Source organism: Salmo trutta, chromosome 11 (assembly GCF_901001165.1).
Source record: "Salmo trutta chromosome 11, fSalTru1.1, whole genome shotgun sequence".
In the NCBI taxonomy this organism is placed as follows: domain Eukaryota; kingdom Metazoa; phylum Chordata; class Actinopteri; order Salmoniformes; family Salmonidae; genus Salmo; species Salmo trutta.
The window spans coordinates 6,510,275-6,777,443 of NC_042967.1; the positions used below are offsets into that span (position 1 = coordinate 6,510,275).

The window sequence follows — 267,169 nt, forward strand, 5'->3', positions numbered from 1 at the left end:
CATTGCCAAAGCAAGTAAAGTAGATAATAAACAAAGTGAAATACACAATACAAATTTACAGTAAAAATTACACTCACAGAAGTTCCAAAAGAATAAAGACATTTCAAATGTCATATTATGTATATATATATACAGTGTTTTAACGATGTGAAAATAGTGAAAGTACAAAAGGGAAAATAAATAAACATAAATATGGGTAGAATTTACAATGGTGTTTGTTCTTCACTGGTTGCCCTTTTCTTCAAATCAAATAAAATAAAATTTATTTATATAGCCCTTCGTATATCAGCTGAAATCTCAAAGTGCTGTACAGAAACCCAGACTAAAACCCCAAACAGCAAGCAATGCATGTGAAAGAAGCACGGTGGCTAGGAAAAACTCCCTAGGAAAAACTCCCTAGAAAGGCAAAAAACCTAGGAAGAAACCTAGAGAGGAACCAGGCTATGAGGGGTGGCCAGTCCTCTTCTGGCTGTGCCGGGTGGATATTATAACAGAACATGGTCAAGATGTAAAAATGTTCATAAATTACCAGCATGGTCAAATAATAATAATCATAGTAGTTGTTGAGGGTGCAACAAGCACGTCCGGTGAACAGGTCAGGGTTCCGTAGCCGCAGGCAGAACAGTTGAAACTGGAGCAGCAGCATGGCCAGGTGGACTGGGGACAGCAAGGAGTCATCATGCCAGGTAGTCTCGAGGCATGGTCCTAGGGCTCAGGTCCTCCGAGAGAAAGGAAGAAAGAGAGAATTAGAGAGAGCATATTTAAATTCACACAGGACACCGGATAAGACAAGAGAATACTCCAGATGTAACAGACTGACCCTAGCCCCCCGACACATAAACTACTGCAGCATAAATACTGGAGGCTGAGACAGGAGGGATCAGAAGACACTGTGGCCCCATCCGATGATACCCCCGGACAGGGCCAAACAGGCAGGATATAACCCCACCCACTTTGCCAAAGCACAGCCCCCACACCACTAGAGGGATGTCTACAACCACCAACTTACCGTTCGAAGACAAGGCCGAGTATAGCCCACAAAAATCTCCGCCATGGCACAACCCAAGGGGGGGCGCCAACCCAGACAGGAAGACCACGTCAGTGACTCAACCCACTCAAGTGATTCACCCCTCCCATGGACGGCATGGAAGAACACCATTAAGTCAGTGACTCAGCCCCTGTAATAGGGTTAGAGGCAGAGAATCCCAGTGGAAAGAGGGGAACCGGCAAGGCAGAGACAGCAAGGGCGGTTCGTTGCTCCAGCCTTTCCGTTCACCTTCACACTCCTGGGCCAGACTATACTTAATCATAGGACCTACTGAAGAGATAAGTCTTCAGTAAAGACTTAAAGGTTGAGACTGAGTCTGCGTCTCTCACATGGGTAGGCAGACCATTCCATAAAAATTGAGCTCTATAGGAGAAAGCCCTACCTCCAGCCGTTTGCTTAGAAATTCTAGGGACAATTAGGAGGCCTGCGTTTTGTGACCGTAGCGTACGTAGGTAGGAGCAAGCCCATGTAATGCTTTGTAGGTTAGCAGCAAAGCCTTGAAATCAGCCCTTGCCTTAACAGGAAGCCAGTGTAGGGAGGCTAGCACTGGAGTAATATGATCAAATTTTTGGGTTCTAGTCAGGATTCTAGCAGCCGTATTTAGCACTAACTGAAGTTTGTTTAGTGCTTTATCCGGGTAGCCGGAAAGTAGAGCATTGCAGAAGTCCAGCCTAGAAGTAACAAAAGCATGGATTAATTTTTCTGCGTCATTTTTGGACAGAAAGTTTCTGATTTTTGCAATGTTACGTAGATGGAAAAAAGCTGTCCTTGAAACAGTCTTGATATGTTCTTCAAAAGAGAGATCAGGGTCCAGAGTAACGCCGAGGTCCTTCACAGTTTTATTTGAGACGACTGTACAACCATCCAGATTAATTGTCAGATTCAACAGAAGATCTCTTTGTTTCTTGGGACCTAGAACAAGCATCTCTGTTTTGTCCGAGTTTAAAAGTAGAAAGTTTGCAGCCATCCACTTCCTTATGTCTGAAACACAGGCTTCTAGCGAGGGCAATTTTGGGGCTTCACCATGTTTCATTGAAATGTACAGCTAGCTGTGTGTCGTCCGCATAGCAGTGAAATTTAACATTATGTTTTCGAATGAGATCCCCAAGAGGTAAAATATATAGTGAAAACAATAGTGGTCCTAAAACGGAACCTTGAGGAACACCGAAATTTACAATTGATTTGTCAGAGGACAAACCATTCACAGAGACAAACTGAAATCTTTCTGACAGATAAGATCTAAACCAGGCCAGAACTTGTCCATGTAAACCAATTTGGGTTTCCAATCTCTCCAAAAGAATGTGGTGATCGATGGTATCAAAAGTGGCACTAAGATCTAGGAGCACGAGGACAGATGCAGAGCCTCGGTCTGATGTCATTAAAAGGTCATTTACCACCTTCACAAGTGCAGTCTCAGTGCTATGATGGGGTCTAAAACCAGACTGAAGCGTTTCGTATACATTGTTTGTCTTCAGGAAGGCAGTGAGTTGCTGTGCAACAGCTTTTTCTAAATTTTTTGAGAGGAATGGAAGATTCGATATAGGCCGATAGTTTTTTATAATTTCTGGGTCAAGATTTGGCTTTTTCAAGAGAGGCTTTATTACTGCCACTTTTAGTGAGCTTGGTACACATCCGGTGGATAGAGAGCCGTTTATTATGTTCAACATAGGAGGGCCAAGCACAGGAAGCAGCTCTTTCAGTAGTTTAGTTGGAATAGGGTCCAGTATGCAGCTTGAGGGTTTGGAGGCCATGATTATATTCATCATTGTGTCAAGAGATATAGTACTAAAACACTTTAGTATCTCCCTTGATCCTAGGTCCTGGCAGAGTTGTGCAGACTCAGGACAATGAAGCTTTGGAGGAATACCCAGATTTAAAGAGGAGTCTGTAATTTGCTTTCTAATGATCATGATCTTTTCCTCAAAGAAGTTCATAAATGTATTACTGCTGAAGTGAAAGCCATCCTCCATTTGCGAATGCTGCTTTTTAGTTAGCTTTGCGACAGTATCAAAAAGAAATTTCGGATTGTTCTTATTTTCCTCAATTAAGTTGGAAAAATAGGATGATCGAGCAGCAGTGAGGGCTCTTCGATACTGCACGGGACTGTCTTTCCAAGCTAGTCGGAAGACTTCCAGTTTGGTGTGGCGCCATTTCCGTTCCAATTTTCTGGAAGCTTGCTTCAGAGCTCGTGTATTTTCTGTATACCAGGGAGCTAGTTTCTTATGACAGATGTTTTTAATTTTTAGGGGTGCAACTGCATCTAGGGTATTGCGCAAGGTTAAATTGAGTTCCTCGGTTAGGTGGTTAACTGATTTTTGTCCTCTGACGTCCTTGGGTAGGCAGAGGGAGTCTGGAAGGGCATCAAGGAATCTTTGGGTTGTCTGAGAATTTATAGCACGACTTTTAATGCTCCTTGGTTGGGGTCTAAGCAGATTATTTGTTGCAATTGTAAACGCAATAAAATGGTGGTCCGATAATCCAGGATTATGAGGAAAAACATTAAGATCCACAACATTTATTCCATGGGACAAAACTAGGTCCAGAGTATGACTGTGGCAGTGAGTAGGTCCAGAGACATGTTGGACAAAACCCACTGAGTCGATGATGGCTCCGAAAGCCTTTTGGAGTGGGTCTGTGGACTTTTCCATGTGAATGTTAAAGTCACCAAAAATTTTAATATTATCTGCTATGACTACAAGATCCGATAGGAATTCAGGGAACTCAGTGAGGAACACTGCATATGGCCCAGGAGGCCTGTAAACAGTAGCTATAAAAAGTGAGTGAGTAGGCTGCATAGATTTCATGACTAGAAGCTCAAAAGACGAAAACGTAATTGTTTTTTTTTTTGTAAATTGAAATTTGCTATCGTAGATGCTAGCAACACCTCCGCCTTTGCCGGATGCACGGGGGGTATGGTCACTAGTGTAACCAGGGGGTGAGGCCTCATTTAACACAGTAAATTCATCAGGCTTAAGCCATGTTTCAGTCAGGCCAATCACATCAAGATTATGATCAGTGATTAGTTCATTTACTATAACTGCCTTGGAAGTGAGGGATCTAACATTAAGTAACCCAATTTTGAGATGTGAAGTATCACAATCTCTTTCAATAATGGCAGGAATGGAGGAGGTCTTTATACTAGTGAGATTACTAAAGCGATCACCGCCATTTTTAATTTTGCCCAACCTAGATCGAGGCACAGACACGGTCTCAATGGGGAAAGCTAAGCTGACTACGCTGACTGTGCTAGTGGCAGACTCCACTAAGCTGGCAGGCTGGCTAACAGCCTGCTGCCTGGCCTGCACCCTATTTCATTGTGGAGCTAGAGGAGTTAGAGCCCTGTCTATGTTCGTAGATAAGATGAGAGCACCCCTCCAGCTAGGATGGAGTCCGTCACTCCTCAACAGGCCAGGCTTGGTCCTGTTTGTGGGTGAGTCCCAGAAAGAGGGCCAGTTATCTACAAATTCTATCTTTTGGGAGGGGCAGAACACAGTTTTCAACCAGCGATTGAGTTGTGAGACTCTGCTGTAGAGCTCATCACTCCCCCTAACTGGGAGGGGGCCAGAGACAATTAATCGATGCCGACACATCTTTCTAGCTGATTTACACGCTGAAGCTATGTTGCGCTTGGTGACCTCTGACTGTTTCATCCTAACATCGTTGGTGCCGACGTGGATAACAATATCTCTATACTCTCTACACTCGCCAGTTTTAGCTTTAGCCAGCACCGTCTTTAGATTAGCCTTAACGTCGGTAGCCCTGCCCCCTGGTAAACAGTGTATGATCGCTGGATGATTCGTTTTAAGTCTAATACTGCGGGTAATGGAGTCGCCAATGACTAGGGTTTTCAATTTGTCAGAGCTAATGGTGGGAGCCGTCGGCGTCTCAGACCCCACAGCAGGAGGAGTAGAGACCAGAGAAGTCTCGGCCTCTGACTCCGACTCGCTTAATGGGGAGAACCTGTTGAAAGTTTCTGTCGGTTGAATAAGCGACACCGGTTGAGCATTCCTACAGCGTTTCCCTCCAGAAGCCATGAGAAAGTTGTCCGGCTGCGGGGACCGTGCGAGGGGGTTTATACTAACGTTACTATCTGTACTTGCTGGTGGCACAGACGCTGTTTCATCCTTTCCTACGCTGAAATTACCCTTGCCTAACGATTGCGTCTGAAGCTGGGCTTGCAGCACAGCTATCCTTGCCGTGAGGCGATCGTTCTCCTGTATATTATAAGTACAACGACTGCAATTAGAAGGCATCATGTTAATGTTACTTAGCTTCGGCTGTTTGAAGTCCTGACGAACCATGTCCAGATAAAACCTCCGGGGTAAGAAAGTTGAATGAAAAAAGTTGAGTGAGCGTAAAAAGTAAAAATATACGGTAACGAAAAAGTAAAAACCGTCAGGTAGCAAAGTGGCATTAGGTCACAAGTCTTGCTGCTGTGATGGCACACTGTGATATTTAACCCAATATTGGGTTTGTTTTCAAATTCTTTGTGGATCTGTGTAATCTGAGGGAAATATGTGTCTCTAATATTGTCAAACTGTACATTTGGCAGGAGGTTTTGTGGGCAGTGTTGCACATAGCCTGTCTTCTTTTGAGAGCCAGGTCTGCCTATGGAGGCCTTTCTCAATAGCAAGGCATAGTCAAAGCTTTCCTTAAATTTAGGTCAGTCACAGTGGTCAGGTATTCTCCCACTGTGTACTCTCTGTTTAGGGCCAAGTAGCATCCTAGTTTGCTCTGTTTTTTTTATAATTCTTTCCAATGTGTCAAGTAATACTTTTTTGTTTTCTCCTGATTTGGTTGGGTCTAATTGTGTTGCTGTCCTGGGGCTCTGTGGGGTCTGTTTGTATTTGTGAACAGAGCTCCAGGACCAGCTTGCTTAGGGGACTCTTTTCCAGGTTCATCTCTCTGTGGGTGATGGGTTTGATACCTGTGGCGCTAATGTTTAGATTAATCTCTCCCTCTCTTTCTGATCAATAGCATGCGTAAAAAAGCAAGCAAAGTAAATATCATGCATGCTCTCTGTTTTGGGAACACTACTCAAACAGGGCACCGAATGGAAAGGTAATAGGTTAAACTCTAAATCTGTAAAGTCAACCCAGTGGGTTGTCCATCTATGTATAAGACGAGGCTGTGTTGTTATGTAGTGACCCCTTGTCCCCATCGACTTGCTAAATAAGGCCAAGTCAACAAAATAAAGTCATGCAATGATTATTTTAATGAAGATATTTTTGTATTCCTTTTTTATTTTTGCTAGTCAAGCAATGCACAGTGTTTCATAGTACAAACAAGTGAAGCAGTATTTTATCAACACCATTCCCCCTGAAATAGATTAGGTTACACTATTTTCTGACAATAGGCCTAGATAGAATTCTCAAATGCAATGTGTTTAGAAGTTTCTAATACAATCAGTTGTTTCATTAAATCTTACTTTGGGCGGACTGAAACTGACTGTGATGGTGAGAACTTTTAGCTGACAAAGGCTTAGTCTTTGAGCAGTGGGTTTTCTCTAACATTTTACAGGGTCCTGGTGTCGTGATGTCTGAGAAAGCTGTAATGCAAAGCGTATCTGACAGGTAGTATATACTGCTATACTGCTCATCTGTCATCTACTTTAAATGATAAACCTCCCACTCCCTTTTTCCACCATCCCCTCTTCTTCTCCTCCTTTCGTTTCCTCTCTTTCACCAGATATGAAGGCACACAGAAAATAATTGGTTTGGCTGCACGGCTTATCATTCCATTCCCCATTGACTGAGATGCATAGAGATGGAGAGATAAAATGAAAAAAGTTAGTTTTATCCATTATGAAATCCCTTTTAGAGAGTATTGAGCTATATAAGTAGCTAAGTAGCCTTGTCCAAGCCAGAACGGCATGAGCCTATCTACTGTTTCTGTACCATGAGGCTTTTGATGTATCATTTAATACAAGTACAAGGCCTTGACACTAGTCTATCACAGGGCCTTACCCCCAAAACTTCACTTTAATGCTGAGTGCCAAGCAGAGAGGAATCTGTCCCCTTTTGGTATGACTAGACCTGGGATTAAACCCCCAACCTTCCAAGCTCAGGACAGTCACTCTAACCACATGGCCACTGATCTATATAACACAAAACTAGGAGATTTGTCATACTTCAAATCTAAAACCTCCCACTCCCTTTTTCCACAATAGTTAACACAATTCTGAATACATCAGCATACTGGATTTGGTGCAGCTGGTAGCTTAGCGGTTAAGAGCGTTGGTTCAAATCCCAGAGCTGACTAGGTGAGAAATCTGTCGATGTGCCCTTGATTAAGGCAATTAACCTTAATTGCTCTTGTAAGTCGCTCTGTCATGTCCCCTCTTTCCCCTACTCCCGAGTTGCGCAGCGGTCTAAGGTACTGCATCTCAGTGCTAGAGGCATTACTACAGACGCTGGTTCGATTCCAGGCTGTATCACAACCAGCTGTTATTGGGAGTCCCATAGGTCAGCGAACAATTGGCCCAGCGTTGTCCAGTTTAGGGTTTGGCCGGGGTAGGCTGTCATTGTAAACAAGAATTTGTTCTTAACTGACCTTCCTAGTTAAATAAAAAAATACTCCCTCCCTCTCTGCCTGCCTTCCTTCCCTCCCTCACCCCCTCTCTCCCTCCCCTCCCATTATCCCTGCCTTCTCTTGCTTACGCTGCCAGTTCATTTCCATGCACTGTCCATCACCGGATGGCTGCCTGGGGTTCTGAAGCCAGGAATAGTAGTCCATGGGTGACCCATCAGTCCAGAGGTAGCGGTGAGGCTATGAGAGAGAGAGAAAGAGAGAGCGATACAGACAGACACACAGAGATCAAGCATAACGACAGAAGGAGTTGGGGGGCATAAAAACTGTTGTCCACCTGGTTTTTATAATGATGATCAAGTTGAATGGTGAACACTATGGGGTGGTTTCCTGGATACTGATTAAACCTAGTCCTGGACTAAAAAGCAAACTCAATAAAGAAACTCCATCAATAATAATTTTTAGTCCAGGTCAATCTGTGTCTGGGAAACTGCCCCTATTTAGTCTAAAACGGCCACCTGAAGGGGGTCGGATACTGTAAAACCGCCAAGCCAGATGCGAGGGGAATTTCTGCTGAACGTCTGAGCAAAAACATCCACATCCTCATTCTCCTTGGCAGAGTGGATTGATATCAGATGAGATTTTCCCTTTTGAGAGTGGCAGAAATCCTGTGTGGGTGAGAATGAATGAATGAGAAAACGAAAGAGAGAGAGAGTTGTCATCATCAAAATACATTTAGAGTTAGGGTTAGACACTAATGCACAACACTGAAAACTTGTTAAAGACAATAGTGTGGATATACTGAACTAGAGTACAGCATGCGGCTTTGAGAGTTAGTTATGGTGGTCATTTTGCGTATCATGTAGAGATAGAGGTTCACTACGGTATGTCTACCTTTAACGAAAAGAGACATTGGTCTCAATGAGACTCTCTTGCCTAAATAAAGGTTAATTAACTGAGAGAACATGGGTCTGTAGGCTAAAACCTTAGAGACGTCTGAATTTACCTCAGCAGATGCAAAGTCCAATTGTTCTTTGAAGTGCTTAACACATTTGGACCCCAGTTTATACCAGGTGGAATGGCCAGGACATGGGAGAAAGGCCTTGACCTTCCCAGAGACCCACTTAGGTTCTAAAAGAACAAGGGGAGAACAAGCGAGAGATTAAAAGGACGGATATGAGAGAGAGGCTCTCTAAGTGAGAAACCTACATGCCAATTATATACCAAATATTGTGTTCCCTACAGGTTATAGAAAAGAGCAGAAACGTTAGGGCCTGTCTTAGACTCATATAGTATTCACGCTACAGTGAATACTATAGTATTCACATGTATACTATAGCATATATTTTCTTATGTGGGCAGACACAGAACTTTACATGGCTATTCTAATTTGAGCATTCTTTTGAGTCCAGGATTAGGCTTATTCTGGGTCAGGGTAACCGGCACTCAATAAATATCTTCTATTGAGAGAATCTACATCAGTCACTGTGGTGTTGAGATGATGAGGGAAGGCTACTGTACCGGTGGAATTTAGGCCATTGAGCACCATGGCAGACGCCCCGAGTAGCATCATGGCCAGAATGGGTAGGACCTTCATCATGGGATCTTCACTTCTCTTCAGCTGTTGGGAAAAGAGCAAAGTTATTATATATATTTTATAAAGGAAACTGGGAGTTCTGATCTGTGGAGGCACGCAACCAGACTCTGGCACACTCAGAGACAAATGGGAAAGAGGTGCATTTTCTCATTACAGAATTAAATATTTGGGTTTTACCTTGGTGTATGTAGATGTCAACGCCTTTTTCCTCTATTCTTGCTTCTCCTTGCCTCAGATGCTCTCTTTCACTCAGCTCTGCTTCCTTATATACCTATTCCATGCCTCTTAATCTCTATCCTAATCTCAGATGTATTTCCTCTTTTCTGCTGTCTCAACCTCTTACACATAAAAAGTTGCAACCCCTCTAGGTTTGTCTAGACAGTATGTGCAATCCCTGGGTACAGTTGTCACCCTTGCCCTTTTCAACAACAAAACAACTCCAGTTATTTGTTTTACTTGTCCCATTGAAAAACAACAAGTATAACTACAGTAATGTATCACCAAATGAAGCATTCCTACAGCATTCCTCCCTACAATCAAACATGGGAGAGTTTCGATAATACTGTGGGGTTGCTTTGCTGCCTCTGGTACTGGGGGCCTTGAACATGTGCAAGGCATCATGAGATCAGCAGATTATCAAGGGGTTTTGGAGTGGAGTGTTCAACCCGGTGTCCAAAAACTAGGTCTCCGTCAAAGTCGTGGGTATCCAGCAGGACAACGAACCCAAGAACATTAAAAAGCACACAAGGAATGGTTCAAGAAGAAACACTGAACTGACCAGCAATGACTCCAGATCTGTGTCCCATCGAAAACCTACGGCGAGATCTGAAAACAGCAGTTGGTCAAAGGCAACCATCAAACATTGAAGAATTGGGAGCAGTTTACAGCTGAAGAGTGAGCAAAATTGGATCTGCAGAGAAGAATGGGAGAAACTCTCCAAATGCAGGTACTCCAAGCTTGTTGCATCATACCCAAGAAGACTCTAGGCTGTATTTGCTGCCAAAGGTGCTTCAACAAAGTACTGAGTTAAAGGGTCTCAATACTTATGTAAATGTGATATTTCAGCTTTTTTTGTTGCAAACATTTTTAAAAACCTGTATTTGCTTTGTCACTATCGAGTATTGTGTGTAGATTAAAGAGAAAAAAAATATTTCATCCATTTTAGAATAAGGCTGTAACGTAACAAAATGTGGAAAAACTCAAGGGGTCTGAATCCTTTGAGTGCACTTTATGTACAGTACCAGTCAAAAGTTTGGACACACCTACTTATTCAAGGGTTTTTCTTTATTTGTACTATTTTCTACTTTGTAGAATAATAGTGAAGACGTCAAAACTATGAAATAACACATATGGAATCATGTAGGAACCAAAAATGTGTTAAACAAATCAAAATATATTCTTGGCATTGTCTCAACCAGCTTCATGAGGTAGTCACCTGGAATGCATTTCATGTAACAGGTGTGCCTTGTTAAAAGTTAATTTGTGGAATTTCTTTCCTTCGTAATGCGTTTGAGCCAATTGAGTTGTGACAAGATAGGGTTGGTATTTCAGAAGAATTTTCCAAGAGTTAGCCAAACACAAAATCTCAATTTAATCGATTTTATATTCAGGCTGTACCACAACAAAATTTGGAAAAAGTCAAGGGGCGTGAATAATTTTTGAAGGCACTGCAGGAGGGAGGGCATGCAGGTTGTCGCCAATTTATTGATGCACAATTTGCCTAAATGGGTAATGGAAACACTTCAACCGCTTCATTTTTATTCAACACTTTAGTTTATTTTTAATTGTGTTATTGTGACGTCATTATGTCCAGTTGTTTAAATCGAGACAAGACTGTTAAATGGAAACACATCGTAGCAGGCAATTGTCAAATGTATTTCCTATGTAAACGTTCTATATGTCAACAAAATCACCGGACAAGTTAATGGAAACATAGCTATTGTTACGACGAGGAGATACTTTTTTATTGTACAATGTAACAAGTTTGTTGTGAAATTAGCTTGTGAGCACCTGAAAGAGACGCACGCATTACCTTTGTTATTGTGCAGGTCATTTTGGAGGTTTGCACATTGTAGCCAGCGGCATTGAATGGACCACACTTTAGTTGGGAGTTACTCTAATATTTCAACATGTCTTATGTACGAGCATTGGTCTATGATGCATTTCTTAACAGGGCTAATGTTTACTTGTTGAGGCCAATAGTGTCAATTTAGAAAACCATACTAGCACCGAGTTTCTAAACCCAGAGTCGCAACATCATGAGACTTCTGAGAATGCTTGTGAAACAGACAAAGCAGACCAGGCGGGGTTTGCTATTTGAGAAGCCAATGAGAGAAATGAAAAATGATTCCTTAGTTGTTCATTTTCTCTATCTAAAGGCACAACTTTGATTGGAGCCAATGTCTTCAGTAGTTGAACATGTTATTTCTCCAACCTTGTGAAAGTGACAAACTGACATGTTTTCATTTGTCAAAACAACTTTATATCGAAGGAGTGCCTTTGATTTGACGGCCTGCACATGCACAGTTCGGTGCGAGACGACCGTTAGACTCCATGACGTGTTTCTGAACGTAAGCTCAGCTAACCAACGTTGCCATGACATCTCCTACAAGCATTATCAGGCATTTTGATAGAAGAGTCAAAATGCCTATAGAATAGAGAGTAAAAAGTGTCAGTTTCCTCACTAAATAAGCCTAAAGAAAACCAAGTTTGGTGTCAGTGCTTGACTCTCTTTTAGTTTTCTACAGAGACCCATGAGGAGCTCCACAACAAAGGGGAACTGCTTGACAAGTGGGAGGCCGAGATCGTTGCCGACATACAAGCTGATTATCTCTATCGATAGACAGACAGGCTGGCTGACTCTTCTTCTTCTACATACACTGTGTTCCAAATGGTACCTTACCTCCTATATAGTGCACTACTTTTGACCAGGGCCCATAAGACTCTGGTCAAAATTAATACACTATACAAGGAATAGGGTGGCTTTTGGGACGCAGTCCTACTCTTTTTGTTTTAAGGGTGGAGTGTTATCATTTTGTTAGAAAACGTTACACAACCAGTTGGCACATGATAGACTCAGGCACGTGTGTGTTGCTCTATTATAATTATTATCATTATTATTATTATCCTCAAACTCTAGTAGATATATTAGCCTTCTGCAAACACAAAGTTCAATGTTTTTTTTTTCATGAGAAACGTACAAAGGTTACGTACTTGTGGACTTCAAATTATGTAGAATAAATCATGTTTTCAAATGGCCTGAGGCATCTTTTAAATGCCCAGTGCAGTCAAACACTTTATTTTATATATATTTCCACGCTATGAGGTTGGAATAATACTGTTAAATTGTGGTTAATGCCCTTTTAGTGTAAGAGCTGTTAGAAAAGATTGCCTGAATTTTCAGCCTGTTTGTCATCTGCCTGGTGACATCACCAGGTATTAAATTAGTTATATATTTTATACGTCAGTTAGCAGACTCTTTTATCAAAGCAACTTACATTCATGTGTGCATACATTTTATGTATGGAAGACTCCGGGAATTGAACCCACTACCCTGATGGTAGAGCATGGTGCTCGCGCTAACTGAGCCATACAGGACCAGTTAATAGACCAATTAGAAAGAGAGTTACAAGGCTCTCCGCCAATAACAGGTCATTTTCCATTTTCTCCTCCCCACTCAGACCACTCTCAGACCGTGCTTGCAAAATTATTGCTTGAGAAATTGCTATTTGCTAAGAATCTATTGTTGTTTCTTTTTCAACATTTTAATAGAAAAGAATCACAGTAAGGTAGTTAACTGTTACCGAGTAATGATTTGATATTGAGATAAAATGGCTGCATTGGACCTTCAAGTCACACTTGCCCCAGCTCAGCCCTACCAGCCCCTGGCCTAGCCATACCAGCCCCTGTCCCATCCACACCAGGCCCCAGCTCAGCCCTACCAGCCCCTGGCCCAGCCATACCAGGCCCCAGCTCAGCCCTACCAGCCTCCCGCCCAGCCATACCAGGCACCAGCTCAGCCCTACCAGCCCCTGGCCCAGCCATACCAGGCCCCAGCTCAGCTTCTACAACTCACCATATGCAGCCTGCCTTTTATGCTCGCTTTCATTCAAGCAACACTGAAGCACCAGCTGTTCAGGATGACTGTGTGATAACGCTCTCGGTAGCCGATGTGAGACCTTTAAACAGGTCAACATTCACAAAGCCCCTGGGCCAGACGGATTACCAGGACGTGTACTCAAAGCATGCCCGGACCAACTGGCAAGTGTCTTCATTAACATTTTCAACCTCCCCCTTGTTTCAAGCAGACCACCATAGTCGCTGTGCCCAAGGAAGCAATGGTAACCTGCCTAAATGATTACCGCCCCGTAGCACTCACGTCAGTAGCCATGAAGTGCTTTTTATGGCTCACATCAACCGCATCCTTCCGGATAACCTAGACCCAATCCAATTCGCATATCGCCTCAACAGATCCACAGATGACGCAATCGCACTCCACACTGGCCTTTTCCACCTGGACAAAAGGAATGCCTATGTGAGAATGCTGTTCATTGACTACAGCTCAGTGTTCAACACCATGGTGCCCACAAAGCTCATCACTAAGCTAAGGACCCTGGGACTAAACACCTCCCTCTGCAACTGGATACTGGACTTCCTGACGGGCCGCCCCCAGGTGGTAAGGGTAAGCAACAACACATCTGCTACGCTGATCCTCAACACTGGGGCCTCTCAGGGGTGTGTGCTTAGTCCCCTCCTGTACTCCCTGTTCACCCACGACTGCGTGGCCAAACATGACTCCAACACCATCATTCAATTTACTGACGACACAACAGTGGTAGGCCTGATCACCGACAACGATGAGACAGCCTATAGGGAGGAGGTCAGAGACCTGGCAGTGTGGTGCCAGAACAACAACCTCTCCCTCAATGTGAGCAAGACAAAGGAGCTGATAGTGGACTACAGGAAAAGGCGGGCTGAACAGGCCCCCATTAACATCGACGGGGCTGTAGTGGAGCGGGTCGAGAGTTTCAAGTTCCTTGGTGTCCACATCACCAACCAACTATCATGGTCCAAACACACGAAGACGGTCGTGAAGAGGGAACGACAACACCCCTCAGGAGACTGAAAAGATTTGGCATGGGACCCCAGATCCTCAAAAACTTTGACAGCCGCACCATAGAGATCATCCTGACCGGTTGCATCACCGCCTGGTATGGTAACTGCTTGGCATCTGACAGTAAATTGGAAATTCCCTGTGTCTGTGATGCCCACCGTTTGATGCGAAGCAGACCCGGTGGCGAGCGTGGTGAAATGGTTATAAATGTGGTGCTGACATACAATCACTTATAGAGCTTTGATCAGAACAGCAGTTGATTATTGGTGCATAGTTTATGGAACAGTGGCAAAGACTTGGCTTCAGAGGCTGGACAGAATCCAGTATAGCTCTTTAAGGATATGCACTGGTGCATTTAAATCAACACCTGTAAGTTCATTATTTGTAGAGGCAGCAGCGATGCCTTTGGTGATACGCAGTAAAACATTGTTAACTTATTGTGTTAGACCAGGGGTGTCAATCATTCCATGGAGGGCCTAGTGTCTGCGGGTTAAACATTTTTTCCTTTCAATTAAAACCTAGACAACCAGGTGAGGGGAGTTTTTTACAAATTAGTGACCTGAATTCTTCAATCAAGTACAAGGGAGGAGCAGAAACCTGCAGACTGTCAGGATTCCGTAAGGCAGGAGGAAAAGGCAGAGTCAAACGCAGGAGACGTAGTCCAGTAGTGCCGTAGAACGGTATATTTATTGCACCGAAAAACCACTCGGCGTAACAAAAGGGCATAGGGTGTGCCCAGAGACCACACGGGAACACAGTAAACCCCGAGAAAACAAAGATACGCACGGGGCGCAGCCCGGCAAATATAACATTCCTCTAGCGAGAATCCGCTGGGGAAAAAATACAGAACGTTCACAGACCTGCCTGCTGACGAATAAACAATCCCGCACAAAACACAAACCAAAAGGAACAAACTAAATACACCCCCTACTAATTACAGAAAAGGAAACAGGTGCGGACTTAGACAAAACACAACGAACACAGAACATAGATCGGTGGCAGCTAGTAGACCGGCGACGACGACCGCCGAGCGCCACCCGGCCGAGGAGGGGCACCATTTTCTGTGGATACTGTGACACAGACACTCTGTCCTCCGTGGAATTAGTTTTACACATGTGGGTTACACTGAAAAGCTGTGAGGTTGGTCATCTCACTGCTACTGTTCTAGATTGCTGTTGGGAATATACTAGTAGACAAGGCAGTGGATTTAGGGAGGGAGTTGGAGGTTTAGCCTTTCTGTGGTCCTGTTGTTGATCTAACCTTGGTAAAGAAGTGAGTGATATAGGGGAACTTGTTGACAATTACATTGGTAGAAACTTTATGGGTGCCTCGAAAGACCCAGATATTGGTCGTACAGGAGCAGGTGTTTACATTCCTCAATTTGATGTGGAGATGTGTAGAAGACTAACAGATGAACTCTCAGTATACTCTTAACTTGTTTGCAATGGTAGCTGCCCTCCAGTGGGTGGAGGATGTTCAACTTGTCCGAATTGTAGTATACAATTGCCTGTCTGTATTGATTAGTTTATCATCTGGCAAATCTAATAGGAGTGACCTACTATTGGAGGGATTAATGTATTATGGAGAATCGAGAGACAGGGTGTAGTAGTGCAATTCTTCTGGGTCCCAGCCCATTCGGGAGTGAACGTAAATGAAATGGTAGACCAGGTAGCCAAAAAGGCTTTAAAACGAGATATAATTGATATTCGTGCTCCATTGGGTAGAGGTGAGGCCAAATGTAAGATTACAGCCATTATGATAGATGTGTGGCAGAAGAGGTGGGACTCAGAACCCAAGGGCCAGCATTTACATGCCCTCCAAAAAAAGGTTGTCGGACCAAGATTCAAGGGTCAGATTAGGAAGGAAGAGGTGGTGTTTGCGCGATTGCATCGAGGACATTGTACATTGAACTTCTCATATTTGGTTGGCAAGCATGTGAATGGTTTGTGTTCAGAGTGTATGGTCAATGAAACAGTGAAGCATATGTTTATGTCCCATACCACTCCATATCATCCTATGGGCAATGGTCAGATGGAAAGATTCAACCGCATGCTTGGTAACATGGTCCGATCGTTGCCAGCGAGAGCAAAAGAAAGATGGCCCCAGATGTACAACTGTACCATACACGAAATTACAGGATTCGCACCGTTCTATCTGATATTCAGCCGAGTTCCAAGGTTGCCAGTGGTCATCATGTTCGCACCTTGAAAAATGAAGACGTGTTGACTCATGACGAGTATGTCGACTCCTTCCAAAAGGACCTGCGAGAGGCTGTCAGGATTGCTCAGGCCAACACCACTGAAGCTCAGAAAAAGCAAGCAAGTCAGTATAACAAGAGAGTGAAAGGTACTGCCCTGGAGATTGGAGACCAAGCTCTCTTGGCAAACCGAAAGAAAAGAGGAAAGGGAAAACTTGTGGGATTCAATGGTCTATGTGATCACATGGAAAGACCCATCTGTGCACATCTACAGTTTGAAGATCCTACAACCAAGAAGAGTAAAGTGGTTCATCGAAACTTCATACTGCCAGTGAACTTCCTGCCGGTGGGACAGACAGATGAGATGTCCACAGTCGCCTCTACTGCTTCAGAGGAGAACATAAACGCAGACAGCGGTGACGACAGACCGGTATTCGATATGGATGAGGATTCAGAGGATCAAAAGACTGCTGCCTGGATTCTCGAGGGCCAGAACCCTGAGGGGCCCATGGAAGCTGAAGCCCAAAAATCTGCAGGACTTGAAGATGGAGTAAACATGAGAGAAGCTGATCCTCGAAGCCTACGGGTGGACATGATCTCCGGACAAACAGCTAGCTCAAGCACAGGAAGCTCCTCAAGGATGCCTAGTGATGGTTCAAGTGATCCTTCCGAAGATGACACAAGTAAAAAAGCGACGTCAGTGAGCAGTCTAGATGGCATCAGCAGTAGAAGGGCATCAGTCAGCGGCTCTGGATGCATAAGATCTACTAAAATGAGATCGAGTTACCAGAGCATAAGATCTACTAAAATGAGAACGAGTAACCAGAGCATAAGATCTACTAAGAAGAGAATGAGTAACCAAAGAGAGGAAGAGCGCAGAAACAGCCAGACTTCTGAGCTCACTGATACAGTCCTGAGACCCAGTGAAGACACCCTGAGAACTCGAACTGGAAGAGTTGTGAAGCCTGTCAGAAGACTTTTAGAGTCAATGAGTCAAGTGATTGCTGAGCCTGACAAAAGAGCATTTAACTGCCCTGATTCAAGCCCTATCAACTTTTGTTGAAGTGACAGTACTACCCCAGTGAAACATAGAGGCCCAGAGGATAGATTAATAGAGAAATAGATCTCAAGAAAGAATCAATAGATTAAGGGAATGAGAAATACTTTATTAGAGGGTCATAGGTTATATGAATAAGGCCATATTTCTACCTGGCTTGATCAAGGTTACCCCTGTGGAGGAAGAACTCTTACCTTATGTCTTAACGTTTGGTGTAATTAAAATAGTTAAAATGGTTATTCCATCAAACTTTAAATTATTAGAATAGTACCCAACGCAGAACAGAATATCCAGGTGAAGGGTCAGTGGTCCAAGCCCGCGAACAGGAATATTCCAAGTTCAGACAGAAGGGGGGAGTCAGATCGCTATGATCGCTAGGAACTTTACTTTTGGTTTCTATTTTCAATTGTTGCACTACTAGTACTGCCTGTTGATGTTAAGTAGGCAGTTACAGTAGCTGGATGATATTAAATTTGTTTTGCTCAATATGGCTGCAGCAGTGTTTCCAACCTGTAGTTTTACTACGCCTATCCTCTCAAGGAGGATTAGAGCAACAGTTGTATAGAGGGCAATTGATCTCAATTCAATTCAAGGGATTTATTGGCATGGGAAACATATGTTAACATTGCCAAATCAAGTAAAGTAGATAATAAACAAAGTGAAATACACAATACAAATTTACAGTAAACATTACACTCACAAAGTTCCAAAAGAATAAAGACATTTCAAATGTCATATTATGTGTATATACAGTGTTTTAACGATGTGAAAATAGTGAAAGTACAAAAGGGAAAATAAATAAACATAAATATGGGTAGAATTTACAATGGTGTTTGTTCTTCACTGGTTGCCCTTTTCTTTTGGCATTAGGTCACAAGTCTTGCTGCTGTGATGGCACACTGATATTTCATCCAATATTGGGTTTGTTTTCAAATTCTTTGTGGATCTGTGTAATCTGAGGGAAATATGTGTCTATAATATTGTCAAACTGTACATTTGACAGGAGGTTTTGTGGGCAGTGTTGCACATAGCCTTTCTTCTTTTGAGAGCCAGGTCTGCCTATGGAGGCCTTTCTCAATAGCAAGGCATAGTCAAAGCTTTCCTTAAGTTCAGGTCAGTCACTGTGTACTCTCTGTTTAGGGCCAAATAGCATTCTAGTTTGCTCTGTTTTTTTAATAATTATTTCCAATGTGTCAAGTAATACTTTTTGGTTTTCTCCTGATTTGGTTTGGTCTAATTGTGTTGCTGTCCTGGGGCTCTGTGGGGTCTGTTTGTATTTGTGAACAGAGCCCCAGGACCAGCTTGCTTAGGGGACTCTTCTCCAGGTTCATCTCTCTGTAGGTGATGGCTTTGTTATGGAAGGTTTGGGAATTGCTTCCTGTTAGGTGGTTGTAAAATTTAACCGATCTTTTCTGGATTTTGATAATTAGCGGGTATCGGCCTGATTTTGCTCTGCATGCGTTATTTGGTGTTTTACGTTGTACACAGAGGATATTTTTACAGAATTCTGCATGCAGAGTCTCAATTTGGTGTTTGTCCCATTTTCTGCATTTTTGGTTGGTGAGCGGACCCCAGACCTCACAACCATAAAGGGAAATGGGTTCAATAACTGATTCAAGTATTTTTTGCCAGATCCTGATTGGTATGTCGAATTTGATGTTCCTTTTGATGGCATAGAAGGCCCTTCTTACCTTGTCTCTCAGCTCATTCACAGCTTTGTGGAAGATACCTGTGGCGCTAATGTTTAGAATAATCTCTCTCTCTCTCTCTCTTTCTGATCAATAGCATACGTAAAAAAGCAAGCAAAGTAAATATCATGCATGCTCTCTGTTTTGGGCACACTACTCAAACATGGCACCGAATTGAAAGGTAATAGGTTAAACTCTAAATCTGTAAAGTCAACGCAGTGAGTTGTCCATCTATCTATAAGACGAGGCTGTGTTGTTATGTAGTGACCCCTTGTCCCCATCGACTTGCTAAATAAGGCCAAGTCAACAAAAGAAAGTCATGCAATGATTATTTTAATGAAGATATTTTTGTATTCCTTTTTTAGTTTTGCTAGTCAAGCAATGCACAGTGTTTCATAGTACAAACAAGTGAAGCAGTATTTTATCAACACCATTCCCCCTGAAATAGATTAGGTTACACTATTTTCTGACAATAGGCCTAGATAGAATTCTCAAATGCAATGTGTTTAGAAGTTTCTAATACAATCAGTTGTTTCATTAAATCTTACTTTGGGTGGACTGAAACTGACTGTGATGGTGAGAACCTTTAGCTGACAAAGGCTTAGTTTTTGAGCAGTGGGTTTTCTCTAACATTTTACAGGGTCCTGGTGTCGTGATGTCTGAGAAAGCTGTAATGCAAAGCGTATCTGACAGGTAGTATATACTGCTATACTGCTCATCTGTCATCTACTTTAAATGATAAACCTCCCACTCCCTTTTTCCACCATCCCCTCTTCTTCTTCTCCTCCTTTCGTTTCCTCTCTTTCACCAGATATGAAGGCACACAGAAAATAATTGGTTTGGCTGCACGGCTTATCATTCCATTCCCCATTGACTGAGATGCATAGAGATGGAGAGATAAAATGAAAAAAGTTAGTTTTATCCATTATGAAATCCCTTTTAGAGAGTATTGAGCTATATAAGTAGCTAAGTAGCCTTGTCCAAGCCAGAACGGCATGAGCCTATCTACTGTTTCTGTACCATGAGGCTTTTGATGTATCATTTAATACAAGTACAAGGCCTTGACACTAGTCTATCACAGGGCCTTACCCCCAAAACTTCACTTTAATGCTGAGTGCCAAGCAGAGAGGAATCTGTCCCCTTTTGGTATGACTAGACCTGGGATTAAACCCCCAACCTTCCAAGCTCAGGACAGTCACTCTAACCACATGGCCACTGATCTATATAACACAAAACTAGGAGATTTGTCATACTTCAAATCTAAAACCTCCCACTCCCTTTTTCCACAATAGTTAACACAATTCTGAATACATCAGCATACTGGATTTGGTGCAGCTGGTAGCTTAGCGGTTAAGAGCGTTGGTTCAAATCCCAGAGCTGACTAGGTGAGAAATCTGTCGATGTGCCCTTGATTAAGGCAATTAACCTTAATTGCTCTTGTAAGTCGCTCTGTCATGTCCCCTCTTTCCCCTACTCCCGAGTTGCGCAGCGGTCTAAGGTACTGCATCTCAGTGCTAGAGGCATTACTACAGACGCTGGTTCGATTCCAGGCTGTATCACAACCAGCTGTTATTGGGAGTCCCATAGGTCAGCGAACAATTGGCCCAGCGTTGTCCAGTTTAGGGTTTGGCCGGGGTAGGCTGTCATTGTAAACAAGAATTTGTTCTTAACTGACCTTCCTAGTTAAATAAAAAAATACTCCCTCCCTCTCTGCCTGCCTTCCTTCCCTCCCTCACCCCCTCTCTCCCTCCCCTCCCATTATCCCTGCCTTCTCTTGCTTACGCTGCCAGTTCATTTCCATGCACTGTCCATCACCGGATGGCTGCCTGGGGTTCTGAAGCCAGGAATAGTAGTCCATGGGTGACCCATCAGTCCAGAGGTAGCGGTGAGGCTATGAGAGAGAGAGAAAGAGAGAGCGATACAGACAGACACACAGAGATCAAGCATAACGACAGAAGGAGTTGGGGGGCATAAAAACTGTTGTCCACCTGGTTTTTATAATGATGATCAAGTTGAATGGTGAACACTATGGGGTGGTTTCCTGGATACTGATTAAACCTAGTCCTGGACTAAAAAGCAAACTCAATAAAGAAACTCCATCAATAATAATTTTTAGTCCAGGTCAATCTGTGTCTGGGAAACTGCCCCTATTTAGTCTAAAACGGCCACCTGAAGGGGGTCGGATACTGTAAAACCGCCAAGCCAGATGCGAGGGGAATTTCTGCTGAACGTCTGAGCAAAAACATCCACATCCTCATTCTCCTTGGCAGAGTGGATTGATATCAGATGAGATTTTCCCTTTTGAGAGTGGCAGAAATCCTGTGTGGGTGAGAATGAATGAATGAGAAAACGAAAGAGAGAGAGAGTTGTCATCATCAAAATACATTTAGAGTTAGGGTTAGACACTAATGCACAACACTGAAAACTTGTTAAAGACAATAGTGTGGATATACTGAACTAGAGTACAGCATGCGGCTTTGAGAGTTAGTTATGGTGGTCATTTTGCGTATCATGTAGAGATAGAGGTTCACTACGGTATGTCTACCTTTAACGAAAAGAGACATTGGTCTCAATGAGACTCTCTTGCCTAAATAAAGGTTAATTAACTGAGAGAACATGGGTCTGTAGGCTAAAACCTTAGAGACGTCTGAATTTACCTCAGCAGATGCAAAGTCCAATTGTTCTTTGAAGTGCTTAACACATTTGGACCCCAGTTTATACCAGGTGGAATGGCCAGGACATGGGAGAAAGGCCTTGACCTTCCCAGAGACCCACTTAGGTTCTAAAAGAACAAGGGGAGAACAAGCGAGAGATTAAAAGGACGGATATGAGAGAGAGGCTCTCTAAGTGAGAAACCTACATGCCAATTATATACCAAATATTGTGTTCCCTACAGGTTATAGAAAAGAGCAGAAACGTTAGGGCCTGTCTTAGACTCATATAGTATTCACGCTACAGTGAATACTATAGTATTCACATGTATACTATAGCATATATTTTCTTATGTGGGCAGACACAGAACTTTACATGGCTATTCTAATTTGAGCATTCTTTTGAGTCCAGGATTAGGCTTATTCTGGGTCAGGGTAACCGGCACTCAATAAATATCTTCTATTGAGAGAATCTACATCAGTCACTGTGGTGTTGAGATGATGAGGGAAGGCTACTGTACCGGTGGAATTTAGGCCATTGAGCACCATGGCAGACGCCCCGAGTAGCATCATGGCCAGAATGGGTAGGACCTTCATCATGGGATCTTCACTTCTCTTCAGCTGTTGGGAAAAGAGCAAAGTTATTATATATATTTTATAAAGGAAACTGGGAGTTCTGATCTGTGGAGGCACGCAACCAGACTCTGGCACACTCAGAGACAAATGGGAAAGAGGTGCATTTTCTCATTACAGAATTAAATATTTGGGTTTTACCTTGGTGTATGTAGATGTCAACGCCTTTTTCCTCTATTCTTGCTTCTCCTTGCCTCAGATGCTCTCTTTCACTCAGCTCTGCTTCCTTATATACCTATTCCATGCCTCTTAATCTCTATCCTAATCTCAGATGTATTTCCTCTTTTCTGCTGTCTCAACCTCTTACACATAAAAAGTTGCAACCCCTCTAGGTTTGTCTAGACAGTATGTGCAATCCCTGGGTACAGTTGTCACCCTTGCCCTTTTCAACAACAAAACAACTCCAGTTATTTGTTTTACTTGTCCCATTGAAAAACAACAAGTATAACTACAGTAATGTATCACCAAATGAAGCATTCCTACAGCATTCCTCCCTACAATCAAACATGGGAGAGTTTCGATAATACTGTGGGGTTGCTTTGCTGCCTCTGGTACTGGGGGCCTTGAACATGTGCAAGGCATCATGAGATCAGCAGATTATCAAGGGGTTTTGGAGTGGAGTGTTCAACCCGGTGTCCAAAAACTAGGTCTCCGTCAAAGTCGTGGGTATCCAGCAGGACAACGAACCCAAGAACATTAAAAAGCACACAAGGAATGGTTCAAGAAGAAACACTGAACTGACCAGCAATGACTCCAGATCTGTGTCCCATCGAAAACCTACGGCGAGATCTGAAAACAGCAGTTGGTCAAAGGCAACCATCAAACATTGAAGAATTGGGAGCAGTTTACAGCTGAAGAGTGAGCAAAATTGGATCTGCAGAGAAGAATGGGAGAAACTCTCCAAATGCAGGTACTCCAAGCTTGTTGCATCATACCCAAGAAGACTCTAGGCTGTATTTGCTGCCAAAGGTGCTTCAACAAAGTACTGAGTTAAAGGGTCTCAATACTTATGTAAATGTGATATTTCAGCTTTTTTTTGTTGCAAACATTTTTAAAAACCTGTATTTGCTTTGTCACTATCGAGTATTGTGTGTAGATTAAAGAGAAAAAAAATATTTCATCCATTTTAGAATAAGGCTGTAACGTAACAAAATGTGGAAAAACTCAAGGGGTCTGAATCCTTTGAGTGCACTTTATGTACAGTACCAGTCAAAAGTTTGGACACACCTACTTATTCAAGGGTTTTTCTTTATTTGTACTATTTTCTACTTTGTAGAATAATAGTGAAGACGTCAAAACTATGAAATAACACATATGGAATCATGTAGGAACCAAAAATGTGTTAAACAAATCAAAATATATTCTTGGCATTGTCTCAACCAGCTTCATGAGGTAGTCACCTGGAATGCATTTCATGTAACAGGTGTGCCTTGTTAAAAGTTAATTTGTGGAATTTCTTTCCTTCGTAATGCGTTTGAGCCAATTGAGTTGTGACAAGATAGGGTTGGTATTTCAGAAGAATTTTCCAAGAGTTAGCCAAACACAAAATCTCAATTTAATCGATTTTATATTCAGGCTGTACCACAACAAAATTTGGAAAAAGTCAAGGGGCGTGAATAATTTTTGAAGGCACTGCAGGAGGGAGGGCATGCAGGTTGTCGCCAATTTATTGATGCACAATTTGCCTAAATGGGTAATGGAAACACTTCAACCGCTTCATTTTTATTCAACACTTTAGTTTATTTTTAATTGTGTTATTGTGACGTCATTATGTCCAGTTGTTTAAATCGAGACAAGACTGTTAAATGGAAACACATCGTAGCAGGCAATTGTCAAATGTATTTCCTATGTAAACGTTCTATATGTCAACAAAATCACCGGACAAGTTAATGGAAACATAGCTATTGTTACGACGAGGAGATACTTTTTTATTGTACAATGTAACAAGTTTGTTGTGAAATTAGCTTGTGAGCACCTGAAAGAGACGCACGCATTACCTTTGTTATTGTGCAGGTCATTTTGGAGGTTTGCACATTGTAGCCAGCGGCATTGAATGGACCACACTTTAGTTGGGAGTTACTCTAATATTTCAACATGTCTTATGTACGAGCATTGGTCTATGATGCATTTCTTAACAGGGCTAATGTTTACTTGTTGAGGCCAATAGTGTCAATTTAGAAAACCATACTAGCACCGAGTTTCTAAACCCAGAGTCGCAACATCATGAGACTTCTGAGAATGCTTGTGAAACAGACAAAGCAGACCAGGCGGGGTTTGCTATTTGAGAAGCCAATGAGAGAAATGAAAAATGATTCCTTAGTTGTTCATTTTCTCTATCTAAAGGCACAACTTTGATTGGAGCCAATGTCTTCAGTAGTTGAACATGTTATTTCTCCAACCTTGTGAAAGTGACAAACTGACATGTTTTCATTTGTCAAAACAACTTTATATCGAAGGAGTGCCTTTGATTTGACGGCCTGCACATGCACAGTTCGGTGCGAGACGACCGTTAGACTCCATGACGTGTTTCTGAACGTAAGCTCAGCTAACCAACGTTGCCATGACATCTCCTACAAGCATTATCAGGCATTTTGATAGAAGAGTCAAAATGCCTATAGAATAGAGAGTAAAAAGTGTCAGTTTCCTCACTAAATAAGCCTAAAGAAAACCAAGTTTGGTGTCAGTGCTTGACTCTCTTTTAGTTTTCTACAGAGACCCATGAGGAGCTCCACAACAAAGGGGAACTGCTTGACAAGTGGGAGGCCGAGATCGTTGCCGACATACAAGCTGATTATCTCTATCGATAGACAGACAGGCTGGCTGACTCTTCTTCTTCTACATACACTGTGTTCCAAATGGTACCTTACCTCCTATATAGTGCACTACTTTTGACCAGGGCCCATAAGACTCTGGTCAAAATTAATACACTATACAAGGAATAGGGTGGCTTTTGGGACGCAGTCCTACTCTTTTTGTTTTAAGGGTGGAGTGTTATCATTTTGTTAGAAAACGTTACACAACCAGTTGGCACATGATAGACTCAGGCACGTGTGTGTTGCTCTATTATAATTATTATCATTATTATTATTATCCTCAAACTCTAGTAGATATATTAGCCTTCTGCAAACACAAAGTTCAATGTTTTTTTTTTCATGAGAAACGTACAAAGGTTACGTACTTGTGGACTTCAAATTATGTAGAATAAATCATGTTTTCAAATGGCCTGAGGCATCTTTTAAATGCCCAGTGCAGTCAAACACTTTATTTTATATATATTTCCACGCTATGAGGTTGGAATAATACTGTTAAATTGTGGTTAATGCCCTTTTAGTGTAAGAGCTGTTAGAAAAGATTGCCTGAATTTTCAGCCTGTTTGTCATCTGCCTGGTGACATCACCAGGTATTAAATTAGTTATATATTTTATACGTCAGTTAGCAGACTCTTTTATCAAAGCAACTTACATTCATGTGTGCATACATTTTATGTATGGAAGACTCCGGGAATTGAACCCACTACCCTGATGGTAGAGCATGGTGCTCGCGCTAACTGAGCCATACAGGACCAGTTAATAGACCAATTAGAAAGAGAGTTACAAGGCTCTCCGCCAATAACAGGTCATTTTCCATTTTCTCCTCCCCACTCAGACCACTCTCAGACCGTGCTTGCAAAATTATTGCTTGAGAAATTGCTATTTGCTAAGAATCTATTGTTGTTTCTTTTTCAACATTTTAATAGAAAAGAATCACAGTAAGGTAGTTAACTGTTACCGAGTAATGATTTGATATTGAGATAAAATGGCTGCATTGGACCTTCAAGTCACACTTGCCCCAGCTCAGCCCTACCAGCCCCTGGCCTAGCCATACCAGCCCCTGTCCCATCCACACCAGGCCCCAGCTCAGCCCTACCAGCCCCTGGCCCAGCCATACCAGGCCCCAGCTCAGCCCTACCAGCCTCCCGCCCAGCCATACCAGGCACCAGCTCAGCCCTACCAGCCCCTGGCCCAGCCATACCAGGCCCCAGCTCAGCTTCTACAACTCACCATATGCAGCCTGCCTTTTATGCTCGCTTTCATTCAAGCAACACTGAAGCACCAGCTGTTCAGGATGACTGTGTGATAACGCTCTCGGTAGCCGATGTGAGACCTTTAAACAGGTCAACATTCACAAAGCCCCTGGGCCAGACGGATTACCAGGACGTGTACTCAAAGCATGCCCGGACCAACTGGCAAGTGTCTTCATTAACATTTTCAACCTCCCCCTTGTTTCAAGCAGACCACCATAGTCGCTGTGCCCAAGGAAGCAATGGTAACCTGCCTAAATGATTACCGCCCCGTAGCACTCACGTCAGTAGCCATGAAGTGCTTTTTATGGCTCACATCAACCGCATCCTTCCGGATAACCTAGACCCAATCCAATTCGCATATCGCCTCAACAGATCCACAGATGACGCAATCGCACTCCACACTGGCCTTTTCCACCTGGACAAAAGGAATGCCTATGTGAGAATGCTGTTCATTGACTACAGCTCAGTGTTCAACACCATGGTGCCCACAAAGCTCATCACTAAGCTAAGGACCCTGGGACTAAACACCTCCCTCTGCAACTGGATACTGGACTTCCTGACGGGCCGCCCCCAGGTGGTAAGGGTAAGCAACAACACATCTGCTACGCTGATCCTCAACACTGGGGCCTCTCAGGGGTGTGTGCTTAGTCCCCTCCTGTACTCCCTGTTCACCCACGACTGCGTGGCCAAACATGACTCCAACACCATCATTCAATTTACTGACGACACAACAGTGGTAGGCCTGATCACCGACAACGATGAGACAGCCTATAGGGAGGAGGTCAGAGACCTGGCAGTGTGGTGCCAGAACAACAACCTCTCCCTCAATGTGAGCAAGACAAAGGAGCTGATAGTGGACTACAGGAAAAGGCGGGCTGAACAGGCCCCCATTAACATCGACGGGGCTGTAGTGGAGCGGGTCGAGAGTTTCAAGTTCCTTGGTGTCCACATCACCAACCAACTATCATGGTCCAAACACACGAAGACGGTCGTGAAGAGGGAACGACAACACCCCTCAGGAGACTGAAAAGATTTGGCATGGGACCCCAGATCCTCAAAAACTTTGACAGCCGCACCATAGAGATCATCCTGACCGGTTGCATCACCGCCTGGTATGGTAACTGCTTGGCATCTGACAGTAAATTGGAAATTCCCTGTGTCTGTGATGCCCACCGTTTGATGCGAAGCAGACCCGGTGGCGAGCGTGGTGAAATGGTTATAAATGTGGTGCTGACATACAATCACTTATAGAGCTTTGATCAGAACAGCAGTTGATTATTGGTGCATAGTTTATGGAACAGTGGCAAAGACTTGGCTTCAGAGGCTGGACAGAATCCAGTATAGCTCTTTAAGGATATGCACTGGTGCATTTAAATCAACACCTGTAAGTTCATTATTTGTAGAGGCAGCAGCGATGCCTTTGGTGATACGCAGTAAAACATTGTTAACTTATTGTGTTAGACCAGGGGTGTCAATCATTCCATGGAGGGCCTAGTGTCTGCGGGTTAAACATTTTTCCTTTCAATTAAAACCTAGACAACCAGGTGAGGGGAGTTTTTTACTAATGAATGACCTTAATTCATCAATCAAGTACAAGGGAGGAGCAGAAACCTGTAGACACTCTGTCCTCCGTGGAATGAGTTGTACACATGTGGGTTACACTGAAAAGCTGTGAGGTTGGTCATCTCACTGCTACTGTTCTAGATGGCTGTTGGGAATGTAGACAAGGCAGTGGATTTGGATGTACAGTTGAAAAGCTTCCTGATGAGTGGTCTGAGGGAGTTGGAGGTTTAGCCCTTCTGTGGTCCTGTTGTTGATCTAACCTTGGTAAAGAAGTGAGTGATATAGGGGAACTTGTTGACAATTACATTGGTAGAAACTTTATGGGTGTCAATCGAAAGACCCAGATATTGGTCGTACAGGAGCAGGTGTTCACATTCCTCAATTTGATGTGGAGATGTGTAGAAGACTAACAGATGAACTCTCAGTATACTCTTAACTTGTTTGCGATGGTAGCTGCCCTCCAGTGGGTGGAGGATGTTCAACTTGTCACAATTGTAGTATACAATTGCCTGTCTGTATTGACTAGTTTATCATCTGGCAAATCTAATAGGAGTGACCTACTATTGGAGGTATTAATGTATTATGGAAAATCGAGAGACAGGGTGTAGTAGTGAAATTCTGCTGGGTCCCAGCCCATTCGGGAGTGAACAGTGAATGAAATGGTAGACCAGGTAGCCAAAAAGGCTTTAAAACTAAATATAATTGATGTTCTTGCTCCATTGGGTAGAGGTGAGGCCAAATGTAAGATTACAGCCATTATGATAGATGTGTGGCAGAAGAGGTGGGACTCAGAACCCAAGGGCCAGCATTTATATGCCCTCCAAAAAAAGGCTGTCGGACCAAGATTCAAGGGTCAGATTAGGAAGGAAGAGGTGGTGTTTACGCGATTGCATCGAGGACATTGTACATTGAACTTCTCATATTTGGTTGGCAAGCATGTGAATGGTTTGTGTTCAGAGTGTATGGTCAATGAAACAGTGAAGCGTGTGTTTATGTATTGTTGGAAATACCGTGATGTGGAAGAAAGGGAAAGATTGATGTATACAGTTATTGAGGGTGGATGGGATGGGGGAGGTTTAGATAGAAGTTAGTAGGGCTCTTTTTTATGTTCTTAGTTGTACAGGATTAGATAGGAGGGTTTAGTTTCTCATAATGTTTGGTTCTTATTCATTTCGTCTGTAAACTGTGATTGACTACACACTCCAGTACAGTAGGCAGCGGCATGCACCTATTGACGTTTGTTTGCGGACCGCAATAATGTTATAGAAGATTAGACCTCTTACAATGAAAACAACATGTAACAGCAGAGATGCGTTCATTGACCGAGTATCGTATGAATGTGGTGTGGCAGTTATCCCTTTACAGTGCATTCAGAAAGTATTCAGACCACTTGACTTTATCCACTTTGTTACGTTACAGCCTTATTCTAAACTGGATTAATTTAGTTTTTTTCCTCATCAATCTACACACAATACCTCATAATGACGAAGCAAAAATAGGTTTAGAAATTGCAAATGTATTAAAAATAAAATGAAATATCTCATTTACATAAGTATCCAGACCCTTTACTCAGTACTTTGTTGAAGCACCTTTAGCAGCGATTACAGCCTCGAGTCTTCTTGGGTATGACGCTACAAGCTTGGCACACCTGTATTTGGGGAGTTTCTCCCATTCTTCTCTGCAGATCCTCTCAAGCTCTGTCAGGTTGGATGGGGAGCGTCGCTGCACAGCTATTTTCAGGTCTCTCCAGAGATGTTTGATCGGGTTCAAGTTCAGGCTCTGGCTGGGCCACTCAAGGACATTTAGAGACTTGTCCCAAAATGCCATTCCTGCTTTGTCTTGGCTGTGTGCTTAGGGTAGTTTTCCTATTGGAAGTTGAACCTTCACCCAGTCTGAGGTCCTGAGCGCTCAGGAGCAGGTTTTCATCAAGGACCTCTCTGTACTTTGCTCCGTTCATCTTTCTCTCGATCCTGACTAGTCTCCCAGTCCCTGCCGCTGAAAAACATCCCCACAGCATGATACTGCCACCACCATTCTTCACTGTAGAGACGGTGCCAGGTTTCCTCCAGATGTGACACTTGGCATTCAGACCAGAGTTAAATCTTGGTTTCATCAGAACAGAGAAAATCTTGTTTCTCATAGTCTGAGAGTCTTTTAGGTACCTTTTGTCAAACTCCAAGTGGGCTGTCATGCCTTTTACTGAGGAGCGGCTTCCGTCTGGCCACTCTACCAGAAAGGCCTGATTGGTGGAGTGCTGCAGAGATGTTTGTCCTTCTGGAAGGTTCTCTTGAACTCTGGGGCTCTGACAGAGTGACCATCAGGTTCTTGGTCACCTCCCTGACCAAGGCCCTTCTCCCCCAATTGCTCAGTTTGGCCGGGCGGCCAGCTCTATGAAGAGTCTTGGTGGTTCCAAACTTCTTCCATTCAAGAATGATGGAGGCCACTGTGTTCTTGGGGACCTTCAATGCTGCAGAAATGTTTTGGTACCCTTCCCCAGATCTGTGCCTTGACACAATCCTGTCTCAGAGCTCAACAGACAATTCCTTCGACCTCTTTTTAAATTTGTATTATTTAACTTTTATTTAACTAGGCACGTCAGTTAAGAACAAATTCTTATTTACAATGACGGCCTACTCCTGCCAAACCCTAAAACTGACTACGCTGGGCCAATTGTGCACCGCCATATGGGACTCCCAAACATGGCCGGTTGTGATACAGACCAGGATCGAACCAGGGTCGGTAGTGACACCTCTAGCACTGAGATGCAGTGCCTTAGACCGCTGCGCCACTCGGGAGCCCTCATGGCATGGTTTTTTCACTGACTTGCACTGTCAACTGTGGGATCTTATATAGACAGGCGTGTGCTTTACCAAATCATGTCCAATTATTCTAATTTACCACAGGTGGACTCCAATTCATTTGTAGAAACATCTCAAGGATGATTAATGGAAACAGGATGCACCTGAGCTCAATTTCGAGTCTCATAGCAAAGGGTCTGAATACTTTTGTAAATAAGGTATTTCTGTTTGTTTTTGATAAAATTGCAAAAAAAACTTTGGCTTTGTCATTATGGGGTATTGTGTGTAGATTGATGAGAGAAAAATTAATACATTCATTTTAAAATAAGGCTGTAACGTATCAAAATGTGGAAAAAGGGAAGGGGTCTGAATACTTTCCGAATACACTGTATATTATTTTGTAGTTACTTCCTGATTTAATAGTTAATTTAACCGTTATACCTTGATGTTAAGTGATTGTTTCCTCTGTTTGTTCCTACACAAACCAGCTTTCCTCAGCTGTGACATTTCTTATCATTTGAAGACTACAAAAGACCAACAAACCTGTTTCAATAAAAGGTCAAAAGGCTACCCTCTCCTTGTGTTCTTGCAGACATACAAATTGCGTTACCTCCCACCCATCTTACCCACACTTTAAGCTATTTTACAACCATTACTACTGCAGACACAATACCACTACTATAACTGATTTCAAAACCATGCATACTTTAAAACAAGTTAGCAAGCCCTTCACATTCTCTTTGGGAAATGTACTTTTCGGTGATCACTGTCAGCCAAAAGAGTTTATTTATTAGATAGAACTACAGCTAGCGATCAGTAGGTCTACATACAAACCTATTCTACGTGGTTCTTCAAATACCACAAAAATACTTGCACCATATTTATCTCCCCCGATAATTAGCCTAAAACGTTTGAATCATTACATCATCATTCAACTAAAATCAAACTTAATTTACACTGAACGTTTTAAAAAGTAAATCATGCAGCTACACTGAACAAAAATATAAACGCAACATACAACAATTTCAAAGATTTTACTGACTTACAGTTCATATAAGGAAATCAGTCAATTTAAATAAATGCATTAGGCCCTAATGTATGGACTTCACATGATTGGGAAGGGGCGCAGCCATGGGTGGGCAGCTTACACGTGGTATGCGGTTGTGAGGCCGGTTAGATGTACTGCCAAATTCGACATTGGAGACAGCTTATGGTAGAGAAAATGAACATTTAAATTCTCTGGCAACAGCTCTGGTGGACATTCCTGCGGTCAGCATGCCAATTGCACGCTCCCTCAACTTGAGACACCTGTGGCGTTGTATTGTGTGACAAAACTGCACTTTGAGAGTGTCTTTTTATTGTCCCCAGCACAAGGTATGTATATATATGTATATATATTATATTTGTAATAATGACAATTACAACAATACTGAATGAACACTTTTATTTTAACTTAATATAATACATCAATAAAATCTATTTAGTCTCAAACAAATAATGAAACATGTTCAATTTGATTTAAATCATGCAAAAACAAAGTGTTGGAGAAGAAAGTAAAAGTGCAATATTTGCCATGTAAAAAAGCTAACTTTTAAGTTCCTTGCTCAGAACATCAGAACATATGAAAGCTGGTGGTTCCTTTTAACATGAGTCTTCAATATTCCCAGATAAGAAGTTTAAGGTTGTAGTTATTATAGGAATTACAGGACTATTTCTCTCTATACCATTTGTATTTAATATACCATAGACTATTGGATGTAATTATAGGCACTATAGTATTGCCAGCCTAATCTCGGGAGTTGATAGGCGCAATGCTAGAAGCACAGCGAAGAGCTGCTGGCAAACGCAGGAAAGTGCTGTTTGAATTAATGCTTACGAGCCTGCTGCTGCCTACCACCGCACAGTCAGACTGCTCTATCAAATATCAAATCATAGACTTAATTATAATATAATAACACACACAAATACGAGTCTTAGGTCATTAATATGGTCAAATCCGGAAACTATCATTTCGAAAATAAAAAAAACATTTATTTTTTCAGTGAAATACGGAACCGTTCCGCATTTTATCCCTAAATATTGCTGTTACATTGCGCAACCTTCAATGTTATGTCATAATTATGTACAATCTTGACAAATTAATTACAGTCTTTGTTAGGAAGAAATGGTCTTCACACAGTTCGCAACGAGCCAGGCGGCCCAAACTGCTGCATATTTCCTGGCTCTGCTTGCACAGAACGCAAGAGAAGTGACACAATTTCCCTAGTTAAAAGAAATTCATGTTAGCAGGCAATATTAACTAAATATGCAGGTTTAAAAATATATACTTGTGTATTGATTTTAAGAAAGGTATTGATGGTTAGGCACATTGGTGCAATAACAGTGCTTTTTTCCCGAATGCGCTTGTTAAATCATCACCCGTTTGGCGAAGTAGGCTGTGATTTGATGATAAATTAACAGGCACTGCATTGATTATATGCAACGCAGGACAAGCTAGTTAAACTAGTAATATCATCAACCATGTGTAGTTAACTAGTGATTATGTTAAGATTGATTGTTTTTATTAGATAAGTTTAATGCTAGCTAGCAACTTACCTTGGCTCTTTGCTGCACTCATGAAACAGGTAGTCAGCCTGCCACGCAGTCTCCTCGTGGAGTGCAATGTAATCAGCCATAATCGGTGTCCAAAAATGCTGATTACCGATTGTTATGAAAACTTGAAAATCGTCCCTAATTAATCGGCCATTCCAAGTAATCGGTCGACCTCTAAACATAACACGTGCGGGACAGGTACAGGTCGGCAACAACAACTGCCCGAGTTACACCAGGAACGCACAATCCCTCCATCAGTGCTCAGACTGTCCGCAATAGGCTGAGAGAGGCTGGACTGAGGGCTTGTTGGCCTGTTGTAAGTGGTTGAATCTTGTTATGTTCATTCAAATATTTACACATGTTAAGTTTGCTGAAAATAAACGCAGTTGACAGTGAGAGGTTTATTTTTTTGCTGAGTTTATATATAAATATAGGACAAAACACACATCACAACAAGAGACACAACACTACATAAAGAGAGACATAAGACAACAACATAGCAAGGCAGCAACACATGACGACACAGTATGGTAGCAACACAAAACATGGTACAAATGTTATTGGGCACAGACAACAGCACAAAGGGAAAGAAGGTAAAGACAACAATACATCACGCAAAATAGCCACAACTATCATTAAGAGTGTCCATGATTGGGTCTTTGAATGAAGAGATCTATGCCAGCAGCATACCACCCTGCATACCACTGCTGACTTGCTTCTGAAGCTAAGCAGGTTTGGTCCTGGTCAGTCCCTGGATGAGAGACCAGATGCTGCTGGAAGTGGTGTTGAAGGGCCAGTAGGAGGCACTCTTTCCTCTGGTGCTGTCTTTTAGATGGGACGTTAAACGGGTGTCCTGACTCTCTGAGGTCATTAAAGATCCCATTGCACTTATTGTAAGAGTAGGGGTGTTAACCCTGGTGTTAACTCTGGTGTTAACCCTGGTGTTAACTCTGGTGTTAACCCTGGTGTTAACTCTGGTGTTAACCCTGGCTAAATTCCCAATCTGGCCCTCATGTCATCTAATCATCCCCAGCTTACAATTGGCTCATTCATCCCCCTCCTCTCCCCTAAAAAGCTACTTACAAACCTCAATCAACATGGCTCTGATTATTTAGAGCTATGTTGACCCACACACACACAGACATTCAGTTTTTTAGCCTCACCCTTGTGAAGTCAGTGTCATGTATTCTAGCTAATATTTTCATTAGATAATGTTCTGTGTTGGTTTTCTCTGTTACTTTTTTAGGACCCTCTAACACACCCCAATCAACCTGGCTCTGGTGATTTAGGCTGTGATGATGCCCCTGAGATCCGCACCAAGTGATTAGGTGACCCTTTGTCCGATGCCTTCTCTTCCTTCACACTCAGCACGCGAGCCTATTTACACGCTAGTCACCAAATTGTTACTGTGTGACAGTTAGCCGGACCTACTGTTCTAGATACTCTCAACCGTTCCTTGGGGAGAGGCCTTAAGAGTGTAACCCCTTATTCCTTCAGGTTCCAGTAGCAGTAGCTTTACCTTTTAAGTCTAAACAATGTTATTTCACTAGATACTTCCTATAAGATTTTAGGCCCAAGTGGCAATCTTACTATCAGTCAATAGATGGCGGTGCAGGCATAACTATGTTAAGGCCTTGAGCACTTTCCAGGCGTCCCTCTCCTACCCATTGGGGGAGAACTATTTCATGAACTGTTTCCTTAGCTCAGCTGTTAGTAATTACACTTTCAGTAAGAGATTGTCCAATCTTAGAAATGTAAGTTTAACAGCGTAAGCAATTTATTTTATAATACTTCAATCATCAACAACAATGGTTACACAGTGGTTACATACAATGAATAAACTAAGTCTACATCCTAAATCAGTTACAGCGTGTCTATGGTGCGTTAGGTATCCTCACCTAGTCTATCAGGTCCCTGATAGTCCTATGGGTACAGCCACCGATGACCCACAAGTATTTACTAATAAGAGGAGGTTTAGTCTATGTCATTTGTAGTTGCCCCTGTCAGCTTAAACTGGGACGGTACAGAGGATTCCAACCTGAATCCAATGGCCGTTGTCTAAGAGACCACTTGGTCAAACTAGCCTTGCCGTTGCAAACAGTGAGCAAACTGCAAGAGGTAAGTCCGTACTTAGCTACTCAGTTTCAACCCAAGTGTTCCGTCAACTTCAAGCTGCTCGAGAGTGTCTGTAAATTCCATACTAAGGTGAGGCAATCTATAGCTCTGTTTTACTCTACCCTCCACATGGCATCTGTCCTCTTATATACTCTTTTTGATCAAAGGTGGCTGACATCTACTTATCTTAACTCTTTGGCACTCATGCCGCTAGTGTATACATTTCTAAGCCATACAGTTTACTTAAGCATAAGTCACTCATTCAGGTTCAGTTCTGTCATCAGATCCTCCCACGCTCTCTGAGTATCAACCGAACCAGTGGGGACTTCCTCTGACAGAGGTGGCTCAGTCTGGTCTGCGGATGTCTCAGGCCTTACATGGGTATCACTTCCTGAAGCCTGGTTTAAGTCAACAGAGTTCTCCCACCCCAGTGCTACAGGGGTGTGAGAAGTCCCAGGGAAAACAATGGCCAACTTTTTGGGTCTCGCAACAACCCAAAAAACCATGTTCCCTAGCCCTAAACGTAACCCTATCCCTAACTTTTATCCTAACCCTAACCTCAATTACCTAAATGTTAAGGCTAAAATTCACCTGGCCCTAATGCCTAACCCTAAACTTAACCCGCAATGCCTAAACCTAATAGTAACCCCAATTCAAACACTATATCCAATTGTATATTTTTCTCTAAACTTAACCCCCAAGCCAAAAATCGCAATTCCCCTCATGAGGACTTGCCAAATATCCCCACGAGGTCCAATTTGTCAGGTTTTTGTAAACATGTGGGGACATCAGGTACCCACATAAAGGTGGTACACAGACATTCAGTTTCTTAGCCTCACCCTTGTGAAGTCAGTGTTATGTATTCTAGCAAATATTTCAGTTAAATAATGTTTTGGTTTTCTCCATGTATTCCTAATTCAGGACCCCCTGACACACCACAATCAACCTGGCTCTGATGATTTAGACTATGATGAAGCCCCTGGGATTGTAAGTGTCAGGTTCACAAACACACACAACTCTCAGGCCTTACCAATCTGTTCTACCTTTGCAGATTTATTATAGGTTTCCTTCTGGCTTAAACAAATGTCTAAATATACTTTGCATCTAACTCTTTTCAGAATGAAGAAAGGATTTACCCTGGGGAATTAGTAACAAAGGGGGCAATGTCTTATGGCAATAATGCTCTTTTTTCTGCATCATCACCTGACTGGAACTGCCCTGATAGACCTACTTGCCTTGCTGAATTTGCTTGTCTCCAACATCTAAATAGCTCTTCAAAAAGTTTTTGGGTAATCCAGCTCTGACAGCTGTCTCTCATTTCTTTTGTAATGAATGCCAAAATTACTTAGGAAAGCAACCCGAAGACACAAATTGCTCACATTGTGGAACGTCCTTCATCAGAGAAACAAAATGTTTGAATTTTGTCAATACCTTTGCGAGATACACTGGAGAACCATGGAATAGATCTTTTGAGGAAAACGGTGAAGGAAGAAGAAAATTAAATCGAGGATGTCATGGATGGAAAGCTGTATCAAACATTACTGAAAGAGATGAGGCTATCTGCTGATGGACCAGACATTACTGAAAAAGAAGAGACTATCTGCTGATGATTTAACATGAACCTGGAACTGTGATGGAGTACCCATTTTTAACTCCTCAAATTACTCAGTTTGGCCCCTTCAATTTACCATAAATTACATACATCGGAAAGAAAATGTGATGGTTGCAGGACTTTGGATTGACCCAGAAAAACCCAGAATGGATACCTTTTTATTGATTAATGTTGGGATTTAGCCCAAAACCCATTACTTTGGAGAGAGAACAGTGGGATTCTGAAGAGGACAAAGGTCTTCTCCTTGATTTGTTCCTCAGATGCAATTGCCTGGCCAATCCTTCGTTACTGTAAGCAATTCAATGGTGAATATGGTTGTGACTGGTGCTTGCACCCCGGTAAAGTTGTCCCCAAAGGCAGAGGATATGTAAGATCCTTACAGTCAACAACTGCAAATTGAAAAATCACACAATCAATTTAAGGATAATGCATTTCACGGTGCTCGCACTGTCAACACTGTTGTGAACACTGCTTCCCACAGTTGTGTCAAGTTGGCTGGATGTACTTTGGGTGGTGAACCATTCTTGATACACACAGGAAACTGTTGAGCTCCTACTACCATACCCCGTTCAAAGGCACTTAAATCTTTTGTCTTGCCCATTCATATTATGAATAGCACACAAACACAATCCATGTCTCAAGGCTTTAAAATCCTTCTTTTCCCTCTTCATCTACATTATTTGAAGTGACACAAATAAGGGATCACAGCTTTCACCTGGATAGTCTGTCGTGGGAAAAGGTGTTCCTAATGTTTTGTACACTCAGTCAGTGTAGTTTACATGTTGTCAACAATCTAGGCCAACCCCCGTCGGTTTTGTTGCTTAACAAACAACCCGTCTATTGGAGAAGCAGTTTCTGCCTATATTCATATTGTACTGTCTTTGATAAAACCATCAACAACCTTCTCTGTTGACCGTCAGAGACCACGTGATAGACAGAAAAAGCGTCACATACATTAGCTAAATTAATCGAAGGCCAATAGCACCTAGCTAACTATCCCATCCGAAACCGTGGGGGTAAGTGTGGTCATAAGATTATTTTTGAAAATATTATACATTTACTCAGCCATGTCAAAAACACAGACATCAATTCAAAGATCTGAATACAGAATGCGAATTATTGTATTGACACTCGTGCATCGTCCTAAACAAAGTTTGGAGTGATGTTATTTAGCTAGCTAACGTTGTATAGCTTGTTAGCATAGTCAGAGAAGACGTCGGTTCACAGTGGCTAACGTTAGCATATCAACTTGTTTTGCTCGAGCTGAGATTTATCAGTGCATCGTGGTCATGCAGAGTTGTAAATGCAGCAGTTTTTTGTTTTGGTACGTTTTCGTAAAAACAAGTTGTTAGGTACTGGACCAAGTGTGACGCGAAGCCTCGTGAACAAGTGCTGTAGTTCGCTAAATATGGGGGGTAGGCGGTTTGACTGGACTTATTGCATGTGTAACTATAGCACGCTATAACTGCAGCAAAACGGTGTATACAGTTGGACCACTTCCATAAGGCAACAGTAGGCAGGTTTCTATTGGCCCAGGTTTATTCGACAAAGTGTCGCAAATAAAACCATTGCAACATGTAATGGAAACGGTAGATATAATGGTCGTTTTTTTTAAAAAGATCAACAACATTTGTATTCGTATGACGGGTGCATTTTTCTTTAATAGAAATTTCCGTATTTGGAGGGGGGGGGCTGGTCCAGACTCAAGGTGTCATAAATATTGATTGGTTTCCTTAAATGAACTGTAACTCAGTAAAATCGTTGCGTTTATATTTTTGTTCAGTGTATTTTCTACGCAAACGTTCTAATTGTTGCCCCAAAAAAAGTCCCGAGGATGTGTTGACGGAGATGGCAGCATCCCGATTAGCTCTTACGAAAACTCTCCACTATTTTGTTTGTTTATGTACCTTTTTTTTTTTTACGCTATTTGGCTCAGAAATTGTTTTGTGTCATTACATACACCTGGGAAGAACTATTGGATATAAGAGCTGCGGTACCTCACAAGAACTTCCAGCATTATGACTTCCCTGAAGCGGATCCTTTGTTTTCTCTCCCCAGGGCAATTTAATTTATTCCAGAGTAGGGTTGCACATTTTGGGGAATATTCAGAGTTGGAAACTTTCCGTGGGAATATATGGGAATTAACGGAAATGTATGCAAATTAATATTAATACCATTTAAATGTAGATTTTTTGCATTGGATATATTTACCATATCATATGGAGACAGAAACATAAACATTTTAACTTATCATAAGTAGACATAATTAATAATAATTGCAAATTATTAAATCCTTCCAATAGAAAAAAAAAATATTTAGTTACGAATTGAACTGTAATTAAATTATTTCACTCCCAAAAACGTTTTCAACATACATCTGTAAAATGATAGTCTAGAAACTAAAGCTTTGGTTGTCTTTCTCGGGCTTACATGCCTTCTCCCTGGACCTCCTCAATGTCCACTAGAGGTCGACCGATTAATCGGAATGGCCGATTAATTAGGGCCGATTTTAAGTTTTCATAACAATCGGTAATTGGTATTTTTGGCCACCGATTTGCCTATTTTTTTTTTTTTTAATTACACCTTTATTTAACTAGGCAAGTCAGATTAAGAACACATTCTTATTTTCAATGACGGCTTAGGAACGGGGGTTAACTGCCTTGTTCAGGGGGGATTCGTTTTTGCAGCCTTCTGGTTACTAGTCCAACGCTCTAACCACCTGCCTTACATTGCACTCCACGAGGAGCCTGCATGGCAGGCTGGCTACCTGTTACGCGAGGGCAGCAAGAAGCCAAGGTAAGTTGCTAGCTAGCATTAAACCTATCTTATAAAAAACGATCAATCTTAACATAATCACTAGTTAACTACACATGGTTGATGATATTACTAGTTTATCTAACGTGTCCTGCGTTGCATATAATCGATGCGGTGCCTGTTCATTTCTCATCGAATCACAGCCTACTTCGACAAACGGGTGATGATTTAACAAGCGCATTTGCGATAAAAGCACTGTCGTTGCACCAATGTACCTAACCATAAACATCAATGCCTTTCTTTAAAATCAATACACAAGTATATATTTTTAAACCTGCATATTTAGTTAATATTGCCTGCTAACATGAAATTGTGTCACTGCTCTTGCGTTCATTGCCTGGCTCGTTGCGAACTAATTTGCCAGACTTTTACGTAATTATGACATACCATTGAAGGTTGTGCAATGTAACAGGAATATTTAGACTTAGGGATGCCACCCGTTAGATAAAATACAGACCGGTTCCGTATTTCACTGAAAGGAAAAAAAAGTTTTGTTTTCGAGATTATAGTTTCCGGATTCGACCATATTAATGACCAAAGGCTTGTATTTCTGTGTGTTTATTATATTATAATTAAGTCTATGATTTAATAGAGCAGTCTGACTGAGCGGTGGTAGGCACCAGCATGCTCGTAAGCATTCATTCAAATAGCACTTTCGTGCATTTTGCCAGAAGCTCTTCGCAATGCATTGCGCTGTTTATGACTTCAAGCCTATCAACCCCCAAGATTAGACTGGTGTAACCGATGTGAAATGGCTAGCTAGTTAGCGGGTGCGCGCTAATAGCATTTCAAACGTCACTCGCTCTGAGACTTGGAGTAGTTGTTCCCCTTGGTGTGATCTAGGCCACCTGTGCGCCTCCATGGCCCAGTCTTTCCGGTTCCCGCCTCTCGTGCTAACTCAGAAGTGAGTACCTCCAGTCTGGCACGACCAGTACCAGCACCACGGATCAAGCTTCCCATGAGTCAGCCTAGTCCTATTCAGCCTGTTCCCGCTCCTCGCACAAGTCCTGGGGTGCGTGTATCCAGCCTGGTACCTCCTCTACCAGCCCCACTCATCAGGCGTCCAGTGCGTCAGCCCAGCCTAGAGTGTCCGGCAACAGTGCCTCGTCCAGAGTGTCCGGCAACAGTGCCTCGTCCAGAGTGTCCGGCAACAGTGCCTCGTCCAGAGTGTCCGGCAACAGTGCCTCGTCCAGAGTGTCCGGCAACAGTGCCTCGTCCAGAGTGTCCGGCAACAGTGCCTCGTCCAGAGTGTCCGGCAACAGTGCCTCGTCCAGAGTGTCCGGCAACAGTGCCTCGTCCAGAGTGTCCGGCAACAGTGCCTTGTCCAGAGTGTCCGGAACCGGGTGAGTCTACCTGCGACCCGGAACCGGTTGAGTCTGCCTGCGACCCGGAACCGGGTGAGATTGAAATTAACTATGAACTGTGTGAGTCTGCCTACAGCGTTGAACCAAATGAGTCTGCCTACGGTCCAGAACCAAGAGACTATGTCGTCAGTCGGGAGGACAGGAGGCCAGAACCAGAGCCTCCTCCAGTGTAGGTGGGTTGGGGAGGGGGGCTGTAGCACAAGTGCCGTCGTTGACGGCAGCCACCCTCCCTTCCCTCCCTTTTTGTTTAGGGGGTATTTGTTTTTTTTGTTGTTGTGGTATTGGGGGATTTTTGTGTGTTCTTTTAAGGTGCATCCGGGGTTTGCACCTTTAGGGGGGGGGGGGGGGGGGGTACTGTCACGTCCTGACCAGCAGAGGGAGTATTGTATTAGTATTATGGTCAGGACGTGGCAGAAGGGTTTGTGTTGTATGGTTTTTCTAGTATGTCTGTTTCTTTGTTGGTCTGTGTGGCTCCCGATCAGGAACAGCTGGTTATCGTTGTTCCTGATTGGGAGTCATATATTAGGAGTGTGTTTTTCACCTGGGGTTTGTGGGTTGTTGATTAATCACTGCTTTATGTTAGCCTGCTAAACTGTTCCTGTCAGTCTATTGTTTCTTGTTTTTTTCGGGGTGTTCACATTTAAATAAAATATGATGAGCACGCAGCCCGCTGTGTATTGGTCCACTTTTTCCGACAGCGATTTCTCCATATCTTCGGACGAAGAGGAGCGTGACAACCACCCGAGCCACTGCCTGTTTACCCCGCTATCATCCTGAAGGCGAGGTCAGTACAGGTGCATCAAAGCTGGGACCGAGAGACTGGAAAATAGCTTCTATCTCAAGGCCATCAGACTGCTAAACAGCCATCACTAGCACATCCGAGGCGGCTGCCTATAGACATAGATTAGGAATCACTGGCCACTTTTAGAAATGGATCACTAGCAACTTTAATATTGTCTCCGTATCTAGCATTACTCATCTCATATGTATAAACTGTATTCTATACTATTCTACGGTATCTTAATCACTTTAATTGTGTGTAAATATTGCATCACCCATCTAATATGTGAAAAAAAGAAACGCCCGCTCACTGTCAACTGCGTTTATTTTCAGCAAACTTAACGTGTAAATATTTGTATGAACTTAACAACATTCAACAACTGAGACATAAACTGATCAAGTTCCACAGACATGTGACTAACAGAAATGGAATAATGTGTCCCTGAACAAAGGGGGGGTCAAAATCAAAAGTAACAATAAGTATCTGATGTTGCCACCAGCTGCATTAAGTACTGCAGTGCATCTTCTCCTCATGGACTGCACCAGATTTGCCAGGTCTTGCTGTGAGATGTTACTCCACTCTTCCACCAAGGCACCTGGAAGTTCCCGGACATTTCTGGGGGGAATGGCCCTAGCCCTCACCCTCCAATCCAACAGGTCCCAGACGTGCTCAATGGGATTGCGATCCGGGCTCTTCGCTGGCAATGGCAGAACACTGACATTCCTGTCTTGCAGGAAATCACCTACAGAACGAGCAGGATGGCTGGTGGCATTGTCATGCTGGAGTGTCATGTCAGGATGAGCCTGCAGGAAGGGTACCACATGAGGGAGGAGGATGTCTTCCCTGTAACACACAGCGTTGAGATTGCCTGCAATGACAACAAGCTCAGTCCGATGATGCTGTGACACACTGCCCCAGACCATGACAGACCCTCCACCTCCAAATCGATCCCGCTCCAGAGGTATGATGTTCGGATGTACCGATCCTGTGCAGGTGTTGTTACACGTGATCTGCCACTGGGAGGACGATCAGCTGTCCATTCTGTCTCCCTGTAGCGCTGTCTTAGGCGTCTCACAGTACGGACATTGCAATTTATTGCCCTGGCCACATCTGCAGTCCTCATGCCTCCTTGCAGCATGCCTAACGCAGATGAGCAGGGACCCTGGTTTTTCAGAGTCAGTTGTAGAGGTCGACCGATTAATCGGAATGGCCGATTTAATTAGGGACGATTTCAAGTTTTCATAACAATCGGAAATCGGTATTTTTGGATGTCGATTTCTTTTTTAAAATATATATATATATATTTTTTATATATATATATATATATATATATATATATATATATATATATTAGACCTTTTATTTAACTAGGCAAGTTAGTTAAGAACACATTCTTATTTTCAATGACGGCCTAGGAACGGTGGGTCAACTGCCTTGTTCAGGGGCAGAACGACAGATTTTTACCTTGTCAGCTCGGGGATTCAATCTTGCAAACTTACGGTTAACTAGTCCAACACTCTAACCACCTGCTTTACATTGCACTCCACGAGGAGCCTGCCTGTTACGCGAATACAGTAAGAAGCCAAGGTAAGTTGCTAGCTAGCATTAAACTTATCTTATAAAAAACAATCAATCAATCATAATCACTAGTTAACTACACATGGTTGATGATATTACTAGTTTATCTAGCCTGTCCTGCGTTGCATATAATCGCTTAGGTACACGTTGCTCCAAACATAAACATCAATGCCATTCTTCAAATCAATAAACAAGTATATATTTTTAAACCTGCATATTTAGTTAATATTGCCTGCTAACATGAATTTATTTTAACTAGGGAAAATGTGTCTTGCAAACAGAGTTAGGGTATATGCAGCAGTTTGGGCCGCCTGGCTCGTTGCGAACTGTGAAGACTATTTCTTCCTAACAAAGACAGCCGACTTTGCCAAACGGGGGATGATTTAACAAAAGCGCATTTGCGATAAAAGCACAATTGTTGCACGACTGTACCTAACCATAAACATCAATGCCTTTCTTAAAATCAATACAAAGAAGTATATATTTTTAAACCTGCATATTTAGCTAAAAGAAATCCAGGTTAGCAGGCAATATTAACCAGGTGAAATTGTGTCATTTTGCGTTCATTGCATGCAGTCAGGGTATATGCAACAGTTTGGGCCGCCTGGCTCGTTGCGAACTAATTTGCCAGAATTGTACGTAATTATGACATAACATTGAAGGTTGTGCAATGTAACAGGAATATTTAGGTGTAGGGATGCCACCCGTTAGATAAAATACGGAACGGTTCCGTATTTCACTGACAGGAAAAACGTTTTGTTTTCGAGATGATAGTTTCCGGATTCGACCATATTAATGGCCAAAGGCTCGTATTTCTGTGTGTTATTATGTTATAATTAATTCTATGATTTGATAGAGTAGTCTGACTGAGCGATGGTAGGCAGCAGCAGGCTCGTAAGCATTCATTCAAACAGCCCTTCGCAATGCATTGCGCTGTTTATGACTTCAAGCCTGTCAACTCCCAAGATTACGCTGGTGTAACCGATGTGAAATGGCTAGCTAGTTAGCCGGGTGAGCGCTAATAGCGTTTCAAACATTACTCGCTCTGAGACTTGGAGTAGTTGTTTCCCTTGCTCTACATGGGTAACGCTGCTTCGAGGGTGGCTGTTGTCGACGTGTTCCTGGTTCGAGCCCAGGTAGGAGCGAGGAGAGGGACGGAAGCTATTCTGTTACACTGGCAATACTAAAGTGCCTATAAGAACATCCAATAGTCAAAGGTATATGAAATACAAATCGTATAGAGAGAAATAGTCCTATAATTCCTATAATAACTACAACCTAAGACTTCTTACCTGGGAATATTGAAGACTCATGTTAAAAGGAACCACCAGCTTTCATATGTTCCCATGTTCTGAGCAAGGAACTTAAACGTTAGCTTTCTTACATGGCACATATTGCGCTTTTACTTTCTTCTCCAACACTTTGTTTTTGCATTAATTTAATCCAAATTGAACATGTTTCATTATTTATTTGAGGCTAAATTGATTTTATTGATGTATTATATTAAGTTAAAATAAGTGTTCATTCAGTATTGTTGTAATTGTCATTATTACAAATAAATAAATAAAAATTGTCCGATTAATCGGTATCGACTTTTTTGGGGGACCTCCAATAATCGGTATCGGCATTGAAAAATCATAATCGTTCGACCTCTACTACCTATCCACCCCGACCAACCACCCTCCTATCATATTTGCCTTATGTAACCATGCCAAATGTAACATATCATACTAATTTGAGTGTCCTGGATGTATGTTTACAATGTTACGCCTAGTCTGAGACCAGGCTGTTTTTTCAGCCTCTCTCCACCCTGTCTCAAACAAAACACATTGAAATTGCTTTCCTAGTGCCACGACGGTCAACCAAGCATCAATAACTGAATAATATGTGAATTACTCAAGTAGTTAACACTAATAGGACATGGTTGTCTGTCTGTAGTCGCTTTTGGCAGGTGTTGTTGTGACGCCACATCACACCAGCAGCATCCCTTGTGGCTTCTAACATTGATGATTTGATACTGTCTTTTGAGCAGCACTATAAAGGGAAAAGGGTGGGACACAAACACTGCCAACCTGTTCTTCTTCTCCTCTTGTTATTTCAGCGTATAGTCACCAACACATAGAACAGACCGCTATGGCAGAACCAGATGTACAATTTAAGGTGAGTCTTTGACTGTCTTGTGTCACCCAACTCCATCTATTGTGCACTACCAGGGCCCATAGGACTCTGTTCAAAAGTAGTCTACTAGACCTATATAGTTTGGTCTCCCGAGTAGCACAGAGGTCTAAGGCACTATATCACAGTGCTAGAAGCGTCACTACTGAGCCGGGTTCAATCCCGGGCTGTATCAGTACCGGCCGTGATCGGGAGTCCCATAGGGTGGTGCACAATTGGCCCAGCGTCGTCCGGGTTAGGGGAGGGTTCGCCGGGGGGGGGCTTTTACAAGTAGCCCATTATTGTAAATAAGAATTTGTTCTTAACTGACTAAAATACACGTGTCATTTGGAAGTGTTCCTTCGTCTAGCACTAACCAGTAGTACATTGGCGTTTAGTTGCTATTCATTTTAACCAATGTGTTGTTTAATTACTGTCCGTGTTTCAGCTAGTGTTGTGTGGAGATGGAGGCACAGGAAAAACCACCTTCGTGAAGAGGCATTTAACGGGAGAGTTTGAGAAGAAATACGTTGGTGAGTTTCTTAGAATCCAGACAGTCCTCTCTCCCCCTTCTCTCTCTCAGCTTTACATACCTCTTTGCCGTCTTCTGCTTCTTCTCCTTCATAACCCCACCGTACCTTCAATCAATAATCAGACTTAATTCTCTCCAGAGGGAAATTGAGTTTGCAGGCAAGGGTAGCATGATGAAAAAATACGCAATCCATACAAGAGTTGAAACCCTTCTACATCCCTGAACCATGGCTGACCTGCCCCTCACTCCCCCTCCTCTTCCCTCTGTAGCCACTCTGGGAGTAGAGGTGCACCCCTTGGTCTTCCACACCACTCGAGGGACCATCAAGTACAACGTCTGGGACACAGCCGGCCAGGAGAAGTTTGGGGGGCTCAGAGATGGCTACTACATACAGGGTACGTCACGTTTGTGTGGGTCACATGTCTGTGTATTGTAGTACATACAGAGTAGGTCACATCCTGACCTCAGATCTCTACACAATCTTACCCTCTGTTGCAAGATGACTCAGATGGTCACGGGCGCCACACATTTAATGATTATCTGATTCACTCAATCATTCTCCCCCTTCTACTTTTCTGTCCCCTGCCTTTCTCCAGCCCAGTGTGCGATCATCATGTTCGACGTGACATCTCGCGTCACCTACAAGAACGTGCCCAACTGGCACCGTGACCTGGTGCGCGTCTGCGAGAACATACCCATAGTCCTGTGCGGCAACAAGGTGGACATCAAGGACAGGAAGGTCAAAGCCAAGAGCATCGTGTTCCACCGCAAGAAGAACCTTCAGGTAACCGTGGCAACCCAACGCACACGGGTTTAGATAGTGTTTTATACCTGCCAACTACCACACCTGTCTGTACAAGTCTATATTCGTCAGCTGGAGTGCTGTGTGTCTGCAGTGTTTCTCTATTCCTGGTTCATTGTTTTAGATGGGAGAGCGAAAATAGTGTTTATCGTGTGTGTGTGTGTGTGTGTGTGTGTGTGTGTGTATATATATGTATATGTATGTATGTATGTATGTATGTGTGTATATATATATATTTATATATTTATATATATATATATATTATATATATATTATATTATATATATATATATATTATATATATTATATATAATATATATATATTATATTATATATTATATTATATATATATATATATATATTATATATATATATTATATATATATATATATATATATTTATATATATATACTGCTCAAAAAAATAAAGGGAACACTTAAACAACACATCCTAGATCTGAATGAAAGAAATAATCTTATTAAATACTTTTTTCTTTACATAGTTGAATGTGCTGACAACAAAATCACACAAAAATAATCAATGGAAATCCAATTTATCAACCCATGGAGGTCTGGATTTGGAGTCACACTCAAAATTAAAGTGGAAAACCACACTACAGGCTGATCCAACTTTGATGTAATGTCCTTAAAACAAGTCAAAATGAGGCTCAGTAGTGTGTGTGGCCTTCACGTGCCTGTATGACCTCCCTACAACGCCTGGCAATGCTCCTGATGAGGTGGCGGATGGTCTCCTGAGGGATCTCCTCCCAGACCTGGACTAAAGCATCCGCCAACTCATGGACAGTCTGTGGTGCAACGTGGCGTTGGTGGATGGAGCGAGACATGATGTCCCAGATGTGCTCAATTGGATTCAGGTCTGGGGAACGGGCGGGCCAGTCCATAGCATCAATGCCTTCCTCTTGCAGGAACTGCTGACAGACTCCAGCCACATGAGGTCTAGCATTGTCTTGCATTAGGAGGAACCCAGGGCCAACCGCACCAGCATATGGTCTCACAAAGGGTCTGAGGATCTCATCTCAGTACCTAATGGCAGTCAGGCTACCTCTGGCGAGCACATGGAGGGCTGTGCGGCCCCCCAAAGAAATGCCACCCCACACCATGACTGACCCACCACCAAACCGGTCATGCTGGAGGATGTTGCAGGCAGCAGAATGTTCTCCACGGCGTCTCCAGACTCTGTCACGTCTGTCACATGTGCTCAGTGTGAACCTGCTTCATCTGTGAAGAGCACAGGTGAATTTGCCAATCTTGGTGTTCTCTGGCAAATGCCAAACGTCCTGCACGGTGTTGGGCTGTAAGCACAACCCCCACCTGTGGACGTCGGGCCCTCATACCACCCTCATGGAGTCTGTTTCTGACCGTTTGAGCAGACACATGCACATTTGTGGCCTGCTGGAGGTCATTTTGCAGGGCTCTGGCAGTGCTTCTCCTGCTCCTCCTTGCACAAAGGCGGAGGTAGCGGTCCTGCTGCTGGGTTGTTGCCCTCCTACGGCCTCCTCCACATCTCCTGATGTACTGGCCTGTCTCCTGGTAGCGCCTCCATGCTCTGGACACTACGCTGACAGACACAGCAAACCTTCTTGCCACAGCTCGCATTGATGTGCCATCCTGGATGAGCTGCACTACCTGAGCCACTTGTGTGGGTTGTAGACTCCGTCTCATGCTACCACTAGCGTGAAAGCACCGCCAGCATTCAAAAATGACCAAAACATCAGCCAGGAAGCATAGGAACTGAGAAGTGGTCTGTGGTTCCCACCTGCTGAACCACTCCTTTATTGGGGGTGTCTTGCTTATTGCCTATAATTTCCACCTGTTGTCTATTCCATTTGCACAACAGCATGTGAAATTTATTGTCAATCAGTGTTGCTTCCTAAGTGGACAGTTTGATTTCACAGAAGTGTGATTGACTTGGAGTTACATTGTGTTGTTTAAGTGTTCCCTTTATTTTTTTGAGCAGTGTATATACATACACACATATATATATGTAGGTGTGTGTGTGTGTGTGTGTGTGTGTGTGTGTGTGTGTGTGTGTGTGTGTGTGTGTGTGTATGTATGTATGTATGTATATATATGTATATGTATGTGTGTGTATATATGTATGTATATGTGTGTGTGTGTGTGTGTGTGTGTGTGTGTGTGTATATATGTGTATGTATATATATATATATATATATATATATATATATATATATGTGTGTGTGTGTGTGTGTGTGTGTGTGTATATACATGCATACATACACATAAATATATATGTGAGGGTGTATATATATGTGTGTGTGTGTGTGTGTGTGTGTGTGTGTGTGTATATATATATATATGTATGTGTGTGTGTATATATATATATATATATATATATATATATATATATATATATATATATATATATACACTCACACACACGTGTGTATGAGAGAGATATAAGACTATACCTAATCAAGACTCTCTCTCCACCTCCTCATTAGTACTACGACATCTCAGCCAAGAGTAACTACAACTTTGAGAAGCCCTTCCTGTGGCTGGCCAGGAAGCTGGTAGGAGACCCCAACTTGGAGTTTGTGGAGATGCCTGCCCTCGCCCCCCCGGAGGTCGTCATGGATGCCTCCCTGGCCGCGCAGTACGAGAACGACCTTAAAGTGAGTACACACACGCATGCAGAAAGCGTACACACCCACATGCAGGGGACACGCATGCAGAACACACACAAATGCAGAAGTCACACACGCCGTACACACACAGGCTGGGTCAGTGTTTAATGTGTTATTTATTGAAATTGTATTTATTTACATCAGGAACTTGCATACTAGTATTTCGTTTTACAGGTGACAAAAAGAATGAATACACAATTTTTCCTCATGCCTCCAGGTTGCCGCAGAAACAGCGCTCCCAGATGAAGACGATGACCTTTAACCTGTGACCTCTCTCTGGCCTCTTCAGTGTTCTGGGGGTGTGGCCTATTGCTGACCTTGACCTTTAATTGTAAAAGCCCCCCCAATGTTTTGTTTTTGTGTTTCAAACTGAAAATGTGTCTCTGGTAGCGTGAAGATTTCAGTAGAGACAAACAGGAGTAGAATTTCACACTGCTCACAATAGGCGTTACACACACACACACACTTTCAAACACACACATACAAATGAAAGACTTTGTTCGCTCGCTGTACGATACTGACTAAGGGTGATATGAAATCACACTAAATAAAAAGTATTTGAATATAAACTATCTGCTGTATCAATTCATGTGAACAAAATCGGTGTGTGACTGGAATTTAGCAGAAAGCACATTTCACTTCCTTGTGTCTGACGTTTGACAGCATTTTATTCTTCAGAGGTGCCTGTGGTGTGGTTGACAGGGATTGAAAATGTACTGGTTCCACAACAAAATTGTATAGTAAATACATTAATACATATTTGTGTACAATAATCAATTTGTACTATTTGTAATATACAGTGCCTTCAAAGTATTCATAGCCCTTGACTTATTCCACATTTTGTGTGAATTCAAAATGGATTTAAATATATGTTTTTTTTTTCTTACCCATCTACACACAATACCCTGTAATGACAAAGTGAAAACATGTTTTACATAAGTATTCAAACCCCTGAGTTAGAATCACCTTTGGCAGCGATTAGAGCTATACAATATTTGCACATTTTATTATTTTTTGAATTCTTCAAGCTCTGTCAAGTTGGTTGTTGATCATTGCTCATTGCTAGACAGCCATTTTCAGGTCTTGATATAGATTTTGTAGTGGATTTAAGTCAAAAATAAAGCTAGGCTCATGTACATTCAATGCCATCTTGGTAAGCAACCAGCGTATATTTGGCATTGTGTTTAAGGTTATTGTCCGGCTGAAAGGTGAATTTGTCTTCCAGTGTCTGTTGGAAAGCAGACTGAACCAGGTTTTCCTCTAGGATTTTAACTGTGCTTAGCTCCATTCCATTTCTTTTTATCCCCCAAAAATCTCCCTATTCCTTGCCGATGCTTGAAAATATGAAGAGTTGTACTAAGTGATGTGTTGGATTTGACCCAAACGTAACGCTTATTTAGGACACGAAGTTCATTTCTTTGCCACATTTTTTTCCATTTTTACTTTAGGGCCTTCTGCATGTTTTGGAATATTTTATTCTGTGCAGGCTTCCTTCTTTTCACTCTGTCATTTAGGTTAGTATTGTGAAATAACTACAATGTTATTGATACATCACCAGTTTTCTCTTGTCACATCCATTAAACTCTTCTAAAGTCACCATTGCCCTCATGGTGTAATCCCTGACTGGTTTCCTTCCTCTCCGGGAACTGAGTTAGGAAGGACGCCTGTATCTTTGTTATGACTGGGTGTATTGATACACCATCCAAAATGTGATTAATAACTTCACCACAGGAGGTTTGTGCACCTTAATTGGGGAGGACGGGCTCGTGGTAATGGTAGGAGCGGAATAGTTGGAATGGTATCAAATGCGTCGGGCACATGGTTGCCATGTGTTTGATGCCATTCCATTGGCTCCATTCCAGACATTATTATGAGCCGTCCTCCTCTCAGCAGCCTCCTGTGAACTTCACCATGCTCAAAGAAATATATTTTATGTATTTTTTTTTGTAAACATTTTTTGAGACCAATCTACCAATATGTGCTCTTTGCGAGGTATTGGAAAACCTCCCTGGTCTTTGTGGTTGAATCTGTTTGAAATTCACTGCTCTACTGAGGGCCCTTACAGATAATTGCATGTGTGGGGTACAGAGAGGAGGTAGTCATTCAAAAACCATGTTAAACCCTATTATTGAACACAGAGTGAGTCCATGCAATGTAACTTGTTAAGCACATTTTTACACCTGAACTTATTTAGGCTTGTCGTAAAGGGGTTGAACACTTACTCAAGACATTTCAGGGTAATCTATCATTTGCAATGGCTGCTTAGAAATTTTTTGAAAATAAAAACAAATGGCATTGACAGAATTATTAGCACCCATTACTAGTACTTGGTTGCACAGCCTTTGGTCTGCATAACTGCTGGAAAATGCTTCTTGTAGCCCTCAATGAGCTTGCTGTACCTTTCTACTGGCAATTTTGCCCACTCTTCAGCTGTAAACTGCTCCCAATTCTTCAATGTTTGATGGTTGCCTTTGACCAACTGCTGTTTTCAGATCTCGCCGTAGGTTTTCGATGGGACACAGATCTGGAGTCATTGCTGGTCAGTTCAGTGTTTCTTCTTGAACCATTCCTGGGTGCTTTTTAATGTTCTTGGGTTCGTTGTCCTGCTGGATACCCACGACTTTGATGGAGACCTAGTTTTTGGACACCGGGTTGAACACTCCACTCCAAAACCCCTTGATAATCTGCTGATTTCATGATGCCTTGCACATGTTCAAGGCCCCCAGTACCAGAGGCAGCAAAGCAACCCCACAGCATTATCGAAACTCTCCCATGTTTGATTGTAGGGGGGAATGCTGTAGGAATGCTTCATTTGGTGATACATTACTGTAGTTATACTTGTTGTTTTTCAATGGGACAAGTAAAACAAATAACTGGAGTTTTTTTGTTGTTGAAAAGGGCAAGGGTGACAACTGTACCCAGGGATTGCACATACTGTCTAGACAAACCTAGAGGGGTTGCAACTTTTTATGTGTAAGAGGTTGAGACAGCAGAAAAGAGGAAATACAGCTGAGATTAGGATGGAGATTAAGAGGTATGGAATAGGTACAGTTGAAGTCAGAAGTTTACATACACTTAGGTTGGAGTCATTGAAACTCGTTTTTCAAGCACTACACAAATTTCTTGTTAACAAACTATAGTTTTGTCAAGTCGGTTAGGACATCTACTTTGTGCATGAAGTAATTTTTCCAACAATTGTTTACAGACAGATTATTTCACTTAAAATTCACTGTATCACAATTCCAGTGGGACAGAAGTTTACATACACTAAGTTGACTGTGCCTTTAAACAGCTTGGAAAATAATGTCAAGGCTTTAGAAGTTTCTGATAGGCTAATTGACGTCATTTGAGTCAATTGGAGGTGTACCTGTGGATGTATTTCAAGGCTTACCTTCAAACTCAGTGCCTCTTTGCTTGACATCATGGGGAAATCAAAAGAAATCAACCAAGACCTCAGAAATAAATTGTAGACCACCACAAGTCTGGTTCATCCTTGGGAGCAAATTCCAAACGCCTGAAGGTACCATGTTCATCTGTACAAACAACAGTACGCAAGTTTAAACACCACGGGACCACGCAGCCGTCATACCGCTCAGGAAGGAGACGCGTTCTGTCTCCTAGAGATAAACGTACTTTGGTCCGAAAAGTGCAAATCAATCCCAGAACAACAGCAAAGGACCTTGTGAAGATGCTGGAGAAATCAGGTACAAAAGAGTCCTATATCGACATAACCTGAAATGCCGCTCAGCAAGGAAGAAGCCACTGCTCCAAAACTGCCATAAAGCCAGGCTACGGTTTGCAACTGCACATGGGGACAAAGATCGTACTTTTTGGAGAAATGTCCTCTGGTCTGATGAAACAAAAATAGAACTGTTTGGCCACAATGACCATCGTTATGTTTGGAGGAAAAAGAGGGAGGCTTGCAAGCCGAAGAACACCATCCCAACCGTGAAGCACGGGGGTGGCAGAATCATGTTGTGGGGTTGCTTTGCTGCAGGAGGGACTGGTGCACTTCACAAAATAGATGGCGTCATGAAGAAAGAAACTTACGTGGATATATTGAAGCAACATCTCAAGACATCAGTCAGGAAGTTAAAGCCTGGTCGCAAATGGGTCTTCCAAATGGACAATGACCCCAAGCATACTTCTAAAGTTGTGGCAAAATGGCTTAAGGACAACAAAGTCAAGGTATTGGAGTGGCCATCACAAAGCCCTGACCTCAATCCTATAGAAAATGTGTGGGCAGAACTGAAAAAGCGTATGAGCAAGGAGGCCTACAAATCTGACTCAGTTACACCAGCTCTGTCAGGAGGAATGGGCCAAAATTCACCCAACTGATGGTGGGAAGCTTGTGGAAGGCTACCTGAAATGTTTGACCCAAGTTAAACAATTTAAAGGCAATGCTACCAAATACTAATTGAGTGTATGTAAACTTCTGACACACTGGGAATGTGATGAAAGAAATACAAGCTGAAAGAAATCATTCTCTGTGCTATTATTCTGACATTTCACATTCTTAAAATAAAGTGGTAATCCTAACTGACCTAAGACGTTTTTTTTACCAGGATTAAATGTCAGGAATTGTGAAAAACTGAGTTTAAATGTAAGGTGGCTAAGGTGTATGTAAACTTCCGACTTTAACTGTATGTAAGGAAGCAGAGCTGAGTGAAAGAGAGCATCTGAAGCATTGAGAAGCAAGAATAGAGGAAAAAGACGTTGACATTTACATACACCAAGGTAAAACCCAAATATTTAATTCTGTAATGAGAAAAAGCACCTCTTTCCCATTTGTCTCTGAGTGTGCCAGAGTCTGGTTGCGTGCCTCCACAGATCGGCACTCCCAGTTTCCTTTATAAAATATATATAATAACTTTGCTCTTTTCCGAACAGCTGAAGAGAAGTGAAGATCCCATGATGAAGGTCCTACCCATTCTGGCCATGATGCTACTCGGGGCGTCTGCCATGGTGCTCAATGGCCTAAATTCCACCGGTACAGTAGCCTTCCCTCATCATCTCAACACCACAGTGACTGATGTAGATTCTCTCAATAGAAGATATTTATTGAGTGCCGGTTACCCTGACCCAGAATAAGCCTAATCCTGGACTGAAAAGAATGCTCAAATTAGAATAGCCATGTAAAGTTCTGTGTCTGCTCACATAAGAAAATATATGCTATAGCATACATATAAATACTATAGTAATCTTTGTAGCATATTTGCTGAGATTTACTGTAGTATAATGTTTTATTTACTGTAGTATTTACAGTCAATTGGGCACTTAACCCTAACTGCTCCTGTAAGTTGCTGGATAAGAGCGTCTGCTAAATTACTAAAATGTAAATGTATATACTATAGTAATTAATGTAGTGTTTTTGTGGATTGTAGTATACTGTAGTATTTAGTGTTGTTTTTGTTTTATTTTCTTTGACATAGAAGTCGAGGCTTTCTCATTCAGGAAACCTACTGGAGAAATACTAAGAGCTAATTTTCCATAACTTGTAGGCAAGACTGGGGTCTAAGACAGACCCCAGCGCTTCTGCTCTTTTCTATAACCTGAAGGGAACACAATATTTGGTATATACTTGGCATGTAGGTTTCTTACTTATGGGTGGAAGAAATGGCGATATGGTTAAGGGGAATGGGCAGGGTATATGCAAATAAGATACTGTAGTATTTACTAGAATTAAAAAAAGTGTAGTGTTTTTGCAGACTGGAGTGTTTTTGCGGAAATTACTGTACTATTTATTACAATGTATTTTTTGTGAGGATAATACTGTAGTATTTACTATAGTATTCTACAACATTCTATAGTAAGTACTACACATGCTCGAGGGATACAACAGTGTGTAGTATAGTATTCTTGTCATGGGCGTCGTATGGATTGGACCAAGGCGCAGCGGGTAGTGCTCATCTGTCACGTCCTGGCCAGTATAAGGGTTAATTAGTATTGTAGTTTGGCCAGGACGTGGCAGAGGGTATTTGTTTTATGTGGTTCAGGGTGGTGTGTTTGTTAAAAGGGTGTTTGATTTAGTATTTTTGGGGTTTTGGTTTATGGTCTAGGTTTATGTATTTCTATGTGGAGTCTAGTGAGTGTATTTCTATGGTTGATTAATTGGGGTTGGGACTCTCAATTGAAGGCAGGTGTTTTCTCTTTGCCTTTGATTGAGAGTCCCATATATTGGGGTGTGTTTGTGATTCGTGGGAGATTGTTCTGAACTTAGCCTTGTGCCTAGCCAGACTGTTTTGTTGTTCGTGGTTTCGTTTTGTTGTTTTGGAGTGTTCGTTTTGATTTAATAAATGTTCAAAATGAACAACCGCATGCCTGCTGCGTTTTGGTCCTCCTTCACCGACGACAACCGTGACATCATCTTCTTAATTTATTAAAGTAAACACTTAAACAAAATAAACAAACGATGAAAACAGTTCCGTAAGGCAACACAGGCTATACAGGAAAATAACTACCCACAAAACACAAGTGAAAACAAACCCAACTAAATATGGCCTCCAATTAGAGACAACGACAACCAGCTGCCTCTAATTGGAGGTCATTGCCAAAACCCCAACATAGAAATAGAAAACTAGATATACACATAGAAATAGAAAACTAGATATACACATAGAAATAGAAAATATAGAACATAAACCAAAAACACCGAACCACACAAAACAAACACCCCCTGCCATGCCCTGACCAAACTCCAATGACAAATAACCCCTTTTACTGGTCAGGACGTGACAATTCTACAGTTTACTATGGGATTCTATAGCAAGTACTGTAATATTCTATTGTAAACTGTAGTATTTGTTCATGTGGGTGGGAGCCCTGAGTGTCACGACTACTGCCGAGGGCGGTTCCTCGATGGCAGCTTGTAGGCTCGGCGGTTGTCATCACCGGCCTACTAGCTGCCATCGATCCCTTTTTAATTTTTCTGTTAGTTATGTCTTTATGAGTTACACCTGTTTCCCATTAGTAATTTGTTTTATTATTTAAGCCCGCCTCTCCACCTGTTCTGTGTGCGGGCTTGTTACGTGTCGTCACTTTGTATGTTTTGTGGTACATGTATTTTGGACTTCGGGGTTATTGTTTCGCCCTGTTGTGTTTGGACATATTTCCTCGGTTTTCATTACTTATTAAATTACATATTGTACCAAACATTTTCCTGCTTCCTGCGCCTGACTCCACACCCACGAAGCCCAAAGTGTTACACTGAGAGTATAAGGACGGAGCCTCTCTCTCATATCCGTCCTTTTAATCTCTCGCTTGTTCTCCCCTTGTTCTTTTAGAACCTAAGTGGGTCTCTGGGAAGGTCAAGGCCTTTCTCCCATGTCCTGGCCATTCCACCTGGTATAAACTGGGGTCCAAATGTGTTATTAAGCATTTCAAGGAAGAATTGGACTTTACATCCGCTGAGGTAAATTCAGACTTCTCTAAGGTTTTAGCCTAGACCCATGTTCCCTCAGTTAATTAACCTTTATTTACATTTTTACATTTACATTTTAGTCATTTAGCAGACACTCTTATCCAGAGCGACTTACAGTAGTGAATGCATACATTTCATACAATTTCATACATATCATACATTTTATTTTCTGTGCTGGCCCCCCGTGGGAATCGAACCCACAACCCTGGTGTTGCAAACACCATGCTCTACCAACTGAGCTACAGGGAAGGCTAGAGAGTCTCATTGAGACCAATGGCTGTTTTCGTTAAAGGTAGACATACTGTAGTGTACCTCTGTATCTCTACATGATATGCCTTATTACCAAAATTACCACCATAACTAACTCTCAAAGCAGCATGCTGTACAATTATTATTGATTGAGATTATTTATTGAGTCTGCTTTTTAGTCCAGGACTAGGCTTAATCTGTATCCAGGAAACCACCCCATAGTGTTCACCATTCAATTTGATCATCATGATAAAAACCAGGTGGACAACAGTGTTCATGCCCCCAACTCCTTCTGTCCTTATGCTTGATCTCTGTCGCTTTCTCTCTCTCTGTCTGTCTGTCTGTCTGTCTGTCTGTCTGTCTGTCTGTCTGTCTGTCTGTCTGTCTGTCTGTCTGTCTGTCTGTCTGTCTGTCTCTGTCTCTCTCGGTCAGTCTGTCTGTCTGTCTCTGTCTCTCTCGGTCAGTCTGTCTCTCTCTCTCTCTCTGTCTCTCTCGGTCAGTCTGTCTCTCTCTCTCTCTGTCTCTCTCGGTCAGTCTGTCTCTCTCTCTCTCTCTCTGTCTCTCTCGGTCAGTCTGTCTCTCTCTCTCTCTGTCTCTCTCGGTCAGTCTGTCTCTCTCTCTCTCTCTGTCTCTCTCAGTCAGTCTGTCTCTCTGTATTTCTCTGTCTTTCTCTGTCAGTCTGTCTCTCTGTATTTCTCTGTCTTTCTCTATCTATGTCACGACTTCTGCCGAAGTCGAGGCCTCTCCTTGTTCGGGCGGTGTTCGGCGGTCAACGTCGCCGGTCTTCTAGCCATCGCCGATCCATTTTTCATTTGTTTTGTCTCGTTTTCCCACACACCTGGTTCTCATTTCCCTCAGTATGTGTTGTGTATTTAACCCTCTGTTTCCCCTATGTCTTTGTGTGGTATTGTTTATCTGTTTTCATGTATGCGCACGTTAGGCTGGTTGCGCTGGGTTATGTTCAACCCGTATTTGTATTTCGTGTTCATTTGTGCCGTGTGCTTTTGGTTCACCAAATAAAAGGCTCCGTTTTGCTACCAAATATCTGCTCTCCTGCGCCTGACTTCCTACAGCCCTTCACCCATACCTTAACAATCTATCTCTTTCTCTCTCTCTCTCATAGCCTCACCACTACCTCTGGACTGATGGGTCCCCCATGGACTACTTTTCCTGGCTTCAGAACCCCAGGCAGCCATCCGGTGACGGACAGTGCATAGAAATGATCTGGCAGAGGAAGCAAGAGAAGGCAGGGATAATGGGAGGGGAGGGAGGGGGTGAGGGATGGAAGGGAGGGAGTAGGGGGCAAGGGGAAGAGGGGACATGAAAATGTTTTGAAATTACATTTGACATTTGAGTCATTTAGCAGATGCTTTTATCCAGAGCTACAGGAGCAATTAGGGTGAAGTGCCTTGCTCAATGGCACATCAACATATTTTTCACTTAGTCAGCTCTGGGTTTTGAACCAACGCTCTTAACCGCTAAGCTACCAGCTGCACCAAATCCAGTATGCTGATGTATTCAGAATTGTGTTAAATATTGTGGAAAAAGGAGTGGGAGGTTTTTGATTTGAAGTATAACAGATCTCACAAGTTTTATATTATATAACCCAGCGATCATGTGGTTAGAGTGACTATCCTGAGCTTGGAAGGTTGGAGGTTTGATCCCAGGTCAAGTCACAGTAAAAGGGGCCAGATTTCTCTCTGCTTGGCACTCAGCATTAAAGTGAAGTATTGGGAGTAAGGCCCTGTGATAGACTAGTGTCCGGGGGAGCACTTGTATTAAACGATACATCAGAAGCCTCATGGTACAGAAACAGTAGATATGCTCATGCCGTTCTGGCTTGGACAAGGCTACTTAGCTACTTATGTAGCTCAAAAAGGGACAAATAATGAATAAAACTAACTTTTTATTTTATCTACATCTCAGTCCAAGGGGGATGGAATGATAAGTCGTGCAGCCAAATCAATTACTTCTGTGTGCCTTGAAACCTGAGGAAAGAGAGGAACCGAATGGAGGAGAAGAAGAGGGGATGGTGGAAAAAGGGAGTGGGAGGTTTATCATTTAAAGTAGATGACAGATGAGCAGTATAGCAGTATATACTACCTGTGACGACCCTCCCACTCTGTCTGCTGTATTTTCTCTCTTTGCTCTTGTTCCTTATTAGGATGCCAGTGGGCGGAGTTGGAAGGGTCGTCAGCTAGATGGGAAACACCTGGGCTCGGGTGTGTCCCAGGATAAAGACAACTCTTCCACAGTCATTGTGGAGACTCTCTCCATGCAGACACCTTGTTTTTGGTTGTGATAGTTATGGTATCTAATAAATATATATTTTTGATACTCCTTGTCTCCACGTTGTCTCCCTTTTGTTGCGAACTCTGAGCCGGTTCGTAACATACCTGTCAGATACATTTTGCGTTATAGCTTTCTCAGACATCACGACACCAGGACCCTGTAAAATGTTAGAGAAAACCCACTGCTCAAAGACTAAGCCTTTGTCAGCTAAAAGTTCTCACCATCAGTCAGTTTCAGTCCGCCCAAAGATTTAATGAAACTGATTGTATTAAACTTCTAAACACATTGCATTTGAGCAGTGGTGGAAAAAGGACCCAATTTTCATACTTGAGTAAAAGTAAAGATACTTTAAAAGAAAATGACTCAAGTGAAAGTCACCCAGTTAAAAAATCTACCTGAGTAAAAGTCTAGAAGTATTTGGTTTTAAATGTACTTAAGTATCAAAAGTAAAAGTATAAATGTCTTATATTAAGCAAACCAGACAACATGATTTTCTTGTTTTTTAAATTTAAGGATGGCCATGGTCACAGTTCAACATTTCAACAGTTGTGTTTAGTGAGTCTGCCAGATCAGAGGTAGGGGATGACCAGGGATGTTCTCTTGATAAGTGCATGAATTAGACCATTTTCCTGTCCTACTAAGCATTCAAAATGTAAAGAGTATTTTTGGGTGTGAGGTAAAATTAAAGGAGTAAAAAGTACATTATTTTCTTTAGGAATGTAGCGGAGAAAAAGTAAGTTGTCAAAAATATAAATAAGAGTACAGACCCCAAAAAACGACTTAAGTAGTACTTTACACAACTGCATTTGAGAATTCTATCTAGGCCTATTGTCAGAAAACAGTGTAACCTAATCTATTTTCAAGGGGAATGGTAATAAAATATGGCTTCACTTGTTTGTACTATGAAACATGCATTTTTTGACAAGTAAATAAAAATGGAATAAAAAAATATTAATCAATAATCATTGCATGACTTTATTTTGTTGACTTGGCCTTATTTAGCAAGTCGATGGGGACAAGGGGTCACTACATAACAACACAGCCTCGTCTTATAGATAGATGGACAACCCACTGGGTTGACTTTACAGATTTAGAGTTTAACCTATTACCTTTCAATTCGGTGCCATGTTTGAGTAGTGTGCCCAAAACAGAGAGCATGCATGATATTTACTTTGCGTTTTTACGCATGCTATTGATCAGAAAGAGAGAGAGAGAGAGAGATTAATCTCCCTCTACACAACTGTTGCTCTAATCCTCCTTGAGAGGATAGGCTTAGTAAAACTACAGGTTCGAAACACTACTGCAGCCATATTGAACAGACATTTTCTGAAGAAAAAAAACGATTGTTCTTTTTTTATTTGATTACCATATGCTAATGACCATTTAGCCTACTAAATATTTTTACAACTAACTTTGAAACTTATTTTCGGCCAAATCACTGGATTAATCAGTAGGCTAATAAATTGTAATGGTCTAATTTGGTACCCGTTTAATTAGTGGTTGTAGATTAGAATATCTCTTTTTGATAGTTTAGAGATTGAGTGACAACAGTTTTGAAGATGAAGGACCGATTGGAACAGTTGAAGGCGGTAAGCTTAGTCTTTTTATACACTTGTTCATGTTTTCGTGGCCTTGCTTGCTATTAGCTTAACATAGAACCGTTGCTAATCATATAGAATGATATAATAGGGATGGGGGACGTATCTGATTTGCTTGTTTGTTTTTGGGGAAGTATCTGAATTACTCGTTTTCTTTTTGCGCACTAGATGCGGTTGGTTGCGGATGAGCGGTTTGACCACAACGTTCGGTCAACTGTTTGATCCCATTTTCAGGCCTAGAAAAGCAGAAATAGTCTAGTTGAACATTGCGCTAATAAACATTAGAGTATTAATTTATTCTTGGAAGTAGGTAGGCCTAATTGGGGTGTGATGATATTTAGGCTGTACACTTGTTTATTGGTGGTGCGTTACAAATGGAGGTGAGTGGGTAGAGAGAGGGGACCAGAAGGGTTGAAATATGAAAGGATTGTTTTCTCCTAATTTCCTGCACCTTTTCCAAGGTCTCAAGGTCATCGATGTAGGCTATTCATTGTAGCTTGTGTGCACTGCGAGCCTTATTGTGTCTGGTTTAAAAAAATAACTTTATATATTCAAATCACATTGTTTCACTGACGTAAGAACCGCTAAAAAGCCCGTGAGTGTGATTATCTCACCACAAACGCACCACCACAACAACTCTGCTGGCTGTGTGTGTGTGTCAACAGAAAAGTGATGTGGCTGGGGACGATGTGGAGGTTCCAGTGGAGAACAAAGCCTTTATGGATGACTTCTTCGCCCAGGTATTTCTGACCATACTCCTGATGTGTGTGTGTGTGTTCACCATACTGTGTGTGTGTGTTTGTTTGTGTGCGTGTGTGTTGTGTACTCACCAGTGTGTCATCATTGCCTGTCTCTGTCTCAGATTGAGGAGATTCGCAGCAGCATCGATAAGATAGATGAGAGTGTGGCGCAAGCAAAGAAGCTGTACTCTACCATCCTCTCCGCCCCTACGTCAGAGCAGAGTAAACATCATCATTCAATCCCTCTCTCTCTCTCGTCGTCTCTTTGTTATCTCACCCACTTTATTTCCCTTTCTTTCCATTCCATATTGTTCATCCTTTGTGGCTTGTTGATACTTCTATGTTTACAACCTCTCTTTGTTTCTCTCTTTCTCTGTGCTCACCAGAGACGCAAGATGATTTGGAGGCAGTCACCAACGACATCAAGAAAGCAGCCGGCACCGCTCGCAACAAACTAAAGAGTAAGTCCTTCCTGCCCCTTTAAATATCAAACGCACCATATCTTACCCACAGTCTTTCTGATGACCAACCGTATTCTGACGACCAACACAGCAGTCATCAAATTGTATAAATGTAGTTTCCCTGTCAAGATAATGTGTTTTTGAATGCCATGGATGGCAATACCATAGTAGTTATTGTTGTTGTTGTCCGTAGTCATGGTAACGGTTGCACGTTCCATCCCTGGCAGGTATCGAGAAGCAACTTGAGACAAACACAGAGGAACGGTCGTCAGCAGACATGAGGATTCGGAAGTCCCAGGTAACCCTTTAAAAAACAAACTAACCTCAACCAAACCCTTAACCCTATCGGTTTGCACGTCAATCATGTCCCCATCGTTTTTCCTGTTGGAGACCGAGGTTGGAGACTTGGTTTTCATTCCCACTGGTTATTATAACAACCTCTTTACCCATCTCCACCTTTTCCCAGCATGCCATCCTGGCCAAGAAGTTTGTGGAGGTGATGACCAAGTACAACGAGGCTCAGACGGACTTTAGAGACAAGAGCAAAGGCCGCATCGCCCGGCAGCTGGAGATCAGTGAGTCTGATGCCAGTCGTAGAGACAAGATACCTGGTATAACTAGGGCCAGGGTTTTTGTTCCTGGACAAGTCAATTGTCAGGAAAAAATCCAGGCCCAAGTTGCATTAAGTCGTAGACGGGAGTGCATGTTTCAACCTATCCCAGACAGACTCAAGCCAATACAGGGCTCTTTACCAGTTCAAATACTTGGAAAATCCTTTCAAATACTTTGAGTGTTTGGTTGAATCTGCCTGGAGTTGGGCAGGTTTGCAGTTTTGTTACTTTTCTTTTCTGGTTTATTAAGCCAGGCAAGTGCAAACAGACACAGATGAAGTATTTGAAGTATTTTTTTAAGTATTTGAAACCCAGATCTGCTTTTGATGGCATGTATTAGTATATTCTATGCCAGCATTAAGGGCCTGTTATATGTTATTAACTTGTTATTAAGCCTTTCAAACATGTTATTAACCCTGTCATACGTGTTATTAACCCTTTTCTGTGAACTCTCCATTCCACAGCTGGAAAAACAACAACCGACGAGGAGCTGGAGGAGATGTTGGAAGGAGGGAACGCTGCCGTCTTCACCGCAGGGGTAATTCTGTGTATGTGCGTGCGTGCGTATGTGTGCATGTGTCCAAGTGAGAATGCTTGTGAATGTGTGTGTGTGTGTGTACAAGCGAGAAAGCTTGTGAGTATGTGTGTATACAAGCGAGAAAGCTTGTGAGTGTGTGTGTGTGTGTGTACAAGTGAGAATGCTTGTGAGTGTGGGTGTGTTCTTGCATGCTTGCGAGTGTGTGTTAAAACCTCTCTGGGATATGTGGGATGCTAGCGTCCCACCTCAACAACTACCAGTGAAATTGCAGGGCGCCAAATTCAAAACAACAAAAATCTCATAATTCAAATTCCTCAAACATACACCATATTAAAGCTTAACTTCTTGTTAATCCAGCCACAGTGTCTGATTTCAAAAAGGCTTTACGGCGAAAGCACACCATATGATTATGTTAGGTCAGCGCCTAGTCGCAAAAAAACATACAGCCATTTTCCAGGCAGAGAGGAGTCACAAAAAGCAGAAATAGAGATAAAATTAATCACTAACCTTTGATGATCTTCATCAGATGGCACTCATAGGACTTCACGTTACACAATACATGTATTTTTTGTTCGATAAAGTTCATATTTATATCCAAAAATCTCAATTTACATTGGCGCGTTATGTTCAGTAATGTTTGCCTCTAAAACATCCAGTGATTTTGCAGGGAGCCACATCAATTTACAGAAATACTCATCATAAACGTTGATATAAGATACAAGTGTTTTACATAGAATTAAAGATACACTTCTCCTTAATGCAACCGCTGTGTCAGATTTCAAAAAAGCTTTACGGCAAAAGCACACCATGCGATAATCTGAGTACAGCGCTCAGACACCAAAACAAGCCATACAGATACCCGCCATGTTGTGGAGTCAACAAAAGTCAGAAATAGCATTATAAATATTCACTTACCTTTGATGATCTTCATCGGAATGCACTCCCAGAAATCCCAGTTCCACAATAAATGTTCGTTTTGTTTCGATAAAGTCCATATTTATGTCCAAATACCTCCTTTTTGTTTGCGCGTTCAGTTCACTATTCCAAATGCTGAAGGCGCATGCACTAAGTCCAGACGAAAAGTAAAAAAAATTGCATTACAGTTTGTAGAAACATGTCAAACGATGTATAGAATCAATCTTTAGGTTGTTTTTATCATAAATCTTCAATAATATTCCAACCGGACAATTCCTTTGTCTTCAGAAATGAAAAGGAACTCAGCTCGCTCTCACGGCCGCGCGCATGACTGAGCTCATGCCATTTTTCCAGACACCTGCTTCCAATAGCTCTTATTCTAGTAGAAAGAGGAGGAAGGGAAGCGCTACTAAGGTACACAATAGTAAATGTTGGTAGACAGAAGGTGCTCTTTGGTAAAAGGGTTGAGTTGGTCTTCAAAAAGTATTTTTGAAGACCAGCTCTTATTCTCTCCGCATTCACAGTAGAAGCCTGAAACAACGTTCTAAAGACTGTTGACATCTAGTGGAAGCCTTAGGAAGTGCAATATGACCCCACAGACACTGTATATTGGATAGGCAATCACTTGAAAAACTACAAACCTCAGATTTCCCACTTCCTGGTTGGATTTTTCTCAGATTTTTGCCTGCCATATGAGTTCTGTTATACTCACAGACATCATTCAAACAGTTTTAGAAACTTCAGAGTGTTTTCCATCCAATTCCACTAATGATATGCATATCCTAGCTTCTGGGCCTGAGTAGCAGGCAGTTTACTCTGGGCACCTTATTCATCCAAGCTACTCAATACTGCCCCCAGATCCCAAAGAAGTTAAACTGTTGTGTATATCCTCTCCTATGTGTGTATGTTAAACCGTTGTGTATATTTTCTCCTATGTGTGTATGTTAAACTGTTGTGTAAATCTTCTCCTATGTGTGGGTGTTAAACCGTTGGGTATATCTTCTCCTATGTGTGGGTGTTAAACCGTTGTGTATATCTTCTCCAATGTGTGTATGTTAAACCATTGTGTATATCTTCTCCTATGTGTGTATGTTAAACCGCGGTGTATATCCTCTCCTATGTGTGTATGTTAAACTGCGGTGTATATCCTCTCCTATGTGTTTTGTAGATCATGGAGTCGGGCATATCGAAGCAGGCATTGAATGAGATTGAGGCACGGCACAAAGACATTGTGAGGCTGGAGAGCAGCATCAAAGAGCTTCATGACATGTTCGTGGACATTGCTATGCTGGTGGAGAACCAGGTAACCCTTCACACCTTTTAGTGTGCATCCCAAATGGCACACTATTCCCTACATAGTACACTGCTTTTGACCGCTGTTTGTGTGTGCCTCTCCCAACATTCCGCTCCGCCCACCCCCTTCAAAGGGCGGTATGATTGACAAGATTGAGAGCAACATGGACCAATCGGTGGGCTTCGTAGAGCGGGCGGTTGCCGACACCAAGAAAGCAGCCAAATTTCAGCAGGAGGCCCGTAGGGTGAGTGGGGCTGAAACCATAGAATTAGAATGAGTAGAATGGCCGTCCCCATTCAGGTCGATGATGCCATAATAGGTGATTCTATTTCTACGGCTGCAATGTCCTGTTTATAGGTCCACTTCAGTCCGGACCCTAGACCTATTACCTATCACCTTGGTTCATACAGGAGAAGGGATACATTGGATTCGTCCCAAATGGCACCCTGTTACCTTCATAGTGCATTGCTTTTGAAAGTACTGCACTATACAGGAAAGTACTGCACTGTACAGGGAAAAGGGTGCCATTTGGGATGCACACTAAATCTACTGTCTTGCTACAGGGGGTTCAGCATTCTCCCTGATGCAAAGATTCACTTAAAACTTCAGAACCTGCAATGCCACATTTAGTCTCGAAATATTTATCTTGGGTTATGTTTTCTCTCTATGCTCAGGTCAATTTTCCCTTTCGTTTTTCTGAGCTTTTTCTCCTTCTGTTTCTTCTCTCCCTTCCCTTCTTTGTTTCTTTATATTTCTTCCTCCTCCACTTCCTCCTCTGTGTCCTCTTCCTCTCTCGCATCCTCTGTCTTTCTTTGACTGTTTCGTTCTGCCTTCCGCCCTTTAGAAGCAGATGATGATCATGTGTTGCTGTGTCATTCTCTGTGTCATCGGAGGGTCCTTCCTCTACAGCTTTATCAAATAGGAAATACCGTCTGGGTAAAACTGGTTGTAAAACTGAGATGTGTTCAAAACTCCAAACTTACACTTTTAAATCATGTATTGATGCAGAAGGATGTTAGCCTGGTCACAAATCTGTTTGTACTCTTGCAAACTCCATTCCCTTCCCTGTCAAGCCAAACATGTGTGGCATGACGATGAGTGACAAGGAGTTGGCATGATAGCACAAACAGGCTGGCACTCAGGCTAAAAGGATGCAGATGTGTGTAAAAGATTTCCAAGTGTGATCAGGGCCTGTATTTATAAAGCCTTTCAAAGTATGAGTGCAGATCTGGGATCAGTTGAACCTTTTAGATCACAATGAATAAGATTTACATGGACAACCGGGGCAGGATCCTAGATCAGCACTCCTACTCTGAGATGCTTTATGAATACGGGACCAGATTAGATAACGTTAGATCCAGGTTATTCTTAGTCTTTGTCCCACATGGCACCCTATTCCCTTTGTAGTACATAGGGAATAGGATGCCATTTGGGATGTAGACTTAGGCTGTATTATTGGCCTCAACGTGATAATCACTTGTGACTCTGGCCTCAGGTGAAGTTTAAGAGGAGTGTTCCAGATTACCCCCAGTCTAACCTGGGTGGATGGATCAACAGTGGACACTGTCTGTCAAGAGATACATACAGCGCTACTCAGAGGAGATACACTTCAGTCCGGCTAAAGGCCTTCCACCCTACATTGTCTTTCATCTTCTTTCGTCTTCTCTCTCTCTCTTTCCTTCCATTTTCTTCTCTCTCACACACACACACACACACACTCTCTCTCTCCCTCTTTTCCCTCTCTCTCGTTCTTCTTTTCAGGCATGCTTCCCCCCACAGCTCCTTTTCCCACTTCAACGATTTGTGTCAATTAGCTTTGGTAGTGTGCTTCCTTAATAATCTAGGCGAAGACAGGTGAACGTTAACACTGTGTAATCATGTCAAGTAACCTAATGATATTGGTAAACAAAATAATATGACGATAAAACGATGATTAAAAAAACTATACAATTTCTTACTGCCCTAGTAATCAAAATGACCCCAAAATGGCATGTTTTTATGTTGTTATTGTATTATTGTGTGATGAAGTTATTGCATAATATTGCACCCACGCGTTTCATTTTTGTCCTACATGTGTGGCGATGCATGTACCACCAGGGGGCATGCCTGTGTCAAACTGTCACACGCACTCTCTCTAGAAGTGATGTGTATAAACCCTGGATGACTGTCAGGGGGCGCTGTATTGAAGCCACCGTGCAGCCATCTTGGTAATCCTCCTCAAACCTCCTTTAAAAATATTTTGGAAGCTATAGAAATGGATTTGTTAATGTCTACATTCGTTTTTGACACATTTATTATATTAAATACACTTTAATGCATACTTTTAAATTATATTATGTTAGCTAAACATTTTTTTTAAATGAGGAGAGTACTAATGTTACTGTCACCACTACAAAAAAAAAAAAATTAAATACATGTAATTTTGTCCTTGAAATACTGTAGAATTCCATTAATTCCTATGGAGGACTGCGCCTTCAAGGGAAGGCCAATATGGCCGACCGGTGGTTTCAAAGCATTTCATTGGCCAGTACATAGCATCAACAGTCCAGGGTTTATTTATATAAGTCATTGCTCTAGCCTATCTAATAATAGATACGATAGTATTTTTGTTGTGATGTGAGCAAGCAAGCAGTATCAAGTGAATAGCCAATATATGTGTTTGTGTCTTCAGTCGCATACGTTTGTAGTGATTTTGTAGGCATTTATATGGAAAATGTTATCTGATCAAAATGTAAGGTCAGATTTCAGTTTTTGTAGCCTTTCCCGTCTGTTGACAAAGAATAAAAGAAAAAAAGATTCGCCCTTTGGCAAGTGATTTTATTTGTAAGTTTTCATTATTCAATTATTTTAAACTGCTTTGAAAAATAGAAAATGAAACGAAACGGATTGCCTTTGACATCTCTCGCCGTCTGTGTATTGTTTAATTGGCAGGCCAAAGCCTCCAATTGCTGCCATCCACCCAACTGTGGGACCAATAGACAGCCGCTTCCGGATTACAACTGCCATGAATGGGCGGCTTTGCTGTAGCAACCCAAGACAGAAGTAGCTTCCCAGAAAACGTGTCTCAGCAATGCAAAGCTCCGGGAGTCAAGACACAGCAGAAGCCAGGAAGCAGACTACGCCTGTCGACCGTCCTTGAACAGTTCTACTCAATCATGGTGGTGTGTAACAGAAATACATTTGATTTTTAAGGGTTCATAAGTTGTATGGCAGGTCTGGCAATTTTTGTAAGGTTGAGTTGGGTAACACGATGTCTGAATTGCGTGATAGTTCATTGGCTGCCTTCTTGACCCCTTTTGTATGTTGACCAATTATTATTCTCCTCTGAAGATGGTAGCAAAATGGTCGCCAATTGGAGTTCGAGTCGTCCAATAACTTGCAATGTAATTGGTAATTCACGTGTCGTTTACACTTTTTGTTGTATGTTTGTCCAATCCCTATCGACAATGTAATTTCTGAGTGACATAATTACCGACCATTTAGCGCCTCACCGGCTTTGCTGTCGTTGGACGATTTTGTTGTAGTAGGCGGATCTTGAGGAACTAGTGGCGTTTTGTGACGAGATGAAAATGGCGGCGGATGGCTGACCGCCGACTTTATCGGATATTATACATATAAAACTGCGATTTAAACCAGCGTTCTCTGTCGATTTTAACAGAACTTAATTGTCATTTATTACCCGATTTTAACGATTTCCTAAACTCTTTGGGTGGAGTTTTCCAAAAGACACAACGGAAAGTTCCCTTGGAAATAATAGATTGCTTGCTGTCTGCTGTTGTATTTTAAACTCGGACGTTCGTTTTAGTTTAGCTAATAGTTTATTGTTCAGCATAAGAAAATGTGTGTGAACTAAGGTTACTTGCCGCAAATAACCCAGGACTGGTAACCCCCCCACTCACCCCCCCCCTAAAACTAGCCAGACAAGTGTCTAAATTGTATCAATAGTAAGCTACACTCTATAGCTAACTTTAGCTAAAACACGCTAAACGCTAGATAATGAACCACACTATAATCCCAAATGCAATATTGGCGCTATAAACACAAACTAAAACTTGCTAGTTAATCACATTCTCTCGATTAGGGTTTTGTTTTGGTGATCGACAACAATGCTTCCCTTTAGTGGGGGATAGCTAGCCTCTACTATTTCACTAGCTATGTCCTAGTGGTAATTATCTACCGCTAGCTGTAACAAACAAACAAAAACGTTACAATGTGTAAACGCTCTTTATTCGTACGGTGTCAAAATGTATTAACTTGGCTACGTTGCTGACTGTATTTTAAATGTAGTTTGTCCGATTTGAAAGGCTATTTTAACCCGCAAGTGACAGTAGACGTAGCTATTTTCTAGTAGTGTATTGTTTAAGTTAAATTAGCTCTGTCAAATAAAGTCAAACTATATTTCCAATCACGATCTAGTTGTGTTCAGCAGCTTGACAGCGCAGTCAGGTACCCACGTGTATCGGCGAACCGCCTACCAAAGCAGTCCACTGTCTCAAGTGACAGTCATAAAACATGGAAGATAAGCGTCGTCCACGATTCAGCAAGCGACTGGTAAGTAACTAGTTTGCCCAGCGTTATTTCAATGTCTCCCTGTTTTGTCTGTAGTGAGAGTTCTTAGCTGACGTTACGTTAGACGTTGGTGATGAACGATCTGAAATGGCATGGACTACCGGTAGTTACTAACTATATTGAAAGGTGCGCGGTATGGATATTTAATGATTTGGTGTGTGTTTTTAAACTATGCATATGGATTGAGATGTTGGGATTGTAAAGACAGTCAGAGAGAGGAAGTGAGTTAATACGTTACTCGTCTGCGTTTCGATTCCAGTACCTCATAATTTAGGTTATGGGAATAACTGTAGTGTTTTTTCCCCCCTAAGTAACAATTTAATTTGTGTCCAATACCAAAAAGCTGAGAAGTTTGTCTCTGACTTGTCTTGCTTGATGGTGTCATGTAGTCCAGATTGGCACTCTTGACTGTAATTTGAGAGAGCACGGAAAACAGGCTTTTTGGTCAAAAGTAGTGCATTATAAAGGGAAGCGGGTGTCATTTAAAACGAGCCAGGTTCATGGGTCCATTGTTTGGGGGGTTAAACCCTGCCAGGAGGGTGCATCATGTCACAGTCGCACCAAAACATCGTAAAAACAAACCGAGCAGAAGACATTTGGTTAAAGAGGACCAGATCAACTCTGTCTGGAGCGGTGAACACAGGGTTGGGCAATGGCTGGGATTAGTGTCTGATCTAGTTAAATCCTTGAAAAGGAATATTGCACATTTTTGTTATATGGTGTGTTTTTGATTGAGGGTCCAACATGCCAGATAAGATTATTGATTGATGGGTTTGAGGTGAGTAAACTTTTTTTTTTCTTTTTGCATGTGATTGTAATTGCATTTCTGGTTTGTTCAGGAGTATCCTTGGCTTCACGCCTGTTGAGAGAATTTGAATCTGTTCTGCAGGGTTTAGTAGGGTGACTAGGGTCTCAGCCTACCTGACTGTGTAGAATCTGGATAGTTACAGGTGAGGTGACACAAAAAGGCTGTTACTAGACAATGGACCGTGGACGTTATGTCTATAATGTACAATGGAGGTGTGTGTGTGTGTGTGTGTGTTGTGATTGTTAAAGTTGAGTTTGAGACGATAGTCACGCTTGTAGGAGCAGAAGCAGAACATGTATCGCTCAGAGCAGTAGCCAGGCAGCATCACTCCTCTGATGCAGAGATAAAGTTTTATCAATTATGAATAGTTTGAGATTGAGGCGGTAGTGGTCAGGTCGACATCTCTTAGCCTCTGGTCTGTTAGGGAGGGAGCTCTTTCTTTGCCTGTACTTTGAGCCATGCATTTCCAGAAGGCATATTGCATGGAGTACAACGGTGTAAGTGACGAAACAGGAGAATTGGAGTGTGTGAGTGGAGAGGACACTGTGGTGAGAGCACGCTGTCTGCTCTGTGTGAAGCGAGAGAAGTTACTGGAGAGGCTGGCTGCCTGACTGGCCATGTGAGCAGAAATGCGGATGGAGATGATGGGAGGGGGGGGGGGGTGGATACACTGCAGAGGCGAAAGGATGACAGAGCTGGATAGACTGCAGGCCTCTTTTTCTCTAAAAAGAGAGGCGGAGAATGGCGAACAGAGATGCTGCTGCACTATGCCGGGGATGAAGGGATGTGGGAAAAGAGGAGGAAGAAAGATAAAGAGAGGAAGAGGGATGTAATGGTGACACTGAAGGTGCGAGGTGTGTCGAGTCTCTCTCCATCCCACAGGATTCCCCAAGGCACACTGCAAGAGAGGGAAAGGGCAAGAGAAAAGGAGAGAAATAGAATAAAATGGAGAGGAAAAACAGAGGATACTGGATTGCTGCAGTGAGGGGGAGAGAGAGAATCTGTAAACCTGCTTGTACTGGCTCCGAAACCCGTCTTTTGGTGATGATCTTTGATAATAAACATGGACAATGCGGTTAGATACTGCGTCGGCCCTTACCCACTCTGGTTGCTCAGGCGTCGTGGTGTGATTGTGTAGCTCAGGGCCGTCCATTGTTTCTTCAGTAGCTGAGTGAGTGGGCGGCCAGGAGACCCAGGAGTTGATCTAGACAGGGGCCCTGGCTGTCCGTCGTTCCCCAGCCAAGGCATCTCCCAGACGGATCCCTCTCGCACCCCTCCAGACTGTTTCTCTCTCTAAAGTTTGTCGTCATGCAAGCCGAATTCCCGCCTTGGGAATACTAGGTGGAGCTGGACACTGCGGTGTGTTTGTGTGTGACCAGCAGCTGGTCTGTGTGATGTCTCCGTTAAAGGTTGTTGGTTTCGCCGGGTGCTGTGGCAGCGTAGTGCGTCGCTGAGAGACGGTATGCTGTGTCACTGTCTGTGTCTCCAATGGCACCCTATTCCCTACGTAGTGCATTATCTAGGGAGCCATTTGGGCACACGCAGCCACTGTCCGCTGTACTGGGCACCGGCCCAGGGGAGCACAGACGGACTGGCGCGCTGCATTACACCGCTCGCTGCAATTCACTGCAATGCCGTTGTCCGTCTCCTCTACCAAAGCGCCTGAATGGAACAAAGCTCTCTCCTCAAACCTGGCTTAAAGATGGATAATGGATTTTGAATTCACTGGGCCGGGGTTGTCTTTTTGAAGGGCTGGGCTGCCAGGAGCCAAGGAGGATTGCGGCGGCTGGCAGATGGGCAGTGAGATATTGGAGGTAGGGCAGGTGCCTCGTGCTGCATCCGGTGTGACTGATTTGGCTGCTACAGCGGTGGATACCAGTGCTGTTTAATGTCCTGCTGTGGAGTGGCATTGGCTTGTGGCTGACTGGTGGACAGTACAGCGAGGTCGTTTCACATTGTGCGGTGTTCGCAAGGAGTTGTGTGTGTTTTATGTTCAGGCTGTAGATGTTTAGAGGTGTGTGTGTTCAGGGCCGGCTGAGGATGTTTTAGAGGTGTGTGTGAGACGGGCGGAGAGATTGCGTTCTCCGACATCTCTTATTGTTGTCTCTGGGCTGCTGGACCCCCCCCCGCCCACTCCCTGGTCCACTTTGTGTAGCTGTTAGCGATACTGCTAATGATAACCGTCTGCTGGTAGATGGACAGGCTTTCCCCAAAAAAACTCATCAGTTAAACGTTAACTGAAAAGTGGCCTCTGCCTTTCTGGCAGAATGATATCATGATTATTTACGTCAATCCAATGGCCGTTTGTTTTTGCAGACTCTGCAATCACATGAGCGCTACAGAAACACTGTTAACCAAAGGGCATGCGCACTTGCTTTAAAGGGTAACTACACCCATAATTACAAATGTCTTAGATTTTTCCAAGACCTCAAAAGTAGTCTCCTGATGTGGTGTATCCATTGTTGTCGTATTTCTTTTTTTTTAAACCTGGGGGGGAAACGTTTCACGGGAACATGGAAAAACAAAACGGAGAAAATGGGATTTGGGGGAAAGAGTGTGGATTCAGGCCATAAATAAACGATTTTATGGGGGCCTACATGTCAGCCAGATTGCTTTTATGTTATTACCTACCTAGGTTTTTTGAAAAAAGCATGGTGAGTTCAATCATTGGAAGCTGTCAACCCAATGCAAGGTGGTGAGAATGGATGGACACTAAAAGGGGGTTTACTATAACCTAGCATGTGTTCTTGAGGATGAGTGGGGGCGGACATTGGATAACTAGATATTTTTTTGCTCATATTTATCAATTTTATGTGTCCTCTTGAACTTGCGTTGCCAGCTGCTTTACAAACTTAAAATCTATGGACTTACTTCTACCTAATATCTTATAAACCTAGGTTGAAATTTCATTGGACTTTACATTTTCTAGATGGTTAGATTGGAACGACAACCAGTTAGCCTGGCAATTGTTGCCCAGGAGTGGAAAGATGGAGGAGCACCACCATCAATGAAGCATCGAGCTTTCCCGGCTGACAGATAGTAGTGGGGATGGGGGACAATATTGAGCAGGGGGAAGGGGAGGGGGAATTATCCTTCTATCATCAGTTGTGCCCTTGAAGCACTGGGTAAAGAAAGGCTCCAAGTATCCACCCCCCTGTTCTTTCTCTCCCTCTCTCTTTATCTCCCCCATCCATCCCTGAGAGAAGGGAGAGTCATTGTGAGGGGAAATTAGTATGATGGGCTACATTAGACAATTGATACCCTAGTCTGAACATCAGTGTTCTGTGTTGATATGGGTTTGTGTGGGTATGTTCATTCTTCCTTGCCCCAGTGTGTGGTGTTGTATTGACTCTTCAGTCTCTTGGCACGAGAGCAGGTTTCTTTTTGTAGGAGGGAGCAGCAGGTAACTGTGGGAGCATTGTTAACGCTGCTGTCTTTAAGTAGCGTTACATGTTACAAAAATACCTTGAAGAACCTAGAAGTATTAAGCCTAACTATTACAGAAGTACCGTAAATACCCTAAAATGGTGCTAGATGGTATTTAAAAGGGTATACAGCTGCTGAACACATTGAGGTAAATCTCTGCTCTTTATTCCCTCTTCCTCACATTCCTCTTTCCTATTCTATTTTGCTCCTCCTCTCTCCCCTCTTCCCCCTCTTTTTCCTCCTCACTCCAGCGGTCGGGCACGAGGCGGCGCTACCATGACGATGGTATCTCGGACGACGAGATCGAGGGGAAGAGGACCTTTGACCTGGAGGAGAAGTTGAGGAGCGAGAGGTTCACCTCAGACAGGGTGAAACGCATGGAGGGGAAAGGTCAGTGTTGGGGGGGGGTCATCGTAATCCTATATCTATATGTCCTTCTACAGTGGAGGGTTTGGCTGTGGCTAAATATTGGAGACATTGGCTGTGTCTGAAATTACACCCTATTCCCTATATAATGCACTTCTTTTGACAGTAGAAGCATGCTATAGGGTTACAAACTTGAGTAGCTTTGAGGATTCCTGTTTAGTTTATGGATTATCGTGTGTGGTTTTTCCAGACCTCACGTTTGAGTACATCCAAAGAGGTGGGTTGAGGGACCCGATCATCTTTGAGAAGCCAGACGGACTGGGCATCAAGTACGTCCTCCTCTTCCCCCTCCAAACTCTGTTGGAAACACACTTCCTTTATTCTCTCTGGGGCAGTTAGAATGGCTGAAGTTGCATTAGTCTGTAAGTCTCCATGAGTAATATGTAACCCCGGTTTGTTTTGCTTTGTTGTGCTCTCTAAAGGATGCCAGATCCAGACTTCAGTGTGAACGACGTCAAGATATTTGTTGGTAAGATTCCACCCTCCTCCGGTGTTTCTATCCAAACACGCCTCTTCCCTTTTTTTCCAATTTATCATCTTCACCCACACTCTCTTTCTATGCTAACTCTCTTCCTCTGTTTCTTTTGTCTTTTTTAACACTCCCTCATTTACATCTCCTTTATTTCCCTCCCTCCCGTTTTTAACACCACAGTCGACCAAACAAGCCTGCAGGCTCTAGTTTGATCTAATAGTGGTATGGTCAAGTGCTGCAAAGAAGGACTTAGAAAATCTGCAGCTGGCCCAGAGCAGAGCAGAACCGTCTGCATGTCAGTCTCTCTCTGCTCAAAGTACAGGAGGGATTGACAGCATCAATTCTTGTGAGAAATATTGTGTTAATTTCCAAATTGTCTGTATAATCAATTTCCATATAGCTCTGACAGGCGTACTTACCCACCAGACATGCCACCAGGGGTCTCTTCAGTCCCCAAATCCAGAACCAATTCAAGGCAACGCACAGTATTCTATAGAGCCATTATTTCATGGAACACCCATCTCAAGCAAACCGCAAAAAAATGCTTCAGAACAACACCTCACAGAACAAGGCCTCTCCCCATCTGACCTAATTAACTGATAGTCAGTATTCAGACCCCTTTACCTTTCCCACATTTTATCACGTTACAGCCGTATTCTAAAATTGATTAAATACCCCATAATGAAAAAGCAAAAACAGGTTTTTATGCATATATGGGTATGATGCTACAAGCTTGGCACACCTTTATGTGGCGAGTTTCTCCCATTGTTCTCTGCAGGTCCTCCCCGCCATTGAAAAACATCCCCACAGCATGCTGCTGCTACCACCATGCTTCACCGTAGGGATGGTGCCAGGTTTCCTCCAGACGTGATGCTTGGCATTCAGGCCAAAGAGTTCAATCTTGGTTTCATCATAAGATAATCTTGTTTCTCATGGTCTGAGATTCCTTTAGGTGCCTTTTGGCAAACTCCAAGCGGGCTGTCATGTGCCTTTTAATGAGGAGTGGTTTCCGTCTGGCCACTCTACTATAAAGGGCTGATTGGTGGAGTGCTGCAGAGATGGTTGTCCTTCTGAAAGTTTCTCCCATCTCCACAGAGGAATTCGAGCTCTGTTGGTGACTTTGGTTCTTGGTCACCTCCCTGACCAAGGCCCTTCTCCCCTGATTACTCAGTTTGGCTGGGCAGCCAGCTCTAGGAAGAGTCTTGGTGGTTCCAAACTTCTTCCATTTAAGAATGAGGGAGGCTACTGTGTTATTGAGGACCTACAATGCTGCAGGGATGTTTTGGTACCCTTCTCCAGATCTGTGCCTCGACACAATCGGAGCTCTACAGACAATTCCTTCGACCTCATGGCTTGGTTAATGCTCTGACGTACTGTCCACTGTGGGACCTTATATAGACAGGTGTGTGCCTTTCCAAATCATGTCCAATCAATGGAATTTATCACAGGTGGACTCCAATCAAGTTGTAGAAACATCTCAAGGATGATCAATGGAAACAGGATGCACCTGAGCTCAATATTTCAAGTCTCTTAGCAAAGGGTCTGAATTCTTATGTAAATAAGGTATTTCTGTTTTAGTTTAAAAAATTTGCAAAAAATTCGAAAGCTGTTTTTGCTTTACCATTATGGGGTATTTTGTGTAGATTTGATCCATTTGTGAATAAGGCTGTAACGTTACAAAAAGTGGAAAAAGGCAACGTGTCTGAATACTTTTAGAATGCACTGTACATGTACTGATGTGTGGGTATTTCTCAGTAGGACCCTTTTGTTGTCCTACTCTCATTTTAAATTGGTGTCGTTCAGCCCTTGAACTCTTGTCTATTGATGTTCTGTATTATTTCATGTTCAGGAAGAGTCGCTGCTGCTTCAGCAACAATTAATGGGGATCCCAGTAAAATACAAAATACTCTTACCTTTTCCTCCTCTCACCTTTTTGTCTGTCTCCTCTTTCTCTCCTTTGTTCCTCCCTCACCATATCACCCATCTGTCTGCCCCCCCCCCCCCTCTCTCTCTCTCTCTCTCCCTCCTTGGCTCTCCCAGGCAGCAGGCGTATGATCGACGTGATGGATGTGAGCACTCAGAAGGGTATAGAGATGTCTATGGCCCAGTGGAGACGTTACTACGAGACGCCCCCCTCCCAGAGGGACAAACTCTACAACGTCATCAGCCTGGAGTTTAGTCACACCAAACTGGAGAACCTGGTCCAGAGGCCTACATCGGTCAGTCTGACATACATGCATACATAGGAACGCACGGACACGCTCACACACACCAAGCTGACGAACCTGATCCGGAGGCCCGTGTTTGCCAGTCTGAGACACACACACATACAGGCATATTAGCACGCAGACACACAAATGCATTTTGGCACACACACACACACACACACCCTGCTGTCTGTTCTTACCTCCTCCTGTGTGTCCTATCAGGTGGACATCATAGACTGGGTGGACAACATGTGGCCTCGGCACCTGAAGGAGAGACAGAGAGACTCCACCAACTCCATCACAGACATGCAGTACCCCAAAGTGCAGAAGTAAGGCTCAAATGTGTCCCCAAATGGCACCCTATTCCCTATGTAGTGCACAACTATTGACCAGGGTCTGCAGGGTCCACCAACTCCCATCACAGACATGCCGTACCCCAAAGTGCAGAAGTGAGTCCCTCTCCCTCATCAACTGCATTCTCTTTCCCCCTTCTTTTCCCTCCAACCTCCGTTCCAGGTACTGTCTAATGAGTGTGCAGGGCTGCTACACGGACTTCCACATCGACTTCGGAGGTTCCTCGGTCTGGTACCACATACTGAGGGGTGGCAAGGTAAGAGCGAACGACTTGAACTCACTCTGTACGACTTGGACTTGACTCGCGTAAGAGCGACTCTTGTTTCCTCTCACTTCTTACCTCTGACCCTTTACTTCCTGTCAGGTGTTCTGGCTAATCCCGCCCACGCCTCAGAACCTGGAGCTGTATGAGGACTGGGTGTTGTCAGGGAAACAGGGAGACATCTTCCTGGGAGACAAGGCCCAGGACTGTCAGAGGATAGAGCTGAAGCAGGGCTATACCTTCATGATCCCTTCAGGTACCCACTTAATATGTAGTGAAATCTGGTGTACATACAGTGAGGGGAAATAAGTATTTGATCCCTCTGCAAAACATGACAGTACTTGGTGGCAAAACCGTTGTTGGCAATCAGAGATCAGACGTTTCTTGTAGTTGGCCACCAGGTTTGCACACATCTCAGGAGGGATTTTGTCCCACTCCTCTTTGCAGATCTTCTCCAAGTCATTTTTTTATTTATTTATTTATTTCACCTTTATTTAACCAGGTAGGCAAGTTGAGAACAAGTTCTCATTTACAATTGCGACCTGGCCAAGATAAAGCAAAGCAGTTCGACAACATACAAAAACACAGAGTTACACATGGAGTAAAACAACATACAATCAATGATGCAGTAGAAAAAAATAAGACTATATACAATGTCATTAAGGTTTCGAGGCTGACGTTTGGCAACTCGAACCTTCAGCTCCCTCCACAGATTTTCTATGGGATTACGGTCAGGAGACTGGCTAGGCCACTCCAGGACCTTAATGTGCTTCTTCTTGAGCCACTCCTTTGTTGCCTTGGCCATGTGTTTTGGGTCATTGTCATGCTGGAATACCCATCCACGACCCATTTTCAATGCCCTGGCTGAGGGAAGGAGGTTCTCACCCAAGATTTGACGGTACATGGCCCCGTCCATCGTCCCTTTGATGCGGTGAAGTTGTCCTGTCCCCCTTCTGTCTCTCACTGTTCAATTAAACCTACCATTAAAATTATAGACTGATCATTTCTTTATCAGTGGGCAAATGTACAAAATCAGCAGGGGATCAAATACTTCTTTCCCTCACTGTATATTGTAATGTTTAAAAAAAATGTATAACTGCCTTAATTTTGCTGGACCCCAGGAAGAATAGCTGCTGGGGATCCATAATAAATACACTTTGAATTGTACTTGTGCTTTGGCACATACAGATATTTAACCGTTTGATCCTAGTGGTGTTTTCCTGTTTCTAATGTTTTATCTTTGTTTGTCCTGTCAGGTTGGATCCATGCGGTCTACACTCCAGTGGACACCCTGGTGTTTGGGGGAAACTTCCTCCACAGCTTCAACATCCCCATGCAACTCAACATCTACAGCATCGAGGACAGGACACGGGTGGGTCAGACACACACAGACACACTCTCTCTCTCCTCTGTTTTTATTCCTGAGCACTCGTAGAAGAGAAGTTCCTGTGTATGTAGTGGAAGTTACTAATAAGTTGAGCTTGGTGTCTGTGCAGGTACCAGCTAAGTTCCGTTACCCGTTCTACTATGAGATGTGTTGGTACGTATTGGAGAGATACCTCTTCAGTCTGACCAACACCTCCTACCTCACGCCTGATTTCCAGAAACACTCCCTGGGCATCGGTCAGTGCCAACACTACCCTCTCTCTGCTTCTGTGTCTTTGTTTCTCTGTTTCTGTCTCTCTCTTTGTTTCTCTGTTCTCGCTCTCTCTCTCACCCCCTCTCGCTCTCTCACTCTCTCTCTCTCTCTCACTCTCTCACTCTCTCTCTCTCACCCCCCCTCCCTCCCTCTCTCTCACCCCCCTAACCATCATTATTCTATATTAGGTGATTACGTTTGAATGACAACACAAGAGCTATAACTTGAGCCGTGCGTCCTCCGTATTACGTTAGACTACAAACCTTGACTTGCTCTGTGAAGTGTCTTCTCTTTCCAGCTCCACCTCTTAATCTCTCCCTCCCTCCCTCCCTCCCTCCAGGTCTTACGAGAGACCCCTCCACCTGTGAGTCAGTCAACGGTCACACCCAGAAGGAGGATGAAGAGGAGGCTCCCCCGACGCGGGGCTCTAAGCCCGGGGTGAAGGTTCACCTGACGCCCTTTGAGCTGGAGGGGCTGTGGAACCTGCTGGGGAAGCTGGAGTCGCTGCCCTCACAGAAGAACTGTGTCCCGGCGGGCATACACAATGCTCCCGCTCTGCTGCACGACATCAGGGTGAGTGCTGGGTGGGTAGGGTTGTGTCTGACAGAGTTAAATATCCTAATATCAAAATGGATGACCGCGTGACTAAGTCACTTTAGATAAAGGCGTCTGTGGAATGGCATGTTTTATAAAGTGTGTGTCTTTTGTTCATGTATTAACCTTCTTGTCTTCTCTAAGGCCCTGCTGAAGGAGCATGCTAATGACATCCCCAAACTGTCCTACACTGGAAAGCCCATCGTCAAGTGGCCCACTAGGGTGAGAAGGACACGCGCCACATTCAGTCACATGCTCATAGTAACCGTTTACACTCAAACGGGTTCAGATTGGCAGGTTTGGGACGCCAGCGGCTGTACGGTAACATGCTGTACCCGACGTCAGAGCTCAGGTTCTCCGCTTCACAGCTCCTGACAGCCGTTATAAACTTGAGGGGGGTCTGAGAGACAAAAATGCTTTTAAATTATGAGGACTCGATGTATTTTGAAAGATGAAATGTTGAGGACGATAATAAACACCGCTTTGACGTCATACAAGCGAGCCAAACACCTGTGAGTCCAAATGTGACCTTCACATTTCCATGTGAAGGTCATTTCCTTCACAAACTCGTGTCATATACAGCGTCAACGTCTCTGATCACTGATGTACAGTTACAAGATGGCATGGTGTCATAACCTGTTCTGAACAGAATGAGCCTGTGTTTGTTTATTGTGAAGAAAATATTTGGCGTATCACGCACACGAATGCACTCGTCCTACGCACACCGAAATTCCGATCTGTCTCTGAATTGCCGTGTGAACGCCAAACACTAAGATCGTACCTTATAACTTAGCTAGTCATGTTGGCAATAGAAACAAGTTTTCAATGATGCCCACCTGACCCAGACTGCAGTTTATAATGATGTTTTTGGACAGTGTAAACAACAGTAATTGTGTGATGTTGGGGATGCAGGGCTGTGTTCCAAACGAAACAACTACAAGTCTGCTTGCTCTAGTTCCTCAACGGCACAGCTAGGAGAGCTCAAAAAGGACGCTTTTAGAGTTGGAAGACTCTTCACATAAAAGTGCATTGAATTAAATAATTTATTTTTTATTATGTTACTGAAGTATCCAGATTACAGGAAATGTAAAATGCACATAAAATCAAGCTTAATGTTTGGATTCAACCTTGTCAGCTGAACTGTTGTCCTCAACTTTGGTTGAATAATTTTCCCATAATAACCAATAACTGTTGCTACCATTCTTATGAATATGCTTTTAATGGTTGTTCTGTAAGAACCATTTCAATGTCGCCCTGTCCGTATAGGCCTCTACCCACAAGTCTGAAGGGTTAACACACGCGAACTGTACATTGTCGTAAGATGAGACGCAATTATGCCACCTTCTTAGACTGCTCCACACCTCAAACGCTTAAAATCCATCTAATTATCTGACTCCCAAATCGAAGGGTCATTTAATCCACAGAGGGATGCTTTTCCAGAGACAGATTAAGCCCAGTGCTGGACTGTTGCCTTCCTTCGCCCCCCCCTAAAACTTTAAAACTAAACCTTTATCCCATTCCTTCTCATCCCTCACCCTTCCAGCCGTCGTGGTACCAGCCCCCTCCCCCTCCTCCCCCGGTGGCTCGTCCCAAGCTGTCTGCCACGGTGGTGACCCCGCGACCCCAGAAGCCCGCCTCCTCCATGTCCGTGCTGCGGCGGCGGCGCGTGCGGTGTAAGCGCTGCGAGGCGTGCGTCAGGACGGAGTGCGGGGACTGTAACTTCTGCAGGGACATGAAGAAGTTCGGCGGGCCGGGGAAACTGAAACAGACCTGCGTGCTCCGACAGTGTCTGGCGGTGAGCGAAGGGGGGGGGGGGTGTTTGTTGTTGTGTGTGTGTGTGTGAGCTGTCTCATTTGTACAGTAGAAGCATTGTCACTCTCCCTCTGCTAGCTGTGTGTGTCACTTACTGCTTGGCTTTGATGCCTGTGTCCTTACTCTTTACCTCTGTTTCCCCGCTAGTATACTGTGTATGTGTTTTCATTCTGACAGAATATACTAGTCTGTGTATTAACTCCTCTCTCTCTCTCCCACCCAGCCGGGTCTGCCCCTGTCAGTGGTGTGTGAGCTCTGTGGCGAGGGGAACCAGGAGGGAGGAGAGGGGCCAGTCTTCGCCCTCACCCTCATGGAGTGTTCCAACTGTGCCCAGATAGCCCACCCCGCCTGCCTCAAGGTAACCCCCGACACACTCCTCAATCTATACCCTACCTTCAAGTTTCAGCTTCATTAGCCATAAGTACATCGTAGTCACCAGAGCTCTCGCAAGCTAATCGGCATTCAAACGCACATGACCACACACACACAATCACTTTGTTGTTGTTGTCTGATGACATCGGTACAGATGAAGGTTAAACTCTCCCTCTTACCTCTAACCATCCTTTTCTCTCTCCCTCCACCTCTCTCTCTTTCTCTCTTTCTCTGTCTCTCTAGGTGACAGGGGAGGGAGTGGTGAACACAGATCTGCCCAGCTGCTGGGAGTGTCCCAAATGTGTTCTGGGAATCACCGACACTGAGGTAGACCCTCCTCCTTTATCTACACGCGCTCTCTCTCTCTCACTCACACGCTCTCTCACACGCTCTCTCACACACACACTGTGTCCCGGCTAGCTAACGGCCGTGACTCTCTCCCTGTGCTGTGTGTCAGTCTTCGGGTACCGATGATGATGATGATGATGATGACGACAGCGGGGCGTCCGTTGGCGTCGGCGCGAGCCCCCTCTCCCCCGCCACCCTCTCCTCCTCCCAGGGGCCTCTAGGGGTCTCCATGGAGCCAGGCTCTGCTCCTGGGTTGGGGGACGAGGGCTGGGGCGTGGTGTTACTGCTACACCCAGGGCTGGTTCCCAACCCCCCACCCTCCTCCTGGTCCTCAGAGGCGCCCCTTCCCTCCCCTGGTCAGCTACTACCACAGCAGTGTGGCCTCAAGCGGGCGGGGAGATGGGCAAGCGGGCACAGGAAGAGGGTGAGAGGCCTACCGCCGCCACCGTCCTTCCCCCCCCGCCCGTTACATCATCATCACGCGCCTATCGCTGCTCTGACTGACGAGGGGAGGGGCTGGGGGAGACGTGGCGCTTTGGGCTCCACAAATACTGTCTGAATGTAGAACCCTTTGCTTTAGGGTTGATATCAGACCTGAGGTTTAAGTCATTTCAAATACTTGATCTGTTCTTGTTTTGAGCTTCCCTAGTTTAATGTTCCAATAGAATAGTCCCAAAACTGCAAATCCCGCACATCTGGCACTCCAGGCAAACTCAAGAAAAGTATTTAGAGGTTTTCAACTATTTGAACCCAGGTCTAGTCCATATGAGACAGTATTTGTGGAGCAGAAAGTCTTTGGCGCCTGAACGAAAGCACAAAGCATGCGGAGGTTGAGTGAGAGAAACGGCAGCTTGTGATGTGAATGTGCTTGTCTGTCTTCACAGTGCAGCAGGCATTATGTCAACAGAGATGTTACAGTATTCAATGAACAGTGAATTTCTGTTGCATTGATGTCTGTCTTTTTTTTTTTTTTGATTTCAGGTGAAAGGGGACAAGAATAAAATGTTACACGCGGTAAGCATGCCAGCCAATGAAAATGTATTAAATTAAACCAAAGACCGTTTTTCATCCTTACCCTAACGGATACTTCGCTCCCCCTCTCCTTTCCTCCCTCCTCTCTCCTTTCCTCCCTCTCTCCTTCCAGAAACGCAAGTCTACTTCGTATCTCGACGGCCGCGTCGCCAAGATCTACCGTCGCCGTGGTCACAGTCGAGACGACGACGATGACTCGGGCAGCGAGGACGACGACGACGATGATGAGGAGGATGATGATGATGATGAAGGCTCCAGGGGCGGAGGCGGCGGCGCGGGAAGGAAGATGTCCGGACCACGCCCTCGCGGCAGTGGCTCCGCCTCTCGAAGAGGCTACGGGACTGGGAGGCGAGGCATTTGGAGAGGCTCCTCCCACAGAGGGGCAGGCCGTGGGAGCGGGCTGGCCCCTTACTCCTCCCTGAAGATGAGGCGTGGCAGAGGGGGGCTGGGGGTGGGGCGAGGGGACAGAGAGGGGGGGCGCAGGGAGAGAGGCGGGAGAGTGCGCCTCCGGGGAGGCACCAGGATGCAGAGACGCAGGGACGAGTCGGAGGAGGACGACAACGATGATGATGATGATGACGACGATGAAGATGACGACAGCGAGGAAGATCCGCATCACCACCGGCATAAAGACCACCGGCAACGCCGCAGGCGGAGGAGAACGGACGAGGAAGACGATGATGAAGACGACGATGAGGAAGACAGCTCGGCCCGGGACCTGGAGGGGGAGGACGTGGACGATGAAGACGAGGATGAGGAAGACGACGAGAACCAGTCAGACTCTGAACCAGAGCCTCCTGTTCTCCTGGTGTCTGACCTTAACGACGACCTCCTAAACGGCTCGTACCTGACCGTGACCCTACAGCGCCCCCCCAGGGCCAAACGCCACCCCGGCTCCATCGTGCCCAAGCTGGAGGCCGCCATGTCTCCCAGAACCCACGGCGGCGGTCCAGGTTACGCCCAGCATAAAACCCTCGGGAAGACGCGGCACAAAAACGGCATGGTCGCCGCCGGCAACGGCCTGGCCCAGCCCGCCAAGAATCCAGTCGGCCGGCCGCCTCGTCACCGTATCAACAATCCCCAAGGCGACACAGCAGACAGGGAGAGGGACACTGCCTCTCCTTCCTCCTCAGACTCCTCGGCCTCCCCCACCCCTCCTCCCCACACCTCCCACTCTCCTTCCTCGCTCTTGTCGCTGCCCTCCTTCAAGGATGTAGGAAACGAGAAAGGAGGGGAGAAGGAGGTGTGGGTGGCTGTGTTCCTTTACCTGAGCAGAGCTGAGCTGGCTAGCTGTATGACTGTCTGTAAGGCCTGGTACAAATGGTGAGTCAGACCCGTCCCTCTGTTATTAGAGTAACATTCACAGCCATGGGGGGGGGGGGGGAATCCTATACAGTTGCATATTGGGATATTATTTTTTTGGCAATATATCGTATTAACAATATTGTCATATTTTTGTGCTCGTTTTTCCTTCATAGCTTGTTCTCCGTCTTTTTAAAATATGGATCAAATTTTATAAATCTTATTTCCATGACTGATTTTAAAACTTGTTTTCTCATGGCTCTCTGAGCAAAATGGTGAGCCAATATGTTTGGAACATCGAATCGTATTAAAATCACAGTATCGCGTTCCATATAGAATCGCATCGGCCCCCGAAGTATCGCGATAACATCACGTTGTGAGTTCCCTGGCAATAACCAGCCCTACTTATTGTTTCTATAGATAAAGGAGTTTATTTCCTGTTTCTGCTTCAATACAGTTTTAGGATTTTTCATCCGATAACGTTGCATGACTGTCTCCGTAATCTGTGGACTAAAGGACACTTTCTATGGGGCTTCTCCATAAAGCAGGTTTTTTTACACCAGAGGATGAGACAGGGATGTCATTTTTATGGATGGGAAAATACTTCAGCTTTGTTGAGCCAGAAACAGGAGACCATCCTTTATCTAACAAGACTGTCCAGATCCTCATTTCTTCCCCCTCTCCTTTCCTTCCCTCTCTGTAGGAGTTGTGACAAGCGTCTGTGGAGCGGTGTGGATGTATCGCGTTGTCCCTCTCTCTCCTCCCAGGCCCTGCAGGGCATCATCAAACGCCAGCCCACCTCCCTGGACCTCTCCTGGACCCCCGTGTCCAAGAAACAGATCACCCTGCTCATACACCGCCTGCCAGGTAGGACACACACACACACACCTCAACCCTGCTGCCTGTCCGGTACACACACACACACACACACACACACACACACACACACACCTGAAGATTGCAGGATGAATTGACCTTCCCCCCCTCTCCTGTCTCAGGTCTGAAGGAGCTGATGATAGCAGGTTGCTCCTGGTCGTCCATGTCGGCCCTGTCCACCCCCAGCCTGCCGTGCCTCCGTACCCTGGACCTGCGCTGGGCCGAGGGGGTCAAAGACACCCAGATCAGGGACCTGGTCACACCACCAGGTCACTAGTCAATACTGACTGAGGTGTTAGGAGTTGCATCTCTCTCCTTTTCCTACAGGCTGTAGGAGTTGCATCTCTCTCCTTTTCCTACAGGCTGCAGCAGGCCACCGGTTTGTGGGCGTGTGTGTTTTTGACTGTAGTGGTTTCTTTGGGGAATTACCTAGATGATAAATGAATCTAGTGTTTTAGGTGGTTGGGTTGGCAAGTAAGTATTTGTATTGAAGTGTGTGTGTGTGTGTTACGTACTGTATCTGACCCCTCTCTCCCTGCAGGTTGTGACAGTCGGTCTCGGCTGCGTGGCTGTGTGGTGCTGCGTCTAGCCGGCCTGGACATCAGTGACTCCACCCTGAGGCTGATCCTCCGTCACATGCCCCTGCTAGAGAGGCTGGACCTGGCCCACTGCAGAGACCTCACCGACCAGTCCGTCTGCCTGCTCACCGCCGCCGGAACACACACACGTAACACACTCACGGAGATCAGCCTCTCAGGTAGGCGCACGCATATATATACACACACACACACACATCCCATGAAATGCATAGAGATTAACCTTGGAGGTACACACACACACTCACCTATTGCAATCCCTGAGATCAACCTCGCAAGTACACACACACACACACACACACACACACACTAATTTCCTTCATACAGGTTGTACACCTCCTACCTGTGTCTAAGCCCTCCTCCCCCCTCCTCCCCCAGGCTGTAACAAGCTGACGGACGGCTGTCTGGCCTACCTGAAGAGGGCGTCTGGCCTGGCGCTGCTGGACCTGCGGGGCTGCAAAGGTGTGACGCAGCAGGGCTGTGAGGGCTTCATCTCGGACCTCTCTCACTGCGTCCTGTTCTGTATGACAGAGGAGAAACTCATCCAGAGGATATCGTAAAACTGACGCCCCCCCCACCCCTCTCGTTCGTACTCCTACGCAAGGGGCACACAGACCCCACGCCAGGCAGGGGGGAGAGAGGGGCAGCAGCAAACACCCCTCCCCCGAAATGGAGAACAAGCGCTCCAGAAAAAGGAGGGCAAGGAAAAAGGTGAAAAGACGCTCACACTCCTCACTTAGGGTGATAGAAGACATGGAGGGATGGTGGAAGGAGAGGGTAGAATGAGCTGTTGCAGCATCGTGTTTATTAGGCGGGTTAGGAATTATGACTAGCGCACAGACACTTGTTAGTGTTGTTCACGCTGCATGGCTGAAAATGGGAACCCTGTGGGTGTTTGTACGCCGTGGTCCCACAAAGCGGTAGAGGGAATCGGGGTTTAGATTTCGGAGGGGGTTGAGAGGGAAGGGGACTGGAGAAGACTCCGACATGACTGGTGTGTCCCACTAGGTCAAAGACTCGATGCTGAACTCTCCATGGACTCCTTGGAAAACCGAGCCGTCGGGATGATTAAATTCAAACGGGTGCCAAACCTGTCCTAGAACCCCCCCCCCCCCCTCGCTGTCCCTCCTTCTTTTCGCACCATCCTCACCCCTCTGTTTGATACGCTCACAGCCGTGAGTTCTGTTGGATGAAAACCGTACTGTATCGCTCAGTAGTCTGCGTCCCCAAATGGAGCCCTAGTCAAAAGTAGTACACTATGTAGGGAATAGGGTGCTATTTGGGACGAATACATAGTCTCTCTTCAGTTTTACTTGACTCCCTTTCTCACTACCAGCCACTACAGGTCTTAACGTTATAGTCTTTGAATTCCCTCATTTGACAGAATATTTTCCTCCTCCTGTTGTATTCATCTCTTTCCTTTGTCATTCTTTTTAGAGTTGTAACGTTTTGTTCATCCCTCTCTCTATCCCCCATAATGTTATTGCTAGTGTTGAACCGGAGGGCTCTTGGCCTGCGTCCCAAATGTCACCCTAGTCCCAATATAGTGCACTACTTTTGAAAAAGTACTGCACTATATAGAGAATAGGATACCATTTGGGGCGCAGACTTGATCTTGGTGAATTGTGTTGGTTGCCGTACTGCAGTTGCTCAATGGGATTGGAACATGCCTGTAGCATTGCAATCGATGATATAAATATTTTCTGAAATGTTTTGCAGAAATTCTTTTTTTTTTTTTTTCATTTGTGGTTTTTACAAGAAAAAAAGAAATAAAACAAGAAAAATCTTCAATGAATACTGTGCGCACACGTCTTGATTTAAATTAAATGTAGGTCAGTAGCCATATACAGTACCTTTTTTTTAAAAGTTTGGACACAACCAGTCATTCAAGGGTTTTTCTTTTTACTATTTTCTACATTGTAGAATAATAGTGAAGACATCAACTATGAAATAACACATGGAATCATGTAGTAACCAAAAAAGAGGTAGAGGTATCTCTGGGTCTTCCTTTCCTGTGGTGGTCCACATGAGAGCCAGTGTCCTCACAGCGCTCGATGGTTTTTGCGACTGCACTTGAAGAAACGTTCAAAGTTCTTGAATTGTTCTGTATTGACTGACCTTTCATGTCTTAAAGTAATGATGGACTGTGGTTTCTCTTTGCTTGCTTGAGCTGTTCTTGTCATAATATACCACCCCTGCCTTGTCACAACACAACTGATTGGCTCAAACGCATTAAGAAGGAAAGGAATCAAACAAATTAACTTTTAACAAGGCACACCTGTTAATTGAAATGCATTCCAGGTGACTACCTCATGAAGCTGGTTGAGAGAATGTCAGTGTGCAAAGCTGTCATCAAGGCAAAGGGTGGCTACTTTGAAGAGTCTCTAATATAAAATATATTTTGATTACTACATGATTTCATAGTTTTGATGTCTTCACTATTTTACAATATAGAAAATAGTAAAAGTAAAGAAACACTTGAATGAGTAGGTGTCCAAACTTTTGACTGGTACTGTAAACTATCATGTATGTTGGCTGGTGTTCATACTCAACATTGTAGTGGATTTTCAGTAAAGTAGAGACAATCCACAAGCTTTTAGGGATTATAAAACAATTCTTTAATGGCATTCAATTATAAGTGGTAATAACATAGAAAGCTCCCATGCACAAAATGGTGCCCCAGTTGTCCCTGGGAAACGTAGTGCACTCCTACAGTAGCCATCTTTGTTGTAGGCTCATCAAGAGAAACTGCAAGTCAAAAACCACTTCCTGAGCAAAACAACTAAACGCTAACTATATTCACAAGTTCCTCTCCTTTTTAAGAAGGATACCATCTGCAAGATGAAAAATTCAAGTCAACATTTTTTAGTATCAAACAATAGCTTATTAGGCTATGGATGCATCTGAAATGGAACCCTAAAACCTATATAGTTCACTTCCTTTGTCAAAAGTAGTGCACTATATAAAGAATAGGTTACCATCCCAAACACCCTACATCTGTCAGTATTTCATATGTAACATAACGTCCTGTGTTGAAAGCGGTATATAAAACAATGCAAGCTTATTATTGGGTTATATCTGTGTAGGGACTGCAATTCCTCTGTAACAATGTCCTGTGTTGAAAGCCTATAGAGGGTTCAGGATGGAGGAAAAGGAGAAAGTGTTGAGCTTGTATCCTGTTCCACTGTAGAACTTATTCTGGAACTCCACCCTGGGAAGAAAGATAAGGGGAATATTAGGGATGGAGAACGGTGTGGCGTGAAGGAAGTCACGCCGCTTATTCAGCGACTACCACTTCCTCCTGACGTGACTCGCGCTGAGGCTCCAACCAGGGACCTCTGCTCTGCTAGCACACGTGACGGCCCACCCGAAGCGTCTTGCCACCGAAACTTTCACAATTCTGCGACACTTGAGGCTGAGAAGTTTCACACGTCCCCATGTGTGCTGTGCGTGCGGGGGATACAAATCAGCTGGTTGTGTTTGTGGGGGTGAGAGATGGAAAACATTGGGGGGCAATAGGGAGTCGGTGTGTGTGACCTACCAGTGCAATCTGAGCGCGTGCAGGAACGCAGACAGCCCCTCCATGACGAGCAGGATGGAGACAGTGAGTGTGGCGAAGAAGGAAAAGATGATGGCTAGAACTACAGATCCCACGTAGCCCTGCCACGACAGGCTGATACGCATCACCATCACCCATAGCACCTCCGACAGCTCTGCAACACATACACACACACACACACACACAACTGGTATTATGCCGCGTTCAAAACTACTGGGAACTCTGAAATCTCTGACTTCAGTGCGTTCAAGACAACTGGTAACTCTGAGGAAAAACTAGCTCCGACTGGGAAAAATCTTTTTGAACGGTCATCCAACTCGGAAACTCTCATCTTTCTAGAGCTCCGACCTGAAGCTTACTGACGTCATGATTTGACCTCGTTTTTGTTTTTTAAAGAGTTCCCAGTTGTCTTGAAAGAACCATTAGTAGGCTGTCACTTTTCCATTTAGCAAAGAGCATACAAATACATGTGGCTCTTTTTATATACTGCTCCAAAAAATAAAGGGAACACTAAAATAACACATCCTAGATCTGAACAAATGAAATAATCTTACTAAATACTTTTTTCTTTACATAGTTGAATGTGCTGACAAAATCACACAAAAATAATCAATGGAAATCCAATTTATCAACCCATGGAGGTCTGGATTTGGAGTCACACTCAAAATTAAAGTGGAAAACCACACTACAGGCTGATCCAACTTTGATGTAATGTCCTTAAAACAAGTCAAAATGAGGCTCAGTAGTGTGTGTGGCTTCCACGTGCCTGTATGACCTCCCTACAACGTCTGGGCATGCTCCTGATGAGGTGGCGGATGGTCTCCTGAGGGATCTCCTCCCAGACCTGGACTAAAGCATCTGCCAACTCCTGGACAGTCTGTGGTGCAACGTGGCATTGGTGGATGGAGCGAGACATGATGTTCCAGATGTGCTCAATTGGATTCAGGTCTGGGGAATGGGCGGGCCAGTCCATAGCATCAATGCCTTCCTCTTGCAGGAACTGCTGACACACTCCAGCCACATGAGGCCTAGCATTGTCTTGCATTAGGAGGAACCCAGGGCCAACCGCACCAGCATATGGTCTCACAAGGGGTCTGAGGATCTCATCTCGGTACCTAATGGCAGTCAGGCTACCTCTGGCGAGCACATGGAGGGCTGTGCAGCCCCCCAAAGAAATGCCACCCCACACCATGACTGACCCACCGCCAAACCGGTCATGCTGGAGGATGTTGCAGGCAGCAGAACGTTCTCCACGGCGTCTCCAGACTCTGTCACGTCTGTCACGTGCTCAGTGTGAACCTGCTTTCATCTGTGAAGAGCACAGGGCGCCAGTGGCGAATTTGCCAATCTTGGTGTTCTCTGGCAAATGCCAAACGTCCTGCACGGTGTTGGGCTGTAAGCACAACCCCCACCTGTGGACGTCGGGCCCTCATACCACCCTCATGGAGTCTGTTTCTGACCGTTTGAGCAGACACATGCACATTTGTGGCCTGCTAGAGTTCATTTTGCAGGGTTCTGGCAGTGCTCCTCCTGCTCCTCCTTGCACAAAGGCGGAGGTAGCGGTACTGCTGCTGGGTTGTTGCCCTCCTACAGCCTCCTCCACGTCTCCTGATGTACTGGCCTGTCTCCTGGTAGCGCCTCCATGCTCTGGACACCACGCTGACAGACACAGCAAACCTTCTTGCCACAGCTCGCATTGATGTGCCATCCTGGATGAGCTGCACTACCTGAGACACTTGTGTGGGTTGTAGATTCCGTCTCATGCTACCACTAGAGTGAAAGAACCGCCAGCATTCAAAAGTGACCAAAACATCAGCCAGGAAGCATAGGAACTGAGAAGTGGTCTGTGGTCTCCACCTGCAGAACCACTCCTTTATTGTGGGTGTCTTGCTAATTGCCTATAATTTCCACCTGTTGTCTATTCCATTTACACAACAGCATGTGAAATGTATTGTCAATCAGTGTTTCTTCCTAAGTGGACAGTTTGATTTCACAGAAGTGTGATTGACTTGGAGTTACATTGTGTTGTTTAAGTGTTCCCTTTATTTTTTTGAGCAGTGTATATACAATTTGATCACCAGGTCACACAAATATATAAATGATTATGTATGTAGAAGAGCTGCTTAAAATGTACACTACTGTCAAAAGTTTGGGGTCACTTGGAAATGTCCTTGTTTTTGAAAGAAAGTCACATTTTCTTTGTCCATTAAAATGACATCAAATTGATCAGAAATGCAGTGTAGACATTCTTAACACCAATCTGAACGTCAACAGTGAAGAGGCGACTCCGGGATGCTGGACTTCTAGGCAGAGTTGCAAAGAAAAAGCCATCTCAGACTGGCCAATAAAAAGAAAAGATTAAGATGGGCAAAAAAACACAGACACTGGACAGAGGAACTCTGCCTAGAAAGCCAGCATCCCGGAGTCGCCTCTTCACTGTTGACGTTGAGACTGGTGTTTTGCAGGTACTATTTAATGAAGCTGCCAGTTGAGGACTTGTGAGGCGTCTGTTTCTCAAACCAGACACACTAATGTATTTGTCCTCTTGCTTAGTTGTGCACCGGGGCCTCCCACTCCCCTTTTTATTCTGGTTATAGCCAGTTTGCGCTGTTCTGTGAAGGGAGTAGTACACAGAGTTGTACGAAATCTTCAGTTTCTTGGCAATTTCTCGCATGGAATAGCTTTCATTTCTCAGAACAAGAATAGACTGACAAGTTTCAGAAGAAAGTTATTTGTTTCTGGCCCTTTTGAGCCTGTAATCGAACCCACAAATGCTGATGCTCCAGATACTCAACTAGTCTAAATAAGGTCCCACAGTTGACAGTGCATGTCAGAGCAAAAACCAAGCCATGAGGTCGAAGGAATTTTCCATAGTGAGCCAAGACAGGATTGTGTCGAGGCACAGATCTGGGGAAGGGTACCAAAACATTTCTGCAGCATTGAAGGTCCCCAAGAAGAAAGTGGCCTACATCATTCTAAAATGGAAGATGTTTGCAACTGGCCACCCAGCCAAACTGAGCAATCGGGGGAGAAGGGCCTTGGTCAGGGAGATGACCAAGAAGCTAATGGTCACTCTGACAGAGCTTTACATTTCATATGTGGAGATGGGAGAACCTTCTAGAAGGGCAACCATCTCTGCAGCACTCCATCAATCAGGCCTTTATGGTAGAGTGGCCAGACGGAAGCCACTCCTCAGTAAAAGGCACATGACAGCCCGCTTGGAGTTTGCCAAAAGGCACCTAAAGGACTCTGACAATGAGAAATAAGATTCTCTGGTCTGATGAAATCAAGATAAAACTCGATGGCCTGAATGCCAAGCATCACGTCTGGAGGAAACCTGGCACCATCCCTACGGTGAAGCATGGTGCTAGCAGCATCATGCTGTGGGGATGTTTTTCAGCGGCAGGGACTGGGAGACTAGTTAGAATCAAGGCAAAGATGAACGGAGAAAAGTACAGAGAGAACCTTGATGAAAACCTGCTCCAAGAAGCTCAGGACCTCAGACTGGGGTGAAGGTTCACCTTCCGACAGGACAGCGACCTTAAGCACACAGCCAAAACAACGCAAGAGTGGCTTCGGGACAAGTCTTTAAATGTCCTTGAGTGGCCCAGCCAGAGCCCAGACTTGAACCCGATCGAACATCTCTGGAGAGACCTGGAAATAGCTGTGCAGCAACCTGACAGAGATTGAGAGGATCTGCAGAGCAGAATGGGGAAAAACTCCCCAAATACAGGTGTGCCAAGCTTGACGTGTCATACCCAAGAAGACTCGATGCTGTAATAGCTGCCAAAGGTGCTTCAACAAAGTACTGAGTGAAGGGTCTGAATACTTATGTAAATCTGATAATTCAGTAAAAAAAAAACGAAAAAACTGTTTTTGCTTTGTCATTATGGGGTATTGTGTGTAGATTGAATAAGGCTGTAACATAACAAAATGTGGAAAAGGTCAAGGGGTCTGAATACTTTCCGAAGGCACTGCATCAGTGGGTCAGGAGCTATAGCTATCAGTGGGTAAGTAGTTATAGGTACTTATGTCATATTGGATATTGCATTGAAAATAGCATCCCGATAGCCTTTTAGTTTTGGACACAACCAGAACATACTGTATGTCCATGAACTGCACTGTTATGTTGGCATCGTTCACATTTGGAGTCAACTTGGGAATAGAAGGTGGGCTCTCTTTCGATTGCTTAAAGGTGATAGGCAAACGGTTTCCTGATTTAAAAAAAAATCAAAAACAGTCTTCTCCCTGTCTCCCGCCCTTCATCTATTCTGATTAGGAAGTACTTGACAGGTAAAAGAAAGTCATGTGATAGAAGCTCGATTTAAGGCAGCCTCTCTGATTCAGAGGGGTTGGGTTAAATGCATTCAGTTGTACAACTGACTAGGTATCCCCCTTTCATCATCAGGCTAGCTTTCACCTAGTCAGTTCTTTCAGATCAGTGCCGTGAAGGATGGATTTGAAAAACAATTGAGACGTGTATAGAGGAAGTAGGAGACTTAGATTTAAGTGTGTGTGTTATGAGAGCGTGCGTGTTAGATATTTGGGTGTGTGTGACTCACGTGCATGTGCAAGGCTGAGGGCCCACAGTCGTAGGTAGGAAGCTGTGTTGGAGATGCAGCCTAGACAGTATTCTATAGTGTGGATGGCCTGGTGCATGAACACATCCGCTGTGTCAAACTCCTGCAGGGGAGGAGAGAAAGGGTTACAACCAGAATCCCAAATCAACAATGAGCCCTTAACTGGTCCATATTCACTAGACGCCAAACAAACAAAAAACAGACCGAAACCTGGAGGGACTACATTGTCCAATAAGAAACACCCATTTTTGTTTTCAGTTGAAAAACCTTTTGGTACGGTTTAGATTAATTAACAAGACCCAGTTTCCTCAAATGAACCCTCCTACTTTCTAACCCCCCCCCCCCCCCCACCCCCCCACCTCCTCCTCTCTGGTTCCGCCTTCCTCCAGGTCTCCTTGTAATGCGTTGATGGAGCTGGTGTCCGTCACAAGGGGGCGCTCTTCTCCCTGTCACACACACACGCGCACACGCACACGCACACACACACGACATGTGGCATCTATTACTTACAATCAGAGGGCTGAGGTCTAAAACCAATGACTCAGTAGGGTAAACAGACTTCAAGTCTCAATCACTCACGCACACACACTTAACTGTTCGCATAGGTTGCAAACGCTGTCGGACTCCTTCGCTTACAAGCACAAATGTAGTTATCCACTTCCAATCCCGGTCTCTTTCAGTCTTTCTCTCTCTCTCTCTCTCTCACACACCCTTACCCCTCTCGTGTTGGCTCTTCTCCTGTGGTTGTAGTAGAGATAGAGTGGTTTCCCTAGTAACAGGACAGGCACTGACGCCAGAGCTACCACCACCAGGACCCTCTGGACTATCATCTAGAGGGAGGGGGGGGGGGACAGAAGAGAAACAGATATTCATTGAAGTTGTCCATTGCTAGAGCTTAATGCAGCTAGGTGGACAGGACAGGTACACTCACCTATCCACAATCACGTGTGTGCTTGTGCTCCTCACCTGTCCGTGGTAGAGGGGCGGATTATCCTCATTCTCAGTGAACAGGAACATATCTATGAAGTGTATGAGGATGCTGGGGGCCCGGTCTGAGTCCTGGGGGCTGAACGCCACCCACTTAAACAACACCATGAAGACCAGGTAGCCAAACAGACACTGCATGAACAACAGCTCTGGGATCAGTACCAGGAATACACTGCTCAGCTGGTTCAAGTGACTGGAGGGTGTGAGAGAGACAAAGAACATGACTATGATCAGATGTGTTACTAAGGTCTCCTTGGAAAAGAGAGGGTTCATTATAATACAAACCTCAATTCAGTATAGGGTTAGAAGATATAGTGCCAAAAGGTGTAGACTATGTGTAATTGACCTACATGTAGTTGAAAAAGGACAGGCAGACCCCGAAAGTCATGTGGACGACCCCGATGATGACGGACATCTTCATCTTGTACGAGTTCAGGAACGTCAGGTGGTTGTTGGCCAGCCGCCAGATCTACAGGTCAAAGGTCAGAAAACGGAACACAGCAGACGTTGTTTTGGAATGTGTCGAAATTCAAGTATTCCGTACACAAGAATGTTTCTTTACGTTTAGTTTGTTTCTCTTTTCATTTATTGTTGAAACCAGCACAGTACCTAACATATTTGTACGGGTCTAGGCCTATGCCTGTCAGTAATCGCCATTGCAGTACAATAAAAGGAAATGGGTAATGTTACCGCCATGTTTTCATTTGACTCAGTCCGGAAAAATGTTGATGTTACATCACTGTGCATCACTGTTTCCAGAGTCTACTCACTCCAAAGCTGCTGTATGAGAGAGCTTGGATACATGTTGCAAGGGGGTTTCCAGTGCCGGCTCATTCAGTACGGAACGAAGACGTCAAATGGGAAAATAGGCAAAACCGATATATAGATAAAAAGATGGATGGATGTAGTTTAGAGTTAGTTACCGGGTCGATGCCAAACGGATAGGGCCCCTGGAACACTCCGGTCACGTTCGGGTCCAAAGTAAGATACTGGTTCTCCCTCAGAGTCTCGTCACTGACACAGAATGGAGAGAACAATGTTAGTGTGTGTGTGTGCGTCTGTATGCATACATGTGTGTGTATCCATTCACCTCCAGTTGTAGTGCTGGAACATAGGTTGTAGGTGCCATCCCGAGGGGAAGGGGCTGAGGCCTTTACTGAAACACTCGTTGTAGACGGCTCCGGTATAGATAGAGAATAGACCCATCAGCAGGATCAGATACCGACCACCAAACATCATCTGCCAGATCTGAGAGAGAGATAGAGAGATGCTCTTCAGTGGATGAGGTCAAGACGGGTACAGTGTGTGACTGGGCCAGTTGAAACACGTTCATTTCCAGTAGTGATTCTACATGAAGACAAACTAGAGACAGGAAACTGGGATGATTGTGTGTTTGGAGAGAGGCTCTAGCATCAGCTCAAGTCCTCTGGCGCCTGATTGGTGACACACCCTGGAGTCGCCCACCCCTGCATTAGAGGGCTCTCCCCTCCTCCTGTTTACCTTGTTGCTCCCGAGTGGCGCAGCGGTCTAAGGCACTGCATCTCAGTGCTAGAGGTGTTACTACAGACACCTTGGTTCGAATCCAGGCTGTATCACAACCCGGCCCGTGATTTCCAACATAGGGCGGCGCACAATTGGCCCAGCGTCGTCCGGGTTTGGCCGGTGTAGGCCGTCATTGTAAATAAGAATTTGTTCTTAACTGACTTGCAGAGTTAAATAAAGGTTCAATATTTTTTTTCTAATAAAACAGTCCTGAGTTTGGGGTATTTCTCCTGTAGTACCATCCACAAGGAGAGTGGTAAGCTGTGTGTACCTCGTTGTCGTTGGTCCTGAGATTGAGGTCTCTCTCCTGCAGCACCATCCAGAGGGCGGCCATGGTCATGAGGAGGCCGTGGCCCACGTCCCCAAACATCACCGCAAACAGGAAGGGGAAGGTGATGATGGTGTACACCGCTACGGACGGAGACACAAACACACAAAACATACACAGAGAGCGAGAGTTAGGGTTGACAGAGTTGGTGGATGACTGTTGAGTTTTCTGGTGTGTGTGTATACCTGGGTTGACCTCTCTGTATCTGGCAACACCGTATGCGTCTACGATGCTCTGGAAGCCGGCTGTGAAGGAGTTGGTGTGGAAGAGGGTGGGAGGAGGAGTGCTGGGGTCCGGGAGGCGGTTATAGAATGAGTCCACACCACTACCGTTCTTCCTCTGTGGGAGAGGGAGAGAAAGAGAGAGATGCGAGAGATATTCCTGTTATTGCCTAAAGTAATCATAACACCAAAATCTGATTCCACATTCTTATGATGTGTCTACCTAGCCAAAAGCCTAATTTCTTTCACCTTGATCATCCCTGTCTATTCTTTCACCTTGATCATCCCTGTCTATTCCTCCCTCTATCTCAGACCAACTTTGATGGGGGTGGGGGCCACACAAATCTTAACTGGTCATGAGGGGCTGCAGTAAACTTGCGGGTCTGTGTACCCACATCCATACACACACACATGTAGTCAACTGATTTGTGCAATCAATCCATTTGTGCAGTTAAACTACACTGAACAAAAAATATAAACACAACATGCAACAATTTCAAAGATTTCTTTCAAATTATTATATTATTTATTTATTTATTGGTATTTTACCCCCTTTTTTCCTCCCCAATTTCGATCTTGTCTCATCGCTGCAACTCCCCAACGGGTTTGGGAGGCGGAGGTCGAGTCATGCATCCTCCGAAACATGACCAGCCAAACCGCGCTTCTTAACACCCGCCCGCTCAACCCGGAAGCCTGCCGCAACAATGTGTTGGAGGAAACACTGTTCACCTGACGACCGAGGTCAGCCTGCAGGTGCCCGGCCCGTCACAAGAAGTAACTGGAGCGCAATTAGCCAAGTAAAGCCCCACACCAAAACCCTTCTCTAACCCGGACGACGCTGGGCCAATTGTGCGCCGCCCTATGGGACTGCCGATCACGGCCGGTTGTGATACAGCCCGGGAACGAACTGCCTCTAGCACTGAGATGCAGTGAGTTAGACCACTGTGCCACTCAGGAGCCCAATTTCTAAGATTTTACTGAGTTACAGGTCACAAAAGGAAATCAGTCAATTAAAATAAATAAATTAGACCCTAATCTATGGATTAGCTATTGACTGTGACTTTAAACAGCTTGAAAATTTCCAGAAAATGATGTCATGGCTTTAGAAGCTTCTGATAGGCTAATTTACATCATTTGAGTCAATTGGAGGTGTACCTGTGGATGTATTTCAAGGCCTACCTTCAAACTCAGTGTCTCTTTGCTTGACATGATGGGAAAATCAAAAGAAATCAGCCAAGACCTCACAAAAAAAATTGTAGACCTCCACAAGTCTGGTTCATCTTTGGGAGCAATTTCCAAACGCCTGAAGGTATCACATTCATCTATACAAACAATAGTACGCAAGTATAAACACCATGGGACCACGCAGCCGTCACACCGCTCAGGAAGGAGACGCGTTCTGTCTCCTGGAGATGAACGTACTTTGGTGCGAAAAGTGCAAATCAATCCCAGAACAACAGCAAAGGACCTTGTGAAGATGCTGGAGGAAACAGGTACAAAATTATCTATATCCACAGTAAAACGAGACCAATATCGACATAACCTGAAAGGCAGCTCAGCAAGGAAGAAGCCACTGCTTCAAAACCACCATAAAAAAGCCAGACTACGGTTTGCAACTGCACATGGGGACAAAGATCGTACTTTTGGAGAAATGTGGCCAAACAGAAACTGTTTGGCCATAATGACCATCGTTATGTTTGGAGGAAAAAGGGGGAGGCTTGCAAGTTGAAGAACACCATCCCAACCGTGAAGCACGTGGGTGGCAGAATTATGTTGTGGGGGTGCTTTGCTGCAGGAGGGACTGGTGCACTTCACAAAATAGATGGCATCATGAGGAAAGAAAATTATGTGGATATATTGAAGCAACATCTCAAGACATCAGTCAAGAAGTTAAAGCTTGGTTCCAAATGGACAATGACCCCAAGCATACTTCCAAAGTTGTGGCAAAATGGCTTAAGGACAAGAAAGTCAAGGTATTGGAGTGGACAGCACAAAGCCCTGACCTCAATCCCATAGAAAATGTGTGGGCAGAACTAAAAAATAGTGTGCGAGCAAGGAGGCCTACAAACCTGACTCAGTTACACCAGCTCTGTCAGGAGGAATGGGCCAAAATTCACCCAACTTATTGTGGGAAGCTTGTGGAAGGTTACCCAAAACGTTTGACCCAACTTAAACAATTTAAAGGCAATGCTACCAAATACTAATTGAGTGTATGTAAACTTCTGACCCACTGGGAATGTGATGAAATAATAATATCTGAAATAAATCATTCTCTCTACTATTATTCTGACATTTCACATTCTTAAAATATAGTGGTGATCCTAACTGACCTAAGACAGGGAATTTTTACTAGGATTAAATGTCAGGAATTATGAAAAACTGAGTTTAAATGTATTTGGCTAAGGTGTATGTAAACTTCCGACTTCAACTGTAGATCCTTGCGACATGGGGCTGTGCATTATCATGCTGAATCATGAGGTGATGGCGGCGGATGAGTGGCACAACAATGGGCCTCAGGATCTCATTACGGCATCTCTGTGCATTCAAATTACAATCGATAAAATACAACTGTATTCGTTATCCGTAGCTTATGCCTGCCAATACTATAACCCCACCTCCACCATGGGGTACTCTGTTCACATCGTTGACATCAGCAAACAGCTCGCCCACACAACGCCATACAAGCTGTCTGCCATCTGCCCGGTACAGTTGAAACCGTGATTCATTCGTGAAGAACACACTTCTCCAGCGTGCCAGTGGCCATCGAAGGTGAGCATTTGCCCACTGAAGTCGGTTACGACGCCAAACTGCAGTCAGGTAAAGACCCTGGTGAGGATGACGAGCAAGCAGATAAGCTTCCCTGAGACGGTTCCTGACAGTTTATTCAGAAATTCTTTGGTTGTGCAAACCCACAGTTTCATCAGCTGTCCGGGTGGCTGGTCTCAGACGATCCCGCAGGTGAAGAAACCGGATGTGGAGGTCCTGGATTGGCGTGGTTACATATGGTCTGCGGTTGTAAGGCCAGTTGGACATACTAGCAAATTCTCTAACAACTTTGGAGGTGGCTTATGGAAGAGAAATTAACATTCAATTCTCTGGTAACAGATGTGGTGGAAATTCCTGCAGTCAGCATGTCAATTGTATGCTCCATCAAAACTTGAGACATCTGTGGGATTTAGCTGTGTGACAAAACTGCACATTTTAGAAGTGGCCTTTTATTGTCCCCAGCACAAGATGCACCTATGTAATTATCATGCTGTTTAATCAGTTTCTTGATATGTCACACCTATCAGGTGGATGGAATATCTTGGCAAATAGAAATGCTCACTAACAGGGATGTAAACAACATTTTTTGAGAAATAAGCTTTTTGTGTGTATGGAATCTTTCTGGGATGTTTATTTCAGCTCATGAAAATTGGGACCGACACTTTACATGTTGCGTTGATATTTTTGTTTAGTATACTTAATTCTCTTAAATAAATGCATTATACCAGTAGCCAGGCCTGGCCCTAAGCGAGATTTGGTTGTGAGAAAATGTAGATGTCATTTTAAAGTTCTAAACATTTTGCAATTTTGTCATGGGGCGGAGAGAAAATGTTGCAATTTTATAACTCATTTCATGCAATTCTACCCATTCTGCCATGGGGCAGAGGACAAAATTGTAGTTTTTACAGCTAATTTTCTGCAATTCAATCCATTTTGCCATGGGGTGGAGATACATTTTTGCAGTTTCAAAGCAATGTTCCTGCAATTCGGCACATTTTGACATGACTTAATATGATATCAATGAGGGTCCCCTGGAAGTGAAGGCCTCTGGGCATGTGCCCGGTCAGTATTCAGCCATGATTAATTACTACACGTTGTGATAGCTGGCTAGACTAACTTACCAATCTAAAAATGATGAGCTGACATGGATAATTGAGTGACTGAAAGAACAAGAGAAAAACTGCTGATGCACAACCGAATGTAGAAACTGCACCTTGTGTATTCTACTATTCTAACTCGCAACAGGAAGTTGAGACCTCGACTGAGTTCTTAAAAAATCTAAAAATAAATGTTTTTGGAAATTGATCAGAGGGCCTACAAAAGAAAGAAAGAGAGAGAGAAGCCGCCATTTGCCCATCCCTACTCTATCTCCTCCCCACCCTCCTCCTCTCTCACCGTTCCCTCGATCAGGGCGCTCTGCAGCAGTAGCAGTTTCCTGACGGGACACCAGGCCTCAGCGATCAGACACTTGTCAGTGACGGAGGGGCTGCAGAGGTTGAGCACGGCCTGGACGGCCTTACACTTCTGGACCCGCACCTTCCACTGGGGCAGCACGGTCACCGAGCGACACAACAACTGCTGCAGGTAATGTTCCGTCTGGGAGAGGACCTGAGGGAAACCATGGAGGGAAGGAAGGGGTTTAATAAACACAGAATAGATAAGAATCCATACAAATAGAATGAGAACCATTCTAATGATATGGATAGAACACCTTCCACTGGGGTAGAACCTCCTGTCTGGGAGACCTGAAATATATCATGGAGAGGAAGGGGTTAACAAACCAGGGTGGTACCATAGGATAATTTTTTTTATTTAACCTTTATTTAACGAGGCAAGTCAGTTAAGAACAAATTCTTATTTACAATGACGGCCTACCCCGGCCAAACCCGGACGACGCTGGGCCAATTGTGCGCCGCCCTATGGGACTCCCAAACACGGCCAGTTGTGATACAGCCTGGAATCGAACCAGGTTCTGTAGTGACGCCTCTAGCACTGAGATGCAGTGCCTTAGACCGCTGCGCCACTCGGGAGCCCAAGATAGAACAGGCGTAGCCTGATATCCACCCAACATCGATGATGTCCGACGAAGACACAGAAAACTGAGAGATAATGATTGTTCCAGCTCAAAATGATCAGCTAGTCTCTGTCTATCTCTCTCTATCTCTCAATCTCGCTCTCTTTTCTTACCGTTTTGATGTCTACTATCCTTCCCTGCAGCCCGTGCAGAATCTTCTCTCTCTCCGTCGTGCCCTCTGGGTAGTCAAAGGTGTGGGTGTGGAAACTGAGAGAAGGACAGAAGAAGAAAGAGACAGAGGAAAGAAAGAGACAGAGAGAGAGATAGAGAAGGGGTAAGAAAAAAAGGAGACCAAGAATCATTAGATTCGACAATAAATTAGACAATAAATTCAACATGTAACTGAAAATTGTTCTAAACTTCGAATCTACTCTCACTAACCAATCACAGATCTTCTTGACTTTCTGTCCAATCTGCTCGCCCCAGAAAGAGATGAGGAAGACTGTCCACTGGACCATCTCGCCCTGTGATTGGTCGTAAAGAATGAAGTAAGAAAGTGGGATTTAGAAGGGGAAAAAAACATCATTTTCCTTATTTGTGTGGAAAGGGAAATACGTCCATTCTTCATAACGGAACGCTCATAAGGATATGATCCTCCAACATTCTTTCCTTTACTTTCCTTTCCTGTATTCATCCCTCTATTGTCCCCCTGTCATTTCTTACCGTTTCAGGAAGCTCCAGCCTCTCCTCCATCTCCCTGAAGTCGACGATGATGTAACCGCGGCACGCTCGCCATAGCAGCCGCTCAAACGACGGAACCTTCCACGGGTGGACCACGCCAGCCACAAAACTGGGAAGGAGACGGAAGAAGACAAGTGAGGGAAAAATATTTGCTAACACTTTATTTGGATAGTCCGCCTGTCTACTGACTATCAGTAACATTTCAATCAACTATCTACTAACCCTAACCCTGACCCTTATCCTAACCTTAACCCTTAACCTTATTCTTAACCTAACCCTAACCTTAGAAAGCAGTTGCTTATCAACAGATAGTTTATTGATCGTAGACCATCTGTAGAGCATCAATCCGGACTATACAAATAAAGTTTGACCAAATATCTTTCATCTTTTCTCCTCGACACTGGCTGCGTCAAATGACCACCCTATTCACTATATAGTGTACTTATTTTGACCGGGGCCCATAGGGAAAAGAATGCCACTTGGGACGCAACCACTTTTGCTTATCACATATCCTCTTTTATATATTGCAATGTGAACTATATTTAGGCGGCTTGTCAAGCCAGTAGGGAAAGTCCATTGGATAGTGTTCTTCCCAAATGGCAACCTATGGCACCCCAATTGCCTTTATAGTGCATTACTTTTGACCAGAGCCAGACCACTATATAGGAAACAGGGTGCTGTTTGAGATGCAGCCACTGACAATGAAGCAATTGATATCAGAGGAGGCTGGTGGGAGGAGCTACAGGAGGACAGGCTCCTTTGTAACGTCTGGAATGGAATGGAAGGAACGGAGTCAAACGTGGTTTCCATATGTTTGATGTATTTCCATCGATTCCGTCCCAGTCTTTACAGCGAGCCCGTCCTCCTATAGCTGCTCCCACCAGCCTCCACTGATATATATATATATATTTGTCCGTCTGTCACCTCAGCCTGATGTCTTGTCTGTTGTCCAGTAAGGCAGCAGTCTCCAGAGTAGAGGGAGGATGAGCCTGGCAAGAGGGGGAGATAGGAGATGAGTAGAAGGCGCTCAACCAATGAGAGACTAAGTACAAGGCGCTCAACCAATGAGAGACTAAGTACAACCAAAAATCATGAGAACATTTGGAAGGAATAGGTGCAACTCTCGCTTAAAATTCGAATCAATTCTAATAATAATTTATCTAATTCGAGGTAAAATCATGATGTTTCGGCCATCAATGGCCTTTATCAGAATGAAAGCTTCACCTAAAGAAATCAACACTTTTCCATACACATCTGCTGTGTTCATGAGTTCCTCGGAAACTTGGCCCATCCCGTTTGAAAATAACTTTGAGGTTTACTTGAATAGTTTTTTTGACATTGGAAACTCATAATTCCAAGAGCGTGTGAGTGCAACAATGGCCGACCACAGAGCAGCAGAGAGAATACTGGGATCTGTAGTTCATACCTGTGAGGTGATTAGAGACCAATGCTGGGAGCTGTCGTTCCTACCTGTGAGACGGTGAGAGTGTGTGTCTGGATCAGAACCCCTCTGTATTGGCTGAGCTGGATCAGCTGGTTCATCAGACAGTCTCTGTTCCTGGACACCTGGACCAATCAGACAGCAGAACAGTATGAATAACCCAAACAATGAAAGGAATAAAAATAACCTGGTGTACAGTTAGTTGTATATGGTCCCGTAGAGTCAATTGCAACGTTTCGACTGGAATGTCTAAGGAGGGATATATTTTCAAAGTAGAAAAACAGTGCCTCTCCCCTTCTCAGTACCTCTCCCCCTCACTCCTCTCCCATTTTCTCCCCCCTCCTAGCTTCTTCTTTCTCCCCTCCTCACCTCTCGTAGCTCCCTGGCCAGCCTCTCGCTCTCCTCCTCGATGGCCATGAGTTCTCTGGGCTGGGGGGCGGAGGGCACGGGGCTGGGGGTGGGGAGAGGACCCGCCTGCGGGGGGAACAGGGACCGAACGATCTCCTGCTCCAGGTACGCTGGGGAGAGAGGGACGAAGAGAAGGAAAGGTGGGGTGGAGAGATAAATGAACGAAGGGATGATGAACAGAAGGGTGGATGGAGCGACGGCGAAGGGAAAGAAGACGTGCAGAAAAGGAGAGTGGAAGAGGAATGAGGGAGCGAGTGGATATCCGATGCAGATTATCAAAGAGGAAGTGAGGATATGTAGAGGAGGAGGCTTGATGAATATCCCATATGAGAATGCTCTCTGATCGTATGGTGTGCAGGTCAGAGGTCAGGGACTCACTGAAGGTCTTCTCCATCTCCTCACAGCGCCGCACCTCGTTCACAAATTTCCTCTGGAACGAGTTGACATTGGGGTTCAACTGGAGTGGAGAGGAAGAGAAGGAGGAGTTAGAATACTAGAATGGACGTGAACCTTCTTATGACGGATTAAAAGGGTCGGCCATTTTGGTAAGGGCCAACCATAGTTTGCCAGTGCTGTAATAAGATAATTGTGTAAAACAATGAATGTGAATATTATCTGCACTGTAGGTTTGTTAGCTAGCCAGCCATACAGTCTTAGAGGAATAATTCCATTATTTTTTCAAATTAACTGCCAATATGCCAACACTCCATTCAAACAATGCAGTCAATTCACAGCCACACACTGGCTAAAATCAGTCGATGATAGGACTTAGACAATTTATGTTTTACTACCTACCTTACTTTTATTTTACTGCTTAAGTAGAAGCAGGAAATGCATCACCTATGCATTTACTGCCATTCATTCCAATTAGACTGGTTTGGATTTCTCCCTGACCCCAATGGCTGCCATTTTCACCCCAGTCTGGAACTGAGGATTTATGGCATAGCCCCTCTGGTAATTTAATAGGATATCTATGGTATTGACGTTAATTATACATTTAAAAGCCAAGTAAGCTTAGTCTAATTAGTCTATTATCAGCGTTACAATAGATGTTCAATACTAAAATGTCAAAGTTAAGAACTCACGTCTCTGAATTCGACCAGTCCCAGCTCTCCAAGCTCGCTGACGCAGTTGTAGGCTGACCCCGATTGGAGAAAGAGCTGCACAAGACACACCTCCTCGCTCCGAAAGAACGCGCCCATGGCGACCTGTAGAAATGAGTGTCAAATAAACAATCAACTTTAAAAGATATTATAAATGACCTGTTCAAAACGTCCGATAGACTCGTTATTGGAAAAAGACAATAGCCTGAGTGTCATGTTTGGCTTGACACTGACAGCAATGGAGTTCGCAAGAGCACAAACAGATCTGGGACCAGGCTAAAAAGAAAAGGTTGTTTCTTCTCTATTTTACCTGTCTGGTTGGTTAAATAACGGTAACAAAAATGTAAATAAATAAAAGCTAATATAGACAGTCCGGAGAGGATTGTAAAGCACCAAGAGAAAGACGGAGAGTAAGGAGGGATAGGACCAGTCAGGAGGAGTTGTAGCGAGCCACTGAACACAGAAAAGTGAATTTCTCGATATGTGACTCTGGGACAGACGGCCGGACAGTAATTGAGTTAAGATGAGGGGAACAGAACAGGATACCACCCCATGTGATTGAGAGATGGTCATGAGAGAGAGACTGATAAAATACTACAGTCACTCAAACCTATAATCAAAGTCAGCTGAGGCGTAGCGGGGGCCCTCACACACACGCACGCACGCACGCACACACACATACACACACACACACACACGTACTGCAAATAAGAAAAGGAAATCAGAGAGCTGTAGTACACTTTAGTATATATGGGAGTACTATCACTACTAATATAAATAGTAGCTAGTTACCATCTAATTACATTGTTATAATTAAGTATTCAGACCGACGTAAAAGAAGACATAGCAAGGATAGATGTACAGGCTGTATTAAATAGTGATGGACTCTCACGAGGACTGTGTGCTCTCGTTCGCCGTGGCCCACGTGAGCAAGTCGTTTCGGCGTGTAAACCCTCGCAAGGCTGCCGGCCCAGACGGCATCCCAAGCTTCAGAGCATGTGCAGGCCAGCTGGCTGGAGTGTTTACAGACGTATTCCATCTCTCCATATCCCACTCTGTTGTTCCTACTTGCTTCAAGATGTCCACCATTGTTCCTGTACCCAAGAAAGCGAATGGCAACTGAACTAAATGACTATCGCCCCGTAGCACTCACTTCTGTCATCATGAAGAGCTTCGAGAGGCTAGACAAGGATCATATCACCTCTACCTTACCCGACACCCCCCCTAGACCCACTGCAATTTGCATATCAGATCCACGAACGATGCAATCGCCATTGCTCTGCACACTGCCCTATCCCGCCTGGGCACGAGAAATACCTATGTAAGAATGCTGTTCATCGACTAAAGCTCAGCCTTCAACACCATAGTGCCCTCCAAGCTCATCATTAAGCTCAGGGCCCTGGGTCTAAACCCCTCCCTGTGCAACTGGGTCCTGGACTTCCTGACGGTAGGAAACCACACCACCGTCACGCTGATCCTCAACACGGGGGCCCCACGGGGGAGTCCAGCTCTCTCCAGTGCTCCCTGTTCCCCCATGGCCAGTGGCCACGCATATCTCCAACTCAATCACCAAGTTCACAGACGACACAACAGTCGTAGGCCTGATTTACCAACAACGACGAGACAGCCTACAGGGAGGAGGTGAGAGCCCTGGCGGAGTGGTGCCAGGAAAATGACCTCTCCCTCAACGTCAACAAAAGGAAGGAGCTGATTGTGGACTACAGGAGACCGCAGAAAGAGCACATCCACATTGACGCATCCACATTGACGGGCCGCAGTGGAGAGGGTCAAAAGTTTCAAGTTCCTCGGTGTGCACATCACTGACAACCTGAAATGGCATAGGCCCTCAGATCCTGGAAAAGTGAACTAACCTGACTGCCTAGTCACTTTTCCCCCTACCTACATGTAGATATTAACTTAACTACCCCGTTCCCCTGCACATTGACTCGTACCGGTACTCCTTGTATATAGCCGGGTTTATTGTTATTTATTGCGTTGCCATTTTTTGTGCAGATTTTCTTACTTTTTTAACTCTGCGTTGTTGAGAAAGGGTTCGTAAGTAAGCATTTCACAGTAAAGTCTAAACCTGTTGTTTTCAGTTTATGTGACAAATACAATTTTATTTGACTTGAAATTGTCTATTCACACAGACAGCTTGGTGAAGGCAGCACACAGCGCCTCTTCAACCTCAGGAGGCTGAAGAAATTCGGCTTGGCCCCGAAGACCCTCACAAACTTCTACAGATGCACCATTGAGAGCATCCTTTCGGGCTGTATCACCGCCTGGTACGGCAACTGCACCGCTCACAACCGCAGGGCTCTCCAGAGGGTGGGGCATCCAGCCCAACGCATCACCGGGGGGCGCACTGCCTGCCCTCCTTCCAGGACAACTGCAGCACCCGGTGTCACATGAAGGCCAATTTAGATAATCAAGGACCTCAGCCACCCGAGCCACGGCCTGTTCACTCCGATACCATCTAGTAGGCAGAGACAGTACACCGACGCTGGAACTAGAGCTGTGGAATCCTAGGGGCAGTGACGAGCTAGTTTTAGTTTAATCGGATTCATCATAGCTAGCTAGGATACGATGCTAGGAGGACACAATCACTCGCCACAAGGCAGTGATTGTAACTCCTCTCTTTTGAGTCAATGCAGCACTGTCCCGAATCGTCGCAGTGGGAGACGCTAACCCGGCTGGCGGCCATCAGCAGCATCAGAACGGCTAACAGTAACCTGGCTAGTAAAGACAAGCTAGCTGCCGTTGGCTCGCATAGCCTGTACACATGCCCGTCAAAATAGAGATGGTTGACCATTTCATCGAGACGTCTTCACGTCGTAGGGCGATAGCTAGCTACCTGAACCGAACATGAACTTGTGGAACTTACCGTTATCTAGCTAGCTCGCCGGTTAGCCGTGTGTTAACTGGGGCATGCTATCCCAGCATTTCTCCCTCTGGCAAGTCGGGACGGTGCAACGTGCACGATGCAGAGATGTAAACAAAGGGACTACAGTACAGACGACCGTTACGTTAGGTAACGAAGTTAGATGGCTGAAACTATTTGACCGTTTTCCTCCTTTTTCTTTCTTCTGTGTCACACTGACGTCTCCAACCGGTTTCAAATTCCGGGACGGTGGTGTTCTCACACACACCGGGTAATGGTGTTGTATAACAAGAGGGCATGTGTAATAAAGCATGTAATAGACCACACACACACACACACACACACACACACGATGAGAGCGGATTAGACTATTTTGATGTTTATTGATTGATGATCCAAAAACAGTCTTCACCTAGCAAAAGCATAATGCATAAGACAGGCATTTCACGAAGAAAGAGAGAAAGGAGAGACAATATGATAATAGTAATAAAAAAATAAACAGAATGAAATGGAGCAGAGGGTTTAATAAAATACAAATACTAGAATTAAATATTAGAATTTCCTCAAATCAATGGCATCACTTACCAACTAACCGAAATCATTCACATTGTACATGAAACATAATGGATAGTTTAAAAAAAGGATGAGAATAAAAGGCATGAAATCTACATGACATTTACAAGCTGTAAAGACTAATACCACATACTGATACTGTAAATATATGAATAAAAAATAAAGGTGGCACTGAGCTTCAAATATATATATATTATCTCTACAACAATGTTCACTCTGAAGTTACCTCTGTGTGTGCTCTCTTGTGTGTGGGGGGGTCTTACAAGTTACTATATACACATTGATGAATGGACATGGTCTACAATATGCTTGTATGGCTCTTGGTGTGATTCAGTCAATGTCTGCGTCCCCAAATGGCACCCTATTCCCTTTATCGTGTACAACCTTTGACCAGGGCCCATTGGGCTCCTGTCAAAAGTAGTGCAGCCCTATACAGGGAATAGGGTGCCATTTGGGACACGCACCATGGCTCTTAGTCTAGTATGGGTCATATACAGTAGGATTGTTGCATGACATATTTTGGGTGCATTGCAGTAGCCTGGAATCCAAACGGATATGCACCGTTTCTTCATGGAGCACATCAGTTAAAAATCCCTTCTAACATTCTAGCCTCAGATTATTATCCAATCAGGCTGCATTTCCCTTCTGATCAACTGCTGCAGGGTCTGTGTGTCCCCCAGATGGCATCCTATTCCCTAGGGTGCCATTTGGGACACAGCCAAAGTCTCTTCCCATGCATACATCAGTGTGACCTCAGAGAGGCCAGCCAATCAGAGCCATCCATCACTCTGCCCATATGATCTTTGATCCCTGTTCTTACAGGCTGTAGAACTTGAGGCTCCTGTCCATTCCGGTGGAGGTGAGGAACTGGGCGTGCTCCCCGAACGCCACGCCAGTCACCACCCCAGTGTGTTCTGGGTAAAGAAAAACAAAACAATAACAGGCAAAAATGTTAGACTTGAAATCAACTCAAAAGGATGAGTTGACGCACACCCAATAAAGTTGAGGAGGTGCTGATAAACAGAATAGTAAACTTCAGATACACGTTTTAAATATTTCATAAGGTACTGTATATACACACACTTGCTATTATCATCATCATCCATCCAGGCACTTTGAAGACCCACCTCTAGACCACTGTTTCTGTCCCAAGCTAACTCAGCAGTACAGCAGTATAACACACACACACACACACACACTGTGCATTCTCTTACCTGTGAAGTTGAGGACCTCGGACCACTGCTTACAGATGTAGACCCTGATGTCAGTGCCACCCACAGCCAGGTACGTCCCACTCTGGTCAAACACCAGGGACTTCACCTGAGGGAGAGGAAAGAGACTCACATATCCTTTACCTATATTGACAGGGAAGTTCAATGCAAGGAGATTACAGTATTCATACAGGGCAGACCGTTGCTAGCCTGGGTGCAAGTCGATTTCTGCTCTCTTGCAAACTCCTTATGGAATGGTCATGCCAGTGACAGAAATGAGAGAGCACAGATGTGGGACAGGCCAGATTGTAGCACGACTAGCTTCTGAATGTCCAGTCTAAAATGGCTCTCTCAAACAGCAGCGGATTTCTTAGATAGTGCACTAGGCTCTGGTCAAAAGTAGTGTAGGGGATAGGGGTCATTTCAGATGTGCACAAATTTATTTCTGCTCTTCTTACCTCATAGTTGTTGTCCAGGGTGATGGTTTTGAAGTTTTTCAGCTTCCTCAGATCCCAGAGCTTCACTGAGCTGTCCTGGGCACCTGGAGACAGGAGAGAGGTGGTGAGGTGAGCAGGGCCAAAAATGTACTCAGATTTTTTTTTAACCAGCCAAAATATTTGGGTTTGCAATAATTACACTAAAACACACAACAACAAAAACACAGATGAGCGTACTTTAATGTTTCTAAAACAATAAAATGTATAACTAGTAAGAAGTAGTGGTATATTGTTTAATTTCATTTTTTTGTGACCCTGGTCTCTTAACCAAAATATCAGATGACACAAATGTTCACCTGCCCCTTTAAGGGGGAGGTTACCATGGTAACGTGAATCTGCCAGTGAGATTGAGTCTGAATAGTAGACGCATTGTCTTCTCTTTCCTAGCAGATGAAACTCAAACATTAAAAAACAACCTAGCTTGTGAATAAAACAATGTAAATAGCCAAGAAACAAGGACAAAGTCTCACTTAGGTAGACTTTCGTAAATTATACCAACTTTTATGCCAGCGTGCAGCGCTTCTAAAAATGAATATTTCAACTCAGCTCTTCATGTGCAGTTGCAGCACAAGGTGGGACAGACTATAGGATTTGTAGTGATTTGACTTGTGATTAACTTTCCAGCTATGAAATAAATCAGCAGAAATACCTTGAAAACAGCTACTGCATAATTTCTTTTTGCTATAATGTGATCACACTTGACTAATTTTATTCACAAATTTGAGTGAAATGGAGGTGAGCAGTGACGACCCGTCACTCAGAGCCCCACCTGTTTTGAGCCTCACCTGTTTAGCTAAAAATATATTTGGTCACATATTAGTTTGCGAACAATGTAAAAAAAAAAATAATAATAATAATAATAGAGATAATAAAGCAGCTTACAAACATGGTCTCTTTTTTTGTTGTCTTGAGTAAAGCAGCTCCAAAATGCAGGTGTTTCAGCCTAGCTCAGTGCTTTCTGTGGTGGTGGGGCAGCCAGTGGAAAATACGGAGCGTAGGGGTTGGTAATGTTCTACAGTTGCACCGTAATTGGCTCACTGTTCTGTCACTCATGGGGACACTACCTCATGCAAAATCTACGGGGAGAGCTCGAAAATTCAAGCCCCTTGGGTGCTGCCATAAAATTACATCAAATCAAGTTATCTACCGTAGCTTTGATTGGACTGATCATGTCAACATCATACTTTCGAAATCATAGTTAGCAAGTTAGACAAGCAGTCATTATCGTGAATCAAGTCGACAATCTACTGGCAAATCCTTTTCAAGTCCTTGTCATATGAAGATAAATTATAAATAAACGTATTGGTGCCCATGGGCCATAAACATTATACAACAACTTGGAAATCACAAATTCAACAATGAGTGGTTTGGAAGGAATCAGTGGCTAACTGCAAGCGTTGCATAGCCTGCTATTCAGTGGAGTGGGTGTGTAGTCCAAGTCTGGGTTTAAGGTCTCTTGAAAGTATAAACATTCACATGCCATGAGCCAGAAAAGGTTGAATACATTGGCTATGCTGTCAATACAAGAAACTGGAAAATCTTAGACTTCAGTGAGTTCAAGACACCTGGGAACTCTGGAAAAAATGAGCTCCAACTGGGGAAAATACGTTTTGAAAAATCATCCAACTTGGAATTCCAGGTCGGGAACTCAGGCCTCTTTCTAGAACTCTGACCTGAAGATCACTGACGTCATGATTCAACCTTGTTGTCCCCCCCCCCCCCCCCCCCCCCCCAAGTTCCCAGTTGTCTTGAAAGCACCATAAATCCAGAGAATGCTAAACTTTGAACACAAACTTTGCCCACAAGAAGGACCACCGTGCCACCTTCCTGTTCAAGTGAGAACAGCACAACAAGGTGAGTCCAAAAATGTCTTGTATGCTGCTGCATAAATGATGTAATATGCCAGGGAGATATGTATACTGTAGCTAATAAAGTAGTACTAAGTGTATGTTGTATAGTAAGCTGTTAGTAGCCCATGTGCGTCACCCTAATAATTTGGTCCCTTTCCCCCTCATAACTTAGCGTACTGTTCTGACTGGGTGGTGCACATGTAGCCTATAGCCTGTTTTAGAGAAATGTCATCATCGAATATTGCAAGAGCTTTCATTGTCTGCTTATATGCCCCCTTTATTTATCCTACAGTTCTGACTAGGTTTTACAGGGAGAACACTGTAAGAACGGCTCATGGTCTGCATTCTGTAGCTGTACATTTCAAAAGTGCTAAACCAATAGTTATTTTGACTACATCCTTCCTAGCTCGCTCATTAATGTCTTTATCGAAATTACAGACTGCCTCTCATCCGCTCGTCGTCCCTTTATGCCATAGTTCGTACATCTCAATTTACATTAGAAACCACATTTGTTTAAGTAAGTCAGCCATGTCAGCTATGTTTTTTCAAAAGGCAGTAAATTAGGCTGAATTAACTTTCGCTGCCAGACAAGGCTCCGCTGATAGCCAGGTGTAGCAGTGGTAAGGTGTTGGGACAGCTTTATGTAGGCCGTAACATTTTGTGAACACCATTTGTCACTGTTATAGTGCAATTCATGTATTGTTTAGTGTAGCGTTGTGTGGCTTTGCTGGCTTGCATCCCCCCAAAAAATTGCCAGTGTGTAACACACAGGAACAAAGACAACTTTTCACACAGTCACTCAGACAGAGAGTAACAGAGACTGACACACACACACACACAAGCTAGTCTTCTCTCTCACGTGTGCACTCACACACACACACTTCTCTCACACACATAGAAAGTCCTCTCTCTCACACACACAAACAGCAATCTCACCTGTAGCCAGGTAGTATCCGTTCTCAGAGAAGGCGATGGAGGTGACGGGGCCGATGTGGCCAGGGAAGTTGGCTACGTTGGTGCGCTCCTTCAGGTCCCAGATCTTGATCTGAGAGTCGGCCGTCCCCGTCCCGAAGATCAGACCGTCAGGGTGGAACTGAGCACAGGTCAGAGCTGGAGAGGCACAGGATGTGTAAAGAACATGCATTTGCAATGTATCAGTGTGCTTTCAGAGAGTACAGGGGACGGGTTGGTTAGAAATATTACTACAGTTAGGTACTAGGTCAGTAAATTCACAGGGGGGAGGGTTGGTTAAATGTTATTGTTTATTTGTATCTATTTACATAGGAAAGACAACCTGGCATTTAAGGGGCCTGATATGTTTTTATTTAACCTTTATTTAACTAGGCAAGTTAGTTAAGAACAAATTTTGACCCCACATTTAGCAAGTTGTACTCTTGGATACTCACAGACAATGGGAGGAAGCTGGTCCCTAGCAACATGTGGTCAATAAAACGTTGTGTCCCTAGCAACATGTGGTCAATAAAACGTCTTTCCCCTAGCAACATGTGGTCAATAAAACGTTGTGTCCCTAGCAACATGTGGTCAATAAAACGTCTTTACCCTAGCAACGTGTGGCCAATAAAACGTCTTTCCCCTAGCAACGTGTGGCCAATAAAACGTCTTTCCCCTAGCAACGTGTGGCCAATAAAACGTCTTTCCCCTAGCAACGTGTGGCCAATAAAACGTCTTTCCCCTAGCAACATGTGGCCAATAAAATGTCTTGTCCCTAGCAACATGTGGCCAATAAAACGTCTTGTCCCTAGCAACATGTGGCCAATAAAACGTCTTGTCCCTAGCAACATGCGGCCAATAAAACGTCTTGTCCCTAGCAACATGTGGCCAATAAAACGTTGTGTCCCTAGCAACATGTGGCCAATAAAACGTCTTGCTCCTAGCAACGTGTGGCCAATAAAACTTCTTTAACCTAGCAACATGTGGTCAATAAAACGTTGTGTACCTAGCAACGTGTGGCCAATAAAACGTCGTGACCCTAGCAACATGTGGCCAATAAAACGTCTTGTCCCTAGCAACATGTGGCCAATAAAACGTCTTGTCCCTAGCAACATGTGGCCAATAAAACGTCTTGTCCCTAGCAACATGTGGCCAATAAAACGTTGTGTGCCCTAGCAACATGTGGCCAATAAAACGTCTTGCTCCTAGCAACGTGTGGCCAATAAAACTTCTTTAACCTAGCAACATGTGGTCAATAAAACGTTGTGTACCTAGCAACGTGTGGCCAATAAAACGTCGTGACCCTAGCAACATGTGGCCAATAAAACGTCTTGTCCCTAGCAACGTGTGGCCAATAAAACGTTGTGTTCCTAGCAACATGTGGTCAATAAAACGTTGTGTCCCGAGCAACATGTGGTCAATAAAACGTCTTGTCCCTAGCAACGTGTGGCCAATAAAACGTCTTGTTCCTAGCAACGTGTGGCCAATAAAACGTCTTTCTCCTAGCAACGTGTGGCCAATAAAACTTCTTTAACCTAGCAACATGTGGTCAATAAAACGTTTTGTCCCTAGCAACGTGTGGTCAATAAAACGTCTTGTCCCTAGCAACATGTGGCCAATAAAACGTTGTGTCCCTAGCAACATGTGGCCAATAAAACGTCTTTTACCTAGCAACATGTGGCCAATAAAACGTCTTGCTCCTAGCAACGTGCGTCCAATAAATCGTTGTGGACCCTAGCAACATGTGGCCAATAAAACGTCTTGCTCCTAGCAACGTGTGGCCAATAAAACGTTGTGTACCGAGCAACGTGTGGCCAATAAAACGTCTTGGCCCTAGCAACATGTGGCCAATAAAACGTCTTGTCCCGAGCAACATGTGGCCAATAAAACGTCTTGTCCCGAGCAACATGTGGCCAATAAAACGTCTTGTCCCTAGCAACATGTGGTCAATAAAACGTCTTGTCCCTAGCAACATGTGGCCAATAAAACGTCTGGGAAGACACAGAGAGAGAGGTCCAACGGTGTGGTCCAGCGATTAGAAATGCCAGTCGCCATGGGTTCGAATCCAGCCCACTGCCCTTTCACTCACCCTCCCGCTACCACCCTGGTAGACTAGTGTCCTGTCTGGGGGGGTGGGGGGGGGGGGTGGACTGATACATCAAGCTGCCTCACACTACAGAAACAGGACAGATACTCCTGCCCTATGGGCCGTTCTGGCTTGGATAAGGCTACTTACTTACTCCTATCTTTCATGTCTTTTCACCACAGTGTTATCTCCTTAATTAAAAATATTTGAGTGGGAGAGAGATGGAAACCCTCACCACATCCTGTAGCCTCATCAGTGACTTTGGTGAGAACACGACCTGTTTGGATGTCAGAGAAGGCCCAGTACTGATGCAGAGAGAGAGAAAGAAGGGAAGAGATAGACATTAGAGAAAGAGGGGGAGACAGCAGATTGCGAGAAAAATCATAATAACACGTCTTTACATAACAATACCGTTCTCGACATCCAAATCCACGTGTGTGTTTTTGTGTGTGTACATATGTTGCGTGTGTGTCTGTGTGTGTATGCGTGTGTGTGTGTGTGTTTTACCTGATCCTCGGAGGAGCTGAGCAGGTAGTCTCCGGTGGCGTGGAGGGAGAGCCCGGTGACGCTCGCCTCGTGAGCCCGCACCACCTGGACACAGTTGCCCCCAGTAATGGACCACACACGGATAGTGCTGTCTGGAGAGGCCGAGAACACTACCGACTGGAGGGAGAGAGCGAGGGGAGGAGAGTGCACAGAGAGAGAAAATGTTGAGGTAAGGCATATTAGAGTTAGAGAGTAATTCCAGTGCAAGACATTGCTGCTGACTATGTAAATGGAGAGTAAAGGAAAGGAAGTGTGTGTGTGTGTGTGTCTCACCTGAGAGGGGTGGTAGATGACAGAGGTGACCTTCTTGGTGTGTCCTTTCAGGGTGGCGATGATCTGCTCCTCCTTCTTATCAAACACCACCACGTTCTTATCAGCCCCGCCTGTAGACGGAGACAGAGAGAGAGGTTAGGGATTGTATCTGGGTCTGGCCAGGGTCTCCGTCCCAAACGTCACCCTTCTGGTCAAGAGTAGTGCACCGTACAGGACATGTAGAGTAACTGTTGGTACACAGCCATAGCATTTTTTGTTTCCTCAAGGGAGGAATTTTGATGGTATTCACACAGAAACAATGTGTGTGTATATCTACAATGGGCAGTAGACCGTGTGTGTGTATGTGTGTATGTCTCACCAGTGAGCACTTTGTTGGTGTCGGAGGGACACAGGTCCAGAGACAGGATCCCAGGCACACTGGCACTGTGGAGACCCTGAAAGACAGACAGACAGACAGACAGACAGACAGACAGACAGACAGACAGACAGACAGACAGACAGACAGACAGACAGACAGACAGCATTTAGGGTTGTGTTCAGTGGGCATGAAACGGAAGAAAAATGATCTGAAACAGGAAGGAACTTTTCTGACCTTGCCCAAGGTTTGAAGAATAAGTGTTCCAACACCAGCCATAGCTAGAGGTCATACACACACACACACACACACACACTCACAGCATGGGTAGCCACTTGTCTGTACTTGCTGAGGTCCTCCGTTCGGACCAGCTCTTCTGGAACCGTCTTTCCTCTCTGTGGGAAGAGAGAGACGATAGAGGTGAGGTTTGGACAAAAATTGTCTCCCAGCGTGGCTATGTCCCAAATGTCACCCTATGGCCCCTGTTCAAAAGTAGTGCCCTATGTAGGGAGTAGGGTGCCATTTGAGACACAAGCCCATAGCTTATACTCAGCTGACAACTGGTTGGACATTAGGTTGGTTCTTCTATGAATAACAGGGAAGTTGTTTGAAAAGGACTTCTTCGGTGTTTGAATAGGTACCTTCTTTCTCTCCGTGGTCAGGACAGTGGCCTTGTCTTGCAGCTGTGGAGAGAGGCGGACATCTTAGTATAGGTCACTCTGTGCTGTGTAGTGTGACAGCATGGTTGATTGGTTATTTCAAGGTTTTATACCCCACGGCCTTATATGGTACTATTTGCAATGAACGCTCATGATAGTCTAGTATAACGGTGTGGTATCGTTTCTCTTGTACTGTGGGTGTGAATGTATGTGAGGTCATGTGTCATCTCTTACCTTCTGTATGATCTCTGGCATCATTCCCACCTGCTCACTGACGTCCATGGGCTCTCCTGCACCTCCAGCCTGTGAAATGAAATACAGAATGAATAACAAAATGACAATTGTACATTTCTTGTTCGAAAATGTGTGTTTGCGTCAGCTGTCCAAAATTATTTTTATATTAACAAATAGATACTACAACTTTACAGGTCTCAGTTAGACCGAAGGACTTCAAATCAAGAAACAGACTTTTTGAGCTCATGCGTTTATGAGAAGTTAACCATCAAACCAGTTAACTATCAAATTAAACGTTTATGAGAAGTTAACCATCAAACCAGTTAACTATCAAATTAAACATATTGACAGAAGGCTATGAGCCAATCACTGACCGTGACAGAGGGCTGGGAAGCGACTGCCTGAGCCACCACCAATCCCGCCTGTGGCTTCAGAGTGGCCAGAGCTACGGGGAGAGAGAAGGGTAAAACAGAGAAAAGGAGAAATGAGAAGTGACGCCCCATGGCCACTAACATCCAAAGCTGTTTCCAGATGAACATAAAAGAGTGTGTGCAAGTATGCCTGTGTGTGTGCTTGTGTGTGTGAATGTACAGTGGCCCAAAAAAATATGTGAACCGTTTGGAATTACCTGGATTTCTGAGTAAATGTCATAAAATGTGATCAGATCTTCAACTTAGTGACAACAATAGACAAACACAGTGTGCTTAAACTAATAAACACACAAATTGTATTTTTCTTGTCTATATTGAATACATCATTTAAACATTCACAGTGTAGGTTGGAAAAAGTATGTGAACCCCTAGGCTAATGACTTCTCCAAAAGCTAACCTGAAGTTAAATCAATGAGACGTGATTGGAGATGTTGGTTAGCGCTGCCCTGCCCTATAAAAAACACTCACAAAATGTGAGTTTGCTATTCACAAGAAGCATTGCCTGATGTGAACCATGCCTCAAACAAAAGAGATCTCAGAAGACCTAAGATTAAGAATTTTTGACTTGCATAAAGCTGGAAAGGATTACAAAAGTATCTCTAAAAGCCTTGATGTTCATCAGTCCATGGTAAGACAAATTGTCTATAAATTGAGAAAGTTCAGCACTGTTGCTACTCTCCCTAGGAGTGACCGTCCTGCAAAGATGACTGCAAGAGCACAGCGCAGAATGCTCTATGAGGTGAAGAAGAATTCTAGAGTGTCAGCTAAAGACTTACAGAAATCTCTGGAACATGCTAACATCTCTGTTGACGAGTCTACAATACGTAAAACACTCAACAAGAATGATGTTCATGGGAAGACACCACGGAAGAAGCCACTGCTGTCCAGAAAAAACATTGCTGCACGTCTGAAGTTTGCAAAAGTGCACCTGGATGTTCCACAGCGCTACTGGCAAAATATTCTGTGGACTGATGAAACTAAAGTTGAGTTGTTTGGAAGGAAGGAACACACAACACTATGTGTGGAGGGAAAAAAAGGCACAGCACACCAACATCAAAACCTCATCCCAACTGTAAAGTATGGTGGAGGGAGCATCATGGTTTGGGTCTGCTTTGCTGCCTCAGGGCCTGGACAGCTTGCTATCATCAACGGAAAAATGAAGTCCAAAGTTTATCAAGACATTTTGCAAGAGATTGTAAGGCTATCTGTCCGCCAATCGAAGCTCAACAGAAGTTGTGTGATGCAACAGGACAACGACCCAAAACACAGAAGTAAATCAACAACAGAATGGCTTCAACAGAAGAAAATACACCTTCTGGATTGGCCCAGTCAGAGTCCTGACCTCAACCCGATTTAAAATGCTGTGAGAGCAGTTCACACCAGACATCCTAAGAATATTGCTGAACTGAAACAGTTTCGTAAAGATGAATGGTCCAAAATCCCTCCTGACCGCTGTGCAGGTCTGATCCACAACTACAGAAAACATTTGGTTGAGGTTATTGAGGCCAAAGGAGGATCAACCAGTTATTAAATCCAAGGGTTCACATACTTTTTCCAACCTACACTGAATGTTTACACGGTGTGTTCAATAAAGACATGAAAACATAATTGTTTGTGTGTTTATTAGTTTAAGCAGACTGTGTCTGTCTATTGTTGTGACTTAGATGAAGATCAGATCAAATTTTAGGACCAATTTATGCAGAAATCCAGGCAATTCCAAAGGGTTCACATACCTTTTCTTGCCACTGTATGTATAATCATATGTGTTGAGTGTACAAGCATGTGTGTGTGTGGGTGTATATGTCTCTTACCCTCTCTGGCGGCAGTGACCTCCTTGGTGAGACGGGCGATGACCCTGCAGGCGGCGTCGTGCTGGTAGAGGGCGTGGCTTAACTCCTGACGTGTCGTCTGTAACTGCTGCCTCAAGGTGAAACTGTGGAGCATCACCGCATCCTGAGAAAGCGAGAGTTTTAGAAGTGTGTGTGTGTGTGTGTGTGTGTGTGTGTGTGTGTGTGTGTGTGTGTGTGTGTCTCGGTTCAGACACAGCTAAGGGGAGTGTAGGAGACTATACATGGACTCACCCACTCGTCCTGCAGAGCTTTGAGGATGGCTGGGATACTAGTGGATGAGGGAGCTTTGGGTCTGATGGGGTGAGAGACTGAGGCAGGGGGAGACAAAAATAGCTTCATGTGTTGATATCTTTTGACTCCTGACTAGTGGGGTTATCATTGTTGTTGAAGTGGCAAAATGCACTCTAGCCTAAAGATTGCTGGGCACCATGCAGGAATAGTTGGAAGTCAAATGATGTGGATAACCCTTATTGTGTTAACTTCAGCTCGGCATCAGATCTGAACACACTCTCCTCCGTGTCTCCCTCACCTTTAATGTCTATCAGCTGCTCCTCGGACAGAGGCTGCCTATTCATAGGGTCGGTTCCATTCTCGGCGATGTACTTCTCAATCAGCCGCCGCTCGAACACCTGGTTGGACACCGGCGACACGCAGGGGTGCTCCGGCACCTCATTCGAGACTGGATGGACGGTAGAGCGAGAGGGGGGAAGTTAGCATGCCCGAAATTACAATAGAAATACGGCAAACATTACTATAGTCAGAAGATGGAAGAACACGTTGCAGTTGAAGTGTACTTTGCAAATAAATAAACTCAGCAAAAAAAGAAACAGCCCTTTTTCAGGACCCTGTCTTTCAAAGATAATTAAGGTCACAGTTCTGAAAACTTAGGACACTAAAGAGGCCTTTCTACTGACTCTGAAAAACACCAAAAGAAAGATGCCCAGGGTCCCTGCTCATCTGCGTAAACGTGCCTTAGGCATGCTGCAAGGAGGCATGAGGACTGCAGATGTGGCCAGGGCAATACATTTCAATGTCCGTACTGTGAGACGCCTAAGACAGCGCTACAGGGAGACAGGACAGACAGCTGTGGCAGACCATGTGTAACAACACCTGCACAGGATCGGTACATCCAAACATCACACCTGCGGGACAGGTACAGGATGGCAACAACTGCCCGAGTTACACCAGGAACGCACAATCCCTCCATCAGTGCTCAGACTGTCCGTAATAGGCTGAGAGAGGCTGGACTGAGAGCTTGTAGGCCTGTTGTAAGGCAAGTCCTCACTAGACATCACCGGCAACAACGTCGCCTATGGGCACAAAACCACCGTCGCTGGACCAGACAGGACTGGCAAAAAGTCGCGGTTTTGTGTCACCAGGGGTGATGGTCGGATTCACATTTATCATCGAAGGAATGAGCATTACACCGGGGCCTGTACTCTGGAGGGGGATCGATTTGGAGGTGGAGGGTCTGTCATGGTCTGGGGCGGTGTGTCACAGCATCATCGGACTGAGCTTGTTGTCATTGCAGGCAATCTCAACACTGTGCGTTACAGGGAAGACATCCTCCCCTCTCATGTGGTACCCTTCCTGCAGGCTCATCCTGACATGACCCTCCTGCATGACAATGCCACCAGCCATACTGCTCGTTCTGTGTGTGATTTCCTGCAAGACAGGAATGTCAGTGTTCTGCCATGGCCAGCGAAGAGCCCAGATCTCAATCCCATTGAGCACGTCTGGGACCTGTTGGATCGGAGGGTGAGGGCTAGAGCCATTCTCCCCAGAAATGTCCGGGAACTTGCAGGTGCCTTGGTGGAAGAGTGGGGTAACATCTCACAGCAAGAACGGGCAAATCTGGTGCAGTCCATGAGGAGGAGATGCACTGCAGCACATAATGCAGCTGGTGGCCACACCAGATACTGACTGTTACTTTTGATTTTGACTCACCCCTTTGTTCAGGGACACGTTATTCAATTTCTGTTAGTCACATGTCTGTGGAACTTGTTCAGTTTGTCTCAGTTGTTGAATCTTATGTTCATACAAATATTTGCACATGTTAAGTTTGCTGAAAATAAACGCAGTTGTCAGTGAGGACGTTTCTTTTTCTGCTGAGTTTAGTAACACCGATGTCAAGCTGGTCCAGTATACAATGTTTGAAAAAGGATGCTTGCGAATTGAAATGTATAACATGCATAGGGTGACAATAATAAGGGAAGGTTCTAGAGACATTTTTATACACAAACATACGTGATATTTGCGGTCTATGTAGTTACCGGTAACGTTACGGAAGGGCAGCTCAACTCATTCATTTGAACTTACTTGCACAAACCAGGGACATTTTCAGTAGCTAGCTAAAACCTCGGTCGTTCGTTTCCTCCGAGATCACCGTATCAGTACAGATAATAAATTAATGTTCTTCGGATCCAACTGTACCTTGTTTTTGTGTTGATTCTCATATAATAATAATCCGGCTAAATAAAATGTTGATGGATGAATTTTCCTTTCCGTATTCTGCGCACCCTGTTCCGCGGCTGCGCGTGTTGGGTACAGATCCGACTATTGCATGCTGGGATAGCACGAGTCCCCCGACCCCCCTAGTCTGTAGTCCCCAACAAACTATAGTGTAATTCAAAATCCTTGGGACGCCCGTACCCTAATGCTTAACCCCTAGCCGTACCCAGCCGTACCCAAACTTCAATGGGGGTAAGGACACCCCGAAGGTCCCGGATAGCAAGGACCAACAAACTATAGATAAATAACAGAGAGAGCCTAAATAATATATGGTCATCAAAATGTGTCAAAGGCAGTGCTGAAATGTGTGAGAATCTGCTTTCACCATTCACCATTGGGCTTCCTAGGGGCACAGCGGTCTAAGGCACTTCATCTCAGTGCTAGAGGCGTCACTAAAGACACCCTGGTTCGATTCCAGGCTGTATCACAACCGGCCGTGATTTGGAGTCGCATAGGGCGGCGTACAATTGTCCGGATTTGTCCGGTGTAGGCCGTCAAATTAAATAAGAATTTGTTCTTGCCTAGTTAAATAAAGGTTACATAAATAAACCCTGAAGAAGTAGACTTATAGTTTAGACAAGAAGGCTAGGACTATAAATAAAACCCTGCTGGGCACGCCCCCTTCCTCATCAACGGAGCTGCCATGGAGACGGTCAACAACGTCAAGTTCCTCAGCACTCTGAGGAGCTGAAATGGTCAAACCACACGGACACCATGACTCTTCAACCTCAGAAGGCTAAAGAAGCCGCCTATAGGGAGGAGGTCAGAGAACTGGCAGTGTGGTGCCAGGCCATCAACCTCTCCCTCAATGTGAGCAAGACAAAGGAGCTGATCGTGGACTACAGGAAAAGGCGGGCCGAACAGGCCCCCATTAACATCAACGGGGTTGTAGTGGAGCGGGTCGAGAGTTTCAAGTTCCTTGGTGTCCACATCACCAACGATCTATCATGGTTCAAACACACCAAGACAGTCGTGAAGAGGGCACGGCAAAACCTTTTCCCCCTCAAGAGACTGAAAAGATTTGGCATGGGTCCCCAGATCCTCAAAAAGTTCTACAGCTGCACCATCGAGAGCATGCTGACCGGTTGCATCACCGCCAGGTATGGCAACTGCTCGGCATCTGACCGTAAGGCGGTATAGAGGGTAGTGCGTACAGTCCAGTACATCACTAGGGCCAAGCTTTCTGCAATCCAGGACCTATATAATAGGCGGTGTCAGAGGAATGTCCATAAAATTGTAAAATGGTACCGGAGCGCCAAGTCTAGGACCAAAAGGCTCCTTAACAGCTTCTACCCTCAAGCCATAAGACTGTTGAACAATTAATCAAATGGCTGCCGGACTATTACATTGACTCCACCCTCCACTTGTTTTGTACACTGCTGCTACTCGCTGTTATTATCTATGCATAGTCACTTCACCCCTACCTACATGTACAAATTACCTCAACTAACCTGTACCCCCGCACACTGACTAGGTACCGGTACCCCCTATATATAGCCTCGTTATTGTTATACTATTGTTTTACTTTTTATTATTTGGTCAATATTTTCTTAACTCTTCTTGAACTGCACTGTTGGTTAATGGCCTTTTCACGGTAAGGTCTACACTTGTATTCGGCGCATGTGACAAATAAAGTTTAATTTGATTTGAAATGTGGCTTGTCCTCGATGGCCCTCACAGTGTTCTATAGGAGCACCATCGAGAGCACATTGTCGAGCTGCATCACAACCTGGTACAGCCACTCCACTGCCTCTGACCCCCCCCTCCCCCAACGGACATTTACCCTGCCTCCACCCCAATGGACATTTATCATTGTTACAGTTGTAAATAGGTAGAAATGTGTTCTGCCCCTGTCCTGCGGACTTCCTACCCCTGCTATAAATTATTTCTATCAATGTGGATTCATACAATTTCTTTCACTTTAGGTTAGAGGCAATACCATTTTAGAGTAAGCTAAACTAGAATGAACACAGGTCTAAATTTGAGCACATGACTTAGGCCTAGGCTCTGAGAAAACATAACGTTTTCTATGCTTCTAAAGGCTGTTAATAGTAAGCTATAACAAGCTATCATTGTCAAACCGTAATTATCATTATTTTGAGAGAATCATCTAGATACATTGTCTCCTCTGTATCTTCTAGACTACTTCATCCCAAATGGCACTCTATTCCCTATAGTGCAGTACTTTTGGCCAGAGCAGTGCACTAAGAGGAACAGGGTGCCATTTGGGACGCCGTTACTGATGAATCAATGTGGGAAGTCACGTGTGCCCTGGACGGGTTTCACAGTGTTAATGCCGCGTTTAAAACAACTGGGAACTCGTGACGTCAGTGATCTTCAGGTCGGAAAGTCGAAGCTCTAGAAAGAGACCCGAGTTGGAATTCCGAGCGGGTTGACCGTTCAAATCGACTATTCCCAGTCGGAGCTCGTTTTTTTCCGATTTCACAGTTGTTTTGAACCCACTAAAGTCGGAGGTCGGAGATTTCCTAGTTCCCAGTTACGAGTTCCCAGTAGATTTGAACGCGGCATAAATACGAGAGGAATTTCTGCCGCGCTGTCTGTCATTCGCAGTCTCACCACGCCCGCGCGTTCATTTCACTACGCTCAGACTACCCTTTTAGTTCTACCATCTCCGGTCACTGGGTGAAGCTCCTCCCGGCAAATAGAGAGAGACACTGTTATGAGGAGAAAAACAGCAAAATAATCACCTGGATTCTTTCATATCGAGGTATGTAGCCGAACTATATCTTCTGCATGCACAATAACAAGTGTGTGTGATGGCCATGTTCACAGCTCAACATTATGTTCCATTGTGTTTTTTAGTTTACTCAGCCCGTTTCTTCGCAACATAGGGAATTGACACTCTTTGTATGTTTTACTTCAATGGTCTTGTTCAGTGATGTTTGTTTGGAATTTGCTTTGGAGATTCTTGTCATATTTATTGCATCGTGATCCATGGTGTCTGGGCGCTTGCGTGCGAGCCTCCCTGTCTCATGTAAGGTGGGTTGTGCGTGTGTGCATATTGTTTTGAGTCAGACTCGTTATCTCCCCGGTCACACAGCGAACCGCACTATAGGCGTTAAAGACCCCGTGCAGTGAAAAACGTGACAATCCTGTGTTTTATGTACATTTGAAGAGTTTCATTCCAAAACTATATATATATCCATGTTCAGAAATGTTGTTTAAATAAATTATTGTTTTTTCACTATCTAATCATGGCATGGGGTTGTTCAATTGCAGACATGTATTTGTTTAAAATCTATGTTCTTGTTTTACTTTTTATTATTTGGTAAATATTTTCTTAATTCTTCTTGAACTACACTGTTGGTTAAGGGCATTTCACGGTAAGGTCTACACTTGTTGTATTCTGCGCATGTGAAAAATTAAGTTTGATTTGAAATGTGGCCTGTCCTCGAGGGCCCTCAGTGTTCTATAGGGGCACCATCGAGAGCATATTGTCGAGCTGCATCACAACCTGGTACAGCCACTCCACTGCCTCTGACCCCCATTTATCATTGTTACAGTTGTAAATATGTATAAATGTGTTCTGCCCCTGTCCTGCGGACTTCCTACCCCTGCTATAATTTATTTCTATCAATGTGGATTCATACAATTTCTTTCACTTTAGGTTAGAGGCAATACCATTTTAGAGTAAGCTAAACTAGAATGAACAAAGGTCTAAATTTCAGCACATGACTTAGGCCTAGGCTCTGAGAAAACATAACGTTTTCTATGCTTCTAAAGGCTGTTAATAGTAAGCTATAACAAGCTATCATTGTCAAACAGTAAGTATCATTATTTTGAGAGAATCATCTAGATACATTGTCTCCTCTGTATCTTCTAGACTACTTCATCCCAAATGGCACTCTATTCCCTATAGTCCAGTACTTTTGGCCAGAGCAGTGCACTAAGAGGAACAGGGTGCCATTTGAGACGGTTTTACTGATTAATCACTGTGGGAAGTCACGTGTGCCCTGGACGGGCTTCAAAGTGTTAATGCCGCGTTTAAAACAACTGGGAACTCGTGACGTCAGTGATCTTCAGGTCGGAAAGTCGAAGCTCTAGAAAGAGACCCGAGTTCCCGAGTTGGAATTCCGAGCGGGTTGACCGTTCAAATCGACTATTCCCAGTCGGAGCTCGTTTTTTTCCGATTTCACAGTTGTTTTGAACCCACTAAAGTCGGAGGTCGGAGATTTCATAGTTCCCAGTTACGAGTTCCCAGTAGATTTGAACGCGGCATAAATACGAGAGGAATTTCTGCCGCCCTGTCTGTCATTCGCAGTCTCACCACGCCCGCGCGTTCTTTTCACTACGCTCAGACTACCCTTTTAGTTCTACCATCTCCGGTCACTGGGTGAAGCTCCTCCCGGCAAATAGAGAGAGACACTGTTATGAGGAGAAAAACAGCAAAATAATCACCTGGATTCTTTCATATCGAGGTATGTAGCCGAACTATATCTTCTGCATGCACAATAACAAGTGTGTGTGATGGCCATGTTCACAGCTCAACATTATGTTCCATTGTGTTTTTTAGTTTACTCAGCCCGTTTCTTCGCAACATAGGGAATTGACACTCTTTGTATGTTTTACTTCAATGGCCTTGTTCAGTGATGTTTGTTTGGAATTTGCTTTGGAGATTCTTGTCATATTTATTGCATCGTGATCCATGGTGTCTGGGCGCTTGCGTGCGAGCCTCCCTGTCTCATGTAAGGTGGGTTGTGCGTGTGTGCATATTGTTTTGAGTCAGTCTCGTTATCTCCCCGGTCACACAGCGAACCGCACTATAGGCTTTAAAGACCCTGTGCAGTCAAAAACGTGACAATCCTGTGTTTTATGTACATTTGAAGAGTTTCATTCCAAAACTATATATATATCCATGTTCAGAAATGTTGTTTAAATCAATTATTGTTTTTTCACTATCTAATCATGGCATGGGGTTGTTCAATTGCAGACATGTATTTGTTTAAAATCTATGTTCTTGTTTTACTTTTTATTATTTGGTAAATATTTTCTTAATTCTTCTTGAACTACACTGTTGGTTAAGGGCATTTCACGGTAAGGTCTACACTTGTTATCGAGAGCATATTGTCGAGCTGCATCACAACCTGGTACAGCCACTCCACTGCCTCTGACCCCCATTTATCATTGTTACAGTTGTAAATATGTATAAATGTGTTCTGCCCCTGTCCTGCGGACTTCCTACCCCTGCTATAATTTATTTCTATCAATGTGGATTCATACAATTTCTTTCACTTTAGGTTAGAGGCAATACCATTTTAGAGTAAGCTAAACTAGAATGAACAAAGGTCTAAATTTCAGCACATGACTTAGGCCTAGGCTCTGAGAAAACATAACGTTTTCTATGCTTCTAAAGGCTGTTAATAGTAAGCTATAACAAGCTATCATTGTCAAACAGTAATTATCATTATTTTGAGAGAATCATCTAGATACATTGTCTCCTCTGTATCTTCTAGACTACTTCATCCCAAATGGCACTCTATTCCCTATAGTCCAGTACTTTTGGCCAGAGCAGTGCACTAAGAGGAACAGGGTGCCATTTGGGACGGTTTTACTGATTAATCACTGTGGGAAGTCACGTGTGCCCTGGATGGGCTTCACAGTGTTAATGCCGCGTTTAAAACAACTGGGAACTCGTGACGTCAGTGATCTTCAGGTCGGAAAGTCGAAGCTCTAGAAAGAGGCCCGAGTTGGAATTCCGAGCGGGTTGACCGTTCAAATCGACTATTCCCAGTCGGAGCTCGTTTTTTTCCGATTTCACAGTTGTTTTGAACCCACTAAAGTCGGAGGTCGGAGATTTCATAGTTCCCAGTTACGAGTTCCCAGTAGATTTGAACGCGGCATAAATACGAGAGGAATTTCTGCCGCGCTGTCTGTCATTCGCAGTCTCACCACGCCCGCGCGTTCTTTTCACTACGCTCAGACTACCCTTTTAGTTCTACCATCTCCGGTCACTGGGTGAAGCTCCTCCCGGCAAATAGAGAGAGACACTGTTATGAGGAGAAAAACAGCAAAATAATCACCTGGATTCTTTCATATCGAGGTATGTAGCCGAACTATATCTTCTGCATGCACAATAACAAGTGTGTGTGATGGCCATGTTCACAGCTCAACATTATGTTCCATTGTGTTTTTTAGTTTACTCAGCCTGTTTCTTCGCAACATAGGGAATTTACATTCTTTGTATGTTTTACTTCAATGGCCTTGTTCAGTGATGTTTGTTTGGAATTTGCTTTGGAGATTCTTGTCATATTTATTGCATCGTGATCCATGGTGTCTGGGCGCTTGCGTGCGAGCCTCCCTGTCTCATGTAAGGTGGGTTGTGCGTGTGTGCATATTGTTTTGAGTCAGACTCGTTATCTCCCCGGTCACACAGCGAACCGCACTATAGGCGTTAAATACCCTGTGCAGTCAAAAACGTGACAATCCTGTGTTTTATGTACATTTTGAAGAGTTTCATTCCAAAACTATATATATATCCATGTTCAGAAATGTTGTTTAAATAAATTATTGTTTTTTCACTATCTAATCGTGGCATGGGGTTGTTCAATTGCAGACATGTATTTGTTTAAAATCTATGTTATTGTTTAACTTTTTATTATTTGGTAAATATTTTCTTAATTCTTCTTGAACTACACTGTTGGTTAAGGGCATTTCACTGTAAGGTCTACACTTGTTGTATTCTGCGCATGTGACAAATCCAATTTGTAAATCGCTCTGGATAAGAGCGTCTGCTAAATGACTTAAATGTAAATGTAATTAAGTTTGATCTGAAATGTGGCCTGTCCTCGAGGGCCCTCACAGTGTTCTATAGGGGCACCATCGAGAGCATATTGTCGAGCTGCATCACAACCTGGTACCCTGCCTCCACCCCAATGGACATTTATCATTGTTACAGTTGTAAATATTTATAAATGATTTCCTGCTGCCCCTGTCCTGCGGACTTCCTACCCCTGCTATAATTCACAGTGTAAAGCTCCTCCCAGCAAATAGAGGCAGGCACTGTTATGAGGACAAAAATATATATTTTTTTCATTATCTAATCATTGCATGGGGTTGTTCAATGACAGACATGTATTTGTTTAAAATCTATCACTTGATGGTTTCATTTCAGAGACAAAATAATCGTATGTTTTTTTTCCAGCAAAATGCTATAGTCTACATACATCCGCCATCCTCTCAGAGAAATCAGTAGCACTGCTAGGTTTTACACAGTCAAATGTAACAAATAACTACATTTTTTATAAAGAACTATACAAATGATACATTTGTGACATTAATGTTTAAAATTTTTTTACAGAAATAATTCAATACAGTAATATGAGATCTGCATGCAAAACATTTACATTTGACATTTTATTCATTTAGCAGATGCTCTTATCCATAACGACTTACAGTAAGTGGATTAACCTTAAAATAGATACTTGAGATACCCACATATCACCGTCAAATATACAGGATATGAACATTCCATTTCAGTAAAACAATTAATAAATAGCGTTTTTCATACACATCTATGAACTATTAATCTGAGAACAATAATATAACAAACACACATGAAGGTACCCATAATCAAGAATTTCTGATGAAAAAACAAATGTGAAAAATTGGTGGATCTAGCATTTTGGGAATAAACTCTTAATTTCCACACTATGGGGTTGGAATAATACTGTGAAAATTATAATAATGCCCTTTTTAGTGTAATAGCTATTTGAAAAGACAGGTTGACATTTCAGACTGTTTTGGTGGGATGGAGTTTTGGCCTGCTTCGTGACATAACCAGGCGGCAAATTAGTTTATAGACCAATAAGAAAGGTCTATTAACTAATTTTTCCCTCCCTCCCCGTTGTCTTCAAACCTCTCTGCCAATAACAGCTAGTTTTCAGTTTTACCCTCCCCACTCCGACCACTCCAAGACAGTCCTAGCAAAATTCTTGCTTGAGAAATGTCTCTTTGCTAAGAAGCTATTTATTTTAAATTTTTAAAATTTTCATTGAAAACAATAACAGTAAGATACTTAATTGTTACCCAGAAATGATTTGACATTGAGATAAAAACATCTGCATTGGACCTTTTAAAGAAAATATTAAATAGTAGACTTCCTTCATTCCTAGAAATCTGCTTGATGTGGTTCTGGTTCATCATTGTTTGTTAGATTTTTGTTGTTGTTGCTTAAATTCCATTGTCTCACTCCCAAAGGAAAAGCATCACTCTCTGTAGATCATACAGCCCCATGTGAACTGCCAGTTCTCTGCAGAGACGGCCACTACTCACTGTAGTGTTCTATGGATCCTCAACAGTTTGAGGCCATTCAACCTCTATGTGATCGGGACGGTTGAGCTAACGTGCGTTAATGTGATTAGCATGATGTTTTAAGTAAAAAGAATATTTCCCAGGACATAGACATATCTGAAATGGGCAGAAAGCTTAAATTCTTGTTAATCTAACTGCACTGTCCAGTTTACAGTAGCTATTACAGTGAAAGAATACCATGCTATTGTTTGAGGAGAGTGCACAGTTTTGAACTTAAATGTATTAATAAACCAATTAGGCACATTTGGGCAGTCTTGATGATACAACATTTTGAACAAAAATGCAATGGTTCATTGAATCAGTCTAAAACGTTGCACATACACTGCTCCCATCTAGTGGCCAAAATTTAAATTGCAACTAGATTCCTAAGTCATATATTTTCCTTTCTCTTGTATTTCAAAGATGATGAAAAAACGCATGTTTATTTCTTTGTATTATCTTTTACCAGATCTAATGTGTTATATTCTCCTACATTAATTTCACATTTCCACAAACTTCAAAAGTGTTTCCTTTCAAATGGTATCAAGAATATGCATATCCTTGCTTCAGGTCCTGAGCTACAGGCAGTTATATTTGGGTATGTCATTTTAGAAGAAAATGGGGAAAAAAGGGTCTGATCCTTATTAAACGGTTATGCTTGTTTCCTAGTTTTTATATATCATGCCGGAGAGACGCTCGAGAATAGGCTATACGTCATAATAAATCATTTATTTAAAAACAAAAACATATTATAAATTGCATGCTATGGGCTACAGGCCTGTTGTGGAATGGTCGACGTAGCCTAATCATAGATATGCTCAGTTTCTTTATAACAACTCTGTAATCATTTCAAGTGACTATGATTAAATTGCTCACCTTCGGTTTAGTGTGGCAATGATTCAAATAAAGTTTCAGAGATTGTTTGATGGTTAGGCTACACAAAGGTATAAAACTATTATAGCCTATCACAGAGCCATATTGCCAGACGATCACGAAATGTGAAGCATCGAATTCCACGCTGCGACTCCCACACTTCTGAAGCGTGCAAATTCCAGAGGATGTGGGTAGCGCGTGTATTTTTCCACGGTGGCTGTGCTGTGTGTGGGAGAGGACCGTAAGCATTACAACAACAGGAAGGGTTGTACAATAAAGTTTGTTCTGAGACAGGACGGGGGTGGGGTGACCGGCCACGTTGTGTAACCTTTCTTTAACTAGGCAAATCAGAACAAATTCTTATTTACAATGACGGCCTACACCGGGCAAACCCGGACGACGCTGGGCCAATTGTGCGCCGCCCTATGGGACTCCCAATCACGGCCGGTTGTGATTCGGGAGCCCACGTTACCTTGGTAACTCCATGGACCCCTAAGTGTCTCAGAGTAGGAATGCTGTGGATCTAGGATCAGTTTAGAGAGGGGTGTCATTATTTCAGTTTTACGATTTGACTTTAATTAACATTCCAAATTGTAAAGGTAAAGCCGCACATAGCCTACATTATTTATCACTATTTGAGCTCAGTTGATTTGCATTATTTGCTCTCATCTCTAAATCCGACAAAAAATCTGAACTCATCATGAGGGGCCGCAGTTTCCCGCAACTTTTTTTGGAAATGTATCTGAGGGCCTCCAGTTTCCCATCACTGCACTAGAAGAACTGCTTCTGACTCATATCGATGCCACGTAGGCCGTTTTCAAATGGATTCGCTGCTTTTTAAAGGCAGTCACTCTTTGTGTTCCATGAAGTTTACTGATTACAATTCTATATATTTTTTTTGGTGGGGGGGGGTTGATCCAAGGGCCTTAAAGGGGGTCTGCGGACCTCTAGTTGCCCATCCCTGTTGCTCTTCACATCTTCTCCTGACCCACTAGAGACCTCATTTCTAGTCTGGACAGGCTGCGGCCAAAATGGCACCCTGTTCTCTATCAAATGCACGACTTTTGACCAGAGCCATGGTCAAAAGTAGTGCACTATTTAGGGGATCAATGCCATTTGGGATGCAACCTCAGTCTCTAGTCTCCTCTATCCGGTACCAAAAGGGTTGAGCCAAGACCAAACAGTGGGAAACACTGTCCTAACATGCCCTACCCCTGCTTGATTACATTTTAGTCATTTAGCAGACGCTCTTATCCAGAGCGACTTACAGTAGTGAATGCATACATTTCATACAATTTCATACATTTTTTTTTTTTTTTTCTGTGCTGGCCCCCCGTGGGAATCAAACCCACAACCCTGGTGTTGCAAACACCATGCTCTACCAACTGAGCTACAGGGAAGGCTGTAACAATCACTCCACCGGTTTTGTTGTGACTATTTAGATTGCACAGAAGACATTTTTGGTGCAGTTGTACTGTATAAAATGATCAGCGTCACTGTAAATTGGGTTGTTCTTTTATTTATCCGTCATTTAGTTACTTTGTTGTTTATTATTTGCTGTTTGTCTGTCTTACCACCCCCCCCCCCACAACCTGTTCATAATATCATTTATCATATTTATTGTGATATGCCAATACTGTCTATGTCAATACAGATGATGTGGAGTCTTTGGATCCTGCTGGGCACTGTTCTCAGTGTGGGTGAGTTGGAGCTTCCTGTGTATTCCCTTATTTTATTTTTTTAAAGAAAGAAAAGACAGTTTAGAAATGACAAAGGGATACAGGGGTGGAGAGGGGAGAAAGCTGGAAAGAACGACAATGATTTTAACCCGGTCTCCAGCCGGGAGTGTCACCAGCACCCCACGGCTCTTCCGTTCTATTAGCTCTTTACATTCCACTGAAAGGTCATGGGGGGAGAAGAAGAAAAAAAACGTGTGAGAACACAGTTGATGGACAAATGAAATCCTGGAGGAGGATTCGGTTGACATTTCAAGATGAATGGACGGGAATGTTCAAAAGTACACTACCGTGTAGGTAGGACCCACTACTGCTACTACTACGTCGAAGTCATTGTATCTGTTACAGCTCCTGCACCACACCTTCCTACAACACCAACTGCATTAGTTAACAGCAGAAACCTAGTGCCCGTCACTAATGGCACCCTATTCCCTATATAGGGCACTACTTTTGACCAGGGCCCATTGTGCACTTTATAGTGAAGATAAGATGCCATTTGGGACAAAGACCCAAGTCAGCAGATGTCAAGGATTTGTAGATAAAAGTTGTTAAAAGGGTTTCAAGCTACATTATCTGTATTTACCACTGGTTCAGATAATGTTGAATAAAATGTGTTAATCCTCGCTTCCACACTCTCTCTCTCTCTCTCTCTCTCCCCACTTTCGCTCTCATCCCTATTCTTCCTCTCTTTCTCTCTCGCTCTTTTTCTCAGATGGCTACGTGGTGCCCGACCTGCACAAGCGTCTGTCCCACGGGAGTCAGCTGAAGATCTACCTCCCGAAGAGTGCTGAGAAGCTGGAGTTCACCCCCGCTGTAGAGCCCCTGAAGATATACCTGTACTGGGAACGTGGATCCCGGTCCATCAGGGGAAAGGTGTCTGGGACAGGAACCGACAGGAACTGGTCTCTGGACAAAGTGAGTGACTGTCTCTTTAATTGTCCAAGTCAAATTTCCCCTCGGGGACAATAAAGTATATCAAATCAGATCATACCACCAGAGGTCATTGAGGGGGGGTTTGAGGGGATGGTATCCTACTTATAACAAAAAACACCACTTGGTTTTGACTGGTACTATTAATATTACTTAACACCCGTCCCACCAATGCACCTACCATCCTCTATCTCTTAATTTAATATATTATTAAAACATTTTTGTGAAGAGATTTTAAATGCGCTTTTAAATAAAGTTTGATTGGATCGTCCCTGTTAAGTGTTTGACCTTTGCCCCCTGAAGGTGACTTACAAGGACCAGGGGACCTATGTCCAGAGAGACTACTGGAACAAGGAGATCTCCTCACTCAAAGTGGCCGTGACCAGTGAGTGTTTTGCATGTTATTTAAAGGGATATTTCGGGATTTTGGCATGAAGCCTTTCATCTACTTCCCCAGTCAGATGAACTCGTGGATACCATTTTTATGTCTCTGCTTAAGTTTGAAGGAAGTTGCTAACTAGCGCTAGAACAATTGCTAACTAGCGTTAGCGCAATGACTGGAAGTCTACAGGAACAGCTAGCATGCTCTAGAGCTAGTTAGCATCGGCTCGCAAAACTACCCCTAACTTCCTTCATACTGGACGCAGAGACATAAAAATGGTATCCACGAGTTCATCTGACCCTGAGACTATGGCTATCCCTTTAATTATTGCCCTTTGTTATTGTCAGATAGTGTACAGAACTTTTTTGTCTTGGCCTTTTGTCTCTCTTTCTCACTCTTGCTCGCTCCTTCCTTCTTTCTCTTTCCACCTACTCTCTCTCACCCACCCCCCTCTCTCTCACCCCTTCATGTACAGTCGTGGTCAAAGGTTTTGAGAATGACACAAATACTAATTTTCACAAAGTCTGCTGCCTCAGTTTCTTTAGATATTTTTGTCAGATGTTACTATGGAATACTGAAGTATAATTACAAGCGTTTCATAAGTGTCAAAGGCTTTTATTGACAATTACATGAAGTTGATGCAAAGAGTCAATATTTGCAGTGTTGACCCTTCTATTTCAAGACCTCTGCAATCTGCCCTGGCATGCTGTCAATTAACTTCTGGGCCACATCCTGACTGATGGCAGCCCATTCTTGCATAATCCATGCTTGGAGTTTGTCAGAATTTGTGGGTTTTTGTTTGTCCACCCACCTCTTGAGGATTGACCACAAGTTCTCAATGGGATTAAGGTCTGGGGAGTTTCCTGGCCATGGACCCAAAATATCAATGTTTTGTTCCCCGAGCCACTTAGTTATCACTTTTGCCTTATGGCAAGGTAATCCATCAAGCTGGAAAAGGCATTGTTTGTCACCAAACTGTTCCTGGATGGTTGGGAGAAGTTGCACTCGGAGGATGTGTTGGTACCATTCTTTATTCATGGCTGTGTTCTTAGGCAAAATTGTGAGTGAGCCCACTCCCTTGGCTGAGAAGAAACCCCACACATGAATGGTCTCAGGATGCTTTACTGTTGGCATGACACAGGACTGATGGTAGCGCTCACCTTGTCTTCTCCGGACAAGCTTTTTTTCGGATGCCCCAAACAATCGGAAAGGGGATTCATCAGAGAAAATGACTTTACCCCAGTCCTCAGCAGTCCAATCCCTGTACCTTTTGTAGAATATCAGTCTGTCCCTGATGTTTTTCCTGGAGAGAAGTGGCTTCTTTGCTGCACTTCTTGACACCAGGCCATCCTCCAAGTCTTCGCCTCAATGTGCGTGCAGATGCACTCACACCTGCCTGCTGCCATTCCTGAGCAAGCTCTGTACTGGTGGTGCCCCAATCTCGCAGCTGAATCAACTTTAGGAGACGGTCCTGGCGCTTGCTGGACTTTCTTGGGCGCCCTGAAGCCTTCTTCACAACAATTGAACCGCTCTCCTTGAAGTTCTTGATGATCCGATAACTGGTTGATTTAGGTGCAATCTTACTGGCAGCGATATCCTTGCCTGTGAAGCCCTTTTTGTGCAAAGCAATGATGACGGCACTTGTTTCCTTGCAGGTAACCATGGTTGACAGAGGAAGAACAATAATTCCAAGCACCCACCCTCCTTTTGAAGCTTCCAGTCTATTATTCAAACTCAATCAGCATGACAGAGTGATCTCCAGCCTTGTCCTCGTCAACACTCACACCTGTGTTAACGAGAGAATCACTGATATGATGTCAGCTGGTCCTTTTGTGGCAGGGCTGAAATGCAGTGGAAATGTTTTTGGGGGATTCAGTTCATTTGCATGGCAAAGAGGGACTTTGCAATTAATTGCAATTCATCTGATCACTCTTAGTAACATTCTGGAGTATATGCAAATTGCCATCATACAAACTGAGGCAGCAGACTTTGTGAAAATTAATATTTGTGTCATTCTCAAAACTTTTGGCCGACGACTGTACACCCTCCTCCCCTCTTTCTCTCACCCTTTTCCTCTAATGCAATATTTTCTTCCTTTTCTCAGCCAGGCGTGAGTACACAAAGTGCGTGGCGGGCGAGGAACTCCACATCTCATTGGAAGGCATCAACCAGGCCGACGCCACGCTCTCCTTCTCAGGTGCCAACGTCAACGTCACCCTGGTGCAGGCTGGGGCAGTGGTGGCCCAGGACCTCCCGGACTACTGGAACCGGGTCAAGACCCTTTCCACCAAGATCAGCATCCAGAATGTCAACACCTCGGACGTGGGCCACTACACGCTGAAGGACACGAGAGGCCGGGTGGTCTCCATCGTCAGGATGGAACTCACAGGTTGTGGTTTTGCTGTGTTGCCATAGATTGTTAGTTAGCTCTGCAGCGTTACTTCTACTGAGTTATCATGTGTGTGTTGGGAGGGATACCTCTTCACTCCAAACCTTGGTCTGCACAGACGCTGTCTGCGTTCCAAATCATGAAAAAAAATCTACTGTTATTTGTCACATGCTTCGTAAACAACAGGTGTAGGACTAGTGAAATGCTTACTTACGGGCCCTTCTCAACAATGCAAAAGGAAAATAAAATAATAAATGTATAATACAAGGAATAAATCCACAATGAGTAACGATAACTTAGCTATATACACAAGGTACCAGTACCCAGTCGATGTGCAGGGGTATGAGGTAATAAGCCTTATTATAAAATGTATAAAAATAAATAAATAATCGTCATTCATTTACCCACAAAACCCCATAATGTCAAAGCGAAGACATGTTTTTAGAAACTTTTGTAAAATACAGAAATATTGAGCTCAGGTGCATCCTGTTTCCATTGATCATCCTTGAGATGTTTCTACAACTTGATTGGAGTCCACCTGTGGTAAATTCAATTGATTGGACATGATTTGGAAAGGCACACACCTTTCTATTTAAGGTCCCACAGTTGACAGTGCATGTCAGAGCAAAAACAAAGCCATGAGGTCGAAGGAATTGTCCGTAGAGCTCCGAGATAGGATTGTGTCGAGGCACAGATCTGGTGAAGGGTACCAAAAAATGTATTCAGCATTGAAGGACCCCGAGAACACAGTGGCCTCCATCATTCTTAAATGGAAGAAGTTTGGACCCACCAAGAGTCCAAGAAGGCTGTAATGTAACAAAATGTGAAAAAAGTAAAGGGGTCTGAATATTTTCCAAATGCACTGTACATACAGGAAGGGGTAAAGTGACTAGGCAACAGGATAGATAATTAACAGTAGCCGCAGCGTATGTAATAAGCACCCCATGGCACCCTATTTAGTACACTGGCCTCTGGTCAAAAGTAGTCCACAAATATCCAAGTATGCTTAGTTCATAGTAGTAACACATTGTAAGTAGTAACAAGTCAGAGAGATACAAACTGGTGCTGTATAGAGACAAGTGGTGTTGGCTGTATAGAGACAAGTGGTGTTGGCTGTATAGAATTCTTAGAATTAAATGACCTCTGTTAGGTCATGTTGAAGTTTGAGTATGTAATGGAAATAGACACAGCATCAGGATCCCTTCCCCAACGGTCTGGTTTACTGGCCCTTTGTTCCAAATGGCACACTATTCCTGATATAGTGCACTACATTTGACCAGGGCCCATAGTGGAGTAGGGTGCCATTTGGGATACGCGTTGTTTGGCTCGCAGCTCACATGTCTCTGTCACTAATTAGTTGGTTATTTGTAGGACTACAGGGCTGCTCAGTAAGCTATGGGGTAGTGGGAAAGAGGGGGGTGGGGTGAGAGGGATGTGAGGGGGGATAGAATACAACATGCATAGAGTGAAACACATGTTGTCTGTCAATCACTCCCTCATGTTCCCCTTACGGCTTTGTAATGTCTCCCAAATTAACTTCCTCGTCTCGCTCCTTCTGCATCTCTCTCTCCCTCTCCTCCCTCCTCCCTCCCTGTCCCCCTCGCCCCCCCCCCCCCATCCCCCTCCAGACAAACATGAGAGTGAAGCAGGCAACCCCCTCATGGCCCTCCTCCTCCTGCTTGGTATACCCGCCAGTATCTGCTTCTGTTGCCGGAAGAGGATCTTCAAGAACAAATCCCCCGACACCACCACCATCCAGCTGGACAACCCCGAGACTCTGCACCCCCCTCCCGGCTACAACACACCCGGAGGAGGGGTGTCCCCTGGACCTGGTGTCCCGGTGAGGGATAGTTACAGTGAGGGGAAAAAAGTATTTGATCCCTAGCTGATTTTGTACGTTTGCCCACTGACAAAGAAATTATTTCTTTGTCAGTGGGCAAATGTACAAAATCAGCAGGGGATCAAATACTTTTTTCCCTCACTGTAGATGGTGGCTTGGCTACAAAATGGCACACGATTTTCGCCATAGGTCTCCGGTCAAAACTAGTTCACTCGGGAATATTGTGCCATTTGGGACAAATCCCTTGTAGAAGTTGACCTTAGGTTCCTCCCTCTAATCTATCTCCCCTCGTCTCCCATGCTGTGCTATTATGATAATGACATTGTTGCAGTAATGCATGTTGTTTTGTTGTTGAACTGTAATAACTTGACTTTTTTTTCTGTGGTTCTTGCAGACGTTCTATCATGGCCCAGGCCCAGATCCTAACATGGTACATTATCCATTTATTCTTATTCATTTAACTACATACTGTGGTGTGTTGGTTTGTGCATGCCTTGTATTTTATATGTCATTGGAATAGATAGTGATTCTATATAAGTGTGTGTGTGTGTGTGTGTGTGTGTCGTTTTCTTATCTTCGTCTTGTCATGAACCATAATGTGTTGAGTATATAAGTCCTATCTAACTTTGGGAACTGTGGTTGTCCATGTTAGTATCTGTTTATGTACAGTACTTGTATGAGTATATAGTATTCAATTCAAAATACTTTATTTATCCCACAAGGGGTAATTATGTAGGCAGGAGTGCAGATACATAAAAATAGCATCCAAGAACATACAACATAATCACAACTACACAACACCAAGAGTGTTTGAGTATATGAAAGTATATGAGTCCCTCTGTTTTACTGAGGGAACTGTGGTGCTCCTCCATGTACAGGAAGGTTACCCTCAGGTTCACCCTCCCCCCAACCCTGGGATGCCAGGCCAGCCTCAATGGACCGGACCCCCACCTCAACCAGTGAGTCCATCTCTCCCCTCTCACCTTCATAATTTTTTCTCTCATTTTGTACGTTTGCCCACAGACAAAGAAATGATCAGTCTATAATTTTAATGGTAGGTTTATTTGAACAGTGAGAGTCAGAATAACAACAAAAAATCCAGAAAAAAACGCATGTCAAAAATGTTAAAAATTGATTTGCATTTTAATGAGGGAAATAAGTATTTTACCCCCTCTCAATCAGAAAGGTTTCTGGCTCCCAGGTGTCTTTTATACAGGTAACGAGCTGAGATTGGGAGCACACTCTTAACCTCTCTAGGGGAGGTGGGACGAAATCATCCCACACTATTCAACAGCCAGTGACAAATCAGAGCACCAAATTTAAAACCACAAAATGTTATAATTCAAAGTTCTCAAACATATGACTATTTTACACCATTTGAAAGATAATACTCTCGTTAATCTAACCACATTGTCCGATTTCAAAAAGGCTTTACAGCGAAAGCAAAACATTAGATTATGTCAGGAGAGTACCCTGCCAAAAATAATCACACAGCCATTTTCAAAGCAAGCATATATGTCACAAAAACCAAAACCACAGCTAAATGCAGCACTAACCTTTGATGATCTTCATCAGATGACACTCCTAGGACATTATGTTATACAATACATGCATGTTTTGTTCAATCAAGTTCATATTTATATCAAAAACCAGCTTTTTACATTAGCATGTGATATTCAGAACTAGCATACCCACCGCAAACTTCCGGTGAATTTAATAAATTACTCATGAGTAACGTTCACAAAATACATAACAATTATTTTAAGAATCATAGATACAGAACTCCTTTATGCAATCGCGGTGTCCAGATTTAAAAATAGCTTTTCGGCGAAAGCACATTTTGCATTATTCTGAGTGCATAGCCCGGCCATCACGGCTAGCTATTTTGACACCCACCAAGTTTGGCCCTCACCAAACTCAGATTTACTATAAGAAAAATTGGATTACCTTTGCTGTTCTTCGTCAGAATGCACTCCCAGGACTTCTACTACAACAACAAATGTTGTTTTGGTTCCAAATAATCCATAGATATATCCAAATAGCGCCGTTTTGTTCGTGCGTTCAGGTCAGTATCCGAAGGGTGACACGCGAGCGCATTTCGTGACAAAAAAAATCAAAATATTCTATTACCGTACCTTGAAGCATGTCAAACGCTGTTTAAAATAAATTTTTATGCTATTTTTCTCGTAACATAGCGATAATATTCCAACCGGGCGACGTTGTATTCATTCAAAGGCTGAAAGAAAAAAATGGAGTAGTCTCGTGGACGCGCATCTCCAGTGTCACTGTTCCCAGCCTGACCACTCACAAAATCTCCTGCTGTTTTTCACCCAGAGACAGGAGAGACGTCATTCCACTTTCTGGCGCCTTCCGAGAGCCAATGGAAGCCTTAGAAAATGTCACGTTACAGCAGAGATGCTGTATTTTCGATAGAGATGCCACAGAAGGAGAACAAATTGTCAGACAGGGCACTTCCTTTATGGAATCTTCTCAGGTTTTGGCCTGCCATATGAGTTCTGTTACACTCACAGACACCATTCAAACAGTTTTAAAAACTTTAGAGTGTTTTCTATCCAAATATACTAATTAAATGCATATTCTCGTTTCTGGGCAAGAGTAGTAACCAGTTTAAATCGGGTACGTTTTTTATCCGGCCGTGCAAATACTGCCCCCTAGCCCCAACATGTTTTAAAGGAAGTGCTCCTAATCTCAGTTTGTTACCTGTATTACATTTACATTTACGTCATTTAGCAGTCTTACAAATTGGTGCATTCACCTTATGATATCCAGTGGAACAACCACTTTACAATAGTACATCTATATCTTTTGGGGTGGGGGGAGTGTTAGAAGGATTACTTAATCCTATCCCAGGTATTCCTTAAAGAGGTGGGGTTTCAGGTGTCTCCGGAAGGTGGTGATTGACTCCACTGTCCTGGCGTTGTGAGGGAGCTTGTTCCACCATTGGGGTGCCAGAGCAGCGAACCGTTTTGACTGGGCTGAGCGGGAACTGTGCTTCCGCAGAGGTAGGGAGGCGAGCAGGCCAGAGGTGGATGAACACAGTGCCCTTCTTTGGGTGTAGGGACTGATCAGAGCCTGAAGGTACGGAGGTGCCGTTCCCCTCACAGCTCCGTTGGCAAGCACCATGGTCTTGTAGCAGATGTGAGCTTCAACTGGAAGCCAGTGGAGTGTGCGGAGGAGCGGGGTGACGTGCGAGAACTTGGGAAGGTTGAACACCAGACGGGCTGCGGCGTTCTGGATGAGTTGTAGGGGTTTAATGGCACAGGCAGGGAGCCCCGCCAACAGCGAGTTGCAGTAATCCAGACGGGAGATGACAAGTGCCTGGATTAGGACCTGCGCCGCTTCCTGTGTGAGGCAGGGTCGTACTCTGCGAATGTTGTGGAGCATGAACCTACAGGGTCGGGTCACTGCCTTGATGTTAGCGGAGAACGACAGGATGTTGTCCAGGGTCACGCCAAGGCTCTTAGCACTCTGGGAAGAGGACACAATGGAGTTGTCAACCGTGATGGCGAGATCATGGAACGGGCAGTCCTTCCCCGGGAGGAAGAGCAGCTCCGTCTTGCCGAGGTTCAGCTTGAGGTGGTGATCCGTCATCCACACTGATATGTCTGCCATACATGCAGAGATGCGATTCGCCACCTGGTTATCAGAAGGGGGAAAAGAGAAGATTAATTGTGTGTCGTCTGCGTAGCAATGATAGGAGAGACCATGTGAGGATATGACAGAGCCAAGTGACTTGGTGTATAGCGAGAATAGGAGAGGGTCTACTGGGGACACCAGTGGTGAGAGGACGTGGTGCGGAGACGGATTCTCGCCACGCCACCTGGTAGGAGCGACCTGTCAGGTAGGACGCAATCCAAGAGTGAGCCGCGCCGGAGATGCCCAACTCGGAGAGGGTGGAGAGGAGGATCTGATGGTTCACAGTATCAAAGGCAGCAGATAGGTCTAGAAGGATGAGAGAGAGTTAGCTTTAGCAGTGCGGAGAGCCTCCGTGACACAGAGAAGAGCAGTCTCAGTTGAATGACCAGTCTTGAAACCTGACTGATTTGGATCAAGAAGGTCATTCTGAGAGAGATAGCAAGAGAGCTGGCCAAGGACGGCACGCTCAAGAGTTTTGGAGAGAAAAGAAAGAAGGCATACTGGTCTGTAGTTGTTGACATCGGAGGGATCGAGTGTAGGTTTTTTGAGAAGGGGTGCAACTCTCGCTCTCTTGAAGACGGAAGGGACGTAGCCAGCGGTCAAGGATGAGTTGATGAGCGAGGTGAGGTAAGGGAGAAGGTCTCCGGAAATAGTCTGGAGAAGAGAGGAGGGGATAGGGTCAAGCGGGCAGGTTGTTGGGCGGCCGGCCGTCACAAGTCGCAAAATTTCATCTGGAGAGAGAAGGGAGAAAGAGGTCAAAGCATAGGGTAGGGCAATGTGAGCAGGACCAGCGGTGTCGTTTGACTTAACAAACGAGGATCGGATGTCGTCAACCTTCTTTTCAAAATGGTTGACAAAGTCATCCGCAGAGAGGGAGGGGGGGATAAAAGACACCTGTCCACAGAAGTATTCAATCAATCAGATGCCAAACTCTCCACCATGGCCAAGACCAAAGAGCTCTCCAAGGATGTCAGGGACAAGATTGTAGACCTACACAAGGCTGGAATGGGCTACAAGACCATTGCCAAGCAGCTTGGTGAGAAGGTGACAACAGTTGGTGCGATCATTTGCAAATGGAAGAAACACAAAAGAACTGTCAATCTCCCTTGGCCTGGGGCTCCATGCAAGATCTCACCTTGTGGAGTTGCAATGATCATGAGAACGGTGAGGAATCAGCCCAGAACTACACGGGAGGATCTTGTCAATGATCTCAAGGCAGCTGGGACCATAGTCACCAAGAAAACAATTAGTAACTCACTACGCCGTGAAGGACTGAAATCCTGCAGCGCCCGCAAGGTTCCCCTGCTCAAGAAAGCACATATACATGCCCGTCTGAAGTTTGCCAATGAACATCTGAATGATTCAGAGGACAACTGGGTGAAAGTGTTGTGGTCAGATGAGACCAAAATGGAGCTCTTTGGCATCAACTCAACTCGCCGTGTTTGGAGGAATGCTGCCTAAGACCCCAAGAACACAATCCCTACCTTCAAACATGGAGGTGGAAACATTATGCTTTGGGGGTGTTTTTCTGCTAAGTGGACAGGACAACTTCACCGCATCAAAGGGACGATGGACGGGGCCATGTACCGTCAAATCTTGGGTGAGAACCTCTTTCCCTCAGCCAGGGCATTGAAAATGGGTCGTGGATGGGTATTCCAGCATGACAATGACCCAAAACACATGGCCAAGGCAACAAAGGAGTGGCTCAAGAAGAAGCACATTAAGGTCCTGGAGTGGCCTAGCCAGTCTCCAGACCTTAATCCCATAGAAAATCTGTGGAGGGAGCTGAAGGTTCGAGTTGCCAGACGTCAGCCTCGAAACCATAATGACTTGGAGAAGATCTGCAAAGAGGAGTGGGACAAAATCCCTCCTGAGATGTATGCAAACCTGGTGGCGAACTAGAAGAAACGTCTGATCTCTGATTGCCAACAAGGGTTTTGCCACCAAGTACTAAGTCATGTTTTGCAGAGGGGTCAAATACTTATTACCCTCATTAAAATGCCAATCAATTTATAACATTTTTGACAGGGGTTTTCTGCATTTGTTGTCGTTATTCTGTCTCTCACTGTTCAAATAAACCTACCATTAAAATTATAGACTGATCATTTCTTTGTCAGTGGGCAAATGTACAAAATCAGCAGGGGATCAAATACTTTTTTCCCTCACTGTATCTCTCTCCCCCAACCAGTGAGTCCATCCATCTCTCCTTCACTCTTTCTCTCTCCATCTGTTCATTATACCAGTATGGTTATTGTTAGGAAACCCTCATAGTATCCCTGTCAGGTGTGAAACTCCTCAGGAGAAGAAACAAGGAAGACAAAGAGTGTGACCGTGTTGTTTTGTTGTGGTTTGTTTCAGTGCTTCAACCCAGGCTACCCCCCCCAGGACCCTATGTACCCCCCTGCCCAGCCCCCACAGTGGAATGGCCCACCACCCAACCAGCCACAGTACAACCCTGGTGCTCCTCCGATGGTAGGGATTTATACTCTTCTCTACCCTACCCTCTTAGAAAAAAAGGTTCCAAAAGGGTTCTTCGACTGTCCCCATACAAGAGCCCTTTTTAGTTTCAGGTAGAACCCTTTTGCATTCCATGTATAACCCTCTGTAGAAAGGTTTCTACCTGGAACCAAAAAGGATTATCCTATGGGGACAGCCAAAGAACCCTTTAAGGTTCTACATAGAAAAAAATGTACTAAGAGTGTACTCTTTTCTATTCCACTCTATGCTAATCTACCCTATTCGATTCTATTCTACACAACTCAACAAATCAGCCCCTACTCCTCTTCCCTCTATTCTACGATCTAACTCTGCCTCCCCTCTGAGCACTAACAGTAGAGTGGGCCTCCTAACCAGTACCCTGTGGCTCCTCTGAGCACTAACAGTAGAGTGGGCCTCCTAACCAGTACCCTGTGGCTCCTCTGAGCACTAACAGTAGAGTGGGCCTCCTAACCAGTACCCTGTGGCTCCTCTGAGCACTAACAGTAGAGTGGGCCTCCTAACCAGTACCCTGTGGCTCCTCTGAGCACTAACAGTAGAGTGGGCCTCCTAACCAGTACCCTGTGGCTCCTCTGAGCACTAACAGTAGAGTGGGCCTCCTAACCAGTACCCTGTGGCTCCTCTGAGCACTAACAGTAGAGTGGGCCTCCTAACCAGTACCCTGTGGCTCCTCTGAGCACTAACAGTAGAGTGGGCCTCCTAACCAGTACCCTGTGGCTCCTCTGAGCACTAACAGTAGAGTGGGCCTCCTAACCAGTACCCTGTGGCTCCTCTGAGCACTAACAGTAGAGTGGGCCTCCTAACCAGTACCCTGTGGCTCCTCTGAGCACTAACAGTAGAGTGGGCCTCCTAACCAGTACCCTGTGGCGCCGATGGTATATCTCTACTCTACTTAACCGTTGCATAGTGTCTTTTCTCACTCCACTTCCCTCTTTTCCTTTGTGGTTGTCATATTCCGCTCTGGTTTTGATCCTTCTCATCTCAGAGTGTAGTTAGTAGGTGTGTGTGTGTGGAAGCTTGCGTAACTGTGTGTCTTTCAGGGGTATGCGCCGGTGATGTACAGCGCCCCCTCAGGGAAGGAGGAGATAAAGATGGAGAACATGTCTCCTGCTGATCCCCTCCTTGCCCATCCACCCCCCCCAGGTCAGTCCTCACTCACTCTCTCATACGCACATACACCCTCTCACACACATATACACACACACCTTCTGACATTGTTCCCCCCCCTCCAGGTCCCCCCGCCCACCTCTGAAGCTCTGCACTCCACAGACGGAGCCTTCCAGTTCAACATCGACACCGGAAAGAACCCCCCCACCAACTTCCTGTAGAACGCCTGTCATCGGTCCAATCGGGAGCGGCCTTAGTAATGTTGCCACAGCGCCGTCCCAATACGGTTCAATGGCTTCCTTTGCTCATATCCTTGACTGTGACCACTTATATAAATGGGGAGGGATAGGAGAGGAAGCAGTATGTTGTAGATGTAACTGTAACCTAGACATTGCCCCTCAGATCACCTATCCAGCCTTTTCTGGTGAGTGTTGTACTGTTTTCTGACATAAGACATATTATTATACCTTTAAAAAGGCATATTTAGATGACCCCCGTTAAACCATGGGGCCTGTTTGCGATTCAAACTAGGGAGGTGTTAAACAATGGAAGTGTTAATGAATTTCCCTGCAAAAAACAGAGATCTATTCTCACAGATACCTGTTTTTTGGTAACAGGGTCTGTGAAAAAAACAGGTTTGATTTCTAGGTGGTTTTTAATGTACTCCCTACCCCTTTCACATATACAAAAAAGAAAGTAACCAATGTAAAAAGAAGGGGTTTTGTCTCTGTGTAAATGTGATATTAGTGAAGGAAAGGAGATCATTTAAAAGTACTATTTCCTGTATAGCTGTGATGAAGTCAATCAAAATGTCTGGGGAAAAAACTCCCTACCCTTCTCCAGAAGTGTGCACTGATTCACTCCCTCTCGTGCATTTAAGCATTGGATTGGTGCAAAAATGGCTTGAGGGAGTTTCCACCATATTCCCAGTCCATTTATTTTTAGAAGGGGAGTGTACAAGAGAATTGGAATGTAGCCAGTGTGTAGCCCATAGAGAAGGATTAGAGGCCTCTAGTGGCCAAAAGGCAGTATTAGCATGGGCAGCGCCATTGAGGGCTTCCACCAATTTAATGTACGGCATCTATCAAACACTCTGGTCGTGTTCCCCTGTGGAGACGCTGCATGCATCAACCAATGGTTGCGTGCCACGTCATAGACTTTGCCTTCGTGCTCAGTCGATAACATGTGGTTAGCCGATACGTAAAATAGCTATCCAAGAGTTGTAAGATCTGGCATTCGTCAGCAACGTTTGAGGAGAGGAACACAACCGATAACTGCCTTTCAGGGTTCAACTGGAACCAAACATATTTATATTTAAACAGTGTGTGTGTGTGTATATATATATGCAAATACAATCAGAAATGCCTTTACTTGCCAAAGTATAGCTGTTTGTCATTATAAGCATGGTGCATCATTTTAGTTCTACATATGAAACTGTGATTTCAACAGAGTATGTAGTCAAATAACTGTTCAGGCAGTTTATTAATACACTGGGAGGGCGCCATTTTATTAAGATGTTATACAACATCTGCACCCCCCTCAAAAGTAGTGCACTATAGGGTGCCATTTGCAACACATATCATCTTGGTTTAAAAGGCGGCACATTTTGGTATTTAAATATAAAATCCTATTTATCATTTTTAATGTCTTTTAAATAATGAAGCACTCCTGAAGGTTTTACAGACAGTGGGCGCGTTCGAGCGGATCACTTTTGTCAAGTCGGTGGCCATCGTTGGTCACCACCTTTCAAAGTGTGATGCATTATGGGGATAAAAATGATCCCACTTGTGCCTACATGTCGACTGCATGAACTCTACAAAAACCATGTGATCAAAGGTCATGAAGTTTTGACTGCAAGTTTCTGCAGTTGCTCTTCACCAACTTCATCCATCACCTGCATTGTGGGATGCTCGATTGTCAACCAATCATTAGGGTGTTTTTGTTTGACCCACACGAACGTGACCAAAGCCATGACTGAAACAGGAACCAACTTTGCCTTGATTTATGTATACAGTGGATATATACAAAATTAATGTGACATGAGTCTCATTGTACCATGCGAACACATGATTTCAAATTATGATTGTGTGATATGGGAGTTGGAGACATGATTATGTTAACGTTATAAAGGAATACTTTTATAACAATGGCAACACTGCTATGTTCATCTGAGATTTGTGGTAAAACCATGTGCCCAACTTTTGGCTGTCGCAGTTGCTCCTCCCCCAATTTCACTCCTTGAATGTTATCTAGTCGTTTGCTTAAGCCTTATCACGCAAACACACCCAGTGCCTTCATGTCCTCTACCAAGGGGAGATTGTCCTGGGGTGTATTCATAAGTGCACAATGAAGCAAACAGTAGCAAAACTTTTTGCAATGGAAACAAGCATTTATTCTGGGGGACAAATTCAGTTAGTCCATACCCGTTACAACCTGGTTGCTTCCGTTAGGTTCCTAATGAATGTACCCCTGGTCAGGTCAGGGGGACAGAAATTAATTTTACATTATTAGATTCAGGGACAGGTCATTTCCTGACCATGTAACCAGAACAGGAAAAACTCCTGGCCCTAGTTGGTCAAGGAGATAACCTCAATTGGAGAAGGTCAGATGCCGCTTGACCACGCTTAAACTTTTGGAGTCACTTTGAAAACGTTCTTCCAGAACTGCTTTTCTCACCAACTGTCTCATCCCCCTACACACACACGCTTTAAAAGGAACGGACAGATCTCAAATGTAGTTTAATAGGAAGTATGTATCCGTTTGTTTTATTTGAGAACTTGTTTGTGTTGTATGCTGCCGTAACTGGAAAGGAGTGGCTCAGTTGGTACAGCATGGTGTTTGCAACACCAGCATCGTGTGTGTGCAACACCAGGGTTGTGGGTTCGATTCCCATGGGGGGCCAGTACAAAAAACAAAAAAATACAACAAAAAAAATGCATGAAATGAAATGTATGCACGCACTACTGATAAATGACTAAAATGTTAAATGTAAAATGAAAGGTGATCAGTGTAGACAAGAAGAAAACATGATTTCCAATGCCATATCGTTAGACCTTATGGAATGTTTAGTGTGTTTCTATTATACGAATATCAAAAGCATTTATAGTAGAATAGTCTGTATGACATGCATATATCCACCTCAATAAACAGAAAACACCATACTCTGTCCGTCTGTTTCCTTTAAAACAAGCCAATCATATTTGCTGTCAATTCTGTTTCACACACAAATTAACTAAGATCTTTATGAAAAAGGCAAAGTGCTTCATTATACAAAACAATACCATTTTTTTTTTTTTACAAAACTTTATGTACAACGTCCTCGTTACAATCCTAGACCTAGATTAATGTACAAAACAAGGCCTTTCAGTTCCCATCCATCCACCCCTCACTTCTCTTTCCTCCTCTCCATTTCTCTCACTCGTCTCTCTAGCACCCTCACTTGATCCTCCAGGTAGGTTTTGTCGCCCCCGGTGCCAGAATGCCCGATACCCAATAGGACGCAGACGCTCACCAGGCCGGCCAATCGCAGCGCCGTAGTCTCTGTTCCAGCACTGCGGTCACTTAGGATCAGGCAAAACAGTCCTAAAACCACACCCAGCTTCAGTAGCCACAGGACCCGCCTCAGAGTGGACGCCACCAATCGGAAGGCCAGGGACAGCAGCCAGTAGCCAATGAGAGCCAGCAGAAGCCACTGACCGATATAGACCACAGCATCCGGGGTGATACTGTTAACAGGCATTTCAACTGGAGGAGAGAAAGAAAGAGAAATACAACATGATATTAGTGGCTTTTCTGGCCTGGCAATCTTAAAATGCTCCCTTCACTTGTCTCCATTCCAAGACTTGGCAAAAATGGGGTCTTAGTATGTTGCTATGTAATTATTGTACCGGTAGTTAGTCACAAAGCCTAGTAGGTTACTGTTGGCAATGTGGAGAAAAAGGTTTTCCCATCTGGCGCACACACCTAATCCAGGGCATGTCTGTCAGTGGGTAAAGGGCTCCCTTGGCAGGTCAGACTTTCATCCGGTTTTGTGTTGCGTGTCCACAGAGATCAATTACAGTAAATGACAATGCGAGTGTACCATTGTACTGTATATGGCTTGTGTGTTGAGATGTTGCATGATGTGGGATCAATCAATAGAATGATTTATTTGAAATGATTGTTTTTGTATTGACAACTGTCTGTTCCATTATTGAATAGTGCACTGGTTATCAACCCTGGTCCTGGGGAGCCACAGGCTGTGCAGGTTTTTGCTCCAGCCCCGCTCTAACACACCCGATCCAACTAGTCAACTGCTCATCAAGACATTGATCAGGTGTGTTAGTGCTGGGCTGAAACAAAAGCCTGCACATGACATGCTTTAGCTCTCTGGGAACAGTGTTGGTGACTGACTAGAGTATTGCAATAGCTTTCTGGGCCTGTATTCCTAAAGTGGGAATAGGAGTGCTGATCTAACATCAGTTTTGCCTTTAATATTATAATGAATGATCCTAGAGGAGCAGCTCTTTACCATCAACTCCTGCTGCCATCAGGAACTGGGCGAGGTACTTCATAACCACATTCACTCCACTGGCCGCTGCCTCAGCCAGATACTTGAGCCCCTGAAAGAAACACTGATAGGAGGGGCGACAGAGAGTTGATACAGGGTTCTGTTTGAGGCAAACACATGGGTCACTAAATACGGAACTAAAACAAGCGTGCATAAGGGTTCCCGTATATGGCCGACTTGTTGCTACTTGCACCTACATAATTCGACTAAAGAACGGACATCATTAGACTAAGAATGTATGATTCGAACTACTGTTAAATTTAACTTAGAGCAGGCTATTCTTTGTTCCTCACCTTCTGTGCAGTTTCAACGGACCGCGCCCCGACAAGGTGGACCAGGTAACCGTGCACCTCCTCGGACAAATCGGTGAGCGTCTCCCGGAGGACTTGCATCATTCCCGGGGAAGAGTTGAATGACTTCTCGAAGCGACTATTTTCTCCCGAACAAGAAACTACCATGGTGCTCAGCACACACACGACGAAAGACACTTTCATTTTTTTTCAGACGCCTTATTTAAAGTCAAACAATTAAAAAAACATCCAACGTCTTTAAATGTAGTTGAATATGGTTTCACTGCAAAAATATATCCTACAACAATCTAAACTGGCCACTCTACGGACAGAAACATATTGGCTACAATGTAGCCTGTGTCTTATATATAGCAATAAAAAAATCAGTTTCTAACTGCAGTTTCCAGGATATAGCAAGCAGGCAGGCAGGCCAACTCAAAACGTACTACAGTAGTTGCGTTGCCTTTCTTCTTCATCATCATCTTAAGTTTTATTGGCGAATCGCAATTAACTGACAAGTGCATATACCGCCACCTACTGTACTGGAGTGTGACGACCTATCATACCACTATATTCTCTTAAAACCTGTTATGGCTAGACGTTCCGCTAATTTCATCCGGTGAAATTGCAGAGCGCGAAATTCAAATTAAATTACTAGAAATATTTAACATTCTTGAAAATACACATGCAATGTGTCAAAATAAAGCTGAACTTCTTGTTAATCCAGCCACCGTGTCAGATTTCAAAGAGGCTTTACGGCAAAAGCAAACCATGTGATTATCTGAGGACAGCACCTCACCATACAAACACATGAAAATCATATTTCAACCAAGCTGGTGTGACACAAAAGTCAGAAATAACAATACAATTCATGCCTTACCTTTGAAGATCTTCTGTTGGCACTCCAATATGTCCCAGAAACATCACAAATGGTCCTTTTGTTCGATAAACTCCTTTTTTATATCCCCAAAATGTCCATTTATTTGGCGCGCTTGATTCAGAAAAACACCGGTTCCAACTCGCCCATGACGACAAATTATCTAATAAGTTACCTGTAAACTTTGTCCAAACATTTCAAACAACTTTCCCAATCCATCCTTAGGTATCCTAAAACTTAAATAATCACTCAAATTTAAGATAGAATATACTTTGTTCAATAGCGGATAAAATGAAAGGGGAGCGAGTTCCAGGTCGTGCGCACCAAACAAAAAAGTACACTTGGCTTGACTCTCATTCTCAATAGCCGTACTTCTTCAATTCTGAAAGGAAAAACATCAACCAATTTCTAGACTGTTGAAATCTAGTGGAAGCCATAGGAACGGCAACCAAGTGCCTCATAAATCTAGTTCCCCATAGAAAACCAATAGAAAACACAGTCAACTCAAAAACAATATTCCTGGATGGTTTGTCCTCAGGGTTTCGCCTGCCAAATAAGTTATGTTATACTCACAGACATTATTTTAACAGTTTTAGAAACTTTAGAGTGTTTTCTATCCAAATCTACCAATCATATGCATATCCTAGCTTCTGGGCCTGAGTAGCAGGCAGTTTACTTTGGGCACGCTTTTCATCCGGACATGAAAATACCACCCCCTATCCCAAAGAGGTTATTAACTAACCCTGTATTTCTAATAAAATAACTCTGTACAAACCTCACTACTCCCGTCACCCCCACCCAAAATACCACCCACTCCCGTCCAACCTCTGACCCTGTCAAACAACCCTTTCTACACACATTTCACACAATGGTAATACATGTTCAACCGTTTCCTCTACGGTATAACCATTACACATTCCAGTATCATGTTTCCCCTATCAATTTCAAAGATAAATTCAATCCCATCCTACACAACATAACCTCCTCCCTTCTGTTCTCATTATATGACACTATCTCCCGTACAGATTTCCTTGTACTATAAAAATGTCTGCCTTTACTACTTTCATCCCATTGTCTCTGCCAGCAATCTAACCCATTTTTTCAAATCAATGTTTTCATTTCTCCTCTACCCAACTGCACCTGTATATCCACAATAGTACTTTTCACTGCTCTTTTTGCAATTATATCTACTATATAATTGCCATAAACTCCTGTATGAGCCGGAATTTAACTGAACTAAATTTCAATACCCTTTATTTGTAACCCCAACAAACTGCATCATTATTTCTAACCATACATCCCCACGTTCTGACTTTCCAGATCTTAAACGACACAAAACTGATGCAGGGTCCCAACGTATTTACTACTCTTCTTGGTTGTGCCTCCTCTATCGGGTGGGTATAATTTGTGGAACGTTCCAAAAGGACTCTGTTCCAAAAACTTCGTAAATGACAAGGTTGTCAACAAACAACGCATACAAAGTTGTATAGCGGCAAAATGAGATACCGGGTAGGGAGTGGGCTATTTAATTCAGTTTTTGACTTACCACGTTTATTCCGGAAAATGTCTGTCCTCACTCTGGTAGCCTATGGACAAACATTAAGAACAAGTTACGTGGTGAGTTGATGCCTATTCGTCAGCTTGTTGAATTTATCATGCTACTTTGTATGCGTTGTTTGTTGGCAACCTTGTACTTTACAAAGTTTTTGTGACAGATTCCTGTTTGAACGTTTCACAAATGATACCCACCCTCTATCCATTGCAATCCAACAATTATCGCAAACGTGTATGTTGAATATACAGACAAATCATTTGATAGACTTGCATAGATGAACATCGAACTCAGGAATAAATACACCTGCTCCTGTCTTCCCATTCATCGGAACCTTTCAACCATTTGTAGACACTGCGAGACAAGAATAAAACTGATTACTAACATATTGATCCACTATTATTCCTTCATTATCTTCTTCACACCACTGTTTATTTTCTCCGATCAGGCTAAAATCAAGTTACCTTGCCCTAGCCTTCCTTCTATTTGCAATTTAAATGAGGGTTCGCGTAGACGCCGTAAAACCTGCCAACCGGGCAGAAAAAGGGAACTAGGGTACGCCCGCCACCTACTGTCAAGAAGTCGACATGAAATATAGCTTATCCTGGGGCACGTTCAATAGGTAGCAACGTTTTGGAACGTTCCGATTTAAATAGGCCATGTAGAACAAACATGCTCCTCTGGCATGCAGAATAAGGATTCACATTAGCTCTGTTCATGTCATTTCTATCTGCAACGTTCAACGTTCAAGTTTGGCAGTTGACAGCCCCAAATGTATTTTATTTTATACCAACCTTTATTTTCATACCCTCATCTAGTGTTGTCTATTTGTTTGACGACTTTAAAAAAATGTAGTGGCAGTAGGCCTATATATCACACACAAAATAACTAAAATAACTGTATGAACAAAATATGTGAAATCAAAGTGTATTTATTCAAGTGTTATCACGGGCCCCGGTGAAAAGTAGTGTTTATTTTATTCCCTATGGTCCTGGCCAAAAGTAGTGCACTAGGGTATAGGGTGCCATTTAGAACACAAAGCAGGGTCATCTTCCATTACTTGTTCCTCTGGGCTTGAGCCTTGCAGGTCAGCTAGGCCAGCTTGGTGGTGAGCTGCTCGGTGAAGACGGGGTGGAACGCCAGCATGATCCTCAATATGTTGCCTTCACGGGCCTCGTCCACCGGAGCCTGGCCCCAGATATCTATCTCCTGGGTGGGAGGGGAGGGGAGGAAAGAGAGAAGAGCAGGAGAGAGGACATGAGAAGAGAGCTGAGGTAAGTGGGAGGAGTAGATTGAACTTGAAGGTGAATTAGGAAAAATGACATTCGTTTCCATTGTCAGATTTAGTGGTGTTGTGTTGAGGATGATGCTGAAACCCTAACTGTAGAGTAAAAACACTTATGAGGCATAACAGTCCAGTTGCTACAGTGCTTTGGTGAATTCTCAATTAAGATCTCTTTTACCTCTCCTACCCAACACTGAGATGAGCACGGTCGCACTGTAGAAAAACGTTTCAAAACATTGGGCAAGGGAAAACGTAAACAAGTGTTTCTTATTGCACAAGTTCAGAAATGGCCAGATTAGTTTGTTGCTTTTTGTCTTACAATTGATCATGTCCACTAGGTGGTAGCAAAGCCCAATATTGATCTGAATACGAGCCTCTTTTGGTGGCGCAAAATGACAAATGTGCATACACTTGATCTTCAACCAGGTACAGTAGATTCAATTCACTATTTGTAAAGACCAGACCTTGGGTTGTTTAGGCAGGAAAACAACAGTTCACCCTGTGGCTGTAAGTTGTCAGTGAAAGTAAATGGATGTTGACGACAATGGTGATGCCATATTCCTGGCCGTTAGGCAGAAGTCTTCCGTGTACTGAAAATTCCTTGTCAGAAAGAACAGAGAGATATGTAGCTAAGTTACTCAAATTACAAATAAAGACGTCTTCTCTTCTGACACCAGGGAGATGTTCAGAGAGAAGGAAAGAGAGGGAGGTGAGAGAAAACAATCATGTACACTACCGTTCAGAAGTTTGGGGTCACTTAGAAATGTCCTTGTTTTTGAAAGAAAAGCAATTGTTTTGTCCATTAAAGTTATATAAAATTGATCAGAAATACAGTGTAGACATTGTTAATGTTGCAAAAGACTATTGTAGCTGGAAACGGCTGTTTTTTTAATGGAATATCTACATAGGCGTACATAGGCCCATTATCAGCAACCATCATCCTGTGTTCCAATGGCTCCCAATGGTACATTGGAACACAGAAGGCCAGCATCCCGGAGTTGCCTCTTCACTGTTGACGTTGAGACTGGGGTTTTGCTGTTACTATTTAATGAAGCTGGCAGTTGAGGACTTGTGAGGCATCTGTTTCTCAAACTTGACACTCTAACGTACTTGTCCTCTTGCTCAGTTGTGCACTGGGGCCTCCCACTCCTCTTTCTATTCTGGTTAGAGCCAGTTTGCACTGTTCTGTGAAGGGAGTAGTAGTACACAGCATTGCACGAGATCTTCAGTTTCGTGGCAATTTCTCGCATGGAATAGCCTCCATTTCTCAGAACAAGAATAGACTGATGAGTTTCTGAAGTAAGTTATTTGTATCTGGCCATTTTGAGCCTGTAATCGAACCCACAAATACTGATGCTCCAGATACTCAACTAGTCTAAAGAAGGCCAGTTTTATTGCTTCTTTAATCAGCATAATTGCATAAGGGTTTTCTAATGATCAATTAGCCTTTTAAAATGATAAACTTGCATTAGCTAACACAACATGCCATTGGAACACAGGAGTGATGGTTGCTGATAATGGGCCTCTGTGCGCCTATGTAGATATTCCATTAAACAAATCTTCCGTTTCCAGCTACAATAGTCCTTTACAACATTAACAATGTTTTCACTGCACAAAAATGTGCTTTTCTTTCAAAAACAAGGACATTTCTAAGTGACCCCAAACTTTTTAATGGTTGTGTATATTTATTTATAAAGAGCTTTTAATATTTGTCCCTGATAAATAAAATCAAATGTAGTAATGTAGTGAATAAGTACATAAGTAAATGTAAAGAGCGAGAAAGGAAAAAAAGGAGGATAGGAAGGGTGGATGGAAAAAGAGAGGGGTGGATTGTGTGTGGGTGTCCATGTGGGAGGGAGAGTGTGCGATGGAATGGAAGAGGGAGCCAGAGAGGAACAAAACAATGAGTTCATTTCTAGAATAATCTGCAGTCAGACTCCATCAAAGCAGTGAACGGTGCCGTTCCGGCTCAGCCACTCCACTACCCTGTAACCCTGTCTCCCTCCCTATGTAGTGCAGTACTTTTGACCAGTAGTGCACTATATAGGTAATAGGGTGCCATTTGGGCCCCATCCCATGTCTCTGAGAGACTGTGAGGGAACAGAACAGGAAGAGATGAGGGTGGTCAGGAGGTCGGCAGCTGGATGGCCCAGTCACAATGTGTGTTTGTTTCAAATGGATGGAGACGAGAGACTGGAATCTTGCTGGCCTAGTGCCTAGAATGGGAGAAAAAGCTTAGATTCGAAAGATACCAGGAAGTGTACTGTACATGGGAGCCAACCAAAATAAAGTTAACTGTTCCATATGGTTTCATTCAGTTCCATCCATTCACAGGAGGTTCCATCTGGCTCCCAGAGCACATACATAACCTGGTTACAGAAACAGTTCCTGGAGAATCTTAAGATGACATTTGATGACATTGCTGTCTAAACCTTCATGTTGTTCTATCATTCCTGTCCATGGGGTGTACTTGTACATCAAGCCGTCTCACGCTGCAGAAACAGGAGATAGGCTCCTGCCCTTATGGGCCGTTCTGGCTCGGACAAGGCTTATTTGTGTTCTAGAGAGGGACAACACGGAGAGGAGATGAGCGAGACTCACTATCAAAACAGATGGAGGTCATTTCACAAATGCATTTTGAAGAACAGTAGTTTTGATATAAAGGATTTTATTCCGGTAAAAATATACAAAACAAATGAGGAATTTGGGGAAAATTAAACCATTATTTAGCACTGCATTGTAGTTAAACACTACATACCGTCATTGTAAGTAAGAATTTTATATTGTAAATTAAATAATGATTACATTTTTTTTTTTATATACTGTGGAATCACATCCATATCAATTCCACAGCTTCATGTTACACATTCAAAGAAATAACAAAGCCACAATGGTAGAAAGTTAAACAAACCATCTGTGGTGGACAAATCATTAATATCATAACAGGGGAATGGGTGGACATCTGTCTGTAGATGGGATTGGTCAGTTAAAGTCCTTCTGCAGCTGTTATTGGTCCGTTGAAGTCGGGAGCAGTGACCAGTATGGGAGTCGAGGGAACACCTTGATTGAGAGACTGGAAGAGAGAGAAAGAGAGAATAAGGGAGAGAAAGAGGAGGAGGAAAGGAGAAAAATAGATAGATTAACTACTGTGAAGGAACATTTTATATTGACTTCAGGTGTCCCTGGTGGTAATTTCCACGGCACTACTCTATTGCCTGCCCTGTGGCATCTTCTGTGTATTTACCCAATCTTGTAAATATTTTATTTCTATGGAAACAATCACTCCAAAAATATGGGTGTTGTTTTTATCCCCTTCCATTTTGTTTGGATTCTGTCCTGAAATAGTATTCCCCATTGCCAAAACTCTTGTTTTAAATATGGCAAGCATATGTTGTGATTATAAACAATAAACATATATTAATATCATTTAGACTAAACATATCCACAAATAAATCCAAGTAAACAAATGAAAATATCCATTCCCACCACACCCTATGAATAATATGATCACGGTAATTAAGCAATAATACCCCAGATAATAATGAATATTACAGTGATGAACAAAATATTAAAGGGGAAGCGTTTTACAACTTAGATGGTTCCTAACTTGGAAAGTAGTCTATGGTCCAGGAGACACTGTAATCTGTAATCTACATGTACTCTACACACATACACATAGTCATGTTGTTGTATTGTTTATTTTATATTTGTAATAATAGAGTAATAAGTTATTTTATGATTTATTGTTTTATTTATGATGTAGGCTGTTGTATTTTACTGTGATGTAATTGTTTTAACCCTGTTTGGACCCCAGGAAGAGTATCTGCTGAATCGGGATCCTAATAAATAAGACATACAATGTACATGGTAATCTTGTAATCTACAACTGTAAATTGATTGAAATACTGAAATTCCCCTTTAATGTATTTTCCTGTCTGTCTTACTGAGTATTGGCCGTAACGCCTCCTCTCCATGTACAGGATGTAAGAGAGCGTTGAGGAGATGGTGATCTGGATGATGGTGAAGAGAAGGAGGGACGACTTTACTCCATAACTGAACATCTGAGGTAATGAAAGGAGCGAGAGAGAGGGGGGAGGGAGGGAGGGAGAGACAGAGAGAGCAAAAGTTAATCTGTGAGCAAGTCATTTGGAAGAACATTTTTCACACATAGATTGTAATATTGCATTGTGAAGAAACAGATCATTTGAATGAGAGATTTATCATTTCAGATGAAATATATTTTTTCCATGAGTAATACTCATGATGCATTACAAACATGTTGGGGCAACAACATACAGTACCAGTCAAAAGTTGACACACCTACTCATTCAATACTTTTTTTCTTTATTTTTACTATTTTCTCCATTGTAGAATAATAGTGAAGACATCAAAACTATAAAATAACACATATGCAGTGGTGTAAAGTACTTAAGTAAAAATACTTTTAAGTACTACTTAAGTCGTTTTTTGGGGGTATCTGTACTTTACTTTACTATTTATATTTTTGACAACTATTACTTTAACTCCACTACATTCCTAAAGAAAATGATGTACTTTTTACTCCTTACATTTTCACTGACACCTGTGGTGGATGAATCACAATTAGTTGTGTAACAGATAATTAAGATGTTTTATTTGCATAATATGCTTATGTGAGATACTTGTCATTAGAATGTATCCCTTTGGACTTTGGTGTTGGCAGTTGTACTTTTCCCTTAGCTGGGGCTCAGGTCACTTGGGGCCCAGAGAGGGGAGAGGTCAGGCTTGTCTTTCACATATCCCTGGTGCTATGCAGAATATCAGAAAGGGAAGAGGACAGAATGGAACATTGTCTTCATATGTGAATGTGTCTTTACCTATTCTTAAACCATGTGAAGGGATGGCGTGATTAATGGGGAACCAATTACTTGTCTCCACAATGTTTGTGCGCAAGTCACTCCCTCCTTTTCTATTGGGGGGAGGTGTATGGCAGTGTCTGGAACCATTGTATGTCCTCTCTCAGATCTTGCACTTATCCTGGGATAGTGTATGACCTAGAGGCTCACTCCCCTCAGTGAGCTTGTCCAGGAGTGAGGTCAAGAGGGGGTTTACTTGAGATGGGAGTATCTAGAGTTGATAATTGATATATGCCATTGGATGAGTATTTGTTTTTGTACTATGAATGAGATTAGAACCTCGTCATAGGGACCAAACTGAACAATAATTTATAGCGAATGCTATCTGGCTGTGGAAACTCCTCTCTCAAGTAACAGTCTTTCTTTGTGAACAGTTCCTAAATATCTGTGATTTGTCATGTCAAAGGGGAGTGGATCTTTGCTATAAAAGATCTCAGTATCCATTGTGTTGACACTATCAACGGTTCATTAGAAATAGTGAATCGTTGAAAGTCATTGCTAATGCAAAGCTCTTATTATTAAAGATGTAGTTTAAGTATAACTCTGACTGGTGTGTGAAGTTTGTCTCTCCTCATTTGGTAATACAGAAATTAGCAACCACACACCCAAAAGTACTCATTACATTTTGAATGTTTAGCAGGACAGGAAATTTGTCTAATTCACGCACTTATCAAGAGAACATCCCTAGTCATCCCTACTGCCTCTGATCTGGCAGACTCACTAAACACAAATGCTTAATTTGTAAATTATGTCTGAGTGTTGAACTGTTGACCCTGGCTATCTGTAAATTTAAAAAAACAAGAAAACCGTGTTGTCTGGTTTGCTTAATATAAGACATTTGAAATTATTTTTACTTTTGATACTTAAGTACATTTAAAAGCAAATACTTTCAGACTTTTACTCAAGTAGTATTTTACTGGGTGACTTTTACTTTTTTAAGTATGACAATTGGGTACTTTTCCCACCACTGCACACATGGAATCATGTAGTAACCAAAAAAGTGTTAAACAAATCTGTCATGGATGCCCCCCGGTACTGCTACTCATTCTGTTCACCAGTTCCGGAGGTCTCCCGTCACCGGCTTTCTAGGCTTCACTGAACGGGAATGGGCCAAAATACCAGCAACAGTATGTGAAAACCTTGTGAAGACTTACAGAAAACGTTTGACCTGTGTCATTGCCAACAAAGGGTATATAACAAAGTATTGAGATAAACTTTTGTTATTGACAAAATACTTATTTTCCACCATAATTTGCAAATAAATTCATTAAAAATCCTACAATGTGATTTTCTGGATTTTTTTTTCTCATTTTGTCTGTCATAGTTGACGTGTACCTATGATGAAAATTACAGGCCTCTCATCTTTTTAAGTGGGAGAACTTGCACAATTGGTGGCTGACTAAATACTTTTTTGCCCCACTATGTGTTGGTGCAGCTGTTATGCTACCTACTTTATATATTGTGTATTACGGGTATCGTCCCATGTCGTTCAACAAGGTTTACCCTCGCTCTTTTGTTTGGGTACAGTCCAGTGTTTTGTATATGTGTTTGTTTTGGGTGTATTAAAAAACCCTTTTGTGTATTCCTGAGCCTTTCTCCAAATCCTTTATACCAGTGTGACAAAATCAAAATATATTTTATATTCTAGATTCTTTAAAGTAGCCACACTTTGCCTTTATGACAGCTTTGCACACTCTTGGCACTCTCTCAATCACCTTCATGAGAAATGCTTTTCCAACAGTCTTGAAGGAGTTCCCACATATGCTGAGCACTTGTTGGCTGCTTTTCCTTCCCTCTGCGGTCCAACTCATCCCAAACCATCTCAATTGGGTTGAGGTCAGGTGATTGTGGAGGCTAGGTCATCTGATGCAGCACTCCATCACTCTCCTTCTTGGTCAAATATTCCTTACACAGCCTGGAGGTGTGTTTTGGGTCATTGTCCTGTTGAAAAACAAATGATAGTCCCACTAAGCGCAAACCAGATGGGATGGCGTATCGCTGCAGAATGCTGCATTAGCCATGCTGGTTAAGTGTGCCTTGAATTCTAAATAAATCACTGACAGCACCCCCACACCATCACACCTCCTCCTCCATGCTTCATGGTGGGAACCACACATGTGGTGATCATCTGTTCACCTACTCTGCGTCTCACAAAGACACGACGGTTAGAACCAAAATTCTCTAATTTGGACTCATCAGACCAAAGGACAGATTTCAACCGGTATAATGTCCATTGCTCATGTTTCTTGGCCTAAGCAAGTCTCTTCTTATTATTGGTGTCCTTTAGTAGTGGTTTCTTTGCAGCAATTCGAAGCAAATTGTATTGGTCACACACGTGTTTAGCAGATGTTATTGTGAGTGTAGTGAAATTGTGTTTCTTGCTCTGACAGTGAAGTAATATCTAACAAGTAATATCTAACAATGTCACAACATATACCCAATACACACAAATCAAAGTAAAAGACTGGAATTATGAATATATAAATATATGGATGAGCAATGTCAGAGCGGCATTGACTAAGATACAGTATATACATACGAGATGAGTAATGCAAAACATGTAAACATTAAAGTGACTAGTGTTCTATTTAAAGTGGCCAGTGATTCCAAGTCTATTTAGATAGGCAGCAGCCTCTAATGTGCTAGTGATGGCTATTTAACAGTCTGATGGCCTTGAGATAGAAGCTGTTTTTCAGTCTCTCGGTCCCAGCTTTGATGCACCTGTACTGACTTCGCCTTCTGTATGATAGTGGGGTGAACAGGTAGTGGCTCGGGTGGTTGCTGTCCTTGATTATCTTTTTGGCCTTTACCGTACCAGGTGGTGATACAGCCCAACAGGATGCTCGTAATTGTGCATCTGTAAAAGTTTGTGAGGGTTTTAGGTGCCAAGACAAATTTCTTCAGCCTCCTGAGGTTGAAGAGGTGCTGTTGCACCTTCTTCACCACACTGTCTATGTGGGTGGACCATTTCAGTTTGTCAGTGATGTTGTATGCAGAGGAACTTGAATTTTTCCACTGTGGTCCCGTCAATGTGGATAGGGGGGTACTCCATCTGCTGTTTCCTGAAGTCCATAATCATCTCCTTTGTTTCGTTGACGTTGAGTGAGAGATTTTTTTCCTAGTACCACACTCCCAGAGCCCTCACCTCCTCCCTGTAGGCTGTCATTGTTGGTAATCAAGACTACTACTGTTGTGTCGTCTGCAAACTTGATGATTGAGTTGGAGGCGTGCATGGCCACGCAGTCGTGGGTGAACAGGGAGTACAGGAGGGGGCTGAGCATGCACCCTTGTGGGGCCCCAGTGTTGAGGATCCGCAAAGTGGAGGTGTTGTTTCCTACCTTCACCACTTGGGGGCGGCCCGTCAGGAAGTCCAGGACCCAGTTGCACAGGGCGGGGTTCAGACCCAGGGCCTCGAACTTAATGATGATGAGCTTGGAGGGTACTATGGTGTTAAATGCTGAGCTATAGTCAATGAACAGCATTCTTACGTAGGTATTCCTCTTGTCCAGATGGGATAGGGCAGTGTGCAATGCAATGGTGATTGCATCGTCTGTGGATCTATTGGGGTGGTAAGCAAATTGAAGTGGGTCTAGGGTGACAGGTAAGGTAGAGGTGATATGATACTTGACTAGTCTCTCAAAGCACTTCTTGATGAAAGGAGTGAGTGCTAAAGGGTGATTTAATTCAGTCATTTAATTCAGTTACCTTTGCTTTCTTGGGTACAGGAACAATGGGGGCCATTCTTGAAGCATGTGGGTACAGCAGACTGGGATAGGGAGAGATTGAAAATGTCCGTAAACATGCTCTGAGGACGCGGCTAGGGATGCCGTTTGGGCCGGCTGCCTTGCGAGGGTTAACACGCTTTAATGTCTTACTCACATTGGCCACGGAGAAGGAGAGACCACAGTCCTTGGTAGCGGGCCACTTTGGTGGCACTGTGTTATCCTCAAAGCAGCCGAAGCAGGTGGTTAGCTTGTCCGGAAGCAAGACGTTGGTGTCCACGACGTGGCTGGTTTTCCTTTTGTAGTCCGTGATTGTCTGTAGACCCTGCCACATCTCGTGTCTGAGCCATTGAATTGCAACTCCACTTTGTCTCTAAACAGATGTTTTGTCTGTTTGATTGCTTTGCGGAGGGAATAACTACACTGTTTGTATTCTGCCATATTCCCAGTTACCTTGCCATGGGTAAATGCGGTGGTTCGTACTTTCAGTTTTTCACGAATGCTACCATCTATCCAGGTTTCTGGTTAGGGTAGATTTTAATAGTCACAGTGGGTACAACATCTCCTATACACTTCCTGATAAACTCAGTCACCGTATCAGTATAATCGTCAATGTTATTATTGGAGGCTACCCGGGAACATATCCCAGTCCGCGTGATCAAAACAATCTTGAAGCGTGGATTCTGATTGTTCAGACCAGCGTTGAATAGTCCTTAGCACGGGTAGCAGTGGTTGAGTGTTTTAGCAGCGTGAGTACTACAGTCAATGTGTTGATAGAACTTCGGCAGCCTTTCCTCAAATTTACTTTGTTAAAATCCCCAGCTACAATAAATGCGGCCTCAGGATATGTGTCACAGTCGTCGTATGAAGGAGACCAAGGCGCAGCATGCGTATCGTTCCACATCTTTATTTCTATGTGAAACTATGCAAGACATACAATAAACCATAAACAAAAACAACAAACCGTGACAAAGAGGTGTTACATGCATAAACTCAAAATAATCTCCCACAAACACTAGTGGGAAAAACAACAACTTAAATATGATCCCCAATTAGAGACAATGATGACCAGCTGCCTCTAATTGGGAATCATACAAAAACCCCAACCTAGAAAAAACTAGAACCAAACATATAAATAAATAAACTAGACAAAACCCCCCAGTCACGCCCTGACCTACTCTACCATATAAAAATACGAGCTCGCTATGGTCAGGACGTGACAGTACACCCCTCCCCCCCAAAGGTGCAGACTCCGGCCGCAAAACCTGAAACCAAAAGGGAGGGTTGGGGGGGTGTCTAGTGTTGGTGGCGGCTTTGGTGCAGGATGAAGAACATTCTCATCCCGTGGATCCTCCCGCATCGGAGGCGGTTCTGGTGCGGGACGAAGAACCCTCTCATCCTGCGCTGGAGACTCCGGACCGTCTCAGGAGGCTCCGAGCCGCGGGCCGTCTCAGGAGGCTCCGGGCCGCGGGCCGTCTCAGGAGGTTCCGGGCTGCGAAACGTCGCCGGAAGCTCCGGACTGAGGACTGTCGCCGGAAGCTCTGGACTAGGGACTGTCGCCGGAAACTCTGGACTGGGGACTGTCGCCGGACTGGGCAGGCGCACTGGAGGCCTAGTGCGTGGAGCCGGGACAGGTGGCACCAGACTGGTGACACGCATTTCAGGGCGAGTGCGAGGAGCAGGCACAGGACGTACTAGACTGGGGAGGCGCACTGGAGGCCTGATGCGTGGGACCGGTACAGGTGCACCGGACTAGTGACATGCACCTCAGGGAGAGTGCGCGAAGGAGGCACAGGACATACCTGACTGGGAACACGCACTTCAGGGAGAGTGCGGGGAGCAGGCACAGGACGTACTGTGCTGTGGAGGCACACTGGAGACCTGGTGCGTAGAACCGGTGCAGGATATACTGGACCGTGAAGGCGCACTGGAGGTCTGGAGCATAGAGCTGGCACAACCCGTCCTGGCTGAATGCTCACTTTAGCCCGGCAAGTGCGGGGCGCTGGCACAGGACGCACTGGGCTGTGAAAGCGCACTGGCGACACAGTACGTAAAGCTGGTGCAGGATATCCTGGAACGAGGAAACGCACCGGAGACCAGGAGCGCTGAGCCGGCACAACCTTTCCTGGCTGAATGCTCACTTTAGCCCGGCAAATGCGGGGAGCCAGCAGCGAGCGCACCGGGCTGTGAATGCGCACTGGAGATACGGTGTGCATTACCGCATAACCCGGTGCCTGTCTGGTCACACGCTCCCCATGGTAAGCACGGGGAGTTGGCTCAGGTCTACAACCTGACTCCGCCAATCTCCCCGTGTGCCCCCCCCCCCCAACATTTTTTGGGGGGAGCTGCCTCTCAGGCTTCCGTCGTTGCCGTGCTAGTTCCTCGTATCGTTGCCGTTCCTCTCTCGCTGTCTCCGCCTGCTTCCATGGCAGGGTCTTGTCCCCTGCCATTACCTCCTCCCAGGTCCAGGATGTCTTCCACTCTCTTTTCTCCCGGGCCCAGGATCCCTGCTCCTCGTGGGCACGCTGCTTGGTCCTTTGCTGGTGGGAGATTCTGTCACGGTCGTCATATGAAGGAAACCAAGGCGCAGCGTGCGTATCGTTCCACATCTTTATTTCTATGTGAAACTATGCAAGACATACAATAAACTATAAACAAAAACAACAAACCGTGACAAAGAGGTGCAACATGCATAAACTCAAAATAATCTCCCACAAACACTAGTGGGAAAAACAACAACTTAAATATGATCCCCAATTAGAGACAACGATGACCAGCTGCCTCTAATTGGGAATCATACAAAAACCCCAACCTAGAAAAAAGAAACTAGAACCTAACATAGAAAGAAATAAACTACACAAAACCCCCCCAGTCACGCCCTGACCTACTCTACCATATAAAAATACGAGCTCTCTATGGTCAGGACGTGACAATATGTGGTTTCCAGTTTGCATAAAGTCCAGTTCTTTGAGGGCCATCGTGGTATCGGCTTGAGGGGTTGATATACACGGCTGTGACTATAACCGAAGAGAATTCTCTTGGGGGATAATACGGTCAGCATTTGATTGTGAGGTATTCTAGGTCGGGTGAACAAAAGGACTTCCTGTATGTTATCAACATCCCACCATGAGTCATTAATCATGAAACATACACCCCCGCCCTTCTTCTTCCCAGAGAGATATTTATTCCTGTCTGCGCGATGAACTGAGAACCCAACTGGCTGGACGTACTCAGACAGTTTATCCCGAGAGAGCCATGTTTTGTGAAACAGAGTATGTTACCATCCCTGATGTCTCTCTGGAAAGAAATCCTCACCCTAAGCTTGTCAACTTTATTATCCAGAGATTGAACATTAGCGAGTAATATACTCGGAAGCGGTGGGTGGTGTGCGCACCTAGTCAATGAACAGCATTGGGCTAATAATGTAAGAAATAATACATAAAAAATTATAATACTGCAGAGTTTCCTAAGAGTTAGAAGCACGGTAGCCCTCTCTGTAGGCACCATTTTCATAGAGTGAAGGCCTGATTCACGCAGTCTCCTCTGAACAGTTGATGTTGAGATGTGTCTGTTACTTGAACTCTGTGACGCATTTATTTGGGCTGCAATCTGAGGTGTATTTAACTTTAATGAGCTTATCCTTTGCAGCAGAGGTAACTCTGGGTCTTCCTTTCCTGTGTTGGTCCTCATGAGAGCCAGTTTCATCATAGCGCTTGATGGTTTTTGCGACTGCACTTGAAGTAACTTTCAAAGTTCTAGAAATGTTACGGATTGACTGACCTTCATGTCTTAAAGATGGACTATCGTTTCTCTTTGCTTATTTGAGCTGTTCTTGTCATGTACTTGGTCTTTTACCAAATAGGGCTATCTTCTGTATACCAACCCTACCTTGTCACAACACAACTGATTGGCTCAAATGCATTAAGAAGGAAAGAAATTCCATAAATTAACTTTTAACAAAGAACACCTGTTAATTGAAATGCATTCCAGGTGACTACCTCATTAAGTTGGTTGAGAGAATGCTAAGAGTGTGCAAAGCTGTCATCAAGGCAAAGGGTGGCTACTTTGAAGAATCTCAAATATAAAATATATTTATATTTAACACTTTTTTGGTTACTACATGATTCCATGTGTGTCATTTCATAGTTTTGATGTCTTCACTATTATTCTACAATGTGGCAACACACACACACACACACACACATACACACACACACACACACACACACACACACACACAGAGAGAGAGAACCAATTATGAAAGAGGTACTGACAGTGGCATAGTGCTGGTGGTCACATTCATACACCTGTATGTCGTGCGTTTCGGGGGTCAGGGAGTGGTTACACGTTGTCTCTGGATTGTTGTGGAGATCGATGAAGTAGAAGATGAGGGCCAGGAGAGAAACCAAAACGGCCACCAGTGTCACCACCATACACACACCCAGCTGGAGGGACGGAGGGAGAGAAAAAGAGAGAGAGAGGGAGGAAGAGATAGGGTGGGAGTCAGGGGCCAGACCTCATTGATCATCATGTACATTTTTATAATGTAGGGTGTGTGTGTGTGAGACTACCTGTGATAAGGTGAAAATCTGAGGCCCGCACTCGACCCACAAATAAATAAATAAATGTGCTGAAGGCTAGAGTCAGAGATGGTGGAACATTTTTTTGACAGGGGGTGCAGGAATTTTTTTGTGCCTAATTTCGATATGTTTCTGCTTATAATTTTGGTAGGCTATTTGTGAGTCAACTTGTCTATAATTGGATACATGCAGCTTCTCTTCTGTCTTTACATGTAAATGAAATAAACCCTTGCTCACCAGAATCAGTTTGACCGGTTGTAAGGCAATTGAAAGCTGTGAATATGACACAACATGTTTCTGATAAGATTTCATATTTATATTTTATGTCAGCTTTTGTGGTTGAAATACTATCAGCTTTTATGACACTGATAGATCGCTGCTCTGCAGACGGTCCCTAACTGTGCATTCACATTCTCTCAAGATTCTGAAATGAATCAATCATATTTCTCTACTTCCTGTTCCCGAGTCAAAATGTACATTTGGTGTATCATTTTACTGAAGAAATGCTTAATTCTGCAGGAGTTAATATTAAGACTATGTGAGAGGTTACAGACCTACAGTCAGTGTCCAGATTTCAGTTTCTATTAAACCAATCTGAACAGTAGGCTACAGTTCCCTCGACGTGTCATAGGCCTATTTGAAGTCCCCATCTTGTGACTGTCGTATAGTACCTCACAATCATCACACATAACATAGGCACTGTTATAATCTTCTTTTACCACGTCACTAAATCTTTCCCAAACATGACTTTTCTGGCCCTCCCTTCTCTGTATTTTCAACTCTCTATTTTGCAGCTTTTCTTTTGTCCTTTTTGCCTCAGTGGTTCGATGTGTGTTCCCAAAAACGTTTGGCGTGTAGGCTTTTTGGCCCACGTAAAGTTAGGCCTTAAAGTTGAGGCTTTTGCAACTAATGCCAAAAACATGAAAGATAAACCTCAATGTAGTCTATAGGCCTAGATATAAATTGCGCAACAATGATACATTTATAGATTTTTTTATGTATTATTTTCTCTTTATTCAACCCGACTGCCACTTACCCGCCCTTCATTTGCATAATATTTCATAACTCTAAACTAATGATTTATATATAAACACTAGATGACAGGGGGCGCTGTTTTGAAGACACCGTGCCTCCATCTTGGCACTCCAACACCGTTGTAAAAAAAATATTTTGGAAGCTATAGAAATGCATTTATAAATGTCTACTTTAGTTTTGGCCACGTTTATTCTATTACAGACACCTTAATGCATACTTTTAAATGATACTATGTGAGCTAAACATACAAATAAAAATCTCTAAAACATTTTCCTTAAAGTATAACTTTTTGAAAGTATTAATGTTACTGTCCCCACTAAAACAAAAAACTACTTAAATACATGCAATTTTGTCCTTGAAACATTTAAATTAAATAATGTAGAATTCCATTAAATCCTATAGAACTCGCAAGGTTGTAGTCCTAAACCCGGAAATGAGTTACCTCTGGTTCATTCAGCCATCCCTATGTGAAAAATGAACACCAAAAATAAGGTCTGAGGTTAACACAGGCTTGGGAGATTCTATACATTTTGTTCTATGAGATGATAGTGTGACAGGTTAAAGGAAATACTCATAGCCTGTTATACATTAAAAAGTATTAGTAAGTTCATAGTATGTGAGGATCTTAAAACATCTAAGGTTAAAAAGATCATGCATTCTGTATTAGTTGATAGAGATTGATAACATTCATATAATTGTGTTAAAGTTAAAATCCATCAAGTGTACAAAGGGTAAGAATTGTAAAAGGAATGTGTAAACGTTATATTGATTACTTTATATTGTGGTGCCTAATTGAAGGGGAAAAGTGTTAATCTGTGATCTACTAAATGCTCTTTAATCCATGAGCCTGAGATCGATTGCTCTGGTCTCCACCCAAGTTCGCGGGGAAATCGCGGTCTTTTCCTCATTACAGTAAACGTTCTCATTGAGGAAACAATACCGTATCACTCTCGTGATTATTTCTCCCCTTTTTCAGGGGCGTAACAATAGCAGTCAGTTAACATGACCTTTATGAATTATGAAGCCTTTATGTGCCAATTACATAAATTCTTCAAAATTCACAAAGGTGATGTTAGCTGATGATGATTAACTTATAGAACAAAACATATAAGATCTCCTAAGCCTGTGTTTACTACAGACCTTATTTTGGGCGTTTAACCTCTATGGGATCGGTGTCCCTAAACTGGGACAGTTGCTGCTCAATATGCGATAATGTGACTAGAATGACTTTGTAAACAACAGCCAACTTTCCGGGACAATAACATGTCTTATTGTTAATCTAACTGCAGTGTCCAATTTACAGTAGCTATTAAAGCGAAAAAATACCATGCTATTTTTTGAGGATAGTGCACAACAACAAAACACTTTTGTCATGGCAACTGGTTTGATACATTCACCTCTGAAGGTAAATAATGTACTTACATTCAGTAATCTTGCTCTGATTTGTCATACCGAGGGTGCCAGAGATAAAATGTAGTGTAGTTTTGTTTGATAAAATCAATTTATATATCCAAATGTAGGAACTGGGTTCTACAGTTTGACCCCACTGCAGTCTCTGGCTCCACACCCACCCTGTCCAGCCATCTAGATGTGTGAAGGTTAGCGTCTTTTCTGTAGGGAAGCTAATGATCCATCATGTATGACATTCCTGGGAGTGTGTAAACTTACATTTTTTTATTACCATAGCATTTTTGTATGCTCTCTATAGTTGTGTAAGGTGATGTTAGGCTCCCGAGTGGTGCAGCGGTCTAAGGCATTGCATCTCAGTGCTAGAGGCGTCATTACAGACCCTGGTTCGATCCCGGTCTGAATCACACCCGGATGTGATCGGGAGTCCCATAGGGACAATTGGCCCAGCGTCGTCCGGGTTAGGGGAGGGTTTGGCCGGGGTACACCGTCATTGTAAAATAAGAATTTGTTCTTAAAAGACTTGCCTAGTTAGTTTGAATGTACTTCAATATTTATAAATTAACCAATTCTGCACATTTGGTCAAACTCCTGGCAGACTTGATACAAAATATTGTGTAGTAATGTAATTCTTCACTGATCAGTCTGAAACTTTGCACACACACACTGCTGCCATCTTGTGGACAAAATTTAAATTACACCTAGAATCCTACATCACTGTCTGGCTTTTCAATTGCATATCTAAAATTATGCTATTTTTTGGGGGCGGGGGGAAACACGTTTTTTTATGTCTATCTTTTACCAGATGTAATGTAATTCTCCTACATTAATTTCACATTTCCACAAACTTCAAAGTGTTTCCTTTCAAATGGTATCAAGAATATGCATATCCTTGCTTCAGGTCCTGAGCTACAGGCAGTTGAAAATAAGGTTCCGATCCTTAAGAGGTTTTAAACATAAACCCTATAAAAACGCCATTCATTTCCCCCATAGGATTTGTCCAATGAACAACGGCGGAGGTAGTGCCAACAAAAAGACGCCATTACTGATAGAGTTCAGTGTGTCAAATCGGAGGGCCTGCTGTCCGGACCTCTGGCAGTCTCTATGGGGGTACCACAGGGTTCAATTCTTGGGCCAACTCTTTTCTCTGTATACGTCAATGATGTCGCTCTTGCTGCTGGTGAATCTCTGATCCACCTCTACGCAGACGACACCATTCTGTATACTTCTGGCCCTTCTTTGGACACTGTGTTAACAACCCTCCAGACGAGCTTCAATGCCATACAACTCTCCTTCCGTGATCTCCAACTGCTCCTAAATACAAGTAAAACTAAATGCATGCTCTTCAACCGATCGCTGCCTGCACCTGCCCGCCTGTCCAGCATCACTTCTCTGGACGGTTCTGACTTAGAATTTGTGGACAACTACAAATACCTAGGTGTCTGGTTAGACTGTAAACTCTCCTTCCAGACTCACATCAATCATCTCCAATCCAAAGTTATATCTAGAATTGGCTTCCTATTTCGCAACAAAGCATCCTTCACTCATGCTGCCAAACATACCCTCGTAAAACTGACCATCCTACCAATCCTCGACTTCGGCGATGTCATTTACAAAATAGCCTCCAATACCCTACTCAACAAGCTGGATGCAGTCTATCACAGTGCCATCCGTTTTGTCACCAAAGCCCCATATACTACCCACCACTGCGACCTGTACGCTCTCGTTGGCTTCATAATCGTCGCCAAACACATTGGCTCCAGGTCATCTACAAGACCCTGCTAGGTAAAGTCCCCCCTTATCTCCGCTCACTGGTCACCATAGCAGCACCCACCTGTAGCACGCGCTCCAGCAGGTATATCTCTCTGGTCACCCCTAAAGCCAACTCCTCCTTTGGTCGTCTCTCCTTCCAGTTCTCTGCTGCCAATGACTGGAACGAACTACAAAAATCTCTGAAACTGGAAACACTTATCTCCCTCACTAGCTTTAAGCACCAGCTATCAGAGCAGCTCCCAGATCACTGCACCTGTACATAGCCCATCTATAATTTAGCCCAAACTACTACCTCTTCCCCTACTGTATTTATTTTATTTTATTTATTATTTTGCTCCTTTGCACCATATTATTTATATTTTAACTTTGAACTTTCTTCAAATTACAAATCTACCATTCCAGTGTTTTACTTGCTATACTTTATTTACTTTGCCACCATGGCCTTTTTTGCCTTTACCTCCCTTATCTCACATCATTTGCTCACATTGTATATAGTCTTATTTTTTTCTACTGTATCATTGATTGTATGTTGTTTTACTCCATGTGTAACTCTGTGTTTTTGTATGTTGTCGAACTGCTTTGCTTTACCTGGTTAAATAAAGGTGAAATAAAAAAATAAAATTACTATTTCTCTCTATGGAGGACTGCTTTTCTGAGAAGGCCAATATGGCCGACCAGTGGCTTCAAAGCCTCTCATTGGCCAATAACTAGCATCAGCAATCCAGAGTTTATATACATCATTGCCCTAAACCTGGACGCCCCGCGGATATAACCGTGGGGATTGCGTGTTATGAGTCACCCAGCTCATCACTAGTGTGAGTGTGTGTACGCAAGCATGCCGTGTGGTGGTATTCATACTCACCAATTTCATACTGCTGTGTTTCTCCATCACTATGGCAACGACTCCTGCTGCTATGAACTAGACACAGCAGATATAAACAACTCCCAATTGTCAATCAAATATCATAACCAATGGTTAAAAGAATGAGTGCATTATCTGATAAAACAATAATGAAATTGGATGGCAACACTAAAAAACCCTGGTAATCACAATAACAAATTTGATAGAATAACTTATGTAACCACCCTAAAATGTAATTCACTATCATCCAAAAATCTTTCAGTACAGGGAGTGAGTATGAGTGAAGGTTAGGTTACCGATAGGCCGCTCCACCAGGGCACCCCAAAGGTCACGACCTCTGTGAACTCAGTGGAGAGGAGGGGGAGGGAGTAGGACATCACTATCACGCCAATCATTACCTGGGACACCTGACACACACAGATACAGTTGAAGTCGGAAGTTTACATACACCTTAGCCAAATACATTTAAACTCTGATTTTCACACTTCCTGACATTTAATCCTAGTGAAAATTCCCTGTCTTAGGTCAGTTAGGATCACCACTTTATTTTAAGAATGTGAAACGTCAGAATAATATTAGAGAAAATGATTTATTTCAGCGTTTATTTCTTTCATCACATTCGAAGTGGGTCAGAATGACGGCTGCGTGGTCCCATGGTGTTTATACTTGCGTACTATTGTTTGTACAGATGAACGTGGTACCTTCAGGCGTTTGGAAATTGCTCCCAAGGATGACCCAGACTTGTGGAGGTCTACAATGTTTTTTCTGATGTCTTGGCTGTTTTCTTTTGATTTTCCCATAATGTCAAGCAAAGAAGCACTGAGTTTGAAGGTTGGCCTTGAAATACATCCACAGGTACACCTCCAATTGACTCAAATGATGTCAATTAGCCTATCAGAAGCTTCTAAAGCCATGACATCCTTTTCTGGGATTTTCCAAGGTGTTTAAAGGCACAGTCAACTTAGTGTATGTAAACTTCTGACCCACTAGATCTGTGATACAGTGAATTATAAGTGAATTATAAGTGAAATAATCTGTCTGTAAACAATTTTTGGAAAAATGACTTGTCTCATGCACAAAGTAGATGTCCTAACCAACTTACCAAAACTATAGTTTGTTAACAAGAAATTTGTGGAGTGGTTGAAAAACGAGTTTTAATGACTCCAACCTAAGTGTATGTAAACTTCCGACTTCAACTGTATATAGATTGACGAACTTACATAATCACACACACAGACTGGTGCAAGCACGCACACACACAGGCCAGTTACCACTTTGTGGGAACTGCTGATGTAAAAAGGGTTTTATAATATGATTGACTTATTGACACAAACGCATTAGGTTCAAGGCGTTGACCACAAACCAATGTCTGACAGTCTGACATCTTTATAGACAGTAAATATACTGAGTCATGTACAAATACCTATTTGATTCAAACATAATGTGAAGGGAAAAAAACTGGACACTAAATGCACAGGGCTGAACACAACATGCAATAATAACCCCCCCTATTGTAGCATCTCCATCTATACAAAAGTAACAGTCTTTGACATCAGACGCTCACCCCCAATGACTTCGGCTCGCCTTTCTGGATGCTTTCGCGCAGAGCCTGCCGTCTGTCGGTCAGTTTATCTGCGTTGATGTCCGTCGTCACGATCACTGACAGGTCCCTTGAGACCGACACAGCCATCCTCGCGCTCTGGAGTCCTTTGGAGGTCAAGAAAAAGGACAATACGAAATGTGTGTTCAATTGTTAGGCTATTAATGAGATCGACTTGACCAATATTTGCCATTAATGAAAATAATCACTCCTAAAAAAAATCTTGATTTTAGTTTATGTTTAAAACAAATCCGTTTGGCAATACAAGTGCGCATTGAAGTTGCTATTCCATGGTCAAATTAAATGGGATAGTTAGAAAGCGGGCTAAACAACCTACCTTTATTTAAAATATTATTAACTGGTCAAGAATAGTGAAACCTCCAGGGTGGACCGTTATACAATCTAGGATAATCGACGCACCTTACCTTTTCCTTTCAGATACAAAAATCACTTTAGTATGCCTAATTCCACAAACACAATTTCTTGTTGCCTAATTCACGAATTATAAAAATCGATTTCGCAACATAGCCAGTCCGAGACCGTTCCTTTAACTTTTTGTGTCTCTTTCCGTTCTTGGCACGAATGAAACCTGAGTAGGATTAGTTTACTTTCACTGGTGCGAAGCCTCCACCCCTAGCCCAATGTCACCCCCTCGTCTTGGAGACAGTGATACAATAGTCAATATAAACATTCGTAGCAACCGTTTTTTTGTGACAGCCTGGACCTACACGGTAATTTTGCAACAAAAAAGGGCCGTGTGCATACAACAAGGGCTGTTTTCGTCAAGGTAAGTATTATTTTTTTAAATAACTGATGAATTTACATAAACGGTGGATGAAGTTGCGCTGATCTTCAGGGGGAATCGACAGAATATGGCAGTTTAGCCCTATTGATGTGTAGGCAACGTAAGATTATTGAGAAATAAGAAAGGTAAATAGGCGTTATACATTTGTTCTTAACTGACTTGTATCTTTAAATAAAGGTTTAATAAAATGTAGGCTAATTAAATAAATAAAATAAGACAATCTTTCTATTATGGCGGATATTTGTGCATGGTGCCCTGCCCAAACCCCCCTCTCATGCATTTGTCCTTGAACTTCATGTTGCGTCAATACAGTTCAGACCAGTCGGCTGGGCCGTGTTAATGTACCGTAGTTCATTGCTATTTCCCCTGTTTTGTTTTCTTTCCTCTCCCCTCTCCTCTTATTTCGTTTGCTTGGGCTAAACAAGAAAACCTTTCCCCACTTCGAATGCAGTTGAGCGCAGAGTGCATGCAGTGAGGTCTATGTTTGAAGAGCGTTCTACGCTCAAGAATAATGTTTGGTGTCGCTGGTCTGGAAATGAAATGTTCCCATATCTTGATTTCATAGTAATACATCTCCCTCCTCGCCCCTTCCATCCCCAAGCGCACATCTGTTTTTCATCCAGCGGCAACATTCCACTATATGCAATGGGGACTAGGCCAACTCTGACATGTGGTTTTCATACTCTCTCGGACTCTCTCTCCCCCCCTCCCTCCCTGCCTCTTACCCCCCCCCCCCCTCTTTCCCTCTCTCCTTCCCTCCCTCTCCCTGCCTAGCTCTTCTTTTCTCTCTCCTCTCTCTCCTTCGGTCTCAATCTCTCTGGCTCTCGCTCTCTCTTCCAGTCACTCATTACCTCAATACAAATCCTTGCTAGGTCAAATGCACCTCGCTCCTCTTGCAGTTTCAGCTCAACATAAACATGCACATGCTTAAAGGGATACTTCTGGATTTTGGCAAACACTCTGGTGAAGTAGATACATGTACGGTCCAAACAGTTAAAAGACACACCCAATCCCCTCAGCCCTCAAATGAAGTGGACACTTCTGATGATGTATCATGATGTCTGACGAGTATACACTTGCAGGGCAAGGGGCGAGGGAGGAAGGAAATAAAAATGGATGTATTATTAGTGAATATGATTGGCTTGTTTAGGATTCCTGGCAATGTAAATAGTTTGTATGTATGCTTGTTTGCATGTGACTATACCTCTTTTGTGTGTTGATATTTATTAATTTTTTTTAAATTAAAAATAGGGAGGAAGAAATTATTTTTAAAAGAACCATCCTTGGCCGGAAATGTGTTACTTGTTCATCCAGTGTTGCCAATTTAGCGACTTTGTCGCTATATTTAGCGAGTATTCAGACCCCTCTAGCGACACATTTTCAAAAAACCGACTAGCGACAAATCTAGCGACTTTTTCTGGTGTTATTGGAGACTCTGACGTGAAAACACGTATCGTTCTTACTCTTCTCAGCGAGCAGCGGGTGCTGCCGTGGGCCCCACCCCCGTCCCAAAGCATTCACAGGCGGCCCAGTCCTCGTGCAGCAGTCCCTCCCAGCTGCGGTCAGAGCAGGAGATGTTCACCCCTCCGCGTCCAGACTGCAAATGAATCGCGCATGCGGGAAGCCGCCGCTGGCTGATCCCGCCCTGTCTTACCTTCAGGGCGGGATGTAAATGTACTTTGTCTAAAATAAATCACTGCATTTGACTCACACAGCCTGTCACTTACTCACCTTGTCCACTGTGTGTGTGCCTCTCTGTGACATAAGCTAAACATCCAGCTGGCTAGATCATCATGTCTCAGTCTAAACTGTACACTCAAAAATACAGAAAGGAGTGGGAATCAAACCCTGAATTCAAAGGCTGGTTGAAGCCGTTTACTGGAGATGATACACGGGCATACTGCCTGTATTGTAAGGCTGATTTCTACGCCAAACTTAGTGATGTAAAACAACACATGACAACTCAAAAACATACTCAAAAGGCAAAGCCTTATAACAGTTCCACCCAAAACAAGCTGCCATTTATGGTTTAAAAAATTGACTCTGCAAAAAAGGCTGAGGCCACCATGGCATTAGCTATCGCTGAACACTGTTCCATGCTGGCATGTGGTCACATTGGAGAAGCATGTAGAGCTGCTTTCTCAGACTCCACTGCTGCTACCCACTTCAAAATGCACAGGACAAAGTGCACAGAAATTATTAATGGTGTTCTAGCACCATACTTTCTGAAAAAGTTGGTCGCAGATGTGGGTGACCAGTGTTTCAGCCTCCTCCTCGATGAGTCCACGGATGTAAGTGTTTCTAAGTACCTGGGGGTTGTGATAAGGTACTTTAGTGACACCAAGCAGACAGTTGTATAAACATTTCTGGGGCTTGTTGAGTTGGAGGGAGGAGATGCCAAATCTATAGCCCGTGCTGTTGTGGCTTTCCTCGAGAAGTGTTGTCTTAAAAAAGAGAAACTCCTGGGGATAGGGACTGACAATGCCTCTGTTATGACGAAGATTAACAATGTGGTCCATAAAGTGCTGAAGGAGGAGTATGGCCTCATATCTGGTTCTTATTCGCTGTGTGTGCCACTCTCTGCAGCGTGCTCATTTGTAGTTCTAAACATATTTAGGGTGTTTTTTACTCACTTTTTGTCTCTCCCACGACGTTATTCCTCTCTCCTACAGCCAGTGATGCCAATTTAGCAATTTTGTTGCTAGATTTAGCAACTTTTCAGACTACCCTGGCAACTTTTTTTTCAAACAGGACCTAGCAACAAATTTAGCTACGTTTAAACATTTATTTGGAACTTTTAGCAACTTTTGAAAAGTGACTCAAATGCTAAAATGCACGCATTTTCCCTCTAAATGACACAAAAACGATTTTCTCTGTCACACACTCAGTCACAACACACGTGCCTGGCTGCATAAGTGCATTGTGCGTGACGTCAGCAGAAGGCCTACAGCAATTTCAGATAATTGCAAATCATTGTTGGCTGACTGCAGCAGCAGTATTACGGGTTCAACGAGCCAAACCCAATGAATATAGTTGGTCGCGAATGTTTGATCTTGAACAGAACTTACATCAATCAACATGTCTCAATCAAAATTGTACAGCCAGAAGTACAGAAAAGAGTGGGAGTCTGTACCTGAACAAATGTCAAATCATATTTTTTGCCGAGATGGCCAGTCAATTTGAGTAACGTATTGTGTATTCTACGTAATGACGCAGTTTTACGTTATCACGCAATGACATCACAATGTCATTTAGCAACTTTTAGCAACAAATCAACCTGCCTCTAGCAACTTACCCTGAAAATTAGTTGGCAACACTGCCTACAGCGTCCATCACAATTACATGCACATGGCCAATTATGCAAATTAGGTGATGATGTCATTTAGCGACTTCTAGCAACTTTTAGGACAGCCAATATCTTCTTTCCTTACTGAGGAGTTGGCAACACTGTGTTCATCCCGCAATGATTGGGTTTTCAGACACCGGTAGCTTGTGGGCGCTTCATATGCGCTACAGTCAATTATGAGTGCATGTTTACTTATATTAAATATATAATTATTAATATACGCCTACTGTATGATAGCTGCAAATGAATTAGCTAACTAATGTTAGCCTGCCTAGCTGGAACTTCTGAAGAAGGAAAATGTTTTATTTCTACAATTTCCAAAAGATAACCAAACAAAAACATATTTCCTTTTTACGAGAGGTGTTTGTGCATTAGTAGCACAATTTCTAATTTATTTGCATTTGTTTTTTACTTACACTTGTATGTTGACTTCTCCATTGATGTTGTTTTTAAGTTTTCACTGACTTTTCTTAGCGGATGTACAATCGTCACAAATTGAATTATGGGGAGTTTCAGGCCCCTGAGTGAACATAATTGTACACTTGCAAACTCGACTAAAAACGAGGGCTGAGGGGCTTACGTTGCAAACTTCCCTTGCTTGGCTATTCCCTTGCTTGGCTAATCGTTTGGACCACCCTCCAAGATGGCGACGGGGATTCCCCCCAAGGGCGTAAGGGGAGGGTAGGTGGATGAGGGTGTGTCTTTTTTATGAATTTGAACCGCCGGCAAAGGTACTCATTGCCAAAATCCAGAAGTATCCATTTAATAAGCAGAGTTCATATATCATGCTGGAGAGCATAGAACTCTGTGAATCATGTCAAACCTTTGAACCCAAAATTGCAAACATGCATTCTACTGTTTATCTGCGTTCCAGTCCCTGTGATTACATTTCATGTTTGTATTATCTTAAGGTGAATGCACCAATTTGTAAGTCGCTCTGGATAAGAGCGTCTGCTAAATGACTTAAATGTAAATGTAAATGTATTGGTTACATTTTGTGGTTGATTCGGATAAGCATGTCTCCTCTCCTCTTTCCTTTCTCTTCCTCTCATTTCTCTTTCCTCTCCTCTCTCCTGGACCAAACTCTTTCATTCAGGATGATGTCATCCACTGAGTCAGGAGCAGATGTTCCTAAACTACATCGCCTCTTCATCAAGTTTGACCCAGAGGTTGTAGCGGTAAGAGAATTGAATGATTACTAAACACTCATACATGTAGATAGTCAATACATCTACCAGACTGCTCTCTCCCTCCTTGTTGTACCGTTCAATTGTCTTAAGAGTGGAATTCATATATCTATCGTGTCACCATGCATCAGACATCACTTGATCCATGGAGTACGCGCTTGCTCACTCCCCCTCATGGACTTAAAAGCATTGGACTGGTGAAAGCAAGGGCTAGAAGGACCGATTGTCCTCATCATACATTTTGCACTAGTAATTTCTTATGATCAAGACTGAATGGAACTGGGAGAAGGCTAGAATCGGATCGCAGAGCTTCGTTTTGTAATCATCAGTTCCTTTACATGCAGTTCTCTCTTTTCTCCACCAGGTGATGTCGATACTGCTGGGTCTAATGCAGGTGCTGTTGGCTGTGCCTCTGTACTACATGGACGTTGGTTTACCCAAACTACACATCGTGCTCCCTTTATTTATTGGCTTCCTGGTAAGATCCTAATTTGATAAAGTCATAAATATCCTTGTTTCTGTCACAGGAGGCTGCTGAGGGGAGGACAGCTCATAATAATGGCTGGAACAGAGCGAATGGAATGGCATCAAAGACATGAAAACCATGTTCTTTTATTTTTCTCTATACTTTTTTCCCATTACCATACCATCCCTACCCTAATTGGAGTAAACTAATGGACAACAATATGTTTACTGCTACTTACAGCTATTTTGCTCACATCTACGGTACCTGTAGTTAAGAAATTATACATATATTCCTAATTTCTTCAAGTGCTGGATTTTCACCCACAGCGACCAATCCACCACTCATCCAGATCTTAACTCCAACCCTCCGATATCCACAGATTTACGCATCTTTCCCAGTATAATGCTATTTCCTTTTGCAATACATCCCTCCATTTTACTATGATGTCTTACGAGGGTCCTGAACCTAACTATTTCTAACATTTCTACCGATATTGCCCTAAAAATAAATTCTTTACTCGAGTATAATGATATTTCCCATTGACTGCATGTGTTTTCAGATCCCCTAACAATACAGTTTGCAGGTCCATCTGAACCCTGATATTATGACATAACAACCATTCCTGGACCAGAAAATATATTCTATTGATTCTGTTTCCTCGTGGCAGAGTCTGCACAAGGCTGACTGTTCAATGCCCCATATACTGTACTGAGCATTCATTTTGTTGCAAGTATTTATATAATAGCTTAAATTAAAGCGAAGGGATTGATGTGTCAGTTCTGGATTTATTTTTTTATTTATTTTATTTCACTTTTATTTAACTAGGCAATACAGTGAGCTCCAAAAGTATTGGGATTTTTATACATTTGTTGTTGTTTTGTCTCTGTACTCCAGCACTTTGGATTAGAAGTGACACAGTGACGATGACGTTAAATTGCAGACTGTCAGCTTTCATTTAAAGGGTGTTTTCATTCATATCGAGTGAACCGTTTAGAAGTTACAGCACTATTTGTACATAGTCCCCCCATTTAGGGGACCAAAAGTATTGGGACAAATTCACTTACAGTACCTATCAAAAGTTTGGACACACCTACTCATTCCAGGGTTTTTCTTTATTTCTACTATTTTCTACATTGTAGAATAATAGTGAAGATATCAAAACTATGAAATAACACATTTGGAATAATTTAGTCACCAAAAAAGTGTAAAACAAATAACACATGGAATCACCAAAAAATAGTTAAACAAATCAAAATATAATGTAATGTGGCTGCTACCGTCTCTTATGACCGAAAATAACTTATGAACATCAGAATAGCGATTACTCACCTCAAACTGGACAAAGATTTTTTCTTTAACGAGTCTGACGCAAAGGATATACTGCTTTCTCGGGAATGGGCCAAAATCCCTGTAATTTGCATGAAGAAAATTCGTAGGCGAGTGAGTAAACCCCCACTACCATCTGTTCTTTTGGCCAACGTGCAATCATTGGAAAACAAAATGGATGATATACGATCAAGGTTATCCTACCAACGGGACATTAAAAACTGTAATATCTTTCACCGAGTCGTGGCTAAACGACGACACGGATAATATAGAGCTGGAAGGGATTTTCCATGCGTCGGTAGGACAGAGAAGCTACGTCCGGTAAGAAGGGGGGTGGGGGTGTGTGTCGATTTGTCAATAACAGCTGGTGCGCAATGTCTAATATTAAAATGGTCTCAAGGTATTACTCACCTGAGGTAGAGTACCTTATGAGAAGCTGTAGACCACACTATCTACCAAGAGAGTTCTCATCTATATTATTCGTAGCCGTCTATTTACCACCACAAACCGATGCTGGCACTAAGACTGCACACAACCAGCTGTATAAGGCCATAAGCAAACAAGAAAATGCTCACCCAGAAGCGGCGCTCCTAGTGGCCGGGGACTTTAATGCAGGCAAACTTAAATCCGTCTTACCTCATTTCTACCAGCATGTCACGTGCAACCAAAGGAAAAAAGACCACCTTTACTCCACACACAGAGAGGCATACAAAGCTCTCCCTCGCCCTCCATTTGGCAAATCTGACCATAATTCTATCCTCCTGATTCCTGCTTACAAGCAAAAATAAAGCAGGAAGTACCAGTGACTAGCTCAATACGGAAGTGGTCAGATGACGCAGATGCTACGCTACAGGACTGTTTTTCTAGCACAGACTCATCCAATGGCATCGAGGAGTACACCACCTCAGTCATTGGCTTCGTCAACAAGTGCATCAACGACGTCGTCCCCACAGTGACTGTATGTACATATCCCAACCAGAAGCCATGGATTACAGGCAACATCCGCATCGAGCTAAAGGCTGGAGCTGACGCTTTCAAGGAGCGCGCCCTCAGACGAACCATCAAACAGGCAAAGCGTCAATACAGGATTAAGATTGAATCTTACTACACCGGCTCCGACACTCGTCGGATGTGGCAGGGCTTGAAAACTATTACGGACTACAAAGGGAAGCCCAGCCGCGAGCTGCCCATTGACACGAGCCTACCAGACGAGCTAAATGCCTTTTATGCTCGCTTCGAGGCAAGCAGCACTGAAGAATGCAGGAGAGTACCAGCTGTTCCGGACGTGTGACGCTCTCGGTAGCCGTAGTGAGAAAGAGCTTTAAACAGGTCAACTTTCACAGATTACCAGGACGTGTACTCAAAGCATGCGCGGACCAACTGGCAAGTGTCTTCACTGACATTTTCAACCTCTCCCTGACCGTGTTTGTAATACCTACATGTTTCAAGCAGACCACCATAGTCCCTGTGCCCAAGGAAGCGAAGGTAACCTGCCTAAATTTTTACCGCCCTGTAGCACTCACGTCGTTAGCCATTAAGTGCTTTGCAAGGCTGGTCATGGCTCACATCAACAGCATCCTCCCGGATACCCTAGACCCACTACAATTCGCATACCGCCCCAATAGATCCACAGATGACGCAATCTCAATCGCACTCCACACTGCCCTTTCCCACAGGGACAAAAGGAACACCTATGTGAGAAAGCTGTTCATTGACTACAGCTCAAAGTTCAACACCATAGTGCACACAAAGCTCATCACTAAGCTAAGCACCCTGGGACTAAACACCTCCCTCTGCAACTGGATCCTGGACTTCCTGACGGGCCACCCCCAGGTGGTAAAGGTAGGCAACAACACGTCTGCCACACTGAACCTCAGCACTGGGGCCCCTCAGGGTTGCATGCTTAGTCCCCTCCTGTACTCCCTGTTCACCCATGACTGCGTGGCCAAACATGACTCCAACACCATCATTAAGTTTGCTGACGACACAACAGTGGTAGGCCTGATTACTGACAACGTTTAGGCAGTCTATAGGGAGGAGGTCAGAGACCTGGCAGTGTGGTGCTAGGACAACAACCTCTCCTTCAACGTGAGCAAGATAAAGGAGCTGATCGTGGACTACAGGAAAAGGCGGGCTGAACAGGCCCCCATTAACATCGACGGGGGCTGTAGTGGAGCGGGTTGAGAGTTTCAAGTTTCTTGGTGTCCAAATCACCAGCGAACTACCATGGTCCAAACACACCAAGACAGTCGTGAAGAGGGCACGACAACACCTTTTCCCCCTCAGGAGACTGAAAAGAATTGGCATGGGTCCCCAGATCCTCAAAAACGTATACAGCTGCACCATCGAGAGCATCCTGACCGGTTGCATCACCGCCTGGTATGGCAACTGCTCGGCATCTGACTGTAAGGCGCTACAGAGGGTTGTGCATACGGCCCAGTACATCACTGGGGCCAAAGCTTCCTGCCATCCAGGACCTATATACTAAGTGGTGTCAGAGGAAAGCCCCAAAAATAGTCAAAGACTCCAGCCACCCTAGTCATAGACTGTTCTTTCTGCTACCGCATGGCAAGCTGTACCGTAGCGCCAAGTCTAGGACCAAAAGACTCATTATCAGCTTCTACCTCCAAACCATAAGACTCCTGAACAATTAATCAAATGGCCACCCGGACTATTTACATTGACCCCCCCCCATTTGATTTTACACTGCTGCTACTTGCTGTTTATAATCTATGCATAGTCACTTGCATAGTCACTACCTACATGCACAAATTACCTCGACTAACCTGCACGTCTGCACATTGACTCGGTACCGTTACCCACTGTATATAGCCTTGTTATTGTTATTTTATTGTGTTACTTTTTATACATTTTTACTTTAGTTTATTTGGTAATTATTTTCTTAACTCTTTCTTGAACTGCATTGTTGGTTAAGGGCTTGTAAGTAAGCATTTCATGGTAAGGTCTAAATACCTGTTGTATTCGGCGCATGTGACATATTTGATTTGATTTACACTCTTGGCATTATCTCAACCATCTTCATGAGAAAGGCTTTTCCACAAGTCTTGAAGGAGTTCCCACATATGCTGAGCACTTGCTGGCTGCTTTTCCTACACTCTGCGGTCCAACTCATCCCAAACCATCTCAGTTAGGTTGAGGTCAGGTGATTGTGGAGGCCAGGTCATCTGATGCAGCACTCTATCACTCTCCTTCTTGGTCAAATAGTCCTTACACAGCCTGGAGGAGTGTTTTGGGTCATTGTCCTGTTGAAAAACAAATGATAGTCCCACAAAGTGCAAAGCCGATGGGATGGCGTATCACTGCAGAATGCTGTGGTAGCCATGCTGGTTAAGTGTACCTTGAATTCTAAATAAATCACTGACAGTGTCAGCAGCAAAGCACCATCACACCTACTCCTCCTCCATGCTTCACAGTGGGAACCACACATGTGGAGGTGGAGATCATCCGTTCACCTACTCTGCGTCTCACAAAGACACAGCGGTTGGAACCAAATATCTCAAATTTGGACTCATCACACCAAAGGACAGATTTCCTCCGGTCTAATGTCCATTGCTCGTGTTTATTGGCCCAAGCAAGTCTCTTCTTCTTATTGGTGTCCTTTAGTAGTGGTTTCTTGGCAGCAATTCGACCATGAAGGCCTGGTTTAGGCAGTCTCTTCTGAACAGTTGATGTTGAGATGTGTCTGTTACTTGAACTCTGTGAAGCATTTATTTGGGCTACAATTTCTTTGGCTGGTAACTCTAACAAACTTATCCTCTGCAGCAGATGTAACTCTGGGTCTTCCTTTCCTGTGGCGGTCCTCATGAGAGCCAGTTTTATTATAGCTCTTGATGGTTTTTGCGACTACACTTGAAGAAACGTTCAAAGTTCTTGAAATTTTCCGCATTGACTGACATTCATGTCTTATACAACTTCTTCAGGATCGATGGGTCCCCTGCGGGACGGTTGAGCTAAAGTAGGCTAATGTGATTAGCATGAGGTTGTAAGTAACAAGAACATTTCCTAGAACATAGACATGTCTGATATTGGCAGAAAGCTTAAATTAATCCAAACTGCACTGTCCAAGTTACAGTAGCTATTACAGAGAAAGAATACCATAGTATTGTTTGAGGAGAGTGCACAGTTTTGAACATGAAAGTTATTAATAAACAAATTAGGCACGTTTGGGCAGTCTTGATACATTTTGAACAGAACTGCAATGGTTCATTGGATCAGTCTAAAACATTGTACATACACTGCTGCCATCTAGTGGCCAAATTGTAAATTGCACCTGTGCTGGAATAATACATTATGGCCTTTCTCTTGCATTTCAAAGATGATGGTGCAAAAAAACTTTGTTTTTATCTTTTACCAGATGTAATGTGTTATATTCTCCTACATTCCTTTCACATTTCCACAAACGGCAAAGTGTTTCCTTTCAAATGGTACCAAGAATATGCATAACCTTGCTTCAGCGCCTGAGCTACAGGCAGTTAGATTTGGGTATGTCATTTTAGGCGAAAATTTAAAAAAAGGGTCCGATCCTTAATGATCTGTCATTTCAATTTGCTTATTTGAGCTGTTCTTGCCATAATATGGACTTGGTCTTTTACCAAATAGGGCTATCTTCTGTATACCAACCCTACCTTGTCACAACACAAGTGATTGGCTCAAGCTCGTTAAAAAGGAAACAAATTCCACAAATTCACTTTTTTGAAATGCATTCCAGGTGACTACCTCATGAAACTGGTTGAGACAATGGCAAGCCTGTGCAAAGCTGTCATCAAGGCAAAGGGTGACTACTTTGAAGAATCAGAAATATAAAATATATTTTGGTTTGTTTAACACTTTTTTTGTTACTACATGATTCCATATGTGTTATTTCATAGTTTTGATGTCTTCACTATTATTCTACAATGTAGAAAATAGCAAAAATAAAGAAAAACCCTTGAAGGAGTGGTTGTGTCCAAACCTTTGAATGGTACTGTATATGTATTAAAGTACTAGAAAGTATTTAGTCCAATTATTCATAGCACGCAATGACTACATCAAGCTTGTGACTCTACAAATTTGTTATATATATATATATATATATATATATATATATACACTGCTCAAAAAAATTAAAGGGAACACTTAAACAACACAATGTAACTCCAAGTCAATCACACTTCTGTGAAATTAAACTGTCCGCTTAGGAAGCAACACTGATTGACAATAAATTTCACATGCTGTTGTGCAAATGGAATAGACAACAGGTGGAAATTATTGGCAATTAGCAAGACACCCCCAATAAAGGAGTGGTTCGACAGGTGGTGACCACAGACCACTTCTCAGTTCTTATGCTTCCTGGCTGATGTTTTGGTCACTTTTGAATGCTGGCGGTGCTTTCACTCTAGTGGTAGCATGAGACGGAGTCTACAACCCACACAAGTGGCTCAGGTAGTGCAGCTCATCCAGGATGGCACATCAATGCGAGCTGTGGCAAGAAGGTTTGCTGTGTCTGTCAGCGTAGTGTCCAGAGCATGGAGGCGCTACCAGGAGACAGGCCAGTACATCAGGAGACGTGGAGGAGGCCGTAGGAGGGCAACAACCCAGCAGCAGGACCGCTACCTCCGCCTTTGTGTAAGGAGGAGCAGGAGGAGCACTGCCAGAGCCCTGCAAAATGACCTCCAGCAGGCCACAAATGTGCATGTGTCTGCTCAAACGGTCAGAAACAGACTCCATGAGGGTGGTATGAGGGCCCGACGTCCACAGGTGGGGGTTGTGCTTACAGCCCAACACCGTGCAGGACGTTTGGCATTTGCCAGAGAACACCAAGATTGGCAAATTCACCTGTGCTCTTCACAGATGAAGCAGGTTCACACTGAGCACATGTGACAGACGTGACAGAGTCTGGAGACGCCGTGGAGAACATTCTGCTGCCTGCAACATCCTCCAGCATGACCGGTTTGGTGGTGGGTCAGTCATGGTGTGGGGTGGCATTTCTTTGGGGGGCCGCACAGCCCTCCATGTGCTCGCCAGAGGTAGCCTGACTGCCATTAGGTACCGAGATGAGATCCTCAGACCCCTTGTGAGACCATATGCTGGTGCGGTTGGCCCTGGGTTCCTCCTAATGCAAGACAATGCTAGACCTCATGTGGCTGGAGTGTGTCAGCAGTTCCTGCAAGAGGAAGGCATTGATGCTATGGACTGGCCCGCCCGTTCCCCAGACCTGAATCCAATTGAGCACATCTGGGACATCATGTCTCGCTCCATCCACCAACGCCACGTTGCACCACAGACTGTCCAGGAGTTGGCGGATGCTTTAGTCCAGGTCTGGGAGGAGATCCCTCAGGAGACCATCCGCCACCTCATCAGGACCCTGCCCAGGCGTTTTAGAGAGGTCATACAGGCACATGGAGGCCACACACACTACTGAGCCTCATTTTGACTTGTTTTAAGGACATTACATCAAAGTTGGATCAGCCTGTAGTGTGGTTTTCCACTTTAATTTTGAGTGTGACTCCAAATCCAGACCTCCATGGGTTGATAAATTGGATTTCCATTGATTATTTTTTGTGTGATTTTGTTATCAGCACATTCAACTATGTAAATGAAAAAGTATTTAATAATATTATTTCATTCATTCAGATCTAGGATGTGTTATTTTAGTGTTCCCTTTATTTTTTTGAGCAGTATATATATATTCAAAAAGAAAGGAGGACCAAGGCACTCTTCATATAATTGATTAAAATGCCTTTATTAGTATGGCATGTTCAATAGAAACAATGTTTTTAAAAAACCGACGCGTTTCGGCTGCATGGCCTTCATCAGGGTGTACAAAGAAATAATACAATGTTCTCTGTTTAACAGCTTTTCCAATTAACCCTAATTAGAAGGGGGAGTGGTTAAAATTGATTGGACACACCTAGTAAGCAATAGTATACACACTTTAAAGTGAAATGCTGTAGCTATGTTATCATAAAAATGTAACTCCAAACTAGAAGTATCAGAACACTTAGAAAGGTAGTTCTAACCTTAAATATGTCTGGGCGAAGTGTCAAGAATAAGAAAGCAATACATTCCATAGTACACTAGAACACAGCAAAACATGAACAACAAAAGTCTAAACATAGCTGAGGGCAATTGAGCAAAGATATCCACTAGATGACAGCAAATGTACCCATCACAACCCTACAGGAAGGGTGAGAAATCCATATCTTCATTTAAACCCGGGTATTTAGTGGCCTGTAGTTTGTAAATCCAAAAACTTTCCATCATAACTTAGGTCAGTTAGGATCACCACTTTATTTTAAGAATGTGAAATGTCAGAAAAATAGTACAGAGAATGATTTCTTTCAGCTTTTATTTCTTTCATCACATTCCCAGTGGATCAGAAGTTTACATTCACTCAATTAGTATTTGGTAGCATTGCCTTTAAATTGTTGAACTTGGGTCAAACGTTTCGGGTAGCCTTCCACAAGCTTCCCACAATAAGTTGTGTGAATTTTGGCCCATTCCTCCTGACAGAGCTGGTGTAACTGAGTCAGGTTTGTAGGCCTCCTTGCTCGCAAACACTTTTTCAGTTCTGCCCACACATTTTCTATAGGATTGAGGTCAGGGCTTTGTGATGGTCACTCCAATATCTTGACTTTGTTGTCCAAAGGCATTTTGCCACAACTTTGGAAGTATGCTTGGGGTCATTGTCCATTTGGAAGACCCATTTGCGACCAAGCTTTAACTTCCTGACTGATGTCTTGAGATGTTGCTTCAATATGTCCACATAATTTTCCTCCCTCATGAAGCCATCTATTTTGTAAAGTGCACCAGTCCCTCCTGCAGCAAGGAGACAGAACGCATCTCCTTCCTGAGCGGTATGACGACTGCGGGGTCCCATAGTGTTTTTACTTGCGTACTATTATTTTTACAGATGAAGGTGGTACCTTCAGGCATTTGGAAATGTCTCCCAATAATGAACCAGACTTGTGGAGGTCTACATTTTTGTGGAGGTCTACAGACTTGTGGAGGTCTTGGCTGATTTCTTTTGATTTTCCGATGATGTCAAGCAAAGATGCACTGAGTTTGAAGGTAGGCCTTGAAATACATCGACAGGTACACCTCCAATTGACTCAAATGATGTCAATTAGCCTATCAGAAGCTTCTAAAGCCATGACATCATTTTCTGGAATTTTCCAAGCTGTTTAAAGGCACAGTCAACTTAGTCGATGTAAACTTCTGACCCGCTGGAATTGTGATACAGGGAATTATAAGTGAAATAATCTGTCTGTAAACAATTGTTTGTAGAACTACTTGTGTCATACACAAAGTAGATGTCCTAACCGACTTGCCAAAACTATAGTTTGTTAACAAGAAATTTGTGTAGTGGTTGAAAACGAGTTTTAATGACTCCAACATAAGTGTATGTAAACTTCCGACTTCAACTGTATATTTTAAATAAGAATAGAATATGTTTCCAAACACTTCTACATTCATGTTACAGACTCACAAATATGATATCACCAAGACATGCTAACCTCTCACCATTATAATAACAGGGGAGGTTAGCACTGTTGGGGGGGAGGGAATGATATTTGTGCTTCTGTAACTTTCTCACTCATCATTATTCACAATTTATTCAGGATTATCCATAATCATGGTAGCATCCACATTAATGCAGAAGTGTTTAGAAACATATTCTATTGTTATTTACAATAGAAGTGACTCCAAAATTGCACAATATGTTATTTACCATTCAATGGCCATAATAAATAGGTATGGTGACAGAGGGCAACCTTGTTTTATGCCTCTTGACAATTCAAAGTTCTCAGAGGAGTAACTGTTATTTATTATTTCACATAAAGGATTGTTGTTCATGACTTTTTGTAACGGCTGTCTTCGGGTAGAGAGGACCAAAATGCAGCAGGAATGTGGATGCTCATCTTGACTATTTATTTTAAATAAAGTGAACACCAAAACGAAGAACGACAGTTTAACAGGCTATACACATAACAGCAGTGCTAAATACAACTACCCACAAAATACCAAACCAAACACACACCTATATATAGGACTCTCAATCAGAGGCAACTAGAAACACCTGCCTCCAATTGAGAGTCCAACACCCAATCCTAAACATAGAAAAACTAAACCAGACAGAACGTAGAAATACATACAAAACACAAGCCCTCTGCCACGTCCTGACCAAAACGAATACAATTACTCCCTCTGCTGGTCAGGACATGACACTTTTACCCATCTTATGAGAGAGTTCAAAAATCCCTGGACTGTATCAAATGCTTTCTCAAAATCTGCTATAAAAATTATACCTGGTTCATTCTCATAGTTTTCCTTTATTTGTAGTAGTTGTCTAATGTTGTCTCCAATATATATTACTTTTAACAATCCCGTCTGATCGTGATGAATAATGTCCGGTAGGACCTTTTTTATTCTATCAGAAATACATTTTGCCAATACTTTTGCATCACAACATTGAAGGGTGACCATGTGTTTGATATATTTGATACCATTCTACCAATTCCGCTCCAGCCATTACCAAGAGCCTGTCCTCCCCAATTAAGGTGCCAAGCTTCCTGTGGCTTCTGTTTATTTATGCATAGGCTATATGTGATATAGTGTACATCATTGGATGGTTTGGCTTTCTTTTTTCACATCTGTAGCAATTGAAACAACACAACAGATATTGTTTATACTTTCTTTTAAAGTTTGTGACGGCAGGGTCGTTCGCCTTGGCCTGTGAGAAGTCTCCCAGCAGACAGCTAGTAAGACATTACAACAGTCACATGTTGCATTGGAATATACACTGCTCTAACCGGGTGTAATAGATTCCATTATTTAAATGTCCACCCGGGTCTACCTGTAAAGTAACCCACATGTTAGGCTGAACATGTTGCCCATAGGCTACTGTGCAATGTAAATACCCTATTACGTGCATGAGAAGATACATCCATTATATAGCAACATTTAGGTCCTATACCTTTTTTCTCTTAGGAACAGTAAAGTTTATCATATTTCATCTTTGGGGCCAGGAGATTTTCCTATCTTCCATGTTGTGTCTTCCTCCCCAGCTGACGGGCTGTGCCTACACTAACGTGGCCAGCCTGGTGGCGGGCCTACTGGCTCTGTGTTTGTACAGCGTCTCCCTACACTCCGTCCAGGGCTCTGCTGCACCCTGCACTCTGCCAAACACCAACCTGTACACATTGACGGCACAAAAGTGCCCAGGAGAGTACCTAAAGGTAAGGAATGATTTGTGGGTGGTTCATAAGCGTGTGTGTGTGTGTGCGGTGTGTGTGTGTGGAAAGTTTGTCTTGTTTGCCACTATACTATTTTAGTGCCCTGTATTGTGTGTGGCACTGTGTTTTTTTGTGTTGTTGTTTATCCTTCCTTGTGTTTTTCTCTGTCCCAGGAGTTCTTCAGGAGTCTCATAGTCCTACTCATCGTTTATGACTTGGGGGCTCTTACCCTCCACTCTCTCCTCTCTTTCTCCGCGCTCAAGGGACTCAGAGTGGGACTGTGCCAAATGATCAATTAATCAATTAGTCAAACTGATTAACCAATGGATGCTAGTTGAAAAACCTATTTTAGAAAAATATTAATCTGTTTAATCAGATTTTTGTCAGTGACCACATTTCCTTTAACTTGTTTAAGTTCAAGTTTGTTTATTTCATGGGTTTGTTTGTTCCTTTCGAGCTTTACAGGCTTACAATTTTTTGAGAAACCTAATAAAATAATTTGTATAAACTCCGTGGACTGATGCTTATTTAGATTGAGGGTTGTGTGTTCAGTGTAAGGTCACTGCTGGCTTTTTATAATAACCTATAAATATCAGTCAAATGGTATAGAATCAGCTTGATCCCCTCTGTCGAAGACGCTTGGACCTTCTTTTTTTATATTTTCAGTGGTATTGTTAACAAACATGTCCCCATAAAGAAAATGAGAATTAAAACAGGTTCAGCCCCTGGTTCGACCGTGATCTTGCAGAGTTACTCCACCTCAAGAATTGCATTTTGGCGGAAGGCTCGGCACACGCGTACTCAGGCTGACTGGCTCTCGTTTAGGCAAATGAGAAATAAGTGCACTCAGGCTATCCGGAAGGCAAAAGTTAGTTACTTTAAGGAGCAGTTCTCTCTCTGTGGGTCTAACCCCAAGAAGTTCTGGAAAACAGTTAAAGACCTGGAGAATAAACCCTCCTCACAGCTGCCCATGTCCCTTAAATGTTGATGTGGTTGTTACTGACAAGAAGCACATGACTGAGCTCTTTATCACCACTTCATTAAGTCAGGATTCCTATTTGCCTCCTTGCCCATTCAACATTTCCTCATCTCCCACCCCTTCTGATGCGATTATCCCTGATCCTCCTCCCTCTGTTTCCCAAGCCCCACTACAAAGTTTCTCTCTGCAGGAGTCACTGAGTCTGAGGTGCTAAAGGAGCTCCTGAAACTTGACCCAAAAAAAAACATCTGGGTTAGATGGTTTAGACCCTTTCTTCTTTAAGATTGCTGCCCCTATCATTGCCAAGCCTATCTCTGACCTTTTTAACCTGTCTCTCCTTTCTGGGGAAGTTCCCATTGCTTGGAAGGCAGCCACGGTTCATCCTTTATTTAAAGGGGGAGATCCAGCTGATCTTAACTGTTATAGGCTTATTTCTATTTTGCCCTGTTTATCAAAAGTGTTGGAAAAACTTGTCAACAATCAACTGACTGGCTTTCTTGATATCTATAATATTCTCTCTGGCATGCAATCGGGTTTCCTCTCAGGTTATGGATGTGTCACTGCAATCTTAAAGGTCCGCAATGATGTCACCATTGCCCTTGTTGTGCTGCTATTTTTATTGACTTGGCCAAAGCTTTTGATATGGTAGACCATTCCATTCATGTAGGCCGGCTAAGGAGTATTGGTGTCTCTGAGGGGTCTTTGGCCTGGTTTGCTAACTACCTCTCTCAAATAGTGCATTGCATAAAGTCAGAAAATCTGCTGTCTCAGCCACTGCCTGTCACCAAGGGAGTACCCCAAGGCTTAATCCTAGGCCCCACGCTCTTCTCAATTCACATCAACAACATAGCTCAGACAGTAGGAAGCTCTCTCATACATTTATATGCAGATGATACAGTCTTATACTCAGCTGGCCCCTCCCTGGATTTTGTGTTAAATGCTCTACAACAAAGCTTTCTTAGTGTCCAACAAGCTTTGTCTACCCTTAACCTTGTTCCGAACACCTCCAAAACAAAGGTCATGTGGTTTGGTAAGAAGAATGCCCCTCTCCCCACAGGTGTGATTACTAACTCTGAGGGTTTGGCGCTTGAGGTAGTCACCTCATACAAGTACTTGGGAGTATGGCTAGACGGTACACTTTCCTTCTCTCAGCACATATCAAAGCTGCAACCTAAAGTTAAATGTAGACTTGGTTTCCTCTATCGTAGTCGCTCCTCTTTCACCCCAGCTGCCAAAATAACCCTGATTCAGATGACCATCCTACCCATGCTAGATTACGGAGACATAATTTATAGATCGGCAGGTAAGGGTGCTCTCGAGCGGCTAGATGTTCTTTACCATTCGGCCATACCTTAGATTGTAAACTGTCATGGTCAAAATATAGATTCAATGGTTACAAAGATGGGGAGAGGTCTAGCCGTAATAAAGAGATGCTCTGCTTTTTTGACACCACACTACAAAAAGCAAGTTCTGCAGGCTCTAGTTTTGTCTAATCTTGATTATTGTCCAGTCGTGTGGTCCAGTGCTGCAAGGAAAGACTTAGTTAAGCTGCAGCTGGCCCAGAACAGCACGTTTTGCTCTTAATTATAATCAGAGGGCTGATATAAATACCATGCATGCCAGACTCTCTTGGCTAAGAGTTGAGGAGAGACTGACTGCATCACTTCTTTTTATAAGAAACATTAATGTGTTGAAAATTCCAAATTGTTTGCAAAGTCAACTTACACACAGCTCTGACACACACACATCCCACCAGACATGCCACCAGGGGTCTTTTCATAGTCCCCAAATCCAGAACCAATTCAAGAAAATGTACAGTATTATATAGAGCCCTTATTGCATGGGACTTCCTTCCATCTCATATTGCTCAAATAAACATCAAACCTGGTTTCAAAAAACAGATAAAGCAACACCTTGCGGCACAACACCTCTCCGCTATTTGACCTAGATAGTTTGTGTGTATGCATTTATATGTAGGCTGAGTGTGCCTTTTTAAAAATGTATGTAGGTCTGTCCTTGAGCTGTTCTTGTTTAATGATGTTCTGTATTGTCATTCTGTATTATGTTTCATGTTTTGTGTGGACCACCGGAAGAGTAGCTGCTGCTTTTGCAACAGCTAATGGGGATCCTAATAAAATACCAAATATACCAAATACCATCAGATTTGACAATGCTCCTTATAGGGCACATCACTGCACTCTATACTCCTCTGTAAACTGGTCATCTGTAATGCTCGGGCGTCGTGGGTGAGGAATCAAACGCAGGAAGCAGCGAATACAGGGTAGTGGCTTTTAATAGGCCAAATGACGAAAAACACAAGCCACCCCAAACACAAAAGCGCACACAAAAACAAAGTGCCCCAAACACAGGGGGAATTACACAGTCGGTGCAAAACTATCGCAAAAATACAACCAGCGTGTACACAAGCATTCAACAGATAAACGCAATCCCGCACAAAGAAAAGGCGGACCAGCTAATATGAATAGCCCCGCTAATCACCCCCACTCAGAACAGGTGCACACAATCACAAACAGGGGAAAAACAAAAAGGGAATCAGTGGCAGCTAATAGGCCGGTGACGACGACCGCCGAGCGCCACCCGAGCAGGACGGGGCGCCACCGTCGGTGGGAATCGTGACAGTACCCCCCTCCTGACGCGCAGCTCCTGCAGCACGCTGACACCGGCCTCGAGGACGACCCGGAGGGCGAGGCGCAGGGCGATCCGGACGGAGGCGATGGAAATCCCTCAACATGGATGGGTCCAAGACGTCCTCCGCCGGCACCCAGCACCTCTCCTCCGGACCGTACCCCTCCCAGTCAACGAGGTACTGCAGGCCCCCCACCCGGCGTCTCGAGTCCAGAATGGCCCGTATGCTGTACGCCGGGGACGCCCGATGTCCAGAGAGGGCGGAGGGACCTCCGGCACCTCACCTTCCTGCAGGGGACCAGCTACCACCGGCCTGAGGAGAGACACATGAAACGAGGGGTTAATGCGGTAATAGGAAGGGAGTTGTAACCGATAACACACCTCGTTTATCCTCCTCAGGACTTTAAAGGGCCCCACACACTGCGGCCCCAGCTTCCGGCAGGGCACGCGGAGGGGCAGGTTCCGGGTCGAGAGGCAGACCCTGTCCCCCGGTACGAACACGGGTGCCTCACTGCGGTGGCAGTCAGCACTCCTCTTCTGCCGTCCACTGGCCTCCTTCAGGGACTTTTGGACGGCTCTCCAGGTCTCCTTGGAGCGCTGTATCCAGTCCTCCACCGCAGGAGCCTCGGTCTGGCTCGGGTGCCATGGTGCCAGGACCGGCTGGTAACCCAAAACACACTGAAAGGGTGATAAGTTAGTAGAGGAGTGATGAAGTGAGTTCTGGGCTAACTCTGCCCAAGGAATTGTACCTCGCCCACTCCCCTGGCCGGTCCTGGCAATACGACCTCAGAAACCTGCCCACCTCCTGGTTCACCCTCTCCGCCTGCCCATTACTCAACTGACCGAGACCCCCAGCCGCTCCATAAACGCTTTCCAGACCCTGGATGTGAACTGGGAACCTCGATCAGAGACAATGTCCTCCGGCACCCCGTAGTGCCAGAAGACGTGGGTAAATAGGGCCTCCGCAGTCTGCAGGGCCGTAGGGAGACCGGGCAATGGGAGGAGACGGCAGGACTTTGAAAACCGATCCACAACCACCAGGATCGTAGTGCTCCCCTGAGACGGGGGTAGATCTGTCAGGAAGTCTACTGACAGGTGCGACCATGGCCGTTGTGGAACGGGGAGGGGCTGTAACTTCCCTCTAGGGAGATACCTAGGAGCCTTACTCTGGGTGCACACCGAACAGGAAGAGACATAGAACCTCACGTCCTTAGCTAAGGTGGGCCACCAGTACTTCCCCCTGAGACTCCGCACTGTCCTCGCCACACCAGGATGGCCCGAAGTGGGTAGCGTGTGCGCCCACCGAATCAAAAGATCACGAACACCGAGCGGCACGTACTTGCAACCCACGGGACACCGTGCAGGCGCAGGTTCCAATACTAATGCCCGCTCGATGTCCGCGTCCACCTCCCATACCACAGGTGCCACCAGCCTAGACGCTGGAATGATGGGAGTTGGATCGATGGGCCGGTCCTCCATGTCATAAAGACGGGACAGCGCGTCGGCCCTCGTGTTCAGGGAGCCTGGTCTATAGGAGATCGTAAATTAAACCGGGCGAAGAACATGGCCCACCTTGCCTGACGCGGATTCAGTCTCCTAGCTGCCCAGATGTACTCCAGATTTCGATGGTCGGTCCAGATGAGAAAGGGGTGCTTAGCCCCCTCAAGCCAGTGTCGCCACACCCTCAAGGCTTTTACCACCGCTAGCAACTCCCTGTCCCTCACATCATAGTTACGTTCCGCCGAACTGAGCTTCTTCGAAAAGAAAGCGCGGGGGCGGAGTTTCAATGGCGCACCCGAGCGCTGTGATAGCAAGGCACCCACCCCAGCCTCGGATGCGTCCACCTCTACTATGAATGCTAGAGACGGGTCCGGATGCGCCAACACGGGTGCTTCGGTGAACAGCGCCTTCAACTTCTTGAAGGCTCCGTCCGCCTCCGTCGACCACCGCAAACGCACCGGCCCCCCCTTCAGCAATGAGGTAATATGAGCCGCTACCTGGCCAAAACCCCGGATAAACCTCCGGTAGTAATTGCCAAAGCCTAAGAACCGCTGCTCTTCCTTCACCGTGGTTGGAGTCGGCCAATTACGCACGGCCTTAACGCGGTCGCATTCCATCACCAATGCGATAACCCAGGAAGGAAACGGCTCGTTTGGAAAACACACATTTCTCAGCCTTAACGTATAGGTCATGCTCCAGCAGTCTACCAAGCACCTTGCGCACCAGGGACACATGTGCAGAGCGGGTGGCGGAATATATCAGAATATCATCGATATAGACAATCACGTCCTGCCCGTGCAGGTCCCTGAGAATCTTGTCTACAAAGGATTGAAAGATGGCTGGAGCATTCTTCAACCCATACGGCATGACGAGGTACTCATAATGGCCCGATGTGGTACTAAATGCAGTTTTCCACTCGTCTCCCTCCTTGATACGCACCAGGTTATACGCGCTCCTGAGATCCAGTTTTGTGAAGAACTTTGCTCCGTGAAATGATTCCACCGCCGTAGCGATGAGAGGTAGCGGGTAACTAAACCCACCGTGATCGCATTTACACCTCTGTAATCAATGCACGGACGCAGACCTCCCTCCTTTTTCTTCACAAAAAAGAAACTCGAGGAGGCGGGTGAGATGGAGGGCCGAATGTACCCCTGTCCCAGAGATTCCGTGACATATGTCTCCATAGCCAACGTCTCCTCCTGTGACAAGGGGTACACGTGACTCTTGGGAAGCGCAGCGTTAACCTGGAGATCTATCGCACAATCCCCCTGTCGATGAGGTGGTAATTTGGTCGCACTCTTTTTACAGAAAGCGATCGCCAAATCGGCGTATTCAGGGGGAATGCGCACGGTGGACACCTGGTCTGGACTCTCCACCGACGTGGCACCTATGAAAACTCCTAGACACTTCCCTGAACACTCCTCTGACCACCCCTGGAGAACCCCCTGTTTCCACGAAATCCGGGGATTGTGATCAGCCAGCCAGGGGACCCCCAGCACCACCAGAAACGCAGGCGAATCAATAAGGAAAAAACAAATCCGTTCCTTATGATTCCCTGCGTCACCATGTCCAGTGGAACCGTAGACTCCCTGACTAGCCCTGACCCTAATGGTCGGCTATCTAGGGAGTGCACGGGGAAGGGAGAATCTATCGGCACTCGCGGAATGCCCAGCTTAATGGCAAGTCCGCGATCCATAAAGTTTCCAGCTGCGCCTGAATCGACTAGCGCCCTATGCTGCGAAGAGGGGAAAAAAATCAGAAAACAAAATAGGTAAGAACACGTGACCAACAGGGGGATCTGGGTGAATCTGGTGCTGACTCACCTGGGGTGACCGAGAAGTGTTCTGCCTGCCCTCTCGACTCCCAGACTGGCTCCTCCAGCACCGGTCGGCCGTGTGTCCTCTCCGACCACAGCTGGTGCAGGAGGAGCCACCTCCTCCGGTGCCCCTTGGCACAGCCCCCCCCACCTCCATCGGAGTAGGGGCGGGGGTGCACGGGGGTGGAACGGACAGGACCCTTTCCGAACGCCCTCGGGCAGCCAGCAGATTGTCCAGACGGATGGACATATCGATAAGCTCATCCAGGGACAGAGCGGTGTCTCAACAGGCTAGCTCCCTGCGGACGTCCGCCCGGAGACTGCACCGGTAATGGTCTATAAGGGCCCTGTCTTTCCACCCCGCCCCAGCAGCCAAGGTCCTGAACTCCAGCGCGAAGTCCTGTGCGCTCCTCGTCTACTGCCTGAGGTGGAACAGCCGCTCACAACTCTGGGTAGTGGTCCCTCGCCGAGTCTGGACCATTCCAGACAGCATTTGCCCACTCCAGAGCTCGGCCCGTCAGGCAGGAAACGAAGGCACTCACGCTCTCCTCTCCCGAGGGAACAGGTCTAACGGTGGCCAGGTACAGCTCAAGCTGAAGCAGAAATCCCTGGCACCCAGCCGCCGCTCCATCATACTCCCTCGGGAGCGCCAGACGAAGCGCTCCAGAGCCAGACGCAGTGGGAGGCGGGGGTGGCTGCGTCGGAGGAGCCGGAGGTGGAGAGAGGAGACCACTCCTCTCCCATCTTTCCATCATCTGGTCCATCGCAGATCCGATTCGGTGGAGGACAGTAGTGTGGTGGAGCACGCGTTCCTCCATCGAGGGAAGGGGGTTGGCCGCTGCTCCTGCTGACTCCATAGTCGTGGTGCGGGATTCTGTAATGCTCGGGCGTCGTGGGTGAGGAATCAAACGCAGGAAGCAGCAAATACAGGGTAGTGGCTTTTAATAGGCCAAATGGCAAAAAACACAAGCCACCCCAAACAGTGATGAGAGCGCACACAAAAACAAAGTGCCCCAAACACAGGGGGAATTACACAGTCGGCGCAAAACTAGCGCAAAAATACAACCAGCGTGTACACAAGCATTCAACAGATAAACGCAATCCCGCACAAAGAAAAGGCGGACCAGCTAATATAAATAGCCCCGCTAATCACCCCCACTCAGAACAGGTGCACACAATCACAAACAGGGGAAAAACAAAAAGGGTATCAGTGGCAGCTAATAGGCCGGTGACGACGACCGCCACCAGAGCAGGAGGGGGCGCCACCGTCGGTGGGAATCGTGACATCATCTCTGTATACCCGTTGCAAAACCCAATGGTTGATGTTTATTTATAAAACCCTCTTAGGCCTCACTCCCCACTATCTGTGATATCTACTGCAGCCCTCATCCTCCACATAACACAACACCCGTTCTGCCAGTCACATTCTGTTAAAGGTCCCCAAAGCACACACATCCCTGGGTCGCTCGTCTTATCAGTTCGCTGCAGCTAGCGACTGGAACGAGCTGCAACAAACACTCAAACAGGACAGCTTTATCTCAATCTCTTCATTCAAAGACTCAATCATGGACACTCTTACTGACAGTTGTGGCTGCTTTGCGTGATGTATTGTTGTCTCTACCTTACTGCCCTTTGTGCTGTTGTCTGTGCCCAATAATGTTTGTACCATGTTTTGTGCTTCTACCATGTTGTGTTACTACCATGTTGTTGTCATGTTGTGTTGCTACCATGCTGTGGTCATGTGTTCCTGCCTTGCTATGTTGTTATCTTAGGTCTCTCTTTATGTAGTGTTGTGTTGTCTCTCTTGTCGTGATGTGTGTTTTGTCCTATATTTATATATTTAAAAAAATAAAAGAATAATAATTCATCCCAGCCCCGGTCCCCGCAGGAAGTTGTTCTTAACTGACTTGTCTAGTTAAATAAAGGTTAAATAAATAAATAAAATAAAAAATAGGGAACAACATATTCTTTCCATATTGTTAGAAAGTTTCACTTGTGGTTAGTCATTATTTTTGGATATAGTGCTGCCAATATGTTTTATTAGTAAGCCTTTATATTCATGATGACAGGTATTGGCCGTTGACATAATGTTTCCACTTCTTCCAACCAGACTTCCTTTACTTTACTGGTTACCTCCCTGCTGACATTCATGGAATACTCTTGTCACGTCGGGGTGGGTTTCCCTTCAAATCAGCTGCGCGCTGGATGAAACCATTGCCCCAAGAAGTGGACGAACTGTCAAAGAAAACTGTTCATGCTATCTAAAGATTTGTGTGGTAAAAGCAGCAACATGATCGCAATATATTTTCATTTTATTTAGTTAGAAAGGCTATTAAATTATTGACACTGCATTTAATAACCCCCCCACGGAAGCAGAATGTGGGTCATTCCAAAAATGGCGGCTGTTTCTGTTAGTGTGAAGTGAAACTTTCCAAATATTGCTGATAAAACATAGCTATTCTTTAACCTATTTTTATGATTGTCGTCGAGCAGATATTAAAGTAATTATTGTTGGACTACTGCTGTATCTGACATCAAGCAACACGATCGAATGACGCCGTTTTTTTTGAGGATTTGAAGATCGCGAACGGTGGGCTTTCCTCAAAAGTTGACGGTAGCAAGATTGCCTTTCATTGAATGTGATCATAACGATTGTTGTTGTCATCCCTACACGGAACTCGAACAACCCGTTAAGGCTAGCTAGCCCGTACAATTACGTTAGATTTGTCTTTTACCGGCTATTGATCCTCAACCATATTGCCTTGTTTGTATATTGGGGTCAGGGCTCCCGTGCCCGTTTTACGTCATCCGTCAATGTTGTGTGCCCTGTCGCAACGAATTTCTTGATTTGCTAGCAGCATAACATAAGTCATTTTGCCCGCTAACTTGCTTTATAATGTGATAGCCAGTCTGCTTGCTGTGGCTAACTATAGCTGGTTGACAACAGTATTAGTGTTGGTCAGCTGATGGCAAGCCATCAATCGAGATAGCTAGGGTGCGTTCAGCAGGGCACAATGTTGTGGAGCGTTACAAACATGCCTTTCTGACATGTAGAATAATAAGGAACCACGACGACAGATATCAACAAGGGGGTCAGCTCCCACTCAGCCCAGTCAAAGCTCTTCTCTGTCCTTGGACCCCACTGGTGGAACAAGCTTCCCCTTAATGCCAGGACAGCGGCGTCCCAGCCCATCTTTTGCAAATTTATTTGAAACCCTCGTCAAAAGTGTCTTAAATAAGAAAACAATTCTCTGCGATTGTCTTTTCCTGCTAGCACTGACCTTGTTGATAATTACTTTATTGAGGGAAAATATACCTACCATGACTGTAGTAGGTTGTCTCACCTAACTATCTTAACATGAATGCCCAAGTCTCCCTGGATAAGAGTGTCTACTAAATGGATCTATTCATGTTATTTCTAACCGCAACGTTCCACAACATTTGCCTACTGAATGTGGCCCATGTTTAATGACTAGGCAAAGATGTAGCCAAGATAGCAAGCAGCTGAAGTAACTTAGGCCTGATCAGGATTTAGCTTGAGTCTGGTTTATCAAAGCATAAAATGTATGTAGCAGAGCTTGGGCGATAAACCGAAAATCAGAGACATATCAAATTTGAACACCGACCTTACCGATCACTTATCGCATCCGTTTTGCTGGTACCGTTCATTACGATAAGTAGCCGATACTAGAGAAATGTGAAGTTTGAAATGAAATAAGTTTGCTAATATGGGTGAATCTAATGGGACAATTGATGGCTACAAATATCAAACTGGTAGTAGTTTAAAGGATAATAAAACATTTTAAAAACTGTGGTGCACATTAATGTTATGAACTTATTGTTATGTTTATCGTTATTTCATCAATTCAGGCAATTTATTTCGATATAGATTTTTGTCCATATCGCCCAGCTCTCGTATGTAGCATCATGGCAGAACATTGCACAATTTTAGTGCTCACATATAACTGCCAATTCTGTCTTGTATGATAATGTTAGATTATAGTCTAGAAAATTGATTTCCCACTTAATATTTAATCAGTCTGCCTGTTCATTTATCAATTTGTGTGGATCTATTTTGTGTCCTGTCAGTTAGCTCTAAGTTTAATTTCTCAAATGATCTATGTTCGGTAAACTGATGACATTTGACATTGACAGCTCACTTTTCCCTCCATGTGATTGACAGCTGTCCTGGCAAATCAATGGACAAGCTTCAGGACCTCAGCCAATCCGAGTTGGAGGATTTGCTGGACAATACAGAGCGGGTGGAGTCCATGGCATTGGAATCTGATGAGGTAAGCAATCACGTCTTTGCTTCGTCTTATTGTCTGTCGATTGTGTCTTAAATAGATTGAGATGTCGCCTGGTCCCAGATCTGTTTGTGCTCTAACCAACTCCTATGGTCATCTATTATTTTCATACGCCATGTTTGGCGTGACATTGACCACAGGAGTTTGCAAGACGGCACAAAACCGATCTGGGACCAGGCTAGTTGAGATGTGCCTCTTACTGAAATGCCTCCAGTGGTTTTTTGTATCTGAGTAAGGGATAATGACTAGCCAAGTTTGTCTATAGGCCTATCTCTGAGCTGAGGCCTTGCTTTTTCTGTCAGGTCACGCGACTTGCTATTACTCAATGTAGGACCTAGATGAGTGATTCATCTGAGGATGGACATCTAGGTCTCATCTCACTCTGACCAGTAGCAATGTTCAAGCTCATCCTGCCATCAAGTTTTTTTTTTTTGTTTTTTTTTTTTACAAGGTCATATTGACTTACTTCTTTTCCACCTTTGTCCATCGGTCCGAAACACTAACCATTGAGTTTCATTTGTTTGTCTTCACGTGGGGAGTTATGTTCACTAGATGCAAATGACCTGTTCCTGGCTAACTCGTCTTGTTAAGTTGCTGCTGTCTTGGCTAGCCAAGGTCTGCCTAAAAAAAAAAGATTCCTTTTCTCAAGCAGGTCTCAGAAGGGAGGACCTGGCAGCTTTTGTCATACACCGACTGGTACTGTATGGTAATGTTGTCATTCACCGTATTGCCGTGACGTCCCGATCATATAGTCACATACAGGAGGAGAGAGTAGTGCCCCGAGCAGGACTTGAACCCGGGTCGCCTGACCCCCAAGACGTGCGCACTATCCACAATCCCAATAACGCTATCCCAAATGGGAGCGATCATAACATGCTGATCAAGGCTCGGGTCGTTATGAGAGTTAGCGAGCTATGGAAGTTAACGTCCGGTCGATACAATGTCTGTCGTGCATAGTCCCGGTCAAAAAGACATGAAGAAAATCCAATGTGTTATCGACTCGTTTTTCCTCGTCTGTAGATTCAAAACATCCAGCTGGAGAGGGAGATGGCACTGGCCTCCAACCGTAACCTGGCAGAGCAGAACCTGGACATGAAGCCTCGCCTGGAGAGACAGAGAGAACATCTAGTGGAGAGATACTCTGAACTGGAGGGAGTCAGAGAGACCTACAGACAACACTGTGACCAGAAAGGTAAGGGATAGAGGGAGGGATGAGAGATACTCTGAACTGGAGGGAGTCAGAGAGACCTATAGACAGCACTGTGACCAGAAAGGTAAGGGATAGAGGGAGGGATGAGAGATACTCTGAACTGGAGGGAGTCAGAGAGACCTATAGACAACACTGTGACCAGAAAGGTAAGGGATGAGAGATGGAGAGATACTCTGAACTGGGAGTCAGAGAGACCTGCAGACACTGTGACCAGAAAGGTAAGGGAGGGATGGATGGAGGGAGTCAGAGAGACCTACAGACAACACTGTGACCAGAAAGGTAAGGGATAGAGGGAGGGAGGGAGTCAGAGAGACCTACAGACAACACTGTGACCAGAAAGGTAAGGGAGGGATGGATGGAGGGAGGGAGTCAGAGAGACCTACAGACAGCACTGTACCCAGGGAGGGAGGGATGAGATGGGGAGGTTATTGATGGATAATAGATTAAGAAAAGCAACATTATAGAGGAAGAGAGAGAGGATATAGAAATAGCAATATGGAGAGATGAGAGGGAGGGGGAGACAGACAGATGGCAGGACCAGACTTGAGAGAGAGTGTGTAGTGTAGGGGTAGATCTTGTCTGGCCTGTTCAGATCCTGGACACTCAGTTGGTCTCTACTAGTCAAACACAGTGACGGCGTCCCAAAAGCACTCTCTCGCCTATATAGTGCACTACTTAGGTAGTATAGGAAATGGGGTACCATTTGGGACTAAACCTTGGTCTCTACTGGTTACACAGACACACAGACACACACAGACAGACCCCCCCCCACCCCCCAGGCTTCCAGATCTGGCCTGTGTTTCTGTCTGGATATCAGCTTCCTTTCCACTGCCATCAGCTCTTGAAGCAGACCAGAGCGTGTGATCTGTGTACATGCCCACATGCATTCCTGCAGCCTTGTTTGGTAAGCTTTTCACGAGAAGCTGTGTTTGTGATGGTGTCCGTTTGCAGGGCTGGAATTGGACACGGCTCATTATAGTTACGTCATATGTTTTTCCTGAAGGTGATTAGGTAATATGGAATGCGTTGTTATCTCACCCCTGAATCAGTCCTCCTAGTGATTCACCTTGACTGGGTGTTAACCTGTACTCAACCAGCATAATGGTGCGAGCTTGCCCTCAATGAGAAGTCTACCAAAGGTATTTGAAGATGCATCATAGTAGATTTTCCTGTTGCGTGTGTATCCATGTTTATCCACCATTGAGCTTCATGAGATTTGTTTGTTCTCATTTTTAAATGTGTTTAATAGGCTTGGGCGGTATCCAGGTTTTCATACCGTCCTTCTCTCGTCCCGGGATTTACGGTGTTACCTGTATGGCCACATGGGGGCGCTAAAAACGCAAGGAAACCCATTGTGCCACTATTACCAGAATGCTAACCAAATTAGCACAAACTAATAGTGACATCACATAGATGCTGTTAGCTAAATGCTAACAAGCGAAAACGAACAAATGAATTGCAAATCCAGCTCATGAAGTTATACAAGCATAGTTAGTAACTACCGAATGATGTTTTTGGAGAGTGTGGACGTTTACGAGAGAAATCGCGCAAATGAACAAAGTTGTGGCACGTGCTTTTCTGAAGGAAGAGCAGCATGTGTACATGGAGCAGATGGGAGATGAACGGAGGAGAAAGAAAACTATAGTAGGAAGCACAGGGGGTGAAAAATGGCAAAATTTAGTAGTGAATTGCGTACAATTGTAACTTCATCACCTCTTGTGTGCCGCACAACTGGGATTCGCCGATAGATATCAAACGCTACGGACTCTCTAGCTCGCTTTCTTCCGTTGTGCCATTTACAGACAAACATGTGACTGTCTCAACTGTTCTGCGGAATTACGGTAAGCTTCATAATGTAAAATAATGTGACCGGTGAAATGAAGAACGCAATCTGCTTTATCTCCTAACATATTGCAGTAGTTGAGTGCGGGTAATAACTTAAAGTAGCTACAAATGTTCCAATTTATTGAAAAGCTTCAAATAAATAGTTTTGACGGTGTTGAAAAAAACATTTTTTTCCCAAATACCCCAGTATACACAGTATACCTCCCAAGCCTGGCATGAGACAACTCCTTAGAAAGGCCAAAACCTAGGAAGAAACCTAGAGAGGAACCAGGCTATGAGGGGTGGCCAGTCCTCTTCTGGCTGTGCCGGGTGGAGATTATAACAGAACATGGCCAAGATGTTCACATGTTCATAAATGACCAGCAGGGTCAAATAATAATAATCACAGTTGTCGAGGGTGCAACAAGTCCCCTCTATGTTGGTCTCTTACACTCCCTTCCTCCTATGTTGGTCTCTTACACTCCCTCCCTCCTATGTTGGTCTCTTACACTCCCTCCCTCCTATGTTGGTCTCTTACACTCCCTCCCTCCTATGTTGGTCTCTTACACTCCCTCTCTCCTAAGTTGGTCTCTTACACTCCCTCTCTCCTATGTTGGTCTCTTACACTCCCTCCCTCCTATGTTGGTCTCTTACACTCCCTCCCTCCTATGTTGGTCTCTTACACTCCCTCCCTCCTATGTTGGTCTCTTACACTCCCACTCTCCTATGTTGGTCTCTTACACTCCCTCTCTCCTATGTTGGTCTCTTACACTCCCTCCCTCCTATGTTGGTCTCTTACACTCCCTCCCTCCTATGTTGGTCTCTTACACTCCCTCCCTCCTATGTTGGTCTCTTACACTCCCTCCCTCCTATGTTGGTCTCTCACACTCCCTCCCTCCTATGTTGGTCTCTCACACTCCCTCCCTCCTATGTTGGTCTCTCACACTCCCTCCCTCCTATGTTGGTCTCTCACACTCCCTCCCTCCTATGTTGGTCTCTCACACTCCCTCTCCATTTCTGCCCCATCTCTTTTATTCTCTACCTCTCTGTCTCCCTCCAGATGGCGTCATGGGGCAGGTATCACCAGAGGGGTTGTTCTCCAGACTCCAGACAGAGGGCGCCAGCACAGAGACGGAGTCAGAGGTGAGGCCACAGTGACAGTCGGAAAATGAAACCGGCAGATTATACTGTTGGCGAGATTGGGAAATGTCTATCTAGCCTTAAACACAGGACCGATGACGACAACGTGATCTACTTATCTCTTACTCTATTGAACGCCGTACAGAGGACCAGCAGTTGGAATAAGACATAATTATTCTAATAATAAATAATACGTGCAGAGACATTGTCAATAGTGTGTCCATATTTACCCCGATCACTCTCTCCCGTTCTTTAACACTCACTCTGTCTCTTTTTCTCTCTTCATCTCTCTCTCTCTCCGTCAGAGTCTGGCAGATGAGTTTCTGGACGGCCAGCTGTCACTGGACTCGTTCCTTGACCGCTTCCTCTCCCTCCGCTCCCTCGCTCACAAAAGACGAGTGCGGATAGAGAAGCTGCAGGAGATCCTGCGCCAGAAGAAGGAGACCGCCGTCGGTGACGCCGGCTCCGTGACTTCCCAAACAAGCGCCAATCAGGACCCAGCGACAACACAGTCATCGCCATGGAATCATCATCATCATCATCAAGCTCCTCAGCAACAACAACCGCAGCAGAATTCCAATCCCAACAATCACTCTAGTTTCCAAAACCCTTCTTCCCAAAATGGCCCCGGCTCCACCCTACCTTACACCCCTTACCCTGTCTCCCCTCCTAACCCGACAGCCACTTCCGCAGTATCAGGACCAGGCCCGTCCATTCCTCCATGTCAATTTCCTCCCTACCCCAGCCCCGGCTCACCTTTCACCCCAGCGGCGGGCTACTCAGCCCGTCCCGCTTTTGGGCCTCCGGCCAATGCCTGCCCGTACCCCACCCAGCCCACGTTCCCTGGCGTCCCCGGCTCAGGGTCTGCGTTTGGGCAGTACAGCGCCCCCAACAGCGCCCCCTACCCCTCTGCGTACCCTTACGGTGGGGTTGAGGGGTATAGCTACCCCACGGGCCCCGCTCTGCCCAACTCTCAGTCCTCCACAGGCAGGCCGCTCTACAGGCCCGGGTTTGGAGTGCCACAGCCCTACTCCTGAACCTCCCTCTGCTCTCACCCCGTCACTCCTCTCCCACCACACATTCTCTAGTCTCTCCCTCATTTTGCTCTCTTTTTTTGACTCTCTCTTTCTTTCTCTCTCTTTCTCTCTTTCTCTTTCTTTCTCTCTCTTTCTTTCTCTCTCTTTCTCTCTTTCTCTTTCTTTCTCTCTCTTTCTTTCTCTCTCTTTCTCTCTTTTTCTTTCTCTCTCTTTCTCTCTTTCTCTTTCTTTCTCTCTCTCTTTCTCTCTCTTTCTCTTTCTTTCTCTCTTTCTTTCTCTCTCTCTTTCTCCTTTTTCTCTCTCTCTCGATCTGCCTTTTCTCCTCCCCTCCTGTCATTCTCAAGTGCATAACTGTCTCAGGACCTCCCCTTGTGTTCCAATGTGTTGTTAGAAACACTCTCCCATTGGCTGTCGGCCCCTTCACTCTCCCCTCTCTCTCCTCCTATTGGCTGTTGGCCCTTTCACTCTTCTCCCTCCCCTTTGTGGAATACTGAGCCAATCAACAATACCTTGGCCACGTACGTTTCAGATAGAAATGGAGCTGACGTGACTCCTTATTCTACATGTCAGAGAGTCATGTTCTACATGAAATATATCTACACATGTATTCCTTATCACTGGTTTCACCCCTGTAGCACAAGTCCCTTGTGGCACTGTACGGTATATGCATTGGAGTACATTTGACTTGTTCTAACACCCATATCATTCTACACCGATGTCAGATTACATGTGTTGTACATGATGATGTTAACTTAATACCCACCCGAACCAAAACGTTTTACAGGTGCAGTTCTGTTCAGGAATTCTGTTGTTCTGTAAACTGTCTTTGTTGCTCTTCGTTCTGGTTAGGAAGTACTAAAGGAAAATCCTACGAATAGGAACTCTAGGATCTGTCCGTGTAATCTTATTCATTATGATCTAAAAGGCTAAACTGATCCTATATCAGTACTCCTACTCTGAGAGGCTTTATGAATGCGGGCCCTGATCAGTGGTCGTTTTGGAGACTTCAAGCACCCTATCTTCTTTCTTATTCACCTGGCTCTGCATGTATGATGTTTGTTTCTTTGCCTAATCTGGACATCTTTACAGGTGTAGGATCTTAATTTGACCTGTTTCTCACAGCAGGAAAATAATCCTGCAGCAAAATGACACGTGAATGTGGATTATAATTAATGGAGGTTTTTGTAGGGTTTGATAAATTGTCAGGGCAAATGAAGTCTGAAATTAATAACTTTAGAAGCCATTTTTCAACCTTGAATATACTATAAGTTAGAATTTTCTGCTGTGCGGGAAATTTCCTGCAAGAACAGGGTGATCAAGTTAAGATCCTACATCTGTATGTCCTACAAGTTTAGCTGTTTTGGTTGGTTGTTTAGGATGTTTTGGTTGGTTGTTTAGGTATTTTGATGCCTATTGACAATGACGTCATTGTTTACAGAATCATATCTGTATTCTCTGTCGAGAATCATGCCTGTTTCTCTTCTCTCTGGTCCCTCCGTTTTCTCACTTCACACTCCGTTTCGTCTCTTCCCCCACGAGGCTCACTTGGCGTTAAACTCACCTCTCGTCTTTCTCACCTCACTCTCTATTTCACCCTCTCTCCATAATCTGCCTGTTGACATGAACTGATGCTTGACAATGGTTACAATGAGGAAATCGGTTATTTCTATAAGTTCACTTTCAATGAGAATAATATAATGTGATTTGTATAAATTATTAAAGAGCTGTTATCAATAACGGGTGACATGACATTCAAACAAGGGATTAATAGACTGCACCCCAAATGGAACCCTATTCTCTTAGGGCTCTGGTCAAAAGTAGTGCACTATATAGGGAAGTGGGTGACATTTGGGACCCATCTGCCTGCTTTAGCTCAGAAAGCACAAGAGGAGAGAGCTGTGCTGGGGGAGGGGGTTCTACAGAGATTCATACCGTCTTCACGACAGCTCATACAGCATTCATAGACGCATCTTAAAGTCATGAGCTCTTCAGCCTTAAATGGAGCATTACTACGTTGGTTGTCATCATGCCCTATGAAGGTGTTACGAAGCTTCTGTTTAGTTGTTATGTAGGGCTTCTTGATCAAGTTAACTGGTTGGACTGACTGGTGTAGTCTACGACCAGGGGGCAGTGTCTTACTGGGATTATCACACTACAACTGTCCCAAATAGCACCCTACCCCCTACAAAATGCACTACTTTTGACCAGAGCCATATGGGCAGAGAATGGGCTTCCGTTTGGGACACAACCTAACACTCCGTATTTAAGGAAGAAAAGATGAGTCAGAAATGGGGTTTTAGAAGCCCAACGGATACACAGCATTGATAAGTGGGAAATAAAAATACAAGCTTGGAGCTTGTTTTAAGTTTCTTATTTTTTTGTGTGAATATTAATTAAACACTGAACTTGATCTAAGAGGGCTGTGTTCTGACTCGTAATATGAATTATTTATTATCTACTTATCTTTTTTCTTTTCTCTCGTGTTGGGAGAAAATACAAATACCACGATAACTACCTGACGTGGGGCGAAAGTTAGTTTTGACTGTTACTCCAATTGCTTCAAGATGAATTCAATCGGATAGAACTGGATAGAGTTCAATTGATTTGTTCTGCAAGGCGTGGGCCTTGCTCGTATTGTCTCAAACAGAGTTTACTATCAGGTCTTCCTTCCCCCTCGCTGACTGTGAGGATCTTTTTCTGATGTGGGCCGAGATGACCTAACCAGGGAGATGACACAGAGAAGAAAGAGAGAGAGCGACGGACCTCTGCGGGGAAAGGAGGGCACTGAAATACTAGGTGACTTCAGTGGAGGAAAAACTCCCACCTAACCTATCAAATATTCCTACTCAGTGATCATTGTCATCAATCAATTGTTGTGGAACGATTTCTGTAGCCTATAATATATGTGAAGTAAATTAGTGTAGTCTATAATATATCATACAGTACAGTAGATGTATGTAGGCTCAATTGTACATTTACTGATAGACAAACAATACAAATCCATACTGTTACAGAATGATTTTTAAAAATGTGATAATTTGAGAAATATATATTTTTTTTTTGTTTAACAACTCTAAGAGGAGGGGAAAGCGGGATGGTCCTAGGTTTTGAATATTCAGTCAAAGTACGGAGAGAAGTGTCTCATAGAGAAAGGAGTAGGAGGGCAATTTTTACGGGGCTTTCTACACATCTACGGCTCGGTAAACCAGAGACTGAAGATGAGAGAAAACGAGAGCAAAAGAGGGAGGGAATGGACGGGTGTGAACGAACAGAAAACATGAGTAATGGTTGAATTAAGAGAAGAAAAGAAAACATTAAGTACAGTGTCTTTAGAAAGTATTCACAACCACATTACTTTTTCGACATTTTGTTGTGTTACAGCCTGAATTTTAAATGGATTAAATGTTGACTTTTAGTCACTGGCCTACACACAATACCTCATAATGTCAAAATAGAATTATGTTTTTCATATATATATATATATATTTTTACAAACTAGTAAAAAATGAAAAGCTGAAATGTCTTGAATCAATAAGTATTGAACCCCTTTGTTATGACAAGCTTAAATAAATTCAGGAGTAAAAATGTGCTGAACAAGTCACATACATTGCATTGACTCTGTGCGCAATAATAGTGTTTGACATGATATTTCAATGACTACTTCATCTCTGTACCCCACACATTCAATTATCTGTAAGGTCCCTCAGTCGAGCAGTGACTTTCAAACACAGATTCAACCACGAAGACCAGGGAGGTTTTCCAATGCCTCGCAAAGATGGGCACCTATAGATAGATGGGTAACATTTTTTTTAAAAAGCAGACATTGAATATCCCGTTGAGCATGGTGAAGTTATTAATTACACTTTGGATGGTATATCAATTCACCCAGTCTCGTCAAAGATACAGGCTTCCTTCCTAACTCAGTTGCCGGAGATGAAGGAAACCACTCAGGGATTTTCACCATGAGGCCAATGGTGACTTTAAAACAGTTACGGAGTTTAAGGGCTGTGAAAGGAGAAAACTGAAGATGGATAAACATTGTTGTTGCTCCACAATACTAATATTTCAAAACATGCATCCTGTTTGCAACAAGGCACTAAAGTAATACTGGGGAAAAAATGGAATAGCAATTCACTTTTTGTCCTGAACACAAAGTGTTATGTTTGGGGAAAATCCAATACAACACATTACTGAGTACAACTTTTCATATTTTCAAACATAGTTGTGGCTGCATCATGTTATGTGTATGCTTGTATTTGACTGGGGAGTTTTTCAGGATAAAAAAAGGAACGGAATGGAGCTAAGCACAGGCAAAATCCTAGAGGAAAACCTGGTTCGTTTTGCTTTCCACCAGACACTGGGAGATGAATTCACCTTTCAGCAGGACAATAACTTTAAACACAAGGCCAAATCTACGCTGGAATTGCTTACCAAGAAGACAGTGAATGTTCTTGAGTGACCGAGTTACAGCTTTGATTTAAATCTACTTGAAAATCTATGGCAAGACCTGAAAACGGTTGTCTAGCAATGATCAACAACCAATTTGACAGCTTGAAGAATTTTGAAATGGATAATGGGTAAATGTTGCACAATCAAGGTGTGGAAAGCTCTTAGAGACTTACCCAGAAAGACTCTCAGCTCTAATTGCTGCCAAAGGTGCTTTTACAAAGCATTGATTCAGGGGTGTGAAAACCTATGTAAATTAGATATTTCTGTATTTCATTTTTAATAAATTAGCAACAATTTCTAAAAACATGTTTTCACTTTGTCATTATAGGGTATTGTGTGTAGATGGCTGAGATAAAAAATATATATATTTTTTTAAAGTAGTCCATTTTGAATTTCTGCTGTAACATAACAAAATGTGGAACTAGTCAAGGGGTATAAATATTTTCTGAAGGCACTGTAGGATAACAAAGAATATAATAATAATATAGTTATTAATTAGGATATGAAATAATATGATATGGTCATTTAGCAGACACTTTAATCCACAGTTAATGTATTAAGTTACAGTTAAAGAGAAGGTTGTACACAACACTATCCACAAACTAACAACAGATTTATAATATCCCCCTTAAATTCTCTAAATTCCCAAACAATATAAATTATAATTAATACACAGTGTACAGGTAACTGCCAAAGTAAAAGAAACACTTGAGTAAATGAGGGATAGAAAATATATTGAAAGCAGGTGCTTCCACACAAGATGCTTCATGAGTATATTAAGCAGTTAACATCCCATCATGCTTAGCGTCATTTATTAAAATGCCCAGTTGCCCAAATATTTAGGCTACCATGACTAGAAGAATAGATCTCAGTGACTTTGAAAGAGGGGTCCCAAAGATACATACTGTAGGGTGTTTAAAGCATTTGTGAAATCTCAACCCAACTGAACACTTATGGGAGATTCTTGAGCGGTGCTTGAGACAGCGTTTTCCACCACCATCGACAAAACACCGAATGATGGAATTTCCCGTGGAAGGATGGCGTCGCATCCCTCCAGTTCCAGACAGAATCTATGCCAAGGTGCTTTGAAGCTGTTCTGACGGCTCGCGGAGGCCCAGCGCCCTATTGACACTTTGTGTTGGTGTTTCCTTTATTTTGGCAGTTACCTGTAGATGTGGCCTATGCAGGAATCAAACTCATTATAGGGAAATTGCTGCAAACAACTGGTGTACCTGGCAGTGGTGTGTACCATGATCTATTGGAGAACACATACACACACACACACACACAGGTGCACAGGTGTTGGAAGGCGTATGAAAATCAGGGTCATGACCTGACTCAACAAAAATGTCTAAAGGTGAAGAATTCTCATTGTTCTTTCTGCCCATCCCTCCCACTTATCCTCCACTCTTCTTCATTTCACTTCTTTCTTTTCTTCTTCTCTCTTTCTCTTTGTACCTGTCTTTGAAGTGAGGAAGTTTGCAGAAAATCTTGCAGAAGAAAAGCAGCAAACGCCGAAGATGAAGAGAAGGCTTTATGGATAGAGAAAGAGAGGGTGGGGAGAAAGGAGAGCGAGGAGTTTAGACTTCTGCACCGTTTCCTCTCTCTTCAGTCTTTCTGTCGTTTTTGCCTGCATTGTCTCTCTTCTCTTCTTCTCTCCCCTGTTTTTCTCAAGCTGGTCATCTCCAGGATGAATAGAAGGCTTGTACTTACAATCCTGGCCCTGAATGTTGGTAAGTCTTTATTTAAATACAGTCTCGTGTTTTCCGTGAGTCCATTATGATACACCATTTTCTCATGTTCGGATACACTATACTGGCACTGACAGTTGAACTTGAAGCAGCAGAAGTGTAGTCATTGGCTGCGTCCCTATTCCCTATCAGAGATGGGCAGTATTTCTCTTACATGTATTTGATATATGTATTTCAATTACTTCTGAGTATTTTAAAATGTGTATTTAACTGGGCTAAACTCCAATGTATTTTGTAACAAGATACTTTCGAGAGCTGTCATTTTTATTTTCAAAATACTTTTCTATACAATTTTTTTTTATATAGATTCACAATTTTGTGTCCCTCTTTCTCCCTGCATTGGTATCAGCATTTTGATGGCACTATGGTGTACTAAAAGCATCTGCTAAATCAATTAAATATAAATGTAAATGTGAAATTGTACAATTGCAAAGGATGCTGAGTATTATGCTAATTAAGTTCAACCCGAAACAAGGCCAATAATAATAATCAGTGTGCTTTGCAGATAATTTTGGTATGTTAATTTTCACATATTTATTTACATTTTGGTCATTTAGCAGACACTCTTACAGAGAGTGATTTACACTCAGTGCATTCAACTAAAATAGATAAACAACAACATGTCAAAGAAAATACATTTTGTTTTTGTCACATGCTTTGCAAACAAAAGGTGTAGACTAACAGTGAAATGCTTACTTACGGGTCCTTTTCCAACAATGCAGAGTTAAAGATAAAATATAAATAACAAAAATAAAGAGTGACACGAGGAATAAATACACAGGGAAAAACGAATAACAATATTGAGTAAAAATGGCTATTAACAGGGAATACCAGTACCGAGTCGATGTGCAAGGGTACGAGGCAATTGAGACACAGTGCATTCAGAAAGTATTCAGACCCCTTGACTTTCTCCCTTTTTTTTTACATTCTAGTCATTTAGCAGACGCTCTTATCCAAAGCAACTTACAGTAGTGAATGCATACATTTCATGCATATTTTTATTTACTTTTATTTTTTATTTTTTGTACTGGCCCCCCGTGGGAATTGAACCCTGGCATTGCAAACACAATGCTCTACCAACTGAGCCACAGGGAAGACATTCTCCAAATGTTGTTACGTTAACAGCCTTATTCTAAAATGGATTAAATAGATTTTTTCCCCTCATCAATCTACACACAAATATTACATTTACATAAGTATTCAGACCCTTTATGCAGTACTTTGTTGAAGCACCTTTGGCAGCGATTACAGCCTCATGTCTTCTTGGGTATGACACGTCAAGCTTGGCACACCTGTATTTGGGGAGTTTCTCCCATTCTTCTCTGCAGATCCTCTCAAGCTCTTTCAGGTTGGATGAGGAGCGTCGCTGCACAGCTATTTTCAGGTCTCTTGGGTTCAAGTCCGGGCTCTGGCTAGGCCACTCAGGGACATTCAGAGACTTGTTCCGAAGCCACTCCTGCATTGTCTTGGCTGTGTGCTTAGGGTAGCTGTCCTGTTGGAAGGTGAACCGTCGACCCAGTCTGAGGACCTGAGCGCTCTGGAGCAGGTTTTCATCAAGGATCTCTCTGTTCTTTGCCCTGTTCATCTTTCCCTAGATCTTGACTAGTCTCCCAGTCCCTACATTTGCAAACATTTCTAAAAACCTGTTTTAATTTTGTCATTATGGAGAATTGTGTGTAGATTGATGAGGATTTGTATTTATTTAATCCATTTTAGATTAAGGCTGTAACGTAACACAATGTGGAAAAAGGAAAATGGTCTGAATACTTTCCGAATGCACTGTAGCTATGTACATATAGGTAGAGTGACTAGGCAACACGATCACAGTCACAGCACATAAAACATTTCTGTAACTGTTACTGAGAACGTTGACGCTGTTCGGGCCAGCTACTTGCAAGTGTATTTCTGTATTTTAAAAAGCAAAGTACATGTATTTTAATAAAATACATTTCTAAATACAAGTATTTTGTAGTTTATTTTGATACATTGATCTTTATGGTATTTTGTAATTGTATTTTGTCATTTATGCCCATCCCTGTTCCCTATGGGCCCTGCTTAAAGGTAGTACACTATAGGATGCTGTTTGTTGTTGTAGTAGTTGTAGTAGTAGTAGTAGTAGTAGTAGTAGTAAATATCATCCATTTATCCATTGAGCATTTCCTTAATTTGTTGGATTAATTGATAGATTACAGAGGGTTTAGGCTAATCCAGGCCAATTTTAGTCCTCGCTGCAGGCGGCCAAACATTGCCCGTTAGACGTTTGAAAAACTGCCTTGGTGATTAGTACCTACGGCATGACGTAATATTGATTTTAAAAAATCAAATCAAAATATTTTTGGTTGATATAGATTCCACGATACCAATTTACTTTCTTTGCTGTTGTTTCCGTGGTATGAATAATCTCTCTCTCTCTCTCTCTAGTAACCAATGAAATCAAGGAATCCACCTCCCAACCTCTCACACCATCCAACTCCACTCCTGCTACCACCATTCCCCCTGCTCCCACCACTTCCTGTGTGTGTAATATCTCCACTTCCTGCTCCTCTCCGACCCAGCCCGTGTCTCCGCCACCTGCGCTGGGTTTTATCAAGGTCAAATGGGAAGAAACGTCCTGTAAGGGGGACGTACACCTGTCTCTCCTCTCGTCCCATTCCTTACCACTCTGCTTTAACAGTTGGACCCATCGTAGCCTTCAACATGCAGGGTTGTGTAACAGGAAGGGCTGTGAGGGCTCCCCAAAGTGGACGAAGATCAATCCTAACACTTTGGGTTACCAGATCAATATGAATGGAAGTGTTACCAACAACCCCTGTACAACACTGAGGATCCAGTGCGAAGGTGAGTCCTGTATGTTTGTGCGTCCTTTCTGCATATATTTCTCTAAGTGTCTGACAGTGGGTTTAAATACCACACATGCGTACATGTACTTGAATATCTTTGTAAGTACACTTTCATATATTTTTGTCAATGTTTTATAAGGTGCTGTTAAACAATAGCCTGGTCCCATATCTGTTTAGGTTGTCTTGCCAAAAGACCGTAGGAGTTAGTAAGACTGTACAAACAGATCTGGGACCAGCCTAGTAAAGTCATGGTTAAATATGAATCTCATCTCCTGTCCACTCCAGTCATCCCAGATCAGTTAGTGGGCTATAAGGTGGTGACTGGTCTGCTGTGTGTTCTGGTGCTGGTGGTGCTGATGGTGCGTTTCTGGCAGCCCTCCCTCAAGGCCCTCCGTAGGAGACGTGAGTACCAGAGACCTGGGCCCGTATCCACGAAGCGTCACAGAGTAGGAGTGCTGATCTAGGGTCTGTCCATGTACTCGTATTCATTATGATCCAAAAGGCCAAACTGATCCTCGATCAGCACTTCTACTCTTGAGATGCTGTGTGGTAACGGGCCCAGACCTAAACACTTAACACACGAACGTACATTTAGGATGACAACAAACCACTTAAATGACTGCAATAAAGTACTTCAAGAAAAAAGTCCACAGTGCTTGGACCAATCCAATAGCAGTTGATCAAATAATGTGTCATCAGGTCATTGCAGAAAAGAAAAGGATATTGATACCAGGGTTGGTATGGTGGCATGTGGCGTTTGTTTTATTCATATTTTGTCAGTTACGGATCAAGTGTTTCTTTTGTCATTGAGGCATGCTATCTCGGTATTGTGCGTTGGTAACATAACGTTCTCACATGACCTCTAATCAACATGTTAATGTCTGTGATTCAGTGTCAGACAAGAGACAGAGTCGGTGGATCGGACCGACGCAGAGCCAAAGTGGTGAGTCAGTGACTCGTAGACACACGCACACCCACCAGGCCAAGGTGCAGGCCTAATTAGGAGAGATGTGGAGTCGTTGAATAAGGCGTTGAGCTGACGAGTTCCTGTTACACACACACAGATTTCGATTGTTCTCTCTCAAATAATGCAATATCTTGGCAAGCGGTGTAATCCATAACCACCTCTTCCTCTCCTACTGTCTGTCTGTCTGTCTGTCTGTCTGTCTGTCTGTCTGTCTGTCTGTCTGTCTGTCTGTCTGTCTGTCTGTCTGTCTGTCTGTCTGTCTGTCTGTCTGTCTGTCTGTCTGTCTGTCTGTCTGTCTGTCTGTCTGTCTGTCTGTCTGTCTGTCTGTCTGTCTGTCTGTCTGTCTCACAGTCTCCTACCATAGAGGGAAGGCTGGACTCCAACTTAACGACAACACAGACAAGAGACACTCCTACCCTGGTGAGGCACAAACACACACACACACACACACACACACACACACACACACACACACACACACACACACACACACACACGCACACACACACACACACACACTCAAACACACACACACACACACACTCACACACTCGCACACACACACTCAAACACACACACACACACACACTCTTCCTCTCTCCACTCTTCTATTAACACGGGCGGAAGCCTAACCTGAGAATTGTGTGAATTACACAAACTTTGAATGACGCATGCAAAGGTATCTCAGGTTTAGTACTGGACCCTAAAGTGTTACATTCCCTCTCGTTCTCCCAGGATTGGAGAGGCTGACGGTGAACAACAGCCGAGAGCCTTCGTCTAACAGAAACAGTGATTATGACTCTTATAACTTGTGATCATCATCATCATCATCATCAGTCATATCCTTCATCCGCTATGACAATATACTGTACATGTATTTTTCATATTTTATAATATTTTTTATATTTTGTTATATTTTTTATGGTAAATGTAATATTTTTTAAGCACATAATATCATTGTTTGGGGGTTTCTGTACGTAATTCAATCATTCACTTCTTTTATTGAATAAATGTAAAGTTTGTTGTTGAATAAAACTTTTGGACCTCGTACTTATAAGTGAACAGGATGCTCAAGAAGGCAATGAAAAGCAGGATAAAAGAACGAGGGAGAGAAAATAATGTTGTGAGAAAGAAAGGGGGATAAAAAAAAGATGTAGAGACAATGGAAGTGATGAGTGAGGGGTCTCGCGCGCGCACAGACTTCTGATTTCTGCAACGATGTGGCTTCCTGTGCCGTTGACACCAACATCCTGTTTCTGTTATTTCTGTCACACTGCCGTTCTCTCGTTCTAAATTGATGTTCACCTTACACCTCTGTCGCTCTTCTCATCCTCAAATAACCTCCATCACCCTTCTGTGTTCTTGTTCCTCCATCCGTCATTCCTTTCTTCATAATCCCCCTCTTTTTCTCCATCTTCCTGTCTATTCATTTGGCTGTCGGGTTTCCATTTTTCTCATTTACTTTCTCAAAATGAGACTATTGTTGTAGAGGAGCTTTTTCTTCCGTGTCTTTTCGTGTCTCTTTTGAGTTGAATGGAAGAATGTTTTCTGTCTGGGATTGAAGTGGAGAAGATTGTGCTGTGTGTGTGTGTGTGTGTGTGTGTGTGTGTGTGTGTGTGTGTGTGTGTGTGTGTGTGTGTGTGTGTGTGTGTGTGTGTGTGTGTGTGTGTGTGTGTGTGTGTGTGTGTGTGTGTGTGTGTGTGTGTGTGTGTGTGTGTGCATGCAGGGCAGTGTGTAACATAATATGTGTGTCTGTGAGCGAGAGTGTGTGGGTGTAGCTCTGTGTCTTCCTCTCTGTCAGGTCACGCTAGACTAGACGATTAAATCTGTCCCGTCAGAGGAACAATGACAGATGACAACAGATTACACACAGAGATTATCTCAGAAAGAGGGAGAGATGTGGAGTGAGAGGGTGATGAAAGAGGGGAGAGAGGAGAGAGAGAGAGGAAAGAGAGAGGAGTGAGAGAGGACAGAGAGGAGAGAGAGAGAGGAGATATCTGTACTCGGACAAGTCCAGTCCATGTAAATAAAGATGATGAAGTTATTAGGATGTAATAACACCTCATCTTATACTGCTTCTTCTGATATTTATTCATTTCTTGTTTTGACTTTTTTAGTGTGATTATTTGTGTGTTCGTATCGTACTGTTAGACACATACTGCCCTGCTGGAGCAAGAAACGGAAACATTTCACTGCAGCTGCTTTAAAACGTCTGCTCATCTGTGTACGTGACAAATACAAATACAAAAAATGGTAAGAAAAGAGAGACCGGGAGAAAATGAGAAATGAAGTCAGTGAAGTAAATGAAGACGCTTGAGGATGCCGGGTAAAAGAAAGGAGGCAGTACGAAGAGAAAAACAGATGGATCCAGGAAGACATCTGGGAGTGTTTGTACTAGTAATATGAGAAAGCTTTGTGAAATGTAATGCTATGGGTTTTACACTAATCCAGCCGTGTCGGGGACGTGGGTTACGTCTCAAATGTCACCCTATTCCCTATATAGTGCTCTACTTAGTGCACCGTGTAGGGAATAGGGTGCAATTTGGGGCGCAGGCATTGTCCCTAAGCCCCTTCTGTTGGCCTATTACAGGTGTGTCACTGCACAGAAATGCGGAGAGAGGGGGCGAGAGGGAGCAAAACTATCCCGAATTAAATGAATATTGTTCTCCTCCTCTCTCTCCCCCTTTAGTTTCGATCCATCCTCCTCTCGTCTCAACATGTTTCCAGACAGATATTCAACCGCCCACCTCCAGTTTTGTTTGTGTGTACACTACCTGTGTTCTGTAATGGCTGCCGTCAGATGATGATGTCGCAGTTATGATATTACGGTGTGACACCATCAGGCACCATTTGAACTGTGATGGGGGAATCAGAGAAGTAACATGAAAACATGGAACTGTGGGTGTTTATACGGTGGTGGGAAATGATGGTAATACCATAGTTAGAGAGAGAGAGGTGGGGGAGAGATAGAGAGAGAATGGTGGGGGAGAGAGAGAGAGAGAATGGTGGGGGAGAGAGAGAGAGATGGGAGAGAGAGAGAATGGTGGGGGAGAGAGAGAGAATGGTGGGGGAGAGAGAGAGAGAGAGAGAGAGAGAATGGTGGGGGAGAGAGTGGCAGGGGAGAGAGAGAGAGAGAGTGGTGGGGGAGAAAGAGAGTGGCAGGGGAGAGAGAGAGAGAGAGAGAGAGTGGTGGGGGAGAGAGAGTGAGAGAGAATGGTAGGGGAGAGAGTGGTGGGGGAGAGAGAGCGAGAGAATGTGGAGGGAGAGAGTGACAGGGGAGAGAAAGAGAGAGAGTGGTGGGGGAGAGAGTGGTGGGGCGAGAGAGAGAGAGTGGGGGGGGGGGAGAGTGGTGGGGGGAGGAGAGAGAGAGAGAGAGAGAGAGAGAGTGGTGGGGGAGAGAGAGTGGTGGGGGAGAGGAGAGAGAGTGGTGGGGGGGGAGATTTGTGGGGGGAGAAGAGAGAGAGTGGTGGGGGGGAGAGTGGTGGGGAGAGAGAGAGAGAGAGTGGTGGGGGAGATAGGGAGAGTGGTGGGGGAGATAGGGAGAGTGGTGGGGGAGAGAGTGGTGGGGGAGATAGGGAGAGTGGTGGGGGAGATAGGGAGAGTGGTGGGGGAGATAGGGAGAGTGGTGGGGGAGATAGGGAGAGTGGTGGGGGAGATAGGGATTGGGGAAAAGCAAGGAGGAGAGGAGAAGAGGTGGGGGGGAAAGGTTTAGCGGGTTCACTTACAGATATGTCATTTAATCAAACCATGATTAGTAAAGGATAGACGGAGAGAGAGAGAGAGAGAGAGAGAGAGAGAGAGAGAGAAAACATAAAAAGATATAAAACAATCTGGCCACTAGCTGAAAAAAAAAGAAGAGAAGAGAGAGCAGGGGATGGATGGAGCGATAAAGAGTGGGGGAAGGGGGGTGCTTAGCTAAAAACTTTAGGGCGAATCAATCTTGCAGAGAAAGGGGGGAGTACGTAAGAAAGACGGGAGAAGAAGAAAGAGGAGAAGGGAGGGGGAGGGATGCGGTAGAGGGAGAGGGATTATTCACCGTTTCAAATGAATAATTCCGTATTGTGTGAATCTGGCACACACAGAGAGAGAGGAGGAAACGAGAGAGAGCATCACATCGAAAAAGACCTAAAGATCAAAGATCCACCAAAAAAATAGAGGGAAAGAATTCTCAACTGCCAAGAAAAGGGGAAGAACAAGAACTGAATTTTAAAAAAAAAAGTGTTTTCATGACCTCTAAAATCTCTCTGCGTTGGACTTGGAATAAGCTTCTCTGCAGTTACAACCACCAGATACCAACCAAGTAAAGAAGACTTCGCTTTAACATAAACTTTGGAACAGCGAACAGGAGCTGAAGCCCTGAACATACGATAACAGAACATGAAGGAGAAACGAACAAACATGGCATTGGAATAAAGAGAAACTCAGAGTGAGCACAGGTGCAGAAGAGAAGAGAACAGAGAGAGAGAGAGAGAGAGAGAGAATCGAGTGAAGTGAAAAAAAGTAAAGAGAAGGAAAGCATCAGAGGGTATATTATTTCTGGGTCATGAGAGTACAACACCTGCCAGGTGAGTTCTGTTGTTAAGCACAGCCAGGCGGGGACAGTTTTGCAAATAACTACATAACAGAATGATGTAAAATATATGTCACGTTTTAGTTTTGATAGTTGTAACTATATGAGGCGCTGTCAGTGTATATGTGGTCCATGTAGTAAAACACTGTTTTATCAACCACTAACGAGCCTGCCGTTTCATGAGGATGTTGATGATATAGGACCTACTGGTTTATGAACGACAGTTTTTGGATGTAGGGCCAATGTAAGCCTACTCCCCGGACGCATTTTTTGAACCTGAACCATCGCAGCACCTCTCAACACCTCAGAGCTGTAAGGATGTTATGGCACTTTTGAGGTTGTGTGGTTTTTCGGGATCCTTCGGGGGTGCAGTGATGGGTGAGCTCAGCTGCCCCAGTGCATCGTGGGGGAGAGAGGGCGTGAAGGCGCTTGTGCTCTATTCGCTCCTAGTACTCGGTGAGTGAGGTTATTTTTCTTCAAAAAATCTATTGTATTGAAATACGTTTTTTTTTATGCGTTGTTTATGAAAAATCTATTGTATTGATATACGTTTTTTTTATGTGTTTTTTATGTAAAATCTATTGTATTGATACACGTTTTTTATGAGTATATATATATATATACCAACAATTTATCTGCTACCCTTTTCATGTGTTTAAAATAGCTGATATTTGTGATTTACAGTAGGTGTAGGCCTAACAATTTATGTGAAATTGATGTGAAATATACCGAAGAGAAGAGATACAAACCAATCAATATTTCCCTCCTCTCCTTTTCTGTCGATCTCTTTGTCTCATCCACCAGTACACACATCCCATGCCCAGCCTCCCCTCCCTCTCTCCCTCCTTGCCAAAATCCTTGTCCCCCCTCCCTGGCACGCTCTGCCCCTGTCGCAGGCTGATCTTGGCCCACTGTTCTCCAACTCCAGCCCCTTCGCCTTCACCCAGTCCCTGCTCATGGTGCCTCCGGCTGGGGAAGCCTCCAAAGCTGGGGTTCGGGCTTCATTCGGGCCTTACTCTGTCAGCCAGGTAAATCAATTGGGATGGGAATCCTTGACAATCAGCAGAATGCTGTAGATCTCCGCTTATACATTTGGAGAATTAGTTCCATAGATTTTATGTTGCAAGATAATATGTAACGCAGAGATCTTCCTCTAGCCCTCTCTAACAGTGTAACCCTCTCTCTCTCTCTCTCTCTCTCTCTCTCTCTCTCTCTCTCTCTCTCTCTCTCTCTCTCTCTCTCTCTCTCCTTCTCTCACTCCTCAGCTGGTCTCTGGGCCCATCCTCCCCCTCTCCCCTCCTCTGTCTGCATCTCTCCTCTCTAAACACGTGGAGAGAGAGAGGGATGAAGGAGGAAAGGAGAGGTACAGGGTGAGGGTGTTGTTCCATGTGCGAGGGGACACCAGCAGAGGGAACTGTATCACCCTCCACGCCTTCAAAGAGACCGAGGAGCAGAAGGCTTCCTGTATCACACAGGTGTGTTCGTGCCACACACTATATCTAGCCGCCTGTGACCATTCAAAAGACTGAAGTTCTCTTTGGAACTCTAGTGGGACTCTGAATGATGGATATGTTGTATTGTGTTTTTGTTACACTGACCAATACACTGAAATGTTCTGTTCTATATAAAGTATGACACCTGTTCTATATAAAGTATGACACGTGTTCTATATAAAGTATGACACTTGTTCTATATAAAGTATGACACGTGTTCTATATAAAGTATGACACGTGTTCAATATAAGTATGACACGTGTTCAATATAAAGTATGACACGTGTTCTATATAAAGTATGACACGTGTTCTATATAAAGTATGACACTTGTTCTATATAAAGTATGACGCCTGTTCTATATAAAGTATGACATGTGTTCTATATAAAGTATGACACTTGTTCTATATAAAGTATGACACGTGTTCTATATAAAGTATGACACTTGTTCTATATAAAGTATGACACGTGTTCAATATAAAGTATGACACATGTTCAATATAAAGTATGACACGTGTTCAATATAAAGTATAACACGTGTTCTATATAAAGTATGACCCGTGTTCTATATAAAGTATGACACTTGTTGTATATAAAGTATGACACGTGTTCAATATAGAGTATGACACTTGTTCTATATAAAGTATGACACGTGTTCTATATAAAGTATGACACATGTTCTATATAAAGTATGACACGTGTTCTATATAAAGTATGACACTTGTTCTATATAAAGTATGACACTTGTTCTATATAAAGTATGACACTTGTTCTATATAAAGTATGACACTTGTTCAATATAAAGTATGACACTTGTTCTATATCAAGTATGACACTTGTTCTATATAAAGTATGACACTTGTTCTATATAAAGTATGACACCTGTTCTATATAAAGTATGACACCAAATGCTCACCAATCACTCTCTTCATCCATTCCTCCTCTCTCCTTCCCAGCCTCCACTGGGTCTATGTGTGGTGACCCTGGCCCTACCTAAGGACTGGTTTGAGGCGGACCAGACCAGCCAGCCCTACCTCAGCCCCAACCAGCGTGCCAGACACACACACCGACACCGCACCCGTAATCGGGGACGACGGCACGAGGGTGTTGTCGTCGGTGGAGCCGGTGGCATCCCCTTCCCAGGCGCTCTCCGATACAGCCCCGCTCACGCTGGCGACCGCATCCAGCTGTTCTACTCATTGTTCGGCACAGCATCCAACCTCAAACTAGCACCCTCTAGGTGTGTGCAAGACAAATTACCACAGTCTCAGAGAGAGTTGTTTTATATAGGAGCTGTGACTCTGAGGGAGTACAATAAGCGGAAAGAGGCCAACGGGACCAAAGAGGAAATAGGCTGTTTAAATGGACAGGAAGAGGAGGAGCTACGGTTGGATTCCAACGTGCTGATTCGCTATTGCAGGGGACCGGTCCGAGCGGGACAGCCAATAAGGGTTTCTGTGAACCTGAGGGCCAATTTCAGTGCAGAGTTTGTTGTTATCCGGTAAGTCTTTGTTACGTGATGCTCTGTGATGTAAGTGATAATCCAGCAAATTGAAAAGGGAGACCTGATGACGACCTAAATACATATAGGAACGTAGCAGTGTGCAGGTTCTTCTCTTTTACTGATAAGTACTGTATTCATATTTCGATATCAAACCATGTCTCTCATTGCCAGTGTATCTGTCTAGTATGAATAGTATGTATACAGTATGTAGTACATGTACGTTGGGGACGGCAGGTAGCCGAGCGGTTAGAGGGTTGCCACTTCAATTCCTGGGTCCGACGGGAAAAATCTGTCAGGAAGTGAGCAGGCATCCGGAGGGTTGCTGGTATCAAATCCTAGATGCCATTGTCTGCCGTTGTGCCCTTGAGCAAGGCACGTAACCCCCCCACAACAACAGCTCAACGGACGCCTAGTGTGACAGCCCCCCGCTCCTCTCCAGAACCTGTGCATGTGTCTTTCAGAGGGGTTGGGTTAAAAGTGGAAGTCAAATTTCATTTGAACAAAGTGGTCTTCATTTCCATTTGAGTAATTTCCCAGACGCTCTTATTCAGGGCGACAAACAGTAAGTCACACTATATCTGTATGTATCTATCCCAGACTGAAGGTGAAGAAAGGCCTTTTGTCTCTGGTTGCCCAGCGCTCCCTGAACTCTGACCTCTGGGTTGTGAGCCTGGAGAGAACCCAGGGCTCCAAGCATGATGTCATCTCCATCATCTGCCACAAGCTGGCCGGACACATGGACAGCGACAGGTATTACGTCATCATATATATTACTGTACAATATTACTCAGGTACAATATTCCATCAGTGAAGGAACATATTCAATTTAGCCGGTTTGTGACATGTCGGTTACATTTTTGACTATATACATTATTCAAATTGCATGCAAGTGATACCACATATGTGGGAGAATATTACTCTATTGAATATTCCAACATATGTGATTTATTTCCATCAAATCGCTTTTTTCTTACCCTCCCCACCTCTTCTCTCTCCTCCCCACTCCTCACCCCTTTTCCCACCCTCTTTCCTCTGCCGCCGTCCTCCCTCTCCTCTTCTCCCTCAGTCCCGCTGCTCTGCAGCAGGTTGCCTGTCTGTCAGTGGACGGCTTGCGAAGGAGTTTCGGGGTTGCCATGACGGTATCGGCCAGCTGGCGGGTAGAGTACTCAGGCCGTAAAAACCCTCCGCCACCACACGGCGGAGTAGTGAGCAGCTTCTCCTTCACAGACAGAGAGATAGTGGGCATCTCTCCCATAACTGAAGTAGGTAGAACTTTACTCAATCAGGGTCAATTTCCCGGGACACAGAATCTCCATTGAACATGCCTCTTAGTCCAAAACTCTTAGCCAGGGGGGGGGAAAAGAGTCCAGAACTCTTAGTCTGGGAAATTGGTTTCTTCTTGTTACATAGTCTGTATGTACTGTATGTACTATGCAGTAGACTAATGGATAGTGTGATAGCTACAGCCAGCACATATCCATACATCTACGGATCTCTTAGTGTTGCGGTGGACTGTTCCTGCCTTATTAAAAAAGCTCATTATGCTTATTCCTAAATAAGGCCAATCAACTGAACTTGTTGTCATCAACACACAGAGTGGCATGATCATCAACACGGCCATCTTGACCAGCGAGCCCGTGTCACTTCCTGTCATTGTGCTGGCAGTGGGGCATGATGGGAAGGTGTCTGACATCACCACGGCGGTGAAGTGCCAGTCGTCCAACGATGATATCGTCAAGGTAACCAGACACGACTCTACACACTGTATACACACACGCACACAGGGCTCCTGTCCAATTCCGTTGTTTTCTTTTTTTACGCTGATATCAACTTTTTTAGTACATAATGTCTCCGCCATCATTTCCTATGACCGAAAAGTGCTTCTGTACATCAGAACAGCGATCACTAACCTCGATTTGGATGACAATTTCTACTTCAACGAGTTGGCACCTCTGGACGTCGGCACCTCTGGACTATCCCTAATCCCTGGTGCTCTCCAAGCTCATCACTAAGCTCAGGACACTGGGACTGAACACTGGGACTGAACATCAGGTGATGAGGGTAGACAACAACACATCCGCCACACTGACCCTCAACACAGGGGCCCCTCAGGGGTGAGTGCTTAGTCCCCTCTTGTATTACCTGTTCACCCACGACTGCACGGCCACATATGACTCCAACACCATAATTAAGTTTGCAGATGACAATGAGACAGCTTATAGAGAGGAGGTCAGTGACCTTTCCATCAACGTCAGCAAGACAAAGGAGCTGATCGTGGAATACAGGAAACGGAGGGCCGAGCACGCCCCCATCCATATCGACGGAGTTCCTCTGTGTCCAAATCACCAAGGAATGAACATGTTCCACGCACACCAACACAGTCGTGAAGAAAACAGGAACTCTTCACCCACAGGAGGCTGAAAAGATTTTGGCATGGGGCCTCAGATCCTCAAAAAGTTATACAGCTGCACCATTGAGAGCATCTTGACTGGCTGCATGACCACTTTGTATGGCAACTGCTTGGTATCCGATCGCAAGGCGCTACAGAGGGTAGTGCTTACAGCCCAGTACATCACTGGGGCCGAGCTCCCTGCCATCCAGAACCTCTATACCAGGCGGTGTCAGAGGAAGGCCCAAAAAATGGTCAAAGACTCCAGCCACCCAAGTCATAGACTGTTCTCTCTGCTTCCGCACGGCAGGCGGTACCGATGCACCAGGTCTGGAACCAACAGGACCCTTAACAGCTTCTACCCCCAACCCATAAGAATGCTAAATAGTTAACCAAATATCTATCCAGACTATCTGCATTGACCCCCCCTTTTGACTCATCACATATGCTGCTGCTACTTATTATCTATCCTGTTGCCTAGTCACTTTACCCCCTACCTATATGTACATATCTACCTCAATTACCACGCACCCCTGCACATCAACTGGGTACTGGTACCCTGTATATTTAGCCAAGTTATCGTTACTCATTGTGGATTTATTCCTCCTGTTATTATTTGTATATTTTTCTCTCTGCATTGATGGGAAGGGCCCGTACGTAAGCATTTCACTGTTAGTGTACACCTGTTGTTTTACTAAGCATGTGACAAATACAATTTGATTTGTTTAGATTGATTTGACACACAATCCTGGACTCCCTTTATGACGATTTGACTTTATTCAACAAGGTGTCAAGCGACTGCTCCACCCTCTTCGTGGACGGAAGTGAATCAGGGGTGGGCAGCACCTGTGTAGGGGTGGAGTTTCTCCTGGGCACGCTCAGTGGGTCCCTGTGTCTGTCCGTGTGGGCTCCTGTCGTCCCGCTGCGCGTCTCACTGTCCGACAACGAGCTGAGCGCCATCGAGGGCTGGAACCACTACACGGAGAACGGGTGAGTCCCGGTCCGCGCGCGCGCGTGCGTGTGTTTAGAGAAAGATGAAGACACATTGAGCAGGAATTACATAAAAGCAGGATTAGACATGGCCATGTCATTAACATCAAGATTCCTAAATCAGTTGATAGAACGATGGGGATTGGAACAGTTGGAACTCCCATTTTGATCTATTTTTATTTAACCTTTATTTATCTAGGCAAGTCAGTTAAGAACAAATTCTTATTTACAATGATGGCTTGGCAATATGTTCTTCTTTTAGCATAATCTCCTTTCCTAATCCATTTTTTTCTGTCTCAAGACAGAGCAGGAGGTTGAAACACCAAACCAGGAATGACCAGTGGTGGAAAAAGTACTCAATTGTCCTACTTGAGTAAAAGTAAAGATACCTTAATAGAAAATTACTCAAGTAAAAGTAAAAGTCACCCAGTAAAATACTACTTGAGTTAAAGTCTAAAAGTATTTATATTTAAATGTACTTAAGTATCAAAAGTTAAAGTACAAATAATAAAAAAATATATATACTTATATTAAGAAAACCAGACAGCACAATTTAAAACGTTTTTTTTACGCATAGCCAGGGTCACACTCCAACACTCAGACATCATTTAAAAACAAAGCATTTGGGATGTTCTCTTGATAAGTGTGCGAATTGTACAATTTTCCTGTCCTGCTAAGCATTCAAAGTATAACGAGTGCTTTTGGGTGTCAGGGAAAATGTATGGAGTAAAAAGTACATCATTTTCTTTAGGAATGTAGTGAAGTAAAAGTTCTCAAAAATATAAATAGTAAAGTAAAGTACAGATACCCCAAAAAATGACATAAGTAGTACTTTACACCACTGGCAATGTCTGGTAGAACAGTGAAGGGCTTGTGTTCCACTTGGCACACTATTCCCTATATAGTGCAGTACTTTTTACCTTAGCCATATGAACCCTTGTCAAAAGTAGTGAGCTTCATTCACCGTACAAACACTTCAGGCAAACAGCTGGTAGAAGAGACTACTAATTCCCTAACCCAGAGCTTTAAAATAGGCTCTCTGCATTATCCACCTCTAATTCCTAGATGGCACTCAACATTTCAAACACTAACATTATGACTTGCTGTCACATCTCAACCAGGGGTCAAATGGGGTCAATTATATTTCAATTCCAGTCAATTCAGAAAGTACACCAAAATTCCAATTATCTGCATGCTTTTCATGAGGAAAAATTGGAATTTGATTGGAGTTTGGTTTACATTTTGAATTGACTGGGATTTAAATGGAATTTACCCCAACCCTCAACATATTAAAGCTTATGATGTCTCCATTTTTGGTTTTACCCAGCTTCTATGCCACATTCAGATTTGTGTAATAGCTCTCTCTCCTCCTCATCCATCCATCCTTCTCTCTACCCCCATCCCCTCTCTCATACCCCCATCTCTCTCCCTCCCTCCCTTTCTTTCCCTGCTCTCCAGCTGTTCTCCAGTGTACCAGAGGTCCACGGTTCAGGTTCTGGCCCAGTTCAGTGCTCAGGGGGGCCAGGGTCAGCTGACCTACCTGCTGGGCTCCTCTGATTGGTTTGTGGATGCCACAGAGATGGTCCGTAATTGGCTGAGGGTAGAGAATCCTCGCGTGGCGGTCCTCGACAAGCAGAGCAATCTGATTGGTCTACACCCGGGGAAAACTTCAGTTCATGTGAGTATCATGTGATACGAACAAGTAATATGATGTTGTATTTTGAATAGCGTGGTGAATTTTAGTTGAGGGATAGTCATTACAAATGATGAAATCTGAAATATATGTATTACCTATGGAAAGTAAACTTGAACAAGACACAAACAGCCAATACATTCATTGGCACCCCTCTCTTGTCTCTCAGGTCATATCAAACCAATGGGACGGTGTTCTGGGTAGCTGTGATGTCATCGTGACCTCTGAACACGTGACCCCAGGTGACCTCTCCGTGCAGGTTGTGGGAGGACTCGGTATGTCAATCAATGCAAGCCCTGCCCATCCTGCTGTTGTCACAGCAACCGTGACAGCATACAACATCCTCTACCAGCGTGGGCAGGTGAGTTCAGTGTTTTTCTTGACCCACTAACTTCACTTAAACGTTTTAGTTTTACATAACAGTAACTTCAGTGGGACATTTTTGCTTCAATGGTATGACACTGAACGTTTCTCTCTTTCCCCCCCCCCTCCTTATCTCCATTGTCCTTCTCTCTCTCTCTCCACCAGGAAGCGTCCATCAGTGTCTGGCTCCAGTTCAGCGATGATAGCGCCACGTTGCTCTCCACCTTCAGCCGTGGTACCTTCGCCCTTCGCCTCTCCTCATTGGCAGAAACCGTGGTTGCCGTGATGCCCGGCCCGTCACCGCGCGTCGTCGCCCAGGGCGAAGGGGGCGGGCCTTTACTGAAAGCAGAACTCCTGGTCACCACCTGCAAGCCAATGACGAACTCCGTTGACGGGGACCTGGCCAATTCAAAGGAAGGAAGCGGGACCAAGAGGCTGGCTAAAGGATCAGGCTGGATCAGGGTGAACCTGGACTCGGACCTTCGTCCAATGGGGAGCGAGGAGGCGGACTTTGAGCTGCTTGACATTTCGGACATGCTGGTGGAGTCATCGGACAGGGACGTTAAGTACAGCAACTTCCTGGACAATGACATCCTCATAGGGAACGTCACCACCGTCAAAGGTGACGACTATTATGACAAGGCCGGCGATGGGATGATCGCCAGGAATGACCTGGAGCGAGCGGTGTTGACCCCGAATCACGAAGAGAGCGCTGTGTTCTTCTCTCCCGGGTTGGAGAGAGAGAGGGAGGAGAAACCGGAGGGTACAGAGCTGGGGGTGGGTGTCGGGGCAGTTCTCTCCCTTCTCTGCCTCTCCGTACTCCTCTTCCTGGTGAAATGTCTGCCCTGCGCTTTGAGGGTGAGGAGGATGAGGAGGAAGGACATGAACATGGAGGGGGTGGAGGGAGTGGTGAAGGAAGAGGGGGAGGAAGGAAAAGAGGAGGAGGCAGAGGATGTTGCAGAAAAGATCGACAAAATAACATCGTACCCCAGGGTAATATCACTCCATGAGACTATTCCAGAAGAGAAAGAGGGGCAGTCAGATCAAAGCATTGACCATTAAGGCTGCATCCGAATAGGCACCTTAATCCTTTTAAGAGTTAAGAGCCCTGGTCAAAAGTAGTGCACTATGTAGGGAATTACGGTGCCATTTTATTCAGGAGAGAAAGGTTGTTGATAAAATCATCATTCTTAGGAAAATTGACTGTACATATATTTCTGTCACAGTGTCACCAACAATGTATCTTAACGTCTTACAAGGTCATCTTCGTGTAGGCTAGTCTTTTTCTCAGTTATTTATTTATTTCTGAATGTTTGTCTATCTACCATCGCACATATACAGTCCCTATCCAACATAAGTCCAACATAAGTTAAATATGTGTCCAGAAACAATGCACGTACACGACTGTACATATCTGCCATATTTATTTTATTGGTTTTGTTTCACATTCATCCATATACAATTGGCTGTCATATCTTTTCGATTTAGGACTCAATGCAATCCGTATCGCTGAAGTTCACCGCTATATTGCAATTGAATTTTAAAGGCACGTGTCAGCTCAATCGGAAAAACGACCTTTACGTTTCAAGCGAGCTGTAGCGCTGAACTTCGGTGATACGGAATGAATCAAGACCTTTTAGGCCTATTGACGGAATAGTATAGGGTTGAAAAATCCTGGTAATTTTCCCCAAACCAGTTGTAGGATGCCGACATGCTTATTCCCTCCTGATTCCAGAGATTCTCCAACTGGGATTTCCGTAAGAACTGGGATTTTGGGGCATGTTACCAGAATGTGCAACTCTATTCCTGCACATGATATTGTTCTGGTTGATCTCATCAACCAAAAGGAAAACCCACTAAATACACATTATAGAATAACTCATGTGAAACTCATTATTCTCCTGCTTGGCAAAGGTTGTAAATTAACTTAAAATGACATCCTAACAATAAAATATGTATTTTTCCATTTGATTTAGTCATAATTAGGAAATAGTTTGATTCCTTGATCAACTTAAAAACAAACGAACAATTATCTGGTCTAATTTATCAGTCAATCTGTCCAGAGTTTGGCTGTGTTTGCATACTGATGATTGATGTGTTTGCGCCCAGAGGTATTGTTCTGATATGGCCAGAGAGAGAGCTGTCTGGCCCACATGGATGCCTTAGAGATGTCATGTATCCAGCTACTGATGCTGGGTGCCACAGAGCACTTTGTGCTGGGAAATACTCTCCACCTAGTTCCAACCCACACAGGTTGTCTGCCTCAAACACCAACCTCCAGGTGTTTCTTGGAATATGAACCTGGCCAGTAGAGGTCCCTAACAGAGCGCTATTTCCAACTCCCATGTTGCAACCAAGTAGGAATAATCAGTGGCTTAATTCTGTATTTATTTAACTAGGCAAGTCAGTTAAGAAGAAATTCTTATTTACAATGACGGCCTACCCCAGCCAAACCTGGACGACGCTGGGCCAATTATGCGCCGGCCTATGGGACTCCCAATTATGGCGGGATGTAGCCTGGATTCGAACCAGGGACTACAGGGATGCCTCTTGCACTGAGATGCAGTGCCTTAGACAGCTGTGCCACGCGGGAGTGTAAGGCTCTCGCCTCATACGCGTGGAGTTGTAGGTTTGATCCCAGGTAGTCTGTGGTTGTGTTGACACTGATGATTGATGGACTGTGACAACTGATGAGGGTTTAATATCTGAGGGTCCCCTTCCTGTGAACACCAGCGGTGATGTAGGGAAACTTCTGGAAAGAGTAGACACTTAGTATTTTAAGAGATTTTTGCCTTTTTCTTTAAAAAAACAAACAAATATCTACTTTTTCTGTAGGTTTCCCTTCATAACCGCTGCTGGTGACTGTTCTAGAACCACAGGGGGAACCCCAGGATTTGTGTTGTTGAAAACTCTGTTTATTCAGTTTTACACACAAGACAAGACAAAACAATATAAAGAATATACTCAACTAGAAAAATACAAATAAAAAAAATAATAAGAATTAGCTTTAAAGATACCGTGCTTTAGACAAGTTAAACACAGCGGGCAGAAGGCTACAAAGGTTAAAGGGCAATCTGTAGTACAGGGACAGAGCAAACACCTCACCATTGATCCTGTAAACAGACAAGGGACAGGGGTGGAGAAATGCAACCCGTCACAGACAGTCATGGCCACAGACCGACCATCCATTGGACCAAAAATAAAGTTTACAACGCTTTAAAAGAAAAAAAATGAATAATCATTTTATGTAAGCGTGTGGTGGAATATTGACTCAGAAATATAACACTTTTACTAGAACCTGTGAATTCAATATAGATATATAATGGAAGGACTCTTTTACAAACGTAACAGAGGCGAGCCCCTTCATGAAAGACTAAATTCTGATATTACAGAGTCCTGCCTTTATAGGATTCTGTCTTTGCATAACGTATAGAGTCCCCTCCTATATGAAAATAGCTTTCCTTGACCTTTCTCCATCTCAGTTCTTGCTTGTTAACACCCACATCTGACAGCTGTATAGGTTATAATGGTAGCGGGGCCCTGGTCATATGTGTTCCATTCCTTATATAGCCATTCTGTCTCAGCTCTTCAAAGTGGACAGCCTAGATGCTGCTAATAATGGAAATGTAATCATAGTCATGAGTTTCGCTCCAACAAGCGTGAACAAAATGTAAAAAATAATTTTTTTTTTTTTTTTTTAAAAACAGGGCAAAACAAGCTCACATTTTAGTCTCTGACCGGGCAAGATGAACACGGCCTCCGCAAGTCACAATCAATAAGCACATCAACCTTAATGCTTATTTTTGTTTTAATATGAATGGCATCAGAGGATGGACTGTTGTAAGGAAGACCAGAATGGAGCCCAGGCCTAAAACAGTTTGGGGTTCCCACGTTTATTGAATTACATTTTTTCTAGTTTCAGAGAGCACAACACATCTCCCACCCAATGTTTATAAGACGGGGGAGCTGCCATCTTCCAGTTCTGTAGTATTAGCCGTCTAGCTAAAAGAGTTGTATAAGCAACAGTGTCCGACTGGATTCTTGACGGGGGGGTACCTATGGGCAGTAAGGGGAGACGGATCAATAACAGTGTCATATATAATCAGAGAAACATTTAAATATTAATTCCCAGAAACCTGACAGTTTATGACAGCCCCAAAACATATGCAACAGTGTGGCTGTTTCCGTTCTACATCGGCGACAGGTAGGATCAAAATCAGAGATTATTCTTCCAAGTTTGGCCCCGGACCAGTGGGTACGTTGAACGACCTTGAATTGAATGAGGCTGTGTCTAGTTCTAAAAGAGGACGAATGCACCCTGTGCAACACAGATTCCCAGGTGTCTTCCCCAATTTCCTCCCCCAAATCCTTTTCCCATCGAGTCTTTAAAGGCAGCAAAGAAGGGTTCTGTAAGTCATTAATGATTCCATATACATTTGGAATTGCGCCCCTAGGAAGCTTGTTTATCTCAAAGATGCTCTCTATAGCTGTATTTGCAGGCCTATGGGGAAATTCAGGTGTGTTAGCTCTGACAAAGTTCCTAGTCTGGAGATAGTGGAAGAAGTGGGATTGGGGGAGGTTGAACTTTTCCTGTATCTGAGCAAAAGAGGCAAATGTCTCATCAAAGAATAATTGGGCTAGTGAGGAGAGGCCTAGTGAGTGCCAGATGGCAAAAGCCCCATCATTCAAAGACGGAGGAAATAAAATGTTCTGATTGATAGCCTGGCATTCAAACTGACTGAAACAATATTGGTGAGAGCAGCATGTACAGTCTGATTTTACCAGGCTAAGGGAAAGCAGCCGGTTAGAAACAGTGATGTTTGGTATCGGTTAGCTCGTCCTACCTGCAGCCTGAGGTAGAGTTTGATGTCTCCCCAGTGAGGGTTGTGTGGGTGTTCTTCCTCAGGACAAAACCTCAGCACTGGCTCCCTCTGGTCCAGGTCACAGTCCTTCAGTAGGTACAGCTGCTTAGCCTCCGTACGGGATATCAGCTTGTGTTTGACCTCGTCGTCTCTGATCGGGGGGACATTAACAAGATATAATACCTGTTCAGATGCATTTTTGCATCCTCTTACCACTGAAGCACAATGCAAAACAAAGCAAGTTAAAGCGCTGTATGTAATACTACAGTGTACTCTGTTTATAGTGTATATATGGTTCTAGCAATCAACCAGTCATACTGATCAACTTGTCCTGCACATATGTGAACACTATTATGAGAAGCACACAGTACAATAATAAGTATATTTATATATTACAATATAGTTATTTGTGTTGGCTGTCATTGACACGAGAAGTAAGACTTTACCTGCAGTTGTCACAGACTGCCAGGTCGAAGCCGTTGCCGAGGTAGGAATCCATAAAACGGCGTGTCACAGTGATCACACAGCAGACGGTCTGCCTCCATCGCCGGGGCTAGGAGGAGGATGGAGTCAGAGAGAGCAGCAGAGCTCAACACTAGGCCTGAATGCCAGTTAGTCTCTGCTCTCCTGAAAACTACAAGTAGACTGGCACCCAGGCTCAACACTGCCAATACACTACTAGTACATTTAAAATTATTACCTTCTAGTCATTTTAGCACGCACACACTTATCCCGAATCCCAGGCAGTGCAGAGAGAGGGCTAGGAGGGAGAGGTCAGCCAAGGTGTCTTGTCAGGAAAATCACAGGCAGTGCAGAGAGAGGGCTAGGAGGGAGAGGTCAGCCAAGGTGTCTTGTCAGGAAAATCACAGGCAGTGCAGAGAGAGGGCTAGGAGGGAGAGATCAGCCAAGGTGTCTTGTCAGTAAAATCACAGGCAGTGCAGAGAGAGGGCTCGGAGGGAGAGGTCAGCCAAGGTGTCTTGTCAGTAAAATCACAGGCAGTGCAGAGAGAGGGCTCGGAGGGAGAGGTCAGCCAAGGTGTCTTGTCAGTAAAATCACAGGCAGTGCAGAGAGAGGGCTAGGAGGGAGAGGTCAGCCAAGGTGTCTTGTCAGGAAAATCACAGGCAGTGCAGAGAGAGGGCTAGGAGGGAGAGATCAGCCAAGGTGTCTTGTCAGTAAAATCAAAGGCAGTGCAGAGAGAGGGCTAGGAGGGAGAGGTCAGCCAAGGTGTCTTGTCAGGAAAATCACAGGCAGTGCAGAGAGAGGGCTCGGAGGGAGAGGTCAGCCAAGGTGTCTTGTCAGTAAAATCACAGGCAGTGCAGAGAGAGGGCTAGGAGGGAGAGGTCAGCCAAGGTGTCTTGTCAGGAAAATCACAGGCAGTGCAGAGAGAGGGCTAGGAGGGAGAGATCAGCCAAGGTGTCTTGTCAGTAAAATCACAGGCAGTGCAGAGAGAGGGCTAGGAGGGAGAGGTCAGCCAAGGTGTCTTGTCAGGAAAATCACAGGCAGTGCAGAGAGAGGGCTAGGAGGGAGAGGTCAGCCAAGGTGTCTTGTCAGGAAAATCACAGGCAGTGCAGAGAGAGGGCTAGGAGGGAGAGATCAGCCAAGGTGTCTTGTCAGTAAAATCAAAGGCAGTGCAGAGAGAGGGCTAGGAGGGAGAGGTCAGCCAAGGTGTCTTGTCAGGAAAATCACAGGCAGTGCAGAGAGAGGGCTCGGAGGGAGAGGTCAGCCAAGGTGTCTTGTCAGTAAAATCACAGGCAGTGCAGAGAGAGGGCTAGGAGGGAGAGGTCAGCCAAGGTGTCTTGTCAGGAAAATCACAGGCAGTGCAGAGAGAGGGCTCGGAGGGAGAGGTCAGCCAAGGTGTCTTGTCAGTAAAATCACAGGCAGTGCAGAGAGAGGGCTAGGAGGGAGAGGTCAGCCAAGGTGTCTTGTCAGGAAAATCACAGGCAGTGCAGAGAGAGGGCTCGGAGGGAGAGGTCAGCCAAGGTGTCTTGTCAGTAAAATCACAGGCAGTGCAGAGAGAGGGCTCTGAGGGAGAGGTCAGCCAAGGTGTCTTGTCAGTAAAATCGGACCTACTAGTCATTCAGATAGTGGTTGGTCGGTTGTCACTGTGCCATAAATAATGTATTAGGAACTTCATTTATAATAGCGGACGTCTGTAATACCTGAAACTGACTCCACTCAGCAATTGGAATGTGGTATTACATGAATCCACAAAGGGCCGCACATGAACCAACAACGAATCTTTCTCTGTTACACCAGACATGCAGAGGATCTGCAGATAAGATTCATTATATTTACATCATGCAACAAATGTGAATACTTCCCCCTGCCATATTTGATCGACTAATAATGCACATACCTGGTTGACGAACAACTTTATGTGTCCTTTGCTCCTCCTGTCGCTGTCCTTCTTCATCAATGAAGAACCCTCCTCCAGAGTCGACTGTCTTGGCGACTTTAGCCGAGGTTCCACCCACTTCTCCTACCGATGGTCTGTTGGCCAGTCGGGCTTGCCTCAGCATCACAGCCCGCTGTCTGTTTCGTTCGATCTTGGCTCTCATCGCGGGGGACAGATCGCAGTTCTTGTCTTTGGACTCCGAATGAGAAGAAGCATTATCCTTCACCGGCGTGGCAGGCTCCAACAGATCCATTGCAAACAAGCATGTGCTAACTAACTGAGCTGTAAGCTAAACTTTCCAGCGTCTTGGAAATTGCAATTAAGTAAAGTTGTTTACCAGCAAGACAGCGGGCAGAGGGGGTACATTTGTTTGTGTTTTTACTTTTAACGTGTGGGCTCGAGTTGCTGGCGGCTGCCATTTATCGGTTGCACAACCAACTTCCGTGTTTTTATCGTGTCAAAATAAAAGCCCTGTTACGAAACCGCTGCTGCTTCTCTATGTGACCGCGACGTGTCGCCGGAGAGCGGACATATACCACCTTCACCCAGCACTAGTAGTTCTTAACAGCTTTATCCTGTTCTTTACTGACTGTGTCCTCATTGCTGGTCCATATCCTGAGACCCAGTGGCAATGTGCCATGTTTGATGTAACGGGCTTGCTGTAGCAATATCTCTGCTTGGTGAAGCGCTACACATATGGCTCTGACTCTATCTGCGGTGTGACCTGGCTGTTGTCTTGTTCATTCTAAATGTTTATTCACTGTTTTTAACTCGATACTCATGAATGCGAGACAACATTTTTTTGAAAAGATCAAGTTCAGTTAACGGAATGTGTCATCGAATAGACATGGCGTTGATGATGTGATGTTTTTAATCATTATTGTAGGTATACTAAATAAAACAAAGTTAAATTGTATTCTATTCTACCACGACCAACCATGTTCTCTTTCCTTCCAGATACTCTTATCAGGTAGTCCACACATACATAGGCTAATGTGGTAATGGTTCCCAGCTAGCAACATAAGGTCATTCTCACAGAAACCCAAAGTCGGAGGGAACTGCAGTGGGGTGGCCCAAAAAAACTATACATATATCGATTTTTTTAAGGAACAAAACATTAAGAGTACAGATTATTGTGTGGGACAATATACAAACGTTTTTGAGAAAGATCTATTAAAAAAATGACATTTTATTGAGTAAATGTATTTCATTTGGATAACAGATGAAAATGTAATGAATTGAAGGTTATTTGTTGATGTAAAATCTACATTTAGCGATTTTAGGTTGTGTCATGAGATTTGAGTCCCCGCTGAAAAGGTTTGAATATTCACTGCAGTAAGGGTGTCCATACACGATGCTTAGTGTCTATTTAAAGCAGTGCAGGACAGGAGCTTTAGTCATTACCGATCTTAATCTCATTTTAACAGAGTTGCATTAATCTATTGCTCTTTTTAGGGTACCACGGAGAGAGCTGCCAATACACTGAAATAGAGACTATATTCCCCCGTGTATTACAAAAACAACACAGTCTTAATATGGGATCCCGAATAGAAGACAGTTCAATTCAGTGTTAAATGGAGACTTGCTGTGGGCTATATCGGTATTCCATATGCTTGTGGTCCCAATGTTAATAATATCAACGCTTCATGCAGTTACTTTTGAACCCTTGGGATTGACAAATTGGCATTGACTTTACATGCCTCTAAAAACAAAATGATTAAAAAAAAATAGATATATATAATTTCACATTTAAAGGAAAATAACACCTCAGTTTGAGCATTATAAGAGTTCTACCTTAAATTACAATTTAGCCGTTATGCAATATATTTAGCCTGCCTTGGTTCTTCTTAATATAGCCGTGATGGCCGGTTACATAGGCCTAACCAAGGTCAGCTACAAAGTAACCTAACCTGTAAAGTAGTTTAGCTGCCTTCCCACACAACCTCATGTCATCTAGGGCCAAAGGGCAAGGACACTACCTTATGCTGTATACTAGTACCACAGGTGGCTGGTGGCACATCAATTGGGGAGGACGGGCTCATAATAACGTCTGGGATGGAATGAATGGTATCAAACACATCAAACACATGGAAACCATACCATTCCATTCACTCCATTCAAGACGTTATTATGAGCCGTCCTCCCCTCACCAGCCTCCTGTAACTAGTGCCCTTCTCTACCACACTTCTACCCTACCCTATACGTCTGCTATACAGTACCTACTTACACTTATAAAAGTCAGGAGCATATTATTTTATCTCGGCATGGTAATAGCATTTGATGATGTTCAGTACTTTGGTGCAGGTTCGAAAACCATGTCATGTATTCATTCGGTAAAGATTTCTGTGTCAAAAGGCTCACGGTTCCTGTACTGAAATCCATATGCATGCAATTGTACAGCCAACAGGTTCACAGCCCAAAGAACAGGCACCCAGCAGAACAAACATGTACGCCCCTTCTTCTTTACCCCATCCTACCTATTCTAACAGGTGATGGCTAACTGCTGCCTCACGGCCTGCCTATGTAAGAGGTAGGCCGTGGGGAGGGGGGGAGAGACCTGAAGAGAGCCAGCACAGGTCAGATAAGTCGAGCTCACCTTCAGCAGAGAGGCTGCAGAGCATTACAGCGCTAATGGCTCACGTGTTTAGCCTGTCCTCACCACCACAAGCTTTAGTCTCCAGAAGAAGAAGAAGAGAAATCTGTTGGAAGGATTCTAATACCCCCCCCCCCCCCCCCCCCCCCCCCCTCCTGCCCTCTGTCCATCCCTGAGTGTGCTTACTTACAGCGCCATATGACGATGAGCCTCCGTAAGGGACAGGTCTTTGACAGACGCCCAATTCTCACACACGAACTGGTACTGTAGGCCTATTACGAACACAACATGGCTTTTGAGTCTGGGTGACATTGTATTATAAACAGGCTACCTGGGGAGGCAGGTAGCCTAGTGGTTAGAGCATTGGGCCCGTAACCGCAAAGGTTGCTAGCTTGAATCCCCGAGCTGACAAGGTAAACATCTGTCGTGTTGCCCCTGAACAAGGCAGTTAACCCACTGTGCCTAAGCCATCATTGTAAATTAAATAAACCACGTTGTTTATAAAAATAAAACAAATCCACTGATGTTACCACAGTAAACAGCTATGTCTTTGAAAATGGGCAACAAGTGTAGAACATTTACATTTTGGTAATTTAGCAGACACTCTTATCCAAAGCGACTTACAGTCAGTGCTTTCAACCCAGCTCTAGGAAGAGTCTTGGTGGTTCCAAACTTCTTCCACTTAAGAATGATGGAGGCCACGGTGTTCTCTGGGACCTTCAATGCTTCATTTTTTTGGTACCCTTCCCCAGATCTGTGCCTCGACACAATCCTGTTTCGGAGCTCAATTTCAAGTCTCATAGCAAAGGGTCTGGATACTTATGTAAATATGGTATTTCTGGTTTTAATTTTTAATACATTTGCAAAAAAATTGAAAACCCGTTTCTGCTTTGTCATTATGGCATATTGTGTGATGAGGGAAAAAAGTATATGGACACAAATGAGTGGATTCGGCTATTTTTTGCCACACTAGTTGCTGACAGGTGTATAAAAGCGAGCACACAGCCATGCAATCTCCATAGACAAGTCAGTTCACAAAATGCATGCCCTGCTAGAGCTGCCCTGGTTAACTGTAAATGTTGTTATCGGGAAGTGGAATTGTCTAGGAGCAACAACGGCTCAGCCGCGAAGTGGTAGGCCACACAAGCTCACAGATCGAGACTGCCAAGTACTGAAGCGAGTACAAATTGTCTGTCTTCAGATGCAACGCTCATGACCAAGTTCCAAACTTCTTTACTTAACTGTTATTTTACCAGGTGAGTTGACTGAGAAAACATTCTCATTTACAGCAACAACCTGGGGGATATTCACAGGGGGATGAAGGAACCAATTGTAAGCTGGGGATGATTAGGTGACAGTATGAGGGCCAGATTGGGAATTTAGCCAGGACACAGGGGTTAACACCCCTACTCTTACAATAAGTGCCATGGGATCTTTAGTGACAACAGAGAGTCAGGACACCCATTTAACATCCCATCCGAAAGACAGCCCCCTACACAGAGCAATGTCCCCAATCACTGCCTTGGGCTATTTGGATATTATTTTAGACCAGAGGAAAGAGAGCCTCCTACTGGCCCTCCAACACCACTTCCAGGAGTATCTGGTCTCCCATCTAGGAAGTGACCAGAAACAACCCTGCTTAGCTTCAGAAGCAAGCCAGCAGTGGGATGGAAGGTGGTATGCTGCTGGCTCTGGAAGCAACGTCAGCACAATAACTGTTCGTCGGTAGCTTCATGAAATGGGCTTAGACGCACACAAGCCTAAGATCACCATGCGCAGTACCAAGCGTCGGCTGGAGTGGTGTAAACTCGCTGCCATTGGACTCTGGAGCAGTGGAAACGCGTTCTCTGGAGTGATGAATCACGCTTCACCATCTGGCAGTCCGATGTACAAATCTGGGTTTGGCAGATGCCAGTAGAGCGCAACCTGCCTTAATGCATACTGCCAACTGTAAAGTTTGGTGGAGGAGGAATAATGGTCTGGGGCTGTTTTTCATGGTTCGAGCTAGGCCCCTTAGTTCCAGTGAAGGGAAATCTTAACACTACAGCATACAATGACATTCTAGACGATTCTATGCTTCCAACTTTGTGGCAACAGTTTGGGGAAGGCCCTTTCCTGGTTCAGCATGCACAAAGTGAGATCCATTCAGAAATGGTTTGTCGAGATCGGTGTGGAAGAACTTGACTGGCCTGTACAGAGCCCTGACCTCAACCTCATTGAACATCTTTGGGATGAATTGTATCGCAGACTGTGAGCCAGGCCTAATCGCCCAACATCTGTGCCGACCTCACTAATGCTCGTGGCTGAATGGAAGCAAGTCCCTGTCACAATGTGCCAACATGTAGTGGAAGGCCTTCCCAGAAAAGTGGAGGCTGTTATAGTAGCAAAGGGGGGACCAACTCCATATTAATTCCCATGATTTTGGTATGAGATGTTTCACGCGCAGGTGTGCAAATGCATGTAATTTAGTATGTGTATCAACCTACTGGTACAGCTCTTTTGGTTAGTACACTATACAAACTGTCTTATGTAACCATTCCAAACGTAACATATCATACTCATTTGAGAGTCATAGATTTACGTTGACTATGTTACGTCTAGTCTTTGAGGCCAGGCTACAATACGATGGCCTGGTAGGATAAGGCCTTATCAATAGGGTTGGGCTCTGGTCTTTCAAGCAACATGATCTCACTTTTTTCCCTCAAGTCAAATAAAGACAGAAGAAGACCTTAGGTAAGGTTGATTCCTGTCACGTGGCGGGTAGGCAGGTACACAAGGTAGAGGGGGAGGAGTCACCTCACCATAGGATTGACTGTTAGTTTCTGTAATCTCCACCCCTTCGGTGCTAAGGAAATTTTAGAGCAGATTTACATGAGCTATTCACAGTCTACAGTTGGAGCCTACGGGAACTTGTCACTCAGGATTTGCTTTACTGGCAAATTCTTTACCACCTACCTTATTTTCTTCTGTACAGCGTCCAACAGGAGACTGCAAGTGTGGTAAATTAGTACTTTCATTTAAATTGTTATGCATTGTTTTGTGTTTTATGTTTGATATTGCATTGGTTTGGATGGTGGTTTGCAAGGTGGACTAGGTGATTAGTTGATTGCTTTGGTCTGTGTTCTGCAACTACGCAAGAGAATAGGGCTCATTGTTGATCGAATGATATATTTTCTATTTACAATGTTTAACATTCCTTTTGAGTCGTATCGTTGGAGGAAATTGCCAGTAAAAATTATGAACTGTAAGTTTGGAGGTGCTAAATTAGCCTAATTGGTTTAACAATTCTAAGCAGCTATCACCTATCACCTCACCTAACACACGGCTTCTGTTTTTAGATAGCTGCTCTGTCATAACCACACTAATAGACACATGTTTTAAAGATACTGGACAGATTTTCAAGATACCTTCCCAGGGTTTGATCGTCATAATAGCCTGGGCTAAGCTTGGTTACGCTTAGCTTGTGGGCACTGATGCAGGTACATGGAGAAATCAAACTGTAATCGAGTCAACTGAGCGTATATGGAATAATTTGCTTCATGCAAAGTATTCATCTTTCAAAATCAATATCTATTATGTTTAATTAAGCAATGATTTATTGATTTATGTGAGATAGCCATTCAGCGATAGAGCTGCTGAGATTTGATTTTCAACAGGACAGGACTTTAAAAGTCAGCGAGTTTACAAGTACTAGAGATAGCTGGGTAGGATTCATCTGTAAGGTAACAGCTGCATTTCATTTATGGTTAGGCCAATGTACAAACACACCAACTAGAGGACATACATTAGATTGGACAGAAAGTAGTGATCTATTGCAGTGTTTCTCAAGCCCTGGTCTGTGAGCGGCACCGGTCCCTGGGATAGTGCTGAACAATCCCTGAAACCAATTTAGCCTGTAGTAATGTGCCAATTTTTATTTAAGCAGCCCTCAAAGAAAGAAGGACTAGGCCTATCGCTTATTGGTCCCTAGTAGGCGTACAGTAAATGTTGATACACAGGGCTTGTACACTGAGTGTACAAAACATTAAGAGCACCTTCCCAATATTGCATTGCACCCCCACACCCCTTTTGGCCCTCAGAACAGACGAAATTCGTCAGGGCATGGATTCTACAAGGTGTCGAAAGCGTTCCACAGGGATGCTGGCCAATGTTGACTCCAATGCTTCCCACAGTTGTGTGAAGTTGGCTGGATGTCCTTTGGGTGGTGAACCATTCTTGATACACAAGAAACTGTTGAGCGTTGAAGTTCTTGACACCTACTACCATACCTCTCAATAGTCTCAAGGCTTAAAAATCCTTCTTTAACCCGTCTCCACGCCTTCATCTACACGGATTGAAGTGGATTTAACAAGTTACATCAACAAGGGATCATAGATTTCACCTGGTCAGTCATGGAAACAGCAGCTGTTCAAAATGTTTTGTACACTCCGTGTATATAAATCTAGGCCTATAACTTAGTCTAAACTAAGGTTCACATTGAGCATATTGATATTTCTACAGATGTGATGATTTACTTTGTAATAATCCTCTCTCTTCCCTGTTTGTGTTTTCCAGACACTAATATGAGGAAACCGTTATATGCCCCAGATCCTGGACAACATCAGGGGCCAGTCGGTTGTTGTGTTTAGAGGACTATGCTCTCCTCGACACCGGAAGGCAAGCGCTCGTGCTAAACCAGCCAGAGCCAGAGCAGCCTCCCAGCCAGCCTGAGCCTCAGCCTCCACCTATGCAACAGCGATGGAATTGATGCTCCCAGGTGCTGACATGGGGCCCCAGAAGGACTCCTTCCCCCTGAGCAGAAGGCATCACTACCTCCACGTCCGGAGAAAACTGAGGCCCATAAGGATTCTAGCTTTCGTCCTCAGCATTGTGACTCTCAGCACAGTCTTCTCATTGGGTGCCTTCCAGTGGACTACTTCTTCTACTGGGCTTGCTGGAAATGGAGGTGTTCTACTTTCCTCCTCCCCCGCTGCTATGTCCGAGGGAGACCTACTGCAGTCGGCCCCCCGCAGAACTCTGCTCACCACCAAGCACCAGGGAGGCCACAACGTCTCTATGATGGAGGACATGCCCGTGGCCATGAAGTCTTCCATGGATGAGATGAGCACGGGGGACTACCCCACAGATCTCTTCAACCTGGAGCAGAGAAGGCAGGGGGCTGTGAGTCTGCACATGTTTGGGATGTTGTACATGTTCATCGCCTTAGCCATTGTGTGCGACGAGTTCTTTGTCCCGGCCCTAACTGTGATCACAGAGAAACTTCAGATCTCGGACGACGTTGCCGGGGCAACCTTCATGGCGGCCGGGGGTTCTGCCCCGGAACTCTTCACCTCCGTCATCGGGGTGTTCATCTCCCACAGCAACGTGGGCATAGGAACCATTGTGGGTTCAGCCGTGTTCAACATCCTGTTTGTCATCGGGATGTGCGCATTGTTCTCCAAGGAGGTTCTCCAGCTGACCTGGTGGCCCCTCTTTAGAGACGTCTCCTTCTACATCATTGGTCTGTTGATGCTCATCCTGTTTTTTTTGGATAACCAGATCTTTCTGTGGGAAAGTATCGCCTTGCTGATGTGCTACATTTGTTATGTGACATTTATGAAGTTCAACGCAAATGTAGAGACCTTCATAAAGAGTAAATTGGGCCAGAATCAAGTGGATGAGGTGCAGGCTGCTCCTAAGGTGAGTTTTGCCGCCACCTTTTCTTAACCCGCGTTCCTTTTGCTTTGGGCAGGAGGCTGCACGCATGCAGCGTAATGAAAGGGTATTTAAAAGTCGTCCTGCGGGCCAGGTAGACGGACAGACGCCAAACCTCTGCCTGCCCAGGGATTAACATTGGGTTTAGCTGCATGTCACCTGTGCATGGCCTCACAGAGACGGCCCTCCCTATCCGTGCTGACTAAGTCAAACCACCAAGCAGGTCGCTCCATGGAGTCTTCCATCCACTCCCATATTAAATACCAGGCCTCTGAGCCCTTTGCTAAGCTGGGTCACCATACATACATCACTCGCAGTAGTTAGTCAACTAACTTTACCCAAATCTAGTGTTCCCTTAAACGTTTTAAACATAGTACTATACACAAGACACATTTACACAGCCAATGTTTAGGAAATGTATATGCCATTTAAGTAATAAAAATGCAGACTTTTTATCTTCTTGATGATGGATAGTGTAATTACACACCATTTATTAACGTTGTCATTAACTTCGACATTCATCGACCTATAGGAAATCGGTTACCCATGAACTGGTTTACTGAATTCAGTGGTCTGTGGTTATCTGAGGGAGTTTTAAACACGGGAACAAACCAACTGTCGACTTATACCAGGAATTGTCAATATCTGTAATGGGCTGAAAATGGGGGAGGGCGGTTGCTCTGACGAGGTCTCAATGTTTGGCGCTTCCAATTCTTATTATCAACATGGCTCCAGAGGGTAGTTTGGTGTGGCCACATTTCTTCAAAGGATCGACACGTTGGAGTGGATAGGCCCAACAATGTGCACTGCACAGTGTGCCCCCTTGAACCAACTTCTCAACAGCTTGCATTCATTCAGCATCTCTTCATGACCAGAGTTGAGATAAAGACAGTAGGTTAAAGTAGGTTGAGCACTCATCGTTTTCTTAAAGCTCCCACCTGTACTTTATTATCAAGATCGGCTAGCTAGTATTTTTCCAGAAATGCTTGTCCTAATGTACGAACAGCCCAACTTCAGTTTTTAAAGGAGGCTACACATAATTTCCATTGGATAAAACATTTAGGGGCCAACCCCAAAAGACACAGCGAATAAATTGATGTGCGTAGATATAGATGGAATACGTTTTATTTTTAATTTTTAAACTGCATCATTATCATTCAAAACTCTACTGTTGTGACATATCTCCTACACGTGTCCAACCTGCTGTGTTCTTGTCTTTGTCTTCAGTTGGAGTCTGACTCATTGCTCTCAGATGTTATATACTCAGAGTCACACTCTTACGGAGCCCAGGTGAACCCTAGCTGGATGTTGGCTGTGATTGTTAGGGCTTACCTGTAGCTTTTTGACCTGTATTGCATCCCAATTCCAGATCTTCAGGGGTTTATACTTTAACACTACTGTGCAATTTGGACTAGATTATAGGCCTGTATTTGGCATTTAGAAGAAAATAATATCCATATGTACTAATTATTATCAGCGTCACACCACATTGAGACACTAGATATTGTAAAGAAATATCTAGCAATGAGGTTTGATATATGATTCCAGCAAGCAGTACTTTAAAAACACTTAGTTAAATGAATTAATGATAACTAAATTACGTGCCATTTTTTTTTGTAAATATAAGGACCAATGTTGTAGTGACAGCAACATTTAGTGGCAAGCAGCAAACTTTGCTCTTACATCTTTACATAACATACAGTATCTGATCAGTAGTTATTTGACGTGTGGTATGTTCAGTTTACACCTCGGATCTTAACGTTGAGATGCAAGTGCCATTATTAAACCCAACTTGAAGAGCTGGTTACTATTTCTATCATCAAGGGGATATAAAAACTCTTGTTTGTATTCCGTACTTCTGAGAAAACTGCTCTGTTCACAGGAAGTCTCCATCCTTGTACTGGTCTGACTCCTCAGGGCTTTCTTTTAACCAGCCAGCACATGATGTAAGACTTGCTTGCCCTCATATGTCTGCAGTTCTTAAGTAATCCCTCTGCAAATCCTCCAATCCATTTACCACAGCTAATTTTAGCCAGGTGCTACTGCTGGTGTGGAGATCAAAACTCACCCAACACTAGGAAAAGTTTTTTTAAAATGTTAACCAATTGTGTTTATTGTTTTGTCATTCAGAGTAAAGTCTGTGCTTTTAACCCAAGCCATATATATGTAGAGAGAGAGAGAGATGTATAAATATGTAAGACGGTGGAAGTCAGGAAGAACTCACCATACTTGATTATTCTAAGACTCCAATCCTTCTTAAACCCTTATCTGATTACCATTTGTGACGACAGCAAATATAAAGCGACAGACTCCTGGGCTGGGCCCCGTTTCCCCAAAGCATGTCAAGGCTGAGTTCATTGTTAGAACCTTCGTAGGAGCATCGTTAAAGCTCCGAGCTGTTTTCCCAAAACCATCGTTAGTCAAGTTGCACTTGAAAACGTTTGTTATTTACCAACTGCCTCCAGACCACTGGATCAACAGCTAAGTGTGTCGTTAGATGCTTAACTGCCCTTCTGTGTTACTTTATAGTTACTCTATACACAGAAGATCTCCACTAAACATAGGCCTGTGATGTAGTGCATTATTATAGGGTTAGTATTAAAATAATCTGCCTCAATATTTGCAGCCATAAGTGATAATATCTATATAGGAGCTGAACCGTCGTCAGTATTGTGGAATAACTCTACTGTTAAAGTAAGACTTGAAAGGCGAAAGCTGATCCGACAGCAGTGTTGTCTTTCTTTCGATCCTATCAGTATCGCTACATGATCCAACAACACTGAACATTTTGGGAAACGCATATGATCTTCAGCTGCTATAGGCACGATGCATCGTTAAAACACTCCTAAGCTTAATGCTGCATTCTAGCCAAGTGGAAAGGTGGTATTTACCACATATGACTGGGAAAATTCTTTTAAATGCCCCTCCAACTCGTAATTAGTAGTGGGAAACGTGTCTATCATCGCTGAACGCCAACTCATGCAACATGCTTACGTCACCTACTAAGGAAATAACAGCATTTTCAATAACAGCATTTTCGGCAGTTAAATGTAACAACTAAACATTCTTTTTTTTTAAAGCAATCTATTAACATGGTTTTGGAGCACTATAATTCGTTTACAAGCATGATAGCTGTAGTTTATGGTTGACGCAGCTTGTTGGTCACCATCCAATCAACGTTTCTTGACAAAGTTCAAAGCACGTGAATGCATGATGCGTCCAACTGGATCTATGACTTCACAACTTGAACTTACGTCTTTCCCACTTGGTTATGAACGCAGCATTAGTTCCGTCGCTGTCGGGAATCGGGCCCTGGGCATGATGTGACTAACCTGCTGCAGCTGACTGACTAAAGCTGAATGACTAAAGACACAGCAGCGAACAGTAGAGGATCTTTTCCACATTGCGTTTCTCTATATCCACTATATATACACACTGAACCAAAATGTAAACGCATATGTAAAGTGTTGGTCTCATGAGCTAAAATTAAAGATCCCCAAAATGTTCCATATGCACAAAAAGCTTATTTCTCCAACATGTTGTGCACATCCCTGTTAGTGAGTATTTCTCCTTTGCCAAGCTAATCCATTCACCTGACAGGTGGGGCATATCAAGAAGCTGATTAAACAGCATGATCATTACACAGGTGCACCTTGTGCTCGGGACAATAAAAAGCCACTACGATGTGTAGCTTTTTCACACAATGTCTTGAGGGAGCGTGTAATTGGCATGCTGGCTGCAGGAATGTCGAACAGAGCTGTTGCCGGAAAATGTCATGTTCATTTCTCTACCAAAAGCTGCATCCAATGTTGTTTTAGAGAATTTGGCAGTACGTCCAACAGGCCTCACAACCGGAGACCACGTGTATGGTGCTGTGTGGGCGAGCGGTTTGCTGATTTCAATGTTGTGAACAGTGTGGGGTTATGGTATGAGCAGGCATAAGCTATGGACAATGAACACCATTGCATTTTATCGATGGCAATTGAATGCACAGAGATACCGTGACGAGATCCTGATGCCCATTTTCGTGCCATTCATCTGTGGCCATCAACACATGTTTCAGCATGATAATGCACAGCCCCATGTCGCAAGGATCTGTAAGTTGAATATGTCCTAGTTCTTCCATGGCCTGCATACTCACCAGACATGTCACCCATTGAGCATGTTTGGGATGCTCTGGATCGACGTGTATGACAGCGTGTTTCAAAGTTCACGCCAATATCCAAAGTTCACGCCAATATCCAGCAACTTCGCACAGCCATTGAAGAGATGTGGGACATTCTACAGACCACAAACAGGGCCGGCAGGTAGCCTAGTGGTTAGAGCATTGGGCCAGTAACCGAAAGGTTGCTAGATTGAATTCTTGAGCTGACAAGGTAAAAATATGTCGTTCTGCCCCTGAACAAGGCAGTTAACCCACTGTTCCTAGGCCGTCATTGTAAATAAGAATTTGTTCTTAACTGACTTGCCTAGTTAAATAAATAAAAAAAGCCTGATCAATTCCATGTGAAGGAGATGTGTTACGCTGAATGAGGTAAATGGTGGTCACACCCGATACTGACTGGTTTTCTGATCCACGCCCCTACTTATTTTAAAAGGTGTCTGTGACCAACAGATGCATATCTGTATCCCCAGTCATGTGAAATCCATAGATTAGGGCCTAATGAATTTATTTCAATTGACTGAATTCCTTATATGTAACTCAGTAAAATCGTTGAAATTGTTGCATGTTCCGTTTATATTTTTGTTCAGTATAATACACTAGCGTATAGTAGAATGAAGCAATGTATTGGGAATGCATTCTAAATAGTATGCTAGTATGGACATTGAAACTCATATGTAAGAGCTTTTGACCAGCATGATCTGACTGCACTAGGAAGTGTTTGTCGGCAATTTTTTTGTTGTTGTTGCAAGAGACAAGAAGACTGCATGCTTATTTTGCAGGGCAAAATTCTCACTGACGTTTTAGATAGAAAGCAACCACCAGTGTTCACGTATTTCCATGAACATTTTGCCTTTCAATCATGCCTCTCGATGACATGTAAATGTAAATTATGTGTCCATGTAAATGTCCATGTAAATGATTGTGGACCATGTTGTAAATGTCCATGCTTCCATAATCTTTAGTACAGGGCTCTACAACCCTGTTCCTGGAAAGCTACAGTCCTGTAGATTTTCACTTTAAACCTAATCAAGCGCACCTGATTCTAATAATTACCTTGTTGATAAGCTGAATCAGGTTAGTTACAACTGGGGTTGGAATGAAAACCTACAGCTTTCCAGGAGAAGGGTTGGAGAGCCCTGCTTTATTGTAATGTTTACCTTAATTGTGAAGGTTCACTTCCTGTGCTAAACCCTAGGGCCACAACTGACCAATCAGCTACACTGCGTTTCATTGTCTCCGAAACAGGGTTATGCTCCAGTCTTTATTATTAATTGTAACTAAAAGTGTACATGTATTGTTATTGAGTTAACTTCTTTCCCATGAAGAAAGGGTTGCCTTAACACTTTACATTTTATTCTATATCCAATATCTTCTATAATCCAATGGACACTGGGACCCTTAAGGGTTGTAAACACCACCCAAGTAACAACCATTATTCAACCCAATACATAATAAGTGTAATAAAAGTGTGAGGTTCGAATCAAACGTCACATTGTGACATGCGAAGGTTGTTATGAGAGTTAACATGAAGGGGTTGAAATTACTGTTCTAAATACGGTTATCTCTGAGGATTAATCCTCTCTAAGTCTGGGAGCTTGGCGGGTCAGGTGGACACAAAGATGACTTCTGCCTTGCAAGGATACTTGCAGAAACTCCCGGCTTCGCAGAAAGCCTTGGCTGGCTGGCTGTCAGCTTTATGGCATTTACAGCTACAGTATACTGTGAATAATAGTTATTTCGGAAAGCATCACGTGTTCCTTATAAAGATCTTAAAGATCATTTTGATTGGCAGTTTGAATGAATTACACTTTAATTAATCGCATTACATAACAAGGCAGTTAACCCACTGTTCCCTGGGTGCCGAAGACGTGGATGTCGATTAAGGCAGCCCCCCGCACCTCTCTGATTCAGAGAGGTGGAAGACACATTTCAGTTGAATGCATTCAGTTGTACAGCTGACTAGGTATCCCCCTTTCCCTTCCCTAAAATGCACTTTCCAATGGTGCAGTTACCTTCTGCAGTGCACGTTTGATTGAATTCCAGGCGTAGCTATTTCCTGTTATTGAGGCACTGAAAGAAGTAAAAAATATGCATTTGATATATATGTGTTGATTTTCTCTTCCAGATATTTGTTTTAGTACAGTGTGTGCATGTATGTGTGTTTGCTTGTATGTTTATGTATGGAGAATATGAAAGCCCTGCAAATTCCCTCTCCAAGCCATTCCCCAGCATTTTGGTAAATATTGTTTTAGCTATGAGGACATGTCTAGTGTTTGATTGCGCTTCTACAGCAAAAACACTTTGCGGAAAATAGTACTTAATGTAACAAAAAAAAAGTATATTTCCATCGTTATTGCAGAGGTATAAAGGGAGTTAGGGTGCCCAAGCTACTTGATATAAAAACAATGGCAGTGAATGTATAGATCCCTATTAATCAATTAACTTGAATTAACTCCAATTACCCTGTTTGTGGATCAAATGGATCATCCATTAGTGCATTGTTTACTCTATCCCAGATTCTGTACCTAGAGACATCTATGCCTCTGTTATCATTTTGGCAAGAGTTAATAACTGTCAATTTGATGACGTTCTATTATAATGATATTAATCCCAGTTCATCCTGTGTTCCTGTGTTCTTTTTGGTATCTTTTTGGTATTTGTTTTTCTATGTAGACTCATACATAATTCACCTCAAAATGTTTGTCTAGACAGGCCTACGGAATTTGCCAAATCATTATTTGTTCTTTAATAAATCCCTTTCCTGCAGTCAAATGACCAAATCGCCCTCTAGTGGCCTCGTTGGTGGAATGTTACAATGTTTCAGAATTTCATAATTAATCAACATAAAAAAAAAGATTTAAACACAGAAAATCCAGTGTTTGTATGTCAAATAGTTTTGTTATATTTCAGTCTTCTGTGATGTATATAAAGTGTAATATCGGGATGCAAACTCAAAACTGAATACATTTCAACTCTATATCTGACATGGTACAGGTGTCTTATTTTATTAAGCTCATAACCATGTGTGAGGTGTATATTTTTGTTTCAAAGTAGATTTGTTTAAGACTAACAAGAAACACTGTGTGACCCTGATTTATCCCACTGCAGTAAAGGCTTAATGCTATAAGCTATAGCCAGTATAAGGCCAATGACTTTTCAGTTGAACAAAGATGGATTTGTAAAATATTCTTGCTATATTTGTATTGTGTCTACCCAATTTGTTTCTACCCTATTTGTGGCTACGCTGAAAACCTTGAGTATTCTCCAAACCCACTCCCCTCCTGACCTAGGTGGGAGTTCTGTTAAGAATCTATTTCTACACTGTCAGTGTTTATGCCCTGCCGACGTCAAATCCAAAATCAAACGCATTCATCACATACACAGTTTACAAAAGGTGCAGTGAAATGCTGATGTGCTAGTGACGATTGGCTCCCATTTCAGATCACGTTACACACAGCAGACCAACTGTTAAGCAAACTGGTCAGTGTGGTGAGAACGGGACAGGTTGGAAATGTGGCGGTGTTTTGGCGGTGGTTTCAGAGGGAATAAAACGCACCATGTCTGTACATTTGACATTTTAGTCATTTAGCAGGCGCCCTTATCCAGAGCGACTTACAGGAGCAATGAGTTAATTGCTTTGCTCAAGGGCAAACCGGCAGATTTTTCACCTAGTCGGCTCGGTGATTCGAACCAGCCGGCCTTTCGGTTACTGGCCCAATGTTGTTAACTGCTAGACTACCTGCCTCCCACAGTAAGCCAGGCCACAATGCAAACCTCCAGCAGTTCTCCATCTCGCCAATCCATCCATTCCTAACCCTAAGCTCCGGCAGCAGATGCTCTGCAGGTTATTAGGCTCAATGCCGAATAAATAACCTGGATGACCCGTTAGGGCCATGTGAGCATTAGGCAACAGCCAACCGCCGGGAATCAAACACAGCGCAGGGCCTTAGCCTGCCTTACTGGAAAGGCCTAAGTTTGGGCGCTCACATGGCTAACGCTCATCCGCTAACACTTTGAGCTACTAGTGGCTCTGGATGGATGCTCCTAACCCCAATGAAATCCTTAACTAGACGACATGACTCGGTCTACATTGATACAAAATGGTTGCGTAATTGTTGTCGCATTTTCTGGTAGACAAATAGCAGGGCTGTTCAGGGTTTCAACTCTACTAATTGAAGAAAATAGTTGAAATTCAGTATTTTTTTTTATTGGTAATCATAATCTAGAATTGTTTTAAATTGAAACATACAATAGTTGACTACAGTATGGCTAACACTTGGCCTATGTCTGCTTAGTCAAATTGCTCCTGTAACTCAAGACTTTTAGCTCCTATAATTCAAGATGTTCCTTCTTCCATTTTAGAAAGGTAATAAATATTAGGATTGCCATGTATTCCCATTCTCTTGTTTTGTGGTGTGAAGATACGTCGTTAGCTATAGTTTAACACTGTGTCTGACCACAGCAAGCTGCTGAGGCGTTGCGTAGTTGTGTCTTTGCGCAGGGTTTCATCGACGTTATTCGTTCATTTCATATAATTGATTTACAGTGCCTTCAGAAAGTATTCAAACCCGTTGACTTTTTCCCCACATTTTGTTGTGTTACAGCCCGAATTTAAAATGGATTACATTTAGATTTTTTTTGTCACTTACCTACATGCAACACCATGATGTCAATGTTTTTCACATTTTCTCAAATTAATTAAAAAGGGAGACCTACTGCTTGCTATGGTATCATACTGTACCTTACATTCCAACCAGAAAAGCAGTATGCTTTCTCAATTGAATTTCTCTCTCAAACAGTTGTGTAGATGGGATTCTGTCTCCACAACTGTAATGTATATGTCCTCTGAAGAACTGTTGGCTTTAGATTAGAGGAGCTGCATCTGTAGGTTTCAAAAGCTTTGTCTTCCCAGCTGCATTCCAACCTGTACATTCTCCATGGATCATTTTGAAACCGGTTTACCTATTGACAGTTTAATATCCTGATCATTTATCACGGCGGCTGCTTTTATTTTAATTCATTAGGCCACATTGTCTTGTCAATAACTAGCATTTCATGGCAGATTCTATTTTCTGTTTAAGTGCGATTTCGTGTGACTTCATACATGCACGTCTTTTTCTTTACTTCTTTCCTTTGAAGGCCACCACGGGTGACGACGAAAACAAGTTGACGGTATGTTTGTGTTCTGTTGTGGCATCTTAATCTGTATTTATATGTGTACTGTCACGTTGACAGTGCTGAATATCCAGTGTTCCTAAGCAAGCACACAAAGCATGTCGCCATAGACGGCAATGCTGCATGAATACAATGAAATGTAATGCGTCAGTTAGTTTGCGCCAGACCCATGTGTTTAGAGTGTTGGGCCAATGCCGTTTCAGCATTATGACACATTTTAGCATGACACTTCAACATGCAACATGGCAGCCATGTTAGCTCCCCACTAATGAATGATTTACTTGGGGATTTTTTTTTTTTATATTATAAAACTAAATGTCTAGGAGCATTATGATACATTTACATGACACTACAACATTCTATAGCAACCATGTTAGCTCCCCATTAACATTACATGGGCAATATTTAAACAATGTCATGTAACTGAATGCCCAGAATTAGAACAAAAGTTGACCTAACTCTCTAAATATATGAACTCTCTAAATATATGCCGCTGGTTTGCGCTACAAGGCACTGCATTATTGACGCTCACGCACTTGACACGTCACACTGTGCATTCACTGTGCATACCACTTTGTTCAACTGCCTCATTGTTTCACCACTGTGTACCAAAGACACATATGTATTGTGAGTTCAGGGTTGGGGTCAATCCAGGAAGGTAAAATCGAAACTCAATTCATACATTGAATTTCAGTTCACTTGACTGAATTGAAAACCAAATTGACTCCACCCCTGCAGTTTTAGATTAGAGCTATGCATAGAAGCTATAGATGATCTAGTATTGAAGCTATAGATTAGAGCTATGTATAGAAGCTATAGATGATCTAGTATTGAAGCTATAGATGATCTAGTATTGAAGCTATAGATGATCATCTGGTATAGAGACGTTAAAGCAGCCTATGCCCTTGGTCTCCACTGCAGGCCAAGCCCCGTCTCCAGAGAGGAGGCTCATCGGCCTCCCTCCACAACACCCTGATGAGGAATAGCATCTTCCAGCTCATGATCCACACCCTGGACCCCCTCACTGAGGGTGAGGGACTGGGGGGTAAAACAACGTTTTTTGTCACACCTTCAATATAGACACACTTCCAATATTTATATTTTATGTATTTGTTTCAGTATGTTTCTGTATTAAACATGTTTTCATAATTTGTCATTCATGGAAACAAAATCAAATATTTGTCATGTTTTGTTTGACGTTTCCATTAGTGGGGAATCCGTAGCTAGGTTCATATCGTTAGGGTTTATCACTGACTCTATGCAGCAATGATTGTGTTTCAGGGCAATTCAAAGAGAAGGCCTCCATTCTCCACAAGATGGCCAAACAGAAATGTCAAGATGGCGGGGAGGGGGAAAAACCCAACGGTGTCGCAGGTGAGCTTTACATTTTAAATGTACGTAAATGTTAAATATGTTCAAATACTTTATACGTGTTATATACTATATTATAAACTGGGTGGTTCCAGCCATGAATGTTGATTGGCTGAAAGCCGTGGTATATCAGACCGTATACCATGGGTATGACAAAACATATATTTTTACTGTTTGAACTACATTTGTAACCAGTTTATAATAGCAATAAGGCACCTCAGGGGTTTGTGGTATATGGCCAATATACCACGGCTAAGGGCTGTGTCCAAGCACTCCGCGTTGCGTCATGCTTAAGAACAGCCCTTAGCCGTGGTATATTGGCCATATACCACACCCCCTCAGGCCTTATTGCTTAAACATACTGTATATACATAATATATATTGTATTACATCCTCCAGTGACTCTCACTGTCTCTCCTTCAAGTCTAACTCCTGGCCTCTCTCTCTCTCTCTCCTCTCTCTCTCTCTCTCTCTCTCTCTCTCTCTCTCTCTCTCTCTCTCTCTCTCTCTCTCTCTCTCTCTCTCCTCTCTCTCTCTCTCTCTCTCTCTTCTCTCTCTCTCTCTCTCTCTCTCTCTCTCTCTCTCTCTCTCTCTCTCTCTCTCTGTCTGTCTCTCTAAAGCAGACAAAAACGTCCCCCAACAGTTCCAACGTAACAGTGGAAGTCACTTCGCTGCGAACGGCGACGTAGGACCGGTAGGCTTTGTTGACCAAGTACCTCCAAAATCAGTGAACATGATGTTTAAGAGAGTAACTGACACACACCTGGATGAATTAGTTCCGTTTAAATCAATATATGTTTTATAGCCTTGGTATTCTGTCACTGTTTCTCTTCTAACCCCCCCCCCCCCCCCACTCCTCTCTGTTTGGTAGGCTGAGGAGGAGGAGGAAGATGAGGATCCTCCTTGAGTTTGGAGTGGCCGGGGCGACGACCCGCAAACGAATAACGTATCTCCTTATCCTGCCCATTGTCTTCCCCCTCTGGTTGTCTCTGCCGGAGTCAGGAGAGAGGCAAGTGGAGCTGCTTTTTTCCTCAGACTACATACATTTGGGGTTGTAGCTACGATTGGTTGATTGACTTGTGAAATCTACGACGCTTCAAAAAAAAAAAGGACATTGAACGTTTTCACGAACCTTTCTTTTTTTTGTTTGTTGCAGGACTTCCAAAAAATTCTTCCCCATAACTTTCATCGGTGCCATCTGTTGGATTGCTGCCTTCTCCTACCTCATGGTGTGGTGGGCTCATCAGGTAAGCCCCTCCCTGACACATGTCACTTTCACTCTGAGCCAATCAAATACATAGGGTTTGGTGTCAGTCATTACCTCACTCACCTATGGCCTTTTGATGTGGTGGAAGCATATCAGTCTGTGTGTGACCACAGACACATAATCAAGAGCAAACAATTCCGAACAAGATCCAGTCATTCCATTGAGTTCCAGCCGTGTCTATCGCCAGACATAATAACGCCAAATCTGGTTCTTTGTCTTTGTTTTGAACAATGTAGTTAACCCCATTTTCACTCTCAGGTTGGAGAGACCCTTCTGGGATTACAGAGGAGATCATGGGATTGACCATATTAGCAGCTGGGTACATCAATCCTCTGATCTAATCACCAGTGTCATTGTAGCCCGGAAAGGCCTTGGTGACATGGCTGTGTCCGCTCTGTGGGCTCCAAACATATTTGACATTACAGTGGGGTAAGTCGGTCCAAAAATGTTTTCTCGGGCAAGCTCTATCAGTGCACATTTGCAATGTTACAGTAGCTTTGCACAGATCTATGCTCTTTTGCATGGCAAAAATGTCAACCTAGAAGTCAAAGGATCAACTGCAACTATGTTTTCACTTTACCACCATATAGTCTACTCTAGACAGTACATGTGATTTCTCTGTTTCTCCTTCTACCCTTGCAGCCTGCCGTTCCCTTGGCTCATCTACGGCCTAGTCAATGACTTCAAGGCGGTGCAGGTGAGCAGCAACGGCCTGTTCTGCGCCATCGTGCTCCTCTTCCTCATGTTGCTTTTCGTCATCATCTCCATCGCCTCCTGCAAGTGGAAGATGAGCAGGTTCTGGGAGGCCTCATGTTTTTACTGTATATCTTCTTCCTGGTAACCAGCGTCATGCTGGAAGACAAGATCATCGTGTGTCCCATCTCCATCTGAAGGTCCCCCCTTCAACCCCAACCTCCTGGAAACACAAACACACCTCTCTCACACACACATACAGTAAACCACAATCATTTGATCCTCCCGTTATCAATGGGGGCCTTCCATTGGGAGGAGCAGTAGAAAACTAGCCTGACTTGATTGATTGATTTCAAATGCCCCGAGCACAACCTGCAAATTATAATTGTGAACTTTGAGCAGGGCAGACGGACCTGTCGATGAGTGATTGATTCACGATGCTACTGCCCAATGGGACTGTTTCATCTCCACGTCACATGACCACATCCGAGAGCTTCCATGGTTAAATCCGTCGTTGACTGACAAACAGGCGATTGTAATCACGCCCATGTCGGAGAGTAGGGGACCACGTCTGGTTACTCCAATCCAGAGGACTGAGTGATATGATTAGAGAATACATTTGAATTAGTCAGGTGTCAACTGTCCATCTGTCAAAAACGTTGATGGCTGTATGAAGTGGAGCTCTGGAAAAGGTCCTGCATGTCCTAACCAGGAAAAAGTGGAACTTGGCGGGGAAATGGAAGAGAAGTTCAACGGATGCAAGAAATATCAATGCATGAGGAACATGGTTGGATCCACCAACAGGTAGATCAAAGAGCAGCTCCTCAGCTTTCATTGAGTTTACCGAACTCCAGTAAATCGAGATCAATTTGCAACAGGTCCTTGTTATAAGAGTGTCTGAAGATTGCGTGGATCAAGCGGAAGTGTTTTATCTTGATTTTTGTAACTTAGTTTTCAGTTGTATTATATTACAATTGCTTAATTTGCAACCCAAAAGGTTTTTGTTCTCAAATCAAAATCTAGAATTTGTACAGTCTGATTTGGTTTATAACTGTTACATGTTTGTGTGAACTTGCAAGTTTGGAAAGGTACAAGTGGTAAATGAAGAGAAATTGTAGTAAGATGACGAGGGTGGTTTTGTTTGGACCAATTTTGTAGTAAATATAACTGTAGTATTTCTAATTTATCTTCTGTTTCTTAAGCACAACCCATATTTTCAACTTGTTGACATTTACTATAAGGTGAATCAGTTGAGCAAATCTATTGTACCTAATACAACATTTTTATGGTTGAAATGTAACAATGCTAATTTTTTTTCCGGTAAAAAGATATATACACAAGTACTCCACTTATCTATATGCAATCAGCTGAGGAACATGACAAATGTAAATAGTTAAACTGATCGGACAGAGTGTGATGTAGAGGACACACTATATTAAATCACTTTACGTGTACAACAACCCCTTTCAATCAAATGTATTTATAAACGCCCTTTTACATCAGCAGATTTTGTCACAAAGTCCTATACAGGACTCAAGACTTAAAACCCCCAAACATGCAGAGTAGAAGCAGATGTGATGTTGAAGTTGCAGCGCATGTGAAGTGGTTGAGAACTCTGTACAATGATTCAGTTTTTTTCCATGTGTTTGATACAGTTTGTATGCTTCAGCATATCATATTGGATAGAATATATATTTTTTTATACGTTATTGGTTTGCTGTTTTCTCTGTATAATACAGCACAACGTAACATGTATATCTGAATAACATCCTGTTTTTTTCTCACTTTTGATCAACTGAACAGAATAAGGGGTTTAAGATTTTATATTGACCAAAGCAAAACAGCATGTGAATGTATTCTCAGAATAATCAATAGTTCTACTCTGTAAAAAAAAATCTATATGTTTCTTCTCCACTATAAGATCGATCATAAAACATGTCTAACTATTTAGTTGCTTCAGAATTGTTACTGTATGGGGCTTGCCCTTTGACTGGCAAAACATATCTCTATCACAGGATTCTCCAACCATGCTCCCGGAGCGCTACCTAGGTTTTCAATCCAACCACAGATGTAACTAACCTGAGTCAGTTATCAACCAACTAATTATTAGAATCAGGTGCGCTAGATTAGGGTTTGACGCAAGCTCTCCGGGAACAGGTTTGGAGAGCCCTGCTCTAGCACATGACGCATACAGTATGTGCGTCACCACAATTAAGTTGCTTTCTTAAAAATAATTGTTAAGATAACAAGCCCAATTTTGCAATACTTGTACCATAATAGCGACTTGTTATATTATCACATCCTAGTGGGCAAAACTGGTGTAAAGTCTGTCTTTTCGAAAGAGATGTGCCGTGGAAACAACGTATTTTGAACCATATTTGCTCACTGGGATATAGTATATGTGATTTTTAACAATATTTTAACCACCTGAGACTGAATAGGCAAAAAAAGAAAAAAATGAGCTACTATATTGACAACTAAAATAATGGGTTATCTTTGTTAAGAAATTTTCCATGTATTACTGTAACCCCCTACACTTTTTGTTAATTTCTCTAAGCCAATTTCATCATTGTCAATTTGTTTTCTCTCGTGTATGCAACGTTTATGCATACAAACAGTTTGTAAACTGTAATGTAAACTCAAAAACATGATAATTCCATCTTATGTTTATACCAGTATTGCTTCCACTGCTTTAGGGTTTAATGTTATTGATATGCATAGAGCATGTTTAAATTACAGATAACTTCATGACTTTAGACATCCACGTTGCGTTAATAAAGAAAGCACTTTCATATAGTGGGTTATTTCTTGATATTTTTTCCAATGGATCTTATGCGTGTGTAACATTTAATGTATGGATGAGTAGGAAGGAAAAACTGTCAAAATACAGCACTATATGGACGGTGTGGAAGTCTATCATAATAATACAGAACAAACAATGGATGGCAAAGCTTTTATTTCTGTTACATACCATATATTTAAGTATGAATCATGTATATGAATCATAATCATGTATACTTGAATCATGTAAAATATTGTAAAAATCATATCAGTCATTCTGTATAAAATGTCATATGATAATAAATGAAACTTTGTTTGAAATGTAGGTGTCAATTGCTTTATTTCAGAATCAAATCACCCAAAACGAACCTATCAAAACGATCCAATAAATGTTGTCCTCGACAATATATATAATATACAAATATTCATTATAGGGTGCAATGGTGCATACATTCTTAATGTGGTTACCCAAGAATACAAATTTGATATGCACAAGTACATAACCTGGTAGCTCCACCTAGTGGTTTAAAAAAAACACTGCAACTCGGGCCACATTCAGATGGCAAATATTGAAATAGAAATGTCACGAATAGCGCTGTTAGGATTCCTTATTCTACTTGTCAGAGGCATCTTTGTTCTTCATAAATATTTATATCTGAACGTTCCACAACGTTTCTCCCTGCTGAACGCACCCCTGATTTTTGGTGGCAGTGGTGGTATTTGTAACATCATTTCGAAAGGGTTTTCTAATGATCAATTAGCCTTTTAAAATGATAAACTTGGATTAGCTAACACAACGTACCATTGGAACACAGGAGTGATGGTTGCTGATAATGGGCCTCTGTGCGCCTATGTAGATATTCCATAAAAAATCTGCTGTTTCCAGCTACAATAGTCATTTACAACATTAACAATGTCTACACTGTATTTCTGATCAATTTGATGTTATTTTAATGGACAATTTTTTTTTAGTTTTTCTTAAAAAACAAGGACATTTCTAAGTGACCACAAACTTTTAAATGGTAGTGAATATAACACAGTGTTAACTGGAATCACTGATTTTTTTACAGTCAGTTCCAGATAGGGGAAATTGTTGGCATCGCATGAGGCAACTTTGAAGAAGGGCACATCAAGCTCATCCAGGAACTCCACAGCCATCTAACAAGCAATGCAAAGCAGTTGGGATAGTCATGCATGTTTTGCTTGAAATCCAGAATATAAAACACAGTCACAGCAGACAAATACAATAGACATTTATCATGGAATAACCTCTTACCTCGTCCATTCCAGAAGCGGTGAAGAAGATTCCAACCTCCTTTGCATATTTCTGGAGCTCTCTATATTGTTCATGACTGAACTCAAGGTGGCGCTTGTGGTCACCGTATGTCTTTCCCCAGGAATGTTTGGAGGTGTACGGACGCTCCAGAGCACGCTTGTTGAACTTGTACTCAAGTTCACTCTTCTGAAACTTGGCGCAGTCTGCCCCACAGTCCTGTGAATTGATGCCAACGTGAGTAATAGTGTCAACACACACACACACACACACAACACACACAAACACACACACACACACACCACACACACACACACACACACACACACACACACACACACACCACACGACTTCCATTTATGCAAATCCATGCACAGCAGCAGTACAGTATCAGGATCACAGCAGAAAATATCGTTTCACCTCAGCCCTGCCATTTCTACATTAGCTTTTGATTTGAGGTTATTAAAGCAAGATTTACATGGGAGGGATTCAGGATGAATAAGTTGCCCCACACTGATACATGTATATGTGTGCCTTTCTATCCAAAGTCGCCCAACTTGTTATATTAAACTGAAGCTTAAGCCACATTAAGGGGCAGTTTCCCTGACACAGATTAAGCCTAGTCCAAAAATCATTGAGCATGCTTTTTGTCCAAAACTAGGCTTAATTTGTCCAGGCAAAATGTAAGAATGTCTCTTCATTTAGCTTCCATTACCTTGGCCATCTTGATCATTTTCTTTGCGATTTCAATTTCTCCCTGATGGTTCTGTCCAATTTCTGCAATAATGAAACAGGGGTTAGAACCCCAATCATCCTGCCAGGACCAAGTTCGAATTTCAGAGGCCTTTTCAAAATAAAGTGATACATTTAGTTGGTAAATGATTAAAAGCCCATGGCAAATAAAGCACACCCTTTTTAAAGGAAGAGATTGCTTATCACCTGCCCTTTATCCAATTCCTTCAAGTCGACCCATCCAATGATATGCCAATATCCTCATCAGTCAAACAGAAAGAGACAGGTAGGACTTTTTTTTGGTAGAGTCGTACCGGTCTGTTTCTGTTTACCTTATGGAACTGTCAGTTGGCAAGAGCACACGAAAATCTAGGACCAGGCAAAAAAATGTGTGTGCCTCAGAAAGTATTCACATCCCTTGACCTTAAAAAAAATGATTGTGTTAGAGCCTGAAAAAAATGTGGCAAAGCAATTCACTTTTTGTTCTGAATACCAGGTGTTGTTTGGGGCAAATCCAATACAAACACATTACTGAGTACCAACCTCCATATTTTCAAGCATAGTGGTGGCTGCACCGTGTTATGGGTATGCTTGTAATCATTAAGGACTGGGGAGTTTTTCAGGATAAAAAAAGAAACGGAATGGAGCTAAGCACAGGTAAAATCCTAGAGGAAAACCTTGTTCAGTCTGCTTTCCACCAGACACTGGGAGAGGATTTCAACTTTCAGCAGGACAATAACCTAAAGCATAAGGCCAAATCTACAGTGGAGTTACTTACCAAGAAGACAATGAATGTTCCTGAGTGTAACAGCTTTGACATAAAGTGTTCACTCAGGGGTGTGAATACTTATGTAAATATTTCCAAACATTTCTAAAAACATGCATTCACTATGTAATTATGGGGTATTGTGTGTAGATGTTTTTTTTTAATTATTCGATGTTGAATTAATTCTCTAACACAACAAAATGCGGAATAAGTCAAGGGGTATGAATACTTTCTGAAGGCACTGTACATACCACACCATACACACCAGTATGGGTTCTTTATGCCTACAGTACCCAAACCAAAACTAAATAGAATTTGTCGCTCAGTTATGTTCAGAGCCATGTAATCTATGACCAGAGATTACTCAGGCAAAAGCTTTAAAAAACAGAAACAAATTAAACATAGTGTCACAGTGCCTCTTTTCTTAATTAACATCTAATTTAACTGCACTGTACATAATAATATGAATATATGAGAAGGAAGTATTTTTGTTGTCTTGACAATATGACTCTTATTTTTAATTGTATCTAATATTGTCTTGTGTTGTTCTTGTCTATAAACTGTTCTGTACTCTGTCATGTAATGTACAGTGCATTCAGAAAGTATTCAGACCCCTTGACTTTTTCCACATTACAGCTTTATTCAAAATGTATTACATATTTCCTCAT

At 43.6% G+C, this 267,169-nt stretch overlaps 15 protein-coding genes, 1 long non-coding RNA gene and 2 pseudogenes across 31 annotated transcripts; 10 read left to right on the plus strand and 8 right to left on the minus strand.

Moving 5' to 3' along the window:
- Positions 1-6,244: 6,244 nt before the first annotated feature.
- Positions 6,245-9,437, minus strand: LOC115202159 (C-type lectin mannose-binding isoform-like). Its single transcript, XM_029766091.1, has 6 exons — positions 9,351-9,437; positions 9,098-9,197; positions 8,583-8,707; positions 8,095-8,244; positions 7,708-7,816; positions 6,245-6,799 (listed from the first exon to the last, which is right to left on the minus strand). The coding sequence occupies exons 2-6, from the start codon at positions 9,174-9,176 to the stop codon at positions 6,660-6,662; spliced, it is 603 nt and encodes a 200-aa protein (XP_029621951.1). The 5' UTR covers positions 9,177-9,197; positions 9,351-9,437; the 3' UTR covers positions 6,245-6,659.
- Positions 9,438-19,544: 10,107 nt separating this feature from the next.
- Positions 19,545-22,740, minus strand: LOC115202161 (C-type lectin mannose-binding isoform). Its single transcript, XM_029766092.1, has 6 exons — positions 22,654-22,740; positions 22,401-22,500; positions 21,886-22,010; positions 21,398-21,547; positions 21,011-21,119; positions 19,545-20,102 (listed from the first exon to the last, which is right to left on the minus strand). Exons 2-6 carry the CDS (start codon positions 22,477-22,479, stop codon positions 19,960-19,962), a joined length of 606 nt encoding a protein of 201 aa, XP_029621952.1. The 5' UTR covers positions 22,480-22,500; positions 22,654-22,740; the 3' UTR covers positions 19,545-19,959.
- Positions 22,741-38,120: 15,380 nt separating this feature from the next.
- LOC115202162 (GTP-binding nuclear protein Ran) lies at positions 38,121-50,517 on the plus strand. 2 transcript variants are annotated; one of them, XM_029766094.1, is made up of 7 exons: positions 38,121-38,271; positions 45,894-45,952; positions 46,395-46,479; positions 46,748-46,873; positions 47,075-47,262; positions 49,763-49,933; positions 50,163-50,517. In XM_029766094.1, exons 2-7 carry the CDS (start codon positions 45,926-45,928, stop codon positions 50,205-50,207), a joined length of 642 nt encoding a protein of 213 aa, XP_029621954.1. In that variant the 5' UTR covers positions 38,121-38,271; positions 45,894-45,925; the 3' UTR covers positions 50,208-50,517. The 2 variants fall into 2 exon arrangements, with proteins under 2 accessions (XP_029621954.1, XP_029621953.1); XM_029766093.1 differs by lacking the exon at positions 38,121-38,271 and adding an exon at positions 43,133-43,175.
- Positions 50,518-54,633: 4,116 nt separating this feature from the next.
- Positions 54,634-57,334, plus strand: LOC115202033 (uncharacterized). The gene is made up of 3 exons (XR_003879878.1): positions 54,634-54,682; positions 54,836-54,935; positions 57,229-57,334. It is a non-coding gene; the product is annotated as an uncharacterized LOC115202033 (long non-coding RNA).
- Positions 57,335-61,192: 3,858 nt separating this feature from the next.
- Positions 61,193-67,757, plus strand: LOC115202163 (syntaxin-3-like). Its single transcript, XM_029766095.1, has 10 exons — positions 61,193-61,495; positions 62,170-62,244; positions 62,367-62,466; positions 62,631-62,705; positions 62,933-63,003; positions 63,172-63,280; positions 63,781-63,854; positions 65,938-66,072; positions 66,197-66,307; positions 66,908-67,757. Exons 1-10 carry the CDS (start codon positions 61,466-61,468, stop codon positions 66,983-66,985), a joined length of 858 nt encoding a protein of 285 aa, XP_029621955.1. The 5' UTR covers positions 61,193-61,465; the 3' UTR covers positions 66,986-67,757.
- Positions 67,758-69,056: 1,299 nt separating this feature from the next.
- kdm2aa (lysine (K)-specific demethylase 2Aa) lies at positions 69,057-88,876 on the plus strand. Of its 4 annotated transcripts, none has more exons than XM_029766096.1 (22): positions 69,057-69,224; positions 75,118-75,256; positions 75,483-75,561; positions 75,715-75,761; positions 77,805-77,983; positions 78,194-78,300; positions 78,488-78,581; positions 78,690-78,843; positions 79,844-79,959; positions 80,084-80,210; positions 80,567-80,799; positions 80,965-81,042; positions 82,364-82,615; positions 82,856-82,990; positions 83,248-83,331; positions 83,462-83,776; positions 84,334-84,366; positions 84,497-85,707; positions 86,390-86,553; positions 86,685-86,831; positions 87,104-87,319; positions 87,537-88,876. In XM_029766096.1, the coding sequence occupies exons 1-22, from the start codon at positions 69,072-69,074 to the stop codon at positions 87,716-87,718; spliced, it is 4,245 nt and encodes a 1,414-aa protein (XP_029621956.1). In that variant the 5' UTR covers positions 69,057-69,071; the 3' UTR covers positions 87,719-88,876. The 4 variants fall into 4 exon arrangements, with proteins under 4 accessions (XP_029621956.1, XP_029621959.1, XP_029621957.1 ...); XM_029766097.1 differs by lacking the exon at positions 69,057-69,224 and adding an exon at positions 69,609-70,614 and having other exon boundaries at positions 87,537-87,718; XM_029766098.1 differs by lacking the exon at positions 69,057-69,224 and adding an exon at positions 72,866-73,254 and having other exon boundaries at positions 87,537-87,718.
- Positions 88,877-89,752: 876 nt separating this feature from the next.
- Positions 89,753-110,052, minus strand: tcirg1a (T cell immune regulator 1, ATPase H+ transporting V0 subunit a3a). The gene is made up of 21 exons (XM_029766100.1): positions 109,733-110,052; positions 106,831-106,953; positions 106,124-106,202; positions 105,707-105,855; positions 105,367-105,462; positions 104,821-104,885; positions 103,879-104,005; positions 103,597-103,679; positions 103,329-103,422; positions 102,537-102,749; positions 98,340-98,493; positions 98,098-98,237; positions 97,375-97,532; positions 97,208-97,298; positions 96,635-96,753; positions 96,264-96,477; positions 96,014-96,127; positions 95,657-95,743; positions 95,280-95,400; positions 90,700-90,871; positions 89,753-90,369 (listed from the first exon to the last, which is right to left on the minus strand). Exons 2-21 carry the CDS (start codon positions 106,945-106,947, stop codon positions 90,285-90,287), a joined length of 2,478 nt encoding a protein of 825 aa, XP_029621960.1. The 5' UTR covers positions 106,948-106,953; positions 109,733-110,052; the 3' UTR covers positions 89,753-90,284.
- Positions 110,053-110,233: 181 nt separating this feature from the next.
- LOC115202167 (pre-mRNA-processing factor 19) lies at positions 110,234-123,772 on the minus strand. Of its 2 annotated transcripts, none has more exons than XM_029766103.1 (16): positions 123,679-123,772; positions 121,775-121,924; positions 121,477-121,553; positions 121,207-121,348; positions 119,339-119,409; positions 118,965-119,033; positions 118,713-118,754; positions 118,392-118,466; positions 118,075-118,150; positions 117,717-117,826; positions 117,405-117,560; positions 117,133-117,202; positions 114,797-114,970; positions 111,972-112,054; positions 111,517-111,622; positions 110,234-111,216 (listed from the first exon to the last, which is right to left on the minus strand). In XM_029766103.1, the coding sequence occupies exons 2-16, from the start codon at positions 121,818-121,820 to the stop codon at positions 111,119-111,121; spliced, it is 1,395 nt and encodes a 464-aa protein (XP_029621963.1). In that variant the 5' UTR covers positions 121,821-121,924; positions 123,679-123,772; the 3' UTR covers positions 110,234-111,118. The 2 variants fall into 2 exon arrangements, with proteins under 2 accessions (XP_029621963.1, XP_029621962.1); XM_029766102.1 differs by having other exon boundaries at positions 123,565-123,772.
- A 2,352-nt stretch (positions 123,773-126,124) lies between these two features.
- wu:fc21g02 (uncharacterized) lies at positions 126,125-150,635 on the plus strand. Of its 3 annotated transcripts, XM_029766104.1 has the most exons (13): positions 126,125-126,484; positions 128,076-128,195; positions 129,698-129,817; positions 134,594-134,639; positions 135,388-135,590; positions 135,909-135,990; positions 138,092-138,376; positions 140,005-140,216; positions 140,611-140,646; positions 141,095-141,175; positions 146,232-146,345; positions 147,410-147,512; positions 147,602-150,635. In XM_029766104.1, exons 4-13 carry the CDS (start codon positions 134,594-134,596, stop codon positions 147,619-147,621), a joined length of 1,182 nt encoding a protein of 393 aa, XP_029621964.1. In that variant the 5' UTR covers positions 126,125-126,484; positions 128,076-128,195; positions 129,698-129,817; the 3' UTR covers positions 147,622-150,635. The 3 variants fall into 3 exon arrangements, with proteins under 3 accessions (XP_029621964.1, XP_029621966.1, XP_029621965.1); XM_029766106.1 differs by lacking the exons at positions 128,076-128,195; positions 129,698-129,817; XM_029766105.1 differs by lacking the exons at positions 126,125-126,484; positions 128,076-128,195 and having other exon boundaries at positions 129,684-129,817.
- Positions 150,636-150,759: 124 nt separating this feature from the next.
- Positions 150,760-152,786, minus strand: LOC115202169 (transmembrane protein 109-like). The gene is made up of 3 exons (XM_029766107.1): positions 152,319-152,786; positions 151,987-152,089; positions 150,760-151,220 (listed from the first exon to the last, which is right to left on the minus strand). The coding sequence occupies exons 1-3, from the start codon at positions 152,517-152,519 to the stop codon at positions 150,862-150,864; spliced, it is 663 nt and encodes a 220-aa protein (XP_029621967.1). The 5' UTR covers positions 152,520-152,786; the 3' UTR covers positions 150,760-150,861.
- A 5,894-nt stretch (positions 152,787-158,680) lies between these two features.
- LOC115202171 (membrane-spanning 4-domains subfamily A member 12-like) lies at positions 158,681-178,190 on the minus strand. Of its 4 annotated transcripts, none has more exons than XM_029766113.1 (7): positions 178,172-178,190; positions 175,868-176,010; positions 174,600-174,710; positions 174,304-174,360; positions 168,921-169,091; positions 159,974-160,090; positions 158,681-159,102 (listed from the first exon to the last, which is right to left on the minus strand). In XM_029766113.1, exons 2-7 carry the CDS (start codon positions 175,991-175,993, stop codon positions 159,016-159,018), a joined length of 669 nt encoding a protein of 222 aa, XP_029621973.1. In that variant the 5' UTR covers positions 175,994-176,010; positions 178,172-178,190; the 3' UTR covers positions 158,681-159,015. The 4 variants fall into 4 exon arrangements, with proteins under 4 accessions (XP_029621973.1, XP_029621972.1, XP_029621974.1 ...); XM_029766112.1 differs by lacking the exon at positions 178,172-178,190 and adding an exon at positions 176,329-176,469; XM_029766114.1 differs by lacking the exon at positions 178,172-178,190 and adding an exon at positions 176,241-176,380 and having other exon boundaries at positions 168,954-169,091.
- Positions 176,528-193,779, plus strand: si:dkey-9i23.16 (uncharacterized). Of its 2 annotated transcripts, XM_029766108.1 has the most exons (6): positions 176,528-176,690; positions 181,151-181,232; positions 181,606-181,719; positions 192,738-192,794; positions 193,101-193,271; positions 193,442-193,779. In XM_029766108.1, the coding sequence occupies exons 1-6, from the start codon at positions 176,545-176,547 to the stop codon at positions 193,565-193,567; spliced, it is 696 nt and encodes a 231-aa protein (XP_029621968.1). In that variant the 5' UTR covers positions 176,528-176,544; the 3' UTR covers positions 193,568-193,779. The 2 variants fall into 2 exon arrangements, with proteins under 2 accessions (XP_029621968.1, XP_029621969.1); XM_029766109.1 differs by lacking the exon at positions 192,738-192,794.
- Positions 193,780-202,370: 8,591 nt separating this feature from the next.
- On the plus strand, positions 202,371-209,882 carry vps37c (VPS37C subunit of ESCRT-I). 5 transcript variants are annotated; one of them, XM_029766118.1, is made up of 5 exons: positions 202,371-202,485; positions 204,393-204,501; positions 205,537-205,708; positions 208,611-208,693; positions 208,996-209,877. In XM_029766118.1, exons 2-5 carry the CDS (start codon positions 204,409-204,411, stop codon positions 209,725-209,727), a joined length of 1,080 nt encoding a protein of 359 aa, XP_029621978.1. In that variant the 5' UTR covers positions 202,371-202,485; positions 204,393-204,408; the 3' UTR covers positions 209,728-209,877. The 5 variants fall into 5 exon arrangements, with proteins under 5 accessions (XP_029621978.1, XP_029621975.1, XP_029621976.1 ...); XM_029766115.1 differs by lacking the exon at positions 202,371-202,485 and adding an exon at positions 202,574-202,823 and having other exon boundaries at positions 208,996-209,876; XM_029766116.1 differs by lacking the exon at positions 202,371-202,485 and adding an exon at positions 202,574-202,799 and having other exon boundaries at positions 208,996-209,876.
- Positions 209,883-215,628: 5,746 nt separating this feature from the next.
- On the plus strand, positions 215,629-220,769 carry LOC115202173 (uncharacterized). Its single transcript, XM_029766121.1, has 6 exons — positions 215,629-215,909; positions 218,349-218,765; positions 219,053-219,169; positions 219,660-219,710; positions 220,086-220,154; positions 220,470-220,769. The coding sequence occupies exons 1-6, from the start codon at positions 215,867-215,869 to the stop codon at positions 220,547-220,549; spliced, it is 777 nt and encodes a 258-aa protein (XP_029621981.1). The 5' UTR covers positions 215,629-215,866; the 3' UTR covers positions 220,550-220,769.
- Positions 220,770-223,945: 3,176 nt separating this feature from the next.
- Positions 223,946-234,550, plus strand: LOC115201987 (transmembrane protein 132A-like). The gene is made up of 12 exons (XM_029765849.1): positions 223,946-224,760; positions 225,109-225,332; positions 225,570-225,779; positions 226,752-227,296; positions 227,897-228,049; positions 228,366-228,561; positions 228,895-229,038; positions 230,476-230,678; positions 232,137-232,356; positions 232,541-232,732; positions 232,900-233,643; positions 234,470-234,550. The coding sequence occupies exons 1-12, from the start codon at positions 224,628-224,630 to the stop codon at positions 234,548-234,550; spliced, it is 3,045 nt and encodes a 1,014-aa protein (XP_029621709.1). The 5' UTR covers positions 223,946-224,627.
- A 1,077-nt stretch (positions 234,551-235,627) lies between these two features.
- On the minus strand, positions 235,628-240,431 carry LOC115202174 (DNA repair protein complementing XP-A cells homolog; annotated as a pseudogene).
- Positions 240,432-245,489: 5,058 nt separating this feature from the next.
- LOC115201988 (sodium/potassium/calcium exchanger 2-like) lies at positions 245,490-261,209 on the plus strand (annotated as a pseudogene).
- Positions 261,210-261,524: 315 nt separating this feature from the next.
- LOC115201989 (sialic acid synthase-like) lies at positions 261,525-265,804 on the minus strand. The gene is made up of 4 exons (XM_029765850.1): positions 265,719-265,804; positions 265,007-265,222; positions 264,778-264,888; positions 261,525-261,542 (listed from the first exon to the last, which is right to left on the minus strand). Exons 1-4 carry the CDS (start codon positions 265,734-265,736, stop codon positions 261,525-261,527), a joined length of 363 nt encoding a protein of 120 aa, XP_029621710.1. The 5' UTR covers positions 265,737-265,804.
- Positions 265,805-267,169: the final 1,365 nt, after the last annotated feature.

Bases quoted from the DNA above. Each gene is read 5' to 3' on its own strand.
- LOC115202159 (XM_029766091.1), bottom strand. From the start codon at position 9,176: ATGATGAAGGTCCTACCCATTCTGGCCATGATGCTACTCGGGGCGTCT. The intron at 8,245-8,582 runs GTAAATTCAGAC...TCACCCACACAG, and splicing joins TGGACTTTGCATCTGCTGAG to GATTTCTGCCACTCTCAAAA. The intron at 7,817-8,094 runs GTGGCCGTTTTA...TCTCTCTCATAG, and splicing joins CAGTATCCGACCCCCTTCAG to CCTCACCGCTACCTCTGGAC.
- LOC115202161 (XM_029766092.1), bottom strand. From the start codon at position 22,479: ATGATGAAGGTCCTACCCATTCTGGCCATGATGCTACTCGGGGCGTCT. The intron at 21,548-21,885 runs GTAAATTCAGAC...TCACCCACACAG, and splicing joins TGGACTTTGCATCTGCTGAG to GATTTCTGCCACTCTCAAAA. The intron at 20,103-21,010 runs GTAAGCAAGAGA...TATGCATCTCAG, and splicing joins CATGGAAATGAACTGGCAGC to TCAATGGGGAATGGAATGAT.
- LOC115202162 (XM_029766093.1), top strand. From the start codon at position 43,136: ATGACAGACCCTCCACCTCCAAATCGATCCCGCTCCAGAG. The intron at 46,480-46,747 runs GTGAGTTTCTTA...TTCCCTCTGTAG, and splicing joins GTTTGAGAAGAAATACGTTG to CCACTCTGGGAGTAGAGGTG. The intron at 47,263-49,762 runs GTAACCGTGGCA...CCTCCTCATTAG, and splicing joins ACCGCAAGAAGAACCTTCAG to TACTACGACATCTCAGCCAA.
- LOC115202163 (XM_029766095.1), top strand. From the start codon at position 61,466: ATGAAGGACCGATTGGAACAGTTGAAGGCG. The intron at 62,245-62,366 runs GTATTTCTGACC...TCTCTGTCTCAG, and splicing joins TGGATGACTTCTTCGCCCAG to ATTGAGGAGATTCGCAGCAG. The intron at 63,855-65,937 runs GTAATTCTGTGT...TGTGTTTTGTAG, and splicing joins CTGCCGTCTTCACCGCAGGG to ATCATGGAGTCGGGCATATC.
- kdm2aa (XM_029766096.1), top strand. From the start codon at position 69,072: ATGGGCGGCTTTGCTGTAGCAACCCAAGACAGAAGTAGCTTCCCAGAA. The intron at 75,762-77,804 runs GTAAGATTCCAC...TGGCTCTCCCAG, and splicing joins CGACGTCAAGATATTTGTTG to GCAGCAGGCGTATGATCGAC. The intron at 78,582-78,689 runs GTAAGAGCGAAC...ACTTCCTGTCAG, and splicing joins ACATACTGAGGGGTGGCAAG to GTGTTCTGGCTAATCCCGCC.
- tcirg1a (XM_029766100.1), bottom strand. From the start codon at position 106,947: ATGGGCGCGTTCTTTCGGAGCGAGGAGGTGTGTCTTGTGCAGCTCTTT. The intron at 105,856-106,123 runs GTGAGTCCCTGA...CTCTCTCCCCAG, and splicing joins GGAGATGGAGAAGACCTTCA to CGTACCTGGAGCAGGAGATC. The intron at 103,680-103,878 runs GTAAGAAATGAC...GACCAATCACAG, and splicing joins GGCTGGAGCTTCCTGAAACG to GGCGAGATGGTCCAGTGGAC.
- LOC115202167 (XM_029766102.1), bottom strand. The intron at 117,561-117,716 runs GTGAGACACACA...CTCTCCCTCCAG, and splicing joins TCATCTACCACCCCTCTCAG to TCGGTAGTGTTCTCGGCCTC. The intron at 111,217-111,516 runs GTAAGAGAATGC...TTCTTTACCCAG, and splicing joins CGAGGTCCTCAACTTCACAG to AACACACTGGGGTGGTGACT.
- wu:fc21g02 (XM_029766104.1), top strand. From the start codon at position 134,594: ATGATGTGGAGTCTTTGGATCCTGCTGGGCACTGTTCTCAGTGTGG. The intron at 135,591-135,908 runs GTGAGTGACTGT...TGCCCCCTGAAG, and splicing joins GGAACTGGTCTCTGGACAAA to GTGACTTACAAGGACCAGGG. The intron at 146,346-147,409 runs GTAGGGATTTAT...TGTGTCTTTCAG, and splicing joins ACCCTGGTGCTCCTCCGATG to GGGTATGCGCCGGTGATGTA.
- LOC115202169 (XM_029766107.1), bottom strand. From the start codon at position 152,519: ATGAAAGTGTCTTTCGTCGTGTGTGTGCTGAGCACCATGGTAGTTTCT. The intron at 152,090-152,318 runs GTGAGGAACAAA...CCCTCCTATCAG, and splicing joins CCGTTGAAACTGCACAGAAG to TGTTTCTTTCAGGGGCTCAA. The intron at 151,221-151,986 runs GTAAAGAGCTGC...TCTCTCCTCCAG, and splicing joins GATGGCAGCAGGAGTTGATG to TTGAAATGCCTGTTAACAGT.
- LOC115202171 (XM_029766113.1), bottom strand. From the start codon at position 175,993: ATGGCTGTGTCGGTCTCAAGGGACCTGTCAGTGATCGTGACGACGGAC. The intron at 174,711-175,867 runs GTGAGCGTCTGA...TGTGTGTGTCAG, and splicing joins GCGAGCCGAAGTCATTGGGG to GTGTCCCAGGTAATGATTGG. The intron at 174,361-174,599 runs GTAACCTAACCT...TGCTGTGTCTAG, and splicing joins CCTGGTGGAGCGGCCTATCG to TTCATAGCAGCAGGAGTCGT.
- si:dkey-9i23.16 (XM_029766108.1), top strand. From the start codon at position 176,545: ATGTCACCCCCTCGTCTTGGAGACAGTGATACAATAGTCAATATAAAC. The intron at 176,691-181,150 runs GTAAGTATTATT...TCTTTCATTCAG, and splicing joins CAAGGGCTGTTTTCGTCAAG to GATGATGTCATCCACTGAGT. The intron at 192,795-193,100 runs GTAAGACATTAC...CTTCCTCCCCAG, and splicing joins AGTCTCCCAGCAGACAGCTA to CTGACGGGCTGTGCCTACAC.
- vps37c (XM_029766118.1), top strand. From the start codon at position 204,409: ATGGACAAGCTTCAGGACCTCAGCCAATCCGAGTTGGAGGATTTGCTG. The intron at 205,709-208,610 runs GTAAGGGATAGA...GTCTCCCTCCAG, and splicing joins ACAACACTGTGACCAGAAAG to ATGGCGTCATGGGGCAGGTA. The intron at 208,694-208,995 runs GTGAGGCCACAG...TCTCTCCGTCAG, and splicing joins GCACAGAGACGGAGTCAGAG to AGTCTGGCAGATGAGTTTCT.
- LOC115202173 (XM_029766121.1), top strand. From the start codon at position 215,867: ATGAATAGAAGGCTTGTACTTACAATCCTGGCCCTGAATGTTG. The intron at 215,910-218,348 runs GTAAGTCTTTAT...CTCTCTCTCTAG, and splicing joins AATCCTGGCCCTGAATGTTG to TAACCAATGAAATCAAGGAA. The intron at 219,711-220,085 runs GTGAGTCAGTGA...TCTGTCTCACAG, and splicing joins ACCGACGCAGAGCCAAAGTG to TCTCCTACCATAGAGGGAAG.
- LOC115201987 (XM_029765849.1), top strand. From the start codon at position 224,628: ATGGCACTTTTGAGGTTGTGTGGTTTTTCGGGATCCTTCGGGGGTGCA. The intron at 224,761-225,108 runs GTGAGTGAGGTT...CTCATCCACCAG, and splicing joins CTATTCGCTCCTAGTACTCG to TACACACATCCCATGCCCAG. The intron at 232,733-232,899 runs GTGAGTTCAGTG...TCTCTCCACCAG, and splicing joins TCCTCTACCAGCGTGGGCAG to GAAGCGTCCATCAGTGTCTG.
- LOC115201989 (XM_029765850.1), bottom strand. The intron at 264,889-265,006 runs GTAAGAGGTTAT...ATTGCTTGTTAG, and splicing joins CCGCTTCTGGAATGGACGAG to ATGGCTGTGGAGTTCCTGGA.